Source organism: Cydia strobilella, chromosome 17, assembly GCF_947568885.1.
Source record: "Cydia strobilella chromosome 17, ilCydStro3.1, whole genome shotgun sequence".
Taxonomy (NCBI): Eukaryota; Metazoa; Arthropoda; class Insecta; order Lepidoptera; family Tortricidae; genus Cydia; species Cydia strobilella.
In genome coordinates, this window is record NC_086057.1 from 11,906,110 (window position 1) to 12,194,467 (window position 288,358).

A 288,358-nucleotide genomic window follows, 5' to 3' on the forward strand; every position below is an offset into this window, starting at 1 on the left:
TTCAAAAGCTTTTCCAATTTACCTTACTTTTAAAAAAATTGCTTTTAGTTCATATTTAGAGTATCAAAGAAAGCTAAAATACTTGTTTTTTCATTTTAGATCCTCCATTCAAAAGGTATTTAGGGCTCAATTGGACTGTTTATTTCTAGTAGAAAAAGATCAAATTCCTATATACGTAGTTTTACAGGTACTGACAATAGAAATGGAGGCAAGCCCCTTAGGGAAAAACACATACCTACAGATAAATATATTTACTAGTAGAATAAGTAAGGTTTAAAAAGTAGGTACTAAAATATATTTTTTATGGAACTCTACGTAAAAAAATCCACGTATAGTATGTAATATCACTTGTTAAAGTTACTTAAATATTTTTATAAAATCTACTATTACCATATCGGCCCAGAAGCAGTATAGGTAAAGAAGCGATTGAAGCTATAAAGGTGCAACGACCACTATCAGAGTGCTTGCTTCTACAATTTTCCCTAGTGAATTTCAAAACTCAACTATTTACAAACGAAATCTCAACTATCCTGAAACAATACAGCTGAGAATTCGATTCAACTCCCGCAAACGACCTTTTGGCCACATAAGGTGTTGTTTTTATAGTTAATAGAGCGAGTCGAGCGATTGAATGAACCAGAATGACTCATCTTCCTGGAGTTGTCCCGGCTTTTTAACACAGCTCTTGGGAGCCTGCTCGGATAGCATAGTCGCGTTTTTATTATCTGTCCTGTCTGCGTCACTTTTGCACTTACATACTTGTTAGAACGTAACAGGCATGGCGACAGAAGATAAATTGGCGACCATCTTAGACCTACAGCCTCCTACAGAGGTCCGCTTGGCAACTACTAACAATTGACGTAGGCACTATTTTTTACGAAAGCGCCTGCCATTTGACCTCTCAAGCTAGAGGGATTAATCCAGTTTCCTCACGATGTTTTCCTTTACCGAAAAGCGACTGATAAATATCAAATGACATATTTGTTCATATTTTATTAAGTTCCGAAAAGCTAATGTTCGACAGGGTTTGAACCCGCGACCTACAGTAAAATTCGCATGCCTTTTCTATTATAAAATACAAACATTGACGACTGGCTACGCAATATTGACCATATTAAAAAACATAATTGGCCTAAGCCATTCTGCTTGTACCTTATGACCGCAATTCACTCCGTGCTTTGTTATCGACAGGTACGCTGTTTGCGTCATTTTTCTCAAAGTGCATGACTTAGCTACAAAAACTAATGAGAACCACATAGTGAGTTGAAGATGTAGATATTGGGAATCTGTTGCACTTATACCTAGATATTTGTTATATTACTATAGGATTTTAAACAAAATATTCAAAAATTTGGTAATAATATATGGAGCTGCAGAAATATTGATAAATGAGGTTTGGTTAAGGGGGACAAATCACACGCGTAATACAACTTATTACAAAACTTGGTCGTAACTACACTGTTTCTCGTGAGTGCACGACTCGCTCACTCACTGTTAATCGGAATCCATCGTCACTTCGCAACTTTTGCCAACCGTTCGCGAACTGTGAAAAGCTATTTAGTAACGAATAGCACCGCAAACAGACATTGTGCGAATCGCGTGAAATTTGATCTCAACTGGTCCACCAGGTCCTACTATCGAAGGAGATATCTATATAGAAACCTATCTTTCTGCGCTGTATAACTTTTCTTATTCAACCATTTGTCCACTGCATGTTATTTTATGTTTCTTTTCTTTTTACCAGTTACCTGCCGTGATTCTTCTCACTTGATGGTCTCGGAAGATCAGCGCTGGAAGACGCCAGCAACATGCTGTGATGAGGCCATTTAGTGAAACTTTATTCTTTGTTACATCTACGTTTTTGTTATTATTATGGGAAAATGTCTTGCTTGCGTTTACGAATAAATATATTTCTATATTCTATTCTGTTCTACTCATTCACAAGGCATTTTGTTGGACTGTGAACTTGTTCCCTAGAGGCACATACTCCATTTTCTTGATTATTACAATTTTTAGAGAAAAAGGGGGACCCGACTGCCTTAAATAGAAGTTACCCCCTTCTGAAATTATCCCTGGATCCACATCTTCGTTAAATGAACGAAATGTCACCTCACACTTCGTATAACACGGGAAGCGAATGACAGTCAATACTCTCTACATTATACTCGTATAGGTGACAGTCCATTTCTGACCGCAGCTGCGCGACTGCACCGACACTACTGCAGCGGCCTGAACGCGTCGATGTTATTGTCAATTTCCATAGTAAAATGAATGACGATATCAACTGCACGTAATATGGTGATTTTAACGTTTTCCCGACCGCAGCTGCACTACTGCTCCGACACGTCGGTGTTATTGTCAATTTCCATAGTAAAATGAATGACAAGACCGACCGCACGTAGCATGGCCATTTTTGCGTATTTGGTGTATTATTGCAACTGCGGCTGCAGACCGCACGTCAAATCTGTCACCTGCACTGAAATGTCTTTGGTCACAGATATTAGTAGTTCTAAGCAAAGAGGATATAACCGCTACGTTCTAAGGAGCTTATTACACCCACGGACAAAGAATCCCGATGGTACAGTCGCCATATATCGCAGATATATCGGGGCGGCCAAGGAGGTCACACATATCTAAACACGCCTTTATTGTCAAGGCGCTAGAGTGCATGTTCAGATATTTTTAGCACCTCGGTCGCTCCGATATATCCGATGGCGACTGTACCTACTGTAAACTTTTTTGCTAATCTATATTGAGCCCTAGGAGGATATAACAAAACGGAGTAGCCATTGGCATTCCCCTCTGTCGAAAATAGTCGGCCAATGGTCATACACAATGTATGGACTGACGTTTATCTGACATGGCTATTTTGACGTTACGTATACATTTGACGTTCCCCTCCCCCGCAAAAATTGGCAGACGTTTTTGTACCGCAAATTACAGACGTGGCGGCTCCGTTTGGTAATATCCTCCTAGATTGAGCCATGTCACAGAGCCAGTCAGGAAACTATAATGATAGGTCCGAAAAGAGAGCGTCAAATTCGGAAGTTAACTATAGTCTGGCAAACACTTCGAGCAACACCGGCTTCCGACACGTCGGAAGGGAGGAGCCCAAGCGATATCTTACCATACAAATCGTTCTGCCATTTTTTACGGAGGAAAACGTGCACACAGTCGCACTTCTCACTCACTACTTACAAAATCCAATCTCTAATGATGACACAAATACATAGAAAATGACACACGTTAAAGACAAGTCTTGCACACCTCGATCTCTTTATAATAAAGAGCGCATTACACAATTATTGTGTGCAACACGAGGTGTGTGTTGTACGTACCGCGCTAGTTGTATGCATGCACAATTGATCTTGTACCTCGACAGAGGGGAAATAGTGCGAATGCCGACTCCCTTCCGTGTTGCTCGAAGGGCAAACCAAATCTGTCAGTAAATAAGAACAACCAAAAATCTACTCATCCATTTCCTTTGGGTGCTATAGTATACTAGCCCAAGACAAAGATAGTATATGATTCTCTCTGTCTGTTTCAATTGAGACAGTCCCTATATTTTCCTATGTGATTTTTTTAACATTTCATGATAAATTCATTATATAAACTGTTCTTATATTTTTTCGTAGTTTTGCGAAGATAGCCATAAGGCCTATAAGCTCGACAGGGCACGAGCGATAGAGAGGCAAATAGAATACCGAATATTCGGCAAAGTGGCCGAATAGGCCGAATACCGAATAGTTGCGAATATTCCTGGCAACTCTAGTCGTAATATCATAGTATAGTTGGTCATCTAATGTTTGAAATGAGACAATCCTTTGACAAACTATAATTATATAATGTCGTTTATGGTGACACTTTCTCATTTTGTCATTGCAAAGCCATTCCTGAGCTAAATAAAAGAAGCAATCATTAATTTTTATTACAAGGGGCAAAGATGTTGTTTAATATCTCATGGTATTGATACCCAAACGTACGAAAGGATACAAAATTGAACTACGAGAGAAGCGAATGCTTTAAAATTTAGAATATTGACAGTTGCGGGGATCTCAAGCCATGAGGGTTAAACAAACTTTGTTACAGTGCAACACGTAATTTTTCATTACACCAACACGAGGAAACCATTTATTATTCAAATTAATTTATTAAAAGTTCTTTCTATCGCTTAAGGATTTCTTGTCTCGCCCGTCAAGTTTTATATGGATGGTGCGGTCATATCATGAAGAGTGGGACACCTGCAACACGAGAGGAATTATAAGATTTAAATTTGTGTTTCAGTTTGAAATACGAAACTGGACAATATGAAGTGTAAATTGCGCAATTACTTATAGCTCTTACAAATTATTTTATTCATCATACTTCATTGTTAGGTACCTAAAGAAAGTAAAATTGGCTTAATATGAATACTTAGAAAGATAAATCTGTAATACTTTGCTAATACGGAACGACTGTCTGCCCACCATTGGATAATTTATTGTTACGTGTCGCATCGCCATCTCCGGAACCCACTAATCACTGCAGAAATCAATGAAAGACCTGATAAAGAGCCTACCTGGCATGGTTTTGAGGGGACGTTTATCACAGACTTCTAAATCCAGCCGCACGTTTCTGACGGCCGAGTAGGTACCTATACTTGATGCAGGTGGATTAAGTAGTATATATCACGAACTACATGAGTCCCGTTTGCGTCGGCTTGCTGTGTGCGGTGGTCACGCATTCAGGCAAGAGGATGGGGAAGAAAATTTCACAATGTGATCTTACCTTAATGTTAAGAATAATATTTTTCTTCTGCATTAATTTCATTTGAGGAATTTGGTTGTATTTCGTCAATTATTAAGTCTCATTCAATGTTGAATTGCTTTTCATTTAATCGGCAATATTCCCTGAATAAACGATCACCATTAAATATCAGATTTTATATTAATATTGCGTAGCTGCCTTCGTCGGACTCTGACTATTGTACTATTGTAGAAAGGCAAACTGGTCTTCTTTTTCATGTAACATGTAGCATTATCGTCACTCGCTTCTTCTCGTAAAAAATACAAAACTAAAATAAGTATTTTATTTGTACGTCTGACATTATATGACTTGACATTGACAAGCCATCAACGAACGCTGTCGCGACTGCACGCCGCAACAGCAGCAGTCGTGCTGCTACAGTAGTGCTGGACCGCGTAACGTCGCAACTGCAGTGCAGCGGCAGTCACAAATGGACAGTCACCTTATGTATACCACATGGGGTGTTTCCGAACTGTCAAAGTTACCCGCAATACGAGTATATACTAAACACGCTACACACACACTACATATACTATATAGCGTGTATTTTTTTTAATAAAGTCACAAACGAAAACGAGGCGTATGTTTTGTATAAAATTGAAAAACTGCAGTTTTGGTCTTGTCCACAGAAATGATAATAAGTCTTTTAATGTTGACAACATAGAAAAAATAATATTATATATATCGTGGGCTGGTAGAACCCGACAGATTTTTACTATGCATTCCTGAGGCATAAGGAGCAAAAAATGTTAGGTACTTATTACGAGTTTTGGTCAAATTCGGCATCTATAAAACAAAACCGATTTCAGAAAACTTTGTATGACATTTTAGTCTCCAAATGCGGTCAAGAATACACCTTTGAAATCTGTCGGGTTTTACCAGCCCACGGTGTATTTGTTAAATTTGTATAATTTTATTTGTGGACCAAGTTTCTAGTTACGTAAAGATTGTAGAGCTATAGTCTACAGTATTGTTAGAAGTGACTTTACAATGGCCGACCTGTTTCTAACTACGCCTCAAATCAACACGCCGTCAAGAATCTGAACTCTCGACAGTCTCGACGTGTCTTCCATCTTTAGCGGTTGTCCAAAATATTTCATTCCCGGCAGAATGGGCTCGAAGCTTCGGTGTTCTTAATGCTTGTGCGAGTCGAGTTTGCAAGTATAGTCCTAGGACTTATACGTACTTCCTGTGTATATTCAATTTTTTAGTTGTAAATTACCAACCACAATTATTTCAAAAGTAAAAATAGGCTCGTTCATAATAATTTCGACCGAACATTCTCGTTTGGTGTGCCTGGGTGGAATGCTACAACGCGATTCGTGCGTGATACCCAAAATGACACCGCCGAACTGGCACCATTCTAAGTGCCAGTAAGGTCTTTACGAAGTGATATATTATAGGTCAATGACCAACCAGTTTTTGTTAAATTTTTAGAGAGCAACCTCTGGTGCGCAGAATCCGGGCTAGCTCCAACAGCATCCTGACCATGATTGCAGACAGGGTTGACGGTGTTTATTTGAACAACTGCTGCCTCATTCATGTGCGCAGGAACTTATAAATATTTAAATCTGTAAATAAATATGTAATACGGAATTGATAATAATAATAATACAATTAATTTTGCTGTTACTGACCGTAGTATAAGATTACCCATAAGCATTACTAACACTGATTGATCCTAGTTGGTAGCTGAATAAAGAATTTAATTAAAAAAAAAAAAATTTGCGTTCAATACCCGAAGGCGGACTATCGGAACCCAAATACTAATCTTAATAGGTATATGTACGCTGCGCGCTGTCCAATGTCCGTCCGTCCGACCAACGTACAAATCGTATAATCATAATATATGCATAATATATCGACAAACGCCAAAAGTAAACATTTTGGCATGATAGATGCTAAAGAAAAGTAGTATATCATCATTTGAATGCACAAAATTTTTGATTGGCCTTTTTTAAAAATAATTGTCACTTGATTGCTAACTTCTATAACATCGTCATTACTATTACTCAGTGATTATCTGCAAGAGATCGTTTTATAACTTCAAGAACGCCCGTTGTTATCTAATATTTTCAGTGAAATTTGTTTTTGGTGCAATAAACACTGATCGCATCAATATCATTGACGTAACCGTAACATACCTACTTCGGTTCGTCTATTTTGCGCATGTGCTCACGATCGCATCGCATATCTGTTGACTTATGCGTTATGTGCACAGCTGATTAATAGCACGGTCCGGAACGCGACTGATTGGGCCGATGCCGTATATTTCCTGGACTAAATACTGGATTTTAACGTTTTGCCATAGGTAGGTATAGGTAGGCGAGATGAATATTTAGACTAGACGTCCTCTCCTCCTCCTCTAGAGAGAAGACCTGTATCAATTTTTCTTCCTTTTGTGATACTTTCCTAAATGTGAAATAACTGCCTGTCTGTACGTATTTTACCTCTTTACGCTGATTAAGTCGCTAAACCGATATAGATGATATTTGGTATGGAAGTAAATAAATATGCGCAGTTTGAACTATGTATGTCAATGGAATTTTGTAAAACAGTTAATGAAAACGTGATGAAAAAAAAACTATAACAAAATCACGTTCCTATTACAGTCCGGAGAACTTAAAAGTGTAAATAATAACTCGCGATATTTCACTCGTATTGTGACTGAGCAAATACCGCAAATTGAATTGTGGCGTTTCGTGGCGTAGCGTGGCGTGCCGTGGCGTAACATGGCGTGACGTCACACGTCCGGCGTGCTGTCGACAGTTTTCAACTGGGTAATTTGTATCGCTTTTAGATGACATTGCCAACAATGCATTCGGTGTTCGGTGTTGGAATATATTTTATTTTCTATTCAATATTTTTGGAAACACGAACACGATGGATTAGGTCATCCGATTAATATGAACATGCATGTGAAGTTCTGCAGGCGTCCGTAGGCTACGGTGTCCGTGCACTTACCTCAGTAACATTCTTTAAAGGTCTACTGAACATTATTGTTCAAATGTAGTATATAACTCAGTAAGTAGGTACATAATGTAATCGTGTATATCATGTACAAATTTTACTATGAGAAATGTTGTAAAGGATCTGAGAAAAAAAAAATTAAATTCAGCCCTTAAGTTCAATTTCCACGCGAACAAAGTCGCTGACGCAGACGAAGGTTTTTGTGAATCATTTTTAGGGTTCCGTAGTCAAAACGGTACGCTTAGCTACTTGGCGGGTTTGGGGTCATGCAACAAATTTCCCCATGGGGCTAACTATTAAATCGCGAATAAAGATCTAATGGACAACTTGTCTTGAGGGCCCGAAGTAGACGACACGTCCCCGGGGACATAATTTTTCCACGATTTTCATATCGGTCCGGAAACCTTGTTGAGTATGACCATCTTAATACATTTTTGACATTCGGGATCACGAATTCAGTCACCCAGTCGAGTAAGGTAAACGTCCGAGTGCTTGACGCAGTACTAGTATATGGCATGGGCAGGCACTGTATAGGTATGTTAAAGTGACATGGCATTAATTCGAATGAAGAAAAATCCTCTTGGTTCGAATTTAAGCCATGTCACTTTGACATAGAGTGCCCGCGTCGAGCACTCGGACTTTTACCTTAGTATTAGTTTTACCTATATTTCAAGTAATTCTGCAAATGAAACATATCAAAGCCGGCCAAAATATAACATATCATACATTTCTCGAGTTGTGTAGTTGTGTACAGCAGCTAATTAATTGGGCTGCGTTATAGCAGAACTAATAAATATATGAAATCATCTAGCTAATTAATTGGGCTGCGTTATAGGGTTATAGCAGAACTAATAAATATATGAAATCATCTAGGAAAAATTTAGTATTTTATACCTCGAAATTGCAAACTTCCATAACGTTAAGTACCTACGTAACGTTAGGTACTGTACAGTCAGCATCAATGTAACGGATAAAACAAAAACTTAAAACCTCAAACAAGTCAAACATTAATTCAGCAAATAAGCCTCAGGGGCACTTTTAAATGTAAAATTTTTGCAAGCAATGAAATTAACCATAAATAACAAAATACAATAAATATCAAAAGTAACTGCCATCCTGGAATAACTTTAAAAATAGGGATACATTTCTAAAGTTAGCGTTCAAAAGTAAGGTGTTACAGTCTAATTGTTGTACATATAGAAACTAAGTTCTTTTTGTTAAGCTGATAAAATGGTGAATAATTTTGACGCGTAGTCTGATCCTCAATAGCATTGGTTGTAATCCAGCAGAGATGTGGATTACAAGTATTACAACCAGTGTTAATTACAAGTTCATTCCTCTCATCTCCGCTTCAGTGGAAAGTTAGCCTAACAACGCAATTCAACAGTTGAGTTACTGCTTAAATACTCCTACCGTCCAGCAACCCGCGTCTGATTGCAACGAACATTAATTGTCACTAATGGATGGCTCGTGATTTCTGTTACAACGATATCGACTTCGACGATTACAGACCTAGGCGTATTTTGGTCACGCTTCCGCCATTTATCGCTGTTGCTAAGACATCCGTCACTGAACGGATTTCCGTTGAATGATTTAAATTTGGCGTTTCACGATAAGGTAAGCTTTCAAATATTTGACAGCGTAATTCATTGACAGCCCATTTGTCACTTGTATTGCTTGGAATTAAGATGGCAAATAATGGGATTGAGACATTGTACTCGCAGTAGATATGAGTAGAATGTAACCTCACACACTTAAACACTCATGCCCTTAATTTATCATCTTATCTTATGACTGAGTTATCTAAAATTGTCGTCGTAAAAGTGTTGTGACGTCGTGTCGTATCAGGCTGTCAAGGTTCTCCTTGACAGCCTGATACGACACGACAGAGGACCGACACATATGGAAATCGCTCCACCGACAAGAGTTTAACTCTTAAATATATGATGAATATGATGATGATGATGATCTAAAATTGTGATAACTGGCCAAGAAATCTATCATTACCCTTTTAAATGCGAATAACACCTAAAGTCGTCGTTACTAGTCGTGGCCACCGCGCCATGGACAATATAAATGTTATAGTAATAAAGTATAGTTATGTCAAAGTAATTTTCACACTTTCAAGTAAGGTTTAGGTACATCGGTGACGTTTTTGTTTCTAACGTAAAGCGTTCAGGGTTAAATACAGATTTTAATCAGAGCCAGTACACATTCTTATTAATGAATTTATCAAGCTGCAAAAGTGCATGTGCATACCCGCACAAGATCATGGAAAAGTAGGATAAAATAAAATCATGCTTGAACAGGTCACACGGTATTATTATGCGTTATCACATTTTCTACAAACATTTCTATCCAATGTGCATACTTTTCATAAATCTTTACGTGTGCAATTAGTAGACGCATTTAATTCCAGTTTTCATTTTTAATGTGCTGTATTTTTCCCGTTTAATGTGCTTTTTCATTTTACTGTTTCTCTCGTTCTTTTTAGCTAAGTGTAATTTCTGTTGTGTAATTACTTCTACCTAGTTTAACCCTTGTGACTCCAAGAACGTCTAAAGACGCCATAAAATAATTGTAAAAAGCTTATTATTACAGATAAATGACGTTATTTTTATTTATAAACGCGCTACAATCTTAATTTGCTATTAATCGTTTATCTTTATCTGTAATTTTGACTTGTGTATTTGTAAGAAAGGGATAATAATATTAATTAATCAATCGAGGCTTGTAAAGTTTTATGAATAGTGATTTGTTTATTCCAATATCCTTATTGGTGAGTGTCACATTTAGTCATGAGAGAATGAATGAAACTGTATTATTTTTAAATCCGTATCAACTGATATGAAAAATAACATTGAATGGAAATCAGTTGTCAATTTTTTAGTTGGTAAATGACGGTAAAAGGGTTAAACTCGCAATAACATGAGAAAGTAGTTACAAAAAGTGTGATAGCGATGTTATTATTTCATCCCATTCATAAGGGCGAAGGCTTTGTACGTCCAATTCATTACCTGAAACAAAATGGCATATTTAACAAATATTAAAATTTTACACACGGTCTCGCCGAAGTGTCAAAAACGTTGATGCGTCCGCTAAAGTCGCAAACCTCGTAACTCTCACGGAGGAGTTAAGAGATTTGCAACTTTAAGTATTGTCAGCTAAAATAAAAATAAAATATCCTTGAAATAGAGTTGCGAGGTGTGCGATATTAGCCGATGCGATGTTTCTTTCATGTCACTATCTTCAAATAAGAATCAAATTTCAATAATAAAAACAAGTGTAAAATAATAGTTTACCTTATAATAGATAAATACCTATTTCAATGACCAATATTATGTTTCAGAGGTTCGATGGGTAAGTATTCTCACAATTTTTTAGGTAAGGCCAATGGGGTAAAATACCAGGGAGTTTATGGCGTCTATTTGAGTTCTTTTAAACAACGTGAATTACAAGAGCTCCCGTCTTTTACTGATAAAAGCCAGAACAACTTGGAGAATAAAACGTAAGATAGAGGGAGTTGCAAACAATTCTATTCGGGAAATAAAGAAAATAGGTAGACGCAATACTCCATAGTTGCATTTTTCCTAGTTAATCTTACTACCTTACACTTCCTATCTACATTCTACATAGATAGGTTCTACAAAGTCTACAAACCTGTTGAGTGTTTTTGACCGTAACTTTTGTAACTATAACGATATATTTACTGTAACAATCCAGCATTAATTAAAATCTAGAAACTCCTTTGAAGTCGTTGATGGCATTTTCTCCTAGTTATACTAATAGGTAAATAAAGGGACTGAAACTGGCCTTTACATCCTTTACGGGTTCAACGTACCATGTAACTTTTTAGCAAATTAATAGGCTTACAGAACCAACCGTATCCATTGCAAACATAATATGTTATAGCAGATACGCCACTCTAGAAGGAATGTCTTGCAAACACGGTTTATATTTCTTTAATGTATCTATATTTGTGAAAATTAAAAAAAAAGTCCTCTAATTAAAATAGGTCTTCCCCAATGACCTTCATAACGACTGTTCATACATCATACATTACTCTAATTCAAGGGTTCCTTGCAATATTCGGCCCACCTTGTTAGGGCCATATTCTATGTAGTGTTCTGTGGCCATTCAAATAATACAAAGCTTGTGTACACGCTCTTGTTTATCTACATAAATACATCTTGTTTATCTTGTTTGTATAATAATTCAGAACTGTAATATTTATTATATAAACGGTATTTTTAAATAATTAATCCATATTAAATTAAAACAAAAATATTACTTTGCTAATCCGCGAAAAAATAACGTGCTAGTCTAACAGTGCTAACTCGGTACAATTAATTCCGTATTTTGCATGCAATTAATGTTCCCACCCTCCCACCGCCACAACAAACAAATATAATAAACCATCACCAAAGTACAAACTCGACATCGTTTCGCCTCTTACGTGGCATTTTAGAGTGGCGTAGGTATCTAAATCTACTTCTAGTATATATATACGTTATGTTATCCGTGCCACGCCCATATCCTGGATAACGAAATCATACCGGCAGAAACTTGGCAGAAAAAATCAATGCGACAGACTTTGCAGTTTATTATCTGAATAGAAAGAATGAAAAGTTCTTGATTAATTACTTAGAAGGCTCTCTTGGAAGTTGTTAAAATACGTGGAAATTCCAATTACTGATTCCAAGTTTTGGGAGAGACTGTTTCATTCATTACCTTTATTACTTGACCTAAACAAATTTAATGTAAAGTGGAATCGTATCTTGAAAAATACTAGAAAAAAAAATTAACTTCATCTTTTCACTGAGTTTCTACATGGGTAGTGAAACAATTTTTAGTTTTAGTATAAGTTTACTTTTTTTTTTTGCCTATAACTCGCGTTGAACGATAGTCCCTATAATAGTTCATTTTTAATGGAGTAACTGTACGTAAAATGTTTGCGGGTATGAGCGTGTCAGCGCTATGCGCGTATTTAGTGATGTCTTGCTCACACACCGGAGCGGCGTGCAACTACGGAGTCGCTACGAATGCCGGCTGTACACACTCGTCGAGACACCCCGAGACAGGCCGAGAACGAGTGTGTACATGCTGCTCCCTTCTCGTCTCGCCTCGCGCTTCTCCGATAGGATCGGAGCGGTGCCGAGACTCGGCGAGAGGATCTCAGTGTACAGCCGGCATAAGTATTAGGCGGTCTTCACGTTGAACCGTATGAACCAACCCGCAAGGACCAACATGAAGACCGCCTAATAATTTTATTTTAAGTAAAATACGCAGATTTTACCGTGGTAAAGGTGGGTAGCGATACAGTAATGAGGTTGCAGGCAGTCAAGGCCAGAGGCTTCTGGGCTCTCGCGATCACAAGCACCAGGTTCTTCTGTAGATCTTGTGGCATCTCTAGCCAGGGGCTACTGTAGGCGACCGTCGCTATTTCTGTGCTCTTAAAGTGTTATTAATTACATTGTTTACAAATACATATAAAATAAATAAATATTTGGGGACAATCTTACACAGATCGACCTAGCCCCAAACCACAGGGCGGACACGTTATACATCAAATATCACTTACGTTTCTATGTGTGAACGGTACGTCTGTACACGCGGCATGCGTCATTGTGTGAGTAAGTTGCTTAAATAGTACTGAGCCGCCGGAAAACGGCCGTCAATCTGCTGTCGCGGGGCGATGTAATTCGAATCGGGGCGGGGCGATGCGTGGCCGTTCTGTATGATAATACTATTACTTATTCTGTGCCCAAACTAAGCAAAGCCTGTACTATGTGTACTTGGCGACGATATGCACACGTATATAAACAAATACATACTTATATACATAGAAAACACCCATGACTCAGGAACAAATATCTGTGTTCATCACACAAATAAATGCCCTTACCGGGATTCGAGCCCGGTACCATTGGCTTCATAGGCAGGGTCACTAGGCCAGAGCGGTCGTCGAATATAGATACAGTGTTTATTTATTAATAAGGTTTGCCAACATGTGTAATACAAATGGACTTAAATAATGAACACAAAAATCATACCAAAGTATTCACCCAATTATAGGCAAGCAAAACTTGCTAAAATTACGCGCTTACATTTTATACATATTTCCTATTATATATGTAGAATACCTTAACGTAAATGGCATTCCCAAAATAGCAGTCACCAAACAACATCGCGACAAAAATGAGCATATATGCCATTATCCAACACACGCCGACTATATCCTTGGACGGGGATTCAATCTGAAACGAGATGTAGTTTTACTAGTTGTCAATAAATCAATCATCATCATCTCCCTAGCGCTGTCTTGGCTTTTTGCCGTTGCACATGGAAGCCTGTGGTCCGCTTGACAATCATCATATTAGCTTGAAATGTGAAATGTCTAAAGATTTCATTCCGATGGTTAATGCAGCTACCATGCTATACTTACTTCAAAACTAAGTTTTACCTTACCACCAAGTTGAATTCTATTGCAGAACTGATATTGATATGAAATAAAATGATATGAAATGAAATGATATGAGATGAAATGAAGTATATTTATTGCTAGAATATAGTGTTTTGATACAATCGGTGGTCTTAAATTAAATAGTAGTCCTTATGTTCTATCCCATGATAGGCATGCATTATAAAGCAAGAGGCAAACTACAATTTAAAATATAAACATTTAAAACATATCAGACGATAAAAATTACAATTAGGAAATATTTACAATAAAATATTAATCATGTCAATTTTAAAATTATTGCTTTTAAAATGAATAAAGAGCTTTTAATAATAAAAAAAAATCAATATGTCAACATGTTAAGAAAATAATTTACTTATTGATTTTCGTCGGACATGAATTCTTTTATTGAGTAGTAACACTAGTAATAACAATTTACAAAGGGCATTTTTCAATATAATTTCCAATATGTGTTTTGTTAATTTATTATAGATTGAAATAGAAATAGAGAAATAGGTGGTAATCAAGTTTTAATCATCGAGAAGTGCGCATATACTGGTTCCTTCGATCGGTCAAACCATTTGCCGCGCGGCGGTACGCTGACATATCTGCCCTGCAGCAATTCATTTACTTACTCTATAGCCTAGATAGTAAGGGTGACGATATTTTGTCTAAAAAAGCCAATGTCTTAATTCTGCAATGGACTACCCCTTGGTGCCCATAAAACGAAATGAAGTACATACATAGAAATACCCTAACTCTCCACTTTGTTGGTTTTTAGACCAGCCTCCATACAGAGTTGCCATGGTCCCTTCTATAAAAGTATGACGTCAATACTGACCCTCACTTTTTTCTGTTCAAATCGGTGCAAAATTAGCTTACATAGACTCTATATTGCTTCTCTTAAAAAAGAAAGAACCAACTTACTAACTTACCGAAAGGAATTGCACGCCGGTGGTGCAAATAACGCTCGAGTTCAATATCAAAGTCAACGCAAACTGAACGCTAAACGCTTTCTTGGCGGTGGCTATAAACCTGAAAACCGCAAAATTAACTTAAGTGTCAAAATACTTAAATTAATCACAGCAACTCTTTATTATTGTCTGTGGGAAATGGTTCTCAATTGATTTCTTAATCCGAATAAGCGACATCACAAAACATTCAGAAATTCTATCTCCAGGAAACCGTAAGGCTTATTAGGAATATCTTTACAAACAGCCAATATTCCTGACACGTCAGGAAAATTCCTAACGTCTGGTAACCCTATCTACGAATGACAATAAAGCCGGATAAAATATTATCAACAGCATTCCTTTCCGGTAAACGGTTTTTTTTTAAACACAAAATAAATGTAACTGCGAAATATTTTGTACAAAAAAAATATTCAGGCTAATGCTCCAGCAATGTAAGCAGGTGGTAGAGATAGTTTTTTTAACATGACTAATTGAAATTAAAGTAAAGGTGCGATGCTTATTTTAAATTAGGGCGATGCGTGTAAAAAGAGTTTATTTATCTCACTCTAACTTTAAGAGCATACAACGCATTCCAGCCTTATTAAAACACGCTGACCACTGAGCGGACAGCCGATTACCTACATTGTTATTGAGCTCTTATTTTTAGTTAGATTTAACAAAAAAAAAAGTAATTCGAACAAAAATTATATACCCTTACACATTTTTAGAACTATTTTTCGTGTATAGCTTTGGTGCAATAATAATTTAAAAAAATTATTGTGCGTTTTAGACCAATGTTCTTTAATTTTTTCTATCGAGCGAAAGTTGTTAAATCAGGTTTCAAATCAATAAAGATACTAGAGTAAGGCCTCTAGATTCATATTTTTTGGCAACCGTATCGTGACCTAAAGAAACGCTTCGAGTTTTCAAAAACTGCTGGCTGAACCCACGGCATCTTAGAGCTCGAAGTACAATTTATATTATAAATTGTAAAAGTGTACTCGATACGCAGACTCAAGCAGTGAGGATAAATAACTTTCGCTATTTCGAACCAACGCTGAGGTTGGCCAAAGTTTAATATAGCAAATATAGTTGGTAGTCGAATATTTCGCTGCATTATCTGTGTCAGGTGTATCTTTGTCATACTAGGGTAACAGAGACACGTGAGGGAAAATCTATAAACTATCGCTGACCAAGGGCATGGTATAACATGGTCAAACACAAAACTGTGTTCGCGTCTTTCCTGTAGACAAACCCACCCAAAAGTTAAGGGCTATAAAGGTTAATTTTCTTATTTAACCCTTATGCACATGAAAAGGTACTCCTTTTTTTGGTAGAGTACTCCCTCATCCACATGAAAAGGTACTCCTTATATACTCTTCTTCTTCTTCCTTAGACCTTAATAGATACAGGCTTTAATTAGGTATACCTTCTGCCTGTCTAAATAATTTGTGATATATATAATATAAATAATTAATACTTATTTGAACAATCCTTACAGGCATATTTCTGAATGGAAACTTGATTTAAATTCTCGTGTTAGTTTCCAAAAACTTCCGAGAATGTTCATACAAAGAACTTGTTAAACTAATGACATATTTAATGCTGAATCTCCATTTGATAAACGTTCTCGTACTACACTTCGCAGTCCTAGTAGGAAAACTTTATTTATTACCTGTACTAAATCTTGGAACTCTCAAGAGTAATTGCGGTTTGGAACGTATTCATAGTAGTTTGAGTCGCATATTAGGAGCACGACTATTAATGACTCTAGTGCCTAGACGTCGCTCATGGCGGTTGCATTGCGGGCGAGTTATAGTGGCAATACTGCAATATAATATTGTGTATACAATTTGCAATTTGATCGAGAGAAGTTTTAAGATTTTGTCCAAACTGCTCGTGTACACTTTGACTGCTTTACCTGAGAAAACGAGACATAAAACGATTTTTTTAGTGTAAAAATTCTTTAGATCACCCTATACTTACTATTTTTTTTTCATAGTAATTGTATTACCAGGCGTATTGAAATGAAGTGCAGTAGCCTAACATACAAAAGTTATATTATGAGTTAAGAAGTGCCAAAAATATGTCGCATGTTTTTGCCAAACAAAAACAAACGAAGGGCATGGCTCTGTGATCAGCCTCTTTCAGACTATAAAGTTTAGATAATATACTTGTTAATTTATACTTTGTGTATGGAGTTCAAATGATATTTAAATACCAACCGCATATGCAACCGAAATTTGTCACAAGCATTTCTAAATATAAATTTTGTAAAATAATTTTCTTAGCATTAATTCAGTAAGTAGATCTAGTTTTTACATAATAAATTGAATGGCATCTGCATTCTACGGTGCATGCACGACACAAACAGCATTTAGAAAGTATCATTTAAGGAATGAATGCCATTAAACTCTTATAGGTGTGTGGTGGTCAAAAATTCTGGGTTCAAATCTCGGTTGTAGCAGAAAAAAAACGTTCTTAAAAAACCGGCCAAGTGCGAGTCGGACTCGCGTTCCAAGGGTTCCGTACATTACACAATTTAAACAATGTATTTTTATGTGAAATGTCTAAAACCCGGGGTCGGATCAAAAACTAAGTAATTAAGTCCGACTCACGCTTGACTGCACATTTATAATAGGTTTTCTGGTGATCTGGTAGAGATCTATTTTGTGTATTTTTTTCAAAATTTTTGACCTAGTAGTTTCGGAGATAAAGGGGGGGAAATGGTCATTTTTTGCCTATTTTCTTGAATAACTTCTAAACTGTTTATCTTAAAATTATAAAAAAATATATATTTGAGATTCTCACAATGAGCTCTTTCATTTGATATGTAACACGATATAGTTTGACAAAGTTTATTTTTTAATTTTCTCATTTACCCCCCAAAAGTGTTTACGTTACATGTCCGTCTTTGGGTCACAAACTTACACATGTATACTAAATTTCAACTTAATTGGTCCAGTAGTTTCGGAGAAAATAGGCTGTGACAGACGGACAGACAGACAGAAGCACGAGTGATCCTATAAGGGTTCCGTTTTTTCCTTTTGAGGTACGGAACCCTAAAAATTGCAAAAAGGTGACTAAAAATTCTGTAAGGATCATTATCATACACAGATAAGATGTGATTCTGATTCTGATTTTATGTAAAATATAATCAATTTTATTTTTATGCATAAAAATAACCTATTCAGAGAAAAATCGTAGATAAGTAAACCTATTGTATCTTGTTGAATATATTTTTATTTAAATTCATTACAGCAGCTGTCGAAATTGCTTTCAGCTGAACGAAGCCCCACATGGTGTACAACTTTAATTTCAGTTCAATTACGTAAATACACCATTTCATTCATTGCTTTTAAACATTTTCAGGTGTATTCAATAAGACCGATGCAGGTTGCATTAAGTAATGAAATAACTTGAGGATAGTTGTTAAATTCAATAAGTTGATTTGCCTTTTTTTAACAAGCCCCGTTATATTTTTTATTTCGTTTAACCTTTTGTCCCCGTAAAAGGCGTATTCGAGTATACATATAATAACTAAAAGAGCTTTTACTTAAGATATGTATATATTATCTTATTTTTCGGGATATAAGATACTTAGCCATTGTAATTTGTGAGGCTTTACTCTTTGTTGAAATCTAGTGACAAATTTGCTATCAACAAAGAACGTGAATTGATGGCAGCAGCTATTTATGGAAGATATTGCACACAATTTCGGTACATATAAATTTTATGATTTACTTCTTCCTCGCGTTATCCCGGAATTTTTCCACAGCTCATGGGAGCCTGGGGTCCGCTTTACAACTAATCCCAAGAATTGACGTAGGCACTATACTTTTATGATTTTGATAAAAAAAATGCAGCCGAAACTAAAATGTTACAAAAATGTTTTCGCAACACCTATTCGGAAAAGGGCTGTTTCTTCTCTGCTACGAGTAGGAGGGGTCAAAGAGGCACTTTTATGCGCTAGAACACAATTTTTTTTCATATAATTATTTTAGCTTAAATAATATTTTGAAACATAAATATTTCCACCTTAGGCGTTAACACTTGAATACTGTACTGATTATTAGTACGCCCCGCCGTAAATTATGTCATTTTGCTCCACAAGATCATCAAATAAGTTTACTCGCCTTATAATAGCGCGGTGGTGTAGTATAAAACGGTTAAACAGAACTCTGAAGGCATCATCTTTTCCGCACTTCCTCTCAAGCATGGTCTTTTTCACGAGCATCTCCATATTCTTGAAGTTGTCAATTAGGATATCCAATTGGGCAACTAAAAAAAAAAATTATAATCAATTTGTCAAGTTGCTTAGACGTTAACATATAGAAAATAATACAGAGCACAATATATACAATACAAACAAGGCACGAGTTGGCATGAGTATTACAAACTCGCAATCTAACAAGTAAGAATTACACGAAAACGTGTGATTAATAAAAAGCATTGCTTACCAGCACTACCTACTAAATAGGCTAAGCTAAGAACAAACAATACTGTAAAAACTGAAATCTAAATTACGTGCAAGTGACCAATTTTACATGCTGTTGAATTTATTTACTTACTGGCAAACAATAAAAGAGACCACGGTAATGTTTGTTCGACAATCATTAATGTTACAAGGGGTGGTTTGTACATTATCTGAAAATTATATTATTTTATTAGATTAATTTAACTTACTTGCGAATGACAACAAAGACCAGGGCAATGTTTGCATCGCAATAAATAGTATGTACTACTAACGGTAGTTTGTGTATAATCTGAAAAATATAAAGTGTATATGTCGTGGCCAGATCATTGAATTTGATCGCTTCATTAAATACAATTTTAGAATTAATCACTTCATGATATGGTTAGGCTAGGTTTGACTTTTTATGTGGCTAACCGATCACAGGCAGTGCAATCAGAATCTTTTAATGATGGTTTGATGTAATCTTCCAAAAATAGCTTAATTTGATTATCAGGCATGTAAAGCATCATCCTTTTCAATCTGATTTTTCGTAATTTACGATTGGACATTCACAAAACGGTTTAATTTGAAATTCGTTTTCCGTTCAATTTAGCTATAAACCGGTTTCAATTGATACCTATCAATCGGTCTACTGATTGCCAACAGACTGATGCAGAAATAATTATTCAGCATTACTGACAGCAGTTAATTTTCAGGAAATGCTAAATAGTGTACTTATTGTAATATAAAATAACTAAGGATATAACTACATACGTATAATAAGAATGTGTCCTTCAAATCCGACTGGAAGCTGTGTCTTGCGAACAAATCTGCCTGCTGGAATTACGCACATATGTGGCTACTGAACAACTGTCAGCAGACATGTCATAGGTATGTAACTTTTCCTGATTCCCGCCATACTTAGCCATATCACACATCTGCCAGATAGATTTGATGGGCACATCACGTAGGTACCTCTATATCCCTAGCTAAGTTATAACATCAAAGCCGGGGCCTTCATAAAAGATAAAATCTTGCAAACGAAAGCAAAAATGTTCTAGAGCATTCAAGTTGTCGTCGGGCTAAGATTATCTAGAACTTCTTCACAACTTGTATCGAAAACAACTTTGGCATATGTATATTTTTAGCCGGTTAACTAACAAGATATATAAGATATTTAGGTACTTGAATTTTTCAATTAATAGAATTAATAAATAGAAGATAAATATGGGATCAAACGACCACATCTGAACATGATTAAAGTGCAGGTTTTAATTACCTAAGAACATTTTTAATTAATTTTGTATCAAATAGAAACGCCTGCGGACGATGCTGAGAATAAGGGAACAATACAATGACCAAAACATACCTGGTAAAAACAAGCATAGTACAAATATGGTGGCTCATTAGCATCCACAAAAATGAAGTCCATGTTCACCGGCAAATTTTGGAATCTGTTCAAACTTGGCACCACCACAATGTGAACTGAAAGTTACGAACTGGTGAACTGATATTACTATTTCCTAGGACCCTATTCGAAAACTTGAGTCGTGAATTGTTCATGAAATAATTAAGAGTTCGTCTAAGCTAAATATTAAAGCTATGTACCTCAGTTGGCCATACGAATCTAACTTTTATCGGGAAGTATCTATTATGAACTTGGCCGACTAGCCGACTAGTCGGCCCACTAATCGGCTATCCGAGCACCGTTTAGTCGGTTAGTCGGCCAAAACCATAGTCGGTATCGGTACATAATTATTTTTTCAGTGACAAAGTGTATAAGTGCTAGTAAATAAATAGTTTTTCAGTAATTTGCGATTTGTAAACGCATCGAGGGGTTATGATTGTGTACAAAAAGAAAATACACAAACTTACTGAATACATCCACGGCCGAGCCCACTAAGAACACCCAGTACAGATTTTTCGATATCTTGATAGCGTGTTTCAGAACCTGTCTGTGAGGTCCAGGGTGGGTAGACCGATGGAAATCGACATTGTTCAGCTGGTCAAACAACTTGATGAGCAAGTCTCGTTGGCAGAACATGTCGAAAAGCTTGAAGGAAACGTAGAGCTCGGTTAAGACCAAGTTGGTGCTGTCAATTAAAAATTGTTCACTGAATGAAATTATCTTGTAGTTGCATTGCTGAAAATAAGATGTAATGCGTCCATATGTACCACTCATACTATATAAAAGACAAATCGTCTAGCATGGTACGTTCATGTGATGCTGAGTTATGAAAGTCATGACGAGAAGTGTATTATTTATAAGTATATAATTATTATTTGTGGAGGGCTGCAAGAGAAAAAAAAGGAAAAGTTATAAAATAGACTGTGCGAGGGTTGACATTATGATGATTATCTATTAGATGGTGGATAACAAACAGTAATCTGAAAATTAAGATTTGACAAGTTAAGGATGACTCACGTTAGACCGGGACGTGTCCGGGCCGGAGCTTCCGGCGCTTCGTTTTCTATGGAAGGCATCACGTGATCACCTGTCATGTCATAGAAAAGTAAGCGCCGGAAGCTCCGGTCCGGACACGGCCCGGTCTAACGTGAGTCATCCTTAAGTCGGCATCTGACCGCCAGGTTGTGTTTTTTATCATGGCCGTTGTTCAATGTAAAATGGTTGGTAAAATACACTAGGTTAAGTTAGTCATTTTTGATCAAATTGCCTGGAACTTTAAATAATTTATTGCAACAATCGCCATGTTTTATTATTGGGCTACCATTTTGTGTCTGATGAGCCAGTACCTATAGGTGTCTCAAACCAATATATGCATTAACAACTTATTGTAAAAAACTCTCACATCCTAATTAAAACATACTGTACATACCTTGAAGTGATACGCTGAATCTCACGATTCTCCGAATGCAATAATTTCACGATATAAGCAAACTGTCCTATTGGTGGTATAATAAAAGCGAAGATGGCATACAATACCCGAATTAAAATGTGCAGCCAAAACCAGATTGATATCTTAGGGTATGGTATGTAGAACCACACTCCAATTAACTTTAAAGTTTTTACATGTAAATTTACATGCTGGTGAAAATCTATCGGTTTGGATGACGACTTCATTTTAAGGGAAAAGGAATTAAAATGAAAGTGGTTTGAAGTAGATAGCCGTAGGTATGTGGTATGTGTGAATTACAATCTTGTTAATATTGGTAATTTTAGGAGGGTTCCGAGAAACCAAAATTTCTACGAAACTTGTAATTATAAAGGAATTCTAGATAGATAGATAATTTCTTCTTCTTCATACCCAGAACATACAGTATGGCATTGACCAACATACATGGCATAAAAACCGTCCAAGTGCGAGTCGGAGGCGCGCACCGAGGGTTCCGTACTTTTTAGTATTTGTTAGCGGCAACAGAAATACATCATCTGTGAAAATTTCAAATGTCAGACGGACAGACGGACAGTGGATTCTTAGTAATAGGGTCCCGTTTTTACCCTTTGGGTACGGAACCCTAAAAAAGTACAAGATAAGGAGGACAAACTTAATTACTAAAAACTATTAACTATTACTTTATGAAGCCATGTGTTGTGGCACAGAAAGGGCGCTGATTCAGCATTGTGATGCGGCAAGCCAAGCCACATTGCTGGTATTCTGTTCTGCCAGTACCTTACATAAAAATATGCAACGCTTATTTTAAAAACAGTTGGTGCAAGAAATATAAGGAAATCTAGTGTGCAATTTGTGTGTGTGCCGTGTACATTATTGTGTTAGTGTATGTGCGTCTGTGTATTTTTTGGACATTTTGTAACGTTATAGTATTAAATATTTGGTAATACCTACTACCCGAATAATGCTGTTGGCAAAGTGAACCTAGTTTAAGAAGAAGAAGAATGAAGCAAAGGGCATATGGTATTTAACATTGTTGCTTATATTGGTTAAGAAGTTGAAGTCGATATTTTATTTTAAAAATCGCTTTGTTCAAATTAAACTTGATTAAAATTCTGAAACAAATCTTTTAAATCCTAATGTTCGCTAAATGAATCGGCGTCCTGTTGAGTTTAGCCTTGTGTCTATCTTGGCGACTGGTTTAGACCAATCGTGAAAAGAAAAGTTTTAATTTAGCAAATTTCCAAAGGAACTCTAATTGTTTGAATTAGAACAAATTATCTTAACAAGTAAATTGTTTAAAAGTGTATTTAAAACTAATTATAATATGTTTTCCAGATAGTATATAAATTAGTGAATCAGGTGTTTCGGCTTTGTAATTTAAATTGTAATTAACATCATTTATTTACGGTTAACGACAAGCCGTTAAAGACAAGCCGCTATGAAATTTGGAGTTCACAAATTAAAATTAAATTAAATAATTAAATAATCTCAAATATACAGAGATTATTTCATAAAATATTTGAGATTAATGTGCCTGCTATATTTCATTTATATTTGGTTGAGTGGTGCAGTTTTTCATTGCATTAAGGTAACTTATGGCATTGCAAATCTTATAATGCTTGCTACGAGCTCATAGGAACAATACTATAAAGGTGTTGAGGGGGATGGGGAGATGACAGAACCAGATAGTCTTATAAAAATTTTCAAATGGTGTACTTACCTGAGAAAGTGCTGTTATTGTTTGTTCTTGTCATAGTCACTTTTCGTTTCTGCCTACTTCTACGAGGATTAGTTATACCATTGTGAGGGATTTCAGTACTTATTGAGGTACTACTGTAATAGTAGGTACGTTGTCATACAAGTGTGCTACGTCCTCAAAGCCACGCTCGCTTTAAGAAAGTTGATGTGTGCAATGACAAATGCACACGTGTTTCATACGACGTTTTTCAACACCCTGGCGAGGATAAAACGAACTAACATATTAATTTAATTAAAATTTTAAAAACACCGTTTTATTACATCAACAAAAATCAAACGTAGGGTCATAGTTGTGGTTGATATACAACAAATTGTGTCAAAATATTTTCAATAATGTTAATATACAGAGAGAAAAATGAAGACTACGTTTGTATGAAAAGGCGATTTCGGGTCCTCTACTTTCGTCTTAAATTTTGATGGCAAATTTCATGTTACTTCGAAATGTTTCAAAACGTTAGCGTAACTTTCATTGTATGGCGGCGGCTAGGTTCATGTGACTTTAACGTTTGAGATCGATAAATAGAAACTCCTAAACCTAAATTCCCTCGAAAAATGTCATTAGTTACGGTTACAGAACACACCGAAAATTATTTCGTGGAAACCTCCTTTATCTAAAACTTTTACGAATAATTTAAATCTTTACCAGTTCTAAGGTAATAAAGACGAAGTTTTAAAATAATTTATCGGTCCGATATACGTCAACAAATGGGATGAGAAAGGTTGCTTTAGAGAATCTGAATTTCTTTTGCTTTAGTAAAATGAAATGTAAAATATTTTTAGTGAAGATACCTATTTTTCACACTTAACAGGTGCACAAAGAGGATGGATGGATGGAATAATCGTTAAGACACAACATCACACAACATCAAACATTCATGTCTCGAACATTCAACTTTGTCAACGACGTTGGCGAGCAGACGCCACGCCCAAGATGCCACCGTCTCAAATATAATATATGTACCAGTCAGCATAACTGCCCGGAGCTACTGGAGGCTATCAGTTTCCGAGCTCCCACCTACAGGATATGAACACTGTCCCTATTCGCGATTCCGACGCCTGCCAGTAATGCTGGGGTACGAGCCCCGCTGCGTAGAATTTGTGATAATTACAATAAACGCCTAGTCTCGGTTGACATATTTAATAACACGCGATCTAACTTCAAGCGCAAAGTCAGGCTGCTCCTATAATTTTATTACCTATGTTGTAGCTGCATTTCTATTGTACTGTTTATTTACTTGTAATTAGGGCCGAACTAAACCTATTTTTGTGTTTATGTATTTAGGTACCTGCTTAAGATGTGATATGAGTAAATATCGTTATTGTTAAGTTTTAGTATAAGTAAGGATATATGTTTAAGTTCCGATAACAATGCTGTCCTAAAATGAATGTCTGAACTCCTAGTAAGAATTGTGTTCGGATGTAGGATACATTTATCATTTTATAATCTTATCTGTGCAATGTTACTGGCGTGTATCTGTTTTTTCCCCAATAAAGATAAAAAATAAAAAATAAGGAAACGATATTTAAACTTTAAAAATCTCTTTGTGAATTGATAAATATAGATATGAAATAAAACTATGAAAACGGATTATATCGCGTATATTGAATTTATAATACATCCCGACGTTTCGAACTCTTTACAGCGTTCGTGGTCAACGGGTGGGTCACCGACTATCGCGGTAACCGAAGACAATATTAAATATAGATATGTTAGTATCGTAATCGTTGCCAATATAAATGAGTGTAGGGGAGATGCATTGAGTTGAGAATCTCCCATTCCATAAGCTCCTGCCATGATGTACAACAATTCGATAAACTCTAGTTGCCAAACGGTATTACGGCTAATGTCGTTAGTTCGTATTCCAGGCAGTAGCAATGAGTTTCTCGAAAATGACGTAAATGAAATCATTATTTTATAATTACCAGATAACCGCAAAGGCAAAGATCGTGAGTAAACCTACGTAACATTAGCGAAGAAATATTAGTAGAAATAAAAAGTGACTGCAGTAGTTTTGATTGCTCAAATCAAAACTACTTGATTGCTGTTGCTCTAGGGTTTGTTGCAGTTGTATTCTCGCAGGTGCGTTGCCTCGTATATCAGTTTAGTTCGAACAACACTTTAGTAGAATTATTTATTGAACAGTTTCATTTCCCACATCCGGAATCTTCCTGGAGGCTTTTTGGATTTCTAGTAAGACTATTTTGCATAAATGTGTCACTGGGACACCGCGGAAAAGGTCTAACCCATTTTTCCTTTTTTTGTGGTAATTGACAGTCGAAAGAGTATACTCAGTGGATTCCAATAGTTACGGATTTTTTCGGTTTTGGACCCTTATAAATATAACAATTAGATCAGTTAGATCCGTCCGGGTTAAAAAACCAATAAATCAAATAAATTGCGATTAGGTTTCCAAAGCCGGACTCTTTCCAAGATGCAGCTTCTCCAGAATATGCCGTTTATCAAATATTTTGTGGTTAAAGCTATTAGGCCAAACAACAAGAAGGTAAGAGGGAAATATTTAAAATGATTATATCTATGCACCTTATGTCTTTATTTATTCTTATCTATATTAAGTATTTTTGCACTCATATCTATCTATCATAAGCTTATATACTTCCTTTAATACATATGTAACTATTAAATTCTGCTTACACACTATACCAGCAATTGTTCTGTCCAATTTCTAAAACATAGTTTACACTCATACATACATGTTAACATAATTCTAAGCCATTTAGTTTTCGACTAACAGCGAGTAAGGGATAATGTATCAAGGGTCTGCCTGAAAACCAGCGTTGTAGTAAATACACTGCAACATTATGCTGAGGCAAGCTCCTATTTAACACGCATGAATATTTCTCTCTGATGTGCAACTCAATTTCTTAGTTTTGTAAGTCTAAATTTAAGGTTTATCTGTAAAAAATGTACTACGCTATCTGTTAACTCTGCCATTTCATGTGATGTTGAATAAAAATGTTCTATTCTATTCTATTCTATTCTAAATGCTTGAAACACAATTTTTGACTCCGTAACTTGGTTGGATTAGTTAGGAGGTGAACATATCAAAAGTCCTTTAACCAGGTAGAGGGGGGTTTGAAGATCCCATTTTTCGGTTTTTCACTTATTTCTTGGAAACTTTGCATCGTAGTGACATAACTACTTACACAAAACGAAAGCTGATTAAATTTTCTACAAGGTAAATTTTCTCAAGTATTTCGATACCTTGAATAGGTTTTGAGATATCCTCTCTTGAAAGTTTATTTGGGGCTCTCAATTTTATCTTGATCTCTACATACCAGCCTTATGAATTTGGCACCCCCGATTTATACGAAAACAATACCAAACCCGGTCTAGCAGCTTCACTGGTGTAGATATCAAGAACTTGAGAGCCCTAAACCAACTTTCAAGAGCGGATATCTCAAAAACTACAAGATATCGAAAAACGTAACAAAATAAAACTTGTAACAAAATCAACTCATTTTGTATAAGTGGCCGGGGCCGGGGACTTTTGATATGTTCACTTGCTAACTAGTCCAGTTACGAAGTTAAAAATTGTATTCCAAGCATTTCCCTCTATAAGTTTTTTTGAGCATTCGTTGCCTGCCATATGGTGATTGTTTGCCTAAGAAAACCCTTCTGACTTCTGATGGTTTCCGTGTACCGGTAGTTAAGGACCAACCACCTTCTGTCTCTCTTTTTCGTTCGGAACACCGAAGAGTGTCATCTAAATCTTGTAAAATTACAAAGCATTCTCCGTCCTTACTCATTAAATTATTTGAATTATAAATTGCTTTTGTAAATTCCCTAATGATAACGAGTAAAAAAACTGCTAGTGTTATGCAACTCATATTTAAAATATCGCGGTCGTGTCACCAGATTTGTGAAGTACCGAGATCCGTAGGTATAGTGGCCCCACATTGGGTGCCACTGTCATATGGTAAGTATGGGGTATGGGGACAATTGAAATATATATATATATATATATATATATATATATATATATATATATTTAATTTATTTATATCACAAAACACAATACATACAAAGAACTTAAAGCTAAGATGCGCCACAGAAACTTATAAAAGTTTATGCGTGGTGCAAATGCATCACATCGCTCAAACTGCATGCTTATATATTTTTATATGGTATAATAAATACAATAAGGAAAATAAGGTAAGTAAACAGTTATCAGGTAACACCTGTCATCCCACGTTCCCGTCCGTTATGTAATATTTCTAGAACGCGTTTTTACATCCATTTTTATTTTCGAGGCTATTTTTAGGTAATATGAGGTAAGATTTAAGGTAGTGAATAAAAAAATATACCACAATATACCAGAATTCACAATGATCCTGCTATCACGATTGTTTGAAGCAATATTATTATTTCTATTCTATTCTATTCAATTCTATTCAATATTTTTTTTAAATACTTAAAGCTATCTTGATTAATTTTTGTACCAAGCTAAGACATCTGCTAGCGAAATCGCAATTTTATAGTTGAAAGAATAATTGAAACATTGATCGCGTCGATTATGAACTTGTAAAATAGGTCCCCAAAGGTCGCAAGTTCAAATTCTCAATTTTTCATTCAATAAAAAAGAAAATGTCTTCCCTTGATAAAAAAATATATAAACACTTTAAAAAACCGAAGCGAACTACCTAAGACTAATTCTTACCCTCATAAAGTTTTTCAGTCAAGGAAGTTTCGGATAAAGCCGAGTGACATTATGTAGTTAGGTTCCACTTTTTAAACAAGTCCGGTACCTACACAGGTTCGACGGCATAAGCCGGGGGCGGGCATGTTGCCAAAACCGACCCCATTCTATTCCGGTCGGGTAATTTTCTATCAGCTTATCGCCGAAAATGTTCTCACACATCTGGGTTTTTTTTTATAAAAACCTACTACTATTCAATGAAAGTGCGCAAGGGTCACGTAGGTGGTGCAGTTCAGTTTTTAGTTTTAATGAATCCTCGATGCGATTATATGAAATGTGTGTTTTAGTCACAGTTTTTTTTTCAGTAATTTCTATGAAATAAAAATATTGCGGAAAATTCTACAAGTCCGAAGCATACTTATGCAAGTTCAAATAATCGGAGTAGCCCGGCTGCGCGCCGCACAGCGCGAAAAATTAAAATTTCGTCATGTGTTTCTCTATTGGTAATAATAAATAATTGTTTATTTAATTTGTTTGATACTGCTACTTATTTATTAAGTATTTATTTCAACGTCTATTTATGTTATATTTTTATAATTACTGTTTACTAACGTTTATTTCGCTCGGGGCCGTCTCTAAGACAAAAAAAAAATTGGACAGTTACTCCATTAAACAACAAGTATTGTCGTAACTTAGTTATTTCTTGCAGCAAAAAATATATTATATTTACATATAATAAAGATGAAGAATTACACTACCCTGTCATAAGCCGAGGGGTGCAAATAAGTAAATAAAATTGAATAATTTACGAGTAGATTTAACTGCGGAATGTCACGGGCAGGGTATGTCAAAATATAAAATAAAAGGTCGTGTCATGCGCACTACGGGCTTCGGCTCGCGGGGTCCCAGTCAGTCGCCTCGCGATTACCGAACGGGCCTCTATGTGTTCTTCCTTCGAAACTCGACCGTTCGAGCGCGGCGTTTAAAAATTTAAATTAAGAACACGTGCGTGCACATTAGACGGTCAGTTTTTGACAGTGTTTTGAAGTGTTGTGAACTTTTGTGGTATGAAATATAAAGTTATTCGGTTAACGTAGGAAGTTTTAAAGAAAATATAAGGTTAGTTTCGTTTATTAGAAAACTTTAGTTGTATTTAGCTTCAGGTGCCAGCTCCTATGAAAATATTACACATTTTTATAAGAATTCAAAATTGGCTAAATCTATTCCTATTAATTGAATTAACGTGTAAATTTTCAATTTAGGTAATAGTTAGGTAGTTAGGTAATGTGTTGATAATTATTATTATTTCTTTATTAAAAAAACGGTGAAGTGCGAGTCTTAATTAAGTATTAAGAGTTTAGTAAAATATATAAGTAAGCTAAATGTTAGGACGAGTAACGACCAAGCCGTGTCGTTTTAATTATTTGGCGGAAATCATGAAAATATCAAATATGAATAAAGTTTTTGCCTTTAACATAGAACCTAAATTATTATTATTTAGATCTGAAAAGAGTTATATGTACATTGTGTTTATCCAGGGGAAAATAGAATATCCACTGCCTTGGACGAGACTCGAACTTACAACAATACTCTTCAAACAATTAACCATTTTATGAAGCACATTTAAGATGAAGATTTTTTTAGTTTCTAATCATATTTAATGGACATTTTTAAACCAAACAAAGCTAGACTTTTAATGTACAGTCAGCTGCAGGGATAGTTGACCTTCCTGCGAACAAATTTATATGCAGGGGTCACTACTCACTATCTCTGCAGCTGACTGAAATCAAAATTTTAGCACGCAGTTTTTTTATGTGACGGCTCAATAAGAAAGCCTTTTGGAAACCTAATTTCAATGATTAGCGTAGGTACTAATTAAAAAAAAACCGTTTACCATCTTTCAATCTATTTTACTCCCGTCAACATGTAAATTTTAAAGTTTATTCATTACATCTATTTATATACATAAAATTCATAGAACGCATTTTTAACTCAAACAAATATGTATGCACATTGTAAATTTACATAGTCATCACAATACTACTTGGGACTTCTGTGTAAGAATGTCCTATAATATTTATTTATTTATTTATCACAGTTATAATACAAATATAGGCCCTTACCGGGATTTTAAAGGTTGCATTCGGATGGCGATTGCAGCAGCGTTAATGAGGGCAATGTCACTGTTAATATCTTTGTTAAAATTTACGGATTAAACGTTCCAAATTGCGACAGCAATGCCGCAATGAGAGCAATACAATTTATCAAATAAATTGATATTCAACAGTGACAGTGAAAGGTGACAGTGTTCTCTGTGCTCAACGATGTGCACTGAGGACGATCTCCTGAGGGCCACACCCCGAGGGCTAGAAGTGGCAAAACATTGGCAGACAAAAATTTAGTTTTAAGAAGTTTGATCCCTTTACACGAGCAAGAAGATGAGGTGACGTTCGAATGTAAACTGTAGCTGCATTACTGTTGCGGCTTCGTTGTTGCCGCCACTAACAATCAATTTCCTTGGTAAAGTAAGTGACATTCGCCGCCGCATTACTGCCGCGGTTATGATCTAACAGCATTGCTACATGAAATAAAGCTATGAAAATGGATTATATCGCGTATATTGAATTTATAATACATCCCGACGTTTCGAACAGCGTTCAGGGTCAGCATTGCTACACTTTATCTAACCTTAACAAAACTTAACCAGGTTTGTAGACAGTATTGTTACTAACTAGGCCTAGACTAAATTAGTTAGCCCTAAAATTGCATAAAATTTAGGTACTGCAGGTATATAATATAGGTACGGGGTACGGAACCCTGAAAAATACTCCCGTGTTCTAAATTAAAACAATAGTTATTTGTGCAACAAGAGAGGAAAGTTGGGTTTTCTTGCGAGTGTTTATTTTGAGTCCGAGAAAGCGAAAGATTCTAAGGTAGAATCTTGAGCGTAGCGAGGGACTCAAAAACACGAGATGTAAAATAACTTTGCTCTCGTGTTGCAAAGAAAACGAAAGTAGGCTCGTTCGAGCTGCTGAGGTGAAAAAATACTTACCAAAGTCAATTTGCATGTCGGATGGTTTCCGTTTAATGCATATTTTACGCTGTGTTTTTGGAGTATTATGTATAATAGGCATTCTAAATAAATAAATAAATATTCTTTATTTCACCACAAAGAAACAAAATTTTTAAAACATGTTGCATTATTTTGTACTCGTAAGAGTTAAAATGTTTATGGGCCATTCTCTGAGAATATGTCTGCGGTTGACGACGACTTTTCATACATTTTGTATGGGTTGTGGCAATTAGACCGCAGACATATTTTTTGAGAATGACCCATTTATTTATTTCATTGGTATTTGTGACGAAAAGTGACATTTTTGTTTGAAGAAACGTCACTTGAAACTGACAGATCCGATCCATATCGTATCGAGATCTAATTTTTAACGTTTATTAAAATTAGAATCGGGCCGATATTACATAAGGGTGGATTTGACTATTTTAAATTAGGCAAGAGGCCTTAATTTAACATTCGACTTTTTCTATTAGTTTTGCCTCTCAAATGTTTCGTTCAAATGTAGATTTAGATTATAAACTAGTTAATAAATGAACGGTGTAAAATAAAATTGCCATACGATAAATAAACAATAAATGTTTCGTTTTAGTCGATGTTATTCGCGGCGGTGGTGGCGGTATGTGACTTTAGACATTTTGCATCTAAAACGCAAACATATTGTGAGGTGCGTATCATTAGATTCGACTTTATGTTTATATTTTTTGTAACAGGACTACGTGTTGGATTTTAACTTGAGACCTTATAGAATAGAATAGAAAAACATAGATTAACATGTATTTGTATAACACAGGTGATACAAAGGGTCATAGTATACATACAAATATAAACTCTGTGTGTTGCCTATGGGCGTACATACAAAATTAGTATTAAGTGATTAATAGTTATTTACGATACAAGTGCGGAAAATAGGAAATTCGAAACGAGTGGCGATAAATTAAAACACGACCGCAGGGAGTGTTTTAAATCGACACGAGTAGCGAATTACCTATTCGCACGTGTGTCGTACAACGTTTTACAGTACATATGCCCCTTTAAATTTTCGACATATGCACGAAAAGTGCTCTTTTCCGCACTAGTGCGAAAAAGTAGCACCATATGTACTGTAAATAATATTTAGCCACTTCGTTATTTAGTAAATGTTCATTGTCGTTGCACTTTTCAAAAATGACACGAAAAGTACAGTGAATTTGCTGCGTCTTCTACAATTTGTAAGCGCTCTATTTGAGGAGCGACCAAGGGCACAACATTATTATATGCCGTATATGGACTAAATACTGTAAGTGTCATTTTCAATTTCGAATCAACATATTTTTTATACCTGCGTGTAACTGCATAGCCAATCTTTAAATAGTTATATCCTTATTTTCTATGAAAATATTGAATGTTTGTTGCTAAATTCGACCGAAGTTTTTCAACTTTCCGGGCTGAGCGATTGGTTCCCGATTTGTATGTGCCGATTGTCACATAAATAATTCCCACGCAAAAAAATGCAAACTGTGTTTCTGTTCGACATTATTTTAAATAAATATAGGCATAGTTTTGCTTTATTTCGTATACAAAATGTATACCTGGTAGCCTGTAGCTGGGTAGCCTGATGAGGAGTAAATAATAAAAATACTAATAATGTTTTTTAAGCTTTTAGGGCAGTCTTTTATGTTTAAAATGTCGCTAACGCTACGTAATGACTACACTTGCTAATATACATATCCAAACATTATTTTTTAACAAAAAATGTAAAGAAACATATCGTCCTTGCTGCTTATTGCATAAATACCCCCAAACTCACCTAAAGTCGTACTTAGTCGTACCCACCGCACCATGGACAACTTGTGTTATGGCGGACGCTGTCAAAGTAACCTTTCAAGTAAGGCTTACATTAGCTCGATCGCGCCCGGGACCGTGGCGTGTGAGTGACATTTTTGTTTACAACTGTAATTATTCAAAGGGTTAATAGAGGTAGGTACTTACTTACTTTACTTAAGATAAACTTTCGTGGAATTGTACTCGTATTTGTAACACAGTCTTTAAAGTTCAAACAATTACCTTTATACTCTGAAATCTCGGTTGTACAGTCAGCTGGAGAGAAAAGGTACCCCCCTGCATAGAAGTTTGTATGCAAAGTTGCTAAGCGAATAGAATTGTTGACTGTACCTACCTTTATCCAGACGAACTAATATTGACTGGCAAACTAAAATAATTACTTGACTGACAGTCATAAACTTATGTACAGTCAGCATCAAAATAATGGATCAGACTACGCGTCAAAAATCATCGTCATTCTCTAATAACAAAACGAGATTGTCTATTAACTATATCTAAAACATCATCATTCGCTTGCCCTTATCCCATTCATTTGAAGTCGGCGCAGCATGTCTTTTTCTTTCATATCTTTCTCTCGCCCGTCATTCATCATTCACTTGCGTTCGGTTCATATCTCTCACACAGTTCACCTTTTCCGCGGTTTTCCTTTCCCGTTACTTCCCTCCACATTCATTCGCAATACCATTCTCGTATTTTATCTATATCTAGAACAATAAGACTGTGACAGATACTTATGAAAGCAAACTGTAGAGATATATCTCTATTTGGAGAAGTACGAGTATTCGAGGTTGGCAGATACTTTTGGCGCATTGTTTTATTCATGCTGACTGTACGTTACATAAGTTTGATTTATACAGGCATATTTGTTTTGTAAATACCTTCAATTAACACATTTTCAACCTAGTTTTATTATTTGAAAACATAAATATTATACCTACTAGAACAGAAAAATTTCAAACTCCGTCTCACCCTCTTCAAATTCGTTTTAAATAGTAAACGTTTCAAATTCAGAACTGTTTTACATATATGAAGTAAGTACCTATTAACCCATAATGGACTTATGAGTCTGAAATAAAGATATATTAAATGTAATTGAATTTTTAGTAAACCTGTTTGCCTATAAAATTATAAATGCATGTATCCTCTGTTGCCGACGTTTCTCGAAATATTTCACGATAGTTTTCCCAATGGATCTCGAACCTTTTCGTTCAATAACGTTAGTGGGGTAGAATCATCAGTCTATGCCAAATTCTTGCGATGATACCTTCATCAAGAAAGTGTTGGATGTCGCGATCGCTTTCAGGTTTTATGTAATATTTCAAAACTTTATGTTTTATGTTAGTAAATATTTTAAGGTAGATTTTGTAAAATTTAGAGAATATTTTAATTATAATTACGTTTTGTGAAATATAATCAATCATGTTAACTTAATTTGAATGAATATGTGTATATTGCTTTAGCCTATTTTCGGATTATTGGTTTTGATTGAAAATCTGAAAACACAAAACAAAGCATTGTACACGAACAATATATCTTATTTTTTTGGTATTTTTCTAAGCGCATGTGAGTTAAGGTTATTGACCGAATGAAATAATAATGACAAATATACATTTAGGCACGTAATAAACATATCTCCTGTGTTATGTACTACTCCACTTTGTCCTCGTAAAAGTCGTAAAAATATTCGTCTCTCTTCACATATCTGTCACTGCCAAAAGGGACATTTCTTCAACCAAAATAACGTCACTTTTGAAACTGACAGGTCGGTATCGCATCGCTGTGACTTCTTAGAAGCATTGTTAGAATCCGGCCGTTAGGCTTTGCGTTATCTGTATTTGTGGTATTTTCTATAAAAAGGGACCTTATTATCGATGGCGCTTACGCCATTATAAACGATGCTCCGATATAAATACAATGCTGCGCGACGCTGTGCGGCGTAAGCGCCATCGACAATAAGGTCCCTTTTCATAGGAAATGCCCCATTAACAGTCCCATATACTGCTTGATAGGTAATAGGTATATTTACTTTGTCTGTAATCGTTACAAGTATTATCATAAATCGTTGAACTTCGTTTCAAAACCAATAAATAATTTATCGGATAACAGCTCAATTTGTAAGTTTGATTATAATCAAATATTCCCTTTTGCTCAAAAGAACAAGTAACAACAATAACTGTCTAAAACTTGTACATTGAATTAAATTGGTTTGATCCTTAGGATGTAATACAGATAAGTATTTACTTCGAAAATAGAACGGTTTCTGAACGTCTGAATCACTCTGAATTATAAATAGAGGTCTTTTGGGAATGAATGTAATATTAAAATGCGTTGTGTAAATACTTGATATTTCACAGCTAAGAATTTTATTGTGCTATATTAATTGCACGCAATTTACTATTTCATCAGCTTTCATAGGACACCAAATTTTAAAAATTCTGATAATAACTTGCCGACTAATTATTTAGAATTTGCAACCCGGGAGCGCCATCTTTGTGACGTCACAGTTCTTTATTTCGTATTCAGTAAACTACCGAACACAAATATACCACTTGTCGGTAGTATACAGTCCAGCCACATCGAATAGTGTATGTTGCTCATTCAATTGTTTCCATGTTCTCGCGGTGATTATATTCAAATGTTACTTAAAATAATTAATATATGGCCTATATGGGAGACCGAGCTTTGCTCGGAAAACATATAAAAACTCAAAAATGCGCGTTTTCCAGAGATAAGATCGATTTTTCCACCCGAAAACCCCCATATACCAAATTTTATCGAAATCGTTAGAGCCGTTTCCGAGATCCCCGAAATGTATAAATATACTAAACTCACTGGTAAAATCTAAGGCGATAAGCCGAGACGCAGGAGATGCGGTAGACAGACCAAATTCGCTCAGCCCTTGATTTAACACTTCACGGTGCCCTACGCTCGGCGACAGACAGAAAGAGGTGGCGGCAAATTGTCCAAGAGAAGCTGCTCCCTAGAAGTGACCACGACCCTCAGTGATGAGGAAACCGATGCAAGGAGGGGGGGGGGAAGGATTTATAGTTATGTAGTTCAAAGTTCAAATTATACCTTATTCATGTAGGCCTAGCAACAAGTACTTATGAATGGTGAATAGTAGCTTGTTGCGGCGCTTGTGGGTTTATGGGGTCCTGCATCGCCGTTGATGGCTGTAAAGTCCTATAGCAGCGCGGCATTTCTTGCCACATCGATCGCACACTAAACGCGAGTCCGCAGGAGGTGGTAGAGCACGACGAAGACTTTTCTGCTTAAGGTTCTCCAGCCAGTCATCGTCGTGCTTTGATGTTCTGACTTTAATGTCGTGACGCCATTCCGGTCTCATTTCAGCACGTTTCTCCCAACTGTCGGTCCGAATGCCAAAACTGTCCATGTCCCGCTTACAGGAGTCCTTAAACCGTAGAGCTGGACGCCCAACAGGTCTTTTTACATCCGCTATCTGACCCAGCATAACTTGGCGTGGTAGTCTCCCAGGGTCCATGATATGTACGTGACCGAGCCAGCGAAGTCTTCTCTGCTTTAACATAGCAGTTAGGCTGCAACAATGCGTTCTTAAGAGCACTACCTCGTTGCTAATCTTATCTTGCCAAGTAACTACTAAGTAAGTACTAAGTGTATTGCTGTACGCATCGGAAACATGGACTACATACGCGAAACAAGAACGCAAGCTCAACGCTTTCCACATGCGCTGCCTGAGGACTATTCTTGGAGTTACTTGGCAAGATAAGATTAGCAACGTGAATAGTATGTACATACATATATTATGTAACATTATCTTATACATGGTGGCTAAAAAATAAGTGCATTCCCGTTGCCAGGGAGGTTTTGGGATTATACTGAGCAACTTTTACTATGGGACCAATTCCGAAATCGCGAATAAAAATTTGGCTGTTTCATACATTTTGGCTGGTCCATTTTCTATGGAAGGGTAAATTTTTTTTTGCGATTTCGTGGCCCTATAGTAAAAGTTGCTTAGTATAATCCCAAAACCTCCCTGGCAACGGGAATGCACTCATTTTTTAGCCAACCTGTATACAAGAATTGCTCGTTTAAAGGTATAAGTTCATTTGTGGTGCGCTTGCCGCGGCCGCTGCAGGACACCATCGCTAGCGCGGACTTCTGGCTGAAGGGTGTGGTGTTTCGGTGGTTCCGGGGCAACTTGCCGAATTCTACACCAAGTCAGACGACGCAACGGAGCCACGCTGTTATGTCGTCGCCCAAATCTACTTAAATTGTATTTTGTTATTATTTGTGTTTTCTCGTATCTCTGTATTTTTATTTGCTTTGTAGTTCGCAGTGCCTTAGTAGTAATACTGTAATGCTGTGTTTTTCACATTTTTTTAATCAAGTGGCTGCTCATGATGTCACCACAAACGTTTGACGAGCCTTTTTATTGTTATAAGGAACAAAGCCCACCTACATATTTGATATGGGTAATGACATGTGAAACCTACCAACATTACATAGGAACAAATTGTAAATAATTATGTGACTGGGGTTTTGCGAACTTGAGGCTGATCCTGTTTTGACAAGTTGATATGGTTTTTGTAGTGGTAACTATTTGGAAAACATGCATATATCAATTTGAATATATTTTATGTCAATGTCGTTAATCAATAAATAGTTAATGTCCTGAGTGCTGTAAGTCTATAATTATATTTCTGCTAATATTCCAAGAATATTACAGTTTTTATCTAATTTTGATACGACCTTGAGTTTTTATCTCACGGGCATCAATAAGTGCGAAAGAAATGCTTTATGAGGCGAATCCTGATTGCATTTCATGAGCACCAATCACCGTGAGCCACTGATTGGTGCTTACGGTCAAAACCGGTCGTATCAAAACCAGATGAAAAACATATCAAATTGTTAAATTAGAATCTGGCTTACCTAATATCATCATGAGGTGAACCGTGTAGGTGTTTGTATATAATTCAGTAACATGTTTTGCGAGAAACGTATTTATTACCTACTTCCTAAAATATTTCGTTAAGGTCAGGTGAGGTATAAATAACAATGTCAGGTGTGATAAACATTGTAAATGTAAACCACTTGTTTAATCCACGAAATCATTGGGTAGTCAGCACAGTGAGGGGAAATTGGAAACTGGTCGGTATAACCCTATCTACGAAGTAGGAGGCCCCGAGTTAGGATTCTAACTCGGGGGAGTTAGAATCCTGGTAAGGACATTTATTTGTGTGTTTATCATATATTTATTGCTGAGTATACGGATGCTTTACCGCTCGCCATCGGCAGGGTGTTCGTCCTAACACCCTAGCACCTAAATGGTCGCGTACTGTGTGGTTTAAGAGAAATTTCCTCCCGCGTACGCTTCGGCTGTGGAATGAGCTCCCTGCCGAGGTTTTCCCGAGGGGCTACAGTATGGGGTTCTTCAAAAAAGGAGTGTACAGGTTTTTAAACGGTCGGCAACGCGTGTGTAATCTCCGGTGTTGCAGGCGTCCATAGGCTACGGTAACTGCTTACCATCAGGCGGGCCGTATGCTTGATTGCCACCGTCGTGGTATAAAAAAAATGCTTTCTATGTATACATAGAAGTGAATTTTTTATTTATACATTCATTAAATATAATATTCACTATTTCAACAGTCAAGTGAGCCACATATACATCTGTTAACAATCAAACTTGTGTACTTAAATTCTCCAAGTTTAGCAATCCCAGTATCAATATTCGCCGCATTGACGCCATTTAAATTATGGTTATTCGAGCCCCTGAAGTTTTGGTAATTCAATCCGAATTTCTATTGGTAGAATGTTATTGAGTTGAATATCCGATTCAAAGCGGCCTATTGGTTTTGATAAAATGCAATATGGCGATTAGACTCGTAGCCAAAATACTATCAATAGTATTCACAACCTCAAGGTTGTGAATTGTGTAGATAACTTTTGGAATACTTATTAAATTCTAATCATAGCTTACACAGATTTCAAAATAAAAATTATAACTTTTGTATATTTGTTATAAATGTTATAATCTAATTGATGTGTACATCTCAACTACGATTTTTATTGTACATATTTACAAGCTTTTGCCCACAACTTCGTCTGCAGAGAAATTTTGCCCCGTTTTCAATCCAGCTCTGTTAATTTTGATTAAACTTGATCTGTCTGCGTTCCCACTCATATATGTTCAGTCTTTTTAAATGAATAATTTTAAATTAAATAAGATATGATTACAGAAATATAATTATGTAGTTACATAATTAAAATGAATTGTTTGGTCTTTTCTCATACTAAATCACTAATTATTTATTGTTTTTATACAACCTGAGCCAGAACGTTCAAAATTAATTAGCTTAGCGCCACTTGCACTATCCCACTAACCCAGGGTTAACCGGTTTAAACCTAGAGTTACGATGATTACCAGCACATTTTGACAATGGGTTAAGCGGTTAAACCTGGAGTTACCATGGTTACCAGTACAATTTGACACTGGGTTAACCCCTGGTTAGTGGGAAGGTGCAAGTGGCGCTAAGTGTAATAAATCGTGTAGAATATAAAATTAAACTGGTGTTTCATTTTCTGACTTTTATTATTTCCCTAATGTGTTTTGTTTTGGTAGGTATAAATAGTAAAGCTTTTGGTTTTTTATGACGCATATTAACGCATTTTACGGCACGGGGTAGGAAATTGAAATTGATGGATCTGGGTGCCATATGTTGTACCCAACGAGCAAGAGAAATTATATAACACATATAAACATTTACATTTTTAGTATGCTTCTTGTTGTTTGTTAAAGGAAAATTTATAGACATTAGAATAATCTGTTCGTACCTAGTAAGTTGTTCACTAGCTCCATTTAAAATACGAGTATTTGTTGTCTAATATTTGTTATTCCTTTTCATAAGTTAAAACTTTATATAATCAAGTACTTTTCACATTGAATTTCGATTCGAGATCGAAAATATACTTTTGACTGACAATTCGATAAACAGTCTTAAAATAATAATGAATTGTTAATTTTTACATAACATTGGTTAGGAAGAATGTTTCTTAGCTCATAATATCGGTAAATAGCTCATAAAAAGTAGGTACCTAAGTTTACTGCTCAACCTCATATCTGACTGAACTCACTTTGCAACTTTAATAAAAGAAAACGAAGACAAAAGAAGTTTTAGACGTTCACTACTATTGAGAGGTAATTCAGCATCCAATCATGGTTCAATCCAAGATAATAGTTTCTGCTAACACTGCGAGGGCTCTTTAGAAAGTAAAACTATGCTGACGTAGCCTACATACTGGCTGAACTTTGCCCGAGGCTACATAATATATGTCCGCGCCACGGTGTAGACTAAACTGGCTTAGAAACTGATGATGTGTGCTAGATATTCTGTCTATTTTTAGCTTATTTCAGCTTACTGATATGCAGTTTATACATGCCTAAACTAATACAAAATATGTTTGCGTGCTCATTATTATTTACAACGACGGGACTTAATCGCGTAAAATAAGTATTAAACCCACCTCCATAATAATGAGTAAAAATCGTGAAAGTTTAAATCAATGTTTGCGTGCTGTTTAATTTGATAAGTTAGGTAATGTATTAAGTGTTAAAAAAGCAGTGGCACTCCGGGAGTGCCAACAGAAGTGAGCAAAAGTGAAAACTTGAACAATTACGTTTGTATTTTTTGAATCGTCAGGAAATACTTTTTAAATTAAGTGTTTTTGTTATTTATAAACTACTACAACTATATACAGAGGTGTCGGTTCGGTTACGGTAACAGTGTCGCGAATTTAATGGTTTTTTCCCATGTCAAAAACCCGAGAACACAAGAACACGAGAGTGAGTTGCGAGTAGCCAACCGTTGGGAATTGGACGGAATCGTGGCGTCCGTGATGCTCGAAAACAAAAAGTCGTATGTGACTGTAAACTTCCTATTATGATATGACTATTTGCCATTCCCCGTAGAATTTGAGTAGCGAAAGTTCTTTGACATTTAAAATATCGATTATTCTAGATAAACAAAGAATAAGGGTTCATCCATTAATTACGTCACATGAATTTCCAGGTTTTTTGACCCCTCCTGCTCCTTGTCAGACTTGGTCACATTTGGCAAACCCCTCCCCCTCTGGTGTGACGTCACATTTTTCAATGAAATCGGCAAATGGAATTAAGTATTATTAATAAAAATAAAAAAAACAAATATTTAGTAATTGTATAACCTAAACTTATGAAATTATTTATTAGAAAGAAAAATTGCCTTACGAAACGAAAAAATATTACTCAAAATTCTCTAACAACCTAGAATTAAATGCAATCTTAATGTCGTAACTGCCACATAACATTGTAAACTGTGAATTTATGTGTTATTATTATAATCATTATTATTATAGTACCCAGGTTAGTAGGTACAGTAGTTGCAAAAATATGTGTGGAAATAAAAAATATATAATTGTCACTTACGCATTGATGGCGTATGAAGTTTTTGCTAATCCTAAAATTCATCATTATTCATCAATCAATCAATCAATCAATCGTTTATTGATAACAAGCGTTACACGTCATTTAACATTTTCTGTTTAGCACACTTTACATACAACTATAAATATGTCATTATTCATGTAGAAATAGGATTACATTAGACTTATCCAGTTAAATTTATTAGACATCATTAAATTATAAAATATAGCAGTATGTGACAGGCATTTAGAATATTATGTTAGTCTATTCGATTTATAAATTCATCTACCGAGTAAAAAGCTTTCTCTGTTAAGTACTTCTTGAGCTTGGTTATAAATATGGTGTCGGACATTTCAACTAGTTTTAAGTCATTGGGCAATCGGTTGTAAATTTTGGGACCTATATACCACACACATTGCTCCGATTTTTTCAGTCTGTGTCTATTTGGTAGAATATTATATCCATGACGATAGTTTGGACCACGCATTCTGAATTCCTCGAGATTCCTACGAACAACTTTTGCCACTTCTAATATATAAAGACCTGGAATGGTTATGATTCTTAATGTCCGAAAAAGGTTACGGGCAGGCGTATCCCAGGGCACCCTAGCCATTATCCTTATTACTCTTTTTTGAAGTATAAACACCCTTTGTCTATCTGCTGCCTGTCCCCACATGTCAATTCCATAAGTTATGATTGACTGGAAATAAGCAAAGTAAGCATTTCTTACACAATCACAATCATTTATTTTATCACATTGTACACACATTATTTTCACATTATTTATTTTGTGGTAAAGGAATGTTTTTTGTATAAATGCTACGACACAAAAATTTAAAATAAGACAGATTTACGACATTCTACTTAAGCACATGACATCATAAAGTTTACTTCAAGTGTGATCCATACAACATATACTTTTAAAATTCAGGAAGTTACCTACGACAAACTTTTACCATTTCCTAACTTTATTATTTGAAGCGATAATAAAACGTCTGTTAAACAGAACAGGTCGAAACAGAAAAAAATAACGACTAAAAAAAATACAAAAAAATCTCCGGTCGATATAATATAAGGTAATTTCACTAAAGCTGAGAATTCCTTTAATATGAGAATTTATACAGCTCCGTACAAATCTCGCACCAGCTCTTATGAATTTACTTTGTTTGAAAATTAGGTTATGTCTCGTATGTGTAAAGGTGACGTTCGGATGTCAATTGCAAGTACATTAGGTACTGTTGCGGCGTCGTTGTTGCCGCCGCCTGCACTTGTCAATTTTCTTAATAAAATGAGTGACAGAATCAACGTTATAATAGCGGCAGTAATGCGGCGACGGATTTTATGAAGGAAATTGACAGATACAGCGGTGGCAAAAATGACGCCGCAATAGTAACGCAGGTGTAGTTGACTCCCGAACGTCCATCTCTCTCTGTGGTCGCTCCCTCATGACTGAGGATCGTGGTCATCAGTGGATGTGGATGCTCCACACCTGGTTCTTTTAATCTGCCTCCATCGGTGCCTGTCCATCGCGTCTCTGACGACCGAGCAAAAGCTGGTTGAGGATGGGGCCCCTTTTACTTGATCGCTCCATCTAGTTGGAGACCGTCCCCGGCCTCGTTTGCCCTCCGTGTTTCCAACGATAATAAGCTTTTCAAGGCTTTCATCTCCCCTCCTCATTATGTGGCCGAAGTAGGACAATATGCGCTGCTGACAGACTGTGGATAGGCGAGTTTGGACACGAAGCTGTGAAAGGATCGATACATTGGTGCGCATGGCGGTCCAGGGTATCCTTAACATACGCCTCCAGACCACATCTCGAATGCATCGATCCTTTGCCTTTCTCGGGCTCGTATTGTCCATGTTTCCACGCCACGTCCACGATATCAACCCCTGGGACGATGTTAACTATTCTGGGCAGTTTTTTGGCACGGTCTACTACCATTAGCTTCGTCTTGCTCCTGTTTACTGTGAGACCCATTCGGTCGCTCTCCGTCTCAAGTCTCTGAAACAGCTCCTGCATATCTTCCACAGACGTCGCCAAAAGGACCGAACGTCCATAAAGAAGGACAATTAGAGTATAGCTTTGAGGTCGCTAAGCCAGGTAAACAACTCAGGCGTGACTGAGTCCAAATCTTCAGCTGGTCCAGAATACGAGTGAAGGGGATAGCGTTGGAATATAATATGATCAGTGGTCTGCTCTTCCTGACCGCACTAAACCGCGCTGGTATATACTTAAAACGAAAGTTACAGCCTCGTTCTTCGTAGCAGGTACAAATAAACACTCCTCATTGACTCCCCAAAAGGTTTATCAATAAAACCTTCAATTTATTCTACCATTATCGGCCTACCGCGCATTTTCCCGGTTTTTGTAAATCAATAATAGGATTCTGTCGTAGCGAAATTCGCCAGTGGCAACGCTGCTTAGAGAAGCTTAGCTCAGAATCCAGCACAATCCGTTCTGATTGCCGAGGCGCTTTTTTCCAAGGAACAGTTTCTGTTTTAAGAATTTAATATGCTTTCTATCTTGTTTTAACACGACCTTAACCGTGAGCACTAAGCAGCGTTAGCGGGTCACGCTGTTTAGTTCTGACGAAATGCAATCAGAGGACCTAGCCAGGATAACAAACGTTGATTTATAACGCCAAAGAGGATATAATAAGATAGAGCGGTACTGTTATAGTAAATTTTGTCATAGTAAAATACGTTAAAATGTATTTAAATATGGATAAATGTTTTTTTTTATTTGCATTAATTATTTTTATATGATTTAGACCCATGTTCTTTCACTGATATGCGTTAAAATTATAAATAACAAACGAAACCGTCAACGCCCTCTATACGAGAGTAGGCCAAAACTAGTGGCGCCATCTGACCGTGAATCAAATTTTCGTGATTTTCGAGGCACGTTTTTTTCTTAGACTGTATCCATCTATTACGGAGTTATATCTATTTTTGATAACGCCAATGGAAACTTTCATAATATTATGAAAATGGTCACATAACTTTTCGTAGCATCTGGGCGAAGGCTCCGCTCCGTAGCGAACGAAACGCAACTGACACTGTGGCACTAATATGGAAGAGTGATAGTGAGATGATTACGATACGCTACGGAGCGTTAAAGATTGACACGTTGACACGTTAACGACAAGCTACGCGCCCTGTCAGCCCGATATTTTTTCATTCTATTCGTTTGGCGTTTGTCGATATACGATTGTCATTTTGGCTAGGCTCCCAGGAGTCGTTCGTTTCATAAGACGTCTCATAAGCTAAATCGCTTGCACTTATTTGCGGCATGACACGACTCGAGTTCATATCATAATAAGGAAAAACTATATTGGCCAATTAAATTAGATCCATAAAAAGCGTTTTTACTAGGAACTAATTTCAAGGAAGCTGGAAATCGTTTTAATACCTTAATTTAGTCCTAAATGCGCATAATTTTTGCCATAATATTGTTTAATACCATTAGGTATAAAGTCCGTTATTTGTACATTATGTTTATGTTTTGTGTAATAAAGTTTAAATAAACAAACAACCGGCCAAATGCGAGTCTGTTCTAATATTACATTTTTTCAAATAGAATCGGCCTCCAAAGCGTGAAATTTTTACTCTCGACTATTTTTACAAAACGTTCGTAGCACCGATATCTAAAGTACCGAATAAACTCTATAGCGATTTAACAAGCCTTGAAATGAGGCTCAAGTTTGTATTAAGGTTTAATTTCACTTTTAATTAAACCGGGTATTAGTCAACTTGAGTCGTTTTAAATTTATGGCTTTATATTGACTAAGCCCAGATGGTAATTTAATGGATTATTCATCGTGGAAGAACACTTTTGAATTGGAAATAAGTAATAATGATTATTGATACTAGTTCTTAATGTCATTGGACGTAACTAGGTTTTATCTAATATCAAAATTTGATTTCAGAAATTGGTATTTGAATGATAAAAAGTAATAAAACGTGCTAAAGATATGTTTTGAGCTCGAACTTCGGGTCGAACAATGGTTTGAATTCATTTAAGTTTAGTTAACTCGGGGTCGATTTTTGAATATCTTTCTTTAAATTCTACTTAAAATTACAATTTAAGCTCGCAATAAAAAAACGATAAATATTAGATCGAATAATTATGCAACACATTACTAATATTTGTATGTACCTATATATATAGGTTGTATGCATGTAAACACTTTCATCATCATCATCATCATCATCATCATGTCAGCCGATAGACGTCCACTGCTGGACATAGGCCTCCCCCAAGGCTCGCCACTTCGACCGATCCTGTGCCGCTCGCATCCACCGAATTCCCGCGACCTTCACCAGGTCGTCGCTTCACCTCGTTGGAGGCCTACCGGCAGTTCGTCTTCCGGTACGCGGACGCCACTCCAGAACCTTCCGGCCCCACCGGCCATCAGTTCCGCGAGCAATGTGCCCCGCCCACTGCACTGGAAACACTATTGTCTATAAAATAAATATTGATTGCGATATTGTTGCCACCCCCTTATCAATTGACTTCGCGCCGCAACCGTATGCCGTCCTAAATTGAATGTTTGCGTTAAAACTCTGAATTCACCGAGAATTTTGAATATTTTCCTGTGCAAAAGAGATGTTCCAGGCTCCAGCGCTCGGTAGGCTGAAACATAGATTACCTCAAACTGACTTCGCATTGTGAAAGACTTAGGTACAACACGACGAAGAGTGAGGTTCTCGTATTTCAGTCGCGCGGTTTTAAAGTGGACAGAGTCCCAAATATTATGTTGAATGGAGAGCCACTAAAAAGAACCGATAAATTTAAGTACTTGGGTCACTGGGTCACGGAGTGCCTCTCGGACGACTTGGACATTGAGAGGGAGCGTAGGGCGCTGGCTGTTCGGGGGAATATGTTGGCCCGCAGGTTTGCGCGTTGCAGTAGGGAGGTAAAAATTACCCTATTTAAGGCTTTTTGCCAGTCTTTTTATTCGTGCTGCCTGTGGGTGGACTATACTCAGCGGGCAGTCAGTGCCTTAAGGGTGCAATATAACAACACGCTCAGGATGCTGTTGGGATTGCCCAGGTATTGTAGCGCTTCGGGCATGTTTGCGGAAGCGCGAGTAGACGGCTTCCATGCCATTATTCGGAAGCAGGTCGCCTCCATCATGCGCCGTGTGCGCGAGAGTAACAACAGCATACTGGGCGTGATCGCTAGCAGTTTAGACTCCCCCATAGCGAGACACTGGAACACCCTTCATGTGGTGAGTTGACCTGACGGAATTTTGTTGACATTATTAATATTTATTTTGTATGTGTTGAATTTTTGTAATGTGCCTTTTTATGTGAGTTGTGTGTGTAATGACTGAAATTTTAATTTAATTTAATTTGATTTAATTTTAATTTAATTTAATTTTAAGATTTGTTTTTTAATGTAATATGGATCTTGTTATCTGCAATAAAGAAATACAATACAATACAATACAAAAGACGAGCACCTAACAGCGACTCGGCCTAGCCTAGGTGATAATCCTACATCGATAAACGTCAAACGTATAAAAAATAAAACCAGCCAAGAGCATATCGGGCCATGCTCTGAGGTTTCGTACTTAGTTACCATTCTGTCAGAACAAGCCAAACGGGGGCTGTTAGTAAGTATCATGTACATTACACGCATGAAGGAGTACCTTCGCAGCGCTTTGTACGTCTTTTTACTAAGAAGAGAGGATTTTTTTGCAATAACTCAAAATGGGCTGGACCGATCATAATTATTTGCGGGACTTAATCGCGTACAAACTTACGTTTATTTATGGCCTGACTTTTCGAACATGACGTTACGTTCGTGGTCACAGGCAGACTCACGCCAGGTCAGGTCAGTTTGTAGTTTGTACGATTAGGTCCCGTGTTAGTTCACAGAATAAGTAATAGTACTGTTAGTTTTAAAAATATATGTATATGGTTCAAAAGTTAGAGGGAGGGAGTCAGGTTTGTACCGTAAACATGTGTACAGCGAACTACGAATGACTTCCATTCATAAATTGAGTACTCGTATGTCTTTATCAGCTGTGTGTACATATTTAGTATTTGACATCCATCCATTTTCAAATAAGAAATGTTTTACGGCTGCCACTTGACTGTTGCGCATACAGAATACGTATTATTTAAATTAGAATGGATGGACCTTAAAGTCATCTTATATTATGCTCCATCTAGTTGATAAGTAATCTACGGTCGCAAAGCGGCTCAGGAGAGCTCAGGATACAGAATCTCAACAAGCGATGATTGCACAAACGCGTATGTAGCAGGCTCTCAAAGACCTCCTTTGATCAAAGAGTTTTGGAGGCGCGTGAATATTCTCACATTCGAGGATCGGCTTATATTTGCGTCATTACCTATCGTAAGCCAATGAACTTAATAGAGCTCCTTCAAATGAGACATCAAAGACATTCGTCTTTGATTATTTAGCTTTTTGCCAATATAAAAAGCTTACCAAGAAACTTGTATAATTTTTTGTTTTAATTGTTATCTTTTATATTGTAGCTACGAATGATGGACATACAATTAATTCTAGAATAATGTAAAAGAGACGCACTACTTCTAATTTTTTATTACTTAGGGATCTTGTTCCTATTCACACGAAATGACTTTGTTCCTATTCAAGTCCTGTATTTTTGTATTTCCATATATTATTTTAATATCCACATTATTGTGATAAATTGCTCTTTTGCTACCTTTTTTACTACATTTTATTATAAAATTCAATATGTGTCATCATCATCCCTATAGTAGCGGATGAAACATCAGGACAAAAGTATCTGCCACCATGGAATACTTTTCCAAATAAGTATATATCTACAGTTCGCGTTCAAAGGTACCTATTTCTCACAATGTACTATATTTGTTCTACATCTACATATGTATATGCAGACATGTCTATGTGAACTATTAAGATATATCTCACTTTGTTAAAGAATGGCTGATACTTTTGACGCGTAGTTGATCCGTTACTGTCGATGCTGACTATGCAATATTAAACAAAAACTGAAAATAGGGCTCTCAAAATTGACGAATTTAATGTAGAATCACTGATGTGAGAATTTCCTCCTGAGTGTAGGTCTCTATTATATCTCGCTCCGCTCTGATTTCCAGTAAGTAGATTCGCTTTTTCCCGTTCGATCGAGCCGCGGAAAGGGGTGAGGTCTCGACTGGATTGATTTATAGTGTACCCAATCGGATTGAGAGGAGTGTATTACTGATCCTTTATCTAAAATATACCTGTGCAAGTCAATACTTAAAAAGTTATTCCACTCCAGTTTGTTCTATATTGATAATGTTTTAGTCATAAAAATGATTTTAAGTAATGAAAATAATGCCATTAATAAAAAAAAAAACAAATTCATGTACAAAATGTCAGACATTTTAGTGAATTTTCATCTTAAAATACCAAACTATTATACCTAACTTTCGAATGGATGAGTACAAACATATTTCGAGCAGGAGTCCATAGTTTAATTGTAGGTGCATTAGAGATTCAAACGTCCAAAACGAGGGAAGTTTTGTTTTAGAGATTAATGATTAAATAATTCGCAATACATAAGTATACAGGGTGCCTTAGCCATTGGACAAAGCCTAATTAATTTTTTATTAGTTACCTACATATACTTAATTATGCACAGGGACCGGCCCGCTATCCCTTATCGGGGTTTTATAAGGGTATTGCATAAGGCTTAACTCACCATACCCTTTGCCAGACGAAACCCTTTGGTTTGCTTTTAAAAACCCTTATATAAAGCTACCACATTTGAATAATCGGTAGCCCAAATACCCTTACAAAACCCTTATCATCCGCTCACCAACACCTTGCATATTGCTTATAAGGGTTAGCCTTATAAAGGGCTTCCCTTTTAGCATATAAGCGTGCTAATTTAAGTCGTCTACCTTGTTCATTAAGCACGACGGCGGCGTTCTTTGACTAGGCACGTATTTTCTTTCCTTTTCATACACTACCGTAGATATATACTAATCCTGTCTCTTTCACGCAAAAGGAAACCTTTATAAAAAGCGCTTAAAGATAAGGGTAACCCTTATTAAGAGCTAGCCTTATTTTTGGTTAGCTTTTCGGTAAAGGTTAGTCAAAGGTAAGGGTATGAATGGGCTTGCAGTTCAAAATGGAAAGTCTTTCAATGTGTTAGCCGTGTTTAAGTGTCGCCCATTGAAAGGGTTTTATCGCGGAAAGGGTTGTCCGGTCCCTGATTATGCACTTATTGCGAATTCTTATTAGGTACCTATAAAACTTATCACAGTTCTACTAATTGGTTCTGATATAAGTAACTAACTTTCTTATTTCTTTTCGAGTGAGTGATGATAAAAGTTAGTGGGACTTCTACTAACGATGAATTAAGGAGCTGCCATCAAATCTTTCCTAGTTTCCTCTTCAACTAAATATTATTACTACTTTTATTTACTACTCAAATATGTTTACGTATTGTTATAAGTTCTTGTTTCCTTTCCCGAGTGATATTTATTTAGTATGTTCTTTGTTATTTGTGCGTAATTGTTGTTTTGGTTGGACGGAAGGATAACATTAGTATTTATTGTTTGCAGTGTCGGAGATTTCGGAAGTGATTCGGGTTGATAATGTGAAAATATAAGAACAATCACGATGAGGGTTGCTGCGCTGCTGTGCTTATTTGGATATTTAGGTAAGTTTTTTTTTAAATATTTATTTATTTATTTTAAATTTTATTGCACAAGAACAAGTACAAAATGCGGACTTAATGCCTTGAGGCATTCTCTACCAGTCAACCACTGGGCCAAACAGAAATTAGTTAAGGTGGGTGCAGTGTGATGCGAAAAAAAATGTTCTAAATATAAATTGTAATACTAACGCCAATATACAAACTAGTAATATTTATATACTATAATACCTTTATAAACTACATAAATAAACAATATAAATACATATGCAAATTATTAATAATATATTATACAGAGCCCGTGTGAACTGTAGGGGACAATCACAAGAATTTAAACTGTCTTGAGTCATACCTACTAACATAATAATTTTATGGTTTAACTCACGCGCAGGGATTGCATACCGGACTGATTTTTAATCTGGCCGGATTTTGGCCATAATCCAGCCGGATCCGGCCGGACCGGATCCGGTTTGAAATAAGGGAATTAAATTTAAATAAATGTAATATTTTCCATTTTTTCGCATAATATGAGAAATAAAGGATATATTTTCAATTTTATTACTACTATTAATTTGAAGTTAAAAAATAAGTTTCTTATTAGATACTTAACTACAATAAAATAGAACATAGTAGTAAAAATTGACAATCACACTGTAAAGACAAAAATTTATATCTACTGTCATTTATTTACAAATTTACGTAAAAAATTAAAAAATTATAAGATAAGAGAAAAAAAAATTAAAAATGTAATTTGTTTCCAAATCCTGATGATGGAATATGGGGTGTGAACAGGAACTCCTTGATTTGATACGTTTTCGTAACCGATATTTAGCTGAATTATATGTAACGCTGACATCAATTTTAGTAACTAAAGAAAATATTTTACTTTTAACCAAAATTTATATGATATAAAGGTCCATTATTATATTGCCCTTATTTTTAATGCGTGAAAGTAGTGATCAATAATTATCATTAAGAAATCCTGCACTTTTTTAATTTACAAATATTAGTACAACGTCTTTTAAGAAGGAAAATATGGGGAACACATAAACGACACAACGATCTCAAAAATAAAGTGTAGGATTGAAAAACATAGTGGAAAGGGAAAACCGAAGAAGTTACATCGATCAAATAAAGAATTACATATATATAAAGAAGAATAGACGTTGAGTCGTATGTATTAGGAGATGAAAGAAGAAAAAATTTAATGGAACTCACAAAAGTTTCTCTCTTAAATTTGAATAAAATTGAATTGAAATTTTATTATATTTTTATCATACATACAGTGTGGAAAAAAATAATGGGCCCTGGAGGGAAAGTGCCTTTAAATCTTAAGTTAGCTCATTTTACTTATAGGAAACATTCTTTTTCATGTATTTATACAAATATTTATGAGCCCAAATCTATTTGGCGCAGTACCGCCGCTTTAATCCTGACTCTTTGTTTAGTTTTGAACTTCTGTCACAACATCAAGATATAACATTAACCTTCTCCTAACATAGGTAAAACACAAATACCTTTCAGTGCATCTTGTTCTTTTATTTTTTCCTTCTGTTATGGTATTTATGTAATTGCCAGTGCCACCAACCACCAACATATTTCCTCTTCTATTCTCAATCATCGTCGTATTAAATATCTTCTTTTCTTACTAAATCTACAACTTTTTCATTTGTTCTTTTTTGCATCTGTTCAACGTTTCATCCGTCACCTTTACCTTTTTTAAAATCCATAACTGGTGTTGCGCTTAGGAGCATATTTGTTTTTCCGGATTCGGTCCGGATCCGGTGATTTTTATCAGATCCGGTAGCTCGTAAAAACTGCCGGATCCGGCCGGATTACCAGATCCGGATTGCAATCCCTATTTGTAACAATATGAAAATAAGGGTATTTTTATATCTCCATTCTTTACACAAGTAAGAAACTGTTTAAATAAAATGGGAACACGCCTTCCGTGTTTCACTTCACCAGACTTGCTTGAGTATTTTCAGTTTGAATATTCAAGCATTTGCATCGCATTATACGGACTACGAATCTACTTAAAAAACTTAAACGGGAACAGAATATTATTTCATTCCGTTACTAAGTTCATATGTATTTTAGCTACTCGGCAGTTTTCTTATGCAGCCAAGAAGTAAGCATGTTGTTATTGTTATACCTACCTACTTACTACTCTGTCTGTGACTTTTTCCTCGTGACAAAAAAAGGTTTTGTATTTCAAACTTTCACCGTATACCTTTTTTGTGTTCCGTAGTCAACTATGAACCCTTATAGAACTTCACCCTGTTTACGTTTAGGCTGTTGACGGCCAGGATGCAACTGTTTAAAAAAGTATTTAGAAGATAGAAGGTTGTAGGTTCACATTTAAATTTAGAGCCTGTTAGTCTATTGGCTCTTATAAATTAAAATTTTATAATATCTGTATGGTTACGGAATATAGCCTAGATTTTTTTCTTCATAATTATCAGCCCGTCTGCTTCTACCACACGACCATGTTTTAACATATCAAAAGTTTTACACAACAATATAACGGTAAAATTGAGGAACAAAAATGTAAATCATTAAATAAACAGGCACTGTTTTGACGTAAATCGATAAACATGCATATTCTCAAACAGGTACCTGATGAAAATAGTAAGAGAATTAGATGAAATAAAACACCTTTTAATTTTTAAATTTTTGCTACTCACCATTTAAACGAAGGACAACACGATTCGCCAGTTGTACGCTTACTGAGCGTCCTGGGACGATAGTTAGAATGAGCTTCCGAGTCTCACCCCTCTTTCCTTAATATTATTTATAAATAAATTTGTTTTATAATGTTACTTTATCCTAAATGTTAAATCATCAAACTCCATTTCAAACTTAAATATTCTTGTTTGAGTTGAAATTTTACACTTTCGTATTAAATTTTCTCAATTAACAGTTCGATACTCAATTGTTTGATTAATGATTTTGTATGGCATAAGTTATATTAAATTTTACGATCCATGAAAGGAAATACTGTTACTCTTTGTTAGGTTAATTATACAAATCCAAATTATACATTGCAAAGTTCCCATGCCATGTATGTTCTCGTTTTTTTTGCACGTTTATTTCCAAACCTTCTTACAAATCCCTTTTATTTCTATGAACCTTGAAATACTTGCATATACTATGTCTATATGCTTCTTACAGTTAGTTTCTATTTCTATGACACTTGAAATAGGCGCGAAATTGACGTAAATTATTTATATGAAACAATAGTCAACAGTTAAGAACATTGAGTAATAATCCCTATTCTGAACGGGAATTTTCTAAGTGGAAAAGTTTGCAGAAATGTTCGTAAATTTTGTGAATGTTCTGCGACTTGCAAATTCCTATTTTGGACGGGTCATGGTGCATTACTAGTTTTAGGTAAATAACTATGTTGCCTGTTGTTGCTTAGTTCGCTATGTTAATTATAATGTATCTAAATTTGTTTTAATTATGCACAATAAAGAAAATATTATTATTATTATATACCTATGTTTGTGAATTAAAAAAAACAATAACTATATTTTTAACCAAAGCCAATTTACTTACTAATAATTATTATAAATATGGGACCTGTCCTAAAATAAATACTATTCATTAATTCATTCATTATAAATGTGCAAGTAACTGTCTGTCTCTCTGTCTAATTGTTACCTCTTTCGCTTAGACCGCTGAACTGGTCTAGATGAAATTTGATTATATCAAATTTCATCCTGAGAAAGGACATAGGACATACTTAGTTTTTATTAATCATCATCACGATCCTACGCAGATGAAGTCGCGGGTAGAAGCTAATCACAAATATATTAAATAGAAAAAAAAACTATGTAAAATCCAAGTTAACTATATAACTAGGTACCTACATTCAATTAAAAACCGGACAAGTACAAGTTGGACTCGCCCACCGAGGGCTCCGTACAAATTTAATTTTTAGCATCTGTTGTTATAGCGGCAACAGAAATATATCATCTGCGAGAATTTCAACTGGTTAGCTATCACGATTCATAAGATACAGCCTGGTGACAGACAGACAGACAGACGGACAGTGGAGTTTTAGTAATAGGGTCCCGTTTTTACCCTTTGGGTACCGAACCCTAAAAATCTAAATACTTCTCGCTTTTCTTTATAATTTCTTGATTTCCGGAAGTAGCTTGGATATACTATAAAAGGAGAACAATAAATTAATAGACAAGCTGCATTAATCGCAAAAATATAGGTTTAAAAACCGAGATACCGAAATTAAGTACCGGTTAGTAACGTATAATACAGATATTCGATTTTTTTAATCACATGTAGAATCCGCCTTAATGTTTTAAATCGGGAAACATAAAGGGACTGGCTTATTTATTTCATCCCCGACCGTAATAAAATGTGTTTACGGCTGAATGAAACGAAACCGAAACCACCGGATCGGAGCCACCTTTTGTTCGACACATTATCCCACTTTGTTCTACACATTATCCCACTTTGTTCAAGCAATAGTGCAATTACATCATTTATTCGGACCGTAATACTGAAGTCCGTTTTGCTGGGTAGGTAAAATCGGCCCCAACAATGAGACACCTCATTAAAAATCCCATGAATACGTTGGGATTTTATTAATCTTTTAGGGGCCAAATTAAACGACAAGTAGGGAAACTAAATTCTATACTTTTCCAATATTGGTACTAGTGGTTTATTGATCACTCCCAGTTTTGACTCAGCTACTATCGCTCAAACTAGAGTGAGTGCAATAGAGAAGTATGAAGTATCGCGAAAAAGACATGCTGCACCGAACCCAAGTGAATGAGATAAGAGCAAGCGAATGATGACTATGGCTTAAATACTAGATGCCGTGTTTTTACGAAAATATATTGTTAAATACTTATTGTTTTTATTTCGCTTTATGCGATGTAAATATTTAAATCAAGAATCCTCAAACTGGTGGAGTAAAAAGCGAATAGCTTTTAATTGTTTGCGATAAACTCAAAAACAACTGAACTGATGAAATTTTCATGCGGTTTTCTCCTATCAATAGAGCGATTCTTGAGGAAGGTTTTGATGTATAATTTCTAAAGGTTTACCCATGCGAAGCCGGAGCGGGTCGCTAGTCAAAAATAATTATTCACTAGATAAAACTAAAAACTCGGCTTCATATCAGTTAAAGTTAGATCATAACAGAGAATATACGTTTAGTTCAACTTTAGATTTTTTTCTTGGAAATAGGTAATTATGAAGCTTGTTTAAATGTGATATTTTTATTTTAGTTCTTCCAATGCAAAGATTCCACGAAGCTTTGCGTTTATTTTAATCTAACGTTGATTGGAAAACAGAAAAAGGTTTTAAAATCAAATATTTGATAACGAATTGCCAGTCGTATTTTTTGCCATGGATAGTTTGCAATTATTATTTTAAACTTTTTTTTGGCAGCAGTTTACAATTTCCCATGAATTCCCTGAAGTTTGATTTCTAAGCCGATTCTAAGGATCTAAGTTACTAGAGCTCATATTGCAATTTCAGTAGCTTAAACTAACGTTTGCATATGTGGCTTGACCATTCACACATGAAATTTGCTTGATACACCTAGCTAACATAAGCGGTTTAACCTGCCGTGAACATGAATGCAAGCAGGGGTGTAGGATCACTAATCTTACTGTCTATGCATTGAGCTGTGAGCACTGTTAGCAGCATTGCACTCGGTTTTACCTATGAGGGTAACACTGAAAGTTTTTGGAATATCAAAGTGAGGTATAGATTTTTTTGCTGTTCCTTTTTTATCGTGTATGCGTTTTTCTATTGATTTTTAACAGCATTATGCTAGGTTTCACACACTAGAGGGTAATTCTCAATGTTTTTGGAATATCATGGTATGTAATTTTTTATCGCTTTTCAATTATTTAACGTGTTTATATTGGATAAAAACTGATTTTCATCAAGATCGTATCAAAAATAAAGAAATGAATAATGGCGACTGTTTTGGTTAATTTTGACATTAAATTCGTATTGAGGGTCCTCAGATATCGATTTTCATCAAGATCGGGTCGAAAATAAAGAAAATCAAGATGGCGACCCTTACGTTCAATTTGGACTATAGATTTGTGTTAAGGGGCCTCTCGGATCCTCAGATATCGATTTTCATCAAGATCGAGTCAAAAGATAGAAATTCAAGATGGTGACCATTTTCGTTAAATTTTTACTTGAGACATCCGCGTTGAGGGGCCTCTCGAGTTTTTCTGAAAAAAAAATATAATGGCAATTTTTCAATTTATCACTTCGAATCCAGCTCCTGTTGTTCCTAAACGCATGAAGACGAATAAGGATATTATGGGGGTAAAGTTATGCAGGGATTATTTGGCCGATCGGATTGCTATTAACGTGCCCCTGCCTCCATTATTTACGGAACGATTCCAATCAATTTCGATATAGACACGGGATGGAGTCACAGATGCCTGCTTACTAATAGATGGAGTTTTAGGCCACTCAAATTGTTATTACATTGTGTCTTTGCATATTAAAAAAAATCAGTGAAGGCGCACTCCGTGAGGAAACCTGCATAATTATTATACCCGCGAGACATTGCAAAGGTGTATGTGAAGTTCCGAACCCGTTTTGGGCCAGGGAGTGGAGAATATAGAGCTTGAGCTCGGCTTCGCCTCGGCCGACCATTGCATGTGATCTGAGGTTTTCTTATTTACCTACTGGCCGAGGTGTGTATACTATTTTTTTGTTCGACGGAGCCGAAAAGCGGCAACTTTGTTTAGCGCAGCGTGCCGAAAGTTGACGCTTTCCGCACGTAGAACAGAAAAATCATTTAAACTATGGTTGATAACGGGTTTAATTAGGTTTTTACCAATTGATAGTGATTCAAAGGAAAGGTTTTAATATATTATTCGTTAAGGTTCTGTGAAAATTGGTTGTAGTATAGTCATAATGTCTACATGTATATATTGCAATCATAATATCTACATTGCACCCGTGCGAAGCCAAGGCGGGTCGCTAGTATTTTTTTTAAATAAAAAGCTATTAATTTTTACAAAACTATGCTTGTCAATTTTGATTACGATTATACACAATATTATGCAATTTATTTTATTCTGTAGGTAGTCAAATGTTTAACTGTTGTTTTTGTTCTAATATTGAAGTAGGGACTAATATTGCAGGATCTATTAGAAGGAAATCTTTCGTTAGGATGGATTACATAGATAATTCTTTGGAACAATATAGGATGGATAAATGTTTATTTTGTCTCTATTTTGAATCTGATGGGCGTGTTTTAGTGATGGACAGTTGATAGTTAATCATAAGTGACATGCATTAATTTACTTTGGAACGACGAACATGATATTTAAAAAAAAGTATTTTATTGAATCCTGGTTATGTTTGAGGTATTTTTCCCATTGTAAGGAAAAAGTTGTAGTTTTTAAATTGTTCTATTTGGCACAGATAATTAACATAGTAGGTAAATAAAGTTAAATACCTAGTAATTATCCCGGTAAGGGCATTTATTTGTGTGATGAACACAGATATTTGTTCCTGAGTCTTGGGTGTTTTCTATGTATTTATGTATTTGTATATTATATATATCGTTGTCTGAGTACCCATAACACAAGCCTTCTTGAGCCTACTGTGGGACTTAGTCAATCTGTGTAAAAATGTCTTATAATATTTATTTATTTTATTTATTTTATTTATTTATTACGATTTTTATTTTTAATTAAAAAATAAATAAATATAGTACGAACTTATAAGAACAATGTACATTTACAAATATAAAAGACGATTACTGTAAATCCTAAAGAATCATTGAAATAATTCGATAATTACCACCTGATTTATGAAAAAATAATTATATCAGTAAATTCATGACTGCTCGTGCCTAGAGTACATAAATTCTAATTAATATGGTTCAGCATTTCTGAATAACTTAGCATTTCTACACACAGCTGGCTTAGTCTGAAATTTTCAAATGTGACTTTATTCAGGTGATTTTTCGTAATCCTGTAATATTGAGTAGATATCTAGTGATGGGATGTGTCAGGGTCTCCGGTAATGAAATGTTGTGTAGTTTTGAAAATGCCGAAGTTTAACAACATTTTGAACAAGCACACATCCAAATATACATCCTATATTTTTATTAACTAGGGTTTTATAAATTACGTACTTAGAAAAAAAACAGATAATTATTACAGTAAGAAAAAACATTAGCCTTAAAATAACTTTCTTCCATTCACGGTGTAGGTAATATCTGACTTTACATACCTTTAAATTAATGAGTGTGAAGAATAACGCATGTGATAAAATTCAGCTGCGTGGAATTCATTTTGTGCAGAATCGCGAATAGGAAGAAAAAATAATGGCATAAACATCGAATAATCCCATTAGAGATTCTAACTGTAAGTTTTTAATCACTAATTGACTTTGTTAAAATTTTCCGGCGTTTTTTCCTTACTCGATAGTGTAGGCCATGCACATTTTATACTCGTTTGCATCTTTCCTGTAGACATTGCAAAGATAAGGGAAGCTAAAGCTATCATTTTCGCTGCATTTTACTTCCTTCCGACATCCGATATCGGATCGGACAATGTGAAAACGCTCTAATATAAACCAGTCGTTTACTTTTATTTCAATGTCTACAAAAGTGTTCTTTTTCTAATATGACTGTGTTGTGTTATGTGTTGACCCATGACGTCTTATTATATATAGGAAAGTTTCCGTGGCACACCACCATAATACCTAAGTCATTAGAAATGTATCGGAGTCTCATAAATTTAATCCGTGTCATTAAGACTGAACTCACATAGTTTATGGCGCGTCTACGAATTGGATTGGAGCAGAAATACAGTAAACAACTTCAGGAACGGCAATTTGTCATCGTATTTATTTCAACTTTTCGGCACTGTTGATACAGTTTCAGCTTACTTTGTTATTAATAGTAAAAAAAGTGGACTGCATTATGGAATAAAAAATTAAGCGACAAAATCGAAATCGTATTCTAATGGAGGCCGCACATCAGCCAGTAGCCAATGTTAGTGTTCCACTGGGGGTCCGGTATGTTCGCGACTGGAATGTGACCTCTTTGTAAGATTTTTATACTTTTCTTGTGTTCTACGTTAAGGATTAATTGTCAGTCTGCCTTGTCACCTACAAATATTGTGCCGTATTTTCTTGTTTAATATGTTATTAAAATAATTAATTTCTAATAGGTGTTTCTATCATCTCATCTCATTATACAGTCCACCGTTACCTAGTTATCTATGTGTATACTGTTTGCTTCTAATAAGTTAAAACTTTTTTATGTCAGCAAGCATGCATGTTTTTGTTCATGACTTCCATGTAGAACGCTTCTGTTTCTTCAAACCTTTGTTCGTATCACATGAGAAAACTAGTTTGTTCATATTATCAATAAAATTGATGTATTTCGCCATCCTGAAGAGCTGAGACTTACTTATGTTTAAAGTTCACCGTTCATAAAATATATGTAAATTGTCAGTAAAATATTTCAACTTTCGCTCTGCAGCTGAGTCGTAAAATATTCACGAAGTTCATACGATAAGAATTTGTTACGTACTTTGAGATTGTCTGCTCATATATTTTAAAATAAATTATATTATCTTAACTTAAAAATAACAATACCGAAAGGAATCAAAGAGCTTTGTATTATTACTTATTTTATGATAGGTAAGTAGACTTACACGTTGTAGTAGAAAATTTGTCATAAAGTGGCGCCCAACGTGCACCGTGGGGCAAATAGTTTTCTAATGTTGTTTCAATTATTTTGGTAAATAATGACATATTACAAAACCGAACCTAAAACTTATTACGTAAGATTAACCGTAACCGGAAGAGTTCCCCTATAATAAAGTGCTTACTACTACTGCCAATACTACTTATACTAGTCACTCAGACTTGCCTGTAATTCGGTTAAAATGCTTACCAGAACGAAAACACGTTTAATACAAAATGTAAAAAAAATACACTTCTTATCGTATATTGCGTAGAAATTTTAAACTCTCGCCATCATTAAATTCTTTGTTACTTTGCGAATACAAGTTCAGTGTCTACAAAATACATTTTTACGGTGAGTGACTTCGTAATTTCTTTAATTTTTTCGTTACTTAAGGCGCTTAGAGTCTATACTACCGTGAAATAAGTTGTCATTTTAGGGTTAAGGACAGTAGTAGCCTTGGTACCTCTCACTAGAAAGCTGTGTTAAAAAGTGGCGCCCAACAAGGGATGGCCACTTTTCTTGAGAACATGATTTTATACTTAATTTTATATGTATCCTTTTCGTAAATGCGACAAGTTACGTTGCCTAAACTCACCTTTTATGAATATCAGCCGAAGTAACTTCATATAAATTTAATGGCAAATGCCCTTGAGACTTCAAAGTATTTTTAAGGTACAATCTCAATAATACAATCTCATTAAATATACATTTAAAAATAGCGTAAGTATTTTAATATCTTAGGCTTTAACATTTAGATTTTAAACCTTTGCTATATTTTTTTGCTGTATATGGCGTTAATTAAAACATGTTATTGTTTCTCACAACTATCTGTCTTACTTTTGGACTATGCCAATTGTAAACCATTATTTTCGTATCTTCTTTAGTGGCAATCATTTTAGGAGCTTAATTTTTTCAGTACCTTATAATTTGCACTACCGGTTACCATAATATATGAATTTTTGATATAAATGTATCTGTACAAACGATAATGATTAATTGAGTAAGATACACCAACACCAAGTAGTACAAAATTCGTTAAAAAGTGGCGCCCAACGCGGGCGGATACTTTTCTAAAACATTTTATTCCTATTTAATGCTAGTAGCTGTAAACCTTACTGGAGTTCGTAACACCTAAATCAAAAACACCTTATATGGTTATCCAACCTGCTCATAAGCGAAACGCTTTTAAGCTATGAGAAGTAATGTATTATATAAATTCCGCTAGTATCTCTCGTCTCATGTAGGTATAAGTAAGAGCGAATAAACTATGACTGACCAAATATTTGATCCTCTCGGCTCTTTCTATCAGGTGAAACTATGGTTAGTCGTTGGTCTGTTTTTAGGGTTCCGTGCCGAAAGGGTAAAAACGGGACCCTATTACTAAGACTCCGCTGTCCGTCTGTCTGTCTGTCCGTCTGTCTGTCGCCAGGCTGTATCTCATGAATCGTGATAGCTAAACAGCTGATATTTTCACAGATGGTGTATTTCTGTTGCCGCTACAACAACAAATACTAAAAAGTACGGAACCCTCGGTGGGCGAGTCCGACTCGCACTTGGCCGGTTTTTTTTTTAATAATAAAATCAGCTGATTATGCATGTGGTTAAAAGAAAGAAAAATGTATGACTGTATCTGTATTTAATGTTACGGAAATGCAAAAAAAAACATCTTATTATAAGGTATACACCTGAAAACATTTTTTTTTAAATGTGTACCCATAAACGCTTCTTACCCATTTCACCGAAAAAATTCAAGTCTTTTACATTAACTTATTCTCATGGAAATACCCGTCTCAAACCGGCGTACAGGCGGCGGCGTAAGACAGTAAAGTACAATACCTACACAGTATCATAGAATTTCACCAGCGAATTAATCCAGGGCATTTCTCTCTCTTTACAGGAGGGTTGTGATGTGACAGACAGACAGTTTCAGCTTCACAAGGGTCTTTTATGCCCCATCAAAGCCAGTATAATCCTATTCCATGATTTCACGATTCTGTGGAATCAGCGTTGGCATAGATAACTTTTTATAAATTTCACTTTATATATCATATAATATGAATGCTCATAATGCTACCCAAAGGTTGTCTGTAAGAGATCGCACTTTAACGATAAGACCGCCTGTTTTCTGCCTCTATCTTTATTCAATCGTTTTTATCTGTATCTTTTACTGAGGTGTGCCATTAAAGAGTAGGTATTCTATCTATCTATGCTCATCCTCAAGCATACCATGAAGTACTATGAAATAATTGTATACTAAGTCAAGTAGGTAAGGAAATATTCTTCATTTCACCATATATGAAGAAATCAGAAACAATGCAAAAAAGGCGGTCCTATCGCTATGATTGATCTCTTCCAGACAACTTCACGACAATACAGTCCATGATGTTATTCTTGAAAAAAGGATACTAATAATAATGCTAGTTTGTCACTCGAAGAATTTCCAATTCAAGCTGGTTTTCCAACAGCTGTTGGCAAGGTGGTGGAACGTGGTGGTACTTTTCTCAGACTTTCCTTCTTGATAAAGTGGAGAAGCAGTCGCATGTGTACTAACATAGATCAGGAGACATATCCTAAATCTGGATTTGTTTTAGATATGATCTGTTAGTATCAAGTGTCATTTTTTCAACTCGATTAAATTAATGCAGTTATTAATACCCAGGTGTAAATGTACTCAAATGTACAAAGTGCATGCTCATAGCAAAGTATGAAAGCACCTATGCGTGAAGAATAAGATTTGTCAAAAATGGCCCATCGAGTCGGCAGTAACATGTGAGTTCGGGGCGTCAGGTGATTCATTGCGGCATGTCACTGCCATAGAAAATGCGTTAACGCAAGTCAAGACCGATTGGATTTGCGCTTTGACAAATTTTCATGCGGGCTCAAAGAGCGAGCTGGAAACGATCCCTATTTTTTCGAGTACCATTAAATGGGGGAAATTGGGTCAAGATACTCTCCTTCATTATATTAATGTTTCTGGCAGGACTGTACTGTTTAAACAGCGTAAATACACTATTCTAGTAAGACGAACTGAGTCTTAAGGTCAGTTTAAATAAGCTACATAAGTTGTTAATCGTGAAAAATTGCTGTCTAATGTTTACCCTCGTGCATCAAGGAGGTAACCCCAATTGAATATTACTACTCTTAGCGCCACTTGCACCATCCCACTAACCCGGGGTTAAGCGGTTAAACCGTTAACCAAGTATTGGTAACCATGGTAAATCCAGGTTTAACCGGTTAACCCCAGGTTAGTGATATGGAGCAAGTGGGCCTTATAGGTCATATAACCTTTGGATTGACCCACGACGCATAACAATTAGAAATAACATAGATTTATAAACCTGGTGTTAAAAATCTTTGTGTACAAAGTGCAAAATCGATGTTTATTATCAGTATTGGTTAGACAGGGAAACTTGCATATTTAAGATAGGTACGCAATCGGGGAAACGTCTCGATATGTACAATTCAAATGTCGCACTAACGTACAAACCTATACTATATAATCTTAATGGACTCCGGATAGGACACGCTAAATTTAGGCTGACTAGGCAGTGACAATGCATACGTATTCTCATAGGAGCGCCATACTGATTGTGCATGATAAAAACTTAGCGCGGCCCTACTCTAATTGAGGGTTTTTTTTCCGTGAGAAAGGAACATTTCACCAATGAATTTTAAATTCATTTTCATTCTCGTTTAGGTGAACATAGGCATATTATACGCAAAAATATGTATTTCTTAAAAAAAAAGATTGGATTTGAATAAATATAATTGAAATGTCTGCCGTTGAATACAAACCTAAACCAATCAGACAACAGAAATAGTAGATTGTTAACCAAGGGATGAAGGGAACTCATTCCAGACGAAGTATAGTTAAATATCAGAATGGAAATTGTATAACAAATCCATTTAAAACCAAATTTTAATTATTTATCTTAATAAAATGAAAAAATCGTACATGAAATCTAAAATGCTCTAGTGCAGAAACGTATCACTTTCTGCACACTTTTTAGAACAACAATGACCCTCTTTCAGAGCATGAGAAATGAAAAATCATTTCCTACATTTACTTGAAAAAACGCTGACGCAGTTACTGTAACGTTATTTGATGTAGGTTTTATCTCCATCGACAACTCGTTTTATCAGGCGAGGATAGTGAACGTAGGGATGTACTGGTAATAATCGGAAATATTGCGGAATCGTCTACAATATTCAGATCAGTTATAAAATATCCAAGCAGTTTAATTTTAATCTAAATGAAAACACGATGAAACCTCGTTAAATTGGTAAAACAGAATCAGCAGACTATTTTTTATGATATAGGAGGCAAACGAGAAAAGCAGTAAACCATTACCGTAGCCCATGGACACCCGAAACACCAGAGGGGTTGTAAGTGCGTTACCGGCCTTTTAGATGGACGTACGCTCTTCTTTTTTGAAGGTTCGAAGGTTGAATTATTGAACATGATAAAACATACCACACACATGAAATTAGATAATATTCCAAGAAAATGAGATATGTCTAATTTACGAAAAGTTTACTTGTCAAATAAAACAAAAAACAGGGCATTCTTGCCAGTAGAAATATTCCTGGGAATAATATTGCCAACTTCACTTCACTAGGCACGACAAATGCGATGCTCATCCAGCTAGATAATTAAATTAACAACGGAAAAAATCTTATACGGAAAATACGGAACATAGCCTCTAAGGAAGCACTTTCGAAAATGAAATGTAATGACATTAGTGAATTCGATTTCACAATTTCGCTTCTCACATGAGTGGATCTCGATTTGAATGTTGCTCAGTCTGTGTAAGGATTTCGGATTTAAGTATTCAATTTGTTAATACTTAAGGCAACTGTTTAAATACCACATTTTGATTCTTTATTGTTGCGGTTCGTAGCTTTGAAGTATATTTAAGAAATCGAAAGACGAATAGGACGTTTTGCTGCCTAAACTACTAGACATAAAAAAATGGAATGGAACTTGTATGTACAAGAAGATTTCAAATCAAATTTGTTAAATGCGTAGTTGGGCAAATTTATATTTCCACACAAAATAAGTTGTAGTAGGCAGAATTTTGTATTGTTTACACCGCTTGTAACTAGTCATCCGTAGATATTAAAATAATTGTATTATTTCTACTTTTTGATTACGCATTCGAGACTGCGGGACCTTGGGCTCGAGACTGCGGGACCTTGGGCTGTGGAGGCTAGGGAATTTGTGAGGGATTTGGGTCGGCGGCTGAGGGACAGGGGGAGCTACCCTCGGTCCGGATCGTACCTGGTCCAACAGATCTCGTTGGCCATTCAGCGCGGTAACGCTGCCATTTGAGCCAGGTACGATGCGTGACGGTTATTTTATTTAAGTTGCGGATATCATCATTGGTATTTTTGGGACGAAGCATGTTGGTGATTTGCATTTGTAGCCACCTGTCGAAGCCTGCGTTGCGGATTTTTTTACATGTAACTATATTATTTTTTAAGATTTTCTCAAGTGCTGTATTTATTGTTTTGTGTGAATAAATGGATTAAATTTCCCACCTTAAAATAAATAACGCTTAGGCGCGTATGTGCGCCTCAAATGTATCGTTACAAACAATTGAGTTCATGTGTATAAAACGCGATAGTAGATTCTGTAGATTTATGTCCACACATAAATTATTGTTTAGCCCATTGGGGGTTGTTGTTGAGCTGTATATTTGTATACTACATAGCTTACTAACCTACTAATACTACAAAATAACTTATATAGTATATAGTCAGACCAAGCTTACTTTGCAGCGAGTTTGAAATGACAGTGTGAAAAAAATCGTGTCCCTTGTGGCAGGCACTATCACACTTTGTCACGTGAAAGTTGGTAAAGGGCGCATAAGGCAGCAAAGACGCGTTCTCTTTTCGTTCACTTTCCACTGATTAAATATAAAATAAAGCTTAAAATAAAAAAATGTTTAGGCACAGTTTGATAGATTATTTTGTAATGATCAAAACGTTATATAATAATTTAAAATTCAGATGGAGATTTTATGGGAATCCCTGAAATTTCCAGATTGCCTGAAGACGTAAACACGCGGTCAATTTATGAAAATTATACTTTACAAAAAGTATGTCCAATGCAATCTAATAACCTTTGCCAGAAGCAAAGAGGATATAATAAGATAGAGCGGTACTTTCATAGTAAATTTTGTAACCACTGTAAATTCACTGCCATCTATCGACACACTCTAAAACTAAAAATGAAGATTTATAAAAATACGATAAAATGTATTTAAATATGGATTAAGAATTTTTTTAATTTGCATTAATTATTTTTACGAATTTGACCCATGTTCTTTCACTGATATGCGTTAAAATTGTTAAATAACAAACGAAACCGTCAACGCCATCTATACGACAGTAGGCCAAAGCTAGTAGCGCCCTCTGATCAAGAATCAAATTTTCTTGATTTTCGAGGCACGTTTTTTCCTTAGACTGTATCCATCTATTACGGAGTTATATCTATCTTTGCCAGAAGGTTCAATTGCTTGTTTTAATGAGGCCTCTATATTACCGCAAATTTTGTGACCACAATTTTTTTTACTAGTTTATACCTGTGATATTTGAAATAAACTCGATTTATTAACAAGCACTTTATTATTTAATTAACTTACAACCAGTCCGCCATTTTTATCTGAAAACTATATCAGAGCGAGACCGCGTATTTGGTTGCGTTCTCAAATGGATGCATTCTCACACACAAAAAGATATTCCCCCCCCCCCAAACATTGCATATTTTCAGTTTCGGACGAAAACGTAAATTTAGACAATTGTGCAGGAGGCAGGCTTGGAAAACTGTAGACTATGTATTTAATCAAATAAACCCACGTAAAGTATATATTATATAAAAGATGAATAATCAAGCTACCGAATTGTGCAAGGCTGATACATCTTTCATATGATTAAAATATAAATAGCATTTAAAAACGACATGAACAGGGAGCGTACTTTTGACGTGTTTTTTTACGCCATTTTTCCCAGTGCTATAAGGAATTCTGCAAAACCAGAACAACAATGTTTATTAGTTTGTATTGTAAGCTTATCACTTATAAATAAGCTTTAAAACTGTATACATGAATAATTAAAAATCGCTACCTATTTTATTTTATTACGTGAAAACTGGTAACAGAACTTAATAACCAGCAACTAGGTAAATATTGCATACATTAAAGAAGCCAGCCGCGTCAGCATCTCTTACGTAGTTTATGGAGTCGTTTACATTATATCGATTTGTGCCTCATGACAAGCGTCAATAAACGTCGATCAACAATTTTCATTGGGATTTGATCGTAATGGAGCATTGTTATCGATTGCCTATTGAATTATAATGTAGCTTGGTCGAGCTTCCGAGCGAATCAGCCAATGAGGCTCCGTCTTGAATAAGTTATACCCCAAGTTGGTGCCGCTTAATGTTTTTCTGTTGATTACTTACTGGTAGCAATTGACTGAATGATCAAAATAAATCGTGTACTTAAGTTAAGAAAGAAGCTTATCATCAGCCTATTGGCTATGTGCAAAGTTGGTGGTGAGGGAAATACAAGCAACGCTAACGTACGGCGCCGGCGTGGTGAAATTATGAACTCCCGTGGGACGACTTCTTCAATATCTTCGTACTATTTGGCAGCTCCCAAATGTCAAATTAGTTTTTCTTTCTTACATTTTGTTCTGTTTGTCCTTTCTCGACTGTATCATGTACCTAGTTTGTATAAATATTGTTTAGTGCTTTATATTATAAAAATAAATATATCTATTATTTATATAAATTTCTCAGTGTATTAGTTCGCTGGAATGCTGTGTAAATATTTTGAATCAATAAAATAAAATAAAATAATAAAATATGTTCCACGGAGCGATTAAACGTGGTAAGAAAATTCTCATAAAAACAGGTCATTTTTAGCCTTACTCTGCGAGGACGAATGTGCGTTCATAGTTAGAAATTATTTCACCAAGAGAACACCCTCGAAACCACGAACAAAAAAAAGCATTGTAATCTTATAGGCATATAAATATAACATTTCGGCTAATATTCAGATATCGATAAGTTCTAACAGCCATTTTAATAATTTTGTTTTATTTCTTCTCAATTTATCGCAGGTTTTCTATCATTACATGTTAAATCTTTTGATACTAGTAACAAGCATAGAATATTACCTACCACAAACTTGAACGCTTGTCCTGATATCTAGTTCTAGCCAAATTGCGTTTAAATTGCTTGAACCTGACGTCTAAGTTGTCATATACCTGCAGTTTAAACTTAGTTCAATCTTCAACATGTACGCTAGTGTACTCTCGAATATAATTATTATTGTACGTGTGAACTTACCTATCGAGAATAGATTGGAAACTGGAATCAAGGTTTTTAATTGCAACAAAGTATATAGGTGTCAATTTAGTCACCTGCAATAGTTTACGGGGTGAACAACTTTTACTATATGGGACCAACCTCGAAATCACCAAAAAAAAATTGACGCCCAAAAAACTTAAAATTGATATAATAAGATAGAGCGGTACTGTCATAGTAAATTTTGTAACCACGGTAAATTCACTGCCATCTATCGACACACTTTAAAACTAAAAATGAAGTTTTATAAAAGTACGATAAAATGTATTTAAATATGGATAAATGATTTTTTTTATTTGCATTAATTATTTTTATGATTTTGACCCATGTTCTTTCACTGATATGCGTTAAAATTGTTAAATAACAAACGAAACCGTCAACGCCCTCTATACGAGAGTAGGCCAAAACTAGTGGCGCCATCTGATCGAGAATCAAATTTTCGTGATTTTCGAGGCACGTTTTTTCCTTAGACTGTATCCATCTATTACGGAGTTATATTTATCTTTGCTCGTACACATACGTAGTTTACCGAATTATAATGTAATTTCCGAATCGAGACCGCAACATCATTCCCCTTTAAGGCGATGAATAATGCATGCTGACTTACACTGTAATAGGTAGAAGTGGGTTATTTAGTTACATGTGAGGTTACTGGATCTATATAATGGCCTTGAAGATATACAGGGCGTCTCTTAGCCTTACAGGCCAATTCGAACGTACACTAGCTGACATCAGAATGATGTTTGAATGATGTTATTTAGTTATCACTAGCGACCCGCCCCGGCTTCGCACGGGTAGTTCAACTAATTTACACAAAACCTTTACAAATTAACTATATAAACCTTCCTCTTGAATCACTAGTTAAAAACAACGCAACTTAAAGATTTAAGCATACATAGGGACAGACGGACGAACAGACAGCGGAAAGCGACTTTATTTTATACTATGTAGTGAATAGTGATGCGTCTCGCCCGCGCCAATAGGAGTAGGTATATACATGAACAAAGAAGTAGGGGTGAAATGCACGATAATTAAAACACATGATTACAATAATTCTGATGTCAGTGTACGATCGAATTGGCCTGTTTAGTAAGGAGGGAAGTGCCTGAAGAACAGGTAAGTATCATAAAATAGGATTCCGTAAGTATTCACGAATAAATCACAAAATATAGAAAATTATATGTGAACCCCCCCCCCCCCCCCCCCTCCAATTCGCACAGCCCCACTGCAGTGGAAAGTATATACCTAGGCTGATATATAACGGTTTTTTTAAAAATCCAGAAGTTTCGAAGGACCCAAAAATGTAGTAGGCATATTCTACATACCTATTCCTATTTCTTTCTTCCCAAAACCCACAATTTTTACTAAATAAAAACTAATTTAATGACATATTGTGGGTTGAATGATAGGTGCAGGATGTATCGTCGAAGCTCATGTAACATACACGGGTTATCGATTATCAGTTACCCCTAGGCAGTCATTCACTACCCTTACCGACTAACTCAGGCTCATCAGCGGGCGCAGCATGGTTCCATTTTTATCGCCTGTCACTTACTATGCCCGTCACTTTCGCACTTACATACTTGTTAGAACATGACAGGCATGGTGATAAGCGATAACAATGCGACCGTGCTACCGCCGCAGGGGGCGAAACCGAAATGACAATCGTTGGTAGAAAACGTCAGTTCCTCAGGTCCTCCTAGGAACTGTGGAGAAGATCGTTTTTAGGGTTCCGTACCCAAAGGGTAAAAACGGGACCCTGTCACGTTACTCCCTCCTCCACGTATATTGGAGGAGTGAGTAACGGAGCTGGGAGTGAGGAGGTAGAAAGGAAAGGATAGATATAACAGGGGTAGGTTCTTTATTTATCGGCTATAGTCTAAATATGACACGCTAACAGATGGTTTAAATTACAAAAAGAATAAAAATACGTTTATAGTTGCGCTAGTAGCACGCGCAAGGCAGGAGCACGCACACGGATAGGCGCGCTGATAGCACGCGCAAGGTGAGGCGCGCTGGTAGCACGCGCACAGTAAGGCGCGCAGATAGCACGCGCAAAGGTAAGGCGCGCAGATAGCACGCGCAAAGGTAAGGCGCGCAGATAGCACGCGCAAGGTGAGGCGCGCTGGTAGCACGCACACAGTAAGGCGCGCAGATAGCACGCGCAAGGGTAAGGCACGCAGTTAGCACGCGCAAAGGTAAGGCGCGCAGATAGCACGCGCAAAGGTAAGGCGCGCAGATAGCACGCGCAAAGGTGAGGCGTGCTGGCAGCACGCGCACAGTAAGGCGCGCTGGTAGCACGCGCACGGTAAGGCTCGCTGGGTAAGGCGCGCTGATAGCGCGCGCACGGTAAGGCGCGCTGATAAGCACGCTCTTCGAAGAGGCGAGGCGCGGTGACAACACGCGCCTGTTGAGGCGAGTCGCGCCGATAGCGGGCGAGGCGCGGTGACAGCACGCGCCTGTTGAGGCGAGGCGCGCCGATAGCGCGCGCCTAGGAGACGAGGCGCTCCGCTAGAGCAACCGCAAAGCACCACCGGACTTGGGCGCGTGCAGAGAGCGCCAGACTTCGCCAGGAACACAGGTAACTTTTTAAGGAGCGCGAGCGAGGGTTTCTTGATGGTGCGGGGCCTGGCTTGGCCCCGCACGGACCCTTACAACTGACGTTCCTTTATTGGGAACTAGAAGCAAACTGAATTCAGATGTCCGCTGGGCCGCTTATATAGCTAGCGATAACATTTTCTAGAATTATTCTTTACTTTGTTATTATTTTTGAAAATATTTGAAAATATTTGTTCACCAGTAACAATTTTTAGATAAAATTTAGAACAAACTACTTGAAAACTATACGACCTAAACTTCATGCTAAAGAATTTTGAGTAAATTATTAGTTTGACGGATAATGTCAAAACAAAGAAAACAAATATGTCAAGGAAAATTTATAGTGAATTTTAGGTCGATTAGCTTCGAAAATATAATAAAAACATGAAATGATTAGAAAAACAGCAAGGTAAGTAACCGGACGGGTCAGGGCCGTATTAGGGTAGAAGGAGTTTAGGGAGAATTTAGAAATGATAACCAGAAAGTAAAACATTTTAAATCAAAAGTTTCAGGGAGTAATTTGGAAGACGAGAATCAGACAGAAAGAGAACGCAAAAGCGTTAAGGAATTATAGCCGATTGGAGAATCTAGAGCATCAGCCCGTGGGAGTAAGAACTGGGAGTTAGGACCCAGGTATGAGATGCTACATTACCCCAAAAACCACGGAAAAAAAACTTTGTCGTAATCTTAAACGGAAAAGTTTTTTTTTTTGTGAAGAGTTTAGGGGAAAGTAAAGGAAGTAAGGTAAGTAGGTAAGTAAGTAAGTAAGTAGGTAGGTAAGTAATTAAGTAGGTAGGTAAGTCAGTAAGTCAGAAGAAAGAAAGAGCAAGCTCGTTAATGGGGATGAATAAATGGAATGAGAGGATGAGTGATATAATGGAGAAGAAGATGAATAGATCGAGGAACTTCCCTGCACTCATACATCTCCTGTCATAATCACGCATTCATAAGTCTCTGGCAAAGGAAGGGGATGTGGTTCACGCTCTATGACGCACACTCCTAAGAAGTCCTCGCTATGACCTGAGGCTTCTTTATAGAAGGGAGTAGTCAGCCGCTCCACTGGAAAAGATAATAAGATAATAATGAAGGACCTAAGGCTTATTTTAAGGGAGTAGTCAGCCGCTCCGCGAAGATAAGTTTATGTACAAGTTCTAGTCGGTTTAGAGCCGACGAGAATAGAGAGTAGGGGTAGAACCTACTTCTAGGTTGTGGTAGGGGTAGACCTACCACAGTAGAGTAAAAAAGAAGAGTGTTTGACCATAAGGCTTATTTTTTTCTTCAGAGTTGGACTACCGCTCTGCAGGGTGAAGAAAAGAAAAAGAAGGGCACCTGGCTTATTAAGCCACCCGAGAATATGAAGAAATATTTACAGATGACACACTCACTCAAAATGAAAGAAATGGAAAATGGCAGTTAATGAAGAATGAAAACGAGCTTGAAGAAGAAAAAAGGGGAGAAGGAGGACGGGCTGAGCTGAAGAGTAAAAGAAGTACAATTATTATAAAGTTAAAGACCTATGAAAAATACATTTTTAGCAATAAAAGTGATAAAAAAAGTAGCTACTAGTCTAATTTAACTGATAATCTAAGAGACGTGCCATATTGACTAAGGAAATAGAAAATTAAACAGAAAGAGGCCGAAAAGTTATTTAAGATTTAAAGACAAGGATGCTGTCTATAATTTAGAATTTAGTGGGTTAAGAAAGCCGGTAAATTTAAAAGTTGGGCGCCAAAACTGTCACGTTACTCCCTCCTCCACGTATATTGGAGGAGTGAGTAACGGAGCTGGGAGTGAGGAGGTAGAAAGGAAAGGATAGATATAACAGGGGTAGGTTCTTTATTTATCGGCTATAGTCTAAATATGACACGCTAACAGATGGTTTAAATTACAAAAAGAATAAAAATACGTTTATAGTTGCGCTAGTAGCACGCGCAAGGCAGGAGCACGCACACGGATAGGCGCGCTGATAGCACGCGCAAGGTGAGGCGCGCTGGTAGCACGCGCACAGTAAGGCGCGCAGATAGCACGCGCAAAGGTAAGGCGCGCAGATAGCACGCGCAAAGGTAAGGCGCGCAGATAGCACGCGCAAGGTGAGGCGCGCTGGTAGCACGCACACAGTAAGGCGCGCAGATAGCACGCGCAAGGGTAAGGCACGCAGTTAGCACGCACAAAGGTAAGGCGCGCAGATAGCACGCGCAAAGGTAAGGCGCGCAGATAGCACGCGCAAAGGTGAGGCGTGCTGGCAGCACGCGCACAGTAAGGCGCGCTGGTAGCACGCGCACGGTAAGGCTCGCTGGGTAAGGCGCGCTGATAGCGCGCGCACGGTAAGGCGCGCTGATAAGCACGCTCTTCGAAGAGGCGAGGCGCGGTGACAACACGCGCCTGTTGAGGCGAGTCGCGCCGATAGCGGGCGAGGCGCGGTGACAGCACGCGCCTGTTGAGGCGAGGCGCGCCGATAGCGCGCGCCTAGGAGACGAGGCGCTCCGCTAGAGCAACCGCAAAGCACCACCGGACTTGGGCGCGTGCAGAGAGCGCCAGACTTCGCCAGGAACACAGGTAACTTTTTAAGGAGCGCGAGCGAGGGTTTCTTGATGGTGCGGGGCCTGGCTTGGCCCCGCACGGACCCTTACAACTGACGTTCCTTTATTGGGAACTAGAAGCAAACTGAATTCAGATGTCCGCTGGGCCGCTTATATAGCTAGCGATAACATTTTCTAGAATTATTCTTTACTTTGTTATTATTTTTGAAAATATTTGAAAATATTTGTTCACCAGTAACAATTTTTAGATAAAATTTAGAACAAACTACTTGAAAACTATACGACCTAAACTTCATGCTAAAGAATTTTGAGTAAATTATTAGTTTGACGGATAATGTCAAAACAAAGAAAACAAATATGTCAAGGAAAATTTATAGTGAATTTTAGGTCGATTAGCTTCGAAAATATAATAAAAACATGAAATGATTAGAAAAACAGCAAGGTAAGTAACCGGACGGGTCAGGGCCGTATTAGGGTAGAAGGAGTTTAGGGAGAATTTAGAAATGATAACCAGAAAGTAAAACATTTTAAATCAAAAGTTTCAGGGAGTAATTTGGAAGACGAGAATCAGACAGAAAGAGAACGCAAAAGCGTTAAGGAATTATAGCCGATTGGAGAATCTAGAGCATCAGCCCGTGGGAGTAAGAACTGGGAGTTAGGACCCAGGTATGAGATGCTACATTACCCCAAAAACCACGGAAAAAAAACTTTGTCGTAATCTTAAACGGAAAAGTTTTTTTTTTTGTGAAGAGTTTAGGGGAAAGTAAAGGAAGTAAGGTAAGTAGGTAAGTAAGTAAGTAAGTAGGTAGGTAAGTAATTAAGTAGGTAGGTAAGTCAGTAAGTCAGAAGAAAGAAAGAGCAAGCTCGTTAATGGGGATGAATAAATGGAATGAGAGGATGAGTGATATAATGGAGAAGAAGATGAATAGATCGAGGAACTTCCCTGCACTCATACATCTCCTGTCATAATCACGCATTCATAAGTCTCTGGCAAAGGAAGGGGATGTGGTTCACGCTCTATGACGCACACTCCTAAGAAGTCCTCGCTATGACCTGAGGCTTCTTTATAGAAGGGAGTAGTCAGCCGCTCCACTGGAAAAGATAATAAGATAATAATGAAGGACCTAAGGCTTATTTTAAGGGAGTAGTCAGCCGCTCCGCGAAGATAAGTTTATGTACAAGTTCTAGTCGGTTTAGAGCCGACGAGAATAGAGAGTAGGGGTAGAACCTACTTCTAGGTTGTGGTAGGGGTAGACCTACCACAGTAGAGTAAAAAAGAAGAGTGTTTGACCATAAGGCTTATTTTTTTCTTCAGAGTTGGACTACCGCTCTGCAGGGTGAAGAAAAGAAAAAGAAGGGCACCTGGCTTATTAAGCCACCCGAGAATATGAAGAAATATTTACAGATGACACACTCACTCAAAATGAAAGAAATGGAAAATGGCAGTTAATGAAGAATGAAAACGAGCTTGAAGAAGAAAAAAGGGGAGAAGGAGGACGGGCTGAGCTGAAGAGTAAAAGAAGTACAATTATTATAAAGTTAAAGACCTATGAAAAATACATTTTTAGCAATAAAAGTGATAAAAAAAGTAGCTACTAGTCTAATTTAACTGATAATCTAAGAGACGTGCCATATTGACTAAGGAAATAGAAAATTAAACAGAAAGAGGCCGAAAAGTTATTTAAGATTTAAAGACAAGGATGCTGTCTATAATTTAGAATTTAGTGGGTTAAGAAAGCCGGTAAATTTAAAAGTTGGGCGCCAAAACTGTCACGTTACTCCCTCCTCCACGTATATTGGAGGAGTGAGTAACGGAGCTGGGAGTGAGGAGGTAGAAAGGAAAGGATAGATATAACAGGGGTAGGTTCTTTATTTATCGGCTATAGTCTAAATATGACACGCTAACAGATGGTTTAAATTACAAAAAGAATAAAAATACGTTTATAGTTGCGCTAGTAGCACGCGCAAGGCAGGAGCACGCACACGGATAGGCGCGCTGATAGCACGCGCAAGGTGAGGCGCGCTGGTAGCACGCGCACAGTAAGGCGCGCAGATAGCACGCGCAAAGGTAAGGCGCGCAGATAGCACGCGCAAAGGTAAGGCGCGCAGATAGCACGCGCAAGGTGAGGCGCGCTGGTAGCACGCACACAGTAAGGCGCGCAGATAGCACGCGCAAGGGTAAGGCACGCAGTTAGCACGCACAAAGGTAAGGCGCGCAGATAGCACGCGCAAAGGTAAGGCGCGCAGATAGCACGCGCAAAGGTGAGGCGTGCTGGCAGCACGCGCACAGTAAGGCGCGCTGGTAGCACGCGCACGGTAAGGCTCGCTGGGTAAGGCGCGCTGATAGCGCGCGCACGGTAAGGCGCGCTGATAAGCACGCTCTTCGAAGAGGCGAGGCGCGGTGACAACACGCGCCTGTTGAGGCGAGTCGCGCCGATAGCGGGCGAGGCGCGGTGACAGCACGCGCCTGTTGAGGCGAGGCGCGCCGATAGCGCGCGCCTAGGAGACGAGGCGCTCCGCTAGAGCAACCGCAAAGCACCACCGGACTTGGGCGCGTGCAGAGAGCGCCAGACTTCGCCAGGAACACAGGTAACTTTTTAAGGAGCGCGAGCGAGGGTTTCTTGATGGTGCGGGGCCTGGCTTGGCCCCGCACGGACCCTTACAACTGACGTTCCTTTATTGGGAACTAGAAGCAAACTGAATTCAGATGTCCGCTGGGCCGCTTATATAGCTAGCGATAACATTTTCTAGAATTATTCTTTACTTTGTTATTATTTTTGAAAATATTTGAAAATATTTGTTCACCAGTAACAATTTTTAGATAAAATTTAGAACAAACTACTTGAAAACTATACGACCTAAACTTCATGCTAAAGAATTTTGAGTAAATTATTAGTTTGACGGATAATGTCAAAACAAAGAAAACAAATATGTCAAGGAAAATTTATAGTGAATTTTAGGTCGATTAGCTTCGAAAATATAATAAAAACATGAAATGATTAGAAAAACAGCAAGGTAAGTAACCGGACGGGTCAGGGCCGTATTAGGGTAGAAGGAGTTTAGGGAGAATTTAGAAATGATAACCAGAAAGTAAAACATTTTAAATCAAAAGTTTCAGGGAGTAATTTGGAAGACGAGAATCAGACAGAAAGAGAACGCAAAAGCGTTAAGGAATTATAGCCGATTGGAGAATCTAGAGCATCAGCCCGTGGGAGTAAGAACTGGGAGTTAGGACCCAGGTATGAGATGCTACAACCCTATTACTAAGACCGCTGTCCGTCTGTCCGTCTGTCTGTCACCAGGCTGTATCTCATGAACCGTGATAGCTAGACAGTTGAAATTTTCACAGATGATGTATTTCTGTTGCCGCTATAACAACAAATACTAAAAAGTAAGGAACCCTCGGTGCGCGAGTCCGACTCGCACTTGGCCGATTTTTTTAAGGGTCATCAGTTCTTTCGACGCTTTTAACTCTTGTGTTAGTACATATACTCCACTTCCAGAAGGTCAGTAGAGCAGAAGGACTGAAGCTCTTTCATTTTGACTGTCTCAGCGATGTACATATAAAAATAAGAATAAATTTATTTAGAATAATTAAGAATACAGTAGCATGCACAAAAGGGTGTCCGGTAAGCCCCAAACTAGGGACTGGGACTGGGACTCACCAAAAAGAGTATGAAACAGTTGGGACATTGGATTAATTAAATCTAGATAACTTAAAAATTATGTGTGAGAGTTTGACACTGCTAAGGTAGTCGTGGTAAGGCTTAATACAATACAACATTGCTGTTGTAATTAGAACGCAACTTAAAAGAAATTTGCATCAAGAATTTACTGCAAATTGCAGCACTACATTGTGGAATTCATTTCAAAGTAATAATGCCTTGGCCACGAAAATAAAATTCACTTAATAAGATCTTTTAGTGTCAAAAGCGATAGTTAAAAAAACTCTAATAACCTTACCAGAAGGTCGATTCAGATATAACAATTTATAATCTTTCATTTAAATACGACGTCGAGTCGTTTCTTGTGCGCACCAATAAGTTTTGTTTCTTATATCACTCCAGTGGCAAAAACCCTCCTGCCCGGTAAGCGGTCACCGTGGCATGTGGACACTAAACTTGCAGTTCAAAGGGTATTACATGAGAATTTTCGACCCTTAATAAAACTAAGTCCATGAAGAGTCCCATGCTTCGGGGAACCTCGACAGAGTAGACAGGAGGAGACAGGAGGAATCCCTGAAAACGCAGTGAGACGGATTCATACTATCCGCAAAGCAAACTGAGATCCGAGGTTATTTTCACTATCTTTCTCACTCTTGCCATGACCACGTAAGGCGTGAGGGTGAACGCTTTGCCGATGGTGAGTATAGAACCGAAATTTCTATGCGGTGCTGGTATAAATATGATGACTAAATAACTTTATATTTTATCTACAGATTAGGCGTTTGGTTAAGCGTTTGGAATATAGACCGTGAACACTTCCGGCTGGTCGAGCAATTATTGCTTCGCTTTATCACACATAAGCACGCCGGCCGGCAATAATATCTATCCACAGACTTCCTCTAATAGACTGCATTCCTCCTCCTCCTCATAGCGCTTTCCCGATTTTATTTATGAAAGCGACTACTATCTGGGGCCCTATTCGAGATGCACAACTGTCAGTTTCGGCTTCAACATCAGTTCAACAGTGGAATGAATCATTTGTTCATCAACCGTGGAAAGTATCATTTGGTACAACCAAAACTCATTCATTGAAAAAATTATTCAACAAAAATCAACTTTGTTTTCTTACTACTATACGGTTTAAAATGGCTCTGAACTCGTCGTGGTTCGGTTTGGTTTCGTTGTCACCTAACTGTGGATTGCTAATGTCAAATTTACCTATTCGACAACACACGATTTCTTCCATTCAACTGAAGTTCAACACGTAACGTCACTTAACGCATGTCGAATACCGCTCCTGACTTGATTGTATGACACTTACGAATACGGCGTTCTTAGTTACGGCAAGCTTAGTTGTGTTCAATCAACTTCGGTTATGTTCAGCAAGTAAAAATTTTGCTATAAAGTACACTGTATTTCTAGAATCCTAAACTAAAGTACACTAAACTAAAAAAACCGGCCAAGTGCGAGTCGGACTCGCGCACCGAGGGTTCCGTACTTTTTAGTATTTGTTGTTATAGCGGCAACAGAAATACATCATCTGTGAAAATTTCAACTGTCTAGCTATCACGGTTCATGAGATACAGCCTGGTGACAGACGGACAGACGGACAGTCGGACAGACGGACAGCGGAGTCTTAGTAAAAGGGTCCCGTTTTTACCCTTTGGGTACGGAACCCTAAAAATCGGCACGGAGCTACCGTCCTCATAAACCCTCATTTAAGTGGTAAGGCTGTATTTTAAATAACTACAAGTCATAAGTAAACGTCTATTTATTCATCATATGGAAATTAAATACCAATGGAACAGCGAATTGCAAAATTGCATGGCCATATTATGCATGGAATCCATTCATAAAGTGGACATATTTTTTTTGCAGCTGGGTGTACATTAGTAAACAATAACGGAATGGAAATCAGCAGTTACGCTTTTATACTACATTTTCTTGTAAATGCCAAGTCGTCTTATTGCTCTATCTAGAAGTAAGTGATCTGTGTTTTTAACACAATATTTATGGCCTACAAAGAACCACCATTAAGCACCTTAGCGAAATGAGTGGCTAATTTATATTTATTAGACAGATGGCGATATTGTGATACCTACCTTAAGAGAGAATACTCTGTTATATAAACGATACCTTTTTCAAATTAGATAAATAATGAGCAAATTCGCCCTCGTATATTTCCTTTATTAAGGTTCTGAAATAAATACCTATTATATAATGTAAAATAAAGAATAGCATACACGCACGGATTTGCCCGTCGGATCTGCCTGAAAGATGTGTCTGGCGGACACATCCGTAAATGTGTGGCGAGAAATAGACACAGATGGGCAGCGGACGGGCATCCGGCGGACAAATCTGTGTCTATTTCTCGCCACACATTGACGGATGTGTCCGCCAGAGACATCTTTCAGGCAGATCCGACGGGCAAATCCGTGCGTGTATGGCTAGCTAATAAGTGGGGCATAATACCCAGTTTCATTATCGTTTCCTAGTTTCTACAATACATTCCACGACTCTTCTCTTTCCGAACAGACTATCTGAATAAACCTCACTGACAGTCTCACGTACGTTCTAAATACACGACAACAAATAAAATTTCAGAATTTTTATATAGGATTTTAAGGAAACTTTAATTTTGGAGACGAAAAATTTCGATCCCCAAACAAAAATATGAGAAGTTTCCCAAAATTTTCAATGTGGTTTCTTGAAACGGCTGTTGTTATAAATGTAACCCTCTTTCACGTTTCAATACCTATTGCTCTGCTTTCAATTTCCGAAATTGGGCCATAATACCGCTTCCGAACTTCACCGTCACTTTGCGAACGAAAATTAAGTGCTTTCTATAGCACAAAATAAATGGTGACTTGCCAAATACACGCCACGCCAGAAAAAGGAAGCAATCTCAATTTGTTACTTTTAACATTTTAATTTCGTGTAAGTACATAATACCCGTTTTCGTTTTACGTAATTGGTGCTCAAGTCAGCTGTATACTTTAAATTGGGACTCGAGAAGCGGACCAATTATTATTTTTCTCAAACATGCAATGAATTATAACTGAACAGGCTTCAAAGTATCATTTCGGGCGGAGCACCTCGAGAGATCTGTAAAGGAATTTCATACATAATTTAAGGCCTATGCCGGGAAGTATTTTTTTTTAGTTTTAATGTAAACATGGCGTGTGTTTATGAACAGGATAAACAGCAGAATATATTTTTTTTTTTTCATCTCTATAGGGCTGTACCGCCTAAACCGTGCGTCATAGCGCATAAATAATCAAATTTTCGTCCCCTTTTAAGGAACCCCTAAGTAAAATATAAAATACACAATGAAAAAATATAAAAAAGACAATGTCGTAGGCGGGAGCTTCTATAGTAGATTGTGTCACAAGGGAGCAAAATGACATATTTATGGCGAGGGAGTACATTGAATCCTGAACGAAGCGAAGGATTCAATAATTGAATCCTGAGCCTAGCGAGGGATTCTAAAATAGAATCCTGACCGTAGTGAGGGATTCAAGTGTTAACGCCCAAGGTAGAAATAATTTTGCTACCGTGTGACACATACTGTTTTTCACATCACCTATGAGGAAATTATTATGTTATAAAACATTTTTCAACATAAAAAAGTATGCAAAAAAGAAAAGAAGAATCGTGTCCTAGAACAGAAAAGTGCCACTTTGATCCCTCCTAGCAGGGAAGAAAAGTACCACTTTCATCCCTAGCGGGAAAGAAAAAGCCCGTTTTCGAAAAGGTGATGTGAAAAATACTTTATTTATAATTTAAGCACGTAGGCTTTTGAATAATTTCATTCTCCTAATACCTGAACGCTGACATGTAAATAAATTATTCAGAGAGTGCCAAACTTTCCTTATCAATTTCACTTACCTACATCAAACGGAGAGTTAATTAACAATACGCTACACAGGGTTTGATTGGTCCGGTCCTACGTCTCGAGCAAAGCCTTGGCAAATTGATTTCGTCTGTATAGATTCCGCATTATAAAGTAGGTATACCTATAAATACTCGTACTGACTGCACATAAGGGTCCACGCGCCATTATATCAAAAATAACCACCTACAAGCTTCGCCATTCTCAATCATCAGCGGTCAATGTTTTTTCCTAAAACCAAATTTCTTTCGATTTCTTTTGCACACATAAGCCTGAAGATTTAAAAACCGGCCATATGCGAGTCGGACTCGCGCACGAAGGGTTCCGTACCATTACGCAAAAAAAAACACGTTTGTTGTATGGGAGCCCCACTTAAATATTTATTTTATTCTGTTTTTAGTATTTGTTGCTATAGCAGCAACAGAAATACATCATCTGTGAAAGTGATGAGATACAGCCTGGTCACAGACGGACAGACAACACAACACAGACAGAGATATATAAATCAACCAATTTAGTCGCGGTTTTCCGAAAAGGATATTATGTGATTACTGACCATAGGTTTTTATCTCTTCAGATGGGGCTGCTATAATTTAGTACTTATGGTTTTTTTTTTAATTTAGAGCTGTTTTTTGCATTGACTGGTGGAGCATACATCAAACCGTGATCTTCTCCTTCTTCCTACCCTTATCCCACGTTATGTGGGGTCGGCACAACATGTTTTTCTCTTCCATTCTCCTCTATCTTTCGTCACCTCAGCACTCACTCCTTTCTTTCTCATATCCTCTTTCACACAATCCATCCATCGCTTTTTGGGTCTACCATACGCTCTCCGTCCATCAACATTCATCCCTAACATTCTTTTGCCTATATGGCATTCATCCCTCCTCATCACATGCCCATACCACGCTAACCTACTACTTCTTATCTTCTCCGTTACTGGTGCTACTTTCAAACTTACCCTAATATACTCATTCTTAATCCGATCCTTTCTCGTCACTCCACACATCCATCTCAACATTCTCATTTCCGCTGCGTGCACTCTTCTTTCATCCGTCACTTTCGTCGCCCAGCATTCTGATCCATACATTACAACAGGTCTCACGATCGTCCTGTAAATTTTCCCCTTAAGTTTAAGAGGCATTCGTGGATCGCAAGTTGTTCCAGAGACCTGTCGCCATTTCATCCATCCCGCATTTATTCTATTTTTCACGTCACGGTCGATGCGTCCGTCACTCTGGATCAATGACCCAAGGTACCGGAAGTCGGAGCAGAGTGGTAGGGATACACCATCTAAGGCAATATGGGAAAAACTGGTTAGACCACCGAAATCGCAGAACATGTGCTCCGTTTTGGTTCTGCTTATTTTCAGTCCCACACTTTCCAGCTTTTCTTGCCATTTTACCAGCCTGCTCTGGACCTCAAGTGCATTATCTCCGACAAGAACAATGTCATCGGCAAACATCAAACCGTGATGTGGCGGAAGAAAGGCCCAGCACACAAAACAGGCTATTTAAAACAAACGTAATAATTGCTCATTTTTTAGGGTTCCGTACCCAAAGGGTAAAAACGGGACCCTATTACTAAGACTCCGCTGTCCGTCTGTCCGTCTGTCCGTCCGTCTGTCCGTCTGTCGTCACCAGGCTGTATCTCACGAACCGTGATAGCTAGACAGTTGAAATTTTCACAGATGATGTATTTCTGTTGCCGCTATAACAACAAATACTAAAAAAGTACGGAACCCTCGGTGCGCGAGTCCGACTCGCACTTGGTCGGTTTTTTTTTACTTTAAGTGGCAGGAACCAACTCCCGGACAATTTACGTTATTTAAATTTGGAATTTGATTAATTAAAATAAAATCGAAATTCCTTCAACTCAAAAATGACGTATGCCACTTGAAATATTATTAAGAAACCCGTTATGCAAGGTATGCGCTAGGACGTTTTGATATACTCAGTCTAATGGGTGATCGATCTGTTCTTTGAAAGTGCACTCAGTTCAAGTGCTTACGTGTGCAGTTAACAAGGTTTTAGTAGACTGACTATCCATTACCGGTCGTCATTTAGATTAGACAGACAATTAACAACAGACTAATCTGCTATTGTACTGATATCGATCTGAGATGGAATAGGAATTCTTTTCAGTCATCGGCGTCATCGCGTCCCGTTTGATACTTTGTCAGATGATAGTTTAGATGTTATTGTTAATAAAACAAATCGTCAGCCTGTTGTATCGCGGTGGAAAGATAGTGTTACGCGTTTCGGTGGCTGCCATTCCTCAACTCACCAACGGAGCGGCAGCTGACGTTAACGAGGGTTCATCATACATAGCCGTTAACCGCTATACGAGTTTTCGCCTGGGAGGCGATGATTGACGAAATTTGCGCCTGGCTCGCGGTCTATTCTTTATACGATTGTAATGATATAAATGGGACTTATAAAGGAGCTAACAATCTTTATTTATTTATTACCTACTATTTTTTCATATACCCCGCGGACGCTAAAGCTATTGCTCCCTGTCGAGATATTCGTCGAGGGACTACAAAAAATAGGCCATTTGCGAGTCAGACTCGCACACGAAGGATTCCGTACCATTACGCAAAAAAGGGCAAAAAATCACGTTTGTTGTATAGGAGCCCCACTTAAATGTTTATTTTATTCTGTTTTTAGTATTTGTTGATATAACGGCAACAGAAATACATCATCTGTGAAAATTTCAACTGTCTAGCTATGACGGTTCATGAGATACAGCCTGGTGACAGACGGACAGACAGACAGACAGACAGACAGCGGATTCTTAGTAATAGGGCCCGTTTTTACCCTTTGGGTACGGAACCCTAAAAAAAGAGTGTACAGGTTTTTAAGGGGCATAGCACACTGCCGTCGGATGTCGTTCCGAAGTGCGAAGCGACGAATTCGCGTGCGGCGACGACGATCCGGTGGTGCGATTTTCTTCGTATTTTCGTCCGAAGCTGCGATGCGCGACGAATCGCGTTTACGTACAAAAATCCGTACGGTACTATGGAGCTCGGTGTGGCATACCCTGCGGCGTGCACCGCATCTTCGTCCGAAAGGACGAATCGTCGTGCGATTCGCACCTTCGCACGGAGATACGGAGCCAATGTGTTAGTATACCGTGCGATTTTTGCGTAGAAATGGAGATTCTATAGCACAAAGTAAAAAATCGCAGCATCGGACGTCGTTCCGAAGTGCGAAACAGTATGCTATGCCTATATCCCTTAAGGGTCGGTCGGCGCATGTTACGCCCCTGGAGTTGCTGGCATTCACAGCGATCGGTGATCGCTTACCGGCGGGCCGTATGATTGTTTACCACCAACGTGGTACCTACTTCATTAGGACTAACTGTAGCAGAAATAACAGTCCAGTTATTGTTAGCGGCCAGTAATATAGCCACCGATCATTTTGCCGGCGTTGTAGTTAATAGCATCTGTTCCAATGGTTTTATTCCTCCTTTGATACGCTGGTATGATATAAATAATTGATATAAAGACTTGCTCGGAGCGGGAGTTTTGTTTTAACATCTTAGTTATCTTTTGTAATAAATGAAGCTTGAAATGGTTTGAACGTGCTTTAGTTTTTGATAGGACTTGCAGTTATTTGAAATAGGTACTATACTCAAATATTTATGTTAAAAAAATACATCAATGTTCTTTTCACAGATTTAAAGTTATTTAGGAACTAGTCAACGATGTTATTTAGGAGCAAACATAATATTTCTAGGCGTAGGTTCTAGCATTCAGAATGGGCAGACCAAGCACCTACTTTTTAAGGCGCACTATAAGATTTAAATTATAGTAGTAGTAGTAATCACTTTGTTGTACACAACACAGGTTGACAAAAATAAATTACCCATATAGTTAATTGCAAAAGTTGAGCAAAATTCGTACAAAATCAATATTTGGAACTCAAAAACATAACGAGATCTGGGTGGTGTAAACACAAAAGGTCTAAATTAAGGTAATATCTACTATATTGCTTCTCACAAAATAGTTTATCCTCTTCTGCCCTTAAATTATCCTAAATTCGTTAATCCCTATTTCAAAGGATACGCAGTTATGACGAAAGCGGAAAACCCGTGCGAAATCGCCTTTTCATACAAACGTAGTCCTCAGTTTCCTCCCTGGATATTAATTTGAAAATGTTTTCACATAACAAAAGGCATAAGGTCCACCGATGTACAGTTAACAGTGTGGGCGATGGTACTAAAAAAAGTGTCGTACTCATAAAGTGACGTCCTCAGAATGTGACGAACTCAGAAAGTGACGTACTCAAAAAGTCGCGTTCTCAGAATGTGACGTCCTCAGAATGTGACGAACTCAGAAAGTGACGTCCTAAGAAAGTGACCTACTCCGCCCGAACCGTTTTGGTTAATTCAGTTACCTGTAATAAAATTCGTGTTCTCTATTTCACTTTCCTTTTAAAACTGTAATAGAATTTTCAATTACCTGCAGAGTCAGATGTCTTAAGGAACTTAGAAGAGTATTGTGAGAGAAATAAATCAGAAATGTTGGTCAGGTTAGGTAGCGTATTCGTACAAAGTGGTAACGTACAACCAAAGATAGATATAACTCCGTAATAGATGGATACAGTCTAAGGAAAAAACGTGCCTCGAAAATGACGAAAAATTTATTCTCGATCAGATGGCGCCACTACCTTTGGCCTACTCTCGTATAGATGGCTTTGACGGTTTCCTTTGTTATTTAACAATTTTAACGCATATCAGTGAAATAACATGGGTAAAAATCATAAAAATTATTAATGCAAATAAAAAAATAATTTATCCATTTAAATACATTTTATCGTATTTTTATAAGTCATAATTTTTAGTTTTAAAGTGTGTCGATAGATGGCAATGAATTTACTGTGGTTACAAAATTTACTATGACAGTACCGCTCCATCCTATTATATCCTCTTTGGTACAACTTACGATTCAAATTGTTGTCATGGAAAATTCCTCTTTTTCTTTACGTTTTTTGCCCAACCTTCTGACAGTTAGTTTCGATTTTTATGACGTATGAAATAGACGCCAAAGTGACGTAAATGTTAAATGAAACAGTCATCAACAGTTATAGTTATTTACGATACAAGTGCGGAAAAGAGAAAATTCGAAACGAGTGGCGATAAATTAAAACACGACCGCAGGGAGTGTTTTAAATCGACACGAGTTGCGAATTACCTTTTCGCACGTGTATCGTACAACGTTTTACAGTACATATGGCCCTTTAAACTTTCGACATATGGACGAAAAGTGCTCTTTACGCACTAGTGCGAGAAAGTAGCATCATATGTACTGTAAAATATATTGAGTAATAATCCCTATTCAGAAAGGGAACTTTCTGAGTGGAAACTTGTGTGAGAAAATTCTCATGAAAGTTTTCAGAAATTGCGAAAATTTTGAGAATGTTGTGGTACTTGCACATTGCTAACTGTGGGGCGTATAGATTGAATTATAATTATTATTTATCGATATATGCTATTTTGCTTTGATATGGACTTCACAAAATCAAATATTATAAGTACTTACACCCGAAATACCTACAACTACAATCACACCTAATTTCATCAAGCATGGAAGTAGATTTCGTTATCTAAAACAGCGTAGTGATTAGCGTATTGAGAAACGCACTTAAATCAATTAGTAGTGAGGTAGAACAGATCAGACATATAGGCCAATTCGAATGAGCACCTGACATCAAACCGATATTTGAATCATATTGGAATCATATAAGTTAGCTGTCATTCGCGAGGGAGTCTCGCTCGCACTAATACATGTATGAACGAAATGAACGCGCGAATGGCCTCCAAACAGATATGGTTCGATGTCAGGTGCACGTTCGACTTGGCCTGTAAGTACGAAGTTCGATAGAGCCTGTATTGACATATTACGTAGTCATGAAATCACTAGAGTGCTATCGTTTGTTTACTTAGTAGGTGCTGACTAAACTAGTTAGGTACTTAGTTAATTGAAAACGTCATTATGAAACTATACATAGTAGGAAGCCAATTCGAACTATAACAAATCTCATGCTCAAATATGGCAGGCGAGTATATATACACATATGTCATATCTTATAACTAAGATTGCATATTGCATAGTCCCGTCCAGGTACACTCTATTAAATTTATGTATATGCCTGTATTAAAAAACAGTATAATTCTACCAGGGAACTTCTATTAAGAATAACGCCCAAAGCACATAAATATATCTCTTTGTATTTCAGGTGACATTTTTATAAATACGCGGAACAGGAAGCGACAAATAAATAATATACCAACCACGGTATATATTGCCGTCCGTTTTCTTTTATCAAGTTTACACGTGGCTACAAGCAAGCCAATCCCTTTGAAACCGAACGCCGATTTTGGACGGTCCATCGGCTTACAACATGAAATTGATTTTCTTTCTGAAGCCAGTGACAACAAGTTTCAAAATTGCTATTTAAAATTTTAAAGGCCACGGTGGATGTTTCGGACATATGAAATTGTGAGCCATTTTCGAGCTAGATTTTCAAATCACGTACAATATTCTGGTAACTAGCGGTGTGCGTTAGGTAAACATTCAATTACCTGTTTCGCGGGTGTAATTGGGATATTTTGTTCGTCCGTAAAATTAGACAACAATTTGCATTTATTAGGGTTCTGTAGTCCTTGTACTTATAATTATATTAGGTGTCGTGTTTTGTCGTGTACCGACGTATTATGTGTGTACCTACCCATCTACATACTTTACAGTTTTTTGATCGAGACATGTTTGAAAACTAAGACCTAACCTGACTAAATTTACACAGTACACATTCAGGTGTCCTCTTAAGACTAAGAAAGCTTGCTTTACTTGGCCGTCAGCCAAGACTTAGTGAATACTGACAGTACATTGCCAAGTCTTGGCAGACGAATTTATTTTTCACAGCGGCTACAAGATAGTAAGAAAACATGAAAAGCTGTGGGAACGTTGCACACTTACTTAGTCTGACCTAAATTGGATAGTTAATTTGTACTCACGCTAAACTAAATTAAACTAAAGTAGGTAAGTATGTTTGTCGTGCGCAAATACTTACATTTCATTTCTCATGCTCTGAAAGTGGGTCGTTGTTGTTCTAAGAAATGTGCAGAAAATTATACATTTCTGCACTTGAGCATTTTTTACGTTTCTTTCTTATTTTTTACGATATAAGCAATTAAAATTTGGTTTTTAATGGATTTGTTGTACAATTCCCATTTTGACAATTAACTCCCCATTCTATAAATAAAGTTACTTTTGCCTAAATTGTTAATTTAAAGTACCCTCAAGAAATACTATTGAAGTTTATACTTATAGTCGTGTTTTTAAATGCACATGTATTTTACTTTTCTCGTATTCGAAATAAAAAGTAGTGTTTACTCGGGTGAAAGGCACCATTTCAGTCTCGGACTATTGGCGCTCTCACTGCGGTCAAGCGCCAAACTACCTCGACAGAAATGGGTGCCTTTCATCCCTTGGTTAACAATCTACTAAACTGCATCGCCGCGCCGTACCGTATCGTCGCGTCGTGACTCGTGATACAGGTCGCGTATTTGTTATGGAGTCTGCGCAAATGCAGAAGACGCTGGTTTGATCCCAGCCCTGGGCATTAGAGGTCTACGTAACTTTCGCTTTTTTCTTTGTTTCTTTCATAATGTAACATTTATTCCATTTTATCTGTTAATTTTATGACTTTCCACTTCCAAATCAGTCGGAGTGGCAAAGAAATTATTATATAAAAAAAAATCCTTTAGACAAAATACAATTACGTTAAACTCTCTGCCTTTGACGTTAAAGCATTCTGTATCGGAGTTAACATGAATTATTGAAACAGGCACGACAAGAGATGAGAAAACATAAACTACATGAGAAAATCTTAAAAGTTTAATTCCAATTTTGACTACATTGTCGCGCCGCGTGTTTCTGCTCCAGCCTGCTAGCAATGCGGAAAATGTCATTTATCAAAAGCATGTCTTTTTTTCCGCAAAGATCTCAATTTAATAAGGATTCTGACTTTAACATATTAAAGGTGACCATCGGGACTGTCAACTTTCTTGATAAAATTAGTGACTTTCTACCACATTTCTGTCGTGTTAAATCCGTTACTCATTTTATAAAGGAAATTAACAGTGATAGCTCCTGGATCAGTACCGCAGCAGTAAGGTCGCAAGTCGCAACTGTAATATTGCTGCAGTGTTCGCTGCGATTGCTTTCTACATATTGCCGCTAACATGTAAATAAATCATAGACCTCGGCAATGACATTTTATTATAATTAAGAGTCGTAAATGGAATATAACCTTAACATCACGAAGTATCATTGTCGCTTATGTATTTCGTTTACGAGCAAAGAGTAGTGAAAAAAATATTTTGAAATGCAACGTCTTTGCTTTTTTGTCCGTTATTAAAATCTGCTACAAACTGATGATGTTTTGTCTTCTATCGTTCATCGTCGGAATAAAATTTTCAGTTTCGATCAGTATCGAAACTGAAAATTTTATTCCGACGTACCTGCGGAGGTACGGCTACCAGTTTGACACTGACACATTCGCTACTTACTTTCTATGCATCTCGCTATACTCGCATATTAGTGCGAGCGAGCTGTATAAAAACTAAGTTACGCAGACGTTAGCGAATATGTCAGTTCGACACTGCTAAGGCAGTCGTGGTAAGCCTATTGTTACTTTATATAGCAATTAAGTACCTACTGCTATTATGATTAGTGATTTTTACTATAAAAAGGATCATTTACAATTACGCTTTAAAATACCTACTTTATGTCTCAAAGTTTAAAAACTCTCCATTTAGCTTTTTTAATAAACCGACATTGAATGCTAACGCTGTAGTAATCATACGATCGCTACGCCCTAAAAATAACCAGCTATTACACACCACGCAACCTTTGACATAAAAAGTCTACTTTTTCAACACGCGTGCTTCCTACAATTAAACGGTAACAGAGTGTAGTAATCGACATGTTGCCGGCTGCCTGACAGAAGGCAATTTGTCGTCCGTTGAAAGCTTTTTTCCAGCCCCAATAGGTTTGTCGAGCCCAGAAATATCATTCTAATCGCCTACAAAACACTGGCGATCCCACCGCCCAAGGAGAGCAGCGTAGAAGTGATGTTCTGATAACGAAGAGTTGTTATAGATGGGGAGGTCTTTGTTACACTGGCTTAGATAAGCGTTTCACTTGCCTGGGCTAGATATGCGATGAGAATGTAAAGGTTAGGGATTACGCAACGGCCGTTCAAAGAACGCAGACCTCGTCCATCACTTTGACGGCTGCCAATAACAGTAACCTTTTCTCACGTTGGAAATTTTAAGACGATGACTGGGTGCCTAAATCTCCTTTATTGAACTGAACTTTATTCATTTAAGTTGGTCAGGGATGAAAAAGTTTGAATGGTTGCGGAAAAAAATCGTTTCGGTGGATTATTTGACAAAAGATTAACTGAGTTTCAATCTTTTTCAAATGTAATAAAAATGTAACTTGCAAATGAAATCTACCCCTAACCCTTCTTAAGCCGTGCAGTAACTTGAAGGATTTTACTATTATACGGCGCTTTCTATAGCGGTTTAAAAGTAGTTTATGGAAAGAAGTAAATGTAGGGGAGACTAAGGAGGGTTGTGACAATTTTTACTTCAATCGATATATCTCAGCCACAAAGCATATCATCGCTAGGAAGTTTTTAATAATGTGTAGCTTAATTCATACTTTTCCAAAACCTGTTACGAACATGCATAAAAGTATTACAGTTTTTGAGAAAATCTTCGAAAACCAGAACAACTCCCCGTGTCAAAGTAGGTACTCTAGCGGATAATAATAAGTATTTAGGTACGAAATTGTAGCGTTTTTTAGTCGTAATAAAAATAGTCTGCAATCTAAATCTAATCAAGAAGATAATTATTAAAGACCAATTAATTCCAGTATGCCTCCGGTTCTAGTTTCGTTATACTAGCCTTGCCTAGTTCATAAAATGTAACTCACTTTTCTTCCAGTATTTTCCAGTTATTTTGTCTCTTTTGTATAGTTGTTAATCATTTAAAACAAGAAAAAAAGTTTTTAAAATTCGACAGTACACCAAACGAAAAAAAAACACCTAATCAGCAAAATAAACTTAAATAGGAGAGTTGTGACACGCTGTCAGAACTCGCCTAGGTACAGAAAATCACAAACTCGTAATATTTAATAATAATTCATAATTGCCAAACAATGTGCAAACTCTATAAAACAAAGTCACATCTTGAAACTTGGGAAACCATAGAATATGAGAAAAAATATCACAACAACGTAAACGTAATACCTTATGATATTGATACAACCAAACCTTTTGGGGAAAAGCACTTTTCGCGTTTTTGTGTAGGTACGTAAATGTTGTACACTCAACACCACTTTATATGCGCCGTTGGCAGATACTACGTCAAAATGCGCATTTCTGAAGGGGTTTAAAAACGCTGGTTCCAGCTCGCTAACAATCATAGTTTTCGAGAAATCTTCATTGTCCCAACTCCCCTCTGTCACAACCCTCCTTGGTCTCCCCTACATATTTTTACCTCATATTTTTCCGGTCTGAAAAACTAACTGAAAAATGTTATTTTATGTAATTTTATTACTTTTGCATGCTGATTTTAAGTCTATCATAAGATTTCTTTATCTTAACATTTTTTTCAAATATTCCCTGATCCTACCTCTCTAGATCCTTCTTAATCTTATTATACTTTGAATAGCTTTTATGTTTCTCTAAGCATGTTTGTTAATCCTAATCGGATAAGCGTAATTTATTTGCCAAGACAATTTATTTTGTTATTTTTTTATATTTAATACCTTATATAACGATGTCCAAAATTGTTAAGATTATTATGACATCAATCATGACGTAAGGGCATGTACGCCTTTAGGAGAAAATGACGGTCAACATTTTTTCGTAAGGATGTGGAAGTCCACAAAAAGCTTACTGAACATTACCTATTCATGACTAGCGATCATAATATCGCCTTGGAAATCCAATATACGAAGAGGGCGTTTAAAGCGTTGGAGCATTGGCATAGCATACCCCGTTTTTTTTTAAGATTAGAATTTTTTCTAACCTTAAAAGTAGTGGTAACTAACTTTTTCTTCCGAAATGCTACGGTTCCTATGATAACAAATATCGCGTTACAATAATATAATATGTAAACGACACTATAATTCCACTGAATATGGCCTTTTGGCCATTGAATATGGAACTTTTTTCCTCATGTATTTAGTGCGTAGTTTAAATCAATATAATTATGTAGTTACTCAGATTTAATTTTGGTGTAAAAAAAATTACCATTAATTTTTAGGTTATAATTTTTTTATCAGAACAGAAACAGGCTTATTGCTGAGGCCATATTTGGGTGGCAATTGTAGCTATATTACTGTTACGGTATGCAACACCACAGCGAGGGCGTTGTCAATTTCTTTGATAACACGAATGAAGAATGTACCGTCCCTCGTTTTATCATGGAAATATACTGTGGCAGTGCCTGCGTTAATCTCGCAGCAGTAACACCGCAACAGTAATGCAACTGCATTTTAATTTTGCCATCAGAATGTGGCACGCGCCTATTACACCGAAGGTCAGATCGGGTTCAAACCTCAGCTTCAGAAACATCATTTCATATTTACCAGTCGCTTTCCGGTGAGAGAAAACATTGTGAACGTACCTAAAGAAGTCTAGTATTATAATATAAATATATGTACCACTAACATATCATAAAAGTATTGTTAGTATCATTTCCTCTGGGTGCTGGAAAAGCCAGAAAGCATTCACTTTTGTAAAAACTAGTGCCACTAGCGCTACGCTGGCAATCTGACCGTAAATTAGATTGATTAACAGCATTGCTGACGTTGCCGCATTGCTGGCTCGACTAGAACGTTTAATCGGTTATTCGTTTTACCAAGAAGTTTGACAGATATCACTGTCAACATAGCTGCAGTCGTTTGGATTCAGACTACACTAGCAATACGTACTGCTGCAGTATTGCAACGCTAAATTACTGCCGTCTGCATTGCTGCCGCAAATGTCAATTTTGACGGCTCGTGCTAGGCGGAGTTACTGCAGGAAACGTCAGAAGTTGTATTAAATTTGACGTTTCCCGCATAAATACAGCCGGCAGCATTAGGAACTGCAGCAGCAGTATCTTTAATTCGGAAGTAGACATTTTCTTCGTATCGAATTGATTCAATTTTTCGCAAAACTAAGACATAAATATACGAGTGCATAAATACTGTCCAGAATTGTAGTAAAGTAAAGACTAAGAAATGTACGTAAATTTATTGGAAACTAAATAACATAGGAATCTAAAGAAAACAAAAATATCAAGATTGTGTTTCACTGAGTGCCAATATAAGAAGATAAATCCGTTGCAGCATACAATATATTGTCTTTGTAACACGCCTCTTTACCATCTCGACTTAGTCTTGTTTCTTAAGACAGAGTGCTTATAAGACTAGAGTACTCTTTACGTGAGATAATAAAAAAGAAACATTACTTTTAACTTTTAAAAGCGCCAATAAAATAATATAGCGCTATCTAGTGCGTTGAAACCTACCGAAAAACCATTTCTATAAAAAAAAAATCTATTTTAAAGCTGAACTCAAATCGGTTAATCCGTTGAGGAGATACGATAAGATGTCACAAACCGACTGACACACAGATACACGTACAAATTGAATGAACTTATAACAAACGCTCTTTTCAACGGGATAAGAAAGGAAATAAAGAAAAAAAGTTTGTTTTTATTTAATCTTCCAGGGACAACTCAAACTTGATCGAAATTTATACCCAAATTGTTGTCACATAAAGCAGTCAAAAGTTTGTAGTTACCTTGTATCCATACTAATATTATAAATGCGAAAGTGTGTCTGTCTGTCTGTCTGTTACCTCTTCACGCTTAAACCGCTGAACCATTTCGTTGAAATTTGGTATAGTTTGAGTCCCGGGGAAGGACATAGGGTAGTTTTTATCCCAGAAATCATCCTTTAAGAGGGTGAAACGGGGGATGGAAGTTTGTATGGGAAATCGATAAAAAGCATATTGAATAAAAAATAAGCTACCCAAATTACTAACTCCACGCAGACGAAGTCGCAAGCAAAAGTTAGTCTTCTATATTTTCAGATATCCCCCTCAATGTTCCACATAAAATACGTACCTATAGCATTTTCCAAATAGTAGAAGTAGTAGTAGTAATCACTTTATTGTACACAACACAGGTTTACAAAAATAAATTATTATTATTATAGTAATATTTAAAGGGTTTTTATGAGTACGAGCCGAAAGTAAACTCCAAGTGTTAATAATAAGTCTATCCCACATTTCATATATATATAACACAAAATAATGAGTCATTATTTAATGACGCCGAGTATGATAATCAAGCTTAATGCTTTATTGAATTCGAAATTAATTAGAGGAAGTTAAATACAGGATGATTTTTAAGTCGTGAACAGTAACCTCATTTCCTGATAAAGCTGCCTTAAACTAATGCGGAGCGCTAATTCAAATGCCAATTGATTATATCCTTAATTAATTACCAATAAAAAAAGCCATTATCTTATCAACATTCATGGTTACCCTACTAATCATGTGTGTAGCCGCCGTGCAGGTCTCTACGACTCAAAAAACCGGCAAAGTGCGAGTCGGACTCGCGCACGAAGGGTTCCGTACCATTACGAAAAAAAAAACAGCAAAAAAATCACGTTTGTTGTATGGGAGCCCCATTTAAATATTTATATTATTCTGTCTTTAGTATTTTTTGTTATAGCGGCAACAGAAATATATCATCTGTGAAAATTTCAACTGCTATCACGGTTCATGAGATACAACAGACGGACAGACAGACGGACAGACGGACAGCGGAGTAATAGGGTCCCGTTTTTACCCTTTGGGTACGGAGCCCTAATAAAAAGACTTCAATTTGAAGTAAACTGATATAAAATAAAACTATGAAAACGGATTATATCGCGTATATTGAATTTATAATACATCCCGACGTTTCGAACTCTTTACAGCGTTCGTGGTCAACGGGTGACTGAGGAAAAATTACCAAGTGCAAAAATACCCACATACTAAAATAATGAACAATCATAGACTACAAACTTTAAGGCTGGTTGTACATGCAAAATCGGTTCATAAGGCTAGTTATACACTATAATTATTTTTCAAGTAAAGATATATATATATACGCGATAGAAACTATGCCGGCTCCAACCCTACACCACGGACCCGAGAAGATTTAATTCCCTCCTAAATTGTAGGAGGGTATCCCAATATGGGACCGGCAACAAACTCGGCGGGACACATCTTTTCAAAACATCAGAATGTCCAGCATCATCCAACACTAAGGTCTCACAGTCTATGTCTCGCTTGCTCCTTTATCAGATGGACTACAGGATCTCAAGCTGGTGGTAGAGAAACTGATATAATCTTCAATAGGTACTGGTTACAAAGGGTTCCTTGACAAAACGGTTAAAAAGTGTAGAAGTAGTGATTATTGTATGGAGGCTGATGAAAGAGTGATCTAGCAAAATTGAACGTTAAAACAGGCGGTTTAAATTTAGGTGCCTCTAATTGGCCGCGATACAAATTATGTGGAGCGCTCCTATGTGTGCTTTAGAAAAACTTCTGTATACTAGCCGAGCCCGACGGCTGCGTTTAGCTACTGTATGGAATATTTTATACAAATAAAAAGTTGCGTTCGCAACAACGTGACTTAAGTAAAGCCTGACCAGGAATATATGATTACGCGCCATGTTGCGGAATTCACCGGAACTATTTTTTTCATACTATACTAAACTGTCACCCTATACATGCACAACAACAGCGCCTCTTGACAATGATCATATATTACTAGTCAGGCTTTACAATGTAAACAACTTAATGTTATGACAATATTACCTTTTTTTAACGTTTCCGGCCAGCAAATATAAAGAGGTTGAATCAAAAGAATATAAAGTTCTATGTAACAAGTAGGTTAACAATGAAATTCGGTAAATGTGAGTTAAACATTAATACGCGCGTGCCTCTTTCAACGTATTTCCCTTGCGATACAGAGAGGTAACGCCGCCAGTGTCATGGGGTCCATGCCGCAGTCCGACTTGTTAGAATAGTACATTTCGATGCTAGTGCGGAAAGTATGTCATTACTTCACGAGTACCGAGATATCTTGCCACGAGCCGTGGGCGAGACGCGTTTTTAATATAGTTGCGAAAAAATAAGAAAAGCAAATATCAAATATCAAATATCTTTATTTTGCTTAAAATATGGTACAAAAGATGGACTTAGTAACTAAGAAGCACATACATACTTCACCAGCAACAAGTAAGGAATGGAATTCGGAACTTTTATATTATTAATTCTGTGACACTGACATCATTGACATTATGAAGAGGTGTTTTTCTAGCTTTTATTCGACTAGAATATGACTAGAATAGATTTTGTTATTATTATTGAACCCACTTCAATGAGTTTTTTTAAATGCATGTTCTATAAGACAGAAACAATTGTAAATATTAAAACATTGTACTATTATTACCTAAATATCGTTATTTACGATTATTTGTGTATCGTATATTTATAAAAACAATATCGAATGTTGCCTTTGGAAACTTAAAAACATTCTTGCAGTAAGAAAATACGCCTCTTCTTTGACAGGCGTTCCGTTCCATCATAGAGTAACTTATACTAGAGCGGTACTGTCATAGTAAATTTTGTAACCCCAGTAAATTCACAGCCATCTGTCGACACACTTTAAAACTAAAAATAAAGATTTATAAAAATACGATAGAATGTATTTAAATATAGATAAATGATTTTTTTTATTTGCATTAATTATTTTTATGATTTTGACCCATGTTATTTCACTGATATGCGTTAAAATTGTTAAATAACAAACGAAACCGTCAACGCCATCTATACGACTGTAGGCCAAAACTAGTAGCGCCCTCTGAACGAGAATCAAATTTTCTTGATTTTCGAGGCACGTTTTTTCCTTAGACTGTATCCATCTATTACGGAGTTATATCTATCTTTGGTTCCATTCAGACAACTTATTAAGAACGGTTTTTCTACATTAAAAAATAAACGTGTTATAATACTTATAATGATGAAGAGGTAAGTAATAAAATATGAAATATGCATATTTTTCGTATTCTTACATTAACAGTAGGTTTTTATGTTGATTACGACGTTTAAAGGAAACTAATATTAACACTCATCAATAAGTAGTCATGAATTGAAACAAGTAAAAATTTAAAAAAAATTGGAAAAGTAAAAAGCACTAGTTCGCGAAAACCAACTTTCCGCACGCTAAACAGCCACGACAAGTAGCACTTTTTGAGCAACTGTATTAAAAAGGGTATTTTCTTTGTAATTGCGTTCGTTTTTTGTAGGTAAGTGTATTTCATAGTTTGTGTTTTTATTTTATTGCTAGGTTTAACTTAAGTTTTAATTTTGTAATATTGCGTAGGTACAAATATTTCTAAATTTTATAATAAACGCACAGAGTAAGAAATTCATGTTTCTGATCACGACATATAAATCATCCTGTGTAAGCTCTGAAATAGGTACATAAAAATCAGACATAATCTAAAACAAGTATATTTTTAGCTGAAAATGTGGCAAACATTTTTAAATTATTTATTTTGAGAGCAGCTTGTGTAGGCGTCTTTTTAGGGTTCCGTACCGTAAAAACGGGACCCTATTCGCTGTCTGTCTGTCTGTCTTTTGTTTGTCTGTCTGTCTGTCCGTCCGTCTGTCACCAGGCTGTATCTCACGAACCGTGATAGCTAGACAGTTGAAATTTTCACAGATGATGTATTTCTGATGCCGCTATAACAACAAATACTAAAAACAAAAATTTAAGGAGGGCTCCCATACAAGATACGTAATTTTTTGCCGTTTTTATAGATAATGGTACCCTTCGTGCGCGAGTCCGACTCGCACTTGGCCGGTTTTTATACCATTTTTATCTTCGGCATTGCACGTGGAAATCATAATTAGCTTTTTTATACGGGAAAACAGGTTGTTTTTTATTCAGTTTGAAATTATTAATTAATGTAGACTGAAAAAAATCCTCTATTCAAGCCTCATCGCCAATCCATAGCCCTAATGCCTGGTTTACATGCGTGGCAAGTCTCGACAAGCCTCAGGGACGCACGGCAGTTATGCGTTAGAGGGAGCAAGCGATAGTGCTATCTCATTCCACCGCATAGCTGCGTGCATGTATTCAAAAGGTACTTTAATACAAAATACAGTGCATAGCGGCCCCCTTTTTTAAATATCTATCATTTAATTTAAATAATCACAATTATTTATTAGTGGCGCTAGTGGCACCAAAGAACACCATTTTCTCTGTCTTGGCTTTTTAGAGTTTTCAGCCACTGAAGCTGAATTCAGTTTATAAAAGTGGTTTAGGTGATAGAGCGAGCAGGGCAGGGCGACAAGATTAAGAAGAAAGGGAACGATTTGGCTTCTCCTTAGAAACGTAGATAGTCATCATTTTCCTCCCTGGATATTGACGTTATGGAAAATATTTTTACGCAATTTGATGTATCTCAAATACGAGCGGGTAGTTTGATTTTCAAGATTTTTTAATTATTATAAGTTAGAATTAAAATAAATTCCATACAATTTTTTTAAAGCTACTTAACCTAACCTATAATTATGTTTTTTTTGTAATTAGGATTAGATATTGTGTTGTAATTACCTGAATAAAAAAATATCGAAAAAAATAAACAAACGAGAGGGTATACTCGTAGCTTGATATAGGTATTTTACATCAAATTGTGACAAAAAAAATTAAAAAATGTTGTTATCCGGGGAGGAAAAGAAAAGGTAGTCCCCACGTTTTTATGGGAAGGCAGTTTCGGGGCAGTCGTCCACTTTTGTCTTAACTAAAATTTTTAAGATCTGATCTTGATTCGATGATGTCGCTACGGTATGATAATTGATGTCAAGCAATTAAACTCGAATTTAATGATTGCTATTACACTTTATCCAGGCGCTAAACTTACTCTAGCTGCTGTTACGATTCCACGCAGACGAAGTCGCGGGCAAAAGCTATATTTTATCTTTCAACATTTCCACGTACAAGAAATTCTCAGTTGTATAAAAATTGACAATGTGAGAAGTCTGATAAATATATCAAAGAATTCATATAAAAGGCACACAACTCTGAAATATGAACAATGGGTTCCTCTCTTTGATCCGAGTGTACACTTTGTGAGGTGTCGTACTGTGTCAAGAGGTAACGAGTATAAATAGGAGTATAAGTATTGCCACAAAAGTAAATATATGATAAAGGAAATACGATACTGTAAAGAGGCGTGAGTAGTTATTGTTAATAGGTCGGATAAATTCTTGTAGGCAGTTTAAATTATTACAAAGGAATATATTAAAAAGATAACTAAAAACTTATTTTTTTAGCTCTTTAAGTAGCTATATAAAGATGACTGACGACATCATGTTTAATTCCTGACGCGTATGATTAGGCTAGAATTCGTACTTCGTACCTCCGAAGTTTTGAAATTGACAGTGTGTTCGTGGATTAAATGACAGACTTGCTAGAATTGATATCAAATTTTTCTAGCTGCGCGTTTTTCGAACTGCGCGGACCTTGATCTTGTTACATGAACGTTTTGCGCACTACATTTCTCGGGAAGCACACAACACTCAAGATGTCTGGGGGCCAAGGCAAACGACAAACGCATAGAAAAATATAATGGGATGACAGACTTGTAAAAACATGGTTGCAATAAACGATTTTGATTATGATTATGATTATAGATGCTACAACAAGTCACGTGACTATTTCCATACATTATGTGTCTATTGGCGTTTCCTGTCAACGATTGTCATCTTGAATAGGCCCCCTGGTTTGTCAACCGGCGATATTCGTTTACGTTTACCGTTTGATTAATACGTGTAAAAAACGTTAAACTAAATCAGTGTCTGTTCTAGTTTTACTTAATCTATGGTATTTAAGTAAGGGATGTTAAAGGGGAGAGGGTATCAACCGGAAGCCTTTGTTTGCAGCTTATCGGTCCGTGGTTGTGGCTTAAACGTGAACGTGTATGAATAAGTGCGAGAAAAATCTTCCGAGGCCTAGTGCGTGTAACGATTGTTGTTTCGTTTCGGCATTCCACAATATCAATAAATAGTACGGGGCGCCAAACTATTTCTAAGAGGTCACAGTGACTTTCTTCATTAAAACAAAAACATTACTTATACGCGAATTTATAATATTATACCTACTTATTTAAAACTTTAGAGCGGCATTTGATGAAATTTTGAGTTAATTCCTTATGTTGGCTGGTAGAATTTGCTTTTAAATGATGATTTTGAATGATAAATATTTAATAAAGTTTATTTGGATTTATTAAACACTTTATTTACATACAAGATATACACAGTGGTACTACGTAAACGAAATTAATAACTAGCTTAAATCTAAAATAGGCCCTTGAGGCATTGTACCAAGGATGCTGGCGGCATTCCCCCGCTGTATCGCAATGCTGATACGTTGTGCGAGGAAACCGCCAGCTCTTCGGTCAAGCCGCCAGCTCTTCGGTCAGGATTTGGATTTGAGTTGGTTTGATTTTGTTGAATGTTTTACAGTTAGTTGACCTCGCGTTGGTGTGGTGAAAAATGTTGTGTTTCACTCGGTTGCAAAATTTGTTTAACCCTCGTGCAACAACAATAACTTTGCCCTTTTGTAAAACAAATAAACTATTGTTGTCAGGCATGTCATCGGGCGGCGGCGGCGTCAGCGACCTGGACCTATTCAACACGACGACCAGCTACAACGTGACAGAAGGCGTGGAGCCGCACTTCGACAATGCGACAAAGCGCGACTACACTGCGGCTGTCGGCCAGGCGGCCTATTTGCACTGCCGCGTCAAGAGTTTAGGCGACAGAGCGGTAAGAATTAAGACTAAGGTCAATGTGGTGAAGACCGGCATATTAAGTTTATTGCAGGGAAGTCCGTCTTAAGCCAAGAACGTACGTTGATCACACTCAGTCAAAAAGGAAGAGCTTCACTCCTTCTCTACCGACCCTAAGTGGAGTATGTACGAGTGTACAAACACAAGAATTAAAAACGGAGCTGTAGACGGTCGTTCCTTATAGGAGGTCTTCAGCACAGCATTGACCGTACTAAAATTCTAAAATTTTAACAGTAAATTTTGGTGTTTGTCCGTTCAAGGAATATTTCAAAAACTTAACTTTTTGACGATCTTCAATATTTACTGCAATTCAGCAGGTTATAAATTTTAGTAGGATCAAACAAACTTGTCGCTACAAAGTTATGTAAGAGAGTATTTTATTTCTTACGAACACTTTACCGCTTCATGAGAGAAGGTACCTTTATTTTCTGATGACGCATATTACTGTACTTACGGTATTGTTGAGGATGTTAGTTGCCTTAAACTGAACCTCTGGTATGATTTTAGTTGTAATTTTATTTAGTGTGGTTTTCTGTGTAAGAACTTGACCCTAATATCACACACCAAATGGATAAAATACTTTGCACGGGCTTAGCACAGTTGTGGTTAGGATTACTGTATTCGTAATTCCGATAAGTAAATTGTTTCAGTGAATCTCAAGAGCGGTTGCCGATGGATTAATGTAAAATACGAGTAGATACTATGATCGAGAAATGTGAAACTACTTTGTACGATTGAGAGATATGTTCTAATGAATCTAGTTTAAATGTAATATCTATTAAGTTTCTCACTGTTCACGCTTAAAGTTCGAAATCTATTGAGATGAAACTTGGTAGCAGATACCTACAGAGTTAGGTCCCAAGAAGGATATGTGGAACAGCTCCCACCCCCTCTTCCTTAATACATTCGTACTAAATTGCGACCCCTATTGAACCTCTTATGTCTTTTTTAGGTGAAGTTTAGTGTGAATGTTTAATGTGTCACGTTGTAGCTGGTCGTCGTGTTGAATCTGTTTGCCAAATTCATTCAAAATCCATTGAGCCGTTTTAGCGTGAAGGAGAAAGAAACATGCAAAAAAACTAAATATTATAAAAAAAACACATAAAATACCAATAGGATATCATAGAAAAATAACGCCAGAAATTCCATGCAGTATAGAGAGGTCAATATTTAATTTATTTCAATATTCTAGCAAAGTATTTTTCTAGAATAATGAAATAAATTAAAAATTAACCTCTCTAGATAACAACATTATCTTAAACTTCTTCACATAGCAAGAAAGAAACTAAGAATATCAAGTCATTACTCAACAAAAACTTCTACCAACGATAATTAGTCAATCACTCTTATTTTTTCCCAAGAAAGTGTCCGAAAAATCCCGTATGAAGAAACTTTATACGAAGTGTTAATAAGATAACAAAAGCTATTCATTATTATGAAATGCGGTATCGTTGCTGGTGATGAAGGACCGAGTTTTTCACACAGTTTTTGTCGGTCTTTATTATTAACCCTTAAACAGGCCTGACGCATTTTTTACTTTTGATTACTGATTCGGGTAGATAATAGAGTTTAAAGAAAGAGTTGTTTTTTTTATCATCATTAATTCAATAAAAAAAACCCGGTGGTTTTCATATGCCCACTGCCCGTTACCAATGATGCTACGTGGAACATACTGTCCGCGCGCCAATTCCGTGCATTCGGAGGTCGAGGAAGTGGGAGGGTGTGCGCCGCGTTCGTACGTACAAAATGACACTACTCTGTCATGACGCCCAACATTCCTCAGCCGAGCACAGAATTCGCGCTCGGACAGTATATGGCCACTGCCTAGTTAGCCATACAGAGAAGTTTTGAGGGTAAGTCACGTGCACGTCACATTCACACTTGCGTCACAAAATGCACTAACTGCCAGCACTTGCTTGGCTGGCGCGGATGTCGTGACTCGTAAGATTAACGTCGAATAAACTCTTCTTCTTCGTCTTTGCCTTTATCCCATTATTTGGGGTCGACTCTCCTCGTTCTCATGCGCCAGGACCGTCTGTCCTGGGTTGTCTGTGAATTTAATTGGGCTCGTTCTAAATCCTTTGACACGGTGGCACGGTAACCGTCGAATAAACATTTAATTTAAAAACCAAAGGAAAATATATTACTTATGTACGATGAAGGTTCATTCATAGTAATAAATCTTACCTTTAAATGTCATGTAAACTCCCTGCAGGGCAGTGGCCACTTAGAAACCACTTGAACGTGCCCCAAACGGGCAGAGGGTTCATACGAACTACAAACTTTTAGAGCGAATATTTTATCAGAAAACAATAACTAAGGTGGATTATGACTTACTACACATACATGTCTTCTTCTTCTTCTCTTATTTAATGGCGGTCTGGCCAAACAAGTTGTCACAAATTTGCTAAACATACATGTCATTATCTAATAATCTACCAAAAAAATACAACACATAATACTTACAGTATTTTTTTTCGTCGTAGCGAACTTTTATAGCGGGACAAACGTACAAAAACTGCCATTTGTTGTCGATTTGAACTTGACAACTAAGATGTCAAAGAAATTTGTTATGACACTTCCCATTTTTTTTCGTTTTGAAATCACCCACTTGATAGACTTTACGTCAATGACATTTTGTGGTCGTTGTATTTATTGTGTATACTGCTCGTCAATAAAAAAAAACAATTTTTTGTTAAGTGGTACCTATTGATACACTACCCGTTTAAGGGTTAATATACCGGTCTTCGATTTATATAATGATTAATGTCTTGAGTCAGTTGAATGGGATTTACAGAAGTTGTTGGTTCTGTAAATACAGTCGGAAATAATATCTCGTTTTACAGATAATTATATTTTCTATAGTAGTTTTTGCCCGAAACTCTTTATATTAGCTTTATCAATTTCTTACTTTTTGTATTAGCTTTATCAATATAGGTATACTTAGAGATAAAGCTAGCCTTTGAAATTGGTACGAGATAAAGAGAGCAACGAAACTTGACAGTTAGTTTACTATACTATCCTTATTACTGGGTTCAGGCATCTGGCTATTCACTATAGTCTCCACCAAGTCATTGGTCTATCCTCCGTCAGAAAATCTACCTACATGATGCAAGTTTAAAAGTTCTGGGTTTGGTGTAGTATTAAGAGGAATTATCAAATTAATTCAAAAATAACATTGCTAGATGTTTCAGTTGGGGGTAACAAGTGTCAGGTCTTGTATAACGTTATTCATAGTCATCGCCTGCGGTTTCGTCATGGATGTTAACAAGGATGGCAATCAAGGCCACAGCAGCAATGTCGATGCAGTAATGCAGCTCCAGTTGCCAGCCGAACCGTCATCTATGAAAGTTACTATTGAGTTTTTCGGCGGAGCGCAATACCCACAGTTTTGTGTGTTCTACGCTTTAATACAAGGCCTTATCTATCACGTCCACCGTCCATAGCATTTATAAACTATAGTTACATCCTATTCTTTATCCAATCTAAATTGATGTTCGCAAGGGGAGCTCACTATAAATCTTCAGAGTGACAGGACTCCCGGGCACGTTTCTCTGGATTAATCAATAGTTACCTTTGGTTCCGAACAACGAACTTGTTACCGAACCTTGCTAAGTCACAGAACAATAGTAGGTACGTACTGAAGTAAAGAAGGCTTACTTGCTTTAAACCTAGTGAGGTAGGTAGGTACATAAGTTAGTAGGGTAAAATATGGAGTAAGCCACGCCTGGTTAAGTCTTGAAAGTTTGGTTCCTGTTTTCTACCATTAATTGGTACATGAGCGTGACAGAAGGGGTGAGATAATTTATATGATTTAGCTATATATTTAACTATATGGGCACTTAGGAATTTACAAACGAAACGTCAGAGCAGTCAAAAGTGTGTTTTATTACCTACGGTCTACGGTTGAAAAAATTAAGAAAAATACTTCCGACATCTGGAATTTCCCGCAAATGTATTTGGCCGCATTGACCTTAGGTATTTTATATGGAAGGGTGACATTGACATAGTGTAAAGGAGCCATTACCAAATGCTGTATTTTGCCAGCAGTTCTTACGAAGCCTGATTCAGTTAAACGGTGTAGGTATTTTTATTTGTGTATCAACGAATTATTCATGAATACACCAAAAACTATTTCAACAAAAAATAGTTATGTAAGGCGGTGCACACCGGCTGCATGTGCGAAGACGTGCCTGTGTGCGTATGCTAAAATGTTGGAGCCGTGTAGGGCTAAGATGGTCGGCTCTTTATCATTTGTCACCATGCCTGTCACGTTCTAACAAATATTTAAGTGTGAAAGTGACGCATGGCATGACAGGTGACAAAAATGCGACCATGATACCGCTGCTGCACGAACTCGCCACGCTAGCGGTGTACCGTCTCTTATAAGGATCCCTATATTACCATGCAAACGTGCCCGTCGACGCACACGCATCCGGTTTGCACAGGCCTTATATATATGAGGCCTTTGTATATGAGAAAGAATATGCAGTAGAAAGGGTTGTTTTTACGTTTTTGTTCGTATTCTTCTGTTTAGCATCTCCATTGTGCGTCCTTGTACGGTTTTATTTTATATTCAAACTTTTTATTCCCGAAAATTATACATCGGAACGGCTGAGGTGCTCAAAACTATCTGAACACGCACTCTAACGCCTTGACAATAAAGGCGTGTTCAGATAGTTGTGAGCGCCTAGGCCGCTCCAACATATCTGATGGCGACTGTACAGAAGTTAATTCGTTTTCAGACGATCAATATTTCTATCAACTACAAAATAATTGAATGTAAAATTGGTATGACAAAATATTTGGATGCAGACTATTGTAATGATTTGCTACATTTTCTGTTCAAATGAAATACGCGACCCAGATTCGAAAATTGGCAGCAGCCGTCACAATCTGCGTTATAATATTTTTATTGGCTTTAAAATGATTCACGCCATAAAATGCCCGGTCGTCAATTTAGTCTGTGAGACGAACGTAGATTTTTCTTCTTTGTTGAAAACAAGAAACAAATGATATTCATGATTTATAAAAAACCGGACAAGTGCGAGTCGGCCTCGCCCACCGAGGGTTCTGTACAAATTTATTTTTTAGTATATTTTGTTATAGCGGCAACAGAAATACATCATTTGTGAAAATTTCAACTGTCTAGCTATCACGGTTCATGAGATACAGCCTGGTGACAGACAGACGGACAGTCGAGTCTTAGTAATAGGGTCTCGTTTTTACCCTTTGGGTACGGAAAGATAAAAATAAGATTTTAGTGCGGTATTATAAGTACGTTTGTTTGTCATAATCCGGTGTTATAAAGTATACGTGCCAGTACTCGACTTGCTAATACCCAATAGGGATGATGACACATGTCGAATTTTATAACAAAATCTAGTAACATAGATAGCAAATGAGTAATTTATCACAATAATGTAGATATTAAAATAATATATGGAAATAATACAAAAATACAGGACTTGAAATGAAAGTTTCAAAATTTAAGTAAATTTTCAACTTCCAAAAAGGAAAAAAAGGAAAAAGTAAGGGTACCATTCGATTCCTTACATTTTGTCCAAAAAAATATTGTACAGCAACTGTATACATAAACGCAATATTTCACCGACAAAAACGCAATTTTCTTATTTTGTCCATATTACATTCAAGATGGGCTCTCAGTGAACTTGACGTCACGTTCACTTATTGTTTTGTTAGAAGCGTTTTGCGAGTGAAGTACGACTGTCAGGCTTTGATTATCATTTTTGACTATTGTATTGCTTTAATGCAATGGGTCCCATATAGACATTTGATCCTAAAAATAAACCTGATCAATTGATACCATTAATGAAAATTTGTCATCTAGCCTATTGTTGACACCTGCTGTCACCTCTGTTGCTAATGACTTATTTTTAGAGATAAAATGTACTGGGACTAAAAAACATCCGTTCATCCACCATAAATGTAGAATCGTGTATTTTATACTCGTGTCCATGCTTTTAAAGAATTCATCGCTCGGACATCGCCATGGAATGTGTACAGAATTTAGTGCAGCGTGATACAAAGTGCCGTAAAGTTACTGAAAGTGCCACTTGTTTCACAGTTTTCACACGCTCTGCTGATTTCATTTCGGCAGGCAGTTTACAGTTGCCAAAGTTCATGTGGATGGGGCTACGCAGTAGATCAGCCTTGTAATTAATATCGTTGCAGAGGAGCATTTTATTTTAAGGGTGTAAAAGGTATTACCTAATCTATTTTTTATTTAGTAACAAAATCCAGTAAATTGCTGACTTTTTGCACTTAGCAATTGGAATACAAACAATTAAAAAAACTATTTTAAACTGTGGCAAAATCTGTTTAGCTTTATTATATGCGGAAAGGCAATTCCTATTACCTATTATACTTACTTTACTCTTTGGTAGTAGCTATGCGACAGCTATACCTACACGTACAATGCCGGCCATCGTAACTCGGCCGTACCAATTGTGTTCGCTTGGACAACTTTAAGCCCTCGTGTTTTGTTTGCATGTCAAAGTAGGAGTCAGATACCGTTTTAAATGTAATATAGGTATACCTAGGTAGTTTACCCTTTGGTTTTTAAAAGTTAAGGATAATGATGTGGTTGATGATCTCAGGACGCAGTTAAAGGCTATTCTAAAATTTTCGATATTTATCTCAATGATGTTCTTAAACTTTGTGTCCAAAAATATATTATATATTAGAATCTAAATCTGTACATGTCCTTACAGATGTTATATCTACGAGTACAAAAACAAATCCCGACCTCCTGCATGGTACCGGCAAGCAATACCAACTTCTTCCAAGATAATTACAACCCTAAGACAGCATAATATCAACCGCATCCTTCATATAAGAACGTACATATTACAAACATCTTCAACCACAGAATTTAAGCGCTTACCGATTCTGATTCCGAAGAGTTTAAGGGCTTACTATGTAAATGCAGAGTTAATTTTGAGATAATCTGTTCGTATTTGCACGTATCGTGTGTATTCAACCGAGTTTGGTCGGGCTTCGCGGGGCTTCAGGCTTTCACGCTAAAACACTGGTGTGACTTTATATAACAGCAAATGCGTCGAGTTTCATTTATTTGGAGATTATGGCTCTTAATCTGGATTTCCGCATTAACGATGTTTTTAATCAATCACTCAGTAGTTTCTATAAATCAGTGTGTTCGATTTGTTCACTACACGACGGCAAAAGATCAAATCTATTTATGGTTTTAAAAATTCTAGTTTTGTTGATGGGATCCATGAGGTATTGTGGCAGATGGCAGAACTACTGTAGTTTACTTAATTTTGTATGTATGTATGTATGTATGTATGTAAACACTTTATTGTACATAAGACAGATTACAAACACAATAAAAGAACATAAATATATACAATGTACAAAGGCGGACTTATCCCTATAAGGGATCTCTTCCAGTCAACCTTTGAGCAATTGAGAATGAAACAATAAACAGATCAAGATAGACAAACGAACACTATGAACAGAAAGTAAATTATGGTTCAATTATTACAAACGTAAATAATTAAAACCTGTAATCTAGAATATAAAATAACATATATACAATACATATCCATATAAACACAAATATATACCCATAAATACATATACCATACCATTTTAGTGTACCTATTTAGTTTAAGATTATTTTAGAGCGCACCGCCGACAAACTGTTTCACAGTTTGGCGAACATTAGATTAAGGTACTTATAATGTTATAATTTTTGTAAAATTTTCAATAAAATAAAATAAAAAGATACATTATGATTCTTGTATTTTCATGAACAATTAATAATAATGATTAGTAAATTGTATAGTGTAGGTACCTAAGCAATTTTACATAAAGGCAAACATTTAGATTTTTATTGGCCAAAAAATTAGAGTTCCCTAAAAGGACTCACGCCTAGAGGCTCTACATGTACAACAGACTCGGGTTTCTAACAAGTTGAAAATTACTCGAGTTTCAACTTAATTATAAGTGAAAAACTGAGACGAGTTTTAAAACAGAAGAATCTAAGAACTCAAGTTTTAACCAAGACTAAAGCTACGTCTCTAATATCTTCATAACACTATGAGAAAATACACAATTAAGAGCCAGTGAGGCATAAAAGAATTTGAAACGAAATAAAAGTAATAAAATGTCGCCAACGGCCTCCTTCTTCAGGAAACATTTTGATTTCTTGCTGTTATAACAAATCGCAATACAAGTAATGTTTATTAACAGTTTTTATAATCATGCGTTGTAAATCTGTAATGATACATACATACATACCTCGTCTGACAGTCACAAAATGATAGTACATATCAATACTTAACTAGTGTTTTATCATGTTGTTCCTGTCGCACAATGTTATTTGACAATTATTTAATTCAATATGTTTGTTAAAAACTTATTGATATATATATTGTTTATAACTGCCAGTGTAGGACCATCATAACCAGATTACGAGTTTTTTTATGGATTCGTTTATTCTATCATTTATCAAAATCAGCTAATAGTTTTTATGACACGGTGGAACACACGACACAAACCTGCCCACACACCTACATACATCAGCAGAAGTTGCTAAGCAGGCCAGGTGTTCAAAATCATCTTGACGCAACTTTATTGTTAAGAGAATAAGAGCGTGTCTAGGTCATTTTGAACACCTCACTCGCTTAGCAACTTTTGCTGCTGACTGTACATTTATCTTCGTACATCTTCCCTTAGTCGGGTAAAAATCAACTGTCACTGTTTGTGAATAGAAAAATTCTGAAGGTATTTGCAGTAGTGGAGTGGTAATAGTATTTTAAAAGCTTCGCGGTTACAAAAACAGTTTGTATAAAAGTTGGCTGAGCGCTGAGCTTCAACACATAACTTTCAGACAACTCGTGTAAAAATGTGTATACGCAGCATAACCGTGCTTAACTTTCAACCTCGTATCTCAAGTTAGTTAGTATAGCAGTGAAAAAGTTATCTTATTTAAACGGAATAGAATTCACATCGCTCTTTTTAGAACAGAATTTAGAAAATACGCATTGGAAGTCTATTTGTTGGAATCACGCAACGTTAAACATACGACAAACGCATACATTGTGGCGAGTGGCAATACATCTCGTGAGCTCGACATTTAAATGTAATGTATGAAAAAATAGGTCAAAACAATGGAAAGAATTTCGCTGAAAATACTATATTATTACTTTGAAATAAGCTATGTTTTCTCATTTTTTTTATATAAACTGTGCGATAAAGGCTGTAAAATTATTAAACAATTTCACTTCAAGTTTATTTACAGTAGCGAGAAAAGTATGTAAAGTGTGTAATCAGCTTAAATAAAATGCTTTAAATAAAAATTACAACCTGGTTTTATAAGGCGTAAATTGGTTATTAAAATTCTCACTTAAGCAATAATATTTAATAAAATAACTAAGTTTTATAGGTAATACATTTTAGAACGTATATTTTGAACTGCAGCAGTATCTCGAAAAGGTGGAGGCTGATTCTGTTCTACTAGTGTGATATGGTGTTCAATTTATTTTGACACGATCTTAGCCAAAGTACGCCGTTACACCAATCAACGTGAGCCGCTAACTAGTGCTGATTGGTAATCACAAAATGTATTCAGGTTTCGATTTATAAAGCGTCTCGCTCGCACTCGACATTCGACATCGACTCAAGGTCGTAACAAAACGGCGTGCTAGCCTACTAGTTTTTTTCTGGGTTATGGATATTTTCTATGTATTTAAGTATATATGTGGGTCGATTTGTGTAACATTATCTCCAAATATTTACAATAAGATCAAAACCATGACAAATTGTGAAATCAGAATTGGCTTCACTGTCACAAAGCTTTAAAGCTATTTATACCGAAATCGAACCTAAAAATTTGCTAGTAAATCTATCGTGTGACTTGCTAATTCAGTTGAAAGTCAGTCAAACGGTCATACGATCCTCTATGCCGTTTATTGGCAATGCGGCTTAGCTCCGTATATAGCATTAGTAGGCCGGTCCGCACAGTTCAAAATGTATGAGAAATCTACATTAATTCTCACATTAGAGATTTTTTGAGACGTGATTACCTATGTTACAAATAATATATTTTGAAAAAAATCTCCACAAAATATGTCAATTTGTTTTTATAAATCCAAATTATTACTAAAATAGAGAAATAAACCAAAACATCAATCCCCACACTAGAGATTTTCTAATATGCTGTTCTCAGGCATATATTCATTAAGTATTTATATTTTCTTCCAGCTTGGCACAGAAACCTGCCCCCAATAACTTTCTTTATTAAATTTTTTTTTACATAAAAATAACAACTAATGTGTACATAAAAATTACATGTTAATTAAGCTCTTTATATTTACTATATTCTACAAAAAAATCTCTAACGTAAATGAATCCGTTTAATTACTATTAACCATTTTTGTTTCGAATTTTTTTTTGTTGCTTATAGAAAATGGACACTCGACTTTTGTTTCACCTTCATAAATTTCTTACTCATGTTAGTGTAATAATAAAAAAAATCTCACGTATATGTAATATTGTATGGAATACAACCATAATTATTACGACGTCCAAGCTATTTAAATTACCCACGCAGGCACTAACTGACGGGTACTGATTCACTGTAGAGAACGTTTGATCGACTTCCATATCTCCGTCTCACTTCAATGTTCGCGGTAGACGATCGGTCCGCTTGAACTGCCGAGAGTTCGCGATGCGGTCGACCGTTAATTCTCCCATGACTAACTTACCCAGTTTCATCGGTACGCGTAACGATTGTTTACGCATGTTTAATTTTGATTGCGCGCTTACTTAACACACCTCAGGCAAAGGTCCGATAAAACGCGCAATGCATACATTGCGGCATATATCTCACGTATGTCAGCTATGAGGCTATGACATAGCAATGACAGACAGTGGCAGTTAGTGCCAAATTAGAATACAGACTTTTTTACCAACCATAAAGTTTAGTGCAAAGAGAATTTAAAACTCCTTAGTGAAAACCTCACGGTTTGTGCGAAATTGAGCGTTAAGCTATGCTATGCTAATAAAGATGATGGTGTGATTTACGGAAATTAATAATAGATATAATTTATTTTATTGTATAATACATTCCTGTTTCATTTACACCCATTTATTTATCTTTTTATAATCGATCAAATGCGTTTATAATTACTGTAACCGTCTGTGTAGTGTACCATAATATACGCGATGGTTTGTCCTCCGGGCCCAAAATCGATGATCCCCTTTGATTATTTATTTTAAATGAACGTCAAAATCCAGACAGAAAATTTGATTTTGACATTTACGGCTACTGCCGTAGCAGTCGACAGCAATGTCGCGCTTCAATATTGCTGCAGTGGACTGCATTGCTGCAGAAAACGTGAAAAAGGTCATTCAATTCAATGGGTAGTAGGGTTATGAGATGAAATGACGCAATAATGAAACTTTAGTTAATTAACAATATTATATTAAATCATTATTACATACTATTTTACTCGCAAAAAGGTTTACTACCAACATACTTCTTGGTGCCCAAATGAAATAAATAGTACATTTCGATGCTAGTGCGGAAAGTATGTCATTACTTCACGAGTACCGAGATAGGTATCTTGGCAAGACTCGGGACGATTGAAGAATGACATTTCCGCACGTGTATCGAACGACGTGTTTTAACACAGCTGCGTAAAAATAATAAAAACAACAAGTGAGGAATAAAAACAACAAGTAAGGAATAAAAACTTGGAAACTTAAAACGCCGCTTAGTAAGAAAAAACGCCTCTTTTTTGACAGGCGTTTCGGCAGCTATTCCTTTAAAGTGATATTTTCCAGAATGAACAATAAATGGGCTACATTGTCCATTTATTTATTTAGTGCAAATCGCCACACTGTAATTGTAACAGGGAAAATTGTCACAAAAAATTACATAACATTTAAAAAAAAATTAACAATTCATTTTTTTTTGTATGTAAAGGTCTAATAATTTTTTCAAAAATGAATTCCTCGTTCCTAAATTATACGAAAATGATATATAAGTTGCCCTAGTTGCTAAGAACAGGAAGAAATATAGCATAGATTGGACTTGGGGAGCCGACCCTTTCACCCCCCTTTTGGGGGGCGTTACGATGTCGTGGCTACCGGGCTGAATCAGTTTTATTTGCCCTAAGGAACAATCAATCGTGCCAAGCGGCATCGCCTGAGACAAAAGTGCATACTCAATGCGCTTACTTACCACTATAATTTAATAATCAAATTAATGGGCCCTGGAGGGAAATTCTCTGAAAACCTTAAGTTAGCTCATTTTACTTAAAGGAGACATTCTTTTATTTTTAAAAGAAACTAAATTGCATTCAAAGGTTTTTAATTTTTTTTTTTCAATTTTGCTTGTCTAAAAATATTCTTGAGTACTAAATATTCGATTTTATGGAAATTTTGTACGACAGACGAGTGTAAGACCTAATGTTTCTTGAAGAAATGTTATCATTAACATTAACTGTATCGACGTGGTATCGACTAGTAGAATAAAATAGGGTGTTTATTGTTTGGAATTTTTTGTCGGTTCGATTCCCAGGCGAGACAAGCGAATTTCAAAAAACCTTTAAATGCAGTTTTGTTTCTTTTTAAAAATAAAATGAGTTAACTTAAGGTTTTAAGGCACTTTCCCTTCAGGGCCCATAATAAAATTCCACACTGTATATTCAGAGCACGTCTTATTCTCAACTGTTAGACCTTAGACTAATATAATTTGATCCCAAGTTTCCTTACAATTATACGTAATCGAGGGCCAGGTTCATACTGGTTTCATGTCGCGATGCGCTCGCTGACAAATACCAAGCGGTAAGAATTGCTGACATTTGCGTCTTTTCACTCTCACAGCTCCCGCTACTAAAAGCATCGGATGACAGGATCGTTGAAAAGGGACAAACATATCGTTTGACGTTACGTTACTCTTCTCGTGAATTGTCAAAATTTAAAATTCGAAATTAGCTTTATAATTTGTCCGGGCGGCTATTCGAAGTATAACTAAGTGGACGGTCCTTACTAACCAGTAAGATTCAGATCAAGCATAATAGATAGTTGTAAGACTTCAAGGGTCTATTTATATCTGACACAGCATCCAGTATTCTAAACGTTTTGTGAATAGATATAAAAATTTGACAGCTATCGTTTTTTATATAAAGACAGACACTTAATGCATTGAACTATTGAACCTTAACGCAATGCCATAAGCCATAAGGTATACTTTCCTAATATACCTTGAGGCTAATTCGAACTTTGTTATTAAAGATATCATTTTTTTAATTTGCGTGTGCGTTTCGCTCGTACTAGTTAAAATATGTTTTGGAGCGAGCGAGACGGTCGGGCGAATGATAACAAAATGATATATAATTGACATCTTAAATAAAGTTCGAATTGGCCTCTGTGAATGCCTGGAAATACCGCATACTTTTTAATTTTTTATGCTGGAAATTGATTTAATTATCGAGAGAAAAATTAATACGTTATTCTTCCATAACTTGTGCAGTTACTGGCAAAAAACTAGAAATGTCCATTAATTGCGCAGAACATTATTTGCTGTTTGTTTCCAAAATCTTGCTGCTATTCTACAAATATAGTAGTGACTCGGGAGATTTTTAAACATGATCGATACAACTACTTCATAACCACCATAGTAAACTTTTCTCTCGGTGTGGGAGTTCCTCGGTCATGAAAAACTTACAAAATAATAATTTGTTTCAATAAATCTATAATTTACATTATTGTCGAGAGATATTCTGACCGTGTAGTCGTATAAGCTTCATAACCCATTCTACGAAAAATATCTTATGTGGGAATTATTGTTTAAGTAGTATAAAAGATTTTAAAAAAAGTTTTATTTCTCAAAAACGGGAACTGATATCAAGTTGTTACTTTACAGACGGGTATTCAATATGATATAGAATTCACCCATGTAGAAAAATTTGAGTGTGCATTTAATGTAACTTAAACTTTATATTGACTCCACTATAGATTTTCCGAACGAGTCTAAGTACTGAAGGAAATGTCGCGTGAGCCGAGTACCGAGCTCAGGGATAAAGCGTAGATTACCTCCCAAAGACACAGCATTTTAAACATATAAAGGATTTATAAAAAATATTTTAAACGGGTTACTGACGCAGTATTGAGTCGAGTATACGTGTTATTAATATGAGAGCAACCCGTTTAAAATAATTTTAATATATTCATGTCTCACTGGAATTTAATAGTTAAAATATAAAAAGATTCATGATAATTACTGTAACTTGTAACTCAACCTCTTTTGCGAGCAATAACATTCTATGTTGTAACAGCTCACGTGTAAACACGCTCACGTTGAACAAAAATTTTGGATATTTGTAAATTTGTTTGCGCACATTGAACGGTTAAAACGTAAAATTCGTTCCGGCGTCTGTATAAATCCTGATAAATTGGACATATGTACTCTTAACAGCGAGGTTGACTAGACTATGAGCTATTGAACTACATAGTTGAGGCTCATCCTAGGCTGTGTCGTCACTTTCTATCTGGTGAAATTAAAGTCATTCGTTGGACCGTTAATTGTTCACTCTCCCATAGTGTCGTTTACGAACACTATTCTTTTAAAGTATCGGTTTCTAGTATTACAAGACTAGCATTCGTTAGAAGCACTCTGGTGTAATGGTCCTGGTAATAAACAAGAGCAGTTGTCACAAATCTCTTTTGCTCCATCTAGTAGGTGGCATCTATGCTGGGAATAAAGCAAAGAGAATTGGGTCGAGGCTCGTACATTTTGGAACAAAGCCAGCTCTGGTCGCGGCGATTTTGTTTTATTTTATAACTTAAATATTGCCTGACGCTGCTTTCTGGTTAATGATGGTGTTGTTCCATTTAAGGCTGAAGACATGAGTTGTCGGACGATTGAAAATGTTATTTTAGGGTTCCGTACCTCAAAAGGAAAAAACGGAACCCTTATAGGATCACTCGTGCGTCTGTCTGTCTGTCTGTCCGTCTGTCACAGCCTATTTTCTCCGAAACTACTAAACCAATTAAGTTGAAATTTGGTATACATATGTCAGTTTGTGACCCAAAGACGGACATGTAACGTAAACAAATGAATTTTAAACATGGGGGCTACTTTTGGGGGGTAAATGAGAAAATTGAAAAACAAAGTTTTCCAAACTATATCGTGTTACATATCAAATGAAAGAGCTCATTTTGGGAATCTCAGATATATTTTTTTATTAATTTTAGGATAAACAGTTTAGAAGTTATTTAAGAAAATAGGCAAAAAATGACCATTCCCACCCTTTATCTCCGAAACTACTGGTTCTAAAATCTTGAAAAAAATACACAAAATAGATCTTTACCTATTATAGATTACAGGAAACCTATTAGAAATGTGCAGTCAAGCGTGAGTCGGACTTAATTACTTAGTTTTTGATCCGACCTCTACGGGTTTTTTAAAGATATTTCACTAACGTTTCACATAATAAAAAATACATTGTTTAAATTGTGTAATGTACGGAACCCTTGGAACGCCAATCCGACTCGCACTTGGCCGGTTTTTTGAGGTGATATTTATAAAAAAGTTAATGGAATAAATCTAAGATGCATAAACTAGTGCAATATAATTTCACTTTACTTTACAGACTAAGTAAAAATTACGAAGCGCATTGGCTTTCTTTTATCTTATTTATAATGTACGAGGACATATTATAGTGCTATCTATCTACACTAACAACAAGACATTGGCATAAAACCGTCTGGCAAAAATGACTGAATAAAGCGGTTATTGATTGCCCATACAAATATTAACACACTTTCACATCCTTAAGGGATTATTTTAGAGATAAAAACAATACTATGTTCTTGTCTGAGACTCAAACTATCTCTGTTAAGCGTGAAGAGGAATTTAACAAAAAAGTTTTTAATTTTAATTTTTTATGTATGTATTTACTTCGGAATAGTGTCAATATGATACCATAAATGAATTCGGCATCACTGATTTATACGAAAACGATATACCAAACTTGAACTTGTTGCTTATGATGATCAAGATAAAATTGAAAGTCCCCCGCCCTAAAAATCTTGGTTCCACTTCTTAAATCCAGCCTTGGGTTCTAAGGACCAATCCTACCAAAGGAAATCTTTGGTTCACGAAACGCCCTATTTCATCGGGTAAAACGATCACTACATAATTACATATATTATAATGTAAATAAACTTATGTAGTCATTTAGTCATTTATTCAATATTGCATTGTCATGTACATAATAAGGTGTTACATTTTATATAGCCAGTTCATGACACCCTGTAAGGGCACACAATAGTACAGTTTTTCTATTCTATTAATTCTAATCTACATATTGTAATTAAGGTAACATAATAAAAATAACATATTAGCGTATCAGTGGTTTAGTAACCTATTAGTTAGTCTCATAAATTAATTTAGTAACTTCAACAATAGCGACGTCAACAATGCACCGATATAATAATGTCTGATTGAATTAACTTGTCAAATTATTATAATTATTATTTATTTAATGAATGTCAATTAATATTAAAGTGATGGCAGCAATATGTCAAGTTAACAGTCTTACACTAATTCGATGTCATATTTATCTAACGTATTATCTTCCAGGAATGATTCGACTGTGTAATAACAATTTTCTATTAATAGGCTTTTCAGTTTAGAGTTAAAAGTTTTCTCATTTAGTTCGTATTTGATTGCATTAGGGATTTTATTAAAAATTTGGATACATTTATACTGTGGTCCATTCTTATACATAGCTAAGTTAGGTCTAGGTAGTAGCAGCTTATTTCTATATTGACTTCTAGTTTTACACTCGACTTTTTTATGTACTTAGTTAGTTCAAAAAATGGATCCTAAAGTTACGTTTTCTAATGTACTGGGTACAAAAGTACAAAGATAAACACCACGTAAGTTTTTCACCTTAATATTATATCTACTTTTCTACATTGTATGTTTTATAAGCAAGGAATCCTAAGGAAACAGTTGAAGTAAATTCTGAAATGGTTAATTCAAAAGGTGACATTTCACTGTTCCTTACGCAGTAACGCTTAACAAGATAAATAAATGAAATTCAGAAAGCAAGCACGGGAACGTTTCTCTAATTTGAAAGAGGATGTGAATCTTGAATATCTCATGAGGCAAATATATCAATCTCATTGGAGTTCTGCCGTGTCAGACGTATCTCTGCTATCTTTAGATAGCAGAGATACGCCTAACCAGTGCTTAATGAAACTAGACACTATGCTTTATATAATACTTAAACAAAATTTCAAAAAATGTCTTTAGTTACTGAGATATTTCATGTTTTAAGATAGACGTTTTCGAATTTTTGGACATTGAGTTATGCGTATCTCTTCTAACTCAAGTTAGAATATTTATGCGTAACTCTTCGCAGTTTTTTTACGGCAAACTGGATATCTACTATCTCGAGTTATCATAGTTTCGCGTAACCACACTCAGGTAGTACGGCGATAGGCGGCTCGCGGTGAGGCGGGGGGTGGGGCGCGGAGGGAGCGGCTCGTCGCTCCTTGCCACGTGTATTTGTTTATTTGTGTCGTTTTCAAGCAAAAGGTACCACATTGTCGCTTATCATAAGGACATTCTGACAGGTTTTTCGTATAAAGATACAAGCAATTTTCGTCCTTATGGTAAGCGACAATGTGGTACCTTTTGATTGAAAACGTCACATTTACATTATTTCATTACGTACGTAATATTGACCCGGTTAAGTTAGCGTTCCGATGTTTTTTTATGTTGTTTGTTCAAAATATGATAAAGTCTTTGAAATGAGTTTTTTACGAAGTAAAGCCTTGTTACGAATGTGTAGTGATAGAAATGTGGTAGAAAAAAAAGGTTGTGCGACTAATTATCTTAGCTAATCTCAATTTGTAATCATTGCTGAAAACCCTGTGAAAAACTAAACTATTTCGTTTTTTTTTAAATCTTAAGATAACCTACATAGGTACTGAACTGTTTATCGTCGTCCGCTGTCTGTCATGAACTATATAGTCGTCAACTGGTCTTGTGATTGTCATGTCTAATTTTGAATTTAAATGTCGGTCGTTCCAAATGTTCCAATATTCCAAATATGTATGTCAGTCAGCCAGTCAGTCAGTCGGTCTATGTCAGTTCGCCACGGAGGTTAGAAGCCCCGACAGGTACCTACTTACAAAAATCTTAACGTAAATAAAAAATAAAAAATGACAAACACAAAATTTATTGAAATAACTGACAATATAATATAAGTAATGCACGAGTACTATCTTGTTACATACTTCTGTAGTAGTTTCTTTCTTCTGTAGAAGATAACTAATAAATGCATAAAAAGTAAGTAAAGTTATGAACATAATTTATAAAACATATTTTTTTACTCTTCTTTTCATTTTTATTACTAAAAGCAAGAAAAAGTTTCAAACAGTGTCAGTAGAGGCAAAATATTAGTTTAAACATATATTTGGATCGCTGAAGTGTCTTATTTTGAAATACATAGAAACGTATAGTTAATGATTCTGATTCTGAATAATTTTTTTGGAGTAACTGACCTTAATATTTTTACTGTATATCTTCTAATACCCACAATAAATTTACACCAAACCTGAACCAAAACCTGAGTCCCACTAGGTACAGCCGGGGTTCATCATCAGCTCTATCTTGGGTACTGCTCTCCCAAGTGCTCATCAAGGCGTGTCGGATGACCAAAACAGCGTTTGCCTACGTTGCACCAAACCTGAGTTCCACTAGGTACTACCGGGGTTCATCATCAGCTCTATCTTGGGTACTGCTCTCCCAAGTGCTCATCAAGGCGTGTCGGATGACCAAAACAGCGTTTGCCTACGTTGCACCAAACCTGAGTTCCACTAGGTACTACCAGGGTTCAGCATCAGCTTTATCTTGGGTACTGCTCTCCCAAATGCTCATTAAGACGTGTTGGATGACCAAAACAGCGTGTGCCTATGTTACACCAAACCTGAGTTCCACTAGGTACAGCCGGGGTTCAGCATCAGCTCTATCTTGAGTACTGCTCTCCCAAGTGCTCATCAAGGCGTGTCGGATGACCAAAACAGCGTTTGCCTACGTTGCACCAAACCTAAGTTCCACTATTAGGTACAGCTCTCCCAAGTGCTCATCAAGGCGTGTCGGATGACCAAAAACAGCGTTTGCCTATGTTACACCAAACCTGAGTTCCAATAGGTACAGCCGGGGTTCAGCATCAGCTCTATCTTGGGTACTGCTCTCCCAAGTGCTCATCAAGGCGTGTCGCATGACCAAAACAGCGTTTGCCTACGTTGCACCAAACCTGAGTTCCACTAGGTACAGCCAGGGTTCAGCATCAGCTCTATCTTAGGTACTGCTCTCCCAGTTGCTCATTAAGACGTGTTAGATGACCAAAACAGCTTGTGCCTATGTTACACCAAACCTGAGTTCCACTAGGTACAGCCGGGGTTCAGCATCAGCTCTATCTTGGGTACTGCTCTCCCAAGTGCTCATCAAGGCGTGTCGGATGACCAAAACAGCGTTTGCCTACGTTGCACCAAACCTGAGTTCCACTAGGTACAGCCAGGGTTCAGCATCAGCTTTATCTTGGGTACTGCTCCCCCAACTACTCATTAAGACGTGTTGGATGACCAAAACAGCGTGTGCCTATGTTGCACCAAACCTGAGTTCCACTAGGTACAGCCAGGGTTCAGCATCAGCTCAGATCTATGTATACTAAAACCTTCTCCAAAATGTAACAAACATTTTTCTGAATACCGCATCAAACTCGGTTCAGCCAAACGCGAGATAATCTCGGACAAACATACGGGTCAAACTGAGAACCTTTTTTTAAGGCGGTTAAAAATTTTGGAGTAACTGACCTTCTGCCGTTAATTCCGCCTTTTACACTTACTGGGATTAAATATTAAATAAAGTACATACAAACAAACACACATACACACACACATACATACATACATACATACATACATACATACGTACATACATACATACATACATACATACATACATACATACATACATACATACATACATACATACATACATACATACATACATACATGCAATACATGCAAACGCTATTAAACATAAGGCTCTTTTCACCATACGATTGATCTACTTTATAACCAATGATGTAAGGACTGATGGAAATCGGGCTCCTTGTATGTAATGTGAGTTAGCACAATATAAAATGGATTATCTTGTGTAGTCTGGTTACGCGTTTTACTAGGAGCACTAATACAACGAACTCTTACAACTTAAGATAAAAGAACTACGCGTGACCACCTCAATATTCCCCATGCCCTGGTTACACGTTTTACTAGAAGTTGATACAATGTAGTCTTCTAACTTTAGATAAACGAAAACCGCAATAAGCCCGCGAGCCGTGGCCACGCGAAATAGTATGAGCGCTCATACAACGAACTCATCTAACTTTAAGTTAGCATAGTTACGCGCAACCACCAAATGTATGAAACAGTGGTTACGCCAAACTATGTTTATGCGTTTATTTCAAAAACTATGTCCTTTTACAAAAAAAAAGTAAAGAAATATTATTCTTCACGTCTATTGAAACACAAAACACATATTAAAAATGACTTAACTCAATAAACTCACGAAATATATGAGTTTATTAGTTTTCACGCTCACCAAAAACTTTAAAGTCGATTTACTCAAAACTATGTTTTTTGAGATAGCAGAGATACGTCTGACACGGCAGAGTTGTATGTACCTATGCGTTCCGTCGGCGCTTATGGTGGCAATAAATATCATTAGAGGAATCCTTACAATTGTAATCCGACTTAAATGAGATTATTGCGGATGTAAATTGACATATATATTATTCTGAATTTGAAAGAGTAAACCAATGAGGATATAATTAGATAGAGCGGTACTGTCATAGTAAATTTTGTAACCGCTGTAAATTCACTGCCATCTATCGACATACTTTAAAACTAAAAATGAAGATTTATAAAAATACGTTAAAATGTATTTAAATATGGATAAATGATTTTTTTATTTGCATTAATTATTTTTATATGATTTTGACCCATGTTGACCATGTTCCTTCATTGATATGCGTTAAAATTATAAATAACAAACGAAACCGTCAACGCCCTCTATACGAGACTAGGCCAAAACTAGTGGCGCCCTCTGATCGAGAATCAAATTTTCGTGATTTTCGAGGCACGTTTTTATCTATTACGGAGTTATATCTATCTTTGAGTAAACTGACCCACGCATGACAGAATATTTTGTTTTATCTATATATTTATGAGGAGTAGAACCTTGAAAATAAAAATAACATTAACTTATGAAACGTGTTAGATCTACATATACCTCGGTAATCACTTAAATACACGCCCATAAAAGTCAAATCACTGTTTTTAACTCTAACCATTAAGGAGTAAGTTTATAATGAACAAATGACAATAGGCTGTCGTAATGTCTTTTTCACTGTTTCGTATTGTTGTAGTTGCAGTTTCCTAGTTGTTTCAATTAGAACAAAATCAATTAACATTTTGTTTCTAATTTCTATTAGTTTTAGTCTTTGCTTCGTATCCGTATAAACTTTAAGCTAATTTTTCCTCCTGAGCTCCCTCTTGCATCCCTTTAGTCCCAATATCAACCTAATAAGGGATTATTATTAGGATAACAGTATTTTACATATTAATGCGGGTTACATAAATCTAAATGTTTCATGTTATAATTGCACCCAAAATCTAGTCAGCCATTTTTACTGTAATCCAAATATGCTTACAAACTTTGGTATTTATATTTTCATAAGAGAAGGATTGTTGATAATTTAGACGGTTAAATTAGTAAAACAAAACAAGTTCCAACAACGAAACAAACTTGGAACGTTAAAATAATATTACGTGGGCGTTAATTTTACGAGTACAAATTTTACATCTCTTGGTGTTTGTGATAGTAAAGATTCGTTGATTTTAGGTACTAGATGTGTACAACCTCATATACACCGTGTTTTTATTGAATTCCGTTAACTTTAAGAAAACTATTTTTTATTTCTTTTTTTATTTTATAAAAAGTAATTAAATGTTGCATATAATTACTTTTTGTTATGTGTACGGATATTACATGTAACTAAAAAGCAAACAATTGGAAACTGTTACATATCTATGTCACTTCGAACATCGATCGTCCGAGATAGTACATAAGTTTAGTAGCAAATGTATGAACTCGTACTAAACATTAATCAATATGTAAACAGGCCCTAAGGCAAGTGTACACGCTCGTAGGGGCCTTATCAGAATAAAATAAATTATTGATTTGACGGCGCAACGACAACCAACAGGTGCACGACTTTGTAAACAGGTGCGCCAGGTCGAACATCACGCCACCATCGCCTCAGCCCCACCGCCCCTCCAGTAGACTTGTTTGCACGAGGTTATAAAATACGGTACGCAGGTAAAAAGGGGTCAGTAACGCTGTGGCATCGGCCTGACGCACTTGTACTAAGCTTATCTGTGTATTGTGAAATTAAATTAATTGTGAGATTTGTATATGAAAGTGATCAATAAAATAGATTAGTTTGTCAAAGTAATTCCTGGTTTTCTTATCACAATGGCAACTCCTACTAAGGCCCCTCCTACATCAGAAGTGACGGATCCACCTTCACAAACGCCTGTGAATAATACGGATGGTGGTTTACTTACCATGTTTTCTGCCGGAATTGAAAGGATTCTCCAAAAAATATCGGACAATATGACTGCTGCCCCTACTGTGGATAGACGGACCAAGTTGTTGCCTTTTGATCCAGACACAACAGATGCTGATATAGAAAACTGGTGTTCACTGAGTGAGATAATCATCGAAAAAAGGAAACTGGAAGGAGTGGACTTGATTTTGGCTCTTACGCACTCTCTGAAGGGCCGAGCTGCTACGTGCCTTACTAAAGTTAAACCGGATGAGCTCTCCTGGACTACCATCAAAGAAATGTTGATAACGGCTTTTGCGAAACCAATGATGATGCAAGACTACTTCGACCAAGTGATAAAATTTCGACTAAAAGACAAAGAGAGTCCAGCTGAAGCAGGTGCGCGTCTCTGGCAACTTATGGAGAAAATACCTGATGCTGACCTACCTGAGAAGGTTCTTACTGGATTTGCCATCTCTATCTTATCTCAGTGTGATGACAAAATTCGCCGGGAGCTCAATTCAGTCGTGATAAATAAAAAAAATCAATTGTTTCGCACTCTACGTGGATTTACTCTGAAGCGGAAATTTGAAGAACCACTCAGTTTTGACAATGACTCGAAGAAACAAAGCCTATCTACACCATTTCGCGGGGCATGTCACTTTTGCGGAAGAATAGGTCACCGTGGTAGTGAATGCAGAGATAAACAGCGCGTCGTGTCTAAAAACCAACCTTTATCCAATAAAACGGAACCTAAATCTACTACAACGTGTTACATCTGCAATGACCCTGGACACGTGGCCACCGCTTGTCCTATGCGTTGGAAGAAGAAAGAAGACGTCGCAGCCAGCACCAGCGGCGCCGGCAGCAGACAAGTGAACCTGTGTTCGAGGACTGCGCGAGGTGTGTTACAGATATGTGGTTTTCAATTACCTTTTATGTTTGACTCAGGTGCAGAATGTAGCCTTGCGAGGAAAAGTATTAGCCATCTTCTTAATGGTGAAAAGTTTCATGAACCTTATGTTTTTAACAGTGTAGGTCCCAATAGTTTTATATGTTCGTTGCAAATCAAATGCCCGACTGTTGTAGGCGATACTAAATTAGATGTTACTTATTATGTTCTGCCAGACGAGTACTTAAGCGAAGATTTGTTGCTAGGTCGTGACATTGTGAGGGGGGGAGTTTTGGTTGAAATTACAGAGAATAGTTTGACTATTTCCAAACCCAAAAATGTAAACACGTGTTCTAAATCCGAATCTTTTGACGTGTCATCGATTGATACAGACCTTACAGGTGACGAGAAAGAGCAATTAATAAATATACTGACCAAGTATTCTTCAAATTTCATCCAAAAGTTTCCCTCCTCTCGTGTTACGACAGGTGAACTTAAAATAGATTTATTAGACCCCAACAAAACCGTGCACAGAAGACCATATAGATTATTTCCGACAGAATCTGAGATTGTCAATAACAAAGTTCAAGAATTGTTAGATGCAGGTATTATTCGCGAGAGTTCTTCACCATACGCTAGTCCAATTTTATTAGTAAAAAAAAAGGACGGTTCAGAGCGCTTAGTTGTTGATTACAGGGAACTCAATAGTAATACTCGTTCAGATAGCTACCCCTTGCCAATAATTAGTGACCAAATAGACAAATTGAATGGAGCTCATTATTTTTCGACCATAGATATGGCATCTGGTTTTCATCAGATCAAAGTGCATCGGGATTCTATAGACAAAATTTCATTTGTGATACCCTCGGGGCAGTATTCCTGGTTAGCCATGCCATTCGGGTTAAAAAATGCGTCTCAAGTTTTTCAAAGAGCTATTAATACGGCCCTAAAGCCTCTTAATGATGACAACATTTTGGTTTATATGGATGATGTCCTTGCTGCTTCGAAAACTGTCCACGAGGGATTAGCTCGCCTTGATAAATTGCTTGATACTTTATCTAAAGCTGGGTTTTCTTTTAACTTCAAAAAATGTTCATTCATGAAAAGGAAAATAGACTATCTAGGTTTTGTTGTATCAGCAGGGGAAGTCAGGCCAAACCCTCGTAAAATTGAAGTTTTCAAAAACGTTCGCACCCCGAAAACCGCTACGCAAGTTAGACAGTTTATCGGGTTAGCTACGTACTTTCGCCGTTTCATTCCCAACTTCTCAAAAATCATGAAACCTCTATACCCTCTCACGGCCATCAACAAAGGGAAAATAACTTGGACCGAAGAATATGATAAAATTCACAAAGAAATTGTTAATCATTTAATAAATGAACCTGTTTTAAAGATTTTTGATCCCTTGTTGCCCATTGAGCTCCATACTGACGCTAGTAGTGACGGATATGGTGCTATTCTAATTCAAAAGGATAATAATGTTCCCCATGTGGTAGCTTATTACAGTCAAAAAACTACTGATGCAGAAAGTCGCTACCACTCTTACGAGTTAGAAACGTTAGCGGTCGTCAAATCGATTGAGCATTTTAGGCATTACCTATATGGTCGTAAGTTCACAGTCTTCACAGATTGCAATGCACTAAAGTCCTCACATACAAAAAAAGATTTTACTCCAAGAGTTCACAGGTGGTGGGCTGTATTGCAATCATATGATTTTGATATAGTTTATAAGGACGGAAAAACTATGGCCCACGTAGACTTTCTTTCTCGCAACCCTGTTGAAAACTGTGAATCGTGTCTTACAAAATCAAACCGAGTGAAAATTGTGAACTTATCTGAATTAGAAACTGGCTGGTTATCTGTAGAGCAATTACGAGACTCTGAAATATCTGATATTATGTCTAAATTACGAGCAAACGAACTTCCCACTGATGTGACACATACCTATGATATCAGGCAGGGTATCCTATTCCCAAAAATTGAGCGAGATAAAATTACAAAATGGCTACCGATTCTGCCACGTTCATTGATTTGGTCTGTCATTAATCTGGTCCATAATTAAATAAAACATCTTGGCTTTGAAAAAACCCTTGACAAGTTATATGATCTCTATTGGTTCCAAAACATGTCAAAATACGTAAAGAAATTTGTTGAGTCTTGTGTAGTTTGTAAAGCCTCCAAGGGTTCCTCAGGAGCCCAACAAGTTCGTTTACACCCAATCCCGAAATTAGCTATGCCTTGGCACACAATCCATCTTGACTTAACTGGTAAACTTAGCGGGAAAAGCGAGCGTAAGGAGTATTGCTCTGTCATCATAGGTGCTTTTACCAAGTATGTTCTTCTCGAACACACTGCAACTTTGAACTCTTCAGACGCCATCAATACTATCAGAAATTCTGTACATTTATTTGGCGCTCCGAAGCGAATAATTGCCGATAGGGGTAGATCTTACGATAACATCAATTTTAAAAACTTTTGCAAAGACAACAATATTGAACTTCATCTCATAGCAACCGGTGCTAGCCGAGCTAACGGACAAGTTGAAAGGGTTATGCGAACTCTTAAAAGTCTGCTTACAATAGTGGAATGTGATTCCGAAGTCCGATGGCAGGACCAACTAGGAGAAATCCAATTAGCTTTAAATAGCACCCGTTGCAGAGTCACAGGTTACACCCCCTTAGAATTAATGTTTGGAATCCAAGCGAATTCCTTAGAACTTTCAAAAATATCGGTAAACTTGAATGACACTTCCAGGATTGATTTAGATTCAGCTAGGTTAAATGCATCTAATAATATTCAGAAGCAGTCGCAGATTGATACCATTCGATTTAATAGAGGAAAAGCTCAAGTACGACCCTTTTCGGTAGGAGATTTTGTTTTTGTAAAATGTGCAGAAAGGCATCAAACTAAATTGGACCGCAAATATAAGGGACCTTTTAAAGTCACTGCTCTTTTAGGTAATGATAGGTACGAATTGATGCATATTAATGGAACGAATAGGGTTTTTAAGTATTCCCACGAAAAATTACGGGAAGTACCTCATGGGCTGCCGGGCTTAATAGAAGCTGCAGAAAATCTTGGTCATGATGACGTGACGGCGGCTAATGAGTGTAACGATATAGAAGTTCATGAAACTTGCCCGATGAAAGACATTTTGGCAGATAGTAGTAATAGTGACACAATGTCTGCCCATCCCAGTACATTAACAGTCGATCCTGATGATATTTTACAAAGTCGTAATTATTCCCGCTCATCATCGGAGGAGTCTGTACAGTATGAGCCTACTCGAATAATCACAGATGCTATGATACATAGGGAAACGTAAAAATAAATGTTATGTAAAAAAAGGAGGTTATACAGGGGTAATAAAAATAAATGCCTGTAAAAAAAAGGAGAAAATTAGCTAAAGGGACTAACTATTAGTCCGGGCTAGCGATTTCCGGCCCAGTTTGAACAAACTGAAGGGATACTGCAGGATCAATGTTGATCGGACCAGTGGTAGCAACCCTGAAGAGTCAATCGACTGGCCCAGGCTTGCACTGGAGGGCCGAGAATGCTGGACCAGTTACACATCTTGTTAGATCAATCTTTATTACATCCCAAAAACAAATCACATTAATTTAGTTACTGTGTCAGGATGGGCGAATATTAACTTAAGTTATTCTGTCCCAGATGAGTAAAGATGAACGTACGAAGACGTACGCCTGTCAGCATGGCCGTGACGGCGCAACGACAACCAACAGGTGCACGACTTTGTAAACAGGTGCGCCAGGTCGAACATCACGCCACCATCGCCTCAGCCCCACCGCCCCTCCAGTAGACTTGTTTGCACGAGGTTATAAAATACGGTACGCAGGTAAAAAGGGGTCAGTAACGCTGTGGCATCGGCCTGACGCACTTGTACTTAGCTTATCTGTGTATTGTGAAATTAAATTAATTGTGAGATTTGTATATGAAAGTGATCAATAAAATAGATTAGTTTGTCAAAGTAATTCCTGGTTTTCTTATCACAATGGCAACTCCTACTAAGGCCCCTCCTACAGATTATCTCCGGAATGGAGTTAATTAGAATACCGGTGTCTTTGAGAAAGTTACTTAATTTCAGCTCAGGAATGCTTTTATTTATTTATTTAATAATTTTAATCAGGCAACAAGGCCCATATTACGAATACCTTACAGACTAACATATATATATGCATATTATTACAATAACTTAAATTAAAATTTAAATAATATTTAAATTAAATTTTTAGGACTCCGTACATAATGCGGTAACTCCTTTTATTAAATGCAGTTACTTACCATAAAAAAAATTGTAAATAACGCCATTATTCAACTGTTAAACTCAGAGGTACGTTCATATACTTACTTTACTCTTTGGGTACGTTTTAGAACTGGCACAGATTTTTATGAATGGTAGGTACCTAGCTAAATATGTTAATTGAAAGGTAATACATTAATAATTGCGGATTTGTACCATAATGACTATGACTGATTAAAACAAGTCACCAAACAAGTCAAGAAAAGAAAGATTACCTTAATAGCTAATACTATGTTTAACTACGTATTTCAGTAAGTCTGTAGTTAAACAGGCAAGGTCAATTTTTTTCAGCGCCAAAAATATAATCCCAATCCTATACAAATATTAACTCTTGAGTCCACCTTCAGGCATCGTTATTATTGGCCCATTCACCTCAAAAGAATGGTCGTGACCTGTCTTAGCTATTCGTTCATAAGCCAAGGGGATACTTGATGATCACTCTGATGGACCCATAATAACCGCAAACGCAAAGTAAAACAACAGAACACAACACTGGAAACTCAATAAACTAGTCTTACATAGTCGCATAGATTAATAAATAAATAAAAATTGTATTAAGCAGAAATATTGCAAACGATATTATAATGCTTATAAGTAAAGGAAAAGTGGAAAAACTCACTACTCTGCCCATTATCACCAGCGGCTTCTTTGCCACAGTAAGAAAGCGCGCCGCCGCGACGCGTCGCGTTGCAGTATCCTGAGTGTGATAGCGGGTAGGCTCAATGGCTCCATAGTCGCTATATGCCGCACTGGTCGAACTTGCATCGTTCGTTATTTTAATTTTTATTATATACCTACGCCTTAAGGAGTTGTAAATGCCGACGCCAAGAACATTTTATCTAAATATCATAAGTGCTATGATATACGCTGTCAAAGAAGCTTCCACGTAAGTTCAATTTGCTAGCTTGTACACTTAGGTACATGATGTAAACGTGTGTATGATATTTTGGTCAAGTTATAAGGTCAACGTTTCAATTATTAACCGAGGTTTGTGTATTGGGTTTGGATACTTGTGTTCAATTTATTTTTCTGTCCTCAATGAGTTTAAAAAGTCAGCCAGCAAGACCATTCAATTGGAACCTAATCTAATCTCAGTTCAGACAACACGGTTCAGAAGTAGCCCAAGGTCAGACAGCGAAAAACGAAAGAGCTTACACGTGTTCCTATCGCTAGATCCGGATTTGAAAGTGTAAGTCGTGGTTAGGGACTGATGGGACTGTACTGATAGTGATGTTGCTACGGGGAAATATTGTAATACTGAAGGGACTAAGCAAATTTTACGGCTTAACTGTGTTTTTAGTCACTCGCGCGACATTTTTGCGAGTGAATAAGTTTTATTCGTATAGGAAATTCGTAATTTTCTGGTAATCCTACCAATATTTTTGTGAATATAAAATCCCATCAAAAACATTTCATGTAAAACGTTGCCAAGACGAAACCATAAGGCTCGCACTGTCAAAAAGTTATCAGATCTTTTGTAGAGCCAAGCTTCTAACTCTACAGGCCCTAACTTCACAAACTCTACACCTTAGTCGAAATATGTGGCGGATTTGTATGTTGGTTGGATCCTGTTTCATAAGATGACTGCGGGTCATGACTGAAGCAAATTATTACTATTTCAAAGTGACTAAATGAGTGACGGATTGAACGTTCTCATCGTAACAGAAATATGGCTATGACATCAACGCAATTTATCAAGTAAATTGAAAGTGTCTTCTTCCTTTTTCCGCTACTGCAATCGCTATCTGAATATCTCATCCTCAGAAGACAGGCAGAGGTTTATGAGAAAACCCGTTCAGATTTTTTCTACTTACACTGACGCTGCATGATACCGATAGGTACTAAAACTGATACCGATTCAACCGTGTAACTGAAGTACGAGTATATCTCGCCGCGTTGCCACGTTGAAACGCGATGGACAACCTCTGCATCAGGAAAAACTCGGAGAGAGGGTAACCACTTTCCCGCAAGCGTCAAAAATACATCAACTTCTGTAAAAATATTTTCAATAATGTTATTATCCAGGGAGGAAAATGAGAACTACGTTTGTATGGAGAATCGATCATCCCCTTTCCTCCCCTCCTCCTGCTCCTCTTTCCTTTCCTCTTAATAGTTAGAAAAAGGCAGGTAGTCTATCTCGCGGGCGAGATACTATCGCGCCCTCCTGTGCTAGGCCTACTGGTGATTTAATAAATAGGTACAACACAAATCAGATGTGGGTATATTGAAAATTGTGGAAGGAATTACTTATATAAACCGTAACAACTCTACTGCCCGTGTGGAATTGTTTATCTTACGGCTTTACAAAAATACTCTCGTTGCCAAGCTTCTAGAGTGTTTTTGCAATGCCGGAGGTTACAGGGGGCGTGAATTGCGTGCCGTCCCCTCCGAATTTAAGAGAGAGCAGAGCGAGCCGAGCGGCAAAGGCCGATCTCCCAAATTAGACCGTCTATGCCCTGTATTGTAGGTACTCATCATCATGAGACCTTTTACATATTGACAGATGGTTCAAGCAACGTCTGTACGTAACAGTTCGTCTCTCTTGACTGTCTTGACCGATGCCATCGGGGCATGCATTTGTGGTAGCTGGATAAATGAACAATGCCAGCCTGTACTAAACAACCTAAAATGATGTTTCTATGCCATCAGGTATCCTGGATCCGCAAACGCGACCTCCACATCCTGACCGTGGGCGTCCACACGTACAGCAGCGACGCGCGGTTTGCCGCGCTTCACACCGACGGCACGGACGAGTGGACGCTGCGCGTGGCACCGGCGCAGCCACGTGACTCCGGTGGCTACGAGTGCCAGGTCTCCACGGAGCCCAAGATCAGCCTGTCCTTCAGGCTCACCGTTGTTGGTAAGTTCTTTCATTCTTTTTTTCCTTTTTCCTTCCTTCTCTACTTCCTTTCTTCCTACATTTTTGCTTGTCGGTTTTCTTTCAACCTCTGTTAAGGGAAATCAATTCATTTTAATAACAAACCTTCCGTGAGATAGACATATCAAACACATTAATAACGTACATATTATACGTGAGTGACCCGTTATTAATATGTTTGATATGAAATTAATTCATATTTATTATTCCCTTCTTCCTTTGACACAATCTCCTTTCTTCTTTTTTAGGAGTGATACCTCAAAAGGAAAAAACGGAACCCTTATAGGATCACATTGTTGCCCGCCTGTCCGTCCATCCGTCTGTCCCTTTATCTTGGGAACGAGTTGAAATTGAAACAATATACTCAGGTCTACAGTCCCTTGAAGCTGAAAAAAAATCAAACTTCTAAATTAACGTAAAAAAAGATACCTACAGCCGTAAATACGTGTATTTCGATAGTCCCAAAGAAATTAAAATTTATAGGTTAGGGTCATTGTGGGATCAGTGAATCACCTTTTTTTTCAGAGCGACATAAATACGATACCTACTTTATTAGTTAGGAGGTTGTTCCTTACATAGTTTGAAAGGCACACTAATTGGCTTTATATTTGTCTGTCTACCTTTAATCATGTAATTGTTATTCTTTCTTTAAAAAACCGGCCAAGTGCGAGTCGGACTCGCGTTCCATGGGTTCCTTACATTACACAATTTAAACAATGTATTTTTTATGTGAAACCGTGAGTGAAATGTCTTTAAAAAACCCGACTCTAGTAATTAAGCCCGACTCACGCTTGACTGCACATTTCTAATAGCTTCTAAAAGATCTATTTTGTGTATTTTTTTCAAAATTTTACCCCCAGTAGTTTCGGAGATAAAGGGGGAATGGCCATTTTTTGCATATTTTCTTGAATAACTTCTAAATTGTGTATCCTAAAATTATAAAAAAATATATTTGAGATTCTTACTATAAGTTCTTTCATTTGATATGTAACACGATATAGTTTGAAAAACTTAATTTTTTAATTTTCACATTTACCCCCCAAAAGTGGCCCCATGTTTAAAATTCATTTGTTTACGTTACATACTCGTCTTTGGGTCACAAACGTACATATCTATACCAAATTTCAACTTATTTGGTCCAGTAGTTTCGGAGAAAATAGGCTGTGACAAACGGACAGACAGACAGACAGACGCACGAGTGATCCTATAGGGGTTCCGTTTTTTTCCTTTTGAGATACGGAACCCTAAAAAATGGAAATTGATCCACTGTGTACTTATAGGTGTACACACTGAATATAAGACCAAGTACACAATGAATAGGGGGTGGGTACAATGATACAACTATCTTGTTCTTTTGATTATGAACAAATTTAACTTCTTTATTTTTACTTACTGTACTTACAATTTAATCAGTGTCCTCGCGTATACTCAGATCGAAAAATCTATTTACATTTATTACGTTTTCCGAGAATTACTGTCATTTATATTTAAAAGTTTTATTTTAATTTCTGAAAAAGACAGGCGTCACAGTCAACACCAACGAATTTATGAAACGAAATTTTCATACCGATTCGATGAAATGTCGAATACAGCCAGTAATGTCCTATTGATTGACATAGGTATATAAGAAAGTAATATAAGTATTATGAAATGTTCATAACCTACATACATAATTCATATCGAGATAACCATATCGGAGGAAAATATTTTATTAATTATAATCGTAACAACCTTTTCACATTATTTAATCGTTTTAAATATCGAAAGTAACAATTTCGTATTATGTTTTCGTTTTTTGTATTCGATGGAAAATGATAAAACTCGCATTTCCATTGCAAAATGTTCACGGAAAAATACAAAAGGAATCCAATATCCACCAACACTTGCAATAAAATAACAACCGAAGAGAAACCTGGGGCATAACAATGACGTGTAGGTATTTGTAGAAATACGTGCCCGCATAACGACTAAAATATATATAAAGTCACTTCCATTAATATGTGTAATAAATTCCTATTCTTCAAACTATCCTAAATATTTTCAAATACCTAATTTTTTTTTGTTTGATCTAAGATAGGCGTCCGAGTGCTCACTAACGCCCCACAAGTAATCATTTAATATTTCTTATACATAATATAACTATACATAACTTAGGTATTCTAAATAAATTTGTTATACTGTTACATATAATATGCGGGCCCCTGCACTTCCAGGATACAGTTTTCGGCATATTCCCAGACCGCAGGGTTTGAGCCATCATTAGCAAAATTGTAAAAAAGTGCGATGCAGTGTAAAAACAAACGAAGAACCATTAGTTGCAGGTGAGCTTAATGGCCCAGAACTTAGACAAGGTGATTAGTTGAAATGAGTCAGTAAGGAAAAACAATAAGAAATAAGAAAATTTGTTCGTAAAAAAACGACTTAAAAACTATTACTTGCTCTTCGCATAATACACCGAAGAAAATAAATATCTGGCTGGTATCGGAAGTGTAAAACGAACATCCATTACAAGGTGATCTTAATTGTCTCGGGCTTTTAAATTGGTGTATATTGTTGCAGTGTCGAAGGCGGAGATCCTCTCGGGGCCCGAGCTGTTCGTGCGAGCCGGATCCGATATCAACCTCACGTGCATCGCGAGGCATGCGCCGGATCCGCCCAGGTAAAAAAATATTTTCAGGTTATTTTTACACACAGAAAGACGTTGTCGGAGTCGAAGTTATCATAAAAAAGCAGGGAATTATGTCATTCAGTGCGGCGTGTCTAGAAAAGCGGTAAGCACTTTTTTTGACAGAATAACCCGTGGTGTCCTAATTCGTCGTCTTTTTAGTTTTAATTTAGTTTTATTTTACGGATAAGTTCATTTGTAACAAATGTAGAATAAGTTTTATTTATTTATTATTTTTTGTTAAATTTTAAATTTAAATCAGGCAATACGGCCTATATTACAAAATAAACACCAAGAGTAACATAGGTACATATACATTTTATAAACTTAAAACTAGAAACATGAACACTGATGTTGATGATCTAAAAAGGTGCCCTCAATGCTCGGATCACTATTAATATCTTCTAATACTATTAATATCTACTAGAGCTGGCGGCTTCCTCGCACAACGTATCAGCATTGCGATACAGTGAGGAAATGCCGCCAGCATCCTTGGTACAACGCCTCAAGGGCCTATTTTAGATTTAAGCTAGTTATTAATTACGTTTACGTAGTACCACTGTGTATATATTGTATGTAAATAAAAAATGATAAATCGATACTATTAATACTTTTAGTAAATTATCATTTTTAGGGTTCCGTACCTCAAAAGGAAAAAAACGGAACCCTTATAGGATCACTCGTGCGTCTGTCTGTCTGTCTGTCCGTCTGTCACAGCCTATTTTCTCCGAAACTACTGGACCGACCCAAAGATGGACATGTAACGTAAACATATTAATTTTAAACACAGGGGCCACTTTTGGGGGGTAAATGAGAAAATTAAAAAATAAAGTTTGTCAAACTATATCGTCTTACATATCAAATGAAAGAGCTCATTGTGAGAATCTCAAATATATTTTTTTTATAATTTTAAGATAAATAGCTTAGAAGTTATTCAAGAAAATAGGCAAAAAATGACCATTCCCCCCTTTATCTCCAAAACTACTCGGTCAAAAATTAAAAAAAAAAAACACAAAATAGATCTTTTCCTATAGGTCACCGGAAAACCTATTAGAAATGTGCAGTCAAGCGTGAGTCGGACTTAATTACTTAGTTTTTGATCCGACTCCTACGGGTTTTTTAAAGACATTTCACATAAAAAATACATTGTTTAAATTGTGTAATGTACGGAACCCTTGGAACGCGAGTCCGACTCGCACTTGGCCGGTTTTTTAATTTAACAATACAAAAAAAAGATATATAAATAATATTTGTTAAAAAAAAAAACTGAGGACGTCCTATTGCGCATAGATTCTAGTCTCGCAGATGAAACTACGCTACGGGTAATGCATTGTAGTATAATCTACTAGATATCGTTCACCAGGACTATGCAGTGTCGAAGGGGATACTCTGGGGGCAGCTCGTACGTGCCGGCTCGGTATTAACTTGACGTGCATCGCGAGCCAAGTCTCGGGCCCAGGTAATGGTGCTGTAGTCCAATCGACGACTACTGGACCTATGGGTTTAAAAAAAACTTCTATTATATTTAAAAAAAAAAAAAAATAATAGTCGGCAACGCATGTAACCGTTGGATTTGGAAGCGTCCATAGACATTTTAGTGCCAAATTCTGTAGAAAATCAGATAAATTAAAATTATTTATATATTTCAAACGTCTAACAGGGTAATTCGAACGTATACTGACATCAGAATGATATTTGAATCATGTTATTTAGTTTGAAAATGCCGGCCGTCACAAGACAATGGACTGCAATAAACTTTACCTGAGCTAACCTTTTTTTTTTTTCAACACCCACATTTTTAAGTGCCATGCTTGGTTATCACTTTTATGATATCGCCTGACCGTCTGCAAGACGTTTAAACGATTTTTGCCCTTAAGGTGGTTCACTGCCAAATGTCCTTAGTTGTACGTACAGGAACGAGGTACGAGCGAACTGCAGGATAACTCAATGAAATCAATATCACAGTTAGTCATTCTGATATCAGTGTATGTATGAATTGGCCTATTAACTATTTGTTTTTTTCTCTTACACCTATGTACTCCTTGTCCATTGGAGTATGGCTTTTTGCCGAGTTGAGCCCGGCCGTAATTGGAAAAGATGAGGTAGTTCGCTCCATTAACGTCCCCCAAAGAAAAAGGGGGAAACATGTCCGTACATTCACACGTTTTCATGACGTTTGCTTTTAGTCAGCAGTATTGACTTAACTCATGAAACGGAAATACGAAATGGTAGAGAGATAAAGACGATAAAGTGTTAATATTATTGATATCAAGATTTTAGGTAGGGGTGCAATTTTTCTATTAGGATCAATTTTATTAAAATATTGACAGTTCCCCCCCCCCCCCCCAACCATAAGAACCGTAACTGCTATTGTAAACCGAGTTTGAATTTGGAATTAATTGCGTGAAAATACGGTAAATGTTTAATGTGTTTTCCAATGGCTGTTACGGCTATTATGCGTAAAACAGTTACTTATCCCCTTATGGCGTTATTCATAAACGCGTCACTGGCTTGAATTAGCTATGAATCGTTTGTCTTTTTCTGTCATTTTGATTTATGTATTTGTAAGAAAGGGTTAAACATAATTTAATTAAATCAGGCCCGTAAAGTTTTATGAATAAGGGGGTTAGTTATAAAATTGAGCAAACCTTTGTACTTTGTACTTTGGTTGTTTGCCTTTTGTCAGGGGGGTCACGGACAGGATCAGCCACATCTTGAAGCGTGCTTCTATAAAAACATATTTCAAGCCAATGAAGAAGATGTCACAATTCCTGAGGCCTGTAAAATGCAATACCCCTCTACAGACTGCAGTAGTGTACAGGCTGGACTGTGAGTGTGGCCTATCATATGTCGGGCAGACGAAACGGAGCATTTCCACTCGGGTGAAGGAACACATAGCTGATGTCAAGCACCGTCGACCTAGGTCTGCTGTCTGTGAGCATGTCATGGATAAAGCCAATCACTCAATCAAGTTTGATAAGCCTCTGGTTCTTGCCAAGGAGAAGCGTTACATACCCAGAATGCTGCGCGAGGCCATTGAGATTAAGAAATATCCAAACTTTAATAGGGAAGATGGCTTTTCTCTACCACCAGCTTGGGATCCTGTAGTCCACCTGATAAAGGAGCAAGCGAGACATAGACTGTGAGACCGTAGTGTTGGATGATGCTGGACATTCTCATGTTTTGAAAAGATGTGTCCCGCCGAGTTTGTTGCCGGTCCCATATTGGGATACCCTCCTACAATTTAGGAGGGAATTAAATCTTCTCGGGTCCGTGGTGTAGGGTTGGAGCCGGCATAGTTTATTTTTATCGCGTATATATATATATCTTTACTTGAAAAATAATTATAGTGTATAACTAGCCTTATGAACCGATTTTGCATGTACAACCAGCCTTAAAGTTTGTAGTCTATGATTGTTCATTATTTTAGTATGTGGGTATTTTTGCATTTTGTAATTTTTCCTCAGTCACCCGTTGACCACGAACGCTGAAAAGAGTTCGAAACGTCGGGATGTATTATAAATTCAATATACGCGATATAATCCGTTTTCATAGTTTTATTTCACAAACCTTTGTAAATTTTGTCTCTTTCTAGCAAACACAACTGTCAAAATGACAAATAGGGACAAACGATTATCAACCGCTTGTTAGACGTTACTTGACAGACGTAAATGAAAAATGCCATTTAAGATCAAAACAGACAGAAATTTCAATATTAATATTTTTTGACTCGCATGATAGTCAGATAGCGAGCCAAGCCGAGTGACGTCAATCAATATAAACTATATCAAATAAGAAAAAAACCGGCCAAGTCCGAGTGGAACTCGCGCACGAATAGTTCCGTATCATTACGCAAATACGGCAAAAAAGTCACGTTTGTTGTATATTTATTTTATTCTCTTTTTAGTATTTGTTGTTATAGCGGCAACAGAAATACATCATCTGTGAAAATTTCAACTGTCTAGCTGTCACGGTTCATGTGATACAGCCTGGTGGCAGACCGACGGATAGACAGACGGACAGACAGACGGACAGACAGACAGACAGAAGGACAGACGGACAGTGCAGTTTAGTAATAGGTACGTTCCCGTTTATAACCCTTTAGGTACGGAACCCTGAAAAGATTCTTACAGTTGCGAACTTGCAATGCAGTTCTTTGACTGCTGCTAGTCTCTGTGTGACATTAATTAGTCCACAACGACTTTCAGATCAATTCGGACGTACACTGACATCAGAAAGATATTTGGATCATTATTATTTGGTTATCGATATCTTTCATTCCGTTCGTACTTGTTCGTACATATAAATGGCGTGGGAGAGTAGAGAGTTAACTAATTAACAAGGTTCAAATATCATTCTGATACCAGTTTAGGTTCGAATTGGCCTGTATATGTGTGTAAAGGGCCCACTGATTACCAGTCCGCCGGACGATATCAGCCTGTCAGTTGTTCAGAACTGTCAACTTTCTGTTCCAACTGACAGGCTGATAACGTCCGGCGGACTGATAATCAGTGGGCCCCTTAACCATAGAGAGGTCAGGTCATAATGTCATTCGCACAAAGTCATTAACAGTGCGTGGTCATACCAAAAGGGTAATGACCATCTACGCTACATTTTAACAATTTACACGATTCAGTCTGCCCGCTAATAACGTAAAGGGTAAAGTGCTATAGTCTGCGCCCACGATACAAAACTTCGCGCCGCGCCGCCGCCGCGCCGTGCCACACGGCGGAGCGGTGCCACGCCGTTACGTGGGTGCTTCGCCTTATGATTGTGTAGAATTTTAACCAGATTTAAATAATTATTTATAAGAATTATTCTTTGAACAAGTTTGGGAAAAAAACAAATTATTTTATTAAATATTTTGATGTTTTTTTTTTTCTTCAATATATGACATTTATTACAGTTTTTAAGAATTATTCTTATTCTTATTATTTATGGTAGCAATATGTTATTGAAGGGAGAGTTGAGGCAAGGAGACGGAGGGGGAGACCAAAGAGAACATACATAGATCAAGTAAAGGAACACCTCAACTCAACAACGTCGTGTCGTATCAGGCTGTCAAGGAGAAGGCAGAGGACCGACATACATGGAAATCACTCCACCGACAAGTCAAACTCTTAAATATATATGATGATGATGATGTTATTAGTCTTAGTGCCTCACTCGCATTAAATTAATTAGATTGCTTGAGAGGGATGCTCCTAATTTGATGGCATAAATAACGTGGTTCTTGTATACAAAGTTTATATACGTAGTTATTTTGTAAAAGCCACTATATTATGTTAAGCTGTAATTTAATTTAACTATCTGTATTTGCTACACCCTATTCAGGTTCCATGTGATACCATAAGAAATATGTAAATATTACCCAAAAATGTACCATGAAAGCAAGAAATAAATGAATACTGAATACTAATATACCTATATTTTAAGGTGACTCGTGTTATGAAATGTTCGTTTGTGGCGCTTTATACTATGATTAAATCCATAATTTATTCACATTCAATTTGTCCGTTTAAATTTAAAAATAAAAATATTAACAAAATTTGGCACGCGCGCGACGCGTTTAATATGTGATTAAGGATACTGAGGTTAATGCTGATGCAAATAATTTAATGCGTTTCATATTAATGTTGTTTGTTATTAAACTCTATCGCTTGCATATGTAGTGTAGGTCACAGCTGATAGACACTTGATAACTAATTTCCATGTGTGTTTTACTACTTTACAGAACATTAACTTAACGATGCAATAAACCTTGAAATTACTGTTATTTGATATACAATGGCCATTGCCATAACTTCCACTCAATTAAACCTGTTAAAACCTTAGTATATAAGCCGAGTGTTTTCTCTCAATATATTTAGTATTTAATATTGTCTTCGGTTACCACGATAGTTACTCATGAAATAAAACTATGAAAACGGATTATATCGCGTATATTGAATTTATAATACATCCCGACGTTTCGAACCCTTTACAGCGTTCGTGGTCAACGGGTGACTGAGGAAAAATTACAAAGTGCAAAAATACCCACATACTAAAATAATGAACAATCATAGACTATAAACTTTAAGGCTGGTTGTACATGCAAAATCGGTTCATAAGGCTAGTTATACACTACAATTATTTTCAAGTAAAGATATATATATATATATATATATATATACGCGATAAAAATATATATATCTTTACTTGAAAATAATTGTAGTGTATATATACGCGATAAAAATATATATATCTTTACTTGAAAATAATTGTAGTGTATAACTAGCCTTATGAACCGATTTTGCATGTACAACCAGCCTTAAAGTTTGTAGTCTATGATTGTTAATTATTTTAGTATGTGGGTATTTTTGCACTTTGTAATTTTTCCTCAGTCACCCGTTGACCACGAACGCTGTAAAGGGTTCGAAACGTCGGGATGTATTATGAATTCAATATACGCGATATAATCCGTTTTCATAGTTTTATTTTATTTAGTATTTACTTCACATATATCGGTACGCGCGTGATGCACTATACTAGTCATGTCAAGTTCATATCTTATTAGTCCTTTGAGCCCTCTGCTTTAAGACTACGCAATCTTTCACTTATTATTGCCGAAATTAGTTATTTTCAACTTGTTAGAGGTCCTTGTCTATTGTACAAATACCTAAGTAGTTCAAATGCATTGTCTTCATGTAGAATTCATAGGTTATATTCCATGCCAATGACGTTTCAGACCAATCCTTTCTTAATTAAAATTACTTGTATCCCAATAGGACAAATATATAGCGTAGCTCAGCACATGATAGTCACATCTCACCAAAATATATAATATTACGTTATAAAAATAAAACGATAAATTTTAATATCGTTGTTTCATTATGTAAAACGGAACTCCATTGCAATAGAGTTTCTCTACTTATCGACAGAATCTAATCCGCTTGTGTCAGTTGCGTCCAATTGTGAAGGTATGTTTACTTAAAAGTATAATTCATCACCAGAATCGATTATATAGGTATGTCCTTTGCAGATTTAATCGAGAATCGTAAACAATCGTTTCGAATTTATACAGCGATACGATACCGATCTGTTAAAAGTGACATTTCTTTAACCAAAAAAGTCACTTTTGACACTGACAAATCGTTATCGTACCGCTGTGATTTATTATAAGCATTGTTCGAATCGGGCCGGCAATAATTTGTGACTCTTTCAAGTGAGGTTATACTCTACGCTATAGCTACTCTACGATTGCTACGCCGTAGATTGTAGCATTATTTTGCCGTTACATTTCGTAGGCACTTCGTAGCGATTATCGTGTCATGTGTATTTCGAATGTAGTTCGAATCGGGTCGTTAGAAATGTATTTCATCATCTCTTTTTGATATCAGTCGCGTCATACTTCATAATAATATATTGATGAGAGTACTGCGAGTGAGATGCGCTGCGAATATATTAATAAGTAATGACATATTTTACATATCGAATACTACTTATTGTTTTGACATTACTCGCAGTAAATCTCATACGCACCAATTTAAATACAAGGCTCGCCCGTTACGTTTAGAAATAAACACAGATCTACAATCACTTTTCAAGATAATTTTGCAAAAGGGAAGTCATCAAGTATATGAACATTTCATGAGTGCGAAAGAGGCAGACTACAAATGAAAAGACGTGATCACTTCCGAGCTTAATAGCGGCCGCCAGCGGCTGCTTAAATGTACCAAAATGTAAGGTTAGTGTACTGAAAATTACAAGCTGTAGGTATTCAGGAGATACGGTGGGTGGTTATATCTTGGAACATATTATAAAAACAAATACATTTATGCAATCACATAATTATGTCATATTATTTCTGCATTTCTCTGAAGCGCTGGTGGCCTAGCGGTAAGAGCGTGCGACTTGCAATCCCGAGATCGCGGGTTCAAACCCCGGCTCGTACTAATGAGTTTTTCGGAACTTATGTACGAAATATCATTAGTACTTTAATGCCTGGGACATAGAATTAGGGAGAGGACCTCTGATGCTCGCGCGGGTTCGTACCTGGTGCAAAGGTTGGCCATCGCTATCCAACGTGGTAACGCGGCAAGTGTGATGGGCACCTTTGCACCCGGTACAGCTCGCGGAGGTCTTTTTGAATAAAATAATTTAGTTAGTTTTGTAGTTTATTGTTTAATTTAGATAAGTTTAAGTAATTTTTTATGATTGTATATATACCATTAACTGTAGTTTTTAATAAAATACTTTCTATATATAAATTTCATATTTATCAGTCGCTTTTCGGTGAAGGAAAACATCGTGAGGAAACCGGACTAATCCCAACAACAAGGCCTAGTTTCCCCTCTGGGTTGGAAGGTCAGATGGCAGTCGCTTTCGTAAAAACTATAGTGCCTACGCCAATTCTTGGGATTAGTTTCCAAGCGGACCCCAGGCTTCCATGAGCCGTGGCAAAAATGCCGGGACAACGCGAGGAAGATGATGATTATTTCTGTATTTAATACTTCCAATGACAATTATTGATATCATTCCGATTTTCGTATAAGCATGTTACCTTTTGATACGCAATCTTGTACACTGTAGACCTATGGAAAAAACTAACCTTATAGTTTCTTAGGGCTGAAAAGGTCTGGGTCTGGATAAGGTTGTCTGAAAGAGATCGCTTTTTAGCAATAAGACCGCATGTTGTTACCTAGTTCTATTTTCCTTTATTTATTTGTAGTTTAACATGTAAAATTGCTCAAAGGTTGACTGGAAGAGATCCCTTATAGGGATAAGTTCGAAGGCATTCGATTCGATTACCTACATTCGTTATTGTATATATTTTTGTTCTTTAATTGTGTTTGTAATCTGTCTTATGTACAATAAAGTGTTTACATACATACATACATACAAATAAAATTATAATTATTGGTGCAATAAAGAATTAATAATTAATTAACTTACATAATAGATATACATTTTATGTGTATGTAATGTGTAGGTATTTCAGTTTACATGGGATAATGCGTGCCTTTATCATCTTTAATATTATTTGATATAATCATATTTAGTAGTATTTTAGTAATGTGCTAAAATATGGGTTTTTAAGACCTGAAATATATATATATTTTTAAGCAATATTAGGGACGTCTGAAGTTGGAAGTTACAACGATCCTTCATAACATCCGAAACTAACCTACACTACCGAGTACCGACACACCACCTAAATAACTTCGTAAACTGTACATCTGGCTTTCCTGTCAAAACTAATTTAGCACAATCTATATAAATTGAGTTATTATTTAATATAGATTAATTACGACTCCTCATTTATCTAACAAGTCTCAAAATAACTTCGCAAATGTAATTAGTTTCATAATCTACTACTAATTTATATTAGTTTGGGTCTATGTTTGAAGTTATAAGTAAGTACTTTAAAAACTTGGTTAAATCTTTTATTTTAATTAAATATAAACTGAAGGTCACTGGTAATAACTTTAGGTGAACGACCTATTCTTATTATTCTTTATTGTGTTTTTTTATTGGGCTTTTAAGTACCTATGCGCGAAAGGCAAATTTTCAGTTTCGTATTATGAATGCAAATGCAAACGCAAATGTGGAAAATTTTCTATACTTTTGGTGGTGGTTATCACTTTACCGAGTGACATATCTTGCTGTATTTCAATAAACTTTAAACTACTGCCTACTTATTTACAGCTTTTCTTCCAGCTTCATCTACTGGTACCGCGGCCCACACGTTGTGAACTACGCACAGCGCGGCGGCATCAGCGTGGAAACGGAACAAAGAACGCGCACCAGCAGGCTGCTGATCGCGCGCGCTGCGCCTAGAGACTCCGGGAACTACACTTGCGCTCCGAGCAGCTCTGGTTAGTACTTTCATGCCTACCTAGCGGCCTTTCTAGCGACCTTCAACAATGGCATTAGTGTATATAGACGGAACAACGCACGCGCACCAGCACAGGCTGCTGATCGCGCGCGCTGCGCCTAATACACTTGCACTCCTAGCAACTCGACTAGTGGTTAGTGGCACTTTATACAATTAAGAGGGACCGTAAATCCAGTAAATTAGAAGAAAACAAAAGGTAGGTATGGCGCGCCGCGGGAAACTTGCGACGGAATACATGGCCGCCACACAGGTTTTTACACCATATTTACAGACTTTTACAAGCATTTCATGCGTTATTATCTAGTATGTATAACTTCAGTCCTTGAACTAGTTTTCCCTCACTCCCTCGAAAACCTACAATTCGTCTATAAGAGCGCCTTGAACAAGAACTGCCCTCTTATATTAAAAAATAACTGTTGTCACGTTCCCAAGCAGTTGTCTGTCATCCATTTCCAGCACGCCCAATCTCCTGCTTGAGAACTAAAAAAAATATTTAAAAAAATTCGGTTATTGATGAAGTTAAAGTGACGTCACAAAGTTTGTAACTCCCCCCGCCACAACATGTCACTTTTCTTGACCCCTCCTTCCCCTAAACGTGTGACGTAATTAATGGATGACCCCCAACCAAAGCCCCCAACTAGTACGAAAATGAATTCGTTTTTAAAGAGGTTTGAATGCCTATTGCTTAAACATTTAAAAATAAATTTTATTTTAACTCCAGCTTTTGCTTTTAACTATCCTGTAAAAGACTTTAAATTTTATAATACCTTAAGCTTGCAAATATTTTTAAGCTCGAAAATTTCGTTGGAATTGAAGTTTAACTGCTCGATATTAGTTGCTATTGAAAAGCTTAAAAATAAAATCCAGCATGCCCTTTATAGATATTCGGAAGTTCAAAGACCTTTTGCTTAAATTAAAATATCGTTTCAACGTTGAAATTAATTTGATTCCCTAAGTAAATAATTATCTTTCCTCCCTAGTACATAAATAGTAGATTGTTGACCAAGGGTTGAAAGGCAACCATTTCTGTCGAGGTACTTTGGCGCTCGAACGTCAAGGCAATTTTGCAAAATCAGTAATTAAAATACCTAATAGAACTACGGCCATGATTTTTTTCCATAGGGCTTACTTGCAATCGGAAACTTTACGTGTGAAGATAAATAACCCCTAGCGAAAAACTTTTACATTGAAATATTTACGAAAACACACATATTTAAAATTATTTATATGTTCCTAACACGAAAATCAGCAAGATTGCCTCTAACTTTTTAATTTATAAATTTTCGTTCTAAAACTCCACATAGTCAATGGCATCCTACTCATTCAGCCAACATAATTAAAGTATTTTAAAGAAATTAAATATGAAATAACGATTTATTAAATAAAATAAGCAATTTTTATCTTATATTCTATTTTATTTTCATGAATATAGTGCTAAATAACTTTTACCCATTTTATATCGTACAAACGTTTAACTGTGGTTATATATAGGTAATAAGATTCTGCCTTTGCTCATTTACGCAAGTGTATAAGGTTTAAAAAATATTTTTCGTTTGTTCCTTTTGGTTCCCGCCTTATAAAATCGAGTAAATACAATTCAACAAAAGAAATCAAGAATAATTTATTTTAACAATTTACATCATTTTTGATAAAAAAGATTCATTGCGGGATTAGTAAAATTAGAAAAATTACCAATTGTTCCAGGCGGGAAAATAAAGACACTATTTTTCCATTTTGTTTCCAACCAGCTGCTCGTGGGACGGAGACGCAGAGGAGTACACCACTTTTCTGCACTAGAGCAGAAACGTATCACTTTCTGCACACTTTTTATAACAACAACGACCCACTTTCAGATATGATTTTTTTAATGATAATTGTTAAATACTTCAAACGTAAGCTGGACTGTTGTAATAGCAGTTAATAAAGATGAAACGGGATATTTATTCAGGCAGAACGGAATTAGTACCAAGGTACCTAATAATCGTAAAATTAACACAGGAGTTATAAAACATTTTCATCGACTTTCTTGAGTGTTATTTTAGTTGCTTAGCTCCTCTGGTGATGCAAATATTTTAGGTTTCCAGCCGGGCTAGCACACGATTGGCGCGAGAGTATCTCGCCGCGACATAGACTACTCGTCCCCCTTTAATTCATACAGTTAGTAAGACACGGGTAGTCTATCTCGCGGCGAGATACTGTCGCGTCAATCATGTGCTCGGCCTACAGTATGAAAACGTTCTTAAATTATCGATTGTTATTTTGTTTGTTGAGGTCATAGTACATTGAATTACTTTTTGTACTCGTATCAGCAGAGTTGTCTACTAAAGCTACTACAATTTTCAAAATAAAACACAATAGGAATATATCGTCACTTGTAATATGAATTAATGTAACCGCCAAATGATGATTTGTCAGAAGCCAAAAACTAATTTGCAAATTAGAATAAGTGCTGTAACTTTCTATTTACAAATCTTATTGAAATCGTGTTTATATCAATTATTTCGAATTTGTGAGCTCTTTAAGTTAAATAAGGTATTAATAAGGCAACTGTTATAGTTTAGAAAATAGCATGGCGCTTACGTTATTTTTTTTTTTTTCAAAATTTAGGAGTTACATTAAGATTTAGTAAAAATGAATATTACAATTTTTCATTTATTTTCAGAAGTTGACATCGAGGTCTATTATAGTTAAAGAAATGTTACTATTGACTGCTGAAAGATCATATTCAAGTAAATAAGAAATTACTATGTGAACTGACGTCATAGTTACAATGGATACATTACTACGCTAGGTAAATCTAGGACGATCAGCCGTTAATTTTCTACTTGGACCAAAACTTTCCTAAAATTTGGCGCGAAGTGGCAGAACTAAAGTGGTATTCTCTGGTATTGCAAACCAACATCCATATTTAAGTCGCTGAACCTACGGTTTCTTTTGTTTTAGTTTATACTGGTTGTCATGAGGGCTCGATCCGCCCAAGCTCGGCGAGGAAATAGGAACATACGGCCTGCACTTGGTCGTAATTTGTCCCGGATTTCGAGATTTCCGGGTACTGCGAGTCAGCTTTTTTCTGTAACAATTTGAATGCGAAGCGTAAACTTTTTGCGTTAATTCTCCTCTGAGTTTTCAGCTTTGCATTTATTACCATAGCACAGTTATAAGTGAAGGCTATTTAAAAAACAAGACTAAAAGAATAAACGGCGGACCCTGTTGCGCGCACCCGAGCTGCATACATCGCCATTGTTAGTAGCTCGGTACTACTCACAGGGCTAGCGTGACTTATTTATTTACCCTCCTTTTTTGGGCAGTTGTTTTAGAGTCTGTGACAACCCTACTGTGTTCTTGTGCGGTGTCGGCATTTACGCAGGTATCAAAGGCGTCGGTCCACTGTTACTTTTTACACTGTGCCTGTACCTAATCCCAGAAAAGCCGAGTCATTTCTGCCGTAGGCGTGCGTCATATAATTTGGACGGGGTTATAAAAACATCTGAAACGCCGAATAGTGGTAATAAAATAAAGTATAAATGGAAAAGGTCACCTATTCAAGGAGGGACATATAAAGTTGCTTAATTACTTAACTTATCGGACGACATGGTAGGTATAGGTATATATAGTAACGACATAATGCGAACCTAATACTATTACAGAAATTGAATGTTACGGCCGTATTCGAACAATGCTTCTAAGAGATCACTGCGATACGTTACAAGTCGGTCAGTGTCGAGTGACATTTTTTTTCAAACAAAAACGTCACTTTTGACACGTTGACACGTACCGCAGTGATCTCTTAGATCTTAGAAGAATTGTTCGAATTGGGCCGTTATATTTGTGGAGGAATGGGATGTTGTAGGTATTAACTATTTGAATAAATATTACATATGGTGCGTCTAAGGAAATAGGTATATATATCATAATAATTAATAACAACTGGCTTTTGCGTTTATTACAGAAGATTGACATGCTGCTCATAATAATATATACATTGTACAGTGTCCGAAACATTACAAGTTACGTAAAAAGCAGAATTGAAGAAAGATCAATGTGGAAAAGACCGTCTACTAGCTCTTTTGGTGCTTCATAATTCTTTGAATTTGTACCTATAATGTACTTACTGGCAGACGCGAGGTGGTCTGTAGATCAGAAGCACTGTATTACTTTTACTGTCTACGAAAGTTCTTGCCCTAAATGTGACGGTTTTCTCCACATTGACCTAATGTTTAACTTGGCCCTTTGCAATTTTAGCAATCATCGTGTATATATTGTGTTCGTTATATTATAAATGTAGTCGAGGTGCCAAGAATTCGTTTTTATGGATTAACTAGAGACAAAGACTTTTTTAGCCAACTAGACTCACAAATATTTTTTAATATGAAAGTACGTATGTATATCAGTTAAGTAACTTGTTTTGGAAAAATACAACATCTCTTATAAAATCTTATTTACAGGCTGTATAAGTATTTATTTTTAGAAAAAAATAAGCCCAAAATGTTGTCGGCACAAAGCTTAAGCCGGTCAAGTGAAATTAAGCCAATAAAAGCAATGGCAAATCCACCGCGCGTGGGCGTCCTTATAAAAATACAAAAGAATATGAATTCTACGAAACGCTGACAAAGAGTTTTTCCTAAAAGTGGCTTAAGGCTAAAAACACACGGAAGTAGCGGAGCGCAAGTGGTAACGTTTGTAACCAGCGACGGAAAAATTTATAAACGAAGCTCTTAGTACATTTTTTACTTCAAAAACTGTCCACATGACTGACACCTATCTCACGCGTATAACTGAGAGCTATCCCTTTCCTGTAACCAGAGATGGGCATTAATCGATTAACTTTTTATTTTATTATGCTTGTGTTGTGGGTACTCAGACAACGATTACTGTAATTACTGTCACTGCTTTTGCATCTTAACATATTTCGTGAAAAACACCGACCGTATTTCATTTGTTTATAAAAGAGTGGTCGCTATTTCAGTTCCAAAATATTTTTCTTTTGAGCCCTTCACTAATCTCTGTCCATAATTGCGGGAAAACCATTTGTCTTTTTCGCGCTCCGCTCGAGTCCCTTCCTGGTCCGTAAATGTTTGAATTAGACAAAGCTTAAAAAGATGTCGCAACATATTTTTCCATTTCGATTCGAACGAGTTCCGATCAACAGGCCAATTCGAACGAATCATGCTATCGTGCATTTGTCCGTACATCTATTGTATTGTTACAGTCGTCTCGCACGATAACTAGACAACATGATTCAAATCATTCTGATGTCAGTGTATTACGTTCTAATTGGCCTGCAAATCCGTTTCTCAATGCGTCTTAATAAACTATTATTAAGAATCAAATAGATGTTTCTTAGAGGAAAGTTTTGACAGTAAATTTTCAGTTTTTGTATATTAAAATAAGTTAAAAATCTATTAAACAAATAAGCCGTTAGGATTCAGTTCCAAATCTATAGTTTACAGTTTTTGAACTTTGTATTCGTAAAATCTTGAATTACCAATATTCAACAGAGCTGCATTGTGGTAAAAGAAATTAGTAAAATTAGCAAATGTGGTTACATAGAAAATGATATGGATTTATCCATCAACAAATTCCACCAGATAAGAAATAAATAAAAGAAGCCTTTGCTGAATCCTGTTCATAAGACTTGTAAATATTTTACTTTTGCTGTTTTAGGTTAAACAGTCCTATTCTAGGCGCCTTATAAATAATAATTAACTTGATTGGGGACAATGTAATCTACTGGTATCAATTACATTACAGGGTCTTCGGGGGCCAATAAATAGATTACTTAACCTATCTCACCAAAACTTAAAGAAAGATACATTCAAGATGTCACATTACTAATAGGGTATTTGACAATACTTAGGAGCACTTTGTACTCGTACAAGTAAGTCAATTTGTGGTATTATGTCTTCAATAAAGAATGATTTATAGCTTCTTGACATTGATTGAACAAAATGCTGATTGTCTAAGATAGAAAGTAAAGTATGACTCACGCTACAACAGCACTCAATTACTTCTTTAAAGATGGCCATACACACTATGGTATGCCTGCGCAGTTTTGCCACACAGGTAAATCGTATGTGGCATTCGACTTGTAGTTTTCTAACCAGCTTCGACTGTGCAGTTTAACTGTACAGACAAAACTGCGCAGGCGTACCGTAATGTATAAATAATGGCCAGCTATGACACGAGATTTAGTAGCTGCGATCACTGAGTTATTTGTTTCATAAAATTTATAAATCACCTTGTAAATACATGTTTTTGAAGTAAATCGTTATTTTACTCCGCAGCGTTTTTTTTTACCGAAACTACCAAAACTTACCGCGGAAGCGATGGTTTTCCACACGACCGATTTTATTGTATTACTTGAGCCGTAAGTTCGGGTTTCTCTGATCAGATCTCTTTTGTTGATCACTGGACATTACAAGACACTTGTGACCTCAAAAGATTCATGATTAGTGTTGTGCCGACAGTAAATTACCGTTACCAGTAATTTCCCATTTGGGAAATTTACCAGTAAATTTAAATTTTTCCCAGTAATGTTACCAAAAACCGGTAAATACAATTTCTGTGGGTTTAACATATATTTCACTCGACAGTCGATAGAAATTAGAAAGTCAAATAAGAAAATACATATTAAAAATCGGCCTAACTATGATCGGTCTTTATAAAACGTTTTTACTCGATCATGACATTCATGACTGGTTGGTTGGCCAGATATTTTACAGTATTTGCAAACCACTATAATTATAAGTATTTTATTCGTGTTATTAGTCAAACTCAAATAGTTATCGAACGCATTCGAAAAATAATCAATCCGGTAATGCTTAAACATCACGTAGACGCGCCTTACCGAGCCGAAACTAGCTTATATTGCTAGGAGGATATAACCAAATGGAGTAGCCATTAACAGGCCTTCCCCTACCTATTTTGAAAATAGTCGGCTAATGGTCATACACAATGTATGGACTGACGTTTATCTGACATGGCTATTTTGACGTTACGTATACATTTGACATTCCCCTCCCTCGCAAAATTGGCAGACTTTTTTGTACAGCAAATTACAGACGTGGCGGCTCCGTTTGGTTATATTATCCTCCTAGTTATATTGTAAGAAACTGTAAAATAGCGGAGAGTTAATAATTACGATTTTCTTCCTTGCTTTTGACAATATGACGGAGAGAGAGATCAATCTTACCATATATTTCATACCGTGGTAGTTAGTGTCTTTGAACACATACGTTTTATTATTTCTTTTTAAATCGATTTTTTTTGTCAACAGATTCAGCTTCAGTGGTGGTTCACGTGGTGAGCGGCGAGCGTCCAGCGGCCATGCAAAGTCACGCCACAAAGATTCTCCCACACTATCCCATCTTTCTCCTATTATTCGCATTTACCACCATCACCTTTAACATCACAACACTATACCATAACCTAAAAACATTTATCATGTTCTTAAAAGTAGTTTTCCTATACAATTTCCCTAGAAAATGCGTTGTAAGATGACCAGCTATCTAGAACCGTTCTGATTTTTAAAATCCTAGGAATTACGAGAAACTGATATTAAAGAAACGAATTACTGTAAGTATCAAGTAGGTTTTAGTGGATTACTTATAGTATCGTTACTAATATGTACAGCTGAGTTCCAGTAAAATAGAAATTCCTTTGTAACATCTAATAAAGGAAAACTGGGTAAGTTCGTAGGTTAGATTTCGTAATTACGAAGATACAAAAATTTATGCTTACGTAATGTTGACTTGTCCCTATTCCCTAATGCGTAAGGTCTCGTCTCAAACCTGATGAACCTAAGTTAGATTTTATTTCAATTTCATAGAAATAAGACGTTTTTTACATCACCTATTTGAAAAAGGGCTTTTTATTCCCCGCTAGGACGGATCAAAGTGGCACATTTCTTCCCTGCTAGGAGGGATCAGTGGCACTTTTCTGTTGTAGGACACGATTTTTTTTTATTTTTGCATAAAAAATTTATAGGTTAACTAATATTTTGGAACATAATAATTTCCTCACAGGTGATGTGAAAAACAGTATGTGTCACATGGTAGCAAAATTATTTCTACCTTGGGTGTTAGCACTAGCTATTTACTCTCAAGATTCATTTCTAGAATCCTTCCCTTCGTTCAAGGATTCAATGGACGCCGTTACGGCTAGGGCCATTTTGCTCCCTTGTGACACAATCTATTATTAAAACAAAATAGTTTTCTTTTCCAATTATAAATTATGAAATTTATAAAATATCATGCCTGTTAACAAATACCATCTGTTTTTGTATACCTATCTATAGAATAATGTACTTAACACGTTCACTGCGGGATATATCTTGATGGACTTTAAACTGGTGCGGTTGAGATCGAATCAGCCCAAATTTAAGCTCTTTTACAGTGCGGGTGAGGCGTTATCGACCTAATAATTCAGTAGTTACTAAGATCCTTCATAATTTTGCCTATATGAGGATTAGGTGTTTTTTTTGTGTGGTCTTCATTTGTCAGGAAATGTTTAAAAAACCTTCGCCCTTGGTTCTGACCTCTAGTTAAAGAAAAAATACCTAAATAATTTTTAAGGTATTTTAGGCCTCAAAATGCACTGAATTTTGTCTGAGACTATAGTGAAGGGAATGGCACCTATCGCTAAATTTTTGATGAAAAAATCATCATTTCATCGAGCATCTTTGGTACAATATCTCAGAAGCCGTTTTTAGTCAATCTAATGCATTATGTACTTGAGTTCGAGTCCCGGTAAGGGCATTTAATTGTGTGTGTTATCACGAATATTTGTTTCTGGGGTATGATAGTTTATCTATGTAAGTATTTATTTATCAATACATACGTTTGTTAGTCGCCTAGTAACCACAGAACCTACAAGCTTTACTTAGTTTAGGGGTAGGTCTATCAGTGTAACTAGTGTAAGATTGTCCTTAAATATTTATTTATTTGTATTAATTATTTACACTAACTAGCAAACACTATCGAATATTTACGAATCGATATTTACGTGAAACACGCGTGGATCGGTATCGAATGGTATCGAGTTATCGACAACAACTATGGCCGCACTGACGTCAAGGGGCCGACTCCCGCGGCTCCCCCGTCCCGCTCACCGGCTTTGAGGTAACTTTCTTGAGGCATAAATAACCCTCAACCCGCACTGCGTGAAAAAAAAATTGCGTTCGAGGCTTATTTAAACCTAAGACATTTTTTTGTACGAGTCCGGGTCTAAATAACATAAAGAAATATATATTTGTATTTATCATACGCCTTGTAAGTAAACGCCGACAGCTCTCGCACGAGAGAGATAACACGAACTGTTAGCCCCGCACCAACTTATAGTCGCGCTTGAGGCGGTTTTGTCTCAACTCGTAGTGAACATGTTAATTGTATGCTCCTAAATCGTTAATTTCAAAAGCATTGTAATGTCGACTAGGAGTTACATTGTACAGCTGACAATTACCACGGAATCGACATTATTTTCAACGACGTGTGCTGCTTTTATTTCTCGATGTGAAAAGAATGAATAAAATAACGTTTTTATCAGTCACATTATTGTATCAAATCAGATTATTTCGCTTCATTAAACTTGCATATAGGTATTTTCATTTGTGTTGGAATAAAATAAAAAAAAGCTGGCCAATATTATTTTCTCTTATTTTACACATGAGTGCTATAAAGATAATATTGTAAAATTTATCAAACAAGTACAATAAAAATAGTCCAGAAATATAAGGAATATTATTTGTGGATTAAGTTCATAAAAAAATCATTTGGATTTATTTCAGATTGAATGATTCCTCATCATATTGTCAAATTACCTATATATTTCGCCATGGTTAATTCATAACTTTTACAATATACTTAATTGCTCAAAGGAAAAAGTTTTAATAAAACTCATTTAATTATCCACGAAGTATCTGAACACCGTAAGATTCAAACAATGGCCAAAGGAGAATAAATTATTCTACCTACATTATTGTGAAATTTCCCTACGCTTTTTTCTTAAACACTCAAATTGTAAAGAACGTAAGATAAGTACCTATAACTTGTCAATAAAAACAAAACTGTTTTAAGTTGTTTCCTATAACATAAATCTAGATCAAGGTTAATGAAATTGTTTTTCAAAAACGTAATTAATGTTACAAAGGGAATGATTGTTCGTTAATCTATATTACTTAAATGTAATAACATTCTTTATGTATTGGTTAAGTGCCGTTGTAAATATTTTGTAAATAAAACAGTTTTATGTGTCATAAAGATTTTTATAAGGCACATGGCCGCCGTCACGTGTCCATAAATTCCCATAAAATGATATTGAAAGCAGAAAATATTCTGTAGGTTTATGTCCTACATGGAGATTATTTTCTGTCTTCATACTTGTGCAATACTTATTCGTTGGTAAATATCAAAGGTAAGTCGCTTCACTCGCAACTTTGTTGTCCATAAATTCCCATAAAATGATATTGAAAGCAGAAAATATTCTGTAGGTTTATGTCCTACATGGAGATTATTTTCTGTCTTCATACTTGTGCAATACTTATTCGTTGGTAAATATCAAAGGTAAGTCGCTTCACTCGCATCTTTGTTGTCTCGCACATAACACTCAAAAATATGTGGTACTCATTTATGGCATTACTAATACGTTGGGTTCAGATGTTTCTGAGCGCTTCGTTATGAAAATATGATTGTAATAAGTGACTGTACAAATACTCATGCCTACTATATATTATGTTATGCAACTATGTTTTTGCAAGATAAAAAAGCCACATCAAATTGAAAAAATAAAGCATTATGTCGTGTCTGTTATTCAAGTAACAGAGGCTCCAATTGGGCCCTCAGTGTTTTATGTTTTAAAATCCTGAATCGTTTAAAAATGAATGTACCGTAAAGCCCTACTTTTCTATAGATTAGTGATCGTACCTACCTGAATCACAACTTTGCCGATTGAAACATTGTTGCCATCTAATTATGTGCCTATGAAGTAAAAAATCGTGAAAAAGCAATTTTCCCGCTTGCGAATGTCACAAATTATTTTTGTCCTTTTGTCCGTGGCCCTTATTGCATTGGCAAAGCTATGAACATAATTAGAATTACAACCAGAATGCGTATATATGTAGACGTTAATAACGAGTTTAGCCGCGAGGGATCTTGAGCTAAGGACGTTGTTTGGAAAATGTCGCATTAAAATTAAATACTGACGACGCGCGGGGTTTTTGGAAACAGTGATTTGGATCTGGAGAAGCCTCAGCTCTGAGTCGCGTTTACCACTCAAATAAACAAAAAAAATGTTTAATTTTTTTCAAGCTTAGTTTCTCTTTAAGTGTGCGTTTTAGGGTGCGTTTCGACCAGAGATGTGCGAGCGTTTTTAAGAACCAATAGGATCACTGCACGCTGTGTACAAATCGAAGGTAATCGATCTACAGCAAAGAGGATATAATATTATACTGTATTGTCATTGTAAATTTTGTAACCACAGTAAATTCACTGCCGTCTATCGACACACTTTAAAACTAAAAATGAAGATTTATAAAAATACGATAAAATGTATTTAAATATGGATAAATGTTATTTTTTATTTGCATTAATTATTTTTATGATTTTGACCCATGTTCTTTCACTGATATGCGTTAAAATTGTAAATATCAAACGAAACCGTCAACGCCATCTATACGAGAGTAGGCCAAAGGCACTGGCGCCATCTGATCGAGAATCAAATTTTCGTGATTTTCGAGGCACGTTTTTTCCTTAGACTGTATCCATCTATTACGGAGTTATATCTATCTTTGATCTACAGATATCATTAAAAGCCACAGACATCATTAACTTTACTCCAAACCTTTAAAAAGTTTCTTACCATTTGGCTAAGAATAAGACAATCAATCGCAAAATTACACAAATTGCAACAACACAGACAAGTCATCGGCTGTAGTGTTTCAGCCCTGTAATCTTAGCAATCGTAAACCACGCGCCACAGCACAAATCATTGTTAACGTCGTTTGCGTAATATAACGCCACATCAGCAGTAATGGCACTTCGCGGACGCATTGCGGTGTGGCTGCGGATTAGGGGGCCATTTTCCTTCAATAGATTTTTCGTATAAATTCACTTTTGACTCATCAGTTATATCAAAATATCTAACTCGCCATACCGGGTGGGGTCTGTAACACGAGCAAATAATTAAAACATGTATTGTACTCCTCAAACGATTACACTTTTATGTAATAATGTAAGTTACCAAGAAGTGAATACAATTTTTTTTTTGCTAGCCTATATAAGTATCCCACTGCTGGGCAAAGGCCTCCCCGACTCCCGATTTGGTGCTTCCTCCGGCCAGTTGTTCAGGAAGCTGTCCAGGTCATCTCGCCATCTCCGTTTGGGCCTGCCCCGTCCACGTCCCTCTACCGGCATCCACTTGGTGGCTAAGCTAACCCACCTCTCCGGATGCATGCGGTAGACGTGGCCGGCCCAGACCCACTTGAGCAATTATTAAAAAAAATAAAAATAAAAATAATGTCAAATATTGTCACTGTAATATTATTTAATAAAAGCCATCCATCATCCAAAGTACGGCGTAGCCAGTTATGCAAAATCCAGCCTTAGCGACGTACATCTTGTAACCTCCAACGATAATGACTGTAATAAGGTACGAAATGGTACACAAATTAAATTATTTGGCCGTAGGTACATTGGTGATCTGTGATTCAAACTGTTCAAACACCTTTCCAATAAACTTCTATTGTCCAACAATACTCAATCAACGCGCAATGTCACCGTCAATTCGGATGACGTTTGACGTAAATTCGCGAATGACGTCCCAAGGGCGCAGTTAGGTGTTGAATGTTAATGTGCGTGACGAATTCTGCGTGCCAACGACGGGATCAAAGTAAGGAAACTGGTCTAATGAAATTACGGCAAGGGTTAACCGATACCGGAGTTTCAGGAACGTGGAAGCTTGGAACGTGTTAAGACTTGGGTTTTGGAGTTTGTACCTATAACATAATTTGAAGGAAACGTAGATAACTGTTCTTTTTTTTTGTACGTAGGTTTTTAAAAAGCTAGTGTACCAATCAAATCCTCCTAAAATCGAAACCTCAAAATAATTTAGGTATTTTGAAGTTGGTATGAGAAAAATAGACGGTGACGTCACAAAATATAAATTCATCATCTAATGAATTTGTGCTGTTTTTAAAATAACTAAAAACTAGTGTTTCGTTTTTCAGCCTATTTTCTTAATTTTAATATTAGTTGTGAGAAAATTAATTTATCTAAGGTTGTTTCATAACCCTATCATAGAAAATCTCTTTGACCCTAATCAATCAAAATATTCTCTTCGTACATACATTCTGCAGGAAATTTCTGATGTAGGTACGAGTAAAAGGATACAGAATGACCACGCTTCATTTACCTACTTCACTCCGCGGTGGAAATTTAACCCAAAATTAGACTGGATTTTAGTCATACTTTAGAAGCCTGCAAATATATACAGGGTGACCATTGGACCAACCCTGAAATCCCACTTAGGGTTACTTCTCAGGAATGCTCCAACGTTAATATTTTTTAATTAGAACAAAAAATAAAATAAAAAAATTTCAAACAAAAAATAATTCCAATGATCGACAACAAAAAGAAACATGTAAATAAACTAAACTAATGTCATAAATAAAAAAGAAAATCAATTATTTCGAAGAAGGTTTCATACTCTTTATTACCTCAGGAGCTATTAACACATACATGCTGCTCCAAAGTAAAAAATCGTAATTTCTTCGTAATACACCTATTGTTACGATACTTGGTATACTGATTCTAAATACCCTAATGCATATTATGTACCTACATTTCGGCTTTGTTCAATGGCTAAGGACACTGTATATGTAAGAATATGCAACGCTGACTAGAAAACATGTTTGAACTGGACTGTATCAGCATACTAATATTATTCTCAGGTAAATTGAGGTTTATTCGTACAAATTTTCTTTTATGGTATCTAAAACTGAGAAATAATTTTTATTATTCAATCGTTTAAACAGGTAATCCGATTTAGGGCCTTTGATATATATTTCGCTATGAATACTAGCTTAAATTTAGTGAAGCAAAAGCTTTTATAAGATTTTCCTGACAAAATACTATTTTCTAAAATATACCTAAACGAAATATCAGCTACTTTTAAGGTTTCAAAGTCTACGAACGTTTAAATTTCATGGACTATTCTGAATAAATATCAACTAAAAGATCCTTTTAAATTAATTGAGTAAATAGTAACAGTAGGTAATAACAGTACAAAATACGTATGAATGTTTAAAAATAAGCAATGTGAAGCGATGGAGGAGTTATGTTTATTGCTGATGAAAGTAAACACAAACCACTTAAGCGTCTGCATCTTAACAAGTAGCAAAATAGCTCCTGGCCACACTACTGCTCTATGCCTAGACGTACATGTCACTTCTACCTTTGTACTCTGTTGGATTGCGCCTAGTGTCATTGTGTCAATAGTTTTCTATAATTACTTATTATAATTAAAGTCGCATAGTAAAAGCCATTTCTTTTATTTCTATCAGGTTATGGGCGTCACGCTCAATAGTGCGTTATAAGATTTGGCTAAAAAATAAAGTTACATTTCGAAAAGTAAAAGTACATAACCTAAAAAAACACGCGGTCGCCGGAATTCTTTTCAGCATTTCAGATACTAAAATTCCAAAATGAGTTCGCAAAACGGATTATTGTCAATTGAGAAGCTTACAGGACGAGACAATTGGTGTACATGGAATTTTGCGGTGAAAGCATATCTAGAATTGGAAGAATTGTGGGATTATGTACAAGGCACCGTCGTCGACACAAAGAAAGACTTGAAAGCGAAGTCTAAGATAATTTTATTAGTGGATCCTATGTTATACGTACACATCCAAGATGCAACTACGTCTAAACAGGTATGGGACAATCTTTCTAAAGCTTTTCAAGACTCAGGATTAGTACGCAAGGTTGGTTTATTGAAAGATTTAATTAACACCACCTTGGAATCAAGTAACAGTATAGAGGAATATGTTAATAAAATTATGACATCAGCCCATAAATTAAGAAGTATTAGTTTTCAAATTGATGATGAGTGGCTTGGAACTTTGATGCTGGCCGGTTTGCCAGACATGTATAAACCAATGATAATGGGCATTGAAAGCTCAGGAGTTAAAATAAGTGCAGATCTAATCAAAACAAAATTGCTTCAAGAAGTTAAATCTACTTCTGCACAAGATACAACTACAGCATTTTACTCCCATTCCAAGTCTAAACCGTCTAATCAATCCGTACAAAATAAAAAGTCTAAGGGTCCTCGTTACTACAACTGCAATGGCTACGGGCATTTAGGAAAGCAATGCTGGCACAGAAAGAACAATAAAACTGCAAATGATAAATCCAAATTTAATAATGGTTTCATAGCTGCTTTTTCAGCGGCTCTGTTGCAGGATCACATGAATTGGTATGTCGACTCAGGTGCAGCCAGAAATACAACAATGCACCGTGAATGGCTGGACAATATAAGACCAGCACCTGTAAAATCTATAAGGATTGCCGACAATACATTTCTCCGAGTTGAATGCTGCGGTGATGCGACAATACGAGTCCCCGCTAAGGATGGATTCAACAAGATACTGGTGAGAGAAGTTCTTTATGCCCCAGATATAGCTACCAATTTATTGTCAGTAAGCAGAATATTAAAAGCCGATGGCAAGGTTGAGTTTACCAAAGGCGGTTGTACAATATTTAACGAAATGGGCCAAGAAATAGCAAGGGCTGATGAAATAGATGACACATATAGGCTAAGAATTTATAATGACACAGTAAATGCAATGTCAGCTGTAACAGAAGATGATACCTACTTGTGGCATCAAAGGATGGCACATTTGAATTTTACTGATGTAAATAAAATACCGGCATGTACTTCAGGTGTTAAATTGTCACAGAATAAAGAAAATTGCATATGTATCACTTGTATAGAAGGCAAGCAGACGAGGCAACCATTCCCGCACAATGGTTCCAGAGCTACAGATTTATTGGAGCTAGTGCACTCTGATGTATGTGGTCCCATGCAGGCGGCATCTTTTAGTGGTTGCAGGTACATAGTTACTTTCATTGATGATTTTTCAAGAAAAGTATTTGTATATTTTATGAAAAGTAAATCAGAGGTACATGATAAATTTACAGAGTTTAAAAACAGAGTAGAGAATGAATTAAATAAGAAAATAAAAACTTTTAGAAGTGATAATGGCAAAGAATATGTTAACAAAAATTTTAAAAATACAATGAAACAATATGGCATTTTGCATCAGACTAGTAACCCTTATACACCGGAGCAGAATGGTCTCAGCGAACGTATGAATAGAACCTTGATAGAGCGCGCTAAATGTATGATTCTCAATGCTAATTTACAGAACAGCTACTGGGCAGAGGCAGTAGCAACTGCGGCACACATCATAAATCGTTCGCCTACTCGAGCTCTCAATGACGTTACTCCGGAAGAAGTTTGGACCGGTGAACAGCCTGACCTCAGCTATATGAAGATCTTCGGGTGCAAGGCCATGGTTCACATTCCAAAAGAACGAAGGCAAAAATTAGATGCAAAGTCACGTGAGTTAATATTCGTGGGTTACAGTGATTGTACAAAGGGCTACAGATTTATAGACCCAAAAAGCAAACAGGCCATAATGAGCAGAGATGTTGTATTCTTAGAAGCCACCGTGAAACAAAAGAAGCTCCCTCCAGCACCTGAAAAGGAAGAAAACATATTAAATGAAAATAAAGGTGAAAATACCAACAAAGAAATAAATAAAAATAAAATAAAAAACTTACCATCTGATAAATGTGTTCAGAAGAAAGTTGTATACTTACCAATACTGGAAGATAACAGAGATTTTCAGGACACAGATGACATTGATGAATCCGATGAACAGAGCAGTTCAAGTTCTCCGAATGTTACTGTCACTGACAATTATATTACTTCTGAATCTGAAACATATGAAGTGTGTGAAGATGGAATTGATGAAACATACATACCTAATGAAAGTGTAAATGTTACCCCACCGCATCAAATGAACCTAAGACCACGACGACGGGAAAAGCCTGCTGAACGCGAACCTACAACATATCTTTGTATAAACGGTGAGTCAGCCATGAGTTTACTAGACAGTGATCCACAAGACCTTAATGAAGCGCTTCATAGCGACAAGGCTGAGAAGTGGATAGAAGCCATGAATGAGGAACATGAATCATTACTAAAAAACAATACATGGACTTTAGCTGACTTACCCAAGAATAAGAAAGTAATACCATGCAAGTGGGTATTCAAAACAAAGACAGATGAAAAAGGAAATGTGACGCGATACAAGGCAAGATTAGTCATAAAAGGCTATAAGCAAGCAAGAGGTATAGACTACAATGAAATATATGCTCCTGTTGTTCGGAACACTTCAATAAGATATTTGATTGGTTTGACAGCGTTTCTACAAGGAGACATAGATAAGGAAATTTATATGTCACAACCGCCATACTTTGAAAATGGACAAAAAGTATGTAAATTAAACAAATCCATTTATGGTCTCAAGCAAGCAAGCAGGCAGTGGAATCTTAAATTAAATGCTGCTTTACTTGAGATAGGTATGAAAAGATCAAAATTGGATCCCTGCATATACTTTAGAATATTGAATGAAAGTGACATAATATTTATTACTGTGTATATTGATGACCTACTGTATTTTTTTAACAACTACGACACAGCCATGAAAGTTAAAAATAAACTTAAAGAAAAGTTCTTTATGAAAGATTTGGGAAAAGCAAAGCATTGTATAGGTTACAGGATCACACAGGAAGACAACGGTGATATTTCCATTGACCAGTCGGCTTACATACAAAAAATATTAACCCGCTTTGGAATGATGGACTGCAAGCCGGTGTCAACACCATGTGAAACAAATGTTACATTTAAAAAGGCTAAAACTGAAGAAGATATTATAAGAAATAAGCCATACCAGGAAGCAGTGGGCTGCTTATTGTACCTTTCACAAGGCACACGGCCTGATATAGCATATATAGTAAACACATTGAGCAGATTTAATAACCAACCTACAGAAGAGCATTGGATGGCTATTAAGAGAGTGCTAAGATATTTGAAGGGCACAATATTCACTAAGCTTACATACAAAAGTGATCAACACACTAATATTGTTGGATACAGCGATGCTGACTGGGCTGGTGACTCTGAAGATAGACGGTCATGCACTGGATATATTTTTATTTTTCAAGGAGCCGCTTTGAGTTGGAACTCACGAAAACAACAGACCATTGCCCTATCGACATTGGAATCGGAATACATGTCATTAGCATCCGCTACACAAGAATGTATTTGGCTAAAACAATTACAAGAAGATTTCTGGCCTAATCTTTCAGGTATTCCTACGGTTTTGTATTGTGATAACCAAAGCGCCATTAGTCTTTCAGGTAACGACATGTATCACCCGAGGAGCAAACATATTGATGTCCGCTACCACTTCCTTCGAGAGCGGATATCCACTGGACAAATATCTGTGCAGTACTTACCAACGCAGGAGATGATTGCTGATCTCCTGACTAAAGGACTACATGGACCTAAACACCAAAAGTTTACTGATTTAATGGGTTTGTGTTCAGGAGAGGATGATGAAAGTAAACACAAACCACTTAAGCGTCTGCATCTTAACAAGTAGCAAAATAGCTCCTGGCCACACTACTGCTCTATGCCTAGACGTACATGTCACTTCTACCTTTGTACTCTGTTGGATTGCGCCTAGTGTCATTGTGTCAATAGTTTTCTATAATTACTTATTATAATTAAAGTCGCATAGTAAAAGCCATTTCTTTTATTTCTATCAAACTGATTTTGATACGTTCTTGAAGATCGTTTTGGTGATTGATTTGCGTGCAACACACGCACGACTCGACTTTCACTTCATTTCGCATGCAAAAATCAGCGACCTTCAAGATCAAAATAAGATCAAAAACGTAACAAGTTGTCGGGCTTCTGGCATGGTTAAGTGAATGTTTTTTTAACAATGTAAGTAAGTAAATATTCTTTATTTCACCAATAATTATACATTTTACATACATGTAAAACGACAAAGAAGTAATAAAGGAAAAAATAACAAGGTAACAGCAGGCGATGAGTGTAATGACCAAAGCACACGTGTTTCATGCGACGATTTTCAACACACTTGCAAGAAAAAAAACTGATGTATTAATCAAATTTTAATTATTAAAACAGTTAAAGTACAATTAAAAAAAAGTTTCAAAATACATTAAAGCATTTGTTCGATAATAAAAAAAAATTGCAGCATAAGTTCGTTAATTATAATGAAAAAAGATATCTAGGATTATGAGCCTAAAAGCGGTTCAATAAGTTCCACATAACGAGTAAGTGTGTTGAAAAAAAAAACATTTCAAAGTTGGTAATGCTGTCGACACTCACTAAGTAAATCCAGCGCGGCCAATTTCAGTATTTCTACAAGTCTGCGGGGACCGGATTTGTCCTAATGACTACAAAATCCCGCTTTAGGTACCTATTTCAACAGAAACCTTACATTTTTTGGCTTATGGAGTTACAAAACTCGCAACTCAACAATGCAAAAAAAGTAGGCAAGATTTAAATTTATTTGCTCCTTGTGTCTAAAATGTATGGGAAAACTAGTCTTTTTTGTATACAATATGATAATAGGTACGTTACAATACGTTACAAATCGTGGCAGGCGTGTGGCGATTTACGACCACCTATAATTTCAGTCTCAATAACATTAGGTACATTTTGCTGAGGTTTTAGGTCATCATCATTTTAAGAATAATAAGGTTTGATGTCTTTATATGTTCGGCAAGAAAATAGTTTAAAAGATTATTTATTTAAAGACGCGGAACCTTAACTGACACTAAAAAAGTTTTTGACCCATTTCAACCCTGAATACTGAATACTCGTACATCAGGCAATGCTCTAATTTCATCATTGAATAGGAACCTAAAGGGCTATTCCCAAGTGATTCGGCTACAGCCCTTTCATCAATTACTAATAGTTTGGATAAGGGTCGAACGTATACCTACGTACGTACGTACGTAGTAGGCACTGGCACTGGTAGGTAAGTTATAAAAAGCTCTGTGACAGTATCTTAGAGATTTGTCTAATTTATATGGTACCTAAGTGAGCACACTGGTCTCATTGATGTCTGCGAAAATGTATCCACTCCCCAGTTAACTTTTGTGGAGCAACTTAAGAGCAACATACAATATAGAATATGGTACATAGTATGGACTATATTCTTGGAAATAAAGTATTGAGTTTGAATTTGAACACTGTCCATCAGTAAGTAACTACGTAATTTAGGTACGTAATGTTACCGTGTTACAGTGTTGCTCCACAAAAAACACATTCACTGCTAGCGACACTGTTAACACGTTATCTGCTACATACTTACTACATACGGGTTTTCCCATGTTATCTGCTACGGTCGTAGCGCGTAGCTCGCGCTGGCAGTGACTGTGTTAACACCTGTTAACTGCGCTGCGGTGTGGATGCAACTTGAAGTTTTCATATCACAGTTCATGTTTTTATTAAAGTTCTATTATCCGGTGCCTTTCTTGTCGCATAATAATTGATTGTCCTAATGTAATGTCAAGCATAAAAGTCTTTTATGCGTAACTGCTAAGGAGATACTTTTGCGGAAATGGCGCTGGATAAGACATATTTTACGAAGGCCAAATAACCACCTATTCAAGCAAGGGCTGACTAGGAAAATTCCCGGAAAAAGGGGGCAAGGTCGCCCACGTACCACCTGGAGGCGCACAGTGGAAAAGGAGGCTGCACCTCGGCCTGCGCCTCTTTATTTTACATTATTCTGTCATGCTTCTTTTACCTGTAATTTATTTTTATTTTTGTACTTAATAGAATGCTGAAGCCTGACATGTGAAGAACTGTACAGTTTACTGTTGGAAAATTGTTTTATGACATTAATAATTAAATATAACTATTTAAAATTAATAATTTTTAGATAATTTAGTTTAGTAGTTTGACATTGACACACATTGACATTTTTTCAAAAATTTTCTGTACTTATTTAATATTTGTAATTATTTTTGTGATAAATATTTGAATGCTGAAATTCCGGCCAGACATGTAAAGAACTGAACTTGTACATATTTACATCTTATATGTAACTCGTGTTTTATCAAATAAACGATTATCTTATCTTATCTTATCTTATCTCGGCTGGGCGGAGCTGAAGGAGGCCGCGCTGGAACGCGAAAAATAGGAAATCGCTTCTGAGAGCCCTATGTCCCTGATGAGGGATAACATAAATCATGATCATCATCATCATAAACAATTCTGGCCAAGTTTTATTCAATTCAATTACAGCGTTGGTGGTCGGGATGTATTATAAAATCAATATACGCGATATAATCCGTTTTCATAGTTTTATTTTATGTAGTTTTAGAATAGATAGGGTTAGGTAGGTACAAGATGGAGCGGCGGTATTAATGACACCGCAACAGTATTTTTTATGCAGCTGCAGTTGACATCTGAACGTCACCTTAATAGGTAAAAAAATTGAAGGTTAGTACGTAAGTATTTTAAGAAGGAAAGCCCCAGGAAATCTTTTAATATTCCATTAAAATCCAAGAATACTAAATGAATAATCCGAAAAACTTAAACAGTTTCCAAGCAAAACTTGACATCATTACGCGAAGTTCTGACACTTAATTAAATTTCAGAAATTGAAATACTAAAAGCTGCTGCAAAAGTGTAAAATCCCAAGCTTAGAGCTTATAGCGTTTCGAAAAACCAATTATTTAAGCAGCATTTTTAACGAAAAATGGCTACTGTTGCGCCCGAGCCATATATTATTTAATTACCTACAGTATAGCAGGAACTTGACTGTCTAAAAACGTGATATCGAAATATTATGAATGAACTAAGTAACTAGGTAAAGGCTAATTCGAACCAACACTGGCATTAGATTAATATCTGAATGATGTCACTTAGGTATCGTATGTCACGCTCGCGCCAATACATGTACAAACAAGTAACTTGAAGAGAAGTACTTATAAAAATTGGCTTCCGGGAATGGGTACTAGATGACAACATGTGAAGATAAATTAATTATGCATTGTAAATTATCTGTGCATGCATCTTGTTCACGGGTGTAACTGAATGTAACTGTACTTTGATTGTTATTGCATTACGATTTTAAAATCGTAAGCAACTAAGCCAGCAGATTTTTTAGTTTCTCGTAGGTACTTACGGGTCTAAACCAGACGGGGTAAAACCGGGTCGTCCCGGTTTTGTATTAAAGTGTCTTTTTTGTACAATACACGAGAAAAGGGTTCCGTTTTTACCCTATGGGTACGGAACCCTAAAAATGATACCAAACCAGGAAAATTGTGTAGACAATAATTTTATTATTATTTATTTTGCAAACAATTAAAAGTGAGTAATATTCGTTAAACGCCCCGAAATCATCTTGAACGAGCATTACAATTTAGATCTAACAAGTTTCCCGGGATTTTCCAACTTTTCCTCATTCCCGCAATCATCATTTAGACTTTCTTTATATATTTCGAGCTGAAGTATGATTACTTACTTATTTAATGTTACAAACAAAGCTATCACTTCAAATTCAAGGCAACTGAAAATAATGATGAGCTTTGGGCGTGTTGACCTTAAGCCCTACTGTTTTCTTGAACCGAGAACAATAATAATTAGATTGGCTAATTAAATAGGTACCCGATCATCCTGTTTGGGTACAAATTTTCTACACACTTATCAAGCTGAAAAACGTCTGCGAGCGATACTACATTTTTTAATAGTAAACGAAAAATGAAAAAATTCACCACCTCCGGCTAGACTCGAACTTGCGACCATTGGAACACCGGTCCAATAGCTACTACCAACTGAGCTACGGAGACTTACCAGAAGTGTGCGAATCTTTCCATGCTTATACGCCACCCTAAGGAGTATTATTTATTGTACAGCCACACGCTAGGGCCGAGTACCTGGACAAGGGTGGACTGATTAAAATGGAGGAAATGGTACTCTTGCGCTGCGTGTGCCTGCACAGACCGCTTAAGATAAGGTGGGCAGCGATAGCAAGGGATCCTAATGGCCTAAGTCCCTACTTCCCTAGCCCTAACTTATCCTAAGAAAAGGATGTCTGTTACCGTGAGACCTAAGGTAACAGACGGATTCCTATTGGGAAGGAGTTGGGCGAGTGGATGGATACTTGCTGCCGATCACTCAGACTCAAGTGACCGATTAAGGCTGAAGGTGTCTTATGCCACAGCAAGGGTACCTAAGAAATGTGGGGAAGGAATCCTCTACTCTCAGAGAGTCGCCCTGAGCTAGCAGAGGTTTTGGGTAGAGGTAGTGAAACACCATCGGACAATTGGTATCTGACTTAAATGTTAATATATTTTTCCTTTTTTATTGTGGGACGTACCACATTATTACAATCTATAAATTGTATATACAGATGTCAATCACAATGAAAAAATCAACGATGATCAAACTCTGGTCAACGTCGGTTTTTTCATTGTGATTGACATCTGTATATACAATTTATAAATTGGTATCTGATTTATTTATTTATGCAATCTTCGTCTACAGCACACATAAATTATTTTCGTGTACTGTGCGTGTAAATTGCAACTAGTGCTGGTTTATGCCCTAGTTGCATAGACGCGAGTCAGTATACGATGCGGTTACGAAATCTGTTGTTTAAACATTTATTATTATTTATAATAGCATTCTCATTCCAACTTCCAAGTCCTGATATAACCCTTCATTAATAACTTTCATTATATGAAATCATTGTCAAATTTCAATCAAATCTATTTACCAAGTTCGCTGTTGAAAAACGAAGAACGGTCCGGATCCGGGCTGATGCCTCCGACACTTCGGTTTTTAGGGTTCCGTACCCAAAGGGTAAAAACAGGACCCTATTACTAAGACTCCGCTGTCTGTCTGTCCGTCTGTCTGTCTATCACCAGGCTGTATCTCATGAACCGTGATAGCTAGACAGTTGAAATTTTCACAGATGATGTATTTCTGTTGCCGCTATAACAACAAATACCTACCAAAAAGTACGGAACCCTCGGTGCGCGAGTCCGACTCGCACTTGGCCGGTTTTTTATAGAAAGCATCACGTGATCACCGATCACCCATCATAGAAAACTAAGTGCCGCACGCCTCGGTTCAGACCTGGAGCGGTATTCGACATGCGTTAAGTGACGTTTCGTGTTGAACTTCAGTTGAATGAAAGAAATCGTGTGTTGTCGAATAGGTAAATTTGACATTAGCAATCCACAGTTAGGTGACAACGAAACCAAACCATTTTAAACCGTATAGTAGTAAGAAAACAAAGTTGATTTTTGTTGCATAATTTTTTCAATGAATGACTTTTGGTCGTACCAAATGATACTTTCCACAGTTGATGAACAAATGATTCATTCCACTGTTGAACTGATGTTGAAGCCGAAACTGACAGTTGTGCATCTCGAATAGGGCCCCTGGACCGTTGTGGTGTGAATCATTGGCAGCTTTTAACAAGTGGATAGTTGGAAAGGTCTGGCAAGAAAATTTGTCTTTAAATTCCATTCCAGCATGAGTCATTCTTAATGCCCGGTTCACATCTATTCCAGTGGCATTCTAGTCCAGTGATCGAATCCAGCTCTGGAATGCTACTGGGATAATGTGAACCGGGACTGGAATACAATCATTCCAGTAAGCATTACAGTTTATTTAATCGTATGGCAAACAAGATTCGAGTCGCTTAAAATATTAAAAAGTAATAAAGAATGAAAAACTATATCCAAAGTCTTGATCCTTAGGGCCGCGTCTTCACTAGGAGCGAACAAGTCTTGCTGTCCAGCGACTGGAATGATTGTCTACTTTTGATTCCAGTTCGCCCAATCCAGCGCCACTAGAATAATGTAGACCGTCAATCCAGTCTGCATTAAACGTTAAATAGTGATAACGTATTGTTTTTTTGGTAACAGTCTCCATAAGTTCACTATATGATGGAAATTACTAGAATTAATGTAAACGATTCGATCCAGTTCAGTGCTGCATTCGATCACTGGACTGGAATGCTACTGGAATAGATGTGAACGGGGCATTACGCAAGTTTCCTCTGTCATTACTAAGATTTACAACAATTGCATTGTGATCTGCTAATTTAGTTCGTAGTCAATTAGGAAACATGCCGTATGCCTCAATCAGGTTACGTATAGGCTACAAGGCATGCATGAAATTTGCATGCATATTGCAGATTCATGTGGCATTGTTGTCTTCAGTATTTCCCTGAGGTATCGCTAAATTATGTAGGAAAGCTAACAGTCAGTGAACAATACAATGGGCAATGATGAATAATCTATTAATGCGGAATTCCTTTGTAACTGTAGGTAATCGTTAATAAAGGATGACTCACGTTAGACCGGGCCGTGTCCGGGCCGGAGCTTCCGGCGCTTCGTTTTCTATGGAAAGCATCACGTGATCACCTGTCATGTCATAGAAAAGTAAGCGTCGGAAGCTCCGGCCCGGACACGGCCCGGTCTAACGTGAGTCATCCTTTATACGGCAAGTAAACGTTACGGCTAATTAATAAAAAAAAGGGAAAGAATATAATGATCACATTCGAAAAACCTTTATGATAGCTGAAACTCGATGTACAGGTAGCTTTATTTATTTATTTAATCTTTGTTGCGCAAAAGAAAATACAAATGTACAAAAGGCGGACTTAATGCTACAAGGCATTCTCTACCAGTCAACCGTCGGGCAAAGCAGATAACTTGTAGGCGGTGCAACATCATGTTGTAATTACAAAACAAAGTAGCTTTCTATTTGGACTAGGGAATGCAAAAACCGGTTTTTATTTGTGAGAAAATTCGGCTAATATTCGGTTAAAAACCGATTTTTCCATACAATTAAAATTCGGTTTTGCATTCCCTAATTTGGAAATTGGAAAAATCGACTATGCGCATTGAATGGGGTTGGCCGGTCGAAATAATTAGCAGATGGCGCCAACATAGCTTGCCCTGTCAATCCTTAGAATTGTGTCAAATTTTTGTTTTTTTAATACCTTGGATGCCAGCCCTTTAAGCCAAATCTCATAGAAAAAGGGGCAAGCTATGAATGATGGCGCCATCTCTGTAAACCTTTGTCAGTTGCCAACCCCATTAGGTAAATATAGTTTTTTTATATATAAGAACGCTTGTTAAAAGCAAATGGGCAAGTAACCCAAGCACCGCCGCAAATTTCAACGACACAAGCAAGAATGGCTTTAGTTGTCAAAAGACGATGGACATTTGTGACTATTTCGTAGCCAACTTCCTTGACACGTTAAGCCCAGCTTACTAGTCAATGCGTCCTACGTTTCTCAGTACTGGTGTCCGTTCGTATCTGTCATTTGGATGTTGTTGTTAATCATAAACATAGTATATACAAGTAGTTATAAACATGAAACCGAGCGACCAGGGGTAAGAGAAAGACATATTCATGTATTGACAGTTTCATGTATGGCAACATTGTGGCGTCTCCTCTAGCTGCCACTGTCGACGTCATCTAACAGATGGCGTTAGGGAGCTAGAACGCAATTAGCTAGAAGCCTACATCGCGGTTACGAAGTTTCAAATGTCACTTACTATATATACTCCTTCTGACTAACTCTCAGTGGACTTCGGTCCCCAGGCATAACACCCGCCTGGAGAGAGTACTCTCTAGTGGCCCTCTCTCTACACCTACCACAACATAATCCTTTTTCTCTTTCACTCTTATAAATTTCGTTATTTCGCCATCGCCTCCTTGCTATGATGTCATAACCCTACCATGAAAAAATGCCCGGTCGGTGAGAAAGGATAGGAATAGGAATCGCAAAGAGTATCTTTTTCTATCAAAGAGTGTCAGGCCCTTGCTGTTAATACTCGTAGTGGGTAATGAAAAACACAAAGTAAACATTTTAGAAATGACAGTAGCACTGCAACGCAGCAAAATTTAATCAAAGTATTCTTGGTTTCACACAGCAATTCAGTTTGCAGCTTATCGGCGCTGCATTGCTACAGGAGATTTCAATATCAATAACGATGTCCAGAATAATTGACATTTTCTTGCACGATAAATAAATATTACCTACGTTACAGTACTTACTGTACCTATTCCTTGAATGGTAGGTACTAATATAGGTATGGTAACCGTAAAAAAATTTACTGTATTCTTATCAGGATCCTTAGTATAAATTTCACTCGATACAGCGTAACGAGCGTTCGCGTTTGCGTGATGTCTATTTTTGTATGGGATTTTGAACAGCGCGCCAAGCGGTACGTTCTGGAAACTGAAAATCCCATACAAAATGACACTTACCGCAAACGCTTACGTCACGTCACGCTATCGGATGAAATTTACACTAGGGGTACTATTCACCCCTAGTGTCTATATAGTTCTCAAAGCAACGTCGCAACGAAAACTATGTACACCTAAAATAGAAACTGATTTCATAACCGCTGACATTTCAGCATCTTAGCTAGTGTAAATGCAAATATCACGAAGTGCTTTCAGCTCAGAATTGTTTGAACCGGCTTTGGACCCGCTCGTGCGACTAGCGACTTGCAATACGCTGTTCTGCCACGCTAAACAGAACCTTAACGCCGTATGATTTGCTCCTGTCATAGTCAGATACTCCCTTTTTTGTGTGTGCGATAGTTTTGGAGTCGTTGCACTTGTCCAACTCGGAGTAAACATGAGCTCACTTGAACTAAACTTGCATATAAGTAAATGCTTACAATTTGAACTCTATTATAAAGAGAACAGGGACAGTGTGAACTATTTAGAACGCATTTGAACTTGCGAATTTGAACGGGCAATCGTGGAGAGCAATTTTTATGAAATACCAAAAATGTTCGCTCTTTGCGGCCACTTGAATTCGAAACCGCCGGGCGGTTTTAGCAACGCTCCATGTTTGGAGCGTTTCAGTTAAAAATGTAGTCTGGATTTTGATAATGAAAACATTGTAATTTGTAACATGAGCATGTAAGAATTTTATTCTAGTTTTTTAAACTTGAATTTAAGATAAGCACTATATATGTGTATCAAATGTTTTTTAATTAACAAATCCGTTACGTTATGAGTATAATATTATAGACAAAGGAATACAAAGACGAAGTAAATTGATACACTATTCCGGTAACTAAGTTCGTATATAAGCGCTGTTTGACGATCAAGTTACCACGAAATGTGAAGCGCCTAAGGGCCTTCATCTACGAGTAATTTAGCTGTCTAGATCGCGTCTATTGATTATTTTCTAATAAATCTACCTATATGATATTTCTTGAGTAGTTTTACGGTAACAAAGTTGACAAGTGGATTTTTGAAACTGTTTGCGCCACATATAAAACCTTTATAGTATATATATTCTGACCTCCTTGTCGGGGCTTCAACTTTTTGACGGCAAGGCAGAAAAATAAGTGTAACACATGTCAATAAAATTCTCTAATACGATCGGTCGATATCGCATGCAAATATAATTATAATATTTAAGAAAACCAAAAAGGGGATCCCCAAGTACCGCCGCGTGTTGTTCCCAAGTGCTGCCGTGTGTTAACCAGTGGGCGCTCCAAAAGGAGTCATTAGAACCAGTAAATATTACATGGTAAGTTTTTCCGCATCCCCAGAAACGATCACATTTATCTAACAAAACCAATCAGCTGCAAACATCACTACCACTGTAGCGATTTCGGTTAAAATAGAAATTTATCGGAAAATCGTTGTAACAACTTTACGCCCGAGATTCGAGAAATGCTCTCGAGGGGTCGGAGTCTGCTCAAATCGCATGATGGATGGCATTGATATAAGTGGAACCTCAATAACACGAAATCCTCTTTTTATGTAATAAAAATAAAATGAGATTTGAATTGTGATTTTTGATTTCGAGCGTCCAGACATACAAGCCTGTAAATGTGATAAGTATACGTTATTTTATTATTTACCATTTATCCATTCATTTCTTTTAAAATAATTATATAATATAGGTATAAGATATTTTTTATCAACAATAAAATGGACAAATAAAAACAATGCCTTGCTTTATCTGAAACGAAAGAATTTATTTACTGTGTTTCTATCTCTATTACATTCGTAAGAAAATAACTAAAGGAAAACCTACATACCTGATACGAAAGAAACGAAATTTAATGTTTATTCGTCCATCTGTATGTACACGAAATCACTATATAATAAACTTATTTTGAATAAACGTTTTCTTTACTGCATATCATTTTCTTCCCATGTCATATGTGACATTATCGACAACCACGCATCCATAGTGACGGCAGCCAAATAGGAAAAATAATAAAGTAAATATACTTTTCACATATGTTTGCCCTCTGCTTACTTCTGCTAAAGATTTGTACATAATTAACCGGTGCAATATTATGCACCGACATGAATTACCATCATAATAGAAATTGTAATTATTTATACCTCTATATCAGAAAATAACTTAAATATAAAATCAAAATCAATCCAATAAGATGAAAGCTTGTTAATGCCAAAACAAAATAATTCCTTAGATTCGTATTGTCGAGGTTCCATTATTATACCTACATTATTTAAAACATTAACTCAAAATCACGTCCAAGTTATGAAAGTCAAATACGGCCCGTCGATCAGAATAAATTGAGGGTCTGTCACACCCTGATGAATCGCCTAAGTGACCTTTAAAAATCCTTTTTTCTACTCCAGCACTCTTATTTGTAGATTAAATGAGTGCCAATGATATCAAAAACAACTTTATAAAAACCGGCCAAGTGTGTGTCGGACTCGCGTTCTAAGGTTCCGTACATTACACAATTTAAACAAATGTATTTTTTATGTGAAACGTGAGTGAAATGTCTTTAAAAAACCCGTAGGGGTCGGATCAAAAACTAAGTAATTAAGTCCGACTCACGCTTGACTGCATATTTCTAATAGGTTTTCCTGTGATCTATAGGTACAGATCTATTTTGTGTATTTTTTTCAAAATTTTAGACCCGGTAGTTTCAGAGATAAAGGGGGGGGGAATGGTAATTTTTTGCCTATTTTCTTGAATAATTTCTAAACTGTTTCTCCTATAATTATAAAAAAATATATTTGAGATTCTCACAATAAGCTCTTTCATTTGATATGTAACACATTATAGTTTGAAAAAGTTTATTTTTTAATTTTCACATTTACCCCCCAAAAGTGGCCCCCGTGTTTAAAATTTATTTGCTTACGATACATGTCCGTCTTTGGGTTACAAACTTACATATGTATACCAAATTTCAACTTAATTGGTCCAGTAGTTTCGGAGAAAATAGACTGTGACAGACGGACAGACAGACAGACAGACGCACGAGTGATCCTATAAGGGTTCCGTTTTTTCCTTTTGAGGTACGAGGTACGGAACCCTAAAAAGCGCGGCGCGGCGGGCCCCGGCGCATTGCTGTGTTCTTAGGCTCCTAACAGCAGTGTTCTTAGGAATATTCATACAATATTACGCAACTTTTGTTTTTTTCTGACTTCTATCTACAAACACTTATTTACTTCGATTTTAAGTATTTATAATTTAGGTGTTTGGTGCTGTCTTAAAAAAAATTGTGTGATACATAATCAGGGCCCGTACATTTCATGCCGTTGACGAAAAAATTACGTCACGCTACATAGAGTATGATTCCAATCAGTCTTTTCGTAATAATTAATCATTTGTATACTTCTTTAGTTAACTGATATATGTAGATACTTGACAATCAGTACAGAAACGTCTAACTGACTTCCATCTTACTGTCACTCAACTAAATAATGGATACTTACCTAGTCAGTATATTAAATCAATATATATAAACGTAAAAGTCCTGACTGACTGACTCACTTAAATCAACGCCCAGCGCAAACCGTTGGACCCCTCTGGTGTTGCGGGTGTCCATGGGCGGCGGTAATCGCTTACCATCAGGTGATCCGTCTGCTCGTTTGCCTCCTATTTCATAAAAAAAAACCTAGATTTTTCACAATAGGTAGTTTTTAAAACTTTAGTATCCACTAAGAAGGGGTCTTTCAAAATTCATCCCCCAAAGGGATGAAATGAGGGTCCAAAGTTTGTATGGGGTTCAAGTTTTATTTTAAGCTATGAATTCGAACCTTGGGTAAAAGGTATATTAACAAAAAACAAGAAAACTAATTTCAGCATTTTTGAAAATTCATCCCCTAAGGTGGTGAAAAAGAGGTTGAATCTATTACAAATGCTTTGAAACTTCTTAAAAAGGCATTGTGTAATATTACAAAAAAAAGTTATTTCAACGTTCTTAATAATTCAACCCTTAAGGGGGTTAAAAAGGGGATGTAAGTTTATATGTAGTACAAGTTTTCGTATAAGCTAGGAACATGAAACTTGGTAAAAGTGGTAAAAGGGCATTATATTAAAATAGACGAAAACTGATTGCACCGTGTTTGAAAAGTTTGTATTAATAAAGTTTGCAGCGGGAGCGTACATTTTTTTTAAATAGTAGATTTGAAAATCTTTGTCTTATAGGGATTATATCCGGACCAATTTTTTCAGTTAGGGGCTTGAAACTTCGTACTTTGTAAAAGACAAATTTCATGCGCTGTATACTTATTAACAAATGATTAACCGTCCCTACTAATATCTTTTGCTGCATAACATTTTATGCTCATGTAAAATATATAACCACCAACATACAAATCCACGCGTACGAAGTCGCGGGCAACAGCTAGTAATACATATTTTTGACTTTTAACAGTGTATTTTACGTAACAAGTATTTATTTTTCTACGCGTCAAAAGATTAGGTATCTAAATTTGTAGTTATAAAAAAACTTCCTGTATGTTAAATTACGTCATTTTTGCGTCAACGGCATGAAATGTACGGGCCCTGTATATAATTAAGTAGGTAGGTTTTAAAATTTTCGGGCCTGTCTTTACAAAACTCAACTTCGTTTCGTTTTGTAACGTCGGCCCTTGAATTTTAAGAACCTTTATTATGTAACTGTTGCACAAAATACTATTCCGACCCTCTTCAATATAAAGGTACCTCCGGTAAACGTCAATATTTAATTATAGTTACAAACTCTAGTTTAACTTCGTTAGTGTAGTTAACTTGTGTGTTTGTTTAGGTCAAATCTTTGGAGGCAATTTTGACCCACTTAACGTGATTCGTAGTTTTAGAACACCGAAGTACCTAAGTGTAGTTAACAGTTCCTGCGGACTGTAAATACCCATCCAAACACATGTTATAATTGTTATAAACAAGATTACTGTTGTTATTTAGATAGATTTTGTAACGCGTTTATGATAAGCATTATTAGCACTAGAATAGGACCAAGCTAATTCTTCATAGCATTTGCAATGAAAAAGTGTGCCATTGTCAAATTTCTGTTTCTTTGTTCTGCTAAAGTCGGTGCAAAGTTAGCTTAGACGGACTAATGAAATGTTTCCCCACTAATTCCTGGAAAAATTCTAAGATCATAAATTCATAATTCATTGTACAGTCAGTTGTCTCATAAATCACCCTGTATTTAGTTTCTAAGAACCTTTATTTAACACGACATAAAACGTGAGATTGAATAATTTAAAGGTTTTGTAAACTGATTCCATTGTAACATCAATAAGATTCACTTGTAAGTACGAGTATATTTTGCTTAAGTTCTGCGCCTTTTAAAATGGATCCGTAGCAAATATTGCAAACACTAAAATTAACCCTTGAATGTTATTTTGTCATTTAACATTAATATATATTATATTATTAATAGTCTAATTTTCAAATTGTTTCATTTTAGTAATTAATATGAAACAAGCATAATTATTAAGTCCTAGTTTGCTCTCTCGGTCGGAATGCCAGAGCAGTCGCTTTCACTGTTGCTTAGGATTAGTTGCCGACTGGACCCCAGTCTCCCATGTCGTGACAAAAAGCTTGGAAAATGATGATATTAAAACACTATACATCGAAGAGTAACCTTATATTTGTACACCCCTATGATGGTCCTCACATTTATCCCATACTTAAAAGAGGCGGAGATATTCCAAAGAATTATCAGTCGAAGTTATAATTATAACCCCCATATTGCCCGACTAAGCTAAAAACCGGTAGGTATCTCAAAAGAAAATTCATTGCTAACTTATACTTTAGTTTCTATAGCTGATAATTACATTTTCGAAATCGTTTGTTATTGAGATAGAGTTATTTGGCAGAAGGGCAGCAACGGTCGCTCCCTGTATAAACAAGAAAATAAAGGTTTACTTTTAACAAATGCGGGAAAACTTGAAGAAAATGGGCTGATCAAATAAAATGTAATTTCTGAAAATATCCCTTCCAGAACATTTCCCGTGTTCTAATGGGTATGAAAAATGAAAGACAACGGGAACAGTGTTCCCTTTTCTAATTTACTTCGTTCATTCACATTATTTCTACTTAAATGTTAGCGTTTTGTACTTGCTTTTGTAAGGTATTATTTATAAGACATTCTTTATTCTTCGCTTTTGAAGTGAAAACTGGAAATGGGGAGCAGTTTTAGCATTACATAAAATAACGTAATACGCCATCATTAAAGTAGTCTCTATATCATACATAGATCACTTACTAAGAGTAGAATCAGAAGGACTATCCATGCTAGCCTGTCTACACTATCGCATTGGGAAACTCTAAGGATAGCTGTAAGATTTATTAAATAAATAAATAAAATAAAATATTATTGATATATTAGGCATACAATATAAATCCTCTAGTAACACACGCTCACAACACATCATCGGTGTCTCATATTATGTACTCAGTAAATTACTTATTTCAACAAAAATATAGCTCCAGGAATAAAAAAACGGTAGTTATATCGTAAAGGATGTGACTTACGTAAGTAGCATAATATAAAGCAAAAAGAGCACCTATGTGTGTTGAACGTTCTTTACAATGCTTCTTAGTACGGTGCATGGAGACTGTATAAAGGAGCCAAATCTCTAAGTATGAAAAGTGTCCATCAAAAAACAGTAATTAGGCGGCGCCACCATACACCGAAATACTACCAAAAACAACCTACGTAATTTGGTCGGGTTATTTGTTGCCTTATATGGTTCATGTTATACTCATGTCCCAGAGCCTAACTAGCGCCACCGGAGAGATTAGGAACTATTATTTAAAGCTTAACGCGGTCACTTTTACAACAATTCTGCCATAAGAGATTGCGATCCTTTCTATACCATCCATAGTACGGTGTCTCCTGTGAGAGGTTCTTTACAAAGCGTACTTGTATGTAGGTACGTATATCAAAATATATATCTTAAACCTACATTATATAGATTTAAGATACCTACATGTATAATAAGACGCTAACCGCGGTTTTCATATAAAAGTGTAGTTATTACATTTATAACACGTTGGTAGGTATATCCGTTATAAATAGAATTCGAAAGTACACTGATATTAGAATGACATTGTCTTGTCCTTGTCGTAACATAATATAGGCGATATAAATTGTAGTTATTACATTTATAACACGTTAGTAGGTATATCCTTATAAATACTCATACTCATACTCATACTTTATTGGTAATATAAATTACATGTCAAGATTTACATATAAAAGAATAATACAATACATATAATAGAATTCGAAAGTACACTGACATCAGAATGACATTGTCTTGTCCTTGTCGTAACATAATATAGGCGATATAAAAGTGTAGTTATTACATTTATACCACATTGGTATATCGTTATAAATGGAATTCGAAAGTACACTGATATTAGAATGACATTGTCTTGTCCTTGTCCTTACATAATTATATAGGCGCGGGCGAGACGCACGATAACATGATTCTAATATCATTCAGTGAGAGTAAGTTTGAATTGTCCTGTTAGTTGGTGGTATCGAAAATAATCCTTCAGTGCAGCCCATTACACAAGCAGTATTAAATACACATAAAAGCAACATTCTCCTAATACGATAAAGTTATAATATTACTAGCTTTTGCCCGCGACTTCGTCTGCGTGGAATTAGTAATTTGGGTACCTTAATTCTTAAATAAATCTGCTTTTTAATCCATCCTTTTTCACCCCCAAATTGGTCCACACTATACATTTCCACCCCATTTTTTACACCCTTAAGGGATGATTTCGGGGATAAAAGTTATTCTATATCATTTCCCACAGCTCAAACTATCCCCATACCAAGTTTCATCTAAATCGGTTCAGCGGTTATTGATTCCCCATACAAATTTCCACCCATCTTTTCACCCCCTTGAGGGGTGAGTTTTGGGATAAAAGTATCCTATGTCCTTCCCCGGGACTCAAACTATCTGTATACCAAATTTCAACTAAATCGGTTCAGCGGTTTAAGCGTGAAGAGGTAACACAGACAGACAGACAGACTTTCGCATTTATAATATTAGTATGGATTAGTATGGATTAAAATACGTAGCTAGCTATTGAATAATCTACTACCGCTCTAATTTAGTACGTGAACTAATATCCTAATGGATCATTTATAGTTTAGTTTGTTTCACGACTTCCAAGGTACCACAATAATATTTACAGTCATATGGTGCTACTTGACCGCACTAGTGCGATAATGAGCACATTACGTAACGATGTCGAAAATTGGAAGGGCCATTATGTACTGTAAAATGTTGTACGATATGTGCGAATAGGTAATTCGCAAGTCGTGTCGATTGAAAACACTCCTTTCGGTCGTGTTTTAATTTATCGCCACTTGTTGCGAATTTCCTACTTTTCGCATGTCGTAATGTACTATTACTTGATATAATTTCAAAATAGGGTTGTATGGTAAAAAAACTTTGACAGGTATGGAGAGGATAAGAAATAAATACAGCAGCATCGAAAGTATGGATGGTATAGAAAGGATGCCAATTTCTTATGGCAGAATTGTTGCAAAAGTGACCGCTTTCAGCTTTAAATAATAGTTCATAATCTCTCCGGTGGCGCTAGTTAGGCTCTGGGACATGAGTATAACATGAACCATATAAGGCAACAAATAACCCGACCAAATTACGTAGGTTGTTTTTGGTAGTATTTCGGTGTATGGTGGCGCCGCCTAATTACTGTTTTTTGATGGACACTTTTCATACATAGAGATTTGGCTCCTTTATATAGTCTCCATGATCGAAAGGATCTCACGCGTCTAAACTAGGAGGATATAACTTTTACTTACAAAATGTTACCTTTTAAGTTGCCTGTGGAAAAAAGTACAGTCGCGATAAAAGCTTGTACCAAATTTAAATTTTTGCCAAAAACATTTTAATTTAATATTTACATTGTTTTTTTATAAATAACTGGCCCTCCGGTAGACTTGGTCACGTTTTCTTTAGTGTATATTATCTATTTCAGTTTATAACCAATTATTTTGTTAGTTACTTTGCACTGAAAGTAATGTACGTTATTATGACAGAACAAATAAAGGATAACATTTTTTTTTTCATTTATATATTGGTGTGTTATTTTTTTTTCACTAAAATAAGCAGATCATTTTGTTATATTGTTTATGCTGTTGCTAAGTTAATACTTTTGTATTAACCAATCAATAATATAAAACTCACCTGGCATCCAACACCTAGTATAGGTACTTAATTGTTTCGTTTTAGCAGATTTAAAAGATTGAACATAGTTCATAATTTCGCTCTAGCCGTTTAATTCCCCTTGTCTCCTTTTAATCTATCCTAAATTGTAACTCCATTATTCATGAAATACCCAACTACTCTACTCTTTTCATTTTGCGGAAAAAAAAGTACATATATTATATGAATGCCCATTAGCCCGGCCTATTTTTTCATAGAACACGATAGAGGCACTTTTCTTGAAAGCGCTCGATCAACAAGTAGAGAGGGTTCTTCACGGGTCGGCTGTTTTAAGTGGTTCCAAGGTTATACCGAAATAAACGTTTAATAATATTTTCATGGAAAACATGCATATTATCGTAGTCGTAGGTAATGATTTAATACGCGTAATCGTTAATAAAGTAGGTCTCATCTGAAAATTTAAAAGCTTCTGATTTAATGAAGTTTTAATACAATTACTTACATAATATTCACTATCGAAAACTATTTAGTAATAGTACATTATGATACAAGTGTGCTAAGTTGGTCATTATACACGAGGCGATATTGTGCGCGCGAGCTGTAAGCGAGCGCGCAATAAGAAAGCCGATGTGGGTAATGACCGATGCACACGCGTTTCATACGACGTTTTTCAACACACTTGCGAAAAAAAAAGAAACTCATGTTAATCAAATTTTAATAGTTAAAATAGTATTGTGTGTTGCATCTGTCATACTGCCGGCCGCCCCTCGCCCCGGCCGCGGGCGGCGCGGCGGGCGGGCCGGCCGGGCTGCGCACCGCGCAGGCGGTCGGGCGCGTCGGTGCCCGCCAGTCTGACCAATTAAAGAATGCTTTCCATGCATATTATTAGCAATCAGTTACGTTCTTAACTCAGTCGGATAATATAATAAAAAGGAAGAGTGGAATAATACACTGAAAGAGCACGCGTGTTTAATATCTAGGATTATGAGCCAAAAATCGGTGGAATAAAAACGTCGTTTTGAGCAAGTGTATTGAAAATAATATTATTAGTCCATAATTATTTCGCGCACAAATACATTATGACAACACAGAAAAATACTTATATATTACTTATTAATTCCATCGATTCGAGCAATCACAGTTTTTTAGGGTTCCGTAACCAGGGTAAAAACGGGTGTCTGTCTGTCTGTCCGTCTGTCACCAGACTGTATCTCACGAACCGTGATAGTTAGACAGTTGAAATTTTCACAGATGATGTATTTCTGTTGCCGCTATAACAACAAATACAAAAAACAGATTGAAATAAATATTTAAGTGGGGCTCCCATACAACAAACGTGATTTTTTTGCCCCTTTTTTGCGTAATGGTACGGAACCCTTCGTGCGCGAGCCCGACTCTTACTTGGCCGATTTTATTTAAATTTTCCTCTACTAGAAACAAGGATTTGATTTATTCTTGAACCCTCACGCGACTATTCCCGCTGATTTTATTCCACCGACCTTGTTCTCGAACCGATGCAGATAAACTGTGCGCACTATCCGTAAAAGAAGCGTTCCGTAAAATAAATTTATCAGCCTCGTCGTCATCGCGTTTTACGACTGAGCTGTTTCGGTCCAAGAATCTTATAAGATACTGATTTAAACTTTCACGATTTTTACTCATTATTATAAATATAAAGTTTAGTTTTTAAGTGCGGGTAGTTCGAAAAACTCGCGCGCCTAGAAGATGTTGATGTCAACTTTAGCCAGTCTTCTCCGAGACCACGGGGACAACGCCGTCCTCGAAACGTCGGAGGTAAATTTAAAACTTATTTTACGCGATTAAGTCCCGTCGTTGTAAATAATAGTAATCTTATAAGATGACTGAAGGTTGCACGGGAGGATGATTCGAACTTACATATTCATGCCAATTTGATCCCTTTTTGAAATATCCCGAGGTGCGTGATATTATATGCGCGTCTATGAATATACAAGTATTTAAGTATAAATTGTATAATATTGTCTTCGGTTACCGCGATAGTTACTCATGAAATAAAACTATGAAAACGGATTATATCTCTAAACGCAAATCTCCAAACGAGATTAAGAGTAATAAATATGCAACGACGTTGCTGTCATTTTTCATTCGAAAATTTACACGATTATTGCATTTCGGGTTATTTATTTTACGCCTTTATTTTAACTCAAAATGTACACGGACGATTTTTATTTACATTAAGTATCGAAGTAGGTACTCGTAGTAAAATACCTACGTAATAAATATGTCACAGAAAAGTTATTAAAAGTTATTTCTTGGTTACAGAAAAGTGTCACTTTCCTAGGACATAAAATAGACGCCAGCGGTCTACACCCGACGGAAGACAGAATCAATGCGATTAAGAACATGCCTATTCCGGCCATCACAACGGAACTTCGAGCCCTACTAGGCTCAATAACATACTATGGCCGTTTCATAGATAGCCTTCACTTACCTACCTATTTCCCAATATTTTTTTTTGTTTAATTGGTCGGTTCTGGGTGCCTAGCCAACATGCCAATCTTTTACGCTCCATAGCGTAGTCACTAGTCATCTCTTTAAGCTCTATCACTGTTCCATATGAGTGAGACAGAGACATTACTGTCTCATTCGCAACGGATCGTAAACGATTTGCATCTTGGCTACGCACCCTGTTCTCTTCATAATCGTCGTTTTTTTATGCATGCTTGTTGTTAATTACACGGTCGTCTGCACTACCTACGTTTACATTCTCTTGAAGGTAAAATTAAATATTAATAAAATTATCCATCGTTAATCCGTCCAAAATACATAAAAAATATCTGCATTTTCCTCCAATATGCACATCAGTTATGCCACAGTAAATAGGTACCGGTAATAAAAGTTTATAAAATAAATATTCCGCCACAAGTTCTCGGAAAATTACATACATTAAAATGTGAAAATATTTTACCTTGAAATATTTTACCTTGGGGTTTTTCTAGTACATTAATCGTACAAACAGCAACTCTTAGCTGACCATAGGGGCAGGCATTGTATTTGCAATGAGAATTATGAATTGTTATAAAACAGTTTGAACAATGTTAGGTATATTTTAAGCGGCAATTTCAGAGTTCTCTGTGACCTTCCCTATTTTTTTGCCTAAATATAAAGCAGTGGTACAGTTGTACAACGTTGCGTACCAAATTAGAACAATTTTGTCGTAACACAACAACAACATTAATCGTCGCTTTAGAAAATGCAGAAAACATTGCCACATTATATTTAACGCTCCCAGTGATTAACATTTAAATCGCAAACAGTGTTAATGCGTTTTATATTCAGCTGAATCCTACATTTGGCTCCGTACCAGGGTTTTGAAAAAATCCGACGAACAATAGCATCGAATCATAAAAACCAGACACAATTGCTCGTGAGCCCGCGAAATGGTCTACGTGGAGCGGACGAATTGCGGTGCGCCGGAGATTTGCCGCTTTCCCTCCGTTTATGCCCACTTTAGGGCTGTCATCTGCCCTCAATCCGACGAATAAATCCCTCCCCGACCGCCTCCCAGAAAACACGTATTAAAAATCCATTACCACCCCTTTTATTCTACACAGCAACGCCACGAATTCAAAACAATTTACAGGAATCTCGCGGGCGCGAGACTTAAAGACTACTTTAGTATGTGGCAGAGGCAGCAGGCAGCCCTAGAAAAGCCGCAAAATTACCGGGAATTCTCTCACAAAGACCGCAGATTCCATGTAACCGTGATTTTTCCCTGAAAATGTAACGAGCCTTTATTGAATTATTAGCGGAAAGTTTTTTAATACGGTCTATTGTAGGACGTGGCTTTTGTTGACCACGTAATTGACCATTCCCCCCCCCCTTTATCTCCGAAACTACTGGGTCTAAAATTTAAAAAAAAAATACACAAAATACAACTTTACTTATAGTACACAGGAAAACCTATTAGAAATATGTAGGCAAGCGTGAGTCGGACTTAATTACTTAGTTTTTGATCCGACCCCTACGAGTTTTTTAAAGACATTTCACTCACGTTTCACATGCGTCGTTAATATGAGTCCAGATTTTAATATAATCCATCCAGGCTAGCTTCCTTTTTCCTTTACTTCCTTTACCCTCTATTTTACACACTATATATATATACATAAAACCCAGCCGGCATTGAATCGGGTAATTAATTCACCTTGAACTAAGCGCTAATGACTTCGTGATCATTATCCGCCGCAACTACTGGTAACGCTTAGTCGCCAATTTTGAAATTAATGGTAACGTAGAATACAGTACGTCGGCCATACTATAAAATAATGCATATAAAAGATGATAATAAATATTAAGGAACAATGTTACACAAATCAATTTACTCCCACGCTACCAATATTTTATTTTGGCTTGTATAATTCTTACCACAAGTTTAAGGAGTATTCTTTGCCTGGTATCACCAGAAAACGTCAAAATTCCCCGCAATTAAAGATCCGAGTTTAGTCCCTCACTAATAGGTACCTAAGCTCAATAAAGCATGTGTTGTGATTGATAGATAATTTAGATAAATACTTAAGTAAATACATAGAAAACACCAATAAATCGGAAAAAAAAAATTTATGATAAAAACACAAATAATGCCCATAAGTACTAGAATTTGAACCTGAGACCTGCTTTGTAGGGAGGGTCACTACCGACTTTTTAGGCTAGAAAAGAGGCCATTGAATACTACTTTCGTTTCGTTGGATACTTTTCATATATGTACTTTGAATGTACTCACTTTTATGGACCCATTCAGGTAAAGAAAGAATATTTTAATTAGGCGCGAGCAGGTCTGAATGGGTAAGTTTGGGGCTCCACAGTCACACTGCCAATCTCGCCACCCGCACTTAAACAAGTAATCGGACACTGGTTATTTAAGAAGGTACTAATATTTTTAAGCAGTTAGAATCTTTTGTTTGGCCATAAGATTAAATAAATAAACGGTACACGTGCACAAAATATCGTTACTTACGTCAAAATAGTTATTTACAGATACAAGTGCGGAAAAGAGGAAATTCAAAACGATTGGCGATAAATTAAAATACGACCGCAGAGAGTGTTTTAAATCGACACGAGCTGCGAATTACTTATTCGCACGTGTATCGTACAGAGTTTTACAGTACATATAATGGCCCTTTAAACATATGCACGAAAAGTGCTCTTTACGCACTAGTGCGAGAAAGTAGCACCATATGTATAGGTACTGTAAAACTGTTTTTGAAATTAACTCGCTTGACTTTAACACATTCGGTGCCAGCGCGAGCTACGCACTACGAGTGTAGCCACGGGAAAAACCGTATGTATCGAACAGCGCCTACAAATAACCCATCTGGGTGGTTATTGGCAGTGAATGTGTTAAGGAAAATAACTTAATATCCACTCACTCATAAATAAACCAGGATTCAACCTTTCAAGGTAAACATGTAGCTACTAAAAGAAAACTTTTCGATACATACCACTTGACTAGACTTTGTGTGGACTTGACTAGAATACCTAACTAAAACAGACACGAACTGAAGTTGCCTTGAAGAGTCATTCTGTTTAATAATTCAGTGGCATGTTGCTGATTCAGCTTACACTCTCACAGCCGCCATATTCCTAATAAAAAACTTTAGAGGTTTACCTGTAAGCTAAGGCATTTCATCAGGTACGTTCGTTTAATTGTCTTACACCAGCCATGGTGAAACGATATGTAACTTGCGCTGTAATTGTCTCCCATGTCTATATGAAGCCAAATGAGCTTCAGCAAACAATGCAATTAGTACTAACCGAGCGTTAGTTTAATTCTACCATTAGTAGTTAGCCTAGCACGGCGGGTGCGGATAGGTCAATTCCACTGAAAATTATCTATAATCTGAAATTAGAATTATTACCTCTACAGTCTGGTCTGAAAACAAAATGCTTCGTGTGCGCGTGTGTGTGTGTGCGTGAGTGTGTGTGCGTGTGTGTGTGTAATTGACGTAACACACGAATAGTTTATTTACTTTCTGTTTTCGCTCTTGAGGGTTTGTTCGAAGTATTTATTATTCGTCTACTTTGTAGTCTGATTTATTATTTACTTAAATGAAATGGTCTAGGATTTTCGGTTATAAATAATAAATAAATAAATAAATAAATATTATGCGGATTTTCTTACACAAATTGACTAAGTCCCATATATATAATACTTATACAAATACTTAAGTACCTATATATAGAAAACTCACTTGACTATACTTATACTTGAATATATAGAAAATTGAATTGACTCAGGAACAAAATGTCTGCAAATCATCATCATCACACAAATAAATGCCCTTACCGGGATTCGAACCCAGGACCATCGGCTTCACAGGCACGGTCACTACCCACTAGGCCAGACCGGTCGTCTTATTAATATTTAAATAAAGCGTGGACATGATAACAAAAATAATTGTAAAAATAGATTCCTTTAATTATTTAAATTGAAAATATAAAGAAGCGCTGGCTTTTTCATTGTATTAGGCTTTAAACGAAAATTGGTATACCTATTCCAATAAGTAACTTCTAATGGCAGCTTGTACACTCTTTTGTAAAAAAAAGGCGAAAAACAATCAAGTTTATTATAAAACGCATTAAACCACAAATAAGGAACATAAGCTATTCCATATAACATACCTCTCCAAACATGCCAAAGGTTGGTTATGTAATAAAAAGCACTAATACCTAGCCTATAAACAAGTCTACTGTAAAACCAGCAAATTCATTTTCAATTTTACTTTGTACTTTGATCCTATTACATAAAATTCTAAGTTTAAGTTTAAGTATTATTGTAATCTGTAAATTGCGATGTTCAATGTAACTTAATATTCTATGTAATAAATTACGTTATAAAGTACCAACTTACTCAACTTGATTAGCAAAGTTCTGCTAGTTACTGAGTTCAAAGGTAGTTAGCTAATAATGTCAAAATTCGTGACCGCTGCCATAAATGTTAATATCCGGATAAATGATATTTGCGGCAACATTGTCGCGCCGCAATACTGCAGCGTCTGCAGCAGTAATGCTTGTGTAGTCTAAATCCGAACAGTACCTTATGCCTTCATTTCAAAACTCAGAAATAAACCCAAAACTTAAATGCACCATTAAACCGGCTAGCGTGGCACTAAAATTGCTTGCTAATTATTCACGAGTAAACTTAGCCAAAAATCTTAACCAGGAAATAAACCCTTGTGAGCTAATAAAGTGAAACTTACAGTGCAATTTACAAGCCTTAAGAGGATAGTGGATATACGAATTTTTTGAGATATTTGAATTGAAATTAGCTGTTGCATAAATTAAAAAAATACAGCTGTAGTTTTAATTATTTAATCCGTAGAAAAAGACTGAAAGCGTTTCCTTACTCTTTCAGTCTTTCAAAGTAAATACAACTACTCTAAAAATACAACAAGAGCCACTTATACCATGAGTGAACTCTCTTTTATGATCGGTGAAAATGTGCCATGAATACAAGTGGCTCTAGCTTATTCTTGTATTTTTAGGATTTCGTACCTCAAAAGGAAAAAACGGAACCGTTATAGGATCAGTTTGTTCTCCCGTTGCCCGTCCGTCCGTTTATCTGTCAAGACCCTTTATCTCGGGAACGCGTGGAGGTATTAAGTTGAAGCTGTGAAAAAATCAAACTTCTAAGTTAACGTAAAAAAAGATACGGCCGTTTATGCCGTAAAAAAGAATATTTCGGCACTAAACTTAAGGGAATCAAAATTTATAGGATACTTCCCGTTGACCTGAAAATTTTAAAATAATATCGTCTTACATTACAAGTACAGGAAAAAATCTCAAACTGTAAATTTGTCAAAAATATAAATAAAATAAAAAATAAGTTAAATCTCACTAGACTTAAGTATATTGACCGGGATATAGATTACCTTTTGTATTGTTTATGAGCTCCCGATATTACGGTCACGGTCTATATCCCGGTCAATATAAGTCTAGTGAAACTAACCGTGAATACCGTGAATAATTCAAAACTTTTAAGTTAAATTTGTAAGTGTGGGCGAGTCCGACTCGCACTTGTCCGGTTTTTATAGTTGCATGTGTCATATGCCTCATAGTTGAAACTGTCCTGACTGACCTAACACTTTTAATTTAACTTTTAATTTTTCATAGAATGGCTGTAATCTATCCTCTTAACAGCTAACTAGGCAGACGAAGTTTCTCTAATCGGCAGTCGCATAACGTGTAGGTATTCATGGAAATGTTATGGCAAGTTTCATATTCTGTTTCAGGATATAGTTAGAAGTTTAGGCAACTTAGTGCCCGGAACATAGCATTTAGCGCAATAACGTACGTCTATTAAGCTCTAAGTTCATACTGTGTAAGCTGTTCTAATATGTAAGCAATCAAGTTACGATGTTGAGTGAAGTGGAAATCCGTGTTTAACTATTATCAATTATATATCGATTCGATTCGTCTCTACCCCAACAGAACAGCTAATAAAGCATCGGATAAAATCACGAACAATAATGGTAAAAAAGTATGGCTGACATTGTATGAACTCGTCACCAATATCGTTTCTGGACTGTAGAGGATGCGGAATTCGAAAATTATGCCCGATTTGAATATCAAGATGATGGACATGTTTTTATTTCACTAGACTTATATTGACCGGGATAGAGACCGTGATTACCTTTTATATTGTTTATGAGCTCCCGATATTTCGACGCAGTTACATCATTAAGCATCTTGTTCACGGGTGACTGAAGATAGCGGGTGGGTGTCAAAGTTGTGTAGACCGCGCTCAAAACCGCTCATAAACAATATAAAAGGTAATCACGGTCTATATCCCGGTCAATATAAGTCTAGTGAAACTAACCGTGAATCATTCAAAACTCTTATGTTTTTATTTGTTAACGACGTCATGGATATCGTTTTCTAGGTTATCAGGCGTGCGGATTTCGAAAATTATGACATTCATTTCGCCAGGACCGCTACGCGCTAGTTATAAAATTAAGAGCAAATGAGCATTGCAAAGAGTAAAATTAATATGTCAAAAAACTTTATTTTTACATGTTTAATATTTCAGTGAAAAAATGCATGAGTTTTATAGGGTACCTACTCGAAAATTAAATATTTTTTACTGTCCATACATCGGAACGGCAGTTAGCCCAGGTCGTCGTTTGTTGTATACAGGATTTATTTACATATACATAGTTGATGTATCTTATTTATTATTTTGTATTGCTCCTAAGTATATCAATCAGGCATGGCTCACTCCGAGATTTTGTCGCGTCGCTACAAGTACATGCGGCCCACACTAATTTTGGTGTCTAACAGTAGTAGTTGCCTCGCACCGCTACGGAACGGACGCCAGCTCGCGCTTGCGCCACCTAGCGGTCATATCTGTCGGAATAGACGCGTTTTGTTAGAGAGTGAACCTTCTGTACCAAGTACTATTATTTATTCTGTTCCTATATTGACATTTTGAATATTGCAATAAGTATAGCAATTAGACACTTTCAGTATTTAACAGTAACACAATACTCAACTTTGGGAACAAATCAAATTATTATCACTACTATATATAAATTATAAACTACCTGAGGTTTTCATCGATTTTTGACAAGTTTTGAATAGTATCTCCTACTTTTGCACTACATATAGAATTATAAGTCACAGTTCCGTTCTCAGCTCAAGTGGCTTCCTATTCGTCTTCGCCGTGACTCTCATGTTCTCGCCCTTCTCTATGGCATTCTCTTTAACCCCGCTACACCACCTTATCTCAAAGAGCGTTTCAAGTATCTCTCTTCTATCAGATGTTCTCAGACTCATATTCTTGCTTCTCCCTCATCTACTTCAAAATTTTATAATAGCTCTTTTACCTTCCGGGCTGTTCGGCTGTGGAATGCTTTACCAGTAGAATTAAGATTAGCTAAATCTCTCCCCATATTCAAAAATCAGCTAAAACTATACTTTCTATCTCTGCCTTAAGTTGCCATTTTATATATTGTATATATGCTTGTATAAATATATATTATATATATATATATATTGTATTGTATATTTATTTGTGTGTTAGGTTTCGTTTTAATACTTATATGTATAAGTAGTAATTGTAGTATGTGTGTTTGTGTTTAATAGTCTCCATATTTAGCTCTTTGCACTACCTGTTGACTGTTGTATGAGTTCTACATTTCCTGCTACCCAAAGGTTGTCTGGAAGAGATCGCTTTTTAGCGATAAGACCGCCTGTTGTTACCTGGTTCTATTTTTTCTTTAAATATTTCTTTGTAGTTTTACATGTATGTAAAATGTATAATTTTGGTGCAATAAAGAATATTTACTTACTTACTTATAAGACAAGCGGCTATCGGTTCTTAAATCTTTTATCTCCATTTTTGTCTACCAGATTGTGAAAAAAATGAATACTTATTTATTTATGATTGTTTTAAACATTGTCTAAAAAAACACTTTTTTCGTATCTCGATTGCTGTGAAAGATCTTACTTATACGAAATCTACATATTTGGGTTCGTCTTTAAAAATTTGTCTAAGGTTTTAATTTTAAACTAATTAACACAAAGGTTATGGCCAGAAAACCAGTTTTTTGGCCTAAAATTGTTCAACTTTGATGCCAAATATTTCGAAAACAATGAACTTTGAAGTAAATATGGGATACTATATTGCTAAAATCCGTTGCTGTTAATATGATAAGCTACAAAAAACATTAGAAAACTAAGGAATTCAAATCGAAGGTCATTGGGGCATGGGATCCCCTTAAAGAAAAAGTGACGAAGCCCTCCAGTGGTGAAGGCCGGATTTTCTTTAATATATGACAACTATTACAGTTTATAGTAACACAATAGTTTACTGCTACATGAACGCATATTGCTTATATCTGCGATAATCTACGAGTATATGTATAATAAATACAGGCAATTAATTTTCTGTTTTGTATAATTTTCTATTTGTGTATGCTAACGAATAAATTATTTCTATTCTATTCTAATTATTTACATAAAAACGTTACGTGTGTTACAACCCTCGTCGTACTTTTACTATGCGAGTATAACCTCTCCGCTCGAGCACTCACTAACTAAATAGGTTCATAATATTGGAATACTATTGAATAAGCCACCATACGAATAAAATTGGGTCTACCAACATAGGTAAAGCTTTACGATAAATTGATCGGATTTGGAGGACAATATTAAACACTGATATACCTAGGCACCTAGTCCTATAATAATTTTGTCTATGATATTATCATACATTATAAGCTTAGATACAGTAGAAACCTAAATAAATCAGGCATTTGTGAATGATTTTATCTACATAATCTTATACACCCACCATTGTTTATCACAGAAAACAAATCGAATTAGGATGCTATAACTTCCCCACCGCATTTCCCGACTTAGCAAACTTAATTTTGTTTTTGTAACTCAATACGGACCCCGAGAAAAATCTCTCGATGAACTTTCTAAGACGCCGCCGTAAACAAGATGACATAATTTGAAATATAATACAGTCGAGCTAGGTGGTGGTTGCTAGGGTTACCAGACGTAAGATTTTGGTCAGTTGTTAAGGCTGAAATATCAGGAATTTTAGATAGAATACAATGAAATAAAACTATGAAAACGGATTATATCGCGTATATTGAATTTATAATACATCCCGACGTTTCGTACAGCGTTCGTGGTCCACGGGTGACTGAGGAAAAATTACAAAGTGCAAAAATACCCACATACTAAAAATAATGAACTATCATAGACTATAAACTTTAAGGCTGGTTGTACATGCAAAATCGGTTCATAAGGCTAGTTAAACACTACAAATATTTTATATTTTTAGTCACCCGTTGACCACGAACGCTGTAAAGAGTTCGAAACGTCGGGTTGTATTATAAATTCAATATACGCGATATAATCCGTTTTCATAGTTTTATTTCATGAGTAACTATCGCGGTAACCGAAGACAATATTAGATAATACAATATTAAAGCTTGTTGCGAAGATGCTTAATTAAGAACCAATAGAATAGCTTCATTTGTTTTCCTCGCTCAGCGTGCAGTGATTCTCGAACTTAAACTATCGTGAGATATATTTTAAAATATTTAGATCAGAACGGTTTCACTCACTTAACTAAAATAAAAAAGCCACTAGCCAAAAGAGATTAAAAATACAAGTGAGTCAAACCGTTCTGATCTAAATATTTTGCAGTGATTCTATTATCCTCTATTATCTAGTTTCCTCTGTCTCACACATCTCTGGTCGAAACGCAGTCTAAAGAAGGCTTGCTACGCTAATGTATCGAGGAAATATATTCAAGTTTCATTTGATGTTTTCCACAAACTACCAAGTGACTAGCCAAGTAGCCCCTAAACGTACTCGTAAGTATTCTCGTCAAGCGAATGGAACATCTTAGAAGGCTATTCCATTACAGAGGTTAGATCAAACAGCCGGCGGCACAATCAGGTCTGTACACAGCGAGGTGTCTGAGGACGTGACCGTGTCAGAAAGGGCAGCGGATTAACAACAATTTGCACATATTTACTATTGGCTACTATCAATAAAATATTATGTTGGTAAGGGCACGATATGAGACGTGAAGAAATGCATCCTTAAAATGAAATCTTAATCTTCCAGAACAACCTAAGGGAAAAGATGGGTCCAACGAACTATAATACCTACCTATAGGGGTCTGACTAGAGATCAAAAATGACCCCGCGTCTATTTATTGTGCCGTGGGCGACTTGACAACCTCAATTATTGCAATGCCGCGCAAGAGATTATAGACATATAGAATTTTACTTTAGCCAATCAAAACTGTTTTTGTTGCGGGAAATTGTGTATTGGGTAATAGTGGTAATACAATAATATTGAAAGTTAATGCAGCGGGGTATATTAATGGAAAAGGGATTTTATGAGTGTGTAAGTTATATAGACCGTTTTTAGAAATCATTAATTTTCCGAGAGCTTCGTCTGTATAGGTGCAGAAGAAAAACATTAACCCACAGATAACCCAAAATAGAGTAGAGAAAGACACGACCCCAGGCCACATGATAAAAGGGTAGGATAAGGAAAGAAGAAAAGACTGTCAATAAAATATTATATTTTATTATAAACGGTAACATCGTCCTTCTTCTTTTGTGAGTGATCATCAATATATATGTCTATCTCTATAGCTTTTTTACTTTTTTGTTTCTCATAAGTACTTATATGTACCTATTTATATTCTTCATAAAGGAACTTCCCTAACAACAGTGAACGCAAACACCTACGAGTAGCGACACAGTAATGTCGTAGTATATAATTATTAATTATGTTTTCTAATGGACAAAACAACCGTGAAAATATTTTTAAGTTTTAATTAATAAAACTAGATAAAATATCTAAATACCCGAGCGCTTCTGTTAGGAGAACACATATAGAACAGCCTATTGTCATATTAGACTTTATCCACACTTACTCTCAAAACATTAAGTACCCTTTGCGGCTGTTGGGTCATTACAGGCTCGTGTGTAAGGCAACGTTCGGCTTCGCAAGCCATATTAGGGCTCATGCCCGTAATTAAGTAATGGGCAACCCACTAGCAGCATCACAGTATAACGACAAACAGTAACCTAAATTATAACTTTCGGCATCGTGTAATGTGCCGCCACTAACTAATAGTTTTATGTCAGATCCCCACTAAAAACCAGCGTCGGTTGCCGTGGCATTGTGCTGAGCGGAGATCCTATTTTAGCGTCCAATGTTGTTTGTCTTCATGTCTTCTTTTTCTTTATGTTCGATTTTGTGGCGTTACATAAATGTATTGTCCTCTCCGTCTAATGAATGTTTATCGCAATATAAGTAGGTTTTTCATGCGAGTCTTTTTTTAATGATAAACATCTAATTAGATCCTTAAAAAAATGATAGAAATATTTTTTTAAGATGAAAGAGTGTTCCACAGGTCTCTCTTACCCACCATTATTATAACATTGTACTTCGGTTCATAGTATCTGCGGTATTGAAATTATAGTCTTCAAACACGTTTCAATCACATTGATTTGATTCACTTACACACTAAGTTTAGGAGCAAAATCAATGTTTGTGTTTCAACCCTCAAATCAAGGTCATACACACGCTGTATAATATATATATATACACGTCGTTTTGATGATCCAATTTAAATACTCATTTTTATAACAACAAAGTTGGAAGGATAGTATGTATAATCACGTGTCCGAACTCCAATCAACGAGTCCATTTAATAGTGCTTTATTTTCTAACGTCATACTTTTGTATGGTCCAGAATTAAATTCATCCGGAACAGATCATTTGATTAAATTATTATGTATTTGTGGTAAGCTTTACAAAAGTGCAAGCCTTTGAAGAAGAGGCGAGTGGAACTCGACACGAAGCGTGACGAGTTAAAGGCCCGACCACCTGTCATCAACTACAATTTAGTCGGAGGGGTGCTGACCTGCGGTGAGTGGCCGTACATTCTTTGCAAAAATAAGCTACGTCAGCCACCTGAGAGGTCACGGTTTTTTTTTATTTATTTTTTTATCAAGAGGGGGTCAGAAGGGCTAAAGTAACCTTAGGGTACCACAGTCAACATACGTATATCAACGTTAAAATGGCTATGTGAACTGAAGCGTCGTCATTGAATATGAATTTTGACGACAAGCAGTTGTTAGCCCACAACGACGAATGGTATGCATCGTTAGAATTTTTTTTCGTTAGAATTTTAACTAAGTGCAGGTACAGTAAGCATCAAAAGTAGCAGATCGAACTACGGGTCAAATGCATCCTATCATGATTTAATTGCTTAACAAAAATTGGCCTGTCAACATATAGATGTAGAATAATTAGACTAGAAAATAATTTTAAATGAGAACTGTAGATATTTAATTATTTATCTTTATTTGGAAAAGTATTAGAGGGTGGCAGATTTTTTTGGCGCATTGTTTCATCTGCTACTACTGATGCTGACTATACAGATTGAAATTATTAGAGCAAATGCTGTACTAATAATATTAAAATGTTTTTGAAATACTTTAAAATCTCTGTCTCAATTATAATTATAACCTTATCGACTGGAGTATCAGTTTCATATTTGAGTCTCATCAACGACGAATACTTAATTGGCTCAAAATTATATAAGGTAAAGTTTGCGTAAGCATATACCTAATAAACAAGACTCGATTGTGCACGAAAATGAAATCTAAGCGGAAATTTAATTATTAACGCAGTAATGAGTAAACGATACGTTCCGGAAATTATCGAACTCCCACGATAATTAATTTGTAATTAGGGAAACGGGAGCAAAACGTGATACGTATAGCGTGGAGCTACGCATAATGACGTAGCTGGAGTCCAATAGAAATTGCAAATAATGGAAATTTTTAGGGTTCCGTACCTCGAAAGGAAAAACAGGAACCCTTATAGGATCACTTTGTTGTCCGTGCGTCCGTCTGTCTGTCTGTCTGTCAAGACTCTTTATCGCGGGAACTCGTGGGAGGTATCGAGTTGAAATTAAAACCATATACTCTGGTCTACAATCCCTTGAAGCTGTGAAAAAGTTATTCTTCTAAGTTATAGCAAAAAAAAGATACCGCCGTTTATGCCGCAAAAAACGTATATTTCGACATTCTCAAGGGAATCAAAATTTATATATATATATCCCGTTGATGTAGAACTTAAAAAAATTATCAAGTAATATCGTCTTATACTACTTTAAAAAAAAGTACATGGAACAATCTAAAAACTACACATTTTAAATTAAATAATAAAAAATATAAATGTACCTAGAAATGTGTAGGTACGGAACCTTCAGTGTTCGGTTTTTTTTTCATAGAAATTTGTCATTAATGGTGCCATGCAGGGGTAACTTGATCAGACTCTAATTGGCTCCTCTACACGATGGACCATCGTACTGACCCACTAAGATGGGCCAGCGTGTAGAGGGTATTATTTTATTTTATTTTTTTTATTTATTAATTAATTTTTTATTTATTTATTTTATTTTTATTTATTAAAGAACATCCACATCATACATATTATAACTTACACTAACAACTGATAAATACTGATATATATGACAATTATGGAGTACATTACATTGACTAATAGTATCGCAGTGAGATCAAACTTAACCTAAAACAATACATTTAAATCTAAAATCTAAAATTATACTAATTAATATTATAATTAATTTAATAATTATTTCCTGCCCATTATTTTATTTTTGAATGCGGGTAAACGGTCATGAAAAATATCATTAGTGTAGTGGTGTCGGATGGCTTAAGGCGCGGCGGGATGGCGATGGGATGTCCCACGGTGTCAGTTTTTCATCCGCACATCAAAGGTAGTAGTGGGCCAGCGATGGTGCGTACGCATTTACACATGGCCCATTCCATGGGCGATGGGCCATCGTGTAGAGGAGTTAAATACTCGTTCATTTTAGCATAAATTACCTACCTATAATAATTATATCCTATATTAGACTAAATTCTTCTTCTAAGACTTTCAAGCAGAACTATTCACTGCATTGCACTTTTCACTTATATAGCTTTCGTAACCGCCTTTCAATAGAAAAATATGCACAATACTTGACAAAGTAAAAAATCTTACAAGAAAACGCAAAAGTTTTCCGCTCAGGTGTTACTGCAGGTAAAAAGCACTCAGCGTATATTGTATGTAAACTACGTAAAAACTCTTGCAAAATGCATCACCTTTATGGGACATTCCGAGAGCGTATCACACGTTCGTCCAAATTTTAGTTTTAACATATGTATGTATGGCACAGAAATAGGCAGCAAAAAGGCGAACTTATCCCTTTCAGGGATTTCTTCCTGTTAACCTTTGAGTAGGTGAGAATAGATGAAGAACATATATTATAGCGCCGTGGGTGAGAAGCGTTAAACGAGGCCTGAAGCGACACATAAATAAGAAAGACTACTTATTAGTTTCCGTAAAACCCAATTTTAAATGTGATTTAATACCTAATTATTGTTGTAGAATGACGTTACTTACACTGGTTATTACTCACAATAATACTATCACAATCATGAATGGCAATGCGCTAGCTCTATCTTTAAGCACTTATTAAGAGCGTGATCGCATTAATGTGTTCTCACTTCTCAGCTTGCGTGCTTTTATAAAAAACACATAACCACCCCACCACACAATATAACTAGACAGTTATCATAACACCCCTTGGAAAAACAGTTTTAATTAGTCATTTATTCAGGTAAAAGTCAAAACAAAAACAAAAACAATTCAATAAACTTAAGACTAAACCTAAGCCTAGTCAAAGAGTCCCCCACGAGTTGTCCCCGGCGCAAAGGTGCCCATCACACTAGCCGCGTTACCACGTTGAATTGCGATGGACAACCTTTGCACCAGGTACGAACCCGCGCGGGCGTCAGATCCCCTCTCCCTAACGCGACGTCCCACTTCCCTGATAAAGGCAATGGCCTCTGACCCCCAGCACCCAGTAGTTTCAAACGCCAGGGGTACAAAATAATAATTACCGGCCAGGTTCGCGTACTTACGCGTTTTAATTTGGTCCAATAGAACATTAGTAATATAATATAAAATAATACGCCGCGTCGCTTTGACCATGAATTAAATCACAAATAAGAAATGTGTGAGCGGACAGCAGTAAATTTAAACGTGGCCTAAGTGACGCCATCTACAACAATGATGAGTAATACGACTTTATATAGAGATTAACAGGCTATATTATTAACTTGTCTTTGGAAGGAAATAAAATAAAGGGAGTGCTCGAGTGATAAAGATAATGTTCTTGCCTGTATGTAAAAGTAAGTGGGCCGGATACCCTTGAGTCGTAGGTAGGTATTCTGGAAATAATAGATAATAGCACACAGACGAACACTTAAAGTATAGTAATACGGGATGTTTTTTTAGATCTCGTTAATCCAAGAGGAAACGAAATGAATATTTCTAGGCCACTGATATAATTAGTCTTCGGCAAATATGCTTATCTTTATAGTTTATACAGACTTTAGACGTATTGTAGTTCTAATATAATATTTATTACAGTACATCTGGTCTTCCATTACGACACCCTGTGCTATAATAATCACATTACGTAACTACGTCGAAAATGTAAAGGGCCATGAACAGTCAAGGGCATAAATATATATACATTCCCAAAGTTTCAAAAACGCACGCTCTTACACCTTAGACAATAAAGTCGTGTTGACATATTTTTGAGCCATTTGCCTGGATCGATATTATTGCCTTCGACTGTACTGTAAAACTTTGTACGATACACGTTACGTCAATTAGCAACTCTCAAAAATATAATTATTTACTCAATAATAAAGAAGATGACAATGAGCGTCACTTTACATACGAAGTGGTCCATTTTGATTGCTTATTGAGTAGACTAGCAAACAACACTAGCATTTATGATTATTATTGTTAAAAATTACAATATTCAAAACATAAATTGAACGTAAAAAAGTTTGTTAAAAGATAACCGCTTATACTTTTACCCACAAAGCCATTTATCACTACTCGAGCGTACACGTGTTTATTTGTTCAAACAGTTTAAAATATCATAAACTCACAGCCATATTCGTTTCAATTAACAAAGTTGTCACACAGCATTTGAAAACGGACCGTTTCAATAATACTTCAGCAAACATTTCAATTCGCATTGAGAATTGACGAGAATATTTACCGGTACACAATTTGCCAAAATAGAAACGATTTGATTGGTTTGCAAATTTACTTAACAGATGCACATGTATAAGTAAATCAGATTAGTTTTAATTTGTGTTAAAATAGTGTAATGAAAAATGAACTCAAAATTATGGTGACTTTTTCGTAGCATCAGTTATGCCAGTATTTTTTAGGGTTCCGTACCCAAAGGGTAAAAACGGGACCCTATTACTAAGACTCCGCTGTCCGTCCGTCCGTCTGTCCATCTGTCACCAGGCTGTATCTCATGAACCGTGATAGCTAAACAGTTGACATTTTCACAGATCATGTTTTTCTGTTGCGACTATAACAACAAATACTAAAAACAGAATAAAATAAATATTTAAGTGTGGCCCCCATACAACAAACGTGATTTTTTTCCCGGTTTTTTTTCGTAATGGCACGGAACCCTTCGTGCGCGAGTCCGAGTTTGGGTATACAGTAACATAATGGAGCACACAAGAACAGCACAGTATTTTAAGAGCTTAAATTCTTTCTCAAGCTGAGCACATTTTTCAGCTTAAATTTATAATTAGTTATAGTTATAGTATGTATATACCTAGTTATAGTAGTAGTATAGTTATAGTAGTAATTTATTATTTTTAATGTTAATAGCCTGTCTACACTATCGCATTGGTAAACTGTAAGGATAGCTGTAAGATTTATTAAATAAAAAAGAAAATAAGAAAAACCAATAAAGACTTAGTTTATCACCGCATTTTGTTAAATCAGTTGCAATTTATCACAGATCATTAGCGGTAAAATAAAGAATCATTTTACACTGAAACATTACTCGAACAAAGCTTTTAACACCAGCAAATTTGTCTCTCGAGTCCATCAGAATAGGCCCCGGGCCGTATAATTCCCAATGCTTACAAAGACCACGCGACTGAACCAGTCTAACGAACTAGAGTAACTAATATAAATATTCGCAACTGCTCAGGGAGCATGTTTATTCTGGATCTCTTGAGTATACAACTCGCTCACAGTTTTAGAGCAATTGTATTAACACCCCAGGTAAGATGGGAGCACGAATATTACTTCTCATAAATTAGGGCGACGTCGCACCAACATTCCCTCAAGTCTCGTGTTCTTAGAGCAATTGTTTTAATGGCACATGAACATAAATTGGCATGGTGGTTACTTGCATACCCTTAAAAGTGATGTTATGAAAATGTTTTTTTTTGCTTTTATTTAAATCTTGCCTCTGTTTTTATCATATATTTTCAAAGGCTGTAAAAAGCTTTTCTGTTTTTGTAAAAAGAGAAAATACGTAAGTTAATCAAAGCATCCTAATATGTACTGTGTGCGAGGAAAAAACAAGAAGAAACTTAGGCACCAATGATAATGCATCATCGCATCCCTCCAAAATCTCGACCAACCAGCGGATACTAATCCTTTAACCACCACCACTTACTATATAATAAAGTTGTAAGATACAGTTCTTTTTGTAAAAAAGAAACCGTAAGTTAACTCGACTTAAAAATCACTTCGGCTTGAATGGTAACCTAATTTACATTTTGTTAATTAATATTCCCACTAAACTGATTAAACTAATCAATACTCTGCCGGTCTGCCCCACTAATCCACTTTCGCCTTCCCCTAAAATTCAGAGATACTCATCTAATTAAAACTCCTCCATTTCCAGTTTTATCGAACTACCGGGTGCTTCTGACAATGGGTCTTAAAATGCTTTTAGGTACAATGAAACACTTGTTGTAAAAATTATTACTACCTAATATAATTATTCATTCTCTCATTGCAATCATTCACTTCTTCAGTGACGGTCCTTTCAGTCAGTATCGCCAGCAACAAAACTCTACTGCATATCTTGGCTTGTCTTTGAGTCTGGGTATGATAAAGGGCCGGCTGATGGATATTTAAATAGGGCAGCTGATGAGCTGGTACCTAAAGATGCAGATATTTCTATTTAAGTATATTTTTAGTTCAAATTATGCTAGGTAAGTATAGTCGTCTCTTGAGTCACACGTTTTATCTCCTGGCTGATAATGTTCATTTCATTTGTAACAGTTTACTGACTTTAAAATACATAAAGCGGGGTGGCTTTGAAATGTAGGGGCGATTTAGAAATTTCAGTTTTAAAACCATAAGAATAGAATAGAATAGAATAGAATAATATTTATTCAGGCAACACATCATTATTACATTACAAAGATACATTAACAACAACAAGAAAGAAAAAAACAAAGGTGAAAAATACAAAACTAACAGATAAGGATGTGAGGCTGAAATGGTCTCCACTCAGCAATGCAGTTGGCACGACTAAGCGTTGTCAACGGCGCTGGTTTTCTGTGGAGCCAGGAGGAGAGGAGGTGTGCGGAACGGCATACTGCGCGACTTGTGTGTCAGGTAATAATAAATAAATAAACATTTGTCAATAGTAAATATGAAATATAAATACTTGTATATTACAGCAAAGGTACACGTATTATACATATAAATTCATTATATTGCGGTAACTAGAAATAGACTTGGGGGTTAGTAATATTTAGGAACTGGAGCTATGTAGAATGATGCCCTTAGGCAGCAATACCTTGTTGAGCTATTAGGTGTGTTTTCAGTTTAGACTTGAACCTACTAACAGTCATGCTCTCCCAAATAGGAGGTGGAAGGTTGTTCCAGCATTTCGTGGCAGCATAACGAAAACTGCCACGAAATGCAGCGGTATTGTGACTTGGGCAAACCAGTCGGGGTACACGTCTAATACGACGCTGGTAGAAGACCATCTTATCATGCAAATATGTGGGTTTCTTGCTGTTGCAAATACCAAATAAGAGTGTGGCCAAATGTAGGGTACGTCGACCATCCATATTTAAAAGCTTGTTCATATTGAGATACGGAGTAATATGGGATCGTGGGGGTATTGGAAAACAAAAACGTGTGCAGGCGTTTTGCAGCCGTTGAACGATTTTCTTAGTACGAGAGAGTAAGCAGTTACCATACACCGTATCCGCGTAGTTAAGCTTGGATAGGATGAGTGTGTCGCACAATTTCACACGCATAATGTTTTTATGCAGGATATTTTACAGTAGCTGACCATCAATATATATTAATCTAACTAGTTACACGAACAGTTTTAGTAAATAATGAATAATGATAATTTTGTAGCCATTTTAAAACTATCAAAGTAACCCCAAATTTTTCTAAAGCCACCCCCGTTTTACCGTAGACGTTTTGCGTGAGTCTGTTATGAAATTCATGTTTATATGCAGTAAAACGTGAAAACGAGCGATGCTCTGGATATATTTGTAGTGTATAAGAATGCTATTATCCATATTCAATGAAATTGGTATCAAAAATCAATTTTCAATTTTTTTGTAAAAAAAAAGTTGATCAACATTTAAGACTCACAGAGCAAAACTTCACCTTTCAATTTTAAATTTATATTTTCATATTAGACCTTTCTGTCAGAAATACCCAGTATACGTCTGTATTTAAATTGCTAACCTGTCACAGGTACTTACAGGATAAGGAAAAGGAAGTCATAGAGATTTACGGCCAAGTTCGTGACTTAGCTCGTGGCCATTACAACGAATGATAAAACGGTACGGGAATATTCTACGTGAACTGCAAATATGAATTCAAGCTAAAATGTAAAATCTAGGCAGTATAAATAGAACTTAATGTCTTTGCTAGTTATAAAGTATGCTATGTCTCTTTCTAAGTAACGCATGATCAAGCGATAATGGGTTTTTAACTTTAATGGGTTTATTTGTATAGTTAAATTATTAGTTAGTCTCGTCTTTTATTAGTCTCGTCTTTCTAGTATTATAATTCAATGAAAATCTATATTGTACGATGCCTTTTAATATTTTTCCCGAAAAACAACACACAATAAATTACACAATTTGTAAAATTTAGATACAATATCCTTAAACAGAACACCAGTTATCTCTAATGTTAAGTATGACATTTATTTAAATAACATTTTATCAACATTAGCAAAACAATTTTATAATAAGCTATGCCAATAAATTAGGCATGCTTCCTTAATATACATAATAGTTTATGATATTAAATTCCCCTTTTGTCAATCTATTACTTACGCAAATTGGTTTTCCCTCGATATAACTTTAGGTTGATTAATTAATAAGCTTAATTCCATAAGATTAAAGCAATGTTTACGATTAAAGTGGCGTATTCAGTATTGCCAAATATGATAACAATTTAATTTTAAAGTCAATACGACTCACTCGGACAAATCCACGTCCAAAATCTACAAGCACTAACTAAGATATAGGAATTGGCTGATTTACTTTCAAAGTAACACAATACTGCATACTATGTACGCCATATAATAAATAAAATATAGTTATTTGTTATACAAGGGTGCAAAGTTGTATTTTACCCGCGAGTGTAGAATTGAAACACGAGCAAGCGAAAGGATTCTATAGGTGAACCACGAGCGAAGCGAGTGGTTCTAAAATAGAATCCTGAGCGTAGCGAGTGTTTCAACACACGAGAAGTAAAATACATTTGCGCCCGTGTGTAACACAAAACTTTTCACCTCACTATAGCGAGGAAAGTGCAACATCCACAGGCGTTAGATCATCTTCATCACTGAAATCACTCATTTCTTTACGATATTATAACAGAAAACTCTGGAACTTGTGTATTTTTACGCGAGTCGGTGAGAAAAGGTTTTAAGTAAAAGAATTGTTGACAATGTTGACATTTCTGATGTATGAAATGTCAACGATGCGTTTTGAAATTGCATCGACTCAAATTGTGCGTTCAGAATTATATTTAACATCATTATAAAAAAAACAAACGTTTCCTATGGAATTTTAAGGTTTATGACTTAAAATCATTAAATAAAGCTAAATTTGGTATTTTTTATTAGATTCTCAAGCCATTTATTTAATGATAATTAATATCGAACGAACCATTATCATGAGCGTTTTACGTTTTGTTATCTGTCAAGCTACTTAAACACGCTCCATCCAAGGTCAAATTACTTTCCCCACTAGAGGATAAAACGCGTTTTCCCCGCTTGTATTGAAGGATAAACGTCAACTTTCCGAGCTAGTGAGGGGAAAAAAACATTATGGACTATTTCACAATGTTTTTTTTTGCCTTATTTTTACAAGTGTACCTAATCTTTTAACTCATAGCAAGAGAACATTATTAAAACATTCTTCATATGGGTATGTAAGCACGAAGTACCCACTAGGGGTAAAATAGTAGTCAAATTAGTATCTTATTTGCAAATTCGAAATAAGCTACAACGATACACGTGTCGTTAATAATTTTGTTATTAATGTGCTGAATATTAAGATTAACAACGTAAGATTATTGTAAGATAGTTTGAACAAACTTTTACATAAGATTAAAACGTGTAAATTCTTAGGACAAGGTTCCTAGTGAGATATTATTTGCATAAATGATAAACTTGATAAACTTTGTCGCGGTTTAAATTTTAAGGAACGATACTGGGTAGTTAGCGGCGATATTGGATATTTTAAATTAATCAAATAACAATTTATACTCGAAGATGACTCAACCCGTTTAGTCCAAATCTGTCCCTGTCACAACTTACTTACTTACTACGGTGACGCAACGGCCCAAAGTGAGTCCTGCGGGGCTAAGATGGACGGCTGTCTATCATTTGTCACCATACCTGTCACGCTCTAACAAGTACGTAAGTGCGAAAGTGACGCATGATATGACAAGTGACAAAAACGCGACCATGATACCGGTGCTGGGAGGCGATTTTTGAATTTCGAGCGCTCGATTTCGTCACTCGAAAATCTCTGGAAAAAGGCGAAATCCTATTTTTGAAATACAAGCGATAGAAATTGGGAATCTAATGGTATTGACAACTCGTTTTCGTGGAGATAGTATTGAACGACATATACGAAATCAAGCGGTCGAAATTCAAAAATCGGCTCCCAGGCCTCCGACACCAGATCAGGTTTTCTGAATTTTAATGTTTTTGCAATATGTTGATTTACGCAATAATATAATTTCAATTTACAAACTCCAGTCAGTTTTGTTACAAAAAGTACTGAGGTTAACTTGAAGTAGCATGACAAATACGAACGATTCCGAGAAAATACGATGGAAAACAATTATGTACTACATCTGTAATTAGTTTATTGTGTCAGTTGTCAGTATGTCAGCGTTTTGTCTCGGTGGCCAGTTAGTCACCTTCACAGTTTATACGAAAGAGTTTAGTGCCAAAAGGGAGTTTTGCGCAGTAGCAGTAGGTTAACCATTGTAATATTTAAAAAGTGTTCACAGTTCGCTAATTGTTTAATATAATTTTCTGTTTATTATTATTGGAATTTATTGCTTTAGTAGTATTTTCACTGACAACTTTTCTTACATACACACTTACATTATTGTTCAAAAACTAACCAGAAAGTTGCCTTTTATTCACAAAAAGTGGCAAAGAGTGATGGTGAGGTGGGTGGTTTTACATAATGTCAATATCCAGGGAGGTAAAAGATGGACTACGTTTGTATGGTGAAGCGGAGGTGACCTTTCCTCTTAATGGAAACTGTGAAATGGATCGGCCATTATGACGAATCCTTTTGTTTACCTCTGCCCTCTCATAACCCTTTGCTTTGTCACTGTTATCTACTTAAGTGTTGCTTTTAAAAACGTATTTTGTATTTTGGCTTACACTTACCTGCATTTATTATTTTCTTTAGTGGTTTCGATAGTGCAACATCACGCTCGAAAGTCGTCAGACGTCAGAGGGCATCAAAATTCACGGGGTCCAGCGGTAGATAAAAAAGAAACTAAAACATATAAGCCAACACATAATATTTTTGTGAAAAGAAAAGGAATTCGAATATTAATTTTTGATAATAACATTTTCTAAATATTGACCTCCGCTGTATACCTACGCACTAACCTTTTCCGCATATTCCGGAATCAATGCAAAACTAACACCTTGCGGTACGAAGTTAAAAGCTATTGGTACGATATGCCTTAATAGGGTATTAGTCAAATCAGTTTATTTTTTGAACTATCAAAACGATTTGCCACTATGGATTTTTTATGAACTACTAGCAAATGACATCACGGTCAAGTTACTCACTTTTTAAAAATATAGTACAGTACATACGTATACTACATACAATTTTTTAAAATAAGAAATTGTGTTTAAAAATAACTGCTGTCTACGTTTCTCTATTAATATTCTGGTGCTTTATTTCAAGCATGGTGCGAAATATTTTTCCTAAATACAGTCAACATCCCTGCCGCTGGACATCAGCCTGTATATTTGTATAAGCACACTCGATAAAGTCCCGTTTAGTTTAATTGCTTTCAAATATGTTAAAAGTGGCTAGGAACTTAACCAAACCTAACCTATAAAATACTAATGATTTTAGTTCCCCGTCTCAGTCAACTTTGACATTTTGCGTCATAAATTACATTTTCTGACAAGCAAGGTTTAGACTAGCAAGAACTTGCATGCAATTTATGTTACATTGCCGACTACTAAGGTAAACTGCATTCAAAAGTTTGACCAGATACCTCAATGTAATGAAAATTGCATGCAAGTTCTTACGCGATTAAGTCCCATGGAGATAAATAATAATGAGTAAAAATCGTGAAAGTTTAAATCAGTGCCTCGCTTTAGAGTCCCTCTAAGCTAACTTGGCACCGATATAAACAGAATAAAGTGACATAAATAACATTTCCACATTTTGTAATTGCAAATATCAAGTTATCTTTTATTTTATTTTTTATTAAAATGTGGCCTTCCCCTCCTGTATGTTTAGGAAGGATTTTGCCAAAGACGACATAATTATTTTGATTTGGCAATAAGTTTTATGCAAATGCTCATAGAGCGCAACGTTGTTCGGTAGTTTGAGCTCTTGTAAAGTGATAGCAGGACTATACAAGGGCCACGTGGAGCTACTTGGCGTTGACGCCAGAACGGTGGATAAACTCGTATCTAGAATAATTCTTCATTATCCGCACACTTCCTCATTATTTAACTGCATAATAGGCTATCAGTATTACACTTTAAACAACGTTAATGAGCAAAAACAAAAAAAAAATCACGACTCGATATCACAAAGATGGCGGTCGACAAGCAACTCGTCAAGTTATACTCAATACTCAATATCTTTATTGCTAATAAGGACGAATCCATGCAGTAGTGGATACACAGTATCAAACCAATTTGAATATATATAAGTAATTAATTTTATACATGTCAAAAATATAGATACCCAATAAATTAAAATTGATGAGGTCATTTCGATTACAATAATAATGAATAATTATACAGATTAATTCGTCATGAAATTCTACAAATAATAATAATAGTCTAAAACAATAAAAATAAAAATAAAATGAGTGTAATTGTCAGTCATTGTTAATCAAATATCTTACCAAAATATTCTATCTTGGTCCGTCTCTAAACAAGCAGCGGTGTCAGCATGGTTGCATTTTTATCACCTGTCACTATGCCTGTCACTTCGCACTTACCTACTTGTTAGAACGTGACAGGCATGGTGACAGGCGATAAAAATGCTACCGTGCTAAGCCCGCAGGGGCCCATTTCTCGAACGATATTAGACTAATATTACTAATGTGTTGCCATGGTAACCCATACGATTTGATTTCTTCTTCTTCTTTTAAAATTATGGCTTCAGCCCAGTGGGACTATTTCGCCAGTATCAAGGTATTGAGAGGTTTACAAACGACAAAAATTGTACGGTTGTACAAGACAGTGTACGGTGATTTGTTAGCTCTTGTAAATCGATAGCTAGTCTTTACAAGAAGCACGTGGACTACCGGCCGTTGACTCCAAGATGGTGGTTAAACGCGCTTCAAAATTAATTCTCCATTCACTGCACACTACCACATTAGTTTACTGTATAATAAGCTATCGATATTACACTTTAAACAATATTAATAAGCAAAAAACAAAGTAATTAATCACGATGCTAACTATCAAGATGGCGCTCGAACCGGAAGTCCGTTCGTGCACTAATAATATTAGTTTAATACCGTTCGAGAAATGGGCCTCAGGTGTCAAAATATAAGTACCCACTTCTAAGCGGCTTGGAACAGCAATATAACAGCCAGCAATAAAAATAATCCCACCCCAAAACACTGCAATAAAACGGGACCGAAATAAAAATGTAAACGACCCCCATCAATTTAGAAGTAATTAACATCAATTATTTTTTAGTCCTTTTCACAATTTTACGTTCAATTTCAGGCAAATGTCCTGTAATAGGGTAAACAGGTGCAGTTAAGGACATTTTCACTTTCATAAACGTTCGAGAGCCGAGGGTAAAAGGGTCCGTCGCTGACTTAATAAGGTCTAGTAGATCACTATAAAAGTGGCCGGAGATAATATTGCAAAACTCCCTTTTTTACGATTTATTTGAACATGATGTAGGCAGACAGTGAACCTTTTTTACAAGCTTAGGTACTATATCTATAATTTTATTAGATGGTCAACAAAATATTTACGTGGGTACATACTTCAGAAAGAAATGGGAACGCGCGAAAAGACTTATTTTTCTAGTATCTAAAAATAAACTAATCATTATGGAATCCCGCAGTAAGTATTTAGAACATTAAAGTGTGTCTCCGACATGATATACCTACGAATAAGTAAATAAATAAATATTACAGGTACATTCTTACACAAATTAACCAAGTCCCACGGTAAGCTCAAGAAGGCTTCTTGTGTTGTGGGTATTCAGACAACGACGAATATTTTCAAATAGGTACTTTATACGCTATTACGATGCTTTGCAGAAAAGAGTTTAAATTGAAGCGCATATAAAAGGCAACGTAAAATCGAGCTTTAAAATAGCAACGTCAACTTTAAATATCTTTATTGCCAATATATTACATTTACATGGAATAATGACCCTGTCAGGGCACAGTAATTTAATCTTATACATAAGCATTAGGTACTTACTTATAAACTAAACGGCACAGAGATTCAAATAGAACTGTTCATTAAAATAAAATTTCTACGTGTTACTACTACGTGTACAATTGTTAAGTCTTTGCTAAGGACTCCCCCGGTACGTATCGTGTCTACTAAAACGTACTCGTATATTTTCCCCAAGAGGGCACTAATAAAATAAAAGTACGTATGGAAATCTTTTATAGAGAACGATTTCCGATTGAACGTATGAATATCAATTCGTGATGTTTAGAATGTATTATTATTAGCTACGATATTTATATAATTTGCAAAAAAGTTGATATTTAGGGGATTAGATTGAAACTGCTTTTATTGACGCGCTGACTATCTATGTCCATGTCCACTTTAAGAAAAGTGTGAAATGGATTCCATCCTGACTTCATGTTATCCATCGTTCCGATTTGGGGCAAGTAAATTTAACAACTATCTAACAGTTTTAAGTCTAGGTCTTAACAAAAAGGAAAAAAGGGCCTTGCTTTTAAAATAAACACAATCAGTCAAATGGCCCAATAAATGCGGAGCATGCAGCGCAGGCAAAGTTTTTATTTTCGCAGACAAAAACTAGAAACTGTAGCACGAGTAATGTTTCCGGGGAAAAATTGTCCGCTGTGTTCCGATTGGTTGCCGAGCGCAGGACAATATACACGGTGTTTTTTAGGGTTCCGTACCCAAAGGGTAAAAACGGGACCCTATTACTAAGACTCCGCTATCCGTCTGTCCGTCTGTCCGTATGTCCGTCTGTCTGTCACCAGGCTGTATCTCATTAACCGTGATAGCTAGACAGTTGCAATTTTCAGTGCAGTGCACTGCATGAAGTATTTCTGTTGCCGCTATAACAACCGCCATACTAAAAAGTACGGAACACTCCGTTAATTTCGGAGTATGGCTAGTAGCAAACAACACCTGTATTTTAGAATTAAGTATTCTTGCAAATAAAGAATCTTTATCTTTAGGTACATTAAAGGAAACTGAATGAACTGAATTCTACTAATTTTGACGTATTAGTGGCCCACATTTCGGCAATCGTCTTTGTGGTTTTCATGTCGATCAAAGTCGAAGCTTGATATTAAGAGCCTCCGCTAGCTGGCGTAGGTGTAAGCAAGTATAGACCAAATGTAGGGAAATGTAACGCGCGTGTCGTAACGCCGAAACGATCGCATACGCGAGAAAAAACGTTAGTCTAAAACCGCTCTAAAGGATGACTCACGCTAGTAAAGTCCGGGTCCGGCCCGAGACTTTCGACACATCGTTTTCTATGACGGGTGATTAGTGGTCACATGGCCCGGATCCGGACCGTTCTAGTGTGAGTCGTCGTTTATTAAGGTTGGATTGATCGTCGCTATATGATCGCGTGTATATGATCTCGCTAGTGCTCGGTGAGCAATTGCAATGATGATGTGGAGTGCAAAGCTAAATTGGAATGTAAATCAAGCCCGCCCGTTTCATGTTTGCTTCGTTTTGACTCGCACCTGATTGCCTAAATATAGGTAAACAATGGATTGGAAAGTTTTTTTCCTCTATAGGAAAAGATAGCTATCAGATTGTCGAATAAGTTAGAGTTCTTGAATTCTTGGTATAGGTCAGGCACCTCTTCCGGTGTAAGATTCAGCAGAATCTGGTTCCGTGGGAATCTGATTCCCACGGAACCGCCGAAAGACCACACCCTTTGGCCAGAATTTCGTGCTCGTGATGGCTTAAGGCAGCGCACGCGCAGCGGCACGCGCACCACGAACGAGCTGAAGTGCATAATTTATAGTAGGTATAATGTAGACGAGTGAACCTCAGTTTATGATGGTATGGAAGGAAAAAAGTGTCATGTTGTAGGTACTTATCTACTTATATAGGTAGGTATGGACAAGCCTTAAAAATGTAGAATAAATGTTTACGATTCACATTGTCCGATACGATGTCGGATGTAGGATGTCTTTAGCGGTCGCGCACACTACAAGCATTATGCCTACACACATGCAAACAAACAAATATTATAGGTCCGACAGCTGTGGGGCTCCTACATGACTGAATTTATCGAAAGCGCTTTTCCGATATCGGATGTCAGAAGGCACCAGAGTGAGAAAAACAGCTGCTGGAGAGTGCCATTGGCAATTAAATACGCCTTTTTGCGTTATTTATCGTTTTTTAGTAATAATTATTTATTAAATGCATATATAAAATACGGAGAAACACATATACTCATATCTGACATTTTACTTCCTTCCGACATTCGATATCGGATCGAACAATCTGAAAACGCTCTTAGTAGGGGCGTTTAACAAGAAGTTATTATGGTTAATTACGAACTCGCTAAAGACCCGACTGCATACAACTTCATGCTTTGCATTATGTTAAGTAGGTAAGTTAAAATTTATAGCTTAACTTATTTAATAGCTTAGCTTTCCCTTGACCTAACACACACAGGACAGGACAAAGGACTATGAAAACCCTACTTCCGCTTCCTCAGCTAGAAATTCCTCACAATTTTTGCACGTACCTAATGCATATTTTGTAGCCAACAAACTGCAAATGACTAGCATTCCAAAGGCTTACGGCACCGCATTTTATATGTGTAACTTTACAGCGAACGTAAAATGACCAGTTATTTTATATCAGCATCATAAATAAACCTATTTAATAACATAGTTGCAGTGGTTGCAATATACTGCCGTTGACTTCGAGACCAGAGACTAACGAAAAACATAAACTGCATGAGTCTATTCTCTGACGCGTTCCGGTGTCGCTGTATTTATCAACAGTTAATCAATTTGTGCATTTGGTGTCAAATACGTACGTACTTACTTCATAATTATGTCACCGTCCAATGTCAGATCGTATCGTCAGAGCTAAAGCTAAAAAAGGTTCAGTAGATTCAGCCAGCAGTTTTTGAAAAATCGTAGCTTTTTTTAGATAAAATACTGTTGCCAAAATCTTTATCAAGTAGCAATCTTTAAGGCCCTTCTCTAGTAACTTCATAAATTCGGAACCTGGTTTCTTGACTTTAAATCGATAAAAAAAATCAGGAATTGCACAAAAACTAAAAATATGCAAATTGCTTCTAAAAATGAGATTTATTTTTTATTTTTGATCGAACTCATCGATCTTTTGTTAAAACGTACAAAAACAAGATATCCACGATCCCAGGCACCTACAGTCATCTCGCTCACGCTTACGCTCAGTTAGAGTGAAAGAAGAACGCGAGGCCTTATTCTTTTGTGTTTTCTAAAGGATACGGCATCGATTTTAATGAGTAGACACATTATTTTTCGTCAGGGTTATGGTTATGAGCCACTTGACCTGGTCTCGATTTAATATTCGATTATGACCTCCGTTTTACGCTTACCACACGAATGAAGAGCGGTAGAGTTAGACCAAGAAAAGTCTGCAGAGATTTTGACAGCACAATTCATCATTTCAAAGAGTTAATATAATTTAAATAATTTTCATGTTTTTGTTAACACAATTTACAGGAATCCTGTTGTTTAACGCAGCTGCGCGTAACTTTTAAGCTTTTAACCAAATTCAATGATGTCGGTAGTAAAATTATAATAGTAGCTTTATAATTTTATCGAACCGATTTACGACCGAGGCCGAGGTCTATATTATTTAGTAGGTTTCGAGAAGTCTATAATAGATTTGTGCTCAAGCGATTTAGCATACAAAGTGACTGCCAAAGGCTTCCTGAGTTCATCAAAGGCCTCCTGACCGTAACGACTTTATTGGTATTCGTACCTAAGACTCAGAACCCTGTGTGTACTTTACGTGGGTAACCCTAAATGTACCTACCCTGTATGAACGCCGTATCTCTAATAAAAATCAAAAAGAAAATCACGATGAGGTCAAATAGAATAAATATTTATACAATTTTTTTTTTAATTATTAATCGTCACTGTCACTAAACACACCGCCAGAATAAAATAAATAAGAAACGACGGCTCAAATGTTGATATCCGCTATGTACTATCATTTTTCTTATAACACGAGTTACGCAACACATCCTTTAGTTATGTATCGATGAGTTGTACAGTCAGTAGCAGAAGTTGCTAAGCGGGCCAGGTGTTCAAAATGATCTTGATCTTGACGCGACTTTATTGTTAAGAGAATAAAAGCGTGTCAAGGTAATTTAAAACACCTCGTCCGCTTAGCAACTTCTGCTGCTTACTGTAGCTATATAAAATTTAAATGCCCATTTCATGGTGTCGGTATTTACTTGTACAAACTTAGTCAAAGTTTATAATTTTCAATCAAAGTACCCTGCAACTCTGCGATACGGAAATAAGATGCCAAGTCGAACGAATGAAACTTGGCAAAGTATTCCATTTCGTGGGTTGCGCTACATGCGCTGTGCTATGAATTTTATCTCAGGTATTTTTTGTATGTTTTGGATCGCTGTGCTACAGTGAAAATGCTGTAAGGTAGGCGAGGCATATAAGGCCCGGCGGGTAACAAGGCCCAGCATTTAAAATATCAGTTGCACTAGTATTATCTGTTCAACACAACACGTACACATATAAGTAGCAGATATCACGAGCTGGCATCAACACTTGTCTTCACACGCGTCGCTATTTTCTCAGTAGCATCCATACAGTTAGAAAGGGAGGTTGTGGCTGCACTTGATGTTATTTTTTACGAAAATAAATTTTGTTTTTATCGAGTTTCTTGATTTATTCGATGTTTTAATCTATATGGTTGCGAACAGAAGTTATCTAACTTTGTGAGGACGGGAAAATTTATAATTTTATTTATACTACTATAGGGCTAAGAAGGCCCACTGTCGGTGCGAGTAAGGCTCGGTTCCGGGCCTCATTGAACGTATAAGATCAAATAGTAAATTTAGATATTTTAAGATAATAGAGTTTTTTTTATCCCTTGACATGGCCGATTTGATAAGTTATAAGTAAGTAGGTATTTACAGACTTATAAAAGTATAAGTGTAGTGCCTCAATGTTTTTAGACTTTATTAATCTTTAAAAAGCCTTAAGTTTAATAAAGCACAGAAAATTTTAGTTAGGCGAAAAATTATTCGCATTTTTTTTTTCTTTAAAAGGTTATGTTAAAAGAGCTGCATAGGTGTACCATTAGTACATAAGTATTTTTAATTTACATCCAAAACAGGTGAGACCACACACCACATTATCTTTGCGTGTCCTATCACCAAGTTCAGCGCGAATTCAAATGGTAAATACTCTCAATGACTGCAGTTGCATACATTAAATCAAATATTTTACAAATGTAAGTAGTAAATCATAGGAGCCCGTTCAAGTGATTTAACAATTAATTTGTTAATATTGTCTTCGGTTACCGCGATAGTTACTCATGAAATAAAACTATGAATTAATTTGTTACTGATTTTATCTTATTTTGATACGACCTTGAACATCGCTTACGCTGATTGGTGCTTGCGAAGTGAAAATCGTGTGATACAAGCGCGCCAATCATCAAGACGTTCTTCAAGGTCTTATCAAAACCAGTTCAAATCCGAAACTTATTGTTAAATTTGAATCGGGCTCCTGGAACACCTGTGTGATCGCGAGTTGTCTTATATTCACTGTCTAGTAGTGAAGTGGGCTGTGCCTAGAACTAGTAGTGTAGTACTACTGTTAGTGCCAGCTCGCTTTATCTGTACGCTTATGTACGTCGTTGTTTACTAAAAAGAATTCCGGTATAAATGCGAAAATGAATGAGATTTTATTTATTTGACTAACATATAAATTCACCCCAGGCCAGAAATATACTTACATTAGGCAACCCCAAAAGGTAAAAAATACACCCTAAGTATTAAAACATCCTGATGTGTTGTAAAAAAGTATTTTTTTGCGATTTCGGGGTCAGGCCCATAATGGGCCCAGAACATAGTAAAAGTTGCTCAGTATGACCTACATATACACCCCGTAAATTATTGCAGAAAGGTGACTCAAAACACCCCGTATAACTTATAAATTATAAGCATCGTAGAAATCATGTTGGCCGCAAATTGAAGCCGCAGGACTTATTCAGAAATAAAAAATTCAATAGCAAGGTAAAAACAATTCAATAACATTAGTGCGTTGTACTCACACACATGAGTTTGTTGCCTATATACAGGATGAAAAAAGGTAATGGGCCCTGGAGGGAAAGTGCCTTAAAACCTTAAGTTAGCTCATGTTACTTAAAGGAAACATTATTTTATTTTAAAAAAAAACTGCATTCAACAAAATAAAAAAATGTTTCCTTTAAGATGGCCAGGCTCTTTAGGTCCCTATAAGACACGACACTTGCTTTCGCTTTCAGTTGTTGTTCGCTTTCACTTTCCCTCCAGGGCCCATAAAAATTTTCCACACTGTATCTCTTGTATGTTATCTTTAAATTAAAAGTTATTAAAAAGGCTGAGTAGCAACCGTTCGAAGTATAAAGGTAATATTCGAATGTCAACTCTAGTTGTAGCTGATACGGCGTTTGCCGACACTGTATCTGTCAATTTCCTTAATAAATGACGAGTGACGTCTGCTGCCGCATTACTGTCGACATTATGACGTTCAATACCCTACTTATTTTATCAAGGAAATTGACAGAAACAGCACCTACTATTATAATATTTTTACTCCCAAAAAGGATCGTCAGGGTACAAATTTATTCACAACCAGTAAAGAAATATCACTTTTCTGCACTCCGTCCGGAGAGCGGCCGTCAACTTTCGGCCCGCTGCGCTAAACGAAGTTAACATTAATATTCGGCGTTTACCCGTACATATCTAGGTCTACCCAATACTGGTTGGGTAATGTTAGGTGTTGCATCATCACTTCTAACATTACCCTCCCAGTGTTGGTTAGACTTAGATGTATACGGGTAAACGCCGAATACCTACAAATTAAAGTTGATTTAATTTTCGGGCTTTACCCAAAAGGCTTGGATAATACTGTACAAGTGTACACACCTCGGCCAGTCAATAAGAATAAAGCCTCAGATCTCATGTTTCAAAATCTAAGTTACATATAAACGGATTTATTTTTTTGATATAATTTTGATACATCGGATACGTATTAGAAAATAACGCTTAACTTCAAAAGCGGCGGTTTTCGTATAGCGGCGGAAAATTAAAGAAACGTACTTACGAGACGCTTCAGGCGTATTTATTAAATTGCCAAGTCCCTTATTAAAGGATTGTACGCATTTATACAACCGCGCGCCAACAAACAATAACGGATCTCTTTATACGCTTTATACGTCGTTTTGGAGCGTGAAAAATGTATGTAATTAAGATTAAGAACTTGCATTGTTGAATGTAATAGCCTATAATAAACATCAGTGTCAAAGGACCCACAACACGAGCTTTAGGCGACCCTATTCCGCACACTAAGTTTACCTTAAGTTCATATTAACCATCAACATTTCCCTCCTATCACTGTCCACACTGAATACTGATATACGTTAGTCACAATCTACAAGAGACACCTCATTATTCTAATAAAACCATAAGAGAGTTCTTGAATTGATCCAAAAGCAAATATCACTCTTCCCGTAGATTTGTTCGCACACAATGTACTTTTCTTACTAGTTCGGGCGTCTACCCTCTTGTCTCCCCCTAAAAAAATCACAACAACCTAGAAGCGTTTATTTGACTTAAACGTGACTACGAGCGCCACCTACTCCATGACGTTGGCAACTATTAGCCGATTCGCGATATTCTCGACAGTATAGAAACAGCCACTGAATAATGTAAATCGGCAAATGGGAAACGCGCTTAGCACTTGAAATAGTTGAAAGTCAGCTAGTAAGCCTTCTTAGCGTAGGATGCATTTTTGATAGCCGCTGACGCAGGGAACTTAGGCTAACAAGATTGAGAAGGGTAATTTTCAAAAAATATGTCTGCGTTCTAATTTCCGCGACCCATATATTTTTATACAAAATTTATGAAACCAGTCGTGGCAATAAGACGCGACCGCAGACATATTCTCTGAGAATAATCCAGAAAGGCTGATAAAGCAGTTTTTCAAAAGATGTTTCTTAGGGGCAAGGTAGCTGAAATATATATATATATATGTTATTCTAGTATTTTACAGTTATTAACTCGTCAATCAGGTTGCATGAGATTGAATAAAATGGGAGGATCTACACAAATAAGGCCAAAACTCTTAACTAAGAGAAAGTCTGCCAATAAGGTGTAAGATTTGTAAAATAAATTGAGAGAAGCGAAAAATCTAGCCAAAAATGTCTTAAATATAATTATATAAATCTGTCTATGTCAGATGATAGAAATCATAATTATAAGCTGGTATATTTTTGGAAATATCCTGGAAAATGAGGTTAAATTAAGCCCCTTTATAAATCTGAACTTCAAAGGACAATTTCTATACAAATTTTTCACCGAAATCAAAGCCGAAATGTAATATCGCTGTCGACCGCAAACATTGAAAACTTTTTCAATATCATGTGTGTCAATTTGTAATCATTTTATTGGTTTTCTATCAACAACAGCAAATACCACATGATGCAGGGGAGCCGGGGAAATTGAAAGCAAACAGACGACGTCTATTAAGTAGGTTCACTATTATTTTTATGGATATGCCACATTGCCACCTTAGACAATAAAATCGTGTTCACATATTTTTGAGCCATTTGTATGGATCGATATTTACGCCTTCGACTGTACATAGTAATAATATGAAAAGGCTCTCCATAACGACCTAACTAAGTTGCTGCACAATAGGGATTTGCACAAAAGTAGCACGCATATAAAATACTACTCGCTGTGGTAGATTTAAAACAGTAAACGATATATTATGTTAATTTATTATTAAGGTGCATCCACACCGCTGTTAATTGTTGTGGAACAACACGGTGCAACACGGTAACATTAGGTAATTGACGTAGTTACTCACTGTTGCACAATATTGGTCCACAGATGCTCCAAAAAAGTTGCGGTGTGGATACACGTTTAATAACATAGTCTACACTGTCAACCAACAATTCATAAACCTCATTTTAAAGATGTAATAAGGTCCGCGGGGTCCGCCAATATTAAGTCAAGAGTTTTACGGTAGCATCAAATACATTTATTTACATACAAGATATATACAGTGGTACTACGTTAACGAAATTAATAACTAGATTATATATTATATTATATTTACGGTTAGTACATAACATTATGTGTGTGTACCAAAGTAGTCAAATAGTAATATATTTAGTATGCTGTACCGAAATATTTGGCCACTTTGACTGCTACAGAGTATTTGACGCTGAGTGTACCTATATACTAACAGCACAACTCTTAAAGGTAACAAAATAAATTCGCGATAGACCCGATTGTAAATGTGATTTAATATGAGCACAACTCTTGACTTAGGATATCGGTGCAAACTTATAATAGTTAATCCTAGTTTAGGAACTGTGACGTAAAGTTTGATTTGAATATCTCTCACTATGTAGCTTAAATACTATCTTCAAATTTAATATTTATACTATCTAGGTCTAGGGGGGAGGCTTTTGCCCAGCAGTGGGACACTTTATAGGCTTATAAAAAAAACAGGCAAGCCATTATGCTAATAAACATGCAAGGTACCTTTACTAGGTAAGATTTTCTAGGTAGTAGAAAAAACTATTGACTTCTTCGCCTCACCTAGGTACTAGTACCTATTATAAATTGTGGGAACTCCCCTGACGAGGACCATATGGTGGAAACGTTGGGCAGTAGCTAGTACATTTTTCTAAACAAAATATTATATTTTCTTGCTGGACACATCGCGGGAACTTATGCTAGCCACATTGGGCCGGTGGTTTTTATCACACTTTCAATTTTTCTAAAGTTTTTGGGTGAAATTTACAAGTTTACCTTCCCTACTGTAACCACACGGATACTATAATGCAGTAAAGCTAATTAAAACTAGATTGTGACCTGTAATGCAGGACGTCCGTCCGTCCGGCTGATATGCGTTCTACGAATTTCGTTGGACGATAGAATACATAAAACAATTTAGCAGTACCTCTCGGACTAAAACGGAATTTCATTTTAATTACATTTGTTCGTAAATAGTGTCATTCCAGGCACGTAGTTTCGGAAGTTAAGGATCATGACTTTTCCAGGTCTGTACATATTTGAAGTGGCAAAAGTAGTTCATAAACATCTAAGTGAATTTAGAATGCGTGGGTGGGGGATGCGTGCGTGCGTAGTTAGGAAACTACCGAAATGGAAATAATCTCCTCCCTAACCGACACAGACTAAAAACGTTACATTGGTGTGTGGTACATAGGTCCTAGAATCTATAATCGTTTGCCAAATAATTTAAAGTCAGCTGAATTATCCTATAATATAAGTAAGATCAGATGTAGCGTGTCATGTCAGCCTTCGCTTGAAACTAACTACATGTCTTTATATAAAGAATAATAAAATTAAACTGTGTGATAGGTCGCTTTGAATCGTAATTTGGAATCGTGGCTAATCACAAAAACCTTTTATAATTTTAACGAAATGATAGAATTGCCACTGACTATGTAAATATTTAATTTTTTATTCAGAAAAAATTACATTAATATGCTGTGTATATTTCGTAGTCTGTATTATGGAATTTGTATGTTTATTGTACAAAATTGGATTTGACGTGTATCAGTATGCTACCAATAAAGATTATATTATCTTATCTTATCTGAATAGGAATTGTACAGAACATTTATTTATATTTGGAAAAGTATTCCAGGCTGGCACATACCTTTGGTATGCTACATTTCATCGGCTACCTACTATGAAATTTGCCAAAAAAATGTAATAGTTCGACTAATAAAGGATTTTTTGATATTCAACCCCAAGGGGGGTTGAAAAATTGAGTCCAAAGTTAAAACAGGCTTCAAGCAATTTTTTTGTAAGACAATTTTTAAAAGAGGCGGCGTGATCAAACTCTCGGGTAGAAGCTTCTCTCGGAAAATAACTTTGGAAACTGCATTTTTCGGTTGCGCAAGTAGTTTGTTCTAGTTGAGTTTTAAATTTGGTTTGAGAATACTTTTTAGTAGATGGGCCGAAGTTTTGCTGTAAGTTAGTTCCTATAATAATGTAGGTGAGCCGACTAATGTATTGTAAAATTAGGGCATTTTCAAGTTCATTGAATATATAAAATAATATATAATAATGAATGCTTATTTATTTATTATTAACAATATATTTACCCGGCATTACAGACAAGCCAATACACCTAGAAATTAAATATTGCAGATTACACAGTATGCAAACACATGAAACTTATAGAAATGATGTGTACCTAGTGATGTTTTGATAAATGAATTTAATGAAGTGCAAATGTTAGTTTAATAATTCCTGACTAGTCGCACTTGTTAGTAGTATAGATATTGTGTACATGATGTATATTTTAAATGTACCTATTACCATGTGTGATCAATAAGCTATATTATCAATCTATCTATCTATCTATGGTTAAGGCGGCTTTCTTAGGAAGTCACTTTAGAGTTAGGTCACTTTCTGAGGACATCACTTTCTGAGTTTGCCACTTTCTGAGTACGTCACTATTTTTAGCATAGTAAGATTTGCATTGCTCAAAACTGGTGTGAAACTGGCGGTGAGATTCAAAATAGCTATATCAAAAGTGGTTTGAAACTGGCGGTTAGATTCAATATAGTTATATCAGGCACAAAGTTCCCCGATAACATCTAAGTTGTGAACTAGGGCAACTCCGGCCGCAGATGTGATACAATATGTAACAGTTGGCAAATAATATAACACCATCGTATGATTGTTAAGGGTTTCTCTAGTTACTTCCTGAGATAGTACAGTCCTAAAATAATCTAATTTAAACTGTCATGAGACATGCTAACATTAAGCAAATTTCGCGATATAAGTGACTAAAAACACGTGAGTTATGCTTGAATATAAATGATTACTCATACAAAACCTGTTTTTATAAACCTCTAAGTACTGACGTAATTTTCACATGTAAAAAAAGTCATAAATTATTGCACGATTGTACTTTTAAACGAGAGACACAAGATGAGCAAAGCAAACGTGCCCGTGCCGTGCAGAACTTGTATAGTGTACATTGCAACCTAGGCTGGAGAAATAGGGGATATTACTGCAATGTTCTGCCACCAGAATGCAGCACTAGCCTTTTTAGTAAACCATAGACTAACTTATACATACTGTGCCTTTAACAGGTTTTTGTCAAGTTTTCAGAGATAATAAAATATGACATTGATGCATCAAGGCGGTTTGTTTACAGAGGACCTACCGGGAAACGCGAATCCGAAATTTCGCTGTCTGCCTCTTTATCGCTCGAATATGCAAGAGACAGAGATGTTAATAGATAACGAAATTTCGATTTTCTTGTTTCGCGATAGACCCTCCGATTGTGGTAGTGGCGCCCCCTGCGCAGAGTTTCGCGTAATATTCCCTATTATTATCATTTAACGGCCTCTTAGACTACTCGGTAGGAACATATATTATACTACTCTTTGCATACGTAGCCTAAACAATTCCCCGTTTGCATAAAAGTCCCTCGTTCTGTTCCTCCCGATATACCTATGTATTATATATACGAGTATCGTTGTCTAGTACCCACAAAGCCTTTTTGAGCTTATCGCGGGACTAGGTGGAAGGTGGATTTGTGTAAGATTGTCCTTATAATATTTATTAAAATGAAAATAAAGTAAAAAAAACATTACACTCTCTTTTTTGGGCAGTCGTGTAAAAAGGGACGTACTCAGGTATAATGTTTTGTGAGTTTTGTGACACTTACGTGACTATTTAAATAACAATTGCAACTAGCCTCCGCCCGTGACTAAACTATCTAAATCGCTTAAAATATTTAACCCCATTTTGTGGAATAAAAAAAATCCAAAGAAACCTTTAAAGTTTCAAGGAACCTTTACAGGTTAGGCTGTACGTTATCTGTCAATATCAAAATAAAAAAAAGATCTTTTATTATATTAAGAGGCTGATTCTGATGAATTTGTTTTAGTTTTGACCCTATTACTATACGAACTTGATGCGAATTACATTTCACGCCCACCAATGAGCGCGGGTGAGATTTATAATAACATTAATGACATGACTGCCAGTGCATTTTGCTCGCATCTGTCAGTGTAAGCTATCGTCAAAGTCGTATTAAAACCAACATTAAAATCGTAACAAAATGTTAAATCACAATCGGCCTCTAATACGTTCCTTATTTAGAGAGAGAGAAATTTTATTTAACACCACAAACATTATTGGTACGTACATTCGAGGTCAATCTTAAAATCTACTTAAAAGTGTATGTACTAGTAGGATACTATTTATGTAGCAGTGTAATCCCTGCACGAATCCTCGTACAAATTTATGGGCCCAGGTCAGACAGTTAGCAGTGAGAAACTTTAAAAAAATCTATCTACGTGCGCTGTTTGTAATCCACCGCTTGATAGCCTTACCGTTCCGGGTTTATTGCTAATGGAAACAGGCTCTTGCAGTTGGATTGCAGTTTGTTCCAGTACACACAGGTAAAGAGCGGACCGGAGTTTAACGCAAGGTATAGGGACGCAATGCTTGCTGCAAAAATATCCAGATAAGGCGCTCAACAAGGTGAACACATGATCAGGGGGCTAACCACGATGACAATCGTACCATCGTAGAAAAAATGTACAGGGATGGCAGATATTACGAAAAGTCACGTGACTATTTTCACAAATTATTTAAGTCTTGATTGGAGTTTTCTATCAAAGACAATCATCTTGAATAGGCCCCTTGGTCAATATAGTAGAAAAATGTACCGGGATGGCAGATGTTACGAAAAGTCACGTGACTATTTCCGAAAATTATTACGTCTTGATTGGTGTTTTCTATCAAAGACGATACCTACCACTACCTAGACCAAGTACCTACTACCTAGGTCAAGGTAGTAGGAAAAAAACCAATCCACTGAAAAACACAAAAAAAAATTTGTATACCCCTATCCTTGTCCAGTCCCTATCCCGTCGTAAAGCAAATTTCTGCAAAAAGTAATTAATACCTAATAATAAGCAAATTAATAACCATCCGGGTAATGACTTAGTTTTCGAAGGCGGTGCCAAAAAAAAATTTGAAACAAAAAAGGTGTTTTTCGTTTCAATTTTTTATTATCTTTTATTATTTATTAATTTTATTTAACTTTTTAGCGATTTATTTAAGATTTTTAGATTTTGGGCTAAAATATTAGTTTGTTTACAGTTAGGTTCCTCATTTAGTTTTGGGCTAGTAGATACTCTAGTGTAGGCGATGGCCAACCTCGATAATTATTCGCGACGAAACTTTGACGTTTCAGTGCTAAACGATTTGTAAATTTAGTTAGGTATAGGTATTATGTTTCGTCCTATTGTAACTAAGATTTAGTTTACCTAGACACTCCCACTCCCAGTCCCAGTCCCACTCCCATTCCCAGTTCCAGGCTCCAGGACTCTGACTGACTCCGACTCCCACGCCCACTCGCACTCCCACTCCCACTCCCACTACCAGTATTTCATTTTATCTAAATCGGTTTCAGCAAATCAGACGATAGGTATATCGATAGCAGCGCCACCTACCGGGTCCAATTGATTTTTCAATTCAAACCATCCATGTATACCTAAAACTTCTCTAGAATGTAACAAACACTTTTCTCAAAACCGCATCAAAATCGGTTCAGCGAAACGCGAGATAATCGCGAACAAACATACATACATACACACAACCATACAGGTCAAACTGAGAACCTCCTTTTTTTAAGGCGGTTAAAAAAAAGTTGATCGATCCATCTGCAACATAGGCACACGACGACGAGTCGGTTAACCAAAACAGTAGATGCCTGTTTCCCCAAACCTGAGTTCCACTAGGTATAGTCAGGGTTCAGCATCAGCTCCATCTTGGGTACTGCTCTCCCAATTGCTCATCAAGACGTGTCGGAAGACCAAAACAGCGTGTGCCTATGTTGCACGAAACCTGAGTTCCACTAGGTCCAACCAGGGTTCATCATCAGCTCCATCTTGGGAACTGCTCTCCCAATTGCTCATCAAGACATGTCGGAAGACCAAAACAGCGTGTGCCTATGTTGCACGAAACCTGAGTTCCACTAGGTACAGCCAGGGTTCATCATCAGCTCCATCTCGGGTACTGCTCTCCTAATTGCTCATCAAGTCGTGTCGGAAGACCAAAACAGCGTGTGCCTATGTTGCACCAAACCTGAGTACCACTAGGTACAGCCAGGGTTCATCATCAGCTCCATCTCGGGTACTGCTCTCCTAATTGCTCGTCAAGACGTGTCGGAAGACCAAAACAGCGTGTGCCTATGTTGCACGAAACCTGAGTTCCACTAGGTACAGCCAGGGTTCAGCATCAGCTCCATCTTGGGTACTGCTCTCCCAATTGCTCATCAAGACGTGTCGGAAGACCAAAACAGCGTGTGCCTATGTTGCACCAAACCTGCGTTCCACTAGGTACAGCCAGGGTTCAGCATCAGCTCAGCTCTATGTATACTAAAACCTTCTCCAGAATGTAACAAACACTTTTCTAAAAATCGGTTCAGCCAAACGCGAGATAATCGCGAACAAACATACATACAAACATACGGGTCAAACTGAGAACCTCCTTTTTTTGAAGGCGGTTAAAATACGTCGAATTAGGATAGAGCAATGCACGACTGGTTGTAGAAATCGTATGGTAAGGCCTAATTCTTAGGTCTAAAAATCAAAGTTGTGGTCCCTAAAAACGTTTGCAATATCATATATTATATTGCTTTATCTCATTAGTCTAATTACCGCATTCCGGCGAAAACACGAGCATAAGCATATTATTATATATTTATATCGCTGTTATAATACCCTCAAAGCACGTTTTATTTTGTATACTGTGGACGGAGACCTAGTTCAAAAACCTACGCAGCTAAAGATTTTAATAAAATTCCTCGCCAACCGACCTACGTACCGAGAGCGTAATATCAGACTGGAAATGTTAGTCTACTTTTAAATAATTATTAAAGAACGTATATGTTTGATATAACATTTTTTTTTAAGCTGACCTTCGCGTCAGTCACTTCATGGTTTGATGCTACTCTAGTTTTACTGCTAATGGAAACAAGCGCTGCAGTACAGAATTGCAGTTTCCGGCTTAAACAAACAGACTTCGGCGCAATTTAAGAAGTAATAAAAATAGAATAAGTCTCAAGCAATTTGTTTGTAAGGTTCTCTGAACGGGCTTAAGATTCTTCTTCTTTGACTAAATTTATAGGATTCTACCTAGGTATCCTTGTCCTGATTAGCCGTGTGGTATGGGACATGGGACCAAGACTCAATACTACTACTACTTACTACTTACTCCTCTGGCGCAGCGACTCAAAGTGTGTCTTGGCCTCCAACACGACAGTTCGCCACTGATCCCGGTCCTGTGCAGTTTCTCGCCAGTCTTGGACCTGGAGCTCGCGCAGATCAGCGTCCACCACATCCGCCCATCGGTACCTAGGTCGCCCGACTGGGCGGCGTGCCGTCGGTTTTCCCTCAAACGCTCTTTTCACCGCCCGATCGTCTCCCATTCGCTCCAGATGGCCGAGCCACCGAAGCCTTTGCGCCTTTGTCACACCAAGCACCAACACCAATGATGTTTGGTTCAGCAACTAATTGTTCAATTTCGGCGTTTTTGCGGATTCTCCAACTGCCATCGGGTCTCTGCGTTGGACCGAGGATTTTGCGGAGAATCTTCCTCTCAGCCACCAGCAGCTTACTTTCCTCCTTCAAAGTTAGTGTCCAGGCTTCACATCCGTATGTTAAAATAGGTCGGATTACGGTCTTGTAAATTCGGGTCTTAGTGTTTCTGCTGAGAAGCCTGGACACCAAGACTTTGTGCAGAGCTGCACCGCACCGCAAGGCATTCTGAATGCGAATGTCGATTCGACCAAGACCCAATAGATTGAAAAATTCCCCTTTGTTCTCATTTAACCGCTTAATTAGCTAAAATTTGCTATGTACGTGAGAATAAACTCAAAGTTACCAACATTTTACTTCACCACTATTTTTCTTAGTCTTTAAGAATTTAATTTAAGAAGGACAGAAGCTAAGCCTAATTGTAGTAAAAATTTTGTGTTTAACATCATCCAAAATAATTTTCAGTTTTATTTTATTAGTGCTTGCATATATAGCCAACAAAGGGTGACAAATAGAAATTCAACACACATATATATTTCCCGTACTGGGACAATGGTCTCCTGGCCATTCAGGCGGCGTATGCGGAGTCGAAGAATACGTAGAAGTCCTTTAGACAGTTAAATGAAATACAGAAATACACTGGCTGTCTAGGTGTACACTGAGTACACACCCAGCGGATACATGCTCTTTCCCGTGTCATGTCACGCAGAGGGAACACCCGCCAGGATATAACGAATATTGAGCGATAATAGAATCTAAAGTAGGTTGTTATTTTTTTATACCACGTCGGTGGCAAACAAGCATACGGCCCGACTGATGGTAAGCGGTCACCGTAGCCTATGGACGCCTGCAACTTCAGAGGTGTTACATGCGCGTTGCCGACCCTAACACCTCGCACCCACTTTGTGCTCTGGCAACCTTACTCACCGGCAGGAAGTGCAAGAACACAACACTAAACGTAGGTTGTTTGGTGAAAGTGATAAACAATTAGATTCTGCACTATTAAATAAAAGCCTGCTTATAAGACGATATCAAATTTTAGTTCCAGCAGACCACTACAGATGCTCGGCCCTCACAAAAACGACACCTAATGCGAGGGCATAGCCTTATTATGCATAATCGCAAAAACTCTTTTTCATCTCTCTTATTCGAAAAGTTCACATTTTTTAGGCTGACAGCCGGGTGGAAAATTACATTTCCTACCCTAGGGTGGAAAGTATTTATTTATTTATTTGTATTCGAGCAACGGCTAACAGCGATAATTATATGTGTTAGCGATCCAACCTTTGTGGTCTAGCGCGGATGCTACTTATAACAACTATGATTTCAAATATATGTCATTATTCATTCGCTATAAAACAATAAGACAAATGTCACATACATTCAATGTGAAGATAGAATAAATAATCTTCTAATTTATTATAATAACAAGATTTCATTATTCTACAACAACAAAATCAAGAATATAGTTCACGCCTCATAGGCACGTGAACAATATGCCATATTGTTTAGTTAAAAGCTCTCATATTATTAGCTTCCGCATTTTCGACCAAGTATTATCGAAATTAAATGTCAATTGCATTGCATGATTAATAAAATATATACTACTTGTATTTAATATTTAAATGTATGAAATAAACATACGGAAATTTACAATCACTGAAGCTTATTTAAATCGCACTTGAGTGTAGTGTAATAAACGGCTAATATGCGAACATGAGCTACAATACTCGATGTCATCGACACGCTTTATTTGATATAAAATATAAATTTCAAAAAGTTCAAATATTTATTTTATCTCATTTTTCTTTCATGTCTCGCTAACAGGCACTGGATTTGCATACAATGATAACACAAATTAAAAAGAAAAACTTATTACACTCCTTCAACTCCTTCTATAAATAACGATTCGCACACATTTCGATTGATATCTTGATTATACAAACATTTCGATTTGTAAACCAAAGCTAAAGGAAAAGGCAAATTACAGACAAGCGCACAAACCGAAATAATAAAACTGAGTAGGTAATCTTTTTTTTGTAACGTACGAGTATAAAGAACCAATCATCGTATAGTCAAAGTATGCTTCATTTTTTTTGAATGAAAATCTTTATTTTCAGGCAACTATTGGCCCATAGATAAATACCTTAAAACTAGCATACATACTATACAATATACTTATCTTAAAAAGAAAAAAACCGGCCAAGTGCGAGTCGAACTCGCGCACTGATTGTTGTGTACATTACATGATTTTAGCAATGTATTTTTTATGTGAAACGTGAGTGAAAGGTAAATTGCGGTTTACGATTTATGACGTATTAAAAAAAACTACTTACTAGATCTCGTTCAAACCAATTTTGTACATTTTATATTTTTTTCAGTTTTATCATTCTCTTATTTTAGAAGTTACAGGGGGGGGGGGGGACACACATTTTACCACTTTGGAAGTGTCTCTCGCGCAAACTATTCAGTTTAGAAAAAAATGATATTAGAAACCTCAATATCATTTTTGAAGACCTATCCATAGATACCCCACACGTTAGATGAAAAAAATTTTTTTGAGTTTCAGTTCCAAGTATGGGGAACCCCAAAAATTTATTGTTTTTTTCTATTTTTGTGTGAAAATCTTAATGCGGTTCACAGAATACATCTACTTACCAAGTTTCAATAGTATATAGTTCTTATAGTTTCAGAGAAAAGTGGCTGTGACATACGGACGGACGGACAGACAGACAGACATGACGAATCTATAAGGGTTCCTTTTATTGCCATTTGGCTACGGAACTAAAAACTAAAACACACTATGACCGCCATGCATTTCGCAACCCCGCTGTCAGGGAGCCGGCCGCGGAAAAAATTGGATAGGTATAAACCTTAGCTATTTCCATAAATAACAGTTTTACCATCTCAAAGTGACCGAGTCCCTATATAACCTAACGGAAAAGTAGAGTCCCGGGCACTAAAAGAGGTTATTATTATACGTAATAGAGGGTTCTACCTAACGGTGCGGAAGGATAGATTAAACGTATTAGTATACACGGCGCGTTATTTCCTATATATAGTACTCGGAAGGGTTATTCCACGTTATTCAGAGCACGTGACGGGAACTATTTTGTTTGAGAGCCTCTGAATATGAAGGTGAATGGGCCACGTTTCTCATACTCACATCGTTCTATGAGAGTCATTTATGAAATAATTAGTGGAGGTAGAATAGCGTTTTTGCCTTTGACGCAACTTTCATGTTACCTAAAATTCATGTTGATTAAATGTGTTCACGTATAAACCCTTCGATAACTCAGCTGGTCCTAGGTTCCCTAGCGTAGTAAAAAATGAACAGGCATTGCAATCAACCAATATGGGATAACCACTAACCTTGAGCACACGCCGATATTTTCGGGGATCCTCGTCCTTCTTCAGCTAGCTAGCACTTCCAGGGCCTTGAGAGGTCGCCACACGCCTTGTAAACTGATTGTTCGCAAACACCACCGAAATACCGAATTTTGGAAATATTAACACACAGAGGAATTTGTGCCTAAAAACGTTTCACCCGAGACGACGCGTCAGCAATGTAAATTATTACAAGACCCAAATCTAGGTCCTTTCTGTCCGCTTACTTATTCATGGCCTTATCCAAACTCGTAGGCATTTTAGTATCTGAGTATGAAGGAAACGTGACACTTATATCCATTAAATTAGTGTCACGTCACGCTTATACAATATGTGGCCTGTAATAGGAGCAAAAAAGTAAACTGTAGGCTGTACTCCTCATACCGACCAACATTTGTTCAGCGACTTTTAAAAATAACTTGTGTTTTGATTTTTAATACACTAAAGTTTTTTCCAAGACGCAATGTATTGCGAATTTTGTTATGTTTAAGGTGTGACAGGCAACGTCAATCACAATGATAATGGCGTACATTGAAGATAATATTTATTTTGTATGAAAAATACGAAGTCTAAAGTCTTCATTATTTTTAAAAGTCGCTGAACAAATGTTTGTCAGTTTGAGGAGTATATATAGCCTACAGTTTAATTTTTTGCTCCTATTACAGGCCACACATTGTATATTCTTGATCATTGCCTTATCCACTCGTAGGCATTTTAGTATCTGAGTATGAAGGAAATGTGACACTTGTATCCGTTAAATTAGTGTCACGTTACGTTTTACAATAATAGTAGGGTGGCAAATCAGGTTTTAGGTTACTCCCCGTTCAAGTCATCTCGGATATCGGTATATATGGTACCAATGCATTCAGTATAATGTCCTGAAAACAAATATATGAGATGACAAACGCAAAAATGGTGGGGGTAGTAAGTAACTGGTACGTCGTAAAGTCCGCGGTACAATTTTTTCTCAGGACAGGTCAATATCTCATGAAAGGGCTTTGTGAGTAGATTACAAATATATAACATACCAATAACATTGCTACTAATTAGTCCAACAAATTATAAGAAAACGTCAAAAATGTATTTCACAATGCAGTTTACTTTTAACTGGTCTAGATTGAAAACTACTGAATAGATTATCCCAATATATATTACATTACATACCAAGTGACTGTGAATATCCTTTTTTAATGTTCAAAAATAATTCACAGTTTCACACTTCACAGTTTCTGCCCCCATGATTTGCGCGCTTATCATCTCACATATTTCTGTTCAAGACATCATTGGTCATACTAAATGTATTGATACCAAAAAATAATATACCCATATCCGAGATGACTTGAGCGAAAATCGATTTCTAGAAGACTTTTAGACAAAATACCGACCGACTAAAATAATTTATTTAAACCTTCAACATAATTATTTGTAGCACTTTATTGAAAGCTTATGCCCCACGTTGGGCGCCGATGTAACGCTTTGAGATATTGTTTGATTGATCGAAGATTTTAATTATTCTTTTTTTAGATTACGGAAGCGACTCAGGCCCAACAGGCATTAGCTATCTCCAACTTTATAATTCAGACATTCCGTAAAATTTCGCATCGTGACCAAGTATCTAAATGGCAGTGTTAATCCTATTCCATCCAATCCGCCGCGAAGCATCATCGGTATTAATTTATTCTGTTCACGCTTCTGACTGTACCATTCATGTCTTACAGAGCGCAGGAGCTTAAAAGTAAGCAAAACCAGCCTTACAATGACCCCGAGTGTTCTAACAACTAAGCGTATTTATAGACCAAGTAACACTGGTTTTCGTCTTGTTTGACAGAATAGCTCCCTTAGTACAGATGATCCGATTTAAATTTTAAAAACATATCCAATGCAGCTGCCCAGTAAGAGGACGAATTGGTGATTTGCACCGCATTGTTGATTGCTGCACCGCAATATTACTATTCTTTTTACAAACCTTGAATTAACCTTTTGTAGTTACTAACAAGAATATTGCAAATAAAGCTCATATCAATTTTATATAATATTGTAATTAAAGTTATATTTAAAGTTAAAGTTCATATAGATTTTTAGTGAGAACATACAATCCACTTGCTGTGCTGGTAAGCTGGCTCTGGAGCCTTTGAACTCAGGGGTGTTCAAAAACCTGTCGACTAATTTTTGACATTTTCTTTAAAGGTTTTGTATTGACGCATTTCAGAAAGGTGTCGGGTACGTTTTGCTATTTTTTACATTTCTGATAAAATAAAACTATGAAAACGGATTATATCGCGTATATTGAATTTATAATACATCCTGACGTTTTGAACCCTTTACAGCGTTCGTGGTCAACGGGTGACTGAGGAAAAATTACAAAGTGCAAAAATACCCACATACTAAAAATAATGAACAATCATAGACTATAAACTTTAAGGCTGGTTGTACATGCAAAATCGGTTCATAGGGCTAGTTATACACTACAATTATTTTCAAATAAAGATATATATATACACGCGATAAAAACTACGCCGGCTCCAACCCTACACCACGGACCCGAGAAGATTTAATTCCCTCCTAAATTGTAGGAGGGTATCCCAATATAGGACCGGCAACAAACTCGGCGGGACACATCTTTTCAAAACATATTATACTCAATGTCCAACATCATCCAAAACGTCGACCACACGTCGACACGTCATTCCAAACGTCGGGATGTATTATAAATTCAATATACGCGATATAATCTGTTTTCATAGTTTTATTTCATGAGTAACTGTCGCGGTAACCGAAGACAATATTATTTCTGATAAAGTTAAGAAGCCTATATTTAGCATGATAACGAAACGTGATTCAGATTTTAATTCAATGGTATATAATACAGATTTCTGCGTCACGCCCCCGACAAAGTAGATATTTTTGTGAAATATCCTTTTTAATAACCGATGACGACAACCGTATCCTTTTTAATAAGTACGACGAGTACAATTATAGATTCTAAGTAAAATAACTAAGACATAATAGAGATTTTGTTTAGTAAGTAAATAAAGATATGAAGTTTACCGTTAAAGACTTAAGTTGAAGTTTGTTGAATTGTTTGTTGACATTCAACAATATCAGTTCTTAAAAACGGATAATATTTTATTTTATCCTCTTTCGTCGGTTTTCTTTTTTTTTCAATTTTTAGTTTTAAGGAATTGTTAAAAGCTTATGAGTGACGCGTGACGTATCAGACGCATGAATGAAAAACATAATCATGCTTAACACTAAATACTAAATTATTCCTGTCACTACACTAAATCCATCCTCCGCCCCGCCACTGATCCAAACCCTCAACCCCCCGATCACTTAACCTCACAGCACACCAACCCCTGATTACTGAACCTCTCGACCCTGTACCCTGAACCACCAACCTTTCAACCGCCATTCCCCGACCCCTCAACCCCAGACCCCTTATCTCCTAACCCTAACTCCCGATCCCTCAACTTCCAACCCCCGACCGCTAAACTCCTAACCCCTGATCCTTCAACTCCCAACCAACAAAGTTTATTCAAATTTAGTAACAGCGTCGTTCGTTTCGCGCGCGTTTTAAACTATGATATCGGCTGAATTTAAATCGGTGATGCCGATATATCGGCCGAAGTATCGGTATCGTTACATCCCTAAAATAAATGATTATGATTAATCGCTTGAAAAAGATATATGTATATCTATGTGTAGAATCATTATGATTTAATACTTAGATACTTTTAAACGCGAACTATAAAATATATATGCATGTCTATTTGCATAAGTATTCCAGATACTTTTGGTGCGATGTTTTATCCGCTATTATTGATGTTGATTGCACTAGCTGAAATAGGCGTTGCCAATCAAACTTTAATAAAATTCTCATGCGATAATACGCAAACTAACAAATACTCAATTCATAACGTGTGTAACAGCCATTAGCGAACACTGAATTATTTACCGTATACTAAAGCAACAAATTCGAAACTCAAACTAGTTTTTTAATGGCTCTCTAATGCGGGGTTAGACAGAATTGACTAGTAGGGAAACAAAGTTAAAAATCTCCTACCAACCAATCTGTCGTCACCGCTAGGGAATTCAGTCCAAAGTTATATTTAATGTGACTGACTCACAATAAATACAATCACTATTGGTTTGCCCAGTTGTATAATCTAATAACGAATATATTTGCGAGTTCTTTCTATTCCCAAGTAATAAATTGTTCAGAGCTGTTCGACTCTGCTTGTTGAAAGTTAGAGGTACCTATTGCAAATATTACCTAGATACATATTTGGAATATTACAATACTTTTTAAATAATTGACTTCCAGATACTTGAACACAGCAAATAAGACTGTCTAGTAGTAGTACTTTGTTTAACTACTTTTTACAAATTTGATCATATCACGAGCAGACACAAACAAGTCAAATACTCCGCCAACCCCAGATACAATTTCAAGGGGATACATTTCTGGTAAATTCAAGGTCAACAGAAACTTGAGGGGGGACGCTCTGAGGCAGAAAATAGCTGCGAGTCTCGGAAGCTTTGTGGAAAGCGAATTATAATCAAATCGAATTCATGGCTAAGCAATTTATCTAGAGGAAATGAATACCGGTGTTAGAGAAATACTTCGAATAGAAGACGTCCCGTGACGTCGCTTGATTCTTCCCTATAAGGAAAATGAATGGGTAAATAAATCTTTAAAATATAATATCATGACGACGCACGAAATGATAATTAAAATGAAGATTTTACTTGAGTTTTTAACTATTATTAATTAGATAAGCCATTCAAAGATCATTGAAGCATAATACTCATAACTTAATTTTGTCCCTAATCATGCCCCTAATTTAATTTTGGCCACCTTTAAAACCTATATTTACCCGTTACGGTAAATATTCGTGACAATACCCGTTCATCTTCAGCTTAGTTCTACAAGTGTTTATCATGCAATTTTAGCAAGCACGTATCTGCGAGCGATAGCCCAGTTTTATATTAAAGGAGAATTTAAAAATTCACCGGTTCAGGCAAGACTCGAACTTGCGACCTTTCGGAACAACGGTCCGATCGGTGTTAACCACTAGAGCTACTGAAGCTTACCAGAAGCGTACGAATCTTTCGATTGCTTCCTTTTTGATTATGTACCTTAGGGAGGCGCATAGAGACATTTACCTATACCGTAAAATGTTCTACGAGTATCTTAAGGCCGTTTCATCGGTTTTCCGCTATCACTGTCACATTTCGCAAGAAAGAACGGGAAAGACCATATGCGGCAAGTGTCAATTTTGATCGAATTTTGTAGATTTTTATTTATTTTAAAAACGTTGCCTTACAATATCGAAATTAGAAAGCGGTAAAATTACTAGAGTCAGACCAAGAAAAGTCTGCAACGATTTTGATAACACACGCAGTGCAAGTGTTATTTTAAACGTCAAACTTCTATGAAGTTATGACGTACAAATAACACTTTTACTGCGTACGCTATCAAAATCGTTGCAGACTTTACTTGGTCTAACTCTATTTAATTGTTTTTTCTTCTTTTTTTTCTTCGAAAGCGGTAAAATTACTATTTAAGTTAAGATTGTTGTTTCTTCTTTTTTAGGGTTCCGTACCTCAAAAGGAAAAAACGGAACCCTTATAGGATCACTCGTGCGTCTGTCTGTCTGTCTGTCACAACCTATTTTCTCCGAAACTAATGGACCAATTAAGTTGAAATTTGGTACTCATATGAAAGTTTGTGACCCAAAGACGGACATGTAACGTAAACAAATTAATTTTACCCACGGGGGCCACTTTTGGGTGGTAAATGAGGAAATTAAAAAATAAAGTTTGTCAAACTATACCGTGTTACATATCAAATGAAAGAGCTCATTGTTAGAATCTCAAATATAGTTCTTTTATAATTTTAAGATAAATAGTTTAGAAGTTATTCAAGAAAATAGGCAAACAATGACCATTCTCCCCCCTTTATCTTCGACCTACTGTGTCAAATATTTAGAAAAAAATACACAAAATAGATCTTTACCTATAGATCACCGGAAAACCTATTAGAAATGTGCAGTCAAGCGTGAGTCGGACTTAATTACTTAGTTTTTGATCCGACCCCTACGGGTTTTATTAAAAACATTTCACATAAAAATACATTGTTTAAATTGTGTAATATACGGAACCCTTGGAACGCGAGTCCGACTCGCACTTGGCCGGTTTTTTGGTTCACACAATAAATAACCGAGTAAAGTTGGATTAAAAGTCCTAGTTAGAGGTTACTTTGGGAATTAATTGTATCGAGTGAAGTGTCATAATTCGTGTATCGGAAGCTTATAAATTAAAGATAATATAATCAATAATTACATATATTTTGCCACGTCTACGAATATCAACGTCTCTTAAAAATATATGATCATATAAGGAGATTTCGTTCGTTCGTTATCTGCATGTAGTGTCTATCGCTTTTGCATACCTATTCGATTTTTTAGAACTTTCTATGTTGGCGGTAGCCTATCACTCTGGTCGGATGCGTATAATAGTAGGTAACGTGGTTTTAATTTAACGTCACTGCTTCGGCAGCTAACAGAATTGTCGTAATAGGTAAAAATAAAGAAAATAACACATTGATGTTTATTTTTAATTGATTACATATTTTACGGAGATATTCCAAAAGTATTCACTTTCATCATCATTCAATTTAAGAGCTGTGGGCTCTTGTCGGTGCAGCGTGATGAAGTTGTCTCCACCTTGGTCGATCCGAAGCCAGCCCTTTAGTATCCTGGTACGACACGGCCCCTGCATGCTCCTTTACTTGGCTCATATAACTTTTTCTTTTTCGCTTTATCAAAAAAAAATTAAATACCTTAATTTTTTATTATGATCTGTCGAATGATATGCCGCACGTAATTAGGGTTCCGTACCAAAAAGGTACAAAAGGAACCCTTATGGTACGACTCTGTCCGTCTTTCTGTCTGTTTTTTACTGTTTTCACTTTTAGCTACACGTGAGAGGTGAAAATATTTATAATTATTTTATCTTTTAAACTATGTATAGTTCGTATTTTTTAGCTTTAAGCATTAGAAAGAAGGTAAGCGATCTTGACGTGTCTTTTTATTGAAAAATATCGAAAAACGGATTTTACTCACTTAATATAAGTACCTTTGTTCCAAATTTCATTTAAATATAGCATATACCTAAGTAGTTTTTGAGTAAACTGGCTATATGACAGCGAAATCATAAATAAGGCTTTTGGCTACGGGACCCCAAAAAAGCTGGCTGGAAGCCGTTACCGTTACTAATAAATTCTTATATAGTTATTATGATAATTCGATTCGAGCCCTTACTCTTGCCACTAGGTAAGTACTAGGAATACCGTAGCTACGTGTTACTAGCAGCATCTAGCAGCTATTCCCAGCCCCAAACAAAGCGGAGTGAAGTGGCCGCCCGCAGTCATGAATAAATGTACGAATTCGCATTTCGTGTGCGCTGCGCTCGCTAAACAAATACTTGCCGTTATGAAAGAGTAATGTGAAAATATAGGTGACCTGTAGGGATAGCATGGTTGCGCTTTTAAGGTAATATTCGGATGGCAACTTTGGCACACACGAGTGGCGTCACTGAACTGAACACATTCTTTAACATCTACTTTTTGAGATTTATTATTATACTTACAGATATTATCGTTTTTAGGTTTCCGTACCCAAAGGGTAAAAACGGGACCCTATTACTAAGACTCCGCTGTCCGTCTGTCCGTCTGTCAGGCTCTATCTCATGGACCGTGAAAAACGAACTGTGAAAATTTTAACTGCCTAGCTATCACGGTATCATGAGATACACAGTACAGCCTGGTGATAAACAGACGGACAGGGGAGTCTTAGTAATAGGGTCCCGTATTTACCCTTTGGATACGGAACGGACCCCTAAAAATGGCCGACTTTACTTGTCAGGGGAACTATTATACAGCTCTCACATTTTTACTGAGCACATTCTAACTTGGATTCTCCAAGGCCCTGTTTTAACATTCTGTTTTCCATATTCGAGTATCTCCAGTCCTTCGGGTGTTAAAAAGTATTCGTGTACAGATAAATGATGTTCCTGTTTTGAGTCTCGCATTGAATGTTACAAGGTGAATAGGGTGTTTGGAGGTTATTCTGTAAGCGTAAAAGATCTCATTCATTTAGGGACACTGATATCTACTACACGAGTGCCATTATTTATCTGACCATCCGCTGCCGTTCGCTCTGGTTACAGTTCCAGGCCCCGTATCCAACACGCCAATCGCTAACGCTCCGTAGCGATCGAAACGCAACTGTCACTGTCGCACTAATATGGAAGAGTGATAGAGAGACACAAAGCGTTTCGTTGTCGAAGCGATAGCGATTGTCACCTTGGCTAGGCCGGCAGTTTCCAGTTCGTTCGCGTTAAGAATGCAGTAAAAATCATCATTGTCCACCGGCCTAGCCACGTCCGTAACCAATCAAATCGTTCCTAATTAGAAAGACTAATAGCAGTAGCTTTATATGAGTTATAATCAAATTTCAGAGCCTAGTGAGCCTACTGCTGTTTCTTGTTTTAGCTAATGTGTAGGTATCTATAAAAATGATAGTTATTAATTGATACCGGAATAAATTTCCGCTTTTAGAATAAAATCTCTAAAACACGAATACCTATATTTCCCCGTAAATCCATTAATAATTTAGAACGCTTATTCGTATAGCGTTTATCAGTTTATCCAATAAAACGTTTAAAAGTAGAAAAGGTAGGTACTAAAATGGGTAACTTGACTAACCACGGACAAAATTCTCAAGTCTCCCAAAAACCTATTGTAATAGCCCTAATACACCTTACACGGATAAGAGTTCGTAAATCTATTTATTCCCTTGTGTGCTTTGTGAAAGAGATGCGATAGTCAATAGAATGCAGTATGCAAACAAAAGAGCGATATTCAACAATTTTTTACCTCAGCAGCTTGGATAGGTTTTCTTTGACGTTCGAAATCTACAGTACAGTATTCAAATCTATCCGTACCACGAGTCACTGACAGTGTCAACACTGACATATACGCTGACGTCTACGTAATTTACTTTCTATATATCCCCCTCGCACTAATAAGCCAGTATGAGCGAGATGCATAGAAAGTAATTTTTCCCCTCACTAGCTCGGAAAGTTGTCGTTTATCCTTCTATACAAGCGGGGAAAAACGCGTTTTATCCACTAGTGGGGAAAGTAATTTGACCTTGGATGGAGCGTGTTTAAGTAGCTTGACAGATAACAAAACGTAAAACGCTCATGATAATGGTTCATTCGATATTGATTATCATTAAATAAATGGTTTGAGAATCTAATAAAAAATACCAAATTTAGCTTTATTTAATGATTTTAAGTCGTAAACCTTAAAATTCCATAAGAAACGTTTGTTTTTTTATAATGATGTTAAATATAATTCTGAACGCACAAGTTGAGTCGATGCAATTTCAAAACGCATCGTTGTCATTTTATACATCAGAAATGTCAACATTGTCAACAATTTTTTTACTTAAAACCTTTTCTCACCGACTCGCGTAAAATACACAACTTCCATAGTTTTCTGTTATAATATCGTAAAGAAATGAGTGATTCCAGTGATGACGGTGATCTAACGCCTGTGGATGTTGCACTTTCCTCGCTATAGTGAGGTGAAAAGTTTTGTGTTACACACGGGCGCAAATGTATTTTACTTCTCGTGTGTTGAAACACTCGCTACGCTCAGGATTCTATTTTAGAACCACTCGCTTCGCTCGTGGTTCACCTATACAATCCTTTCGCTTGCTCGTGTTTCAATTCTACACTCGCGGGTAAAATACAACTTTGCACCCTTGTATAACAAATAACTATAATACGTTCACGCTAGCGTTTATGTCAGTGCCAAACTGCTGGTACCTGGCGGAGACTCGGAGAGTGACTCGAATTGTCCAGTACAGTTCCACTGGCCTTCAAAACATTCTTACTAAATTATTTCTTCCTGGCATAGCAAGTAAATATTTACGAGTCTTTTAACTAAGTAAGTACCTAGTAATATTATATATCTACGTAAATATGTTTATCCACGTTAATTACCTAATTTAATTTCGAATAAGGAATATCTGTGTCCTGTTGTCTCTTCATCTTCTTCGAAGACAGAATCACGTACAAAATTTAGTAATTTTCCTCTCCTAACATTTATTATTTAATCAGGGTCATGATCACATTATACCTAATCCCCGCGGGACAGAAATCTGACCCTACCCTTGGGTTCTGTAAGTTACTTAAATGTACAATTCATGAGATAAATAAGAAGTAATATTGTGATATGGGTATTTTTTGCAGTGATATATGCATTTTCTCTCGAAGCAGGGTTTGGTGGCGTGGAACTGCTAAAAAATTCAAAAAGAAGGTCCTTAATATATTCGGTATAGCGTGGGTACTTTAGCACTGCATGCGTCGTTAGTTCATTTCGTCGTTAGCAAATTAAGTATATATTATGTACCGTAAAACACCCTAATCTCACCTGTCAAGCCAAACTTCGCCTAAAATAAAAATATTCCTATATCTACTAAAATTAGTACCAAACTTGACATATTAAAGAGGTATCTATTGGGTAATTTATTTGAGGCAACACTGCTGTTACTTTTTTGTGTCTACCTTCAGCTTGTTCACTTTTAGAGTGTCTTAAAGAGTGTTAGGTGTGACAAAGATTTTTTTGCTCATGAATACTTCTGTCTCCAGCGGCACATATTTAACAGGTGAGTCAACAAAATACTTCAATCTATATTCGAAATTTATTGATCTTTCGCATGAAATAATTAGTTTTTACGTATCACTTGTAATTAAAAAGTTATCTTGTAATATGTCGCATGGGAGGTCAAAACGCCATCTTCCTTCCAAACTTCGCCTACCCTTAGGGTTGTCACTATAATGGAAAAAAGTAGGTAGTACTCGTTGCTTTTTTTTTGTATTTCAAAACATGTTACGCACTTAAGTTATGTTGTTCCTCACCACTCTCCCTGTCCGTTACATTGGGTAGTGTTATGCACACGTTATGCAAAATAGTAATTAATATATAATTAAATTACAAAAGTATTAGTGGCGGGTAGTGGGTGTTTATGGTGTGAGGTTGTGGGGGTAGGAGGGGAGGGGGGGGGTTGGGGTTGATCAGTTACTAGTCCGGATTTAGGGTTGGTGATGCGCGGTTTAGGGATTGGTGGGGAGGGGTTACAGGTGGGAGTTAGTCTTTCATTTTAGTCATAGGTGTTATGAAAAACATAAGTCACATGGTAGCAAATTTATATGCCTCTCGGACGTTAATTCTTGAATCCCTTACGCCCAGCCCAGGACTCTAGTTTTAATTAAGGATTTAGAATATTCATCAGAAGGATCAGAAACTGAACCCGAATCGTGGGGTCAATATAAGAGTAATCTATTGGATTCAGTGAATGACGAAGAGCATATCGATGAATTAAATACGAGCGCAGAATCAATAATCGAAGTAACATCCAGGAGATTATTCCTCCTGATTGTTGGCGATATGTGAGAACTGGCGACAACCCAGCCAACTGTGGGTCGCGGGGACTCTTGCCGGACGGCCTGATCCGCCATAGTAACTGGTGGTAGGGTCCATTTTGGCTCGTGATGGACAAGTCTGACTGGCCTAAGTCAACGTTGTCAGTCGACTTGGATGTCCTACATGAACAGAGCAAGGTGACTGTCCTCACTGTCTCAGTGTAGGAGAAGTGGACAGACAACCTAATGAATAAGCTCTCGGCACTAAGGACACTCCAGCGTGTCCTCGCATATTGTCTTCGTTTCGTGCACAACGTGAGAAACGAAAAGACGCCCAACAACCTGTTTGACGGCCCTTTAACGCCCCTGGAAATTAAGCACTCATATTCCTCGTGCGGTTCGTGCAACAACACCACTTTGCTTCGGAGAAAGTGAAGAACAATCTTTCAAATTCTCTCCCGAAGAAATTCAAGAAACTGTCTCCATTCCTCGATGACGCGGATCTCTTGAGGGTGGGCGGACGCCTGTCGCGAGCCTCTCTCGAATTCGATGTTAAACATCCCCTTTTGTTACCTCGCGGCAATCGTCTAACCTCCCTCTTGATCGACGAGTACTATAAGCGTTTCATGCACTCAGGCCTTCAAACGCTTCATAATTTGTTGTCGCAGCGTTTCTGGATACTGTCCCTGAAGCGAGCTATCCATGCAGTCACGTCGAAATGCATGAAATGCTTCCGTGTTCGACCACTCGGTGCTCCTGCGCAATTCATGGGTCATGGGCGACTTGGCGTCTTATCGCGTAGCCCAGCTCAAAGCGTTCCTGAGCACTGCTGTCGAATTCGGAGGACCTTTTGACATAGCTCTGGGTCGCGGGTGAGGCAACAAGACCTACAAGGCTTACATTTGCGTCTTCGTGTGCACCTCGACAAAGGCTGTATCTGTACACTTCGGTTGGTGTCCGACCAGGGGAAAAATGTTGTCGGCGCGAGCAACATCCTGAAACGTCTCGTAGGAGATGTTGCTACGCATAACGAGATTAAGTTCGAGTTTAATCTGCCAGGCAGCCCTCACTTCTCAGGTCTCGCTGAGGCCGGTATCAAGGCTGTCAAAACACATTTGGTTCGAGTCATCAGTAACCAGAGGTTGACGTACGAAGAATTTCTAACAACCTTGACCCAGTTCGAGGCTCTTCTTCTCCGTTCTAACACAAAAGGAAGCCGCAGAGCGATCGCGCGAGGACGATGCGAACTCGCTCCCTCAGCGCCGAAGGAGACCAGGTAGGCGGCGAAGAGCCTTCGCAGCAAGGATGATGCCGCCTTAACGGGACAAAGCGGGTGATGGGTCGGGAGTTCCATCACTCGCATGAACAGGTTTCGAGCTGGAAGGCCCTCAAGTGTTCCGAGGGGCCTTCAACGAAGTAAGCTGCTAAAGCAGCTGCAAAGGATGGCTTCGCAAAAGCAACGCCGACGGGAATCGGACGTCTACAAAGCGCGCGGCGGAACACCCCAGGGGGTTTAGTCCATGGGAGTCGGTCATACCCACTAGGCTTCTCCCGGGCCAGTGGGATCTATAAAGGATTCCCCCTGGGTCATCAAAAAAAAAGGTCGAGGCTCTTCTTAACTCAAGAACTCTTATTCCTCTCAGTACCGATCCTAACGACTTATCGGCCCTCGCTCCGGGTCATTTTCTCAACTATAGTATATGCCATTCAAAACATAAAAAATGGAACACAAGAAACACGTGACTCGGCCATTCTGAAATAACTGAGACTCAGTTATTTCAGAATGGCCGAGTCACGTGTTTAGTGCTCAGTTACTGAGTCATGTGGTGTTTTTGTTGACATGATTTTTTAATAGACCATGTGTTTGGAAATGGATTATGAGAAGTTATTTTCTTGTCGTGGTATTTTACAAGATAACTTGGTTAATGCTATAAAATATTTACTTACTTATTGGGTCACTACCTACAAATCTTTGTTTTTAATCATGCACACTCAGCTGCAAAATTGTGTGGACACTTGATTTGCATGTAGGTGCATGCAATTTGCAGCTTGCTTTATGTTTTATAAAAACCAGAAATCCTCTTTAATTGCAACAGTTGGTTAAAAACATGATTTTTGACAACCCTGAATTATCGTCGTGATATGTATGAAAACACGCTGGATGTCTTCCTATTTTCGCCTATGATGAAAAAATGTACGTAATAGGACCTTAATAACACCGGCATACGATTCAATATAAATTACGTGAATCATACAGAGGGTAGAACTTAATTTTAATGGCGTGTGCCTATGTTCAGTCATGTTTGATAGGGTAGGCAAAATTAGGCAAAAAGATAAAACTTCGCCTATTGTCTTTGAGCTCCTTTTTTAGGTATAAATATACATAAAATTGGGTTACTTTTAATTTAAATTTAGATGTTATCATAATATACACCATTTAGACACTAATGTTGACACAATAAACAAGTACCTTAAGAGGAAACTTCAAAAATATGTCAAAAAGTAGGCGAATATAAATTTGAGTCTTTCCTAAAAGAAGAAAGGTCGTTTATTCAGTCTGTGTTAACAAAAAAACTTGCACGTCTGGTGTCACCTCGTTTTGAGATCACTCCCTTGACTGCCGCAGCCACTCCAGGAGTGAATTTTAAGTGTGAAAATTTTTTAGGGGGTACGTACTGAGTGACTGGAATTGTCGGCAGCCAGCATATTTCAGATCAGCTTGACTCCTTGGCGCTGCGTAGAGATGCATGATGGTGCATTTTCTACCGCATGTATAACGGGGAGGGCTCCGAAGAATTGTTCGGATTAATCCCTGCCACTTCTTTCCAGCATCAATCTACGTGACAACATTTCTATCTTCACCACATGCAGTTGGTTGGCAGTTGTCAATTCACCGAGTGGTCGAACACGGAAGCATTTCATGCATTTCGACGTGACTGCATGGATAGCTCGCTTCAGGAACAGTATCCAGAAACGCTGCGACAACAAATTATGAAGCGTTTGAAGGCCTGAGTGCATGAAACGCTTATAGTACTCGTCGATCAAGAGGGAGGTTAGACGATTGCCGCGAGGTAACAAAAGGGGATGTTTAACATCGAATGCGAGAGAGGCTCGCGACAGGCGTCCGCCCACCCTCAAGAGATCCGCGTCATCGAGGAATGGAGACAGTTTCTTGAATTTCTTCGGGAGAGAATTTGAAAGATTGTTCTTCACTTTCTCCGAAGCAAAGTGGTGTTGTTGCACGAACCGCACGAGGAACATGAGTGCTTAATTTCCAGGGGCGTTAAAGGGCCGTCAAACAGGTTGTTGGGCGTCTTTTCGTTTCTCACGTTGTGCACGAAACGAAGACAATATGCGAGGACACGCTGGAGTGTCCTTAGTGCCGAGAGCTTATTCATTAGGTTGTCTGTCCACTTCTCCTACACTGAGACAGTGAGGACAGTCACCTTGCTCTGTTCATGTAGGACATCCAAGTCGACTGACAACGTTGACTTAGGCCAGTCAGACTTGTCCATCACGAGCCAAAATGGACCCTACCACCAGTTACTATGGCGGATCAGGACGTCCGGCAAGAGTCCCCGCGACCCACAGTTGGCTGGGTTGTCGCCAGTTCTCACATATCGCCAACAATCAGGAGGAATAATCTCCTGGATGTTACTTCGATTATTGATTCTGCGCTCGTATTTAATTCATCGATATGCTCTTCGTCATTCACTGAATCCAATAGATTACTCTTATATTGACCCCACGATTCGGGTTCAGTTTCTGATCCTTCTGATGAATATTCTAAATCCTTAATTAAAACTAGAGTCCTGGGCTGGGCGTAAGGGATTCAAGAATTAACGTCCGAGAGGCATATAAATTTGCTACCATGTGACTTATGTTTTTCATAACACCTATGACTAAAATGAAAGACTAACTCCCATCTGTAACCCCTCCCCACCAATCCCTAAACCGCGCATCACCAACCCTAAATCCGGACTAGTAACTGATCAACCCCAACCCCCCCCCCCCCTCCCCTCCTACCCCCACAACCTCACACCATAAACACCCACTACCCGCCACTAATACTTTTGTAATTTAATTATATATTAATTACTATTTTGCATAACGTGTGCATAACACTACCCAATGTAACGGACAGGGAGAGTGGTGAGGAACAACATAACTTAAGTGCGTAACATGTTTTGAAATACAAAAAAAAAGCAACGAGTACTACCTACTTTTTTCCATTATAGTGACAACCCTAAGGGTAGGCGAAGTTTGGAAGGAAGATGGCGTTTTGACCTCCCATGCGACATATTACAAGATAACTTTTTAATTACAAGTGATACGTAAAAACTAATTATTTCATACGAAAGATCAATAAATTTCGAATATAGATTGAAGTATTTTGTTGACTCACCTGTTAAATATGTGCCGCTGGAGACAGAAGTATTCATGAGCAAAAAAATCTTTGTCACACCTAACACTCTTTAAGACACTCTAAAAGTGAACAAGCTGAAGGTAGACACAAAAAAGTAACAGCAGTGTTGCCTCAAATAAATTACCCAATAGATACCTCTTTAATATGTCAAGTTTGGTACTAATTTTAGTAGATATAGGAATATTTTTATTTTAGGCGAAGTTTGGCTTGACAGGTGAGATTAGGGTGTTTTACGGTACTCCCATCTCTACGGTCGGCAACGCACTTACAATCCCGCTGGTGTTGCCGGTACCCGTGGGCAACGGTAAACGCTTACTATTAGGCGATTCGTCTGCTCGTTTGCTCCTATATAATAAAAAAGATAACTTGTCGTACTGAACGTTGCTTGCTGTGATAAAATACGGCTCGAGCCGAGTCTTCAGAGAGTGCAGTTTATCTATAGGTGACGTGGGGCTTAAGCCGGCCATGCATAACGCCGGGATTACACGGCCTTAAAGAACAGTGTATTTCCCGTTAGCATGATACACTCTAGAGCGACGAAACCGGGTTTTAAACAAGGTGAATTGTTTTTCTTATGAAAATTGTCTGTTTTTGTTTTGGGAACCTGACTGTAAATGGTTAAAGCTATCAAAGACCGAGGAATATCAAAATAATAACACATAAAAATTTGTATTTACTTTTTTTTTTATAAAATTTATTTATTTATTACCACTCATATTTAGGTACAATCAAATTTTATTAATTTTATTAGTATTTACTTTCAAAGATTTATAGGTAGCAAAAAATATAGGATACAGCTCAGTGTAACGTAACAGGATTTACTTACTTCAATAGTTGATAACCGTTTTGCTGCTACTTAAAAAGAAAATACTTACCCTTATTCCTACTAAAGAGTTTCGAGGGACAACGGTATAGGAATCCCCAATAAATTAATAGTTATTGGCAACGTGCATGTCACACTCCTGAGAAATATAGTCTGTCAAGCAGTTTCCGTCAATATAAAGAAGCGCTAATTCTAAAAACGTAGTCGCGAAGGGCGTAGTCCTATAGAAAATTTGAATTTCGCGCCTTTTTCTACTCACAAAGTTGTGTGACCGGCAGTATTTCAGCATATTGGAATTAGAGCCGAGAGATTTCACATTGTCCGATAGATCTGATATTAGATACAACTACGTACGAAGAAGCAAAAAGTAAAAAGGCACTTTTTATATTTTTTTACATATAATTCTTGGTTTTGTGTTTAAAAAAAAGCATTAATGCAAAAAAAGGAATTGATGCCTTATGACATATTCTAGCAGCTGTTTTTCTCCAAGGGATTCTTCGACATCCGATATCGTATCGGATAGTGTGAAAACGATATAACGCGTACTAAATAATCGTCTAGTATCCATGAAAGTTCCATCACAATACATTAGGGACTTTTTTTACAAAAAAAAAAACATTAATCTTTGAACCAACTCCAATTACTCGTATACCTAGTTGCAATCACGGTTGGGAAAGCTTACATAATACCTAGTAAACTAGTTTATAACTTTTTCCAAGCGAATCCCTTGGAACTAAAACTCGGAATATTATATTACGTTTACACATATTTTGTTCAATGTTGAGAGAAAGGCAAAGTTCATATGAAACTTACTCCCAAGTTTTATCGAGCTACAATTACTTATTTTATAAGAGTTTTTTAAGGGAAAATATTGAAGAGAGAAATCAGGAGGACTAACCAAGATATCAATCATACATCGACTAATGCCAAAAGAAAATCGGGATGACACATGCTGCGAAAAGTTGCGTGACTATTTTCTATACTTTATTGTTTCCATTGGCGTTTTTTATCAACGATTGACTGATCAGTAAGGTACGTTTTTGACCTTAAAAAAAACTTTTTTCATCCAAATACCATAAGACAGTCGAGTTTGATTGGATGGTTTTGTGGTTACTGTTTATGTATTATTATACGGATATTTTGTACGGAACCCTAAAAAGGGCGCACTTTACTATTGAAGGATTGACTACAAAACAGAGTCAGCCGGACAAATCCGGCCCTATTACTCTTTGCCCTAATCAATATATTAAAAATATATATCCCAAACCCTTATGTTATACAATCCCTATTAACATTTCAATAGCGCGGTGTAGAAATCGCCGCTTCCGGTACAGCTCCATCTCGCATAATATTTGGTAAACACGCTTATATGAAAGTACTCTACGGAATTACGGGCGCGAACACTCGAAACTTCAATTTTCCTTTTAATCGTTTTTGATGTGTTGCCAAGATATTATATTTTTAAAGATTGACCGACCTTTTTTCATTATACGGAAAAATTAAGCGATGTCACGGAACGTCTTTTATTCCAAGCATTTCTCTAACACCGGTATTCATTTCATCTAGATAAATTGCTTAACCAAGAATTCGATTAGATTATAATTCGCTTTCCACAAGGCTTCCGAGACTCCGAGCTATATTAGGGAATTTTCTGGCTCAGAGCGTTATCCGTCGAGTTTCTGAAATACACTTGACCTTAAATTTCCTAGAAATATATGCCCTTGGAAATGTATCTTAGGCGCCGGGATTTTGGGGCTGTATTTGACTTGTTTTCACGGTAGACAGACACGGCGCATGTTTTAGAAAAGTAGCCTACGAACTATAGGTTATAGGTTTTCGCGGGCTTGGTTTCCGCAACTCGACGTCATATATTGCGCCTATTTTGCGTGAAGCCTACGAACTATCAAGTTTTTTAATAAAAATATTAAGGCAAGAAAACCGTTTATAGTATTTTCGATTAGATTTTCTATCAAGCAAACTTTTTAACAGGGTGACAATTTTAGTAAATGTTACTGATCATTTTTAGGGTTCCGTACCCAAAGGGTAAAAACGCGACCCTATTTAGTAGTAGTAGTCTTAGTAGACTCCGCTGTCCGTCTGTCCGTCCGTCCGTCTGCCGTCTGTCCGTCTGTCCGTCTGTCCGTCTGTCCGTCTGTCCGTCTGTCTGTCTGTCCGTCTGTCTGTCATCAGGCTGTATCTCATGAACCGTGATAGTTGAAATTTTCACAGATGATGTATTTCTGTTGCCGCTATAACAATAACTAAAAAGTACGGAACCCTCGGTGGGCGGGTCCGACTCGCACTAGGCCGGTTTTTACATTATAAAATACCACAAATCTGCCTGGATGAATCTCACTTTAGTTGTTAAAAGTTAAAGCATATATTATACTTTCGCTATGTATTTAATTTTAGCTATGTAAAATTAATAAATGTAAATGTATAGGTAGTTGTTAATTTGGCAAACTAGTTAATTCATTATAAATTTATAATGTTAATGTTAACTTTATTTACTTCTTTTAGTATAGATTAAAAAAAAAATGTAATTCTGGAAGAGCGAGGTCTCCTGATACAGGTACTTCATACCTAATAGGAGGACTCGACCACTATGTATTTACCAACTAAGATTGAAATGAAATAAATTATTATCTTATCTTATTATCTTATCTTATCTTATCTTATACTGACTGATTTTGTCGTTTATTATTGCCGTGTTGCTCAGCTTAACTGTGGAATGAACTGTCGTCCGTGGTATTTTCGGACCGATGCGAACTTAAAATGTGATGTTTTCAACCAAAAGGTACCACATTGTCGGTTGTCGATAAGGTTGATTTCTAATTGAAGCTATATGGAAATAGCGCCTTACTGGCAAGCGACAATAAGTACCCTTTTGGTTGAAAATGGCACAAATCGTCAAGAAAATAAGGTACGGCTCTTAAAGGCCGGCAACACACTGGCAACCCATCTAGTATTGCAGGTTTCATAGGCTATGGTAAATTCTTACCATCAGGCGACTTGTTTGCTTGTTTGCCTCCACCATAACAATAAAATGTTTTTTTTTTTTTTTTTTTTTTTTTCAAAAAAGTATAACACATTTTAAACTTATACAAGTTTCGCCAAACTTGCGTTTAACGGCGAAATGGTGCACTCATTTTCAATGTTAGTACCTTAATCTAAATTTAATGATTAACTTATATTACTAAGGTTAATACTTTTATATTACATTAACAGTGTAAGTTGTAGGTATATATGTTGTTAAACGGTTGTCTATGTGACTTAATGTGGTTAGGTGTCAAATAACAAATTTTAATAGGCTATTATTACTGTAGTGCGTCCGGAATGTTCGCGGAGGCGCACACGGACGACTTTTTTGCGATTATACGCAACAGATCGGCGTCACTTATGCGGAGACTGTGTGGCAGTAACAATAATATCCTGAAAACGTTGGCAGGTAAGATAGATGCACCATTACTCAAACACTGGAACAGTCTACATGTGGCAGCAACAGATGTTGAGAAATGGTGCATCTAGATTGCCTAGATTTTATTTGATTTTATTTTATTTATTTTATTTGTTATTGTATTTTATTTTATAATTTATGTGTGTTTTGTGAATTGTAATTGTATTTCACTAGCCTTAATTAATTTTAAGTTTTGTTGTACTTACCTAACACTATATGGATCAAAATGATTCGAAATAAATAATTGAATTGAATATACTTACCCAATATTTGATGTTACTTGGAAATAGTTGGCAATATTACTTGCAAATAACATCTATGTTATGGCCGTTATTGGATTACACAAGTCTGGGAAAACCGATAGTAGCCGTGATTATACTTGTGAGCTAGTTGTAAATATAGGACAACTCACTCAGGACTGGTTCACTAGATGTGACGCCAGATTGGTTGGTGATAATTTCTAACTAAATAAAGATTGCAAGTTAAACAAAAAACATATAGGTAATATTAAATCTTGTAAAAAGACCTCCAGTGCCAGTGGTTATAACCAAACCAGCGTCTTCTGAACTATGTGAATATATAAACATCACTGCTATTATATAGAAGACGTTTAACTACATTTCTGTGTTAGGTATAGTACGTGTTTGTATTTAGTTTTTGGGTAAAACTAAAATATTTAGATCTTCATCCCAGATTTCAGAGCTAAAACGAATTCGATTAGAGGTCCGTATCTCAGGATCATTTTAGGATAAGGACGAGTAAATAATACTCGTATATATCGTAAATACTTGCGGAAGATAAAATTGTTTCCTTGTATATAACTAGGTGCTAGTTCTAGATTTTTCAAGTAAGTTTCTAGGTACTTCAACACGATTAAGAGAGATGATGCTGCTCTCCCTCCGCGCCTCCGATTTCGTAAATGCTCTCTTAAGGTTAGGACAGACAAGACCACGTGGATAGTCGGGTCCTCTGATTCGGTTTTGGGTGACCTTGAGATTTTGGTGGCCATGAGGATGGTGGTGTGGTATAAAAGGTAATATAACTTGATAAAACAGCAAACCATGGTCACCCTCAGATAACCGTCACGTTTACGTTGACACTATTGAGTGCACTGACAATTTGCCTTCGCCATTTTCCGAACGCGAAAACGTTGGTAAAATGACGACGCCGTTTGTAAAATGCCGAATCCCTCAATTTTCCTGCAGTACAGTCGCCATCAGATATATTGGAGCGGCCGAGGTGGTCAAACTGAACATGCACTCTACGCCTTGACGATAAAGGCGTGTTCAGATATTTGTGAGCGCCTTGACCGCTCCGATATATCTGATGGCGACTGTACCTGTGGGGAGGGAACATCAATACGTGGTAAGTGCGAGTGCATAAAATTAGGTGAATGTCCTTTATAAGGCGAAATTTAGGGGGGGGCAGATTGTAATATAAGTGCAGTCAACAAAGCGATATCGCCTTAGCTGCTCTGATATCTGATGACAACTGTACGTTAATGAGTACTTACTAGTAAGGGATCTGTGTGACGGGTGCGTCCTAACTAAGTACACTAATTAAGAAGTTTTTCTCGAGCGCTAGAGAGGAGCTCTCGGGCTTCATTAACATTTTTATTCATTCTATGTATAATAAGATCTTAATATTCAGAGAAAGGCGCGGAAAAATACTCAGGGGCATACTGAAGAAAATACTGTACCTAAGTATACGAAATGTGTAAAAATAATAACGTACTTAATGAAAATGTGCCTATTTGGTTTAAGGTTGATTAGCAGATAGAAGGTTATACTCATATGTATGTACCAAAAAAGTATAGCTATAAAAAAGATTTATCCAATAACACAAAGCAAGTGCAAACATGAATTTGAAGGAATTGAACTTTTATTATCAGTGTGGAAATTCTGGAATATGAGAGTACAGACACCATCCGTGTAAAGACAACGTGTGTGGGCAAAGTTGTTGAAAAATTCAACAACAATCACTACATAGTATACAACATAGTCGCTTTCCGCTGTCCCTATGTATACTTAGATCTTTAAAACTACGCAACGGATTTTGATGCGGTTTTCACCTATCAATAGAGTAATTCTTGAGGAAGGTTTTAGTGTATAATTTGTAAAGGTTTTGTGTAACCCGGGGCGGGTCGCTAGTAACGTATAAGAATAAATTGCAGCAGGTATATACAATACGATAGACATGCAATGTTGTTCTTTATGAAAGGGACATTTATCACAATTAGCGGCTCTCCAATCAAGTAAGCAACGCGCGTGTAATATCTCTGGTGTTGCAGGCGTCCATAGGCTACGGTAACTGCTTACCATCAGGCGGGCCGTATGCTTGATTGCCACCGACGTGGTATAAAAGAAAATAAAAATAAAAGCAGTACAAAGTATGGTCAATACAATTAACACATTAAACATATAAACAAACCAAACCACGTTACTCAGTCACTCCGACAATGAGATAGGTATGTATGGTATGTATCTATAGAATTGTATCATTGACATAGTTTTAAAGAGTACAAGTTAAGCCAAGGTGGGTAGCCAATAGTTACAAAGTTCTTCGATGTAAATATATAATATAATAACCAAAACACAGAGGCACAATGGCCGAGAGGGATGTCAAGTATTTCACATAATCCCATAAGCAATTAACATTATGTGCAATAATCAGAGACAGACACGTTATGAAAAGAACGCACAGCGTCATAAGGGCCTCTCACAACAACTCGTTATTCATACTATTATATGCTACACCCATTACAGTGACCCTCATCAAAAGTTTCTTTGATGCCCCAACCTTAACATCGCGGATTAATTTTCTGCTTTCGCGAATGTAAATTATACACATTAACCTACAGGAAAGATTTATAAGCGCCTCACACCAGCACCTGTGCTTGTTTTGAAATTCAAGTCTTAATTAATTTTTACATCCTTGTTACGAAGTTATAAGATTTATGCATGAGGCATGAGGCAGATGAGCTTTAGACGGGATATTTTGAAGACGGAGCTCTGGATCGTAAATACGGGCTGTTCCAAAAGTTGTTAGCTGCTCCGGCTCTACTAATGCGATTACAATATTATTTAGGTATACGATTGCGAGGGATATTTCAATGCTAATTATGGCCATGTTTTTTTAATATATCTTTTTAACTGAAAGCTGTTTTGTATGGAGTTATGAATAGCGTAGAAAAAACGCGATTTTAGGCACAATTAAATGAATTTCGTTTTAAAATCTTGAAAACCGAACTTAAATTTACCAGGGACTAATTATTTCGTTCCTTCTGCTATTTCCAATGTATAAATCCATAAATAATGTTGAACGTATACTTATATACATTTTTTTATATCAGATTTTTTTACTTTTAATGAAATTACTCGTTGTTAACGCCTATTAAATCATAATAATCCTTTGCTTAAGAAACGTCTAGGTATTACAATGTATTGTTCTTGGTATAGTCCGACAAGAAATTGTAGAAAATAAAAGAGGGCGCCACTTCCTACGCCACTATCACATTTTTGACGTAAAATGCCTAAACATGGCAACAATTTAGTATGGATTTTTTTAGGGTTCCGTACCCAAAGGGTAAAAACGGGACCCTATTACTAAGACCGCTGTCCGTCTGTCTGTCACCAGGCTGTATCTCATGAACCGTGATAGCTAGACAGTTGAAATTTTCACAGATGATGTATTTCCGTTGCCGCTATAATAACAAATACTAAAAACAGAATAAAATAAATATTTAAGTGGGGCTCCCATACAACAAACATGATTTTTTTGCCGTTTTTGCGTAATGGTACGGAACCCTTCTTGCGCGAGTCCGACTCGCACTTGGTCGGGTTTTTTTTGTTTCATTTTATTTAATATTTTTACTATGGGACCAACCAAGAAATCGCGAAAGAAAAAAATTCACCCTCCCATAGAAAATGGAACAGCCAAAATGTATGAAACAGCCAAATTTTTTTTCGCGATTTCGGGGTTGGTCCCATAGTAAAAGTTGTCTAGTAAGTCTTTTAGGAAAATTCGCCAAGGAAGGTTTTGTCCAAATTATTGTTGTTAAAAAACTCAACAACCGCAGTTCCGGTCAAGGGCCCCGCCACTCGCAAAAGGCAATTAGGGGTCATCAGGTCTTCAGGCCGGGGCTCGATGATTAATGAGCATGGCAGGCAATCGCCGTGTCCGCAAGGGCACAATAAGTGGGCCTTCAGGGCTATAAACGCGAAAGTCGAAATTCGTCAATTTCAAGCAATTATTGTGCTTCGTGGTAGGCCAGTATGTGCTAGTGGCGCTCTCTACGCAGAGTTTTGCGTAATAATCACTAGTCCTAGTTACTACTACCACTATTACTACTACTACTGGTACTAGTTAGTAGTTACTAGTTAGTGATAGTTTTAGTTACAGCATAATAACAAAATACTTTTATTTATTTTCCGGAATAACAGTAGTAAAAGTTAAAAACGTACGCTTATTCGATTGAAACAGTTTCCTCCTAACGTCAGCATTACTCAGAATACTTGCCAGGCAAATATACTTTTATGCGAGGCTCCTTAAAGTTAAATCTTTCACAATAGAAGTTGATTGTAGATTCCTTAGAGCGTCTAGTAAGCAAATATGCACATCTTATGCCAGGTCTCTACGGGGAAACATATTCAACAAATGCTATCAAAAATGATGCTTTACTCTATCTACATAAAGGGTAAGGCCGAGAAACTTTCATCGGGAAGCCGAATGGTGGGTTAAAATGCAAATAATTTTGCGCTGTTTAAGCGCACAGCACTTAAGAGTCCGCAACAAGCTCGGCCGAACTACACCTTCCTATACAAACGGAGTTTCGTTCTCATTTTAAAACTATGTGTTGGATTGTAATGAAACTGCACATACCTGCAATGACATGAGGTATATCTATGTCTGTTATTAGTTTATATAGCTCCAGTTTATAAAACAAACGGCGTAGAGCAAAAACACGTTTTGTATGAAAAACTAATTCGCTGTATTTTTTTACTACGGTACCTGAAGCTACAGTCACAAACTAATTTCAGGCATAGATAGGTATACCTTATCCTATTGTAAGTACAGTTTCAGAGCAATCTAGCTAGTCGTTTTAAAATGAGAGCGTAACTACGTTTGTATGGAGAACCAAGCTTCCTGCGGACTTGTGTAATTAAAGTTTGGGCCGTGTGTAATGTTTCACTGTTGTGTATAGGTAACAATTTTATTATAAAAGTTCAACATAAATAAGCTTTACATTATAATTAAAACATTTAAAAATTTACACATCTAAGAAAATCAAATTAAATTATAATATTACAAAATTAAAACTAAAGTTAAACCCAGATATAGAATAAAAACACATATATAGATAACTGCCTAAACTGATTTCATTAAAAGAAGCATATCTTTGTATCTGGCCGGGTGGCGGTAGACAAAAATCCTATAGGTATTAGACTTCCAAAAATAAGGATGTTTTATAAAAATAGCGTAGTTGGATATTTTTTCAGACGTTTTAAGGATGACTCACGCGAGAACGGCCCAGATCCGGGCCGGGGCAACAGACACTTAGAATAGAAAGCATTACGTGACGTGATCACCGGTCACCAGTCATAGAAAATGAAGTGTGACCTGGGCCGTTCTCGCGTGAGTCATCCTTTACTTGCCGATAACATTGCTTTTTAAGCCAAGCATCTGGTCTCAGGTGTGTAAACATTTTTAACTTAGCAAAAACAGAATCGATTAACACCGTGTAATTAATTTGTAAACATTCAAATGTTTCCAACAGCAAGCAAAACTATTGCTTCGTTCAACATGTTTGACCTGAAACTTGCTTGTCGAACATTTAAATTTAACCTCTATGTTCAATATTGAAACCCTTGCGTCCACGTAAGTGAGAACTTAGCGTTATGCACCAAAGTGTATTTGTGTGAGTTAACGCAGTTGGTTTAAAGCCGAGCGTCTGGGAGGGGCTCTGAGGCGAAAAACACGAGGGTGTTACAAGTCAACGGAGTTCACCAGACTCATTAGACTTGTCGGATGGTGGACGGTAGCAGAGAAGGGTTTGGAGCATTCAGATACAGCCTTGGCAGAATATTAGGATCTAGCATTCACTCTTTTTGGACCTACATCGGTAGGTACGTACTATCGAATAGGTAACTTAGTTCCTGACCCACTTTAAAACCTTTTCACATTTACTACACTATTTAATTTTTCAAAATTACAATATTGAGAAATTTAAAAAAAAATCTAAATGAAATTATTTTCAAAATTGCTTTCTTGGGGTTAGATAATAAGATATTACGTATCATTTGAGGTATATTGTACAAAGAAAAATCGATAGGGTATATCGTATCTGAAGGATACAATCTTGATATTTTGTGTCAAAAACTAAACAAACTATACCAACTGATGAAAGGCGCAGTTAAAGGGTTAAAGAGGTATTTCCTGTTCGATATATGGATATTTCGTATCATTTTATGATTAATATGTACCGTATCTGCAGTATAGTTCCATAAGTCTCGTGAAATAGGTATTGAAGTAGAACTGTCACTTTGTAAAAAAAAAAATTAAAAAAAAATTGTTAATGGTATTATTTTTAAAATTGCTTTCTTGGAGTTAGACATGAGGATATCACGTATCATTTGTGGTATATTGTATTAAAAAAAAATCTGCCATATCGTGTCTGGAGGAGCCCAAACTTGGTAAGTTTCGAAAATTCTTTTTGTTTTAATTTAAAAAAAATGCCCGAAATGTGATATATTTTTAGAATCGCCTCATAAAGCCCTTTCGTATGATACCACATACCATAGGTTTTGGAAAAAAAAATTTTTTTTCTATACAAAAAAAAAAAAATGTTTTACCACTCCCCCCGCAGCGAAATTTTTTTAGGAACTGCGGGTCAAAAATTTTGTTTTGACTTCTAGTATGTGTGTGCCAAACGGCTAACCTGTACATCGATTTGCGGTATTTTTATACGAACGGGTTAGACTAATAGCAAGACACGTTCGTATGTTTCCGTGAAAATACGAGGGAAACTAATTATACACATCTGCATTAACATGTGTAATCAAGCTACTTCACCACATTCTATTGTCCATGGATATCGGCTACAACCGCGTCCCAGCGAGACCATTCAGAACAGAGAACAAGAGGGCAACTGGAATTGCTGGCGTTGCTCAAAACCCCGCTATAATTATGTTATACTCGAAGGTTAACGATCCGCTTCCAGTAACCCAAAATTTGATTCTTAACTTTTTGACTCTGGCGACTTGTTACCTAAAATTAATTGAATTTTCTTGTTTTGTAGCCGTTAACTATACAACAAGAGAATTAAATCAATTTTAACTGCTTTAGATTAGGATAGGCCTAACCATACAATAATAATAATATAAACCTTAACGGCAAAGTCATGGCCATAGCTATAGTGTTATAATGCCTTTAGAACAGACACAATATTTCAAAACCGGTCAAGTGCGAGTCGGACTCGCGTTCCAAGGGTTCCGTACATTACACAATTTAAACAATGTATTTTTTATGTGAAATGTAACTGACTAGGCTATAAAACCCGTAGGGGTCGGTTCAAAAACTAAGTAATTAAGTCCGACTCACGCTTGACTACACATTTCTAATAGGTTTTCCTGTGATCTATAGGTAAAGAACTATTTTGTGTATTTTTTTCAAAATTTTAGACCCAGTAGTTTCGGAGATAAAGGGGGGATGGCCATTTTTTGTATATTTTCTTGAATCACTTCTAAACTGTTTATCCTAAAATTATAAAAAAATATATTTGAGTTTCTCACTCTCATTCTCATTTGATATGATATAGTTTGAAAAACTTATTTTTTTAATTTTCTCATTTACCCCCTAAAAGTGGTCCCCATGTTTAAATATTATTTGTTTACGTTAGATGTCCATCTTTAGGTCACAAACTTACATATGTATACCAAATTTTAACTTAATTGGTCCAGTAGTTTCGGAGAAAATAGGCTGAGACAGACGGACAGACAGACAGACGCACGAATGATCCTACAAGGGTTCCGTTTTTTCCTTTTGAGGTACGGAACCCTAAAAATGATAGCTATCTACCTAGTTGTAAAGTAAAGGATATGTATTACGTACCTATATAATAATAGACATGACATTCAAATATCAAACGAATTGTATAATAATTTCAATTTCCTTCCATATAAGGCAATATGTAGGTATATTATCTATGTAACAAGAAACTGTAGTGCACGTGTAGAGTTCCTAACATTAATAATACATAATTATATCGCGTAATCTCATCATCACGTATCATATCATCATATCTGTTGATATAATTAGTTACTAGTACAAGGCAGTAGACAATATACAGTGGCTTAAAAATAAGTGCATTCCCGTTGCCAGGGAGGTTTTGGGTTTATACTGAACAACTTTTACTATGGGACCAACCACGAAATCGCGAAAAAAAAAAAAATTTGCAGGTGTCGGTGAAAAATAAATAATACTCCGAATTTTGTGTTAAATGTTCGATAATCGGTGCCGTTACTATTATACGTTTTTACTTCGTCTCACCCAGTTATTACATTGAAGCGGATCTGCACGCCACTTCGGTGTGTGAACGAGAGAGCGCTATACACGAATAGTGTTTCGTTCGCACACTGGAGAGGCGGGTACACATTCAACGTGAAGACCGTCTAAATGAGCCTTATAAATTACGGTACAACTGATTTAATGGTGTGCATGTAGAAAGGTTTTTCAAAGGCGTTAGACGCGCGGAAATAACGATTTAAAATAACGATTATTACCCTATTAGCTTGTAAGTTACATTTTTATATGAAACCATACGAGCCGACTTTCTTTTATGATATAAAAGGCAAAGGAGCAGATGAATCGATTGATTGTAAGCTATTACTGCCGCGCAAGGACGCCAAGGGACACCAGCGGGGCTAAGATGGACGGCTGTTTATTATTTGTCACTATACCTGTCCTGTCACGCAATAACAAGTACGTAAGTGCGAAAGTGACGCATGATATGACAAGTGACAAAAAGGCGACCATGATACCGCTGCTGGAGTTTCGTATTGAAAGTCGTAACGGTCTGGAAATACCGCAGATTACGGGAAGGGTTGTGATGTTAGCAGTGAAGCAGTCTATGTACGTAAATGTACATAGACATACATTGTACATTCTGTAAGTTTGTCTATCTGACCTGGCTATAGTTTTACACTCATCTACTCGAAGGTTAGCTGGAAGAGATCCCTTATAGGGATAAGTTCGCCTTTGTACTTCCATTACTGTAATTTATTTTTGTAAACCTGTGTTGTGTACAATAAAGTGATTACTACTACTACCACTACTTCATAGTTTAATCATATGTTCAATATATTATACACATGATTTTGTTGTCTGACCATACTCAGTGGGATGAATATGTTTCGCCGAAATGTATGAGGCAGCAGATTTTTTTTTTGAGATCAGAAGTTGTTCAGTATGACCTACATATTCACCCCTCAGGTTATGGTCAGACATAACAAAATCACCCTGTATTTATGTTTACTTAGCTCGGGGTTAGGTGGATCTAAGCATTGATAATTGAATTTATCGATATAGGGAGTTCCTACCTGTCCTTACATTTTTCTCCCAACAATCCGATATTTGCCGATAAACTTACCTTAATACTTAAGTATAAGTCGAGTGAAACCTCGGTTCTACAGAAAGCCATTCTTCACTTATACACCTGCATTTGACATAAGATCGATCTACATTGGTAAATAGGTACGATAAAACAAGCTAAGCGGACACGACTGCGTGTGAAGACCCCCGTATTCAGATAAATCTACCGACGACAATTTAATGATCCCTATACACAACCCTGGGACTATTTTAACTCGGACATTCGACAGCAAATATAATACAAGTCGATCTTCTATCCCGCTCCAGTAAATTAGGAATAATGAAGAGGAAGAAGGATGGAATGAAATATTATTGTCATCGTGTAGTGATAGTTATTAGGAAGAGATTCGAAGCACTGCCGTTAGATAAAGCGTTGTATCTCGAATTATAGATGTTTTAGCTAACATTTAAAATATTTTTAGATCGGTTACTACTTTCTAAAATATAAAAAAACCCGGCCAAGTGCGAGTCGGACTCGCGCACGAAGGGTTCCGTACCATTACGGAAAAAACAGCAAAAAAATCACGTTTGTTGTATGGGAGCCCTATTTAAATATTTATATTATTCTGTTTTTAGTATTTGTTGTTATAGCGGCAACAGAAATACATCATCTGTAAAAATTTCAACTGTCTAGCTATCACAGTTCATGAGATACAGCCTGGCGACAGACAGACAGACGGACAGACGGACGGACACACGGACAGCGGAGTCTTATTAATAGGGTCCCGTTTTTACCCTTTGGGTACGGAACCCTAAAAAGCATCTAGCGAGACTTGAAGTTACGACCGCAGGATAACCCAGGCTATCGTTTTACCATCTCGCCATCTGCCACCAGTAGTTCCAAAGCCCGAGGCTATATTTTTTTTTATGTACTCTACTTCATAAATAACCAAAAACACCAAAATTATGAAACATGTATTGAGCTATTGACAAACCTACGTTTCAGAAATCCTCCAGTTTCTCAGATACATTGTTTTATCACAGGGCCGGAGACGCGGAGGCCGCTCGCTCGCAGTGGGACCCATTTAACATGTCGCCCCCGAAGGCCTCGATAATTGGATTCATTACCAGACCCGAGAAATATGGCCCCGTTTATTACATGACGATTGTACGTTAATAATATTGTTGAACATAATTGGAATGTGAGGAATGTGGGCTATTATTATTATTCGAATTATTAATTGTTTGGTAATGTTAGAGGCTAATATATGTATTCAATATTATTATTGTATAAATATTGGAGATCAATTAAAATTTAAAATACAATTTGCAATATTTAAACATTATATGTGTCGTTTTCAAGCAAAAGGTACCACATTGTCCCTTGCCATAAGGACGGTCTGAGAGGTTTTTCGTATACAAGCAATTTTCGTCCTTATGGTAAGCGACAATGTGGTACCTTTTGATTGAAAACGTCACATATAAGGTTATTGTATAAGGTTAGGTATAAGGTTGGTTAACTACACACGTGCGTGCGTGCACCTGCACACGCCGATTTGTGTAGCCTTAAGGTGACTGTCCATTTGTAACTGCCGCTGCACTGCAGTTGCGACGTTACGCGGTGCCGCACTACTGTAGCAGCACGACTGCGGCTGTTGCGGCGTGCAGTCGCGACAGCGTTCGTTGATGGCTTGTCAATGTCAAGTCATATAATGTCAGACGTACAAATAAAATACTAATTTACTTTTGTATTTTTTACGTGAAGAAGCGAGTGACGATAATGCTACATGCTACATGAAAAAGAAGACCAGTTTGCCTTTCTACAATAGTCAGAGTCCGACGAAGGCAGCTACGCAATATTAATAAAAAATCTGATATTTAATGGTGATCCTTTATTCAGATAATATACGTTACAGCACCACTGATGTCTATAAAGATGCTGATGTTCTAACTGTGAGAGAGTTATATATCTTAAATTGTATTCTAAAAGTTCATAAAAGTATAAAACCAGATGTTGGCATATTAAAAAAACGTAACCCTTACTCAGTTATAAATCAACTAAGTATTGGTAGGACTTATTTTGCTAAAAGGCAATTTAATACAACATCTATTCATCTTTACAACAAAGCGAACAGAAATATTAGTATTTACAATAAATCATATAACGAGTGTAAATTAAAGACTACGATATGGTTAAAAAGTAAAACGAAGAAACCGAAACAATGATACCTTGACCTTTATCGCACCGGATCCGAGATTTGCACGACTCATGCAACCATACACACATTTACTCTTACACACTTACTATTCTACCTAATTAAGATCTTTACCCTCTTTATTTGAAATGTAAGGTTACACACCTTATGTAAAATCAAAATGTATATATGTATGTATGTGTGTATGTATGCATATACATATATAGTGTATATATGTGTATATGTATATATATATGTATTGTATATGTGTATATATATTATATTATAATTACAACCGTGAACGCTTAATGCACCTACACCGACAGGAAAAAAAAAACATTAGAACTATCAATTCTTGTAATGTTTAGTTTTAGTTATAATACTTATAATATAAACTTATAATATTGTCAAACCTATTTTTTATTTTTTTTCTCACCTTTGTATGAAAGTACCTCCTAACACAAGTGTCAAATTTAAAAGGAGGATTCGACACCCAGGATCAACCTTGTTAAAAAAATAAACGAATTTTGAATTAAACGAATTTTTGAATTTTGAATAGGAAATTATATTCATCAACAATTCAGTGCCTTATAGTTTTCCTCAATTTAGATTAGAACTATTAATCGTTGATTAATATATAGAAAAAAAACGATACCTACTGTAAGACCGTCTTAAACTTATTTATTCAATTAACTAAACTAGACATAATAATTATTCCGTAAAAGCTATTACTTAAGACAGATCAAGAGATCTCTAGTTACAATATAGCCCCGAGTTATTTTGCTACTCGGCCATTATTTCGTTAAATTAGTTCGGGCCAAGGGTACAGGATAAACAAACTCATTACTTTTGTACACTTAAATTACTTGCTTTCTTCTAATTATTAAGATTAATTATTCTATAATTTTCCCGCGGCAGTTATGGATTGTGAAAAAAAAGCTATGACTCCCTCGGCAGTTATACAACATACCTGTTGTATGTTTACATATCGCTTTCCGGTATCAGTAAAGGCATCAGCTCATTCAATAAGTTCATAAGTATGGTGAGCTTGACGACAACTCTATGACTAGGACAAACAATAATAGCGCTTTCTCTGCTACTCGTACTGAAAGTTCCATAAGACCCTCCCGTTCGGTCATTTCTCCCCACCTCAGTAGATCCTATATTCATGGTTGCTATTACTGCAGCGGTGTCGATGTCGCCGCTGTGTCAGTCAATGTCCTTGATAAAATGTTAGTTGCCATCCGAACTTCACCATTACGGCGCGCTTCGGGCTCTTGCTGAGGTCTTCTTGGTAGGTAACAGTGTAGGTAAAGCCTGACCAGGAATATATTATCACGCGCCATGTTGCGGAATTTCACTAGAACTAATTTTTTCATACTATACTGAACTGTCACCCTATACATGAGAATAACAGCGCCCTCTTGACAATGATCATATATTTCTGGCCACAGGCTTTATATACCTACACTAATTCTTTGAAAGCCTGTCGTCAACCTTATAATAAGAGGGAAAACTTTGTCCGATTTCCACGCGCTGTTTTCCCTGTGATGTTTTCCTTGAAAAAGCGAGTAAATAATTATAAAATGTTATTTTTCAGATGCGTTCCGAGAAACCCAAGATTCGAAAACTACACGTGTAATCGTTTTTAGAGTTCCGTACCTAAAAAGGAAAAAATAGAACCCTTATAGGATCACAGTCACACAGCCTCTTACGAAGCGACGCGCGACGGCGGGCCCACCGCGTTCGCGTTCACAACGAGATCGCCATTCGCCCACATAGGACACTTCTACATTTATGGATTGATTCACCCGCACCGCATCGCTTCGCTTCGCATTCGCGTGTTGTTCGCCTACGTAGTACCCTGCGTCAGTCTTGCGTCTGTCTGTCACAGCCTTTTTGCTTCGAAACTATTGGAACAATGAAGTTGAAATTTAACACACAAACATATGTGTATTAAAATTGGGTCACAGAACTACATAGTTCTGTGACCCAAAGGCGTTCTTGTAATGTAAATAATGAATTTTAAACATAGCCGCCATAGACTTTTTGGGTCAAATGAGAAAACAAAGTGTATTTATTTATTTTTATTTAAAATTTAAATCAGGCAACAAGGTCCATATTATAAATACTTTACAGACTAACATACATATATGTATTATATAAACTTAAAACTAAACACTATTTATGCGACAAAACGGCTTGGCTTCGTTGAATCGTCTGGTCTTGTGTCAGATTCGGCAGTTTGCCCCGGAACCTCAACCCAACCCCTCAACCCCTCTGGTGTTGCGGGTGTCCATGGGCGGCGGTAATCGCTTTCCATCAGGTGATCCGTCTGCTCGTTTGCCTCCTATTTCATAAAAGAAAAAAAAAAAACCTACGAAAAACCCTTTGGCCAGAACTGCCAGAAGTCGGCGCACGGGCGCACTCGATGGTCCCCTGCAGCGGTCGCGGCACGCGCACCACATGCAAAAGAGTCAAACCAACCAAACCATATCGTAATATATATCAAATGAAAGTTGGGCTCATTGTAATAATAACAAATATGTATACATATTATAATTTTAATGTAAATATTTTAGAAGTATTTGGTCGCGCGTGAGTTGGACTTAAGGAAAACACTGTAAAAAATGATAAATTGTGACGTTTTCAACCAAAAGGTACCATCATTGTCGCTTGTTGATAAGGTTGATTTTTAATTGAAGCTATATGGAAATAGCGCCTTGACAAGCGACAATAAGTACCCTTTTGGTTGAAAATGGCACAATTAATGTGTGACGCACGGAACCAAGCGCAAGTTCCCCTCGCACCTTGGATGGTTTTTTTAACCTACTCAAATAACACGCGTAACGAAACGAGCAAATACAAAACTGGATATTAGATGTAAACAACTCGAGTATTCTCCAGTAGAGAGGATTGGAACTAACGAAGTCAATTTGCTGCATAAAGAGGGGACCATAGACTACCTCCGCAACATCGCACATTATGATGCTTACAAATACAAATAATTGAATGAAAAATGTATTTCACAGTCATAACTCTTAAAGACTAAGCATTGAACTAGGATTTCCTGTTTCAGGCAGCAAAGGACAATATTTATGAAATATTGTTCCGTGAACCATATGCATGCATTTGTTAAAAGTCACAAGAACCCGTCGCCAAACAGATGCGCCTATACAATCAAAATTACACGGTTTAAAACGATATGCCTAAACTACGTGAAACTTGGTATGAACATTTACTTAACATACTTATATATAATATTGTCTTCGGTTACCGCGATAGTTACTCATGAAATAAAACTATGAAAACGGATTATATAAATATATACATATAACTATGAAAAAATAATAATAATTATAGTGTATAACTAGCCTTATGAACCGATTTTGCATGTACAACCAGCCTTAAAGTTTGTAGTCTATGATTGTTCATTTTTTTTTTTTTTAGTATGTGGGTATTTTTGCATTTTGTAATTTTTCCTCAGTCACCCGTTGACCACGAACGCTGTAAAGAGTTCGAAACGTCGGGATGAATTATAAATTCAATATACGCGATATAATCCGTTTTCATAGTTTTATTTCATACTTATATATGTCTATATCCGGCACGGGCGGCACTAGTTTTCGATGCTACATTTTTTTATAGGTACATGCAAAGAAAATCGAGCGAGTAGATGTTTTATTTCTTCAGAACTTCTTTGTATTATAATTTTTAGTAAAGAAACTAGTACTAAATGACAGAGAAAGCACTAATATCTAGTGATCGCGAAAATCATGTTCAGGGAAGCATCGCCGAAACTGGTGCAGTTTTGTTTGCCAAAGTTTCGTTTTTACGTGTTTTTAGAGCGACGCACGGTCGAGATTACACCGTGAACGCAAGTGAATGAATGGATGATGTTTTAACACAGACTGTTAATACAACTAACTGCTAACACGCCATCTAGTATAAAGTAATCTTTGGAGAGCTCTCAGCAAGGAGTCTTGTTTAATGAAATTATCGACGTACTTCCTACTGATTTCAAATGCTGCTCTTGCCCGCACTGTCGCAAAGGGTGCAATTGTACGAGGAGAAATACAATATGACCTACAAGTAGAAACCGATAAATTTCATTTCATTTCATTTCATTTATTTATTTGCGTCAAACACATAAAAATGCATGCAAATACAATTAAAAAAAAAACAGATCACAACAATACATATTAGAAATAATAATACACACACATCTTAAAATTAGACAGGTAAGTTTAAAGAATAAAACATTAATACAAGGATCACAAATAATAAAAACTATGTAAAATAAAAAAAACAATAATAATGTCAAATCAAATATCAAATTATTATAGAAGAACAAAATGCGTTAGATTAGTAATAAAAGAGATGTCAGGTACATTGGTCAAAAAACTTATCATAGTATTCATTTATGGAATAAAAAGGACGGCTCAAGAAATATTCTTTAACTGCTTTGTCAAAAGTTTTAAAATCTACTATACTTTTTAATTTCGTCAGTCAATAAATTGTATACTCTTATGGCAGTATTATTTAAGCTTTTATCAAAATTTACATAATGTGCTTTATTTAAGACGAACCTATTTCTAATTCGCAGTGTGTAATGGTTAATGGTCGCACCCTGTTCCGCGTACAAGTCTTTGTTGGTGAAAATAATAGGCTTTCAATGTTTTTAGGGTTCCGTACCCACAGGGTTTACGGGGCCCTATTACTAAGACTCCGCTGTCCGTCTGTCTGTCCGTGTGTCCGTCTGTACGTCTGTCCGTCTGTTCGTATGTCTGTCTGTCCGTCTGTCCCTCTGTCTGTCACCAGGCTGGCTATGTCATGAACCGTGATTGCTAGACAGTTGAAATCTTCATAGATGATGTATTTCTGGTGCCGCTATAACAACAAATACTAAAAACAGAATAAAATAAATATTTAAGTAGGGCTCCAATCCAACAAACTCATTTAACAAACGTGATTTTTTTGCCGTTTTTTGCGTAATGGTACAGAACCCTTCGTGCGCGAGATTAACCTGGTTAACTTACCCGAAAAAAAAACTATGTTTCCCCTTTACCCCTCTCACCCCATCTAACCTTAGGTATACCTACTTAAAACATAAAATTGGCAATAAAATAGAAACAACTCAAACAACTGTGCCAAACTTTGTTTAACACTTTTTGCGGCCACAAAACAAGACGTCGCGTTGATAGCGATAAAAAAACTTTTATTTAATGTTATGGAACACACGGTGGTAGGTGGTAGCACACGCACGGCGTCTTTCTAAAGTTATTCAGTAGCGCGTTTCGTGAACGCACTATGTGGGCCCAGAACATTTGCAACGCGTGAGCGTGACAGAAGTGATGCACTGCCGTGTAACGTGCGTGTGTCACGCGCAAGTCATGTAACTAAAAGATGAGTTTCGAGATAAATACAAACGAGCGTAATATTCAGTAGGCCTAGCACATGATTGGCGCGACACTATCTCGCCGCGAGATAGACTACCCGTCTTTTACTAACTGTATGAATTAAAGGGGGACGGGTAGTCTATGTCGCGGCGAGAAACTCTCGCGCCAATCATATGCCAGCCCGGCTGGCCAACTCGACCGGCACTAACCGTGATGTCATTCTAATATCGTACATTTCGCTGTGATTTCGCTCGTACTTGCGAGACTCACGATAACTAAATAATATGACTCTAATGTCAGTGTACGTTCGAATTGGCCTGTGAGTAGCGCGCTAACGCGACCGAATCGTGACATATATGTGATATGTGGCCCCTTATCACATTTGCAACGCGCGACAGAAGCGATGCAGTAGCGATATAAATGCGTGACTGTCGCGATGCAGTCGTGCTGTTTTATTTCAGCGTCGCTTCCCAACTAGCAAACTAAGTCGAATAAGCTTCACTCTTTCGACTATTAAGTCGAAAAACAGTCGTATGAAAGATCTATCGTTATCAAAAAGCCGTATAAACAGAATCGTATCTGCAGCTTCAGCATGGTTCCATTTTTATCGCCTGTCATTATGCCTGTCACTTTCGCACTTAACATTTGTTAGGACGTGACAGGCATTGGTGAAAGGTGATAAAAATGCGACCGTGCTACGGCCGCTGTACCGATGCTGTATCGTGCATGTAGCAATGCTATATCGCGATAGTAGCGATTCAGAATTGTACGAAGAAAGAAGAGAAAGGTGTAGTTGAGCGCGAGCGAGCGACAGCATTGCTAGTTGCGACCGTATCGTTGCAAAAGTTGCCGTGTGCTACCTCCCTAAATTCGAAGTTATTCAAGAGAGCAGTTAATCTCGGGTGAACCAGGCAGCCAGGCACATTATCTTGTTTATTTGATGTTTAGACTAATGCGATTGGTCTAGAACGGCTGTGTCGATGACATTTCAGTCTGAGATGAATTTTACGAGACGGGAGCGCATTTTACTTGTCAATGGAATTTGAAGCTTATATACAAGTCATTACGTTCCATACTTCAACAGTTGTGTCAAAAGTCGTTAGAAGTGACTGCGTGGGGCGGTGTTTATATTCAAATATGGATTGTAACTCGTACCTACTGCATAAAAGTTTCAAATTCTATTGACTAATTTTATTTATTATTTTTTTTATTTTTATTTCATACATGGAAAACCAACAGCTATAAACATTTTTAAAGCTACAATAGAATTACAGAGCCAATTATAGGTTCTCACTTATAAAAATTAAATATACAAAAATCAAATATAACTAAAATTCAGTTCAACACACAAGTACCGACAGCACAAGCCAAGGTTAGTGTGTACTGCCAGCTGCAAAACCGCATAGACACATCAGGAATGGAATTCATTCATGAATGAAATGCAAGGGAGCAACGAAATTATTTTAGATAATAAATAATAATTATAATACTGTACGAGTATGTTATCAACGTACACGTACCTTTAACATACGTAAAAACACTGTGATATTTATACATTTACAATAGTAACTTTTACTAATTACAAATAGAAATATTGTGCAAAAGCACTACGTCTTCATCGCCTGGCAAGCACACTGCTCTACCGCATGCAATAAAAATTAAACTAGCACCCAACAAATTAACTGGCGCAGCATTTCTCAGTTTCTAAATGCTTCCCGAGCTGACTTTACTGCTGGACTGCTGGAGCTAGACTATAGACTACCCTGCGTAGACTCCGCACAACGATTTGTCTGACTAGAGCTGCAGAGATGTAGTGCATAATCCTTTACCATCGTATTTTCTCGGAAACGTTCGTATTTGCAATGCTATTTCAGTTATCCTCAGTACTTTTTGTACTGAGTGAGACTGACTGAAATAGCATGCATGACACTTTCGTACGTTTCAATGAAAATACGATGGTAAAGGATAATAGGAGCATAGAGCATGAGATTTCGTATGTAAAACTTCTATACTCTTTCTAATTTATTTGTATTGCTATGTTTCTTTTCTTTGTTTTATTTCAGCTTAACTTGAATCAACTTTTTAGTCAATGGCTGGTCAAAATGATTGCTTAGTTCTTCTTTTAGTTAGCCTACTTTTGTGTTCCACTGCAAAGTACTCCCTTCGTTTCCTTTACTAGACCCTGAAAATAATTAAGACAATTAAAACATTCATCATATCATCATCATCATATCAGCCTTCTATCAGTTCTATCGCCCACTGCTGAGCATAGGCCTCTCCTCGAGTACGCCACTTATCCCGATCCTGAGCCAATCTCATCCAGAAGTGACCCGCAGTCTTTCGAATGTCATCCACCCAACGAGCCAACGGACGCCAGGCACTCCTTTCGTCTGAAAGCGGCCACCATTCCGTTAACATTTTGGCCCACCTGCCATCACTCTGTCTGGCAACATGTCCCGCCCAGCTCCATTTAAGTTTGGTAATGACGTACGTCTTGCACTTTGGTGCGGCGTCGGATCTCGGCATTCCTCACTCGGTCTTGAAGTTTGATGCCGAGCATGGCGCGCTCCATGGCTCTCTGTGCCACTCGGATTTTATGCACAGCCTCCTTAGTGAGCGTCCATGTCTTGGCACCGTAGGTCATGGTGGGCAGGACACATTGGTTAAAGAGACGAGTTTTCAGGCATTGTTGAATGTTAACGGGTTTGAGGATGTCCGCTAGTTTATTGAATGCTGCCCAACCCAGCTGGATTCTTCTGGAGATTTCCTTCTTCTGATGTGTTTTGTCAAATGATAGAATATGTCCAATATACACGTATTTATTAAAACATTAAAGACCTAGATCATAACATTAAATCAATAATGAGCGTGCGCGCTTGCTATCCTTTATTTTTGTCGGTATTCAATTTAATAGGTATGGTCTATCTCGTCTAAAAGTCAAGCAATCTGTGAACAATACTGGAAATTCTAAATTAAAAGTGCACCGTTTTAAACGTGACTTTGAACTGTTGGAGCGAATTTCCTTTGGATAAAATTTTATTTTACGACACCTTTTTGCTTCCGGGCCTTTGAGCACTCGTCAAAGTCAAGTTCGGAAAGCTGACATGAAAGGCTCTTTCAATACGGAAACTGGTCTGCCAAGTTAGTGGAGGATTAAAACGCTTGTTTATATAGATGTCGGCAGGAAACGTGAATGTCGTGAATGGTTATTACACATTACACACACAGTTGCATAGAGTATTTATTGCAAAAAGGTAGTCATATAATGTAATTTAAGATTAAATACCTTTAAAAATCTTTTTACCAACGCAACAGTTGGCTGATTAAACTTGCTATCAGTACGGAAAAAGAACACTAATTTCTAAACCCGCTGGAGTTACCTACCTGAAAGTTTGTTGTATGATGTTGATATCTGCGAAGCTGGAAGTCAAGCGACGCACGGCGTGGGAAAAATAACGGCCGTAACAGCTGCCAATTGTACAGATGTAGTTAATCTAACGTTCACGCAGAAGGCAATGAGTTCAGTACAATGACGCGTTCCGGGCTCTTATCGCGTCGGGCATGTTCGTGAACGCGGGTTCCCCGACTTTTTCGCGATAACTAGATCCCGCGTGGCCTCGTTTTGGAGGAGACTGCGCCGTTCCGACAACAAAATACTTGTGGCTGTTTCTGACGATATAAGGAGTGCGGTGTTTAAGCGCTGGATTTCTGTTCACACGGATCAGAACAGACTCTGCACTTAAGAGCCCGGTTACGATTTTAGTCGCAAAAATGTAAAGTTGATAGATTTCTTCTGTGAAATTGTACACCTTTTGTTACCTAATTGAAATAACAAGTACTGGTTTCTATTAGCACGACTTCTTATCTCTAGGTTTATCAGATCATTTTTTTGAAAAAAGGCTTACTAAATTAGTAATGAATTTTTTTCTGATGGACGTTTAGGTAAACGCGTGTAAAGCACTGACTTTGATGCTCTTATTTGTAAATTTCGTAAAGTTTGGACTGCTAAAAATGGTAAATTTGTATTAAACATATTCTGTACTCTAGGTTTATCAGATTACATTGTTGTTATATGACTTAGAGTTCGAGGAAATGAAAGTTAAACGAATTCAATTTTCTCCAGAAATGACCTCAAAACAAGTGACAATTTCTCCGAAAATCTACTTATTTTCGACGTAGATTGCATACTCAAATAATCTGCAATGTTTACTTAAACTGTTGCTGTACTTCATTTTATTTAAATTGCAACTTTTATTTTCTGACGATTTTTTAAAAACTTCCCCTTTTTCTGGTATAACATCGGTGACACGCGCCCGCGGCCTCAGTCCCGCGCGGGAGCTGGTAGAGGCAGGACGTTTGTTGATCGGCTCCGCACGTTGCATCGACGACGACGAAGTTATTTATCATTGTGTGCGTCGCTCGCCGTGTAAAAAGTTATATTTGTTTGCGTGTTTGGCTGTACTGTGTGCGTGTAAACTGCGACCAGAAACTTTAATCCTTGGGTTGTAAGTACTTGTTTATTAACCGCCTTCAAAAAAAAGGAGGTTCTCAGTTTGACCCGTATGTTTGTATGTATATGTATGTATGTATGTATGTTTGTTCGCGATTATCTCGCATTTGGCTGAACCGATTTTGATGCGGTTTTTAGAAAAGTGTTTGATACATTCTGGAGAAGGTTTTAATATACATAGAGCTGAGCTGATGCTGAACCCTGGCTGTACCTAGTGGAACGCAGGTTTAGTGCAACATAGGCACACGCTGTTTTGGTCTGTCTTGATGAGCAATTAGGAGAGCAGTACCCAAGATGGAGCTGATGCTGAACCCTGGCTGTACCTAGTGGAAATCAGGTTTCGTGCAACATAGGCACACGCTGTTTTGGTCTTCCGACACGTCTTGATGAGCACATGGGAGAGCAGTACCCAAGATAGAGCTGATGCTGAACCCTGGCTGTACCTAATGGAACGCAGGTTTGGTGCAACATAGGCACACGCTGTTTTGGTCTTCCGACACGTCTTGATGAGCAATTAGGAGAGCAGTACCCAAGATGGAGCTGATGCTGAACCCTGGCTGTACCTAGTGGAAATCAGGTTTCGTGCAACATAGGCACACGCTGTTTTGGTTATTCGACACGTCTTGATGAGCAATTAGGAGAGCAGTACCCAAGATGGAGCTGATGCTGAACCCTGGCTGTACCTAGTGGAAATCAGGTTTCGTGCAACATAGGCACACGCTGTTTTGGTTATTCGACACGTCTTGATGAGCAATTAGGAGAGCAGTACCCAAGATGGAGCTGATGCTGAACCCTGGCTGTACCTAGTGGAACGCAGGTATGGTGCAACATAGGCACACGCTGTTTTGGTCTTCCGACACGTCTTAATGAGCAATTAGGAGAGCAGTACCCAAGATGGAGCTGATGCTGAACCCTGGCTGTACCTAGTGGAAATCAGGTATCGTGCAACATAGGCACACGCTGTTTTGGTTATTCGACACGTCTTGATGAGCAATTAGGAGAGCAGTACCCAAGATGGAGCTGATGCTGAACCCTGGCTGTACCTAGTGGAAATCAGGTTTCGTGCAACATAGGCACACGCTGTTTTGGTTATTCGAAACGTCTTGATGAGCAATTAGGAGAGCAGTACCCAAGATGGAGCTGATGCTGAACCCTGGCTGTACCTAGTGGAACGCAGGTTTGGTGCAACATAGGCACACGCTGTTTTGGTCTTCCGACACGTCTTGATGAGCAATTAGGAGAGCAGTACCCAAGATGGAACTGATGCTGAACCCTGGCTGTACCTAGTGGAAATCAGGTTTCGTGCAACATAGGCACACGCTGTTTTGGTTATTCGACACGTCTTGATGAGCAATTAGGAGAACAGTACCCAAGATGGAGCTGATGCTGAACCCTGGCTGTACCTAGTGGAAATCAGGTTTCGTGCAACATAGGCACACGCTGTTTTGGTTATTCGACACGTCTTGATGAGCAATTAGGAGAGCAGTACCCAAGATGGAGCTGATGCTGAACCCTGGCTGTACCTAGTGGAACTCAGGTTTCGTGCAACATAGGCACACGCTGTTTTGGTCCTCCGACACGTCTTGATGAACACTTGGGAGAGCAGTACCCAAGATAGAGCTGATGCTGAACCCTGGCTGTACCTAGTGGAACTCAGGTTTGGTGCAATATAGGCACACGCTGTTTTGGTCTTCTGACACGTCTTGATGAGCAAATGGGAGAGCAGTACCCAAGATAGAGCTGATGATGAACCCTGGCTGTACTTAGTGGAACTCAGGTTCATTTATTGTTATCAGAACTTCCACCCCCTTTTAACCCCCAGTACCTACTGCATGTTAAACGTGTGGTAGCTCTGGTCAGGTGCCTGCTTCATCTGGCAGCCCTCCAGGTGTTCCAGGTCTTGAAGAACTTAACCTGCCTACAGCATACTCTACCAACTTCAGATTAAAAGAGTTTTACCCCTGATCCGATGCGTCCAGCAGCACTCCAGGTGTTCCAGGTTTTGAGCTGTCTCCGTCATACACTACCCACAACACGTTGAGCGAGTGTTACCCACCCTTTGCCCTTGACCCTTTGCACTCAGCAGCACTCCAGGTGTTTCAGATCTGGAGCTTTCCCCATCATACACTACCAGCGGCACGTTGAGCGAGTGTTACCCGTTACCCCTGACCCTTTGTACCCAGCAGCACTCCAGGTGTTCCAGGTCTGGAGCTTTCCCTATCATACACTACCAGCAGCACGTTGAGCGAGTGTTACCCCTGACTCTTTGCACCCAGAAGCATTCCAGGTGTTCCAGGTCTTGAGCTGTATCCATCGTACACTACACACTACCAGCGGCATGTTGAGCGAGTGTTACCCCTGACCCTTTGCACCCAGCAGCACTTCAGGTGTTCCAGGTCTTGAGTTTTCCCCATCATACTCTACCAGCGGCACGTTGAGCGAGTGTTACCCCTGACCCTTTGCACCCAGAAGCACCCCAGGTGTTCCAGGTCTTGAGCAGTATTCATCGTACAACCAACCACACGTTGAGCGAGTGTTAGAAGAGTGGAGAAGAGAAGAGGATGACTTTGGAAATAAAAATTATTATCACCCTTCCCAACGATTAAGACTATCTCCATAATACCAAATTCCATCCAAATCGGTTTTATTGGATCCCATTCCATTACCCCCCCCCCCCCCCCCCGTTTCTGGGGTAAAACCTATCCTATGTCCTTCCCCAGGACTCAAACTATGTCCATACCTCATTTCATCTTAATCGGTTCAGCGTTTATTGATTCCCCATACAAATTTCCACCCCCTTAAAGAGTGAGTTCTTGAATAAAAAGTATTCTATGTCCTTCCCCGGAATTCAAACTATCTGTATGCCAAATTTCAACAAAAGGCTAGTTTCCCCTCTGGGTTGGAACGTTGGAAAGTCAGATCGCAGTCGCTTTCGTAAAAACTAGTGCCTAAGCCAATTCTTGGGATAAGTTGCCAAGCGGACCCCAGCAGACTTCCATGAGCCGTGGCAAAAAGGCTGGGATAACGCGAGTAAGATGATTATATATATATATATATATAAGATATTGCCTTAGTGCAAATCATTATCATCATGCTATATAATTTGTATGTATTATATGAATACATAGGTAAATTGTTAAGAGTAATAAACGATTATATCAAATTTACCGAAAGTTTTATTTTAACCTAATTAAAGTTATAAAGTGACGCATAATGTTGCGAAAGTATCAATATTGTTTAGGCGGTCGCGTTATTTCAAGCAGCGGCCGGCGTTCGGTTACTGTGTAAAAGTCGTATCTTCGCGCGTTTTCAAATCGACTACGGGCTCTTAACATGTGCGATCTTAATTTAACTAACTTGATTTTCTTTAAACATGAGTCCCTTTACAGTGTCAATTAGTTTTAATTTATTTTTGTATGCAATATGGGTAACTGCCTGATATTAAAGGTTTTTTTTAAATTTATTTTTTCAGGGAATCGTACGAACGTGTCATGCTATTTGAGTCAGTTTCAGTACAAAAGTAATGTTTCCGAGAAAATACGATGGTAAAGGATAATGCACTATATCTGTAAGCTAGGTAACTTATATCTCCCATACCGCCACTACCGCCAGGGCGGCACGCGCTACATACCATATACTCTACCTTTAAAACATCACAGAGCTATATCACGACCACGCATTCGACACGCAATGGGGACATGGGGATTTTACAGGTCATAATATACCCTGTCACGTGTGTCCCGGAGGTAGACGTGACGTGGACGTAGTATAACTTATGCACGAAAAGGGAGTCATTTTCGGTCAAACCAGTATAACTATTGGACTTGGTATCTGATGATCGAGTCATCATAATAATCATTCTTTGTTTCGTAATTTCGCCACGTCTCACTTCTGGAGCCTGAGGTTCGCTCGGCAACTAAATACCAAGAATAGACATAGGTACTAATATTAGTATTTACGACTGACTCCCATCTGACATTCTAACCTAAAGAGGAAACTAGGCTAGGCCTTATTGAAACTAGTTTCCTCACGATGTCTTCCATCACATTGAAAGTGGTAAATATCAAATAACATTTCGTATTTAGGTACATAAGTTTCAGGAAACTTATTAGTAAATTGACCTTTGGATTGACAGTATCTTGCCTTACCGCTAGGCTAACTGCGCATTGTCTAGATCACCAACGCTGTTTACCAAGTAGGGGAGACCGAGGTGAGTCGTGACAGAGGAGAGTTGTGACATTGTCGATTTTTTTGGAACCTCTAAACTGTTACCGAACTCGCAACAGTGCGCGTTTGTTAGACAGTGACTTGAACTAACAAACGCGCGCTATATATTGCTAGCTCGTTATTAGTTAATAGATTCCAAAAAAACGATGGTCACAACTCTCCTCTTTCACAACTCACCTCGGTCTCCCCTACGGCAGAAAAAAACATTGTAAAAATACGCCGTAAACTGGTTTGTCTGGACATTGCACTCGTCATACCTTTATAATGATATCCATGAAATTGATGGTACGCATTCCTCTTACGCACATCTTCATCGCTTTTAGGTAAAAGTATGCTTTGTTTCCGTCCGCACCCAGTCTGTAATTCCACACCAATAAGAACCAGTGTCAGCGTGATCCCACACGTTTTAACAACTATGCGTGATCAAAGGCCAAGTTATAATTGTCGTGAGGTAAATGCTTGGCAAGCTATATCAATATTAGCCCTTAAGAGATAAGAGGTAACGGAGTTTCGGAGAGGATTGATATTTTTCAAATCGTGAAATGCGAAAGATAAAATAATGTGACGTTATGAAAAACAACGGCATTTACTTAACGAAGGGTGTCCATTTGCATGACAGGATTTTACTACGTTCGTAAATTCCAGAAAAGAGTAAATATGTGTGACATAACTTTTAAGTATGGCAAGTCACATGAACCTAGCCACCGCTATACAATCGAAAATATGCTCTCATTTTAAATCGATACTGAAATAACATGAAACTTGATATGAACGTTCAAGTCACATATACTTATGTCTGAAACAAACTTCTACTAGCTCTAAGTATTTTCTTTATATAACAATTTTTAACAACGGAAACTAGATGGTCATGCCAAGTTTCATGTAATTTAAGCATTATGAGAATTTTTTTTTTTTACTACGTCGGTGGCAAACAAGCAAACGGCTCGCCTGATGTTAAGCAGTCTCCGTAGCCTATGTATTATGTTTGCAACTCCAGAGGAGTTACATGCGCGTTGCCGATCCACTCCGCAACCTCGTTGAGCTCTGGCAACCTTACTCACCGGCAGGAACACAACATTATTAGTAGGGTCTAGTGTTATTTGACTGCGGTTTTCTGTAAGGTGGAGGTACTTCCCCAGTTGGGTTCTGCTCTAGATCTGGAATGACATCCGCTGTCCTGCGCCACACCACACTAAGCGAGATGATATTCAGTGCCCATAAAAAAAATGTGACTTCCATTGTACTTTTTTCCATTGACTTTTTAGCGACGGGTTCGTCCGATGTTTAACTTTGAGGTACTTACAAGACATGCATAGGTATTTTGTTGTAGTTATGCCCGTGGTTCTGTTTGCTAGTTTTTTCAGGCTTTCAAACTCGGTTACTTTCGTGGCGTCAATCGATCCTAGTTTTGTGTTGAGCATAACTACTCCAAGGGATAGGTACCTAAGTGTAACTGACCTTCATATCGGGGCCTGTTTACTCATTGAGAACTAGCTATCTAAACGCAACTAGCAAGTAGCAAATGTATAAACTTGCAAAAAAATACAAATCAATGTGTAAACAGGCTCCAACTTTAAGGCAAGCCACACATCCCCCTGTCTCACTTACTCGTACCAAACTTATTAAGAAGACAGAATGCGAAGAAAATGATTTATATTAAATGTACATGGCCTGCGACGCCAACATATCTATTGTACGACCACTACTGTACTGTGTGTGTGTGTGTGTGTGTGTGTGTGTGTGTGTGTGTGTGTTATTACGAGCTGTACACATGTCACCAGCAACACTGTAAAAAGAAAACATTGGTTTCAAAATTCCATTGAAAAGATCCTCTCAACCGACGGTGATCAATGAGGGGAATATAATCAATATCCACATAAGAAACACCATTTCCCGGGGATTGGTATCCCAAAGGGCGTAAAGAGGATGAAAAGGTTGTGGTCAAGATGGCACTGCATCCGTGCCGTTGTTTTTTGGGGTCCCGTAGTTTAAAAACTGATAAAGTAGTAACCTACGATGTCACAGTGGTTACCTAAATAACCTTAATGCGGCTTATTTGAAGTTAGTATTCGTCTTAAGTAAGATTTAGGTAGGTATAAGTATTTGTTAACTTTTAATCACGATGTTGGATAAGACAAATGGTGTTATAAAGGTCAAAATTAGACAAAAATATAATGACGAAATCGTCGCCTAGTGTTGCATTGCAATCTTATTGAGCTTACTGTTCCTTTATATTGCAGCAAACAAGGGCCACAATTATGGTACACAATAATCTTCAACAAAAATACCGATTTTACAAAAAAAATGGTTCATCGGCAGCTTCACTTCATCAAATGGTTTTTCTGGAGTGCAAAGTAGATACGTATTACTATTATATACAAAGTGTGTAAATTCAATACGGGCGAATATTTAAATGGTGGTTAGGATAGGACCTACGAAGTATATTGAGAAAGATTTCGCTTAGAAATACAATCCTGAAGAAAGGCCAGGTCAAGAGCACCTTAAACCGGCGAGCGTGTATAAAGAATGTTATGAAAGTGAAGGAAGCGAAAGAGGTATGTCGGAATCGTAGCAACTGGAAATCCGTGGTCTCTGCCTACCCCTCCGGGAAATAGGCGTGATTATATGTATGTATGTAGAAATACAATGAAAATATTAACCATACAAAATAACTCGGCCCGCAATGTAAAGCAACGCACAAGTTACGAGATACGAGCTTTTTAAAGTAACTGCCAACGCTCGTTGGCCGTTACTATAAAAAGCTCGTATTTCGTAATGTCATGTCATGTCATGTTATGTCTGGGAATGTTTGTATGATTGTATGTCACCTGCGGGCTGAGCACGGTAGCTTTTTTATCGCCTGTCACCATGCCTGTCACGTTCTAACAAGTATGTAAGTGCGAGAGTGACAGGCATAGTAACAAGTGATAAAAATGCAACCATGCTGACACCGCTGACGACTTGATAATATTTTTCCTTTGAAATCGTTTAAAAATAACGGCTACGGAACCCTTTACTAAGAACGAACAATACTCTTGAAAAATAGGGTGACCACCCTTGCCGTCTTACTTGTTTGAAATCGAAATGTGCAAACAGGACGAGGGATGAATCTGATAATAAAACACTTTGTTTAAATTGCTTCCGATCAATTCTATGTGGTGGATAAAGTAATATGGTGTAGCGAGCGAGGTAGCGATGTGTCTATGTTTCCATGAAAATTTCAAGATACAGGTTCAGCCTATTTTAGAGTGTGATGAATATATCACATTTGAATAGCATAACTACAGTCACAATTGGCTGCAGCAGAATTGTTGCAGTAGTTAGTGCTGCAGTGTTGACGCGGGCGGTGTCACTGTCGAATTCCTCGATAAATTTCATTATTATCTCTGCGACATGCTGTCGCAATTAGCACGTTCAATCCGTCATTAATTTTATCATGGAGATCCTATAATATCCTATAAGTACGAGTGATCCTACAAGGGTTCCGTTTTTAGGGTTCCGTAGTCAACTAGAAAGCCTTATATTTTCGCCATGTCCGTGGCTTTGCTCCGTGATTGTTAGTGTTAGATAGCTGAAATTTGGCATGGATATAAAAGTAAACCAATCCGAAAACTTCGTAAAATAAAATTAAAAAAAAAAAGTTTTTTAGGCTACACAAAATATATATTTTTTCGTATTGTATTTGGTACGTGTAGGTACGTGGGGTTATATTGTATTGTACCTATTGTATTTATATTTACTTTACCCAAAAAAAAAGAAAAAACCGACGAACTGAGATCCTCCGTTTTTTTAAAGACCAGTAAAAAAGGCTTAGAGTTTTCATGCCAAGTCAGATATTAGGTTAAGGTTATAGATTATAGATATAATGTTTATAGGTTAAGTAACTTTTTGATATTGTGTTTTCTGTATTCGCTGTTGTGGCAATAAATACATATTCATTCATTCATTCATTCATTCATTCATTCCATGTGCATTCTTACCGCCAAGTTTATGCCAAGTTAGCGTGGCCAGAGTCTAAAGCTCCCTAGCTGCCTTACCTCTTAAGTATCTGCTGCATTTACTAGTCCCAAATGTGGGAATAAAATTCCACTAGAACCAAACGCGGCAGAAAATTATATGAGAAAATATAGTTTTAAATCAGCCTCGGGGTGAATTCAGACTGAGATTGGACCGGAAGGGACGGAGAGTCAACCTAGACACGTAGGGTTGTCGAGTAACTGTGCCTGTGGCAATACAATGTGTAAATCCAATACAGGCGATAAATTTAACCATTATAATTTATTGGTGTAATCATTAAATAAGAAGTTTTTTCAAGTAACACTTAATTATGACCCCGTAATCAATTTTTAAAAATTTACCGAGCAGCAATGTACTGCAAACATTACGAGACATAGCATGACATGACATTACGAGTTACGAGCTTTTTATAGCAACTGCAGTAATGCCAACAACACAGACCACCCCAACAAGCGTTGACAGTTTTTTATAGTAACTATAAAAAGGTCGTATCTCGTAACTTGTGTGTAGCGGCCGAATTATTTTGTATGGTTTATATTTTGTAGAATTAAATAATTAATATTTAAACAATATATGCGAATATATTTTCGTCAATTTATTTATTATTATTATTTAATCTAACATTCGTATATTCTTTAAGTACACATTATTGTAACGATTAAATTACCTACTTAGACCAGGATCTCTAGAACTGTGTGTGTGTGTGTGTGTGCATAATTATTATACCGCAGTTTGATTTCTGATCCTTGTAGTGGTGTTCCGAGGCTTCCAGTAACCCGATGTTGCCAGGCTGAAAAGTGGTGCTGCTACCCCCACGTCCAGTCCTGTGAATTTCTCCCTTACAACTTTCATACTTTCGCCATAGAAAAAATCAGACCTTTTACGTACACAAATCTGACTTATTTGAGTCTGAGAGAAAAAAAGTATGACGTAGACACTTTTCTGGAATGCCCCTCAGATACCAGAGCGTTTGTCAACCCTGCGCTACATACTAGATTGACGTGAAGGAAATAAGTTGATTATCGCCTCCGCGCGCTGCTAAGATAATCTCGCATCCTTCGCAAATTGTCGCCACCATCATATACATGTAAAGACATTTATTTTAAACCTTATTCCAATGATACAAGGTAGATATTACCTACACACTATCACTTTATATACAGGGATTGATTCTTCTATTTACTCGTACTTACCCACTGTACCCAGGCAGGGGTTGAAAGTAAACTTACGATCAGTCGGATTGATTTTATACTACACGGAAAAAAATATTTTTTACAATACTACCAGAATGTTAAATGAGAATTTGTTCTTGTAACAAATTTTGCGCTCTCCTAACATTTTTTTCTGTTTAGCCAGCCATTTGATTTGAAGCGATTACAATTCGTTTGTAACGGGCAATGTTCAATTTGTTAATATAATAGTTAATAGTTGAGTTTACTATCTGTAGAGTTGTCATTGTCACAATACTACGATAAAAATTGTAGGGTCTACCGAATTCTCGTTACAACAACCAGATTTTTTTTTTCGGTGTACAAAGGTGACAAGTGTTCACTTAATGATAAGTGGGCACTGCAGGTTATTGAACACCTTCTATACCATGGGGCCATAGACATATAAAATTTGGGCAGCATAGGTTATTTTCTCTGTCACTCTTATAAATTTCGGTATTTCGCCATCGCCTCCTACCTATGATGCCGTCCGGTCGGTGATAAGGACAAAGCATGGCAATATTTTCTCTTTCCTCTTATAGGAATCGCAATAAGACTATCTTTCTCTATCAAAGAGTGTCAGGCCCTTGGTATTGGTACCAGGGGAGAAGAAGGGGAGTTATAATATATCAGGCGTGACTCACTCCGCGATTTCGTCGCGCCGCTACAAGTACATGCGGCCGCCCCCAGTTCTGAGGTAGCCATAGTAATTGCCGCGCACCGCTACGGAACGGACGCCTGTTCGCGCATGCGCCACCTAGCGGTCATATCCGTCGTAATAGATGCGTTTTGTTAGGGAGTGAATCTTCTGTACCTAGTACTATTATTTATTCTGTGGTTATATTCAACATTCTCACCGACTCTAATTTCTAGAAAAGCTCACATGGTGTGACTGTGAATACAAAACCTGGCGCGTTCGTAAAAAAAATCGTAATTATAATTTTGTTTTTCACGAACAACAATGGCTGTTTATAATTACTTACCTACTCAACGATCTGTTCACTAACGACGTAACGACAGTAGCGACTATAAAAAAACCGGAAATTCTACTGCAAGTTTCAATATCCTGCACTTAAAATTAATGACACGGTGTTTGCGATAATAAGAGTTCTTTTTAACCGACTGCGACGCAAAGGGTGGTAATGTGTTGTTTATGCTTACAAAAGCGGAGCATCGGGCAACAAACCGTGAACCGCGGAAACTTTGCAATTTCCTACCTCGTGTGAACACTCACACTTTCACAGATTACTTGATGGTATAATATTTAGATACACCAACAGAGGGCGGGCATACCATGCGCACGTAATATCTACCATTCATATGTACCTACATAAAGTATTTCAGCGTCTACGTGTCTACGTCATGTCTGTAAGCATGCAAATATATGCTTGTCGCTTAATGAAAAAAATCAATTAATAAACGCAAATAGGTTTATTTAGGCTTAGTTTATATATGATTGAACAAAATGTTATAGATCTATTTTATCCGGTATTATCAATAGTCTCAATTCCCTCATTTTTTTAATTTTTGGTTTAAAAGTTACCTAGAATTAAACCTTTTTTTATTTTTAAATTATAAAAGCAAGCTCAATACGCTTTCAATAATTTATTCTGATAAATTCGGATTAGTTAACAGCAAGGATCAGCTTGTTTACCTATTCAATTAGAAACGTTTTTGACTATTAGAGCTTAGAGTCAGACCGGACGATAATTACTAAGTTTTATCTCAAATATTATTTCACTAATATGACATTGACATGACATTTTTATTAGGCATGGTTTTCAATGAGATATTGTTTAGATTGTTCTAGTTTGTCAGACAATATTTTCATTTGTATAGTAAAATTAAAGTCTTGATTTCTTGAAGGATAGGCAAAACCGCATCCGATTAGCTTCGTTGTGCGAGGCGACGTGCGATCGGGACGTCGGGATCGCGTATAGCGTTGTCTCGCTCAAATTACGGAGCGACGTTTAAGGTTCTGTATCTGCCATATATAATAGTATGGTAATCTGTGGCGTAGTGCTTTCAGCTGTTTTAGCAGTGAAATTCTTATATAATTTAACATCAAATTGCAGGTTAAGTGTAGTGTAACCGCGTTGTTATACGAAAATGTTAAAGCTGGGTTCTGCATACAAGATTAAAAAGAATTACTAAGAAAATAGCTACTATGAAATAGTAGAAAAACAAGTGGTGGTGGTAGTGGTAGGTATCTGCTACAGTTTAACTCTCTCGAACGACATTAGTGTGTTGTCATGGCAACCTATACGATTTGACAGTTTGTGGACTAATAATATTAGCCTAATACCGTTCGAGAAATTGGGTCCCGAAGGTAGTATAAAGGATGACTCACGTTAAACCGGGCCGTGACCGGGCCGGACCTTCCGGCGCCTACTTTTCTATGACATGACAAGTGATCACGTGATGCTTTTCATAGAAAACGAAGCGCCGGAAGCTCCGGGCCGGTCACAGCCCGGTCTAACGTGAGTCATCCTTTATACTTAAGTAGGATAATGTGTTTATAATTATCTTTCAAAGAAGTAAAATTACGGAAACAAAGTTTAAAACTAGAGTAAATAAAATGCACCCGCAAGGAATAGTTTCACAAAATATTTAAAACTTGGGTTGAAACTTTCTCAGCATCTCTATTAATTAAAACTGTTTAAGTAGTATGCTTAAGTTTTGTTTCTCGGACCCAGAATTCCGGTACTGGAGTAACGGTAGGTACTACGGTACCCAGAATGTTAGTAATGTTACACAAATGCGCCGGTTAAAAGTAGCTATTTTAAACGTGTGATAGGATTAAATACATTAAACCATTTTTATAGCCAATGGAAGATTGCTGGACATGTTTCGCTCCATGACGACAACAATGCCGAACACGAGGGTAGTTTCTCACCTCTCCTGCTGCCGCCGTCGCCCGCGCCTATAGTCCGCGCGCGAATTACGTGCACGTTTTTAAGAATGTTGGGTGTCAATACAGAGTGGTGTCATTTTGTACGTACGGGCGCGGCGCACACCCCCCCACTTCCTCGACCTCCGAATACACGGAATTGGCGCGCGGACAGTAGCTATGGTTCGCAGATCCCCACAACCCACAGTCTGCGTCGGTTCGCCAATGCGTGCTTCCGTTGAAGCTCATCATTTATGGAGCGAAACATGGCGAGCAATCTTCGACGTGAGTAACAGTTTTAATATATTCAATATATCTGTATCTCATAGAAGTTTTGTTATTAACATTACCTTATTCTAGAGGCACATAAGTACCTTGTAGCTACCTATACTTTGTTGCGTGAACTTGAAAAGACGACAAGCTGAAGTTAAAGTGCCTAAGATTGAATTTAGGTATCAACTTAATACTTCTCCCATTCTACCTATTACCCCCACCTGGCTTCAAATGTAACTTGTTTGTAATGTTTTGTTACGGCATACGCACACCAGGTGTGGCCTGGAACGGGGCGAATAATTAAAAGGATCTCTTTATAAGATCGGTAATTATTCTTCATGTCACACATAATAATGTCAGTAATTGCGAACGCCTCTTTTGTGATTTTAATGGTATAGGTATGTTCACATGCTCGATAAACGACTGTACGCAAACAAAGGCATATAAACAGGGCTTGGGTTACCTTACTGAGCTTAGCGTGGCGGATTATTCCAACCTTTTATCACCAAATTATCTATTTTAACCCCCTACGCAAAAAGAGGGGCGTTATAAGGTTGACCGCTATGTGTGTGTCTGTATGTTGCACCGAGGCTCTAAACGGGTAAAGCGATTTGGATATGGCTTATTAATTTATTTGAAAGCAGGTTTTCTAGCGCGCGATACTTTAAGCATGGTATCATAAAGGATGACTCACGTTAGACCGGGCCGTGTACGGGCCGGAGCTTCCGGCGCTTATTTTTCTATGACATGACAGGTGATCATGTGATGCTTTCCATAGAAAACGAAGCGCCGGAAGCTCCGGCCCGGACACGGCCCAGTCTAACGTGAGTCATCCTTAAGTCACATGTTAAAATCAAGATTACAAGCTTGTAAGTTTAAAAAAACATATGTTTAACCTATAAACCTGAATCTTACCTTAAATCGTAAAGCTTACTTTGACAGCATAATATCATAACTTATATGCGTTCTTTGCACTCTAGGCACTGCTTTCGCGACAACCTAAAGCGCTCTCGGCGTCCAAAGGTTTGAATTGTGTCCCTATAACAAGCTTCACCCTGAATACATTACAAGTGTCACGCGGTTAACTGCGCTTGGCACGGAACCCAAAAGCCGACGTCATTGGCATAAAAATGCAATAATTCTAACGTTACTGAAATAAAGCCAGTGCCGTAAATCGCAGCGGTTTGCTCATTAATTCAGTTAAATGCTACGTTGTGTGGTGATTTGGTGAAGGCACAGAAGACTTGTTTACTAGATGAAACAAGATGACATTCTAATGGCAGCGTTAAGGTGACGTTAGGATATCAATTGCAGCTGTCGTACTGTTGCGGGGTTCTGTCAATTTCCTCGATAAAATGAGTGATGGAATAAATGACATAATCATGGCAGTAATGCGGTGGCGAACGTCACTCATTTTATCAAGGAAATTGACAGACCAGATACAGCGGCGGAAACAAAGATGCCGCGACAGTAATGCAGCCGAAATTGACATCCAAACGTCACCTTTACTGTTGCGGCGTTGACGAGGGCGATATCACTGTAAGACTGAGTGACGGTAATTGCTGCATTACTGCCAGGGATCGGATACCGGTATTTTTTGTATGGGAACGAAAACGGCATTTTTCGTTCTTTGCTAATTATTGCATTTCTAATTGGGCAATCTAATGCGATGTCGTTACCTAAAAACACAACTAAGTCCTACTTTTCGAGTTCAAAATATTTCGAAATATATGGTTATTTCGATGTTTTTGCAAAAAACCGGTTCCGATCCCTGAATTTACTGCAGCGATAAGTGGGCTAATAGTGGGTGAGATAATTCGAAAGTACACTGATATTAAAACGACATCTAACATGTCATTCAGTTACAGATGTAGTGCATATCAATTAATTAAAAAATAAATGTAGTCTTACTCTGGACCTCTTATAAAACGGAGTCCATTTAATGTAGTCTGTGATAAATGTTACATTATGTGGTGAAGGCATAAACAATTGTGCTGTACAGGCTAATTAGCCGACAAACATCTATTATGGGTTGACAGCTCAAAAACATTCAATCATCATCATATTAGATTAGCTGGAACACATCTACCGTTGGTTGACAGCTTGAAACATTCCACCGACGTCATTTTAGCTGCAATACTTCCTGTTACTGGGCACCGGCGTCCCAGATACCGCTGGAGTGACGAAGCCCTAAAAAATTTGTCCGCCTTAGGAGTACCCAACTGGCATGAAGTGGCGCAGAATAAGGCAGTGGCGTTCTCTTGTGTCAGAGGCCAAGATTCTCTTCGGGTCACTGAGCCAGTGAAGTAAGTAAGTACTTCTGTTACTAAGCCAAGTGCGCTTACAATGACCCGTCCTGTGCTGTCTACATCCAACAGAAAGATTGAAAGGAAAATTCGTTACCCCGTTTTAAAAGTATTTATATGTAATGGAACAATAATATATAATATCCTTGGTGATCATGAGAAATGAGAATAAGAACCGGTCTTACATGATGTAGGTTACACGATTAATCTTTTAGTTAGTCCATAAAGTGTCCAAGAAACTCACACTCAACCAACCAAATGTAAATATATTTTTCACATCCAACAGTTTCCCAACCACCGCAATCCAAAAAAACTATTCAAACTTTCGTCCAAGAGCTAACAAAAGTTTGCATTTGACAGTTTCTAAACTACGTCTTTTCAAAGTTATTCGACAGGCGACGCTATCAAAGTTTTGCCAACTGAATTTTTCATCTCCACTGAATGATATCATTCATAATACATTCACTTTACCATTTTATTTAAAGGAAGTCGTTTAGTAATCTTATTGACACACACTTTATTGAAACTTATTATTTAAATAAATTATTGAACTAAAATAGGAGTGACGTGAATCTTTGGATTGGATGGAGCTACATTTTTTGTTACGATAGTTCTATTTTGATTTGAGGCTCATACCTAATAATTATGACGATAATTGTTATTATTGTTGTTACATATATTGACCTGCAATATCTTCCTGCCTAGTCAATTTTTAATAAAAGTAAATTCAATAACAAGTCAAAATCAAGCTTATTCTACTGAGTTTTTATTAATTTTAAAGCATAATAAAAACATTCTAGGCCTTTGTTTATTATTAGTGCGATGACCGCCGCTGTGACAGTAGGTATTTTATAAATTATGTAAATTAATTTCCTATAGATAAATGTCGCCGCCGCCGCCGCCGCCGGCGCCGTCGACTGTACAGAAACGGCTTTGGACAGAGTAGCATGCCGGTCTTTGGTGTCGGAGGCCAAGATCCACTCCGGGTCGTCGCGCCACAGCAGTAAGTAAGCAGTAAGTAAGTAAGTAAGTAAGAGTGCTTCTTTGAAATTTGAATTACTTACAAACGTGCGGTGAACGATTGCGTGTCAGATCGCTAATTCGATAAACTGTTGGTCGACAGAGCATCTCCTTCGGCTATGTACCTACGTTTGTTCAAAATATCGGATTTCGAAGTTCAAAGACGTATTCAGTTAAAAATAAAAGCGCAGAATCAAGTGGTAATAAGATAATCTAAATGGATACCATAATTTTCAAGAAAGGAATGGATTTACTTAAAGATAAGTCATTGTAAGGAATTAGTAAAAGGATCTTTCCTTAACTCTCCCTTTCAA

The 288,358-nt window shown here is 36.9% G+C and overlaps 2 protein-coding genes across 2 annotated transcripts; one reads left to right on the top strand and one right to left on the bottom strand.

Moving 5' to 3' along the window:
* Positions 1-10,721: 10,721 nt before the first annotated feature.
* Positions 10,722-22,723, bottom strand: LOC134749056 (odorant receptor 49b-like). The gene is made up of 9 exons (XM_063683962.1): positions 22,462-22,723; positions 21,500-21,717; positions 20,994-21,115; positions 19,740-19,815; positions 19,305-19,449; positions 15,151-15,250; positions 13,899-14,012; positions 13,052-13,207; positions 10,722-10,772 (listed from the first exon to the last, which is right to left on the bottom strand). The coding sequence occupies exons 1-9, from the start codon at positions 22,704-22,706 to the stop codon at positions 10,722-10,724; spliced, it is 1,227 nt and encodes a 408-aa protein (XP_063540032.1). The 5' UTR covers positions 22,707-22,723.
* Positions 22,724-29,707: 6,984 nt separating this feature from the next.
* Positions 29,708-152,749, top strand: LOC134748731 (limbic system-associated membrane protein-like). Its single transcript, XM_063683506.1, has 7 exons — positions 29,708-30,014; positions 50,804-50,901; positions 101,468-101,646; positions 132,220-132,430; positions 135,008-135,107; positions 144,813-144,970; positions 152,267-152,749. Exons 2-7 carry the CDS (start codon positions 50,862-50,864, stop codon positions 152,488-152,490), a joined length of 912 nt encoding a protein of 303 aa, XP_063539576.1. The 5' UTR covers positions 29,708-30,014; positions 50,804-50,861; the 3' UTR covers positions 152,491-152,749.
* Positions 152,750-288,358: the final 135,609 nt, after the last annotated feature.

Excerpts from the sequence above, each read along its gene's own strand:
- LOC134749056 (XM_063683962.1), bottom strand. The coding sequence starts at position 22,706 with ATGAAGTCGTCATCCAAACCGATAGATTTTCACCAGCATGTAAATTTA. Across the intron at positions 13,208-13,898 it reads GGAATGCCATTTACGTTAAG|AGCACAGAAATAGCGACGGT; the intron begins GTATTCTACATA and ends TAACACTTTAAG. Across the intron at positions 10,773-13,051 it reads CGCTACCCACCTTTACCACG|GTAATGAATTGGACGTACAA; the intron begins GTAAAATCTGCG and ends ATTTTGTTTCAG.
- LOC134748731 (XM_063683506.1), top strand. The coding sequence starts at position 50,862 with ATGAGGGTTGCTGCGCTGCTGTGCTTATTTGGATATTTAG. Across the intron at positions 135,108-144,812 it reads CATGCGCCGGATCCGCCCAG|CTTCATCTACTGGTACCGCG; the intron begins GTAAAAAAATAT and ends CTTTTCTTCCAG. Across the intron at positions 144,971-152,266 it reads TTGCGCTCCGAGCAGCTCTG|ATTCAGCTTCAGTGGTGGTT; the intron begins GTTAGTACTTTC and ends TTTTGTCAACAG.